This window comes from Amphiura filiformis, chromosome 16 (genome assembly GCF_039555335.1).
Source record: "Amphiura filiformis chromosome 16, Afil_fr2py, whole genome shotgun sequence".
NCBI lineage: Eukaryota > Metazoa > Echinodermata > Ophiuroidea > Amphilepidida > Amphiuridae > Amphiura > Amphiura filiformis.
In genome coordinates, this window is record NC_092643.1 from 31,679,176 (window position 1) to 31,967,533 (window position 288,358).

Consider the following 288,358-nt stretch of genomic DNA (forward strand, 5'->3'; position numbering starts at 1 on the left):
TGCTTGGCATTGAAGCAATTGAATATATGAATACAAAACCCACCCAAGTCCATACTGTGGCCAAATTGAGTTAAGCATGGGAATTTGTTGCTATGCATAGGCCTGTCATATGTATGAAAAAACAACTCAAATTCATCCACTGTGTCTATTGAACATGTTAAAAATAGCATGTATGAAATAACCACCCAAGTCCATGATTTAAGTCTTGTAACACATTGATTGAAATCCACCATGTATAAATGTCCGCTTGTAACACATTCATTGCTTCAGAGTAAATATAACTGAAGGAATTAAAATGATACACATGTTTTTTTTCTCTCAAAATCACTTCCCATGGACTTGGGTGGGTTTTGTATTCATGTATTCAATTTTTGACAACATCATGGTCGTTGAAGCTGAAACTTAATTGAGTATTTTCTTGTTTTGCGTAGTGACAGAATTTTTAAAACTTCAGAAGTCCAAAATTCAAATATTCAAAGTTGGTATACACCATGAGCAACTTTATACCTGACATGGATTATAAAAGTTGATATCCTTGGTTTAAAAAGGGCAATTGAGCTGCATATGAACTCTGACATGCCCAATGGAATACCCATATATTTGAGTAGTTTAGAAATGGTTTTAATACTTTCAAAGAAAAGTAAATTATGCTAAGTTTGGTACGTATCGGAGTAATTGTACAAGTTTGCTCTTTTCAAACTATGTATTTGAATTATCCTTACGATTATACTTGTGAGAGACATAGGCCTAGTGGTTCAAAATGGTAAAGAGACTTTTGGGATAGGCCTACCGTGAATTTATAATTTCTTTAGTTTCGGGCTTTCTTACTTCTTTGTATTTTCGCTTTTAATTCTTTTCCTTTCCTTTCCTTTCCTCATTATCATTTCATTTTTCCATTACATGTCTTCTATTGTTGTATTTCTGTTAACTCTACTTTCTTTCACGCCCTCATCTGCTCGCCTGTTTTCCCTTTGTCATTTTCTTTCTTGCTCTCTTTCATGCATCCAGCCATTATTTCTATTGTGTATTCGTGACTTCTTTCTTCGGTCTGTATCTTATTTCTTCCTTTTTCTTCCTTGGTTTTTGTATTTACTTTCTGGCTTTTTTGCTGTATGCTCCAAAACGTTTTTCCCTACTTGCCTCCGTACCGATTTATCTTTTTTACTTGTAGTATTATAAAGTGTTTGTTATTGTTACATTGTTTTTTCTCTTTGCATTCGTGATATTACATTTTGAGATGCTCAAACATAAAACAAATCATTTATCACTCTTTAGTTCTTTCTTTCATGATTTTATACAATCAATCGTTCATTCATTCTCATTTCTAACTTCATTTTTCTTAATTTCACGTCCTTCTTTCATCTTTCATTTTCTTAGCATGTTTTACTCTTTCGTTTTGTTTTATTTTGATTCTCATTTTCCCCTTCTCTTTCTGACTTCTTGCTTTCAAGTTTCATTTATTCTTTCTCTCTATTATCTTTCAATCTTACTTTCATATCATAGATTCATTCTTACACTGTAAAAACAGTGTTTAGAAAGTGATGGCAAGAATGTGTTTAGAAACGTTATGTTTAGAATATGGATGTCAGATGTTTTGAAATCAGTAAACACCACATGATGTTTAGCTTCTAAACTTGTTTGCAAAATGAAGGCAAAATTGTGTTTAGAAAACTGTTTAATTTCTAAACACTGTTTTTTCAGTGTACTTTTGTGCTTTACATCATTTACTTTACATATCTTTCTTCTTTACTTTTCCCGTCAGTTCATTCCTTCGTAAGGTTAATTTTCTTCTTTCTTAATTGCCCTGGAATATACTGTTCCTTTGTACTGTCTTACTTTTCTTCAAGTTCATCATTATTTACTTTTCATGCTTTCACTTTCATCCTGTTTTTATCTTAAGAATTCACTTCTCTTTTCATCACTCTTTCTCTCCCTTTCCTATATCTTTACTTCTTTTTATGAAACAGTAACCATGCAGATGACTAATGAACTTAGCAGAGAATTAAAACAGTTTTTTAGTAAATAAATAATCATTTTCTTCCAACATTAACTTTAAAGATGGTTATACATAATCGACTCGAGTCAAGATTCTCTTTTTCAAAGGGGTCACATTGACTAAAAGTGCCTTTATTTATTCGTTTATTTTTGATGCACTCGGGAGTTATCATTAGCCTTCTCAAGTTTACAAAACAATCATAAAAACATAGGCCTATATAATAGAAATTTCAATAAAACTTAATGAAAATAAGATATTTTTTATATATGAAGTAAGTATAGTAACAAAAGATAATTTTAAATTGATAGACCTAAGTATCTAACGTATATGAAAGAATAAATTCATGAATGAATTAATTAACTAACAAAAAAAAAATAATAAAAATAAATAAATAAATATATAAATAGGCCCTATAATTAGGAAAAATAATATAAAGTAAAATAAAAGTAAATAATATATATAAATCGAGAAATGCTCAAACATTAAACAACTCGTTTTTTTTTCTTTCATGCTTTCATTCATTCATTCATTCATTCATTCATTCATTCATTCATTCATTCATTCATTCATTCATTCATTTGTTCCTTCGTTTATTCGCATTTCTAACTTCCTTTCTTTTGGTTTAACATTCTCTCCTTTTTTAAATTTTTTTGCACGTTTTATTTCTTTATCTTTCGTTTTATTTTATTTCGATTCTCATTTTTTACCTTTTCCCTTTCTGACGTTTTGCTTTCATTTATTCTTTCTCTCAATTTTCTTTCTGTCTTACTTTCATATACTGGATTCATTCTTACTTTTACTTTACATTATATATGTGTATCTTTCTTCTTTAAGGTTTTCTTTCTTCTTCCCGTCATTTGATTCCTTCGTTTTCGTAATATAAGGTTTTCTTCCTTCTTGATATGCCTGGCCTATATACTGTTCCTTTGTACCGTCTTTATACGTTTCTTCATTCATCCTTTTACTTTTCATTCTTTCACTTTTATCCTATTTTTATCTTTAGATTTTCCCTTTTGTTTTTATCACTCTTGTAATTCTGATTTACCCTTTCTGCACATTTTGTCTACCTGTTTTCACCTAACTTCCTAAGTTTCTTTCTTGTTTTAGTTGTTTCTTTGTCTCTATCTTTTACATTCTTTGGCTGAATTCCTTTTTTTACTTTGTCCTTTTCTTTCTTTTTTTTCCTTTTTGTTAGCGTTTTTCTTCTTTCTTTGCCTTTTCTTTACTTCTTGTTCTTTATTTTTTCCCAATGTTCTGAAGGAGGGTGGGGACGACGGGAAAGTGAATTGTTCCTTTGCTTGGTTTTGTTTTGTTTGAATTTTGTTTTTCTGAGCTCTATAACATTTATAGTTTAAACCGTCATTATTTCGTTTAATAATAAATATATAGATAAAGAAAGAAAGAAAGAAAGAAAGAAATTAGACCTATTAGTGAATAAGTAGGCCAAAATAAAAATTAATGAATAAATGAATAAATAAAAGTAAATAATATAAAATAGGCCTAAATCGAGATACATTTTCAATTTCAATTCCGCGCGCGCCATGCATGCATGGCATTAGTGCGCTGTATGCAAATTAGGCAACAAAATGTGCTTAGCCGTACTTACGAACACCCCTTGAGGTGCTCATAAAGTTACGATGCGTTTGCCTCATTTACGTACTGTTTATGAGTCGCAGACTGTTTGTGAAACAAGTTTACGTACTGTTCGTAACTTACGAACGGTTCACGGAGTTTACGTACGGTTGACACCCCTTACGACGAGTCGTAACGCTTAGTGAAACACGCCACTGGTCGAAGGAATGTCACGTCGCGAACATGACCTTGAGCTGGCAAGGGGTGGACAAACCAAAATAATATTGGGCAAGATACTTATCTGAACATGTTACAGTGAGAGTTTAAGTTTTTGTTTAAACAAAGAGACCGCCAAAAGGTGTTGCGATGGTGTGATCCTTCCATTGTAATGCGCTTCCTCAGGTAATCCTTTGTTTACTTGACAAACTGTGTGATATAAACATCAAAGGACATTTGTATCTTTCAATTAAATTCAACTGAACACTACTCCAGAACAATAAAACCTTTTTTTAGGAATGTTATTTATGTGTTCAAAAGGTCTAAGCAATAATGGGTCAAGGTCCTGTAGTTCCCGCAGCCGGCTCGTGTGATATTCCAGGTGTTTATTACGAATATTGATTATAAAGGGTTCTAAATCATGTACATGTTGCAATAACATCGCGTAAATTCCCAAATGGCTAAATATAATTAATTACATGGCAGTGAAAGTAACCAAAATCACGGAGTAAAAGTATACTGCGTCACAAGTGAAAATGGCGGCGAGAGCAACAGATCGGCCGCCTGCATCACCAATAAGTACTGATGTATACCTCCCTGTAGAAAGCGGAACAAGTAAATATGTCCATCTACAAATTATCAAGGGGGACATTACTACTATAGACACTCAATTGGTAGTTGTATACAGATCCAAAGACAATAACACTGTGGAGGGAGATTCCTTACGATAGCTACAAGCAGCAGGAAATGGAATAGAGACAGAGTATGATAATGCTAAAGCTCAAGGAGGGAGGTATGTAGAGAAAGGTGTTGTGATGACAACAGCCGGACACTTGGTTCATCCCCCAAAATAGAATAATTATGTAGCAGTGAAAGTCACATAGCCAAAAATATACTGCGTCACAAGTGAAAATGGCAGCGAGATCGACAGATCGACCATCTTTAACACCAGAAAGCACTGATGTATACTTTCCTATAGGGAGGGGAACAAATGTCCACCTACAAATTATCAAGGGGGACATTACTACTCCAGACACCCAAGTGGTAGTTGTCTACAGATCCAAAAACAATAACACTGTGGAGGGAGATTCCTTACGATTGCTACAAGCAGCAGGAAATGGAATAGAGACAGAGTATGAGAATGCTAAAGCTCAAGGAGGGTGGTATGTAGAGAAAGGTGTTGTGATGACAACAACCGGACAGTTGGGTCAACCACGGCAAATACTGCATCTTCTGCTAGACGATAGTCCTCGCACGCTTCGGTCCACTCTATTAACAGCACTACGTTTTGCTGAAAAGGAAGGATTTAAATCAATAACCTTCCCACCTCTGCCTTCCCAAATCCGCTTTGATGAAGAGGAAATCAAATCAGAAGAAGGTGGAGAAGAAGAAGAAAAGAGAATACGACTAGTGCTCAAGATAATGCTAAAATGTTTTGAAGAATTCGTTCAAAATGATCGGCCCATTTGCCTCAACTTCATCCAAGTAGTAGTAAAAGATCACGAGAGTAATGCCCATGCAAGGCAAGATGCAAGGCAACATGCAAGACAAGATGAAATGGTGTTCAGACTGTTCAGAATCTTGCTATTTAGTGGCTTTCTACCGTCAGCAGAATCGAAACCCCGCAAGTCAACTTCAGCTGATTTTGTAGCCTTGGCCGCAGGAAGCGGAATGGCATGGGCTACCATGCGATCACAAGCATCGCAGGGCACAGAATTTCCACAGGAACAAGGTAGGAGTTCCACATATAGTAATGATTTTGACGTAGGATTGTCATACAACTATATTGACTTGAATCCAATTTTTTCGCACAATGATAGTGACATGTTCGCAAGACTTTCGCACAATGCTAGTGATTGGATGCCTAGGGCCCCTTCCTCTAGGGTCTGGGACTTTTCATTTTCATTTCCACAAAACCAAACAGGACTTTCCCACAATGCTAGTGATTGGATGCCTAGGGACCCTTCCTCTAGTACCTTGCTCAGTGCATTTCCACAAAACCAAAAGATTTAGAGTATCAATCTTTTGGCTTTGATTGGAATGCTAACATTGGGATAATGTTAGATCAATTTCCAAAGTGACGTTTGCCCAACTTCAACATTACCAACAGGTGCCAACATTGGCTCAACGTAGTCTTCTTAGAACGCTTTGATAATGAATCGGGTATCACATCACCGCAATCCAAAATCAACTCGCCAGGAACATGGTAATGTATTTGGCCCTTTTGTGGGTGCCTGACGTTGAACCAATGAATGTGTGCATTTTAAACGATTCCAAAAGTATGTACCAGTGCAGAATGCAGTCACGTTGGATGGGATGTGTTCATTTTCGAAAGTCAATAAGCAAATCGTCAATTTCGATTTGTTCCTATCCGATGATTTGACTCCGCAGTATTTGCATATTATAATGATATCTGAGGTGTATAGAATAAGAAAATAACGGATGCCCAATGGGAATCCTTGAGCATTCCGAGAAACCCGGGGTCAAAGTTTACACAGGGGTCAGAACTCAAAATTGTTACTATTTGGTTAAAACATATTCCAAAATATTCATTAGGTCCCAAGGATTCAGAAAATATATAGTTTGACCTACCTACGACTAATCAGTCAGGAGTTATTGGCAAAAAGGTCAAAGGTTGAAATTGAGCTCAATATATGGGGTCAAACACAGAAAAGTTACCCAATTGTGCTCATTATTATGTTTTGATGAATCCAAGTGTGTGAAAATATTGGATCCAACACATAATAATGACAAAATTGGATGCTTTACGCCCAATATTTATTGGTCTTGCTCCGGGGGGGGCGGGGTGCACTTCAATTTGAAATGGATATAGGTGTAGGGCTGGCGCTTTCGCACTAAGGGGCATTCGGTGAGAGTAAAATGTAAAAAATATGGGGTCATTGGGTGAAAGCATAGTTTTTGGCATCCGGTGAGAGCAAAATGTAAAAAATATTGGGTCATTGATTGAGAACATGACCTTTTTTTTAAATGGAATCTTTGGGTGAGAGCCGAAACAGCGCAACAGAAACCTCAAGAATCAAATTTTTTGTTCTAAATGGCTTCAAATTTATTTATTTATTTTTTTTTTTTTCAAAATAAGTGACAAAATCAGTGATAAATGAAAGTTGCTGTTAAAATTGAACAAGTAAGGGTCTTTGGGTGACAGATCAAATGAAAAAAATATGGGGTCTTCGGGTGACAGAATAACATGTGTTCGTAAAAAAATATGGGGTCTTTGGGTGACAGCGGCGCTGATAAAGGGGGTCTTAACAGCCCTACATATGCGTCACCTCCAAAGTCTTAGTGCCCCCCCCCCTCCCGGGGTCTTGCTATGAGTTTTAAAATATTGGACTCGACTACGGCTCGTTCAATATTTTAAAACTCATAGCTCGACCAATAAATATGGGCTCAATCGATCCAATTTTATATCAAAATTGTCTCAAAATATTTGTCTTGTTATAATAATTCAGAAACGAAATAGTTTGCACTATATACGATGTTTCGTTACCATGGTAACACAGCAGAAAGGGTTACTGTCCATTGAGTTCAATTGATGTTGAGGTGTTTTCCCCAAAATGTCGCGCATAGTAAAAACTATTCTTTTTCTGAATTATTATAACAAGAAAAACATTTTGAGATTTAAAAAAAATCTAAATCGGATAAATTTTCTGTATTTGACCCATGTTGAGCCCAAATTTCAACATTTGACCTTTTTGCTAATAACTCCAGACTGAATATTTTGGAAAAGGATTGAACCAATTCTGGGTAATTTTGATTTTTGACCCCTGTATAACTTTTAACCTTATAATTCTTTTATTGTTCAAGGGTACCCACTGGGCACCTGCCATGTTTGACCTCTCAACATGTTAAGCAGCTTTACACTGAAGGGGAGAGAACAAAAGGCTACTCGACTATTGGGAAGAGAGAAGTAATTAAATAAAACTATGACTGAATCAACTTGATTCTTCAAGACCATCTTTATTAATGACTGAATCCAGTAAGCGTAACCACACGCTCATGTTACAAAGGGGGTAGTGTGGCACAGTGTCATCGACCCTATATCTTCATGGCAGAAATCGCCATGGTAGGTTGAATCCACAGCCACGATTGGCCATTTGGTTCAGACCTTTGAAGCTCTTTGAGACGAATAATTAGTCGAGGGACATGACTAAGGCTACTCACAATAGCCGGATAATTGATCTTGGTTGTGCGTGAATAAGCTTGTATACCCCATTGAGGTCAATGGTCATCGACTTTTATACTGCCTAGTAGTGAGTGCAGCTCAGCAGCTGTACTACACGCTGTAGTCCATACAGGACCAACGCAATATAAAATTAGAATTTTGGTCAGATTTTGAGTTCAAGACGCATGGCCGTTTGTCAAAGCGCAAACTATAACGACTTTCATATCTGTTCAACACGTATTTTCAAGTGTATGAGACCACATCTGGTTTCTTGAGAAAAAATCATTTACGGGAGATATTCATCATTTTATAACCCGGTATCCGAAGATTTTCGTCTGATATCAAAATCGTGCATAGCAATTCACGTGTATCGATCCCGTGTATTCATTTTAGTGTCTCTCAGAGGATGATTTAAGGAAGCCCCATCATGCACTGTAAAAGTGTTATCACTAGAGTTTCAACTGCCACTTTACTTTTCAAATCCCATTGAACTCTGTGCAAAAGATGTTGCTTTAGAATTGCCCGTGTGTCATTATTACTTGGTCGATTTCAGATCTAAAGTGATGTATGCATGAAGGATAATTCACACCTTCTGTAGATAACATAAAATGTGAAATCGACCAACTTTTTGAAGGTGTTTTTATTGTAAATATATCTGTCCAAATTCAAATTTAACCATGCACGTGTGTATGCAGTGGGCGGGCAGTGGTGTCATGTTCACTCACACAGCTGTGCTAACCGCAAGACTTGCTGGGAAGTGCTTAAATCATCCTCTTAGTGTCTCTGATGCACCAAATAATTATTAGCCAGGCGATGTCGGTGTGTGTGGTTCACACCTTTTCCACGTTATCACTGCAAGTTTAAAATTTACCTTGTAAATTGTGTACATTTGGGGAGAGAATGGAATTTTGCGGTCGGGTCCGTACCCTATGCTTTATATACTACTCTTGCTGGATCCGCAGGAACAATGATGTTTGGGGGAGATAAATTCACATTCACACCTTGCGTATAGTAGCATTCAACATGGTTTTCACTCTATGTCAAAAATGTACCAATCTTGCTGGTTTGTTGATTCATATAGACGCGGTGGCTTCGTTTGCATGATATTATCAAATGTATCCAAAAAATTCCTCATATATATTGATGTTTATGATAAATAACTGATATAAATAACTATGATATTTTGTGAAAAAGATGCAGTGTTTTATGGCACATGTGCATTGTATTTAAGATACATGAATTGATATTTGAAAAGAGTATAAAGTACGCTTGGAATCGTAGGGTACGATCTGGGTACAATCTTACAAGTGGTGACTTGGGTGTTTTTTTGGCGGATTCGTTTTATTTAAAGGGCGACACAGTGGTCAAATTTCATTGTATTCCTTTCATGCTAAGGATTTTAAAAAGTTTTGTTTGACCTACCTTGAGAAGTACCGTACTCAAGTTATTAGTAAAAAGGTCAAAGGTCAAATTTTAGGGCCTAAATAGGAGTTAAAAGCTGAAAATACCCCGATTTCAGCATAACTGGTCTCATATTGTTCGTAATGTAAAAAATTCAGTACAAAACACAAAATCCTAAATCCTCTCAAAAGGATTAAAGACATCACATGTAAAATCAACACTACTGATATTTTGGAATCATCTAATTTTTTTCAAAAACCTTGGTGCCAAGATTGTTCCCAAACTAAGGACAAAAATATTGTTTGCTTACTCTCCATAGTAGGGTCCAGAATGGAAGTCCCGTTCTCGGGTTGAGTACAAGAAGTTTTGAAGGTGTTTTTTATGGATTTGAGGACGCTGAATAAAATGAGATGGGTCCGACCCATCGGAAAGTGTGGGGAACTCTCGCTAGAGGGCGTTTTTCAAAATGGCCGCCAAAATCCCTTAAAATCACCATAATTTGGTAAAAGAAGCACCCAGCAGCACGATTCTGATGTCTATACCTATGTTCCAAGATGGCTGCCAAAATGTTAAAATGCCTAGAACAGCACAGGACCTTAAAATCCCAAGATGGCCGCCAAAATTTAAAAATAACCACCACTAAAATGCAGAATTTTGCCTATATCTTATCTTATCTTATCTGTGGTTTAGACGGCCTTATCCGGTGTTTACGATCCCCACCTAGGGCTAAGATGCCTTTACCTTAGCATAACGCAGTCTAAACCCCAGATAAGGTATCTTAACACCAGATAAGGCGCTGTAACCCCAGATTAAGGGACGTAGACCCCGGATAAAGCAGTCAATTTATTTAAATGAAGCGCCTAAAGTCAGGTGGGTGGTAAAGATGATTGCATCGACAGCTAAAGCCTCCTTTATAGACTTCAGACCCACACAAGCACACATTTGGGATACGTGAAAACAATGGCACCACTTTACACATCACTGCCCTTACACATGAATGTATTGTGGTCACTTATTGATACTCGCCTGTTGTGTAGAGCGTTAATTTGATGCCGGATCAGTGACTAATTTTGATCAGTGAACCCCTTTGTTCGAAACAATGGTACCACTTTTATGAATAGCCTGTCGCAAACACTAATCGGCATCAAACGAACAAAGCATTACATAATCTATTGCCACTCTATTTCTATTAAAAGCTCTTTGTATATATTCAACAATGATTGGTCATGAGCAGGGAAAACAACAGATCTCATGATCTGAAACAAGTCACATCTAGGCCGAATCCAGTGAAATATACTTAGTGTAGTATAATTTATCTAAATACATTATCTATAATATAATATAATATAATATAATATAATATAATATAATATAATATAATATAATATAATATAATGTTTCATGTTATATGTGGTTGTTACGGTGATGGTAATTAATACAGACATGTAAAATAAATATATTGAACTTAACCATACTAGAATAAACTTGAAAGGAATCTGACAATAATGATGGAGGTTTCAATGTAGTTTTCGTCGCTAAAGGATTTGATATTATATAACTCTTGTAGGAAGGAAAATGTAAGGGTCATTTACAGTTAATAAATTAGGAATATGATAAGATTTTGTAAGTATGGATAAAACTTTAGCAGCTAACTGAGGTTTTTCAGTAATATGTAGGTAACCAGGAAAAAAGGAGAAAGTTAGTTTTCTCACACAATAAAATCAAACATCCAGACTATTTGACACGGTTGTTTGATGTATATAGAATTGGCTTCATTATTAACTAAATGCAAACTATAGATGGCGCTATTTATCCTAAATCATATTTCTGTATTTGCAAGAGGTAGGTGATTAATACTGCCATTAAAACAGCTAAGCTGGAATAGGTGAAACAAGCAACAAGGAAATTTTATAAACATATTTTATCAAACAATAAAAGGGATTATTTGTAGTAAAAGCTTGAAAGAGTAATTTCCAGTAACTAAATAGCGCCACCAATTTTATCATTGATAGTCACATTTTATATCCGAAAAAGCTTTAAAAATGCTATAAAAGTAAATAATTTGGTAAAAGAGGGGAAATTAAAGTTGCGAATGACTTAAAAGCATCTGTATACATTAGCATGATATCGCTTTAGCTGTTTAAGCCTAAAATTTGGTTGCACATTATGTTTTGTTTGAAAAACTAATAAATGATCCCATCAAACAACTGTGTTGACAGCATACTTCTTGTCGCATAGCCCAGTGCTATTTAAAATTGATGTGAAGGTCATCATCTAGGAGGAAGGGGATCTATGTAACAGTGCAGAATGCAGTCAAGTTGGTTGGGATGAGGTTATTTTTTTTAAAAGCAATGCTAACTTTCGAACTTACCTCACTTTACTAAAAAATGGAGTTACAGCATTTTGCCAAAATTGCAATATAGTTGCCTATGAGTGTAAATAGGAATAATGAGCACTATAAGAATTGATTGGGTATTTTTGTCTGCATGTTATTCAAGAGCTGTTATTGTGTAGTATACTTAGTGTAATATAGTTTATGTAAACAAATTATTTATATTATGTTTCATTTTATATGTGATTGTTAAGGTGTAAAATAAATACACTGCACACAAAAAGTTCCCGTACACTTAAAACGAAGGTAATATCTTAAAACTTCTAAACATAAATGGTGCTTGTGTTCTGCGTATTTTGAAACCTTATTAGGCATGATGCATCATTATTCCCCGAAGTTATACCAAGTTGAATACAAAAAACAGAGAATCTCAAAAGTAACACATTTGGGATATTTCCTCCTTCAGGGTGATTCCGCCCTACTATTTCGACGGGCTCGTCAGGGCCGGATTTACCTTTTTGGGGGCCCTGGGCCAGACCAACATTTGGAGGCCCCAAACGCAACGTGAGGAAAGCTTTTTTTAGATTTTACTAGGACATTTTTTAGATTTTACTAGGACATTTGCGCGCGAAGTACTTTAGCCCAAATTGAAGCTGAATTTTGCTATAGAATAGGCCAGTGCGCGCGAAGCGCGCAAAATTGTGCAATTTTGTACACTATTTTGGCCCAAAACATGGTGTTTTTCGGCTAAACTGGAAGATACACACTGCATAGGCCAATTTTGGGGGCCCGGGCCTATCTGGCCCTATGGTAAATCCGGTCCTGGGGCTCGTTACAGGCCCTATCTGGCCCTATGGTAAATCCGGCCCTGGGGCTCGTTACAGGCCCTATCTGGCCCTATGGTAAATCCGGCCTGGGGCTCGTTACAGGCCCTATCTGGCCCTATGGTAAATCCGGCCCTGGGGCTCGTTACAGGCCCTATCTGGCCCTATGGTAAATCCGGCCCTGGGGCTCGTTACAGTCTGACACAATTTCACTAGCCATGCGCATGTTTCAAGAAAAAAGTTTATATGTAAACCTTGTCAATTTTGAAATGCTCTCTTTTTCATTCAAATTGGTATATATAATTTGGGGATACAACGTCACTTCGTGCCGAATGAGGTATCAAGATACGCAGATTAAAATTATCAATCTATTGAATACTTCATTTGGTAATTTAGGTTTAGTGTCTTTAATATTTTGCTATTGTTTAAGTATACAGATATTGTTTGTACGTAGTATATATAAGATTATGTAAATGCACGATACTTGTATAAACTTGACAGGAATTTGAAATGATAGTATTAACATGAAGATTTCAAGATAGATAGTTTTTGTCGCTAAAGGATTTGATATTGTACAACTCCTGTAAGATAAACAATTTTTGTCGCTAAAGGATTTGATATTGTATAACTCTTGTAGGAATGAAAATGTAAGGGTCATTTATAGAGACAATGTTAAAAGATTAGGAATTACGATAAGATTTGCTAAGAGTATGGATAAAACTTTAGAATAATAAGTAATAACTAACTGAGGTTTTTCAATAATATGGTAGACAACCAGATATAAAAGGAGCAAGTTTTCTCACACAATGAGAATTTTAAAAGCAATTCTAACTTTCGAACTTAACCTCAATTTAAAAAAAAATGGAGTTACAGTCTTTTGCCAGAACTGTAAATAAATATAGGTGCCTTTGAAGATAAATAAGAATAATTTAGCATATAGAACTTGATTGGGTATTATAATAATTTTGTCTGTATGGCATTCAAGAGATGTTATTGTGTAGTATACTTAGTGCAGCATTATAATTCATGTAAACAAATTATCTATATTATGTTTCATTTCATATGTGATTGTTAAGGTGATGTTAACTATAAACACATACATGTAAATTAAATATACTACACACAGAAAGTTCCCGTACACTAAAAACAAAAGTAACATCTTAAACATTCTTAACATAAATGGATGCTTAGTGTTCTGCGTATTTTGATACCTCATTCAGTACGATGCATCTTTATTCCCCGAAGTTATACCAAGTTGAATAAAATACTAGAGAATCTCAAATGTGACAAATTTGGAATATTTCCTCCTTCAGGGTGATTCCGCCCTACTATTGCACCGGGCTCATTATACCTTGACAGATCTCACTAGCCGTAATCATAATTAACATATTTCAAGAGAAAAGATATGCAAATTTTGTAAGTTTTGAAATGCTCTTTTTCATTCAAATTGGTATATAGAATTTGGGGATACAAAGTCAGTTCGTGCCGATTAATATGATGAAGGTTTCAAGATAGATAGTTTTTGTCGCTAAAGGATTTGATATTGTACAACTCCTGTAGTAAGGAAAATGTAAGGGTTATTAAAAGAGACAATGTTAATAGATTAGGAATTATGATAAGATTTTATAAGTATGGAGAAAAGTTAAGAATAATACGTAGCAGCTAATTGAGGTTTTTCAGTAATATGGTAGACAATTAGGGAGAAAAGGAGCAAGCTTTCTCAAACAATAAAATTAAACATCCAGACTATTTGACAACATACTGCTTGTTGCATGATAGCCCAGTGCTATTTAAAGTTGATAATGAGGTCATCATCTTGGAGGAAGGAGAATTATGTACCAGTGCAGAATGTAGTCTTTGTCAAAGACGACTCACAATCCTTGCCGAGGGGGTGGGGGGGAGCGGCGAAGCGGCGAGCGCGAACCGGTCGCCGCGAAGATTCTAAATGCCACAAAATACATTTTTAAAACATCAGTTGCTATCAATAATTATTGCTTTGAATTAATTCATCACCAAAAATTAATAATCGAGAAAAATAATAGATCCAGATGGTTGTTTGGCGCATTCACAAGTCAAGCGATATCGCAGGGAAGTTGAGATTTCTTCAACTCGCAAAAGCGACGACGTTTTTGCCTCGGCGATTTGAATCGATTGATCGGCTTGACGCTCTGGAAATGTAAGTAAACATTGAGCATGCGTGAGAATCGCTTTTCTGCAAAAGCGGTCGAGTATAAAGCCTCCAGCATACTTTCCTGCCGCTTGCCGCTGCGGCAAGCGGCAGGGCGTTTCAACCAATGACAAGCCTTGATTGTGTCCGTTTGTCTGCAATACGCGTGCGCTACGCCGCTCAGCGGCAAGCGGCAGGGTAGTATGAAACCATCATAAATTCAGCTTTACGCTTTTGCAGAAAAGCGATTTTCTAGCATGCTCAATGGTTGGTTGGTTGGTTGACGTAAATCCCTCCTGTGAATTAGGAGCACCAGATTTCAAAGAAAGAAATCTGTAAAAGTCATAATGTGTTCAAAAGTCAAAGTTGAGTGTAAAAGTCATTGTTGAGGATGTTGTTAGACTAGTTGTTAGGCAGATTGGCAATGATGGCAGACCTCTTAACATGCAGCCGGTAAACTAGATGTCTAGCAATGTGTTCTGTGCAAGCATGCAGATTGGGATAGCAGGTGAAGTGGGTAGGGTCAAGGATGAGGTGGGTAAGTGATGCAGATGACGCTGATATCTTGTCCCAGCTTCCTGGATATAAGCCCTCACACACAGTCTCCAATTGCTTGAGGAATGGATCTCTCTGTTGGTGAAGTTCAGAACAGCAGACAAGGAAGTGCTCCCTGGTTTCTGCTGCTTTGCCACACAGTAGGCACATGGGGTCGATGCTGTATTGGTTGAACTTTGCTCGGTTGTCTTGTAGATTGTATGTACCGGTCAGGAGTTTTGCTTTAATAGAAGCTCTATATACATCTCTCTGGTTTGGCTCAACTGTTTCCCATGCTGGGTGTGTCTTGCTAATTTCACAGCCATCAATGTTGAGATATTTTAGGGATGATTTCCCTATTGCATCATCCTTTAGTTTACTGTTCCAGGAGAGCACAGCAGAGTTGATGAGGCTTTTCCATGCTGCTTTTGATGGAGGATTTACAAGCAGGTCATGTGCACTTGGAAGATCATATTTCATGAGTAGTTTGCACACAATCGTGAACCAACTTTTTGATGAGATGTCCTTCATCGCTAGTTGTCTTTCTGCGATGTCACTTTCTAGGGAAGGAGAGGATATCGTCATCAAGAACAAAGAAAGTTGGTTTAGCTCAATCCTGGCTCTCACTGGTAGGGCTCCCAGAAGTAGATAAACTGCGGCGTATGCTGTTTTATCAGGTAGATGTTGTATTTGCTTGAGGATCTTCTTCTGGAAGGATGTCAAAATTTTAACATCACTTTCAGTGAGGTGCAGTATCTCAAGACCATAGAGGTACCTGGGCTCCACATATGTATGTATCAACTTCCAAGATATTTTTGGGTTAATACCATTCAGTCCATGTATGCCAGCCCCCATGAGGGCATAGGTAGTGCGTCTGCCTGTCAATGTTGTTGCTTGAATGACTGACTTGTTTGACAAGTTAATGCTTCTTTCAACACCAAGGTGCATACCACTCTCTGCCACATTCACATTGTCATCGTTCAGGGACCATGGCTTGAATTCACTCCAGAAGGAGAAAGGGAGCTTTGATTTGACAGGAATTACCAGACTCTTCTGTGGATGGAGGATATATCTTTCTTTTTGTGAGTAGATGGCAGCCTCATCAAGCATATCTTGGAGTTCAATCATATTGTTGGATGCCAGGACGACGTCGTCGGCACAGGTTGGTGCTCCAACATAATATTGGCCAATTCTGGCCCCATATCTCTTCCCTTCAAGACGCTTGAGTAGAGGGGTCTACATAGCATTTGTAAAGTTCAGTTGATGTTACTCTCCCTTGATGCACGCCTTGAGCGAGCCCAAAGTAGCCAGAAAGTTCACCTTTCCATTTCACTTGGCTTGTAGCTCCCTCATACCAGTGCTTGATGATGCTCCAGACCTCTGGTTGAATTTCCTGAAGATGTAGTTTTCTAAGAAGTGATGAGTGGTTTACGACATCGAAGGCTTTTTTTGCATCCAGTGTCGCAATGAATAGATCTTTCTTGTTGTCTCTAGCTTCATTTGTCAATTCTAATACAAGTAGTGCAGCAGACAGCAAAAATGTATTTGCTGTGAAGTCTCTCTGAAGCTGGCTGTAGTTTGGTTCTAGGATGGGTCTCATACGGGCAAGAAGCACATTCTCAAAGACTTTTCCGATTGTGTTGGTTAGTGTAATACCACGGTAATTCTCTTGGAGGAGGCGGTTCTTATCCTTCTTCGGTATGGGTATGACAACTCCTTCTTTGAAGTCTTTGGGTACTTGTCTTCTGGACATGATGATATTAAATAAGTGAGCCAGTGGGTGTAGTACTGCAACACCAGCTTTCTTGATGTGTTCTGCCTGGATCCCATGCCCGTCTGGGGCCGTATTTACCACCGATGTTCAGATGTGTAATGATTTCAAGATCATTTTCAACTTGCTTCAGGTATGCATCATCAAAGATGGGATTCGTCTCTGGGGTACCAAGCTTATGGAAGTAGTTTTTCCATGCATCTCTGACCTCACTTTCGCTTGTCAAGAGTACCCCATCCACCAGAATTGCATCAGTTTGCTGAGGAGTAGCCCTTTGCTTATTGATCAGTTTGAAGAATAACTTTTGGTCACTATCATTTGCATCCATAATCTCGTTGCATGTCTTCAGTCTATCCTTGGCATGCTCATGTCTTTGCGCTGAACGGAGCTTTTTCTTTGCAACTTTACAGATCTCTGTAAGATCAGCAATCTTTTGCAGTTTATCTGGTTGTTCTGCTTTTGCATCCTTCAATTCTCTATGAGCAGCCTTGCTTATCTTGACTTTATTTGCTATATCTGTGCTCCAGGGTCTAAGTCTCTTCCTTCCGGAAAATCCTCTCTTTACTGGAACTGATTTAGATGCAGCATTCCTCAGAGATGCCTCTATGTCAAGCAGCAGAGCATCAGATGTGATGGATGGGCTGTTGGTGGGAATATGAAGTAGGTCATGACATGTTTCTTGGTATTTCTGGACATTTCCCTGGTCCCATTTCAGCCTGTTACACCTGCTGTTCTTCTTTGTTGGTGGTCCATCATTGCTCTCTTTTTTGGGTTTTGACTTGCGGGAGCAGCAGTCTACAGAAGCCACAAGGGTATCATGATCAGACACATTCAGATCTAATAGCTGCTTCTCGTAGATAACACTAGAGATGATGTCAGATGATGTTTGCACAAGAAAATAGTCGATTTGCGATGAGCGACCATCACTGTGGTGGAAGGTTGGCCCATGCTGATAGACCTCTGGAGTAGCAAAACAGAGATTATTACATAATTCACTTAGCATTTTGTCATGAAGATCCCCCAGATTCATTTCACTGGAATTGCGCACTGAAGCATTCATATCACCACACAAGATGATTGTGTAAGCTTGACTATATTTGATGATAATCTCACGCAGTTGATCCAGAGAGTCGCCATACATGTCAGACGATGTTTTGTATCCTCTACATGGTAGGTAGCAGTTGATAATGCATAGATGGCAATCTGGTAGGTCTAATGTAACAACACAGAATGATGAGGTGATCCCCATCTTTCATAAATCGGGTTTCAGCCTCCCAACAAGTTGGAACGAAAACTGCTATTCCTCCAAAGCCTCTTGGGCGTTGCAGTGATGAAATTGGATCTATGACTAACAGCGAATTCATCTTGCTTCTGATTAACAGTGTTACCACTGAACCAGCAGGCGGTAGCATCAGCATTTATATCACTCATACATAAATTCTAGACAGTTCATTGGTTGATTACCATTAGCCATTTTTACTATCACCCTCTCCGTGTGATAGTTTTTACCATCATGTGCTCTGGCGTAGTGCGCCTGCGCCAAGCCGTGCGCTGACTCTTGGACTCGCCGATTTAGTTATGGGGTGGACCCCAAAATGTGAAATATATCACAGCAAAACATGGTGTTATAATAAAAAAAAAATGTATTTCCTACCTTAAATAGTATTTTAGTAATAGAATTTATGCATGAGTGATATAAAACAAATATTAACTGTCTTAAATTCGTGTAATGGTCGAAATATAATCACTCGGTGAAAGATGTATTGTTCCATTCCACTCGCCGTTCCGGCTCGTGGAATGGAACAATCCATCTTTCACCTCGTGATTATAATTATTTCGACCATCACACTTATAGACAGTTAATATTTGTATACTATATCATGTGTAGGATCAATGGGAATTCCTTCCTGCTTTTGCCCGGTATGACTAGACACATGCCCAGTGGCTGAAGTATCATCAGCTGAACCATGTTTGAGACCATTGTTGGAGCCAACCTGCTTATGTTTAGCATAGCTAGTGCTATACTCCTTGATCACAGCATCCTCCATCCCATGGGCAAAACCATTGTTGAGTTTACTATGCTTTTGACTGGTGTGGGAAGCACTTGGCCCATTGCTAAAGCCTGATCTCTATCCTTGTGCTTATTTAGCGCTTGATAACCCCTACTCCCTGCCTTGCTGTTCTGGTCTTGCGTAGGCTTATGTGGGGTTATTTTGAGTCATGTGATGACGAACATCGTTCATAGCACTCTGTCTGGTCATGTGACTGTAAGGATGTTGGAATGCTTGGCCAGGATGACCAAAATGCGGCGGTGCTGAATATGGAAATGTAGGGTGACTTAAGCTGAATTTATACTCGATCGCTTTTGCAGAAAAGCGATTTTCACGCATGCTCAATGTTTACTTACATTTCCAGAGCGTCAAGCCGATCAATCGATTCAAATCGCTGAGGCAAAAACGACGTCGCTTTTGCCGGGCGCTTTTGCAAGTTGAAGAAATCTCAACTTCCCTGCTTCCCTGCGATATCGCTTGACACGTGAATGCGTCAACCAATCATATACAACCATCTGGATCTATTATTTTGCTAATTAATTTACCTTTCTCGATTATTAATTTTTGGTGATGAATTAATTCTAAGCAAAAATTATTGACAGCAACCGATGTTTTAAAAATGTATTTTGTGGCATTTAGAATATTTTAATTGCCGTCTGCAATCGCTATCGCCGTGAAAAGTATAAATGCAAAAGCGACGAGCGATGCATCGCAAAATTCGGCGATTGCCCATCGCTTTCCAAAAGCGTTTTATCGCAATCGCTCGGCGATTGAGTATAAATTCAGCTTTAAGCCTGGTGGATAGTCACAGCGTTTTACTCGCAGCGGCAAATCGCAGCGATTTTTTTCCCGCCGACGAACAGCGACTTTGTCGCACTTGTTCAGCGGAAAACGCTAGCGAGTCCATTTTTTGCCGCCGACGGAGTTGCGATAGAAAAAGTTCAAGTAGAAATTTTTTCTACTGGAAACGATTTTAGCTGGCGATTTTCTGTACCTGTCCAATCAGGTCGTGTTATTTCCCCACGTGACTTGCCCCAAAGTAAGCATGAAGAAATCACAGACATCGTGGCGAACTTGACCGACGAACAAATTGAACAGCTTCAAATTAAAAGTGGAACAATATCCTCATCTCTATATCTTACATCGGATTGATTATCGTGATGTCCAAAAGAAAATGAATTCCTTACAATCCATTGCTACTTGTTAAATAATCGAAGGAGTGGATGCAGGGAAGAGATAGATCTTTTGATCTTTTTCAATAGTCAGTATGTGCATCATGATGTCAGGCATAAGAATGATCAGCCATGAAAAAACCTGAACAGTTTGAAAAAGCCTGAAAAAGCAGGGGCGTAGCCAGCCCTCTTTGCCAGGGTGGGCAAGGCTCCAAAAAATGTCCCCCAAGTTAATAAATAAATAGAGCGAAGCGAGCATAGCGAGTGGAGCGACCACTAACGTGGGGTCCAGTGGCCGCTTTAGGGCCCCTGTGGTGGGGGTCCAGGGGCGAAGCACCCGGAAGCTCATGGGTTTGGGGCATTTTTACACCATGAGGGGAAGCCTCATTGCATATATTTGTAACGTTTTTATGTGAAAAGTTTGCCATGTAAAAAATGTTTTGATTTTAGAATTATCTGAAAGGGCCCCTGGAAGCTCATTGGTTTTGGTTTTGGGGCATTTTTACACCATGAGGGGAAGCCTCATTGCATACCTGCCAACCCTAAAATCTCAAAAATAGGGACAAATGGGAGAAAAAACTCAAAAATAGGGACATTGCTGAATTTCTGATACATTACTTTAGTCATATTTTTCAAAAATAGGGACACATGGCAAAATCGCTCTCTTTAATGCTTTTTGTTTCAGTAAAAATGGGGACAATCCCTATTAAATAGGGACAGTTGGCAGGTATGTCATTGCATACATTTGTAACGTTTTTATGTGAAGTTTGCTATGTAAAAAATGTTTGATTTTAGAATTAGCTCATTGGTTTTGGGCATATTTATACCATGAGGAGAAGGCTCCTTGCATACATTTGTAACGTCTTTATGTGAAAATTTTGCCATGTTAAGTTAAATTTTAGAATTATCTGAAAGGAAACAAAAATGAATTTACAATGTAAAGAACAATACAATAAAACAATACTGATACTCTTGAGTTGATTTAACAAGTTGTTACATTCACTATTACATTCACTTAAATTATTTCTCCCTTCTCCCCTTCGTTCTATTTCCTTCTTCTTTACATTCTCCAATATCTTCCCCTTTCCCTCATTCCTTCCCCCTACCATTAAATTACTTTCCAATTACTATACTTCCCCTTCTGTTCCTTAAGTTTCCATTCTTTCTCTTTTCGTCTTTTTCATATTCTTCAGTTTATTCCCCTTTCTCTCATTCCTTCCCCCTCCCATTACACTCACTTAAATTACTTCATCTCTAATCACTTTCCGTTCCCTTCCTTAAATTCTCTACCCTTCTTCATACTCTTCAATTTCTTCCCCTTTCTTACACTCCTTCCCCCTGTGCATGAATTGCTTCCCCCAATAAACATGCAAGTTGTTGTTTTTCCTCTTTTTCCCTCTTTCGTTCCCCTTTCTCTTTTCCTTCCCCCATCCCTCTTAGGCTTCCCTTTTGTTTTTCATTTCCCTCTTTTTTATTTATTCAGGTTTCCTCTCTGTTGCTTTTCCTTGACCCTTTCTTTCCCCATTCCCTCTTCCTTTTCTCTTCTTTCCTTTTTTTCCTTTCTTTTTTCTTTTTCTTTTTCCTTCTTTTCTTTTTTCTTCCCCCTTTCCTTTCTCTTTTTTTCCCCTTCTCGCTCCAAAATTTCCCCCCAGATTTTTCCAGGGTGGGCGAGTCGCCCACCCTGCCCACCCCTAGCTACGCCACTGTGAAAAAGTGTGTGAAATGAGGCTAAAAAGGCCAAAAACGGGCTGAAATTATAAGAAAGTGCGGAAATTTGGACCTGCAAAAGCAGGAAGATTCTCATGCCTGTGATGTGCAGTGATCTAGGCTACTTTCATGATCCTCAGTGGTATAGGGCAGCTTAGGGCCTAATATAACCACTATATAATTATTATTATTATTTTAATATAGGCCTATTAGGTTATTTAGCCTGACCGTTTGACTCCGCCGGAGTATAATTGTGCAAGACTCGAGACTATCTATTTGGCGGTGAATATTCAAAGCACAAGAGAGAGATACGAAAATGACACCATAATAGACTGGCAACGCCAGCCTATAATTTTTTTTCTCGCAATTGAAAGCGTGATAAGTCTCACACTTTCGCCGAAAAGTCGCACACGTTGGCGAGAAATCGCGGCGATTTGCCTCTGCGTGAAAAACGCTGTGACTATCCACCAGGCTTTACTTTACATTTCCAGAGCGTCAAGCCGATCAATCGATTCAAATCGCCGAGGCAAAAACGACGTCGCTTTTGCAAGTTGAAGAAATCTCAACTTCCCTGCGATATCGCTTGACACGTGAATGCGTCAACCAATCATCTGAATCTATTATTTTGTTAAATAATTTACCTTTCTCAATCGATTGACATAAATGGATGTTCTAAAAATGAATTTTGTGACATTTCGAACATTTTAATTGTCGTCTGCAATCGCTATCTCCGTGATAAACTTGTATAAATGCAAAAGCGACGAGCGATGAAACGCAAAATTCGGCGATTGCTCATCACTTTTCAAAAGCGTTTGATCGCAATCGCTCGGCGATCGAATATAAATTGAAAATTCAGCTTAAGAATCGGTAAATACGTCACCTACTTAATTATTCATAGATACCTTGAACGGCTGGAATACATGGATTACCGCCACAGACATGGTGGTATAAGGCCAAATAAAAAAATAAACATGTTTCACGTCCCCTCCCGCTTCCTTTTTTGAGGTTTTCTCAAATAATTTTTTATTTTTTGAAATTCAGTTGTAACTTTTCAAAAAATATGTCTAGGAAGTTGGGATGCTTTCTATAGCCTTGTTAAGATACAAGAAACATTTTAGGAAGGTTTTGTGATCATTAGAGGGGTGCAACTCTTAGAACAAGAAATAAAAAAGGGCCTCCTCCTTTTTCCAGGCATTATTGTATGTACGGATTGTACGCTAAAACAGCTCTAAGTATGGGTATTTACACCAATTTTGCGATAAAAATAGAAAATAAAAAGCCCCTCTTCCTCTTTTTTTCGAAAACCCGGACGTGAAACATGTTTTATTTTTTACTTAGCCTAATAAGCTAAGATTTCAGTGAGAAAAAAAGTCGTTTTATTCAGTAAAGAAGAATTCCAACTCAGACTGTAAGTAATTTTCAAAGGATGAAAACACTATCTTTGAGATATCTCGGAGTGTTCAGTGCTGCTTTGATTTCTCGACCATGTCGACATTCGACAACTATTTATTTAATCATCATGATATTTTTTTTAAGCTTATAAGTTATAGCTAGGTGAATTCAAATTTGTTATCAAACTGCATCATTTTATATATCAAATTAAAGCCCTTGAGTAAACAAAGCCAAAAATGAAAACCTTTTTTTCATAGCACTTTCCGTAGCAAAGTTACATCTTGTCAAAGATTGACTTTCATCAAACAACAATGTCAAAAAGTTTCAGCTAGCAAAATTCCCCAAAACGGCATTTCGGGGGTGTTTCTAGATCTTAGTCTCATGATGATAGCAGCTTTTTTTAATGGAACTGCTATCAAAATCCCTCTAAAATTCCATGTGCGAGTGACTTATCACCATAAAAAATCATATATTTGGGTCAAGTGAAGTATAGAAAACATATTTATGTAGGTTTTAAGAGGGCGAGATGGCCGAGCGGTTAAGGCATTGCGCTGTCGGCCGGGAGATGCGATCGACGAGAGTTCGAGCCTTGGGCTTGCCTTAGGTGAAAATTCTCCTGCCTCCCAAAAAGTTCCTATATGGTCGGGAATCCTTCAATTAAGTTCAGTTACATCACAGAATTTAATTGTAGAATTTCTTCTCGCCCCCATACACTGCTTAGCACGTGCAGATATAGGTAGTGTGTGTGCGATGTCCGTGGTTCGGAAGTCACGTAAAGCCGTTGGTCCCGTGTTCAGGAGGATTCATCCCTGTGCGTTAAAGTGTCAGAGCTATTCGAAAAAGAGAAGGGGATCATCCCGGTTCTGATATCTGCAATCAATCCTATGTTCCAGGATCAAGTGTTGACGAAATGTGACATATAATAAAAGTCGCTCTGTCGACCGAAACCAAGAAGAAGAGGTTTCTTTCTTCGGCCAGTTGTTTTAAATTTCTATGTAAAAATGTATTGTCGGTGAATTTGGCTGCCTAGCAAATGTGTTTGCCTGGCATACCTAATATATATTCATGCTTTATTTCTGGTCATGTTTTTTATACTGGGTACCAATTGCGTGACGTGTGCATTTTTCAAGCAAATCGCATGCTTTTACAGGTTTGGTGCTATAACTCAATAAGTTTACATGAGAACCCTATTATAAAAGTATATATTCTGAGAGCGTATACTCAAGCGATTTCAAAAATGATACAATGGGAGTCATTATACAGGGTAGGTATAGGGTGCATCAAAAGCCCCTCATGTCAACCATATTTTTTCTACCTAGTGTCAAACTGTTCCATTTAACTAGAAAATCATCCCCTCCAAATTTAAATTCAATCGGAGGTCGGGAAGGGGTCCACCGTGAGCTTAAAGTTAGGACAGAGGCAACCAGTAAAAGTTCGGCCGGCAGCTATTGAATTATATATACAGTTATACATACATATTAATAGCTGCCTTTAGTGAATGTTTTTATAGTACCTCATATCCCAGACAATACTCAATAAAATGCAAATCCATTTGAACTAAGCAAAAAGGCAGCTATTTTCAGACATATTTGAGGTCATAATAATAGCTGCCATGTGCATGTTTCTCTATTTACAGCTGTTTCTGCATGAAAAATGGATCCATCACGCGCTACAAGCTTAAAGTTTGTGTATGATAGGTGCCTTTTAACTAAATGATAAATCAATCAGGCAGCTATTTAGTTTTCATTACTTTATACTGCACATCACTGTGGCTGCCATATGAATAACAATGTAATAAATTGCTTAATATTTATCAGTCCATATGATATGCTTTCTCAGATTAGGTGTCTGTTTTCTATCTTGCTCCACCACTTGTAAGACATTTGATTATGTTCCTCACTCTGGGCAGTAGCTAGGAAATCTGTATGAGTTTCACAACACTTTCTGCTGCATCATTTACCACATTGACGGCTCTAACATTGCCAAGCGATAGCAGTAAAGCTACGGACTCGGGCCAATCAATTACATTCAAGCAGTCATGTATGTCCAAACTGTTGTATAGTATCAAAATCTCTCTAATGCAGAATCACATTGAACAGCTTCCGCAAGGCACTGTGACAACAAAGCACCAGCTACTAAAGATATGTGAATTTGTTGTATTTGCAACAATAATCTAAAGTTCCTGCTGGATAACATGCAGTGTTGCTTCTGGCCCGCCATGGAACGATCTTCAGTTGTACAAGCGCCTCCTGCAGTATGCCAATATCAATTTCGGTGTTGCAACAAGTGCACGCAAACCCACAAAGCCCTGAACAGACATCTGTGGTACATGTATCTCACCGAAGAGATGGCACCGCTTGCTGTCTTCAGTGGAAAGATACCAGTACAATAGAGACAAGCTTTAGCGAGAAGGCTACTTCATCTTCAACCTGATGCAGCAGCACTAAAGCCATGTATTCACTTGGCGCAGGCTTTGGAAAGCCAAAGTTCCCTGACCCTGAGAATATCACTTAGTCAACAGTCGTCCAAGCTGATTTTGCAGGCAAGGTTCACTACATGAACATCCTGCAGATCAATAACAAATTCCTAGCAGACAATGTTGACACTTGGCCCGAGTCCTCAGTTTATCTGCAATTGCTTAGCAATGTTAGAGCCGTCAACTGTGCGGTAAATGATGCAGTAGAACGTGGCGTGAAACGCAGTGGAGATTTCCTAGCTGCTGCCCAGAGTGAGGAACATAATCAAAATGTCTTGCAAGTGGTGGAGCAAGATAGAAAACAGACACCTAATCTGAGAGAGCATAAACTGAATGATGCTACCTAATTTGCCAATATCATATGGACTGATAAGCAACATACATGTAGATCTAAGTACATTTATTACATTGTCATGATTGTTATTCATATGGCAGCCACAGTGATGTTCAGTATAAAGTAATGAAAACTAAATAGCTGCCTGCTTGTTTTGTCATTAGTAAAAGGCACCTATTAAATGCACAAACTTTAAGCTCGCAGCACACGATGGACCCATTTTCCATGCAGAAATGGCTGTAAATAGAGAAACGTGCACATGGCAGCTATTATTATAACTTCAAATATGTCTGAAAATAGCTGCCTTTTTGCTTACTTCAAATGGATTTGCATTTTATTGAGTATTGTCTGAGACATGGGGTAATATAAAAACATTCACTAAAGGCAGCTATTAATATGTTTGTATAACTGTATATAATTCAATAGCTGCCGGCCGAACTTTTACTGGTTGCCTCTGTCCGAACTTTAAGCTCACGGTGGACCCCCTTCCCTGGAGTGATGATCGTCAATTTCGGAAAAAACAACACTCGACCATGGACTTTAATTGTCGGTTTGTCAAATATAAAATGATAAATCAAGTAAGTAACTTCCACTCCAGATGAAAACTTAGAAACTTGTTTTAGCGATGACACACAGCACACGTAAATCGGTGCTGCTATTCTGTAACATGTAAAAACTTGCTCTCTGAGAATTGCCCTAGTTCCATTAATACTTGAAATATTTTGCTAGAATTTAATGCTAGTGTAGTTAAAAGTAAGTTTGTAACTAAATATTAATTCAAATTTTGAATAAAAGCTTGGAAAAGTTCCATAAATAAATTGTGAATTTAGTGGTTTGAAAATCGCGATTTTAAATCATTTATTAATTTTATAATTACATTAAATAAATAGTTTTCTTCTTCTAGAAGACTAGATAATTATTTTTAAAATCATAAAATAACGAACAAATAAAGGAATTTCCCAGTACAAAAATTGCATATATAGTGAATTCGTTTAATTAGCAATTAATTAGCATATTTAATCAAGATTAATACCTTAAACATCTTTATTTAGGGTTATTTCATGTAAACATTAAACAAACTTAGCTAAAAAATACAATTTGACTTTAATTTTTATAAAATTAGTAAAATACTTCATTCGACAGACAAATTCGTTAACTTTGAATATTTAATTAGCGCTAATCCCGTTACTTCATTATGTCCGCAACATCATAAGCTTCAAAATGAGGGGTAACTTGATATGTCTAGCACTAATATTTAATTTCTGTGTGACATCACTACAACTTGTTTGATTCCACTGACTATTTGCGATCGAAATATACACAACACCAATGACAGAAATCATCAAGAAAAAATTAAACCAAGGACTTGTTTTCACTCAAATTTGAGTCGCATCATCAACCGGAAGTGACGTGGCACGGACCGACCTGAATAATATGATAAAATAAACAGGGTGTAACAATAAAATTAGGACAAAATATTAATTCAGTTTAGGGACCGTTCATTATTTCTACCGGAGGGGGGGGCCGGGAGCAGACAGAAAGTCACTGCCGAAAACTATATGACCCCCCTTCTCCGATAATAAAAACCATATAACCCCCCTCCGAGCTACATGAAAATCATATGACCCCCCCCACCAACCAAAATAGAAAGTATTGCTTGGAGGAGTGGGGTCTTTGTAATTTTAGTTACAGGGATGTGCCACACAGACCTTTGAATGCTGACTTTCTCGCATCTGTACCATTTTTCATCACCATGTAGCAGTGATGTCAGTGTGCATTTCATTTATAGGCACAGCTTCAAGTACATGTAGCTAGTGGACACTTAAAGTGCTGATCGACGTATGCACACGCGCAATGACGCGCAATAGATGCGCTGCCTCAACGCATCACGTCACTGCCACATATCAGGCTGAAAAATTATGCCTTTACTGTTTTTGCCACCAGGCTATCAGTATACCAATTTTCACAAAAAGCACCTAAATTTACCCTAATTGCAGTAATTGGGCACTTTTCTCCAAATATTGGTGAATATCTACCCATCAATATACCAAAATCGCTGAAAAGGACCCCAAAATCGTGGCACATCCTCATATACCTTCAACTAGATAGAACCCCACAGGGTATTTGAACTTGTTTTATCTATTTTTCTAAAATATTATTTATTTCACATGCATGTACACAGTTTTTGGTTCAAACTGCCACCCTGTGCTCCAGCTAGTACATGTACATGCACTTCAATACGGTACCACAGGTGATATTATCCATCGACTATAGTTTTTTGCACCAAGAACAATCTTTCAAGTGGCAGGTTTGGAAACTTGGGGTCAAAATTATTATAATTCATTAGTTTTATGTAATTAGGCTAAAATGGCTGTAAAACTAATTTATTTAATTTTTTAAGTTGTAATTTAATTCAATCATACAGAATATAAAAAATCAAATGAGTTTAATGAACTATCAAGCTGAGTTATTAATTTTCAATCTCTTAAATTGTAAGTAGGCCCTATGCATCAACTTCTCATACATGTTGATGCTGGATGCAGTACATAGCCCCTTTCAATTGGTGTAAAATGAATGAGTTGCAAAATCTTCTTTATCAGTATATTAAAAGGAATAAAAAGTAGTTTGTGACATCTTATCATAAATCAGTGATGTACAGTGGCGTAGATTTCTTTTTTGACATGGGTGGGGGGTGGGGAATGGGGTTTAAGTGCATCTTGAGTTGACCCCAGGCAGTTTGTATTTTTGTGGCAGTTTGTATTGTGAGGTCATCCAGGAGTCATCTGAGGTCAAATTTGCAAAAACTGTCGTATGGGCATGAAACTTGGTTAGCCAGTCAACATTTGGAGTAGAGCTGGCCGAAGCGACAGTTCGCCACTTCAGAGGACTACTTCCAGCGGGTACTGGTCACGGCACTGGGTCCAGGGCTACATTTGGAGTCAAATTTTGGAAAGGTCATCTGGGGTCACCGAGGGGTCATCTGAGGTCAAATTACTAAAAACTGTTGTATGGGCATGAAACTTGGTGGGTACAGTCAACAATTGGAGTCAAATTTTGGGAAGGTCATTTGGGGTCACCCAGGGGTCATCTGGAGTCAAATTAGCAAAACTCGTATGGGCATGAAACTTGGTGGGTACAGTCAACATTTAGAGCCAAATTTTTGGAAGGTCATTTTGGGGTCATCCAGGGGTCATCTGAGGTAAAATTACTAAAAACTGTCGTATGTGCATGAAACTTGGTGCGTACAGTCAACATTTAGAGTCAAATATTTGGAGGCTCATTTCGGAGTCAGCCAGGGGTCATCTGAGGTCAAATGACTAAAAACTGTCGTATGGGCATTAAACTTGGTGGGTACAGTCAACATTTGGAGCCAAATTTTTGGAAAGGCATTTTGGGGTCATCCGGGGTCATCCAGGGGTCATCTGAGGTCAAATTAATACAAACTGTTGTATGGGCATGGAACTTGGTGGGCACAGTCAACATTTGAAGTCAAATGTTTGGAAGGTCATTTTGGGGTTATCAGAGGTCACCATTTAGAGCCAAATTTTTGGGAGGTCATTTCGGGGTCGTCTGAGGTCAATTTAGATGAATTCTAATAGTTGTCAAGGCTTACTATAGTTGTTGAAGGGAAAAGGGCAATGATCCTTATGACATTCTAAACATGTTTAAAACATGTTTAAATTTATTTAAGGTCATTAAGGGGTTATAAAGGGGTCAAAGGTCAAGTTGTTCAAAATGCTCCAATGGAGCTGAAATTTAAACGCAATGATCCTTATGACATTCTAAACATGTTGCAAATATTTTAAAATTCATTTAAGGTCATTAAGGGGTCATAAAGGGGTCAAAGGTCAAGTTTTTCAAAATGCCCCAATTGAGCTGAAATTTATATGCAATGATCCTTATGACATGCTAAACATTTTAAAAACATTTTAAGATTCATTTAAGGTCATTAAGGGGTCATAAAGGGGTCAAAGGTCAAGTTTTACAAAATGCCTCAATTGAGCTGAAATTTAAACAATAATTCTTATGACATTCTAAACATGTTGCAAATATTTTAAAATTCATTTAAGGTCATTAAGGGGTAATAAAGGGGTCAAAGGTCAAGTTTTCAAAATGCTTCAATTGTATGTATAGGCCTACCACAATATACTGCCGAAGCCACATCATGGTTCAGCTATGGTGCGGTTATCGCTCTAGTTATGTGTAAAATGCCTATACAGTGATCCACCAAAAAAAAACCAAAATCATCGTATAGATCCCTGTACTAAGTGCATCTTGAGTTGACCCCAGGCAGTTTGTATTTTTGTGGCAGTTTGTATTGTGAGGTCATCCAGGGGTCATCTGAGGTCAAATTTGCAAAAACTGTTGTATGGGCATGAAACTTGGTTACCCAGTCAACATTTGGAGTAGAACTGGCCGAAGCGACAGTTCGCCACTTCAGAGGACTACTTCCAGCGGGTACTGGTCACGGCACTGGGTCCAGGGCTACATTTGGAGTCAAATTTTGGAAAGGTCATCTGGGGTCACCGAGGGTCATCTGAGGTCAAATTACTAAAACTGTTGTATGGGCATGAAACTTGGTGGGTACAGTCAACAATTGAGTCAAATTTTGGGAAGGTCATTTTGGGGTCACCCAGGGGTCATCTGAGGTCAAATTACTAAAAATTGTCGTATGGGCATGAAACTTGGTGGGTACAGTCAACAATTGGAGTCAAATTTTGGGATGGTCATTTTGGGGTCACCCAGGGGTCATCTGAGGTCAAATTGCTAAAAATTGTATGGGCATGAAACTTGGTGGGTACAGTCAACAGCGGCATAAGCGCGCCCATGCAGGCCGTTCGCCACTTCAGAGGACTACTTCCAGCGGGTATTGGTCACGGCTCTGGGTCCAGGGCTACATTTGGAGTCAAATTTTGGGAAGATCATCTGGGGTCACCCATGGGTCATCTGAGGTCAAATTACTAAAAACTGTTGTATGGGCATGAAACCTGGTGGGTACAGTCAACAATTGGAGTCAAATTTTGGGAAGGTCATTTTGGGGTCACCCAGGGTCATCTGAGGTCAAATTACTAAAATTGTCGTATGGGCATGAAACTTGGTGGGTACAGTCAACATCAGCAAAAAGCGCCTGGGCGAGGCCGTTCGCCACTTCAGACGACTACTTTCAGCGGGTATTGGTCACGGCACTGGGTCCAGGGCTACATTTGGAGTCAAATTTTGGAAAGGTCATCTGGGGTCACCCAGGGGTCATCTGAGGTCAAATTACTAAAAATTGTCGTATGGGGGGGTCGCACAGAACAAGTTTGTATTGGTAAGTGGGTCAAGGTCACCAGAGGTCATCCAGGGGTCATCTGAAGTCAAATTAGCAAAACTCGTATGGGCATGAAACTTGGTGGGTACAGTCAACATTTAGAGCCAAATTTTTGGAAGGTCATTTTGGGGTCATCCAGGGGTCATCTGCGGTAAAATTACTAAAATTGTCGTATGGGCATGAAACTTGGTGGGTACAGTCAACATCAGCAAAAGCTGGCCAGCGAGGCCGTTCGCCACTTCAGAGGACTACTTCCAGCGGGTATTGGTCACGGCACTGGGTTACATTTGGAGTCAAATTTTGGAAAGGTCATCTGGGGTCACCCAGGGGTCATCTGAGGTCAAATGACTAAAAACTGTCGTATGGGCATTAAACTTGGTGGGTACAGTCAACATTTGGAGCCAAATTTTTGGAAAGGCATTTTGGGGTCATCCGGGGTCATCGGGGTCATCTGAGGTCAAATTAATACAAACTGTTGTATGGGCATGGAACTTGGTGGGCACAGTCAACATTTAAAGTCAAATGTTTGGAAGGTCATTTTGGGGTTATCAGAGGTCACCATTTAGATCCAAATTTTTGGGAGGTCATTTCGGGGTCATCTGAGGTCAATTTAGATGAATTCTAATAGTTGTCAAGGCTTACTATAGCTGTTGAAGGGAAAAGGAATTTTAAAAAGGAATTTTAAAATTTTGCAGAACAAATTATTCTTGCTGGTTCAGTAGTAATTTGCACACTAATGAATTATTTTCAGAGGAAGATTAACTCCACATCGAGTTTCAAGGACGTATTGAATATTTGTGGAGAATTTTTTCAAACTGAAGGTTTAAAAAAAATTGACCGACCTACCCAACCTTTCCATACAGCTACCAACCTGTTGAGCATTCGACCCCAAGAACAATTGCTTTCCCACAAAAAAAAGCGTAGAGCCACAGCGCCATTGGTGCTCTTGTTTGTTTTTCCTGTAAAAAATCGAATAGCCCATTAGGGAAATACCGCTAGCAACCAATCACACTAGCGCGCAATCAGGTGATGTCCAAATACGGCGGCCAACGCCCGCGTAAATTGTTCGAATGCATAACACGTCACGTAACGCGGTCATTGTTAAGCGTACTATTAGCTACGTCACGAGACGCGGTCATTATACTTTTTCAATGACCTGCATTTGCGTTCGCGTATTTTAAAGTTATTATCTGTAATTGGATTAAACCAAAATACCGACCTCTGTGGATTAAACACATCGCATATATTAATGAGGTTATGAATAGATTTCGATAGCTTTGGACTCTAGCCTTGAATGCAAAGCTATCAGTGAGCAAATTCGAGGAGCTAGACTTCTTGAGCATCTTACTCCATGACCATGATGACTCTGTACACATATCGAATCTGCATTGCTGTCTATTGATATGCCTATAGATGTTGTAGCTGGAATTTTTCAAGCTACTGACTAGACTGCAGAAATTGGTCTTAATAATAGTCAGTCATCTGAGATTGTTAGCCGGGGGATCACTTCAATATGAATGGATGAATATAGATGAACATGTAGGTGCACGGCTGATGCTTTCTTAGTATTAAGCCTTTTGGTTAGAGCAAAATATATAACATTGGGGTCATTGGGTGAGAGCATGATTTTTGTTATTCGGTGAGAGCAAAATGTGCCAAATATGGGGTCACTGGGTGAGAGACTGATTATTTGGACCTAATTTAGGGGGATTGGGTGAGAACATAACTTTGGGTGACAGCATACGTGTTAACAAAAATGTGTCTTATTTTTGGGTGACAGCAATGCTGAAAAGGTTTTTTTTAAAGAGGCCTACATATGTGTCACTTTTCCAAAGTAGGAGTGCCAACTACCACCCCCCCCCCCCTGCCTGTTGGCCATTTGATCTTGGATCTTGTCTTGTATGCCTCCAAATACATCTTGTAGAGGTTTAAATTGGAGTGATTGATGACTATCATTTGAAGACCGAGTTAAGGTGTTGCCTGTGGGGGGGGGGGACTCGAATATGAAAGTGACGTACCTATGCCCACCAGCGTATGAAACTAGGGGTCTATCGGTGTAGAAATTTTCAGAAAAAAGGGATCATTCGGTGTTGCCAACATCAAAAATGGGGTGATTTTGTATGTGAGCGCCCAAAATTTCACATCATTGACAATCAAAACTAACTTTTTACCCAATTTTACGTACAAATAGACAAAACTCGTTCATTTTGCTGAAAATGCGCACGTACAATGTAGCATGTTGAAATTTCAATTTTGAGGACTAATTGTTCAATTGATGTGTTTCTTTGTTTTAGTTCATGATGCATAACTCAAAGGTCAGTCGGAACTTAACACTGTCATATACAGGGTTCGATCTACCCATATTCAAATTTACTTAAATTTGTTTCATTACAGAACAATGGCGAAAAGACGACCACGTGAGTGGGAGTACTTAATGCCCCACATATGTAAATACTGCAGAAGATTCTACAACGATGTGCTTAGATATTTGTCCCATATAAGGCATCATGAAATGCAGATTCGTCCTTACTGGTATGACTATAAGAGTGAAGTGATGTGTGAACCTATTGCCAAGATACAGAAGACAAACAGTGCAAATAAGAGACAAAAGTTGTTAGAAAGGAAGAGTAAGTCATGGCAGGATAATAGAAATAAGGACGGAAATGCATGCACACAGAAGAAACACCAAGTTGCACAGAAAACATACACGAGGAAAAGAAAAAGTGTGCGTGTAAACGTATTAAGACACAAAATGGTGATGAGATGCAACAAAGAACTACAGAGCAAGATAGGCAAAAAGAGACACGTATCCTATGCTCAGCAGATTTGCCAACAAGTGTCTCCAAGTTCCAGTTGTAAGAAAGTTTCCAAGTCTTGCAGTTTCTCAAAGAAATCATCCACAATTCAAGGAAGCAGCTGCTCAACGGATGAAGAAATAGAGACACAAAAGACTTGTCGATTTTGTGCTAAGAGTTTCAGTACATCTAGTAATGCTAAACGGCATGAAAAGCTTCATACCAAAGAGGGGCTTTTTAAGTGTAAATTTTGTGAAAAAGGTTTTACTTCGGCAAGTAATTTAAAGACACATGAACGTATTCACACTAAAGAGAAATCTTTTATATGCAAAGTTTGTAGCAAAAGCTTTTCAGGTCCGGGTGACTTGAAGAGACATGAACGTATTCATACTGGAGAGAAACCTTTCATATGCAAAGTTTGTAGCAAAAGCTTTTCAGGGTCGGGTGGCTTGAAGAGACATGAACGTATTCATACTGGAGAGAAACCTTTCATATGCAAAGTTTGTAACAAAGGCTTTACACAGTCGGGTGACTTGAAAAACCATGAACGTATTCATACTGGAGAGAAACCTTTCATATGCAAAGTTTGTAACAAAGGCGTTACAAACCTGAAATCACATGAACTTATTCATACTGGAGAGAAACCTTTCATATGCAAATTTTGTAGCAAATGCTTTAAACGGTTGGGTGAGTTGATGGCACATGAACGTATTCATACCAAAGAGGGGCTTTTTAAGTGTAAATTTTGTGACAAAAGTTTTACTATGACAGGTAACCTAAAGGCGCATGAACGTATTCACACTAAAGAGAAGCCTTTCATATGCTCATTTTGTAGCAAAGGCTTTGCAGAATCAGGTAGCTTGAAAGTACATGAACGTATTCATACTGGAGAGAAACCTTTCATATGCAAAGTTTGTAACAAAGGCTTTATACAGTTAAGTGACTTGAAAGCACATGAACTTAATCATACAGGAGAGAAACCTTTCATATGCTCATTTTGTAGCAAAAGCTTTTCACACTTAGGTAGCTTGAAAGAACATGAACGTATTCATACTGGAGAGAAACCTTTCATATGCAAAGTTTGTAGCAAAGGCTTTACACGGTCGGGTCACTTGAAAAGACATGAAGTTATTCATACAGGAGAGAAACCTTTCATATGCTCATTTTGTAGCAAAGGCTTTACACGGTCGAGTGTCTTGAAAGTACATGAACGTATTCATACTGGAGAGAAAGAAACCTTTCATATGCAAAGTTTGTAGCATAGGCTTTACAGAGTCGGGTGACTTGAAGAGACATGAACGTATTCACACCGGAGAGAAACCTTTCATTTGCAAAGTTTGTAACAAAGGCTTTACACGGTCACATGACTTGAAAGCACATGAACGTATTCATACTGGACAGAAACCTTTCATATGCAAAGTTTGTAGCAAAGGCTTTAGACGGTCTAAATCAAGGGACCATCTTCAATATAAAAGGCGAATATATCGAATATTGTACGGCTCATAGCACGTAAACCTATATGGGGTAGGGGTCTTTAAAAGCCCTTTCCCCCGCTATTATATAGCCCAATGAGCTGAAATTCAAATATTGTGATCAGAATAAGATAAAGAAAAAAATTGGGGAGGGAGGTCCCCCCCAATAACTGGAGATGATCTTCATGATCTAAATCAAGGGACCATCTTCAATAGCTTTCAATATAAAAGGCGAATATATCGAATGTTGTACGGCTCATAGCACGTAAACCAGGCCCTATGTCACATGGGGGAAAATGGTAAATCACACATATTTAGCAGCATTTCTCCTCATTTTTCACAATTTTGCAGAATTCAGCAGCCTGTTTCAACAGATTTTGTCGTTATTTTAGAAAATCTGGCTGTTTTTGTGTGATCTTCCATTTCCCCCCATGCTTCATGGGGCCTCTGTTTCAGATCATGATTTTTTTACATTTGAAATCACTCGCCTTAAAAAAAAAATCTGCAGGGGGGTGTAGGTGGGGGGGGTGCTGAAAATTTGAAACGTTCGAAATCGCTCATATTTTCAACCACTGGAATCTCAAGGCAGCCAATGTGTAGCATATAGCTCAATTTGGACTCCAACTTATATATTTTGCATAGGGTTCCATGTAAAATTAAAACTTCACGTGCATTTTTCTGCAATTCCAAGTGCTTTTTTTCGTCTGGCGTCAAAAAATTAGAATTGATTCGGATCAAAGTTTCAGAACGAGAACGCATATTACTTAGGGCTTTGAGATTAAAAAAAAAAAAAAGGCCGGAAGGTTAAATCAAATTTGCTCCACAGGTTCCAAAGTACACAATGTGCTTACATTCAGTGATTTACCAGCCTACCTTGTATGTCCGATGTGTGAAATGCAGCCAATGCTTAATGGGCTGTTCCAGTTAAAACCCTTACACCCTCTAGATGGAGGTCATGACGTCAATCTTGCACACAGGAGTGTAAAAAAAGCGAAGCGGGAAATTTAAATCAAATTTGCTCCACAGCTCCAAAGTACACAATGTGCTTACACTGTGATTTACCAGCATACCTTGTATGTCTGATGTGTGAAATGCAGCCAATCTAGATGGAGGTCATGACGTCAATCTTGCACACAGGAGTGTAGATATCAAATGTGGTCACCCATTCAGGCAACTCCATTTGATATTCACACTCCCTGTGTGGAAGATGTCTTGCCGGGTGGGGAGTATGGAATTCAAATGGAACAGCCCAACATTTCTTCTTTTGTAGGAATTGAAGGATTTCAATATTTAGGCCCTATGTCACATGGGGGAAATGGTAAATCACACATATTTAGCAGCATTTCTCCTCATTTTTCACAATTTTGCAGAATTCAGCAGCCTGTTTTAACAGATTTTGTCGTTGTTTTTGTGTGATCTCCCATTTTCCCCCATGCGTCCTGGGGCCTTAAACCTCTATGGGGTAGGGGGTCTTTAAAAGCCCTTTCCCACGCTATTATATAGCCCAATGAGCTGAAACTCAAATATTGTGATCAGAATAAGATAAAGAAACAAATTGGGGATCCCCCAAATAACTGGAGATGATCTGATCTTCATGGTCTAAAACAAGGGACCATCTTCAATATAAAAGGCGAATATATCGAATGTTGTACGGCTCATAGCACGTAGACCTATATGGGAGTAGGGGGTCTTTAAAAGCCCTTTCCCCGCTGTTATATAGCCCAATGAGCTGAAAGGGGGGAATGTAAATCCATAATACAGGGGTCAAATATGAAAAATGCGTGGATTACTTTAAAATGCATATCCGTCTTGTCACTAGGATTAAAACAATTTATAGTTTCGACTATACAATTTATACAATTTATGGTTACGACAAAAAGTCTTTAAGTTCGATCAAAAGTTGAAAATGCTTTAAACAAAATTTAAAATAGGCTCAAATTTTCAAATTCTCAAATTTTCTGCTGTTAAACTCGGTAAAGGAAAAAATAGAGTGCAACTATGCTGTAATCCTTGTGGTAAGATGAACAGTTTCAGCCTATTTCTTTTAAAAGAAATCGGAGCATGTATATTATAAATGGTGATTTGTTTTATCGAAATCTAATGACAAGACTTGACGTACAATCAACCACAAACAGTTCCTCTTCATCTGCAGACAATGCAATACCACTTGGATAGTTTTCCATCATAGTGATGCAGTCTAGATACTTGAATTCTCCATTTGTACACACAAATCTGTACACAGCTTTATCAGTATTACCCCAGTTGCCAACAAAGAGTTCTCCTTGTTTACTGCAGCACACATACCACGGAATAGGCCTGGAAGCGGCGCTAGAAATTAGCATGAAGCCGCATTCATAGGTATGTAAATAGCATATTGTTATTTAAATTTGCGCCCAGACGTATTGAGGGCGACAGTCATGTTATCCAGACAGAGAATGTCTTGATGCGCCAGGCATGTCAAATTGCTGAGGAATGTGTATAAATCCCTTTCTGTATAGGTAATAAGCTAGTATATTTCGTGTTCCAGTTTGTTATAACAAAAAAATAAGTATTATATTAAATATATTAAGTGTATAAACTTTAAAATTGACGTGAATTTGAAATGCAGAGCTCCAAATCTAGCTAAATCGTGTAGTGTGAAATTATGCTGTGTGACCCCCTCTGCGTGGTAGAATTATATTCATAAAACATTTAATTTAACATATAATATGGGCAGCCAACCACGATTTATCAGCATTTAAAAGATATATTAATTAATATTAATTAACAAAGATAAATAATCAATAGTACAAATGACAATTTAACTAGTAAACAAGTCTGAAATCTTAAAATGTTGCCACGTGATTTCCCGAACACGTGATATGTCTACATGTGACCATTATTCAGATTTACCGAAGTATTTTGAGTATGGTGCACGGCTTGCAGGCAACTGTGTATTTCTTTACCTCCGTATAAAATCAATAATTCATGCTGGGAGCCAAGTAACATTCTGTCTGCTTAGTGCAGTTTGGTATTTTATTTTACTTGAGAGCATATAGAAATACATAAAAACGAATAAGGCGCCATGATGGAAAGCTATGGAAGGTCAGGTCGGGTATCAAAGGTTATTTTAACTTCAAATACTACTTGTGTTTCACACCTTGCCTCTGTCACGTATTTCCTTCATATTATTGACCGCAAGTTCTAATTTTGACTTTGCTATTGCAAAATGTCATTTCATATCAAATTAGTAGACTTTCTTTGAAAAAACATATCACTGGTGCCCGATGGGAATATCCGTCCGCCATTTCATTAAACTGGATCGTTTTCGCCTGGTTTGTGCCCAGATGTATTGGGGGCGCGCTATACTCTCATTGAACAGGCAAAGTTCGCAAAACTAACAACGTTGTTATTTGCCAATATCAATTAACATGATCCAAGGGTCGAACATGAATTATTCATAACGGATCGATAACTGGCCTCACTTTCTAGATAGTAAACCAGCGGAATTTTTCATAGGTTTTGCGTTGCTAATAGAACAACCGTGAATTTAGTGTCACCCCCTTGCACATACCCAGGCCTCCATGATTGAATACCAAGAGGGGCTGAATGATACCAGCATTGTGACCCGATTGATCCATTACTTGCAATGTATCGTCATCAAATGATATGATAAGCCTATCATCTGGCGTACAGGTTAACTTGCGTGGATGTGATGCTGTTTCGTACCTGTTTATCAGATCGCCATTCCACTGATGAATGGACACAGTCTTGTGACCATTGTAACCTAATCCTACTATGATTCTACCTGTTGAATCTACAGCAACTGATCTAGGTCTGGATAGCTTATAGTTGATTTCATGTGTGCGAATAGTCCTGACTCGGGCACCTTGACTGTCATATATTTGGAATTGATTCTGATCATGCTTGTCAGGTATGATATATTGGTTGCTGGGAGTAATGGCAATGTCATCATTCTTAAATTTAGTAGGAGCGCCTTTGATACCATGTTTGTAATAACCATTCGTGGAGAATATTGAGATAGGTGACCATTTACTGGTCACAACAATGTCCCCATTAGGATGAATTGCTATACCCATTGGTCTACTGGCGTTTGGATTAGTTTGGATTTTTCCACATTCTTTCCACTTTTTATCAATTCTGGGATAGGTTATAGGCTGGGCCATCGAAAATAGGCCGAAACTTGGACCTTGAGAGTATCCAGGCTGACCAGTAGATCTTGATGCTGTTGCTTCATCATGTTCATTAACTAGAGCATTTGCTGGAAATGGTTTAATTGCTGATGATTGTAGGGATTTTGCTGCTGCTGGTGGTGGCAAGTATTTTGCTGTTGCAGATGCAGATGGTAAGGGTTTTGCTGTTATTGATACGTTGCTGGTCATATGGCTTAATACTTGTGAGTGTTGGGAAGGCGCAACAGTAATATGCAGCTTATCACATAGCAGCTGCTCCAAAGCAAGCAAATCCATCGAAATAGGTTGAGGTGGCTCTAGTTTGATCTGGCCAAATTTGCTATCTACTGGAGTGGGTTGTGCTTGAGTAAGTTGTTTTAATGATTGGTAGAAGGCGGGGTAGAGGGATCTGATATCGGAATCAGAGCTAGACTCGGACAAATCGCGTGCTAGTTCATTTGAACTTCTTAGGTTGTTTAGATTAACGTGGAGCTTTTCCTCAATCTGTTCAATTGTTCTCAAATTTTCCTCTTAGGCATCTTGCTTGTAAGCTCTAACTAGATTGTCAACTTTCTGCATAATGTAAAATGATATATTCATTCTTTGCTTCATCTATGGCTTGTATCTTTGCATCTCGGTCAAGATTTCGCTTTACCAGCTGTGTTCGTTGGATTGCAGTTGTGTACTTTTCTTCTTCATTTCTAACTCTTCTGGTAAGATTTTCCAAGGAGCTAGGTGCTTCCTTCAAGCGGATGAATGAATGACCTCTATGACTGGGATCAAGGATTCCGCAATCTGAGCAAGCAGCGCAGTCACAATTCTCACAAAAGTACTTCATCTTCTGACCATGCTTGTCACAGAGCTCTGCGGTAGATATGGTCTGCAGAGTAAAGAATAAAAAGAAAAAAATGAAGAATAATTTGTAGAATAACAGAAGGATGAATATAGAGGAGTATAGTATATGTTTATTTTGTCAAGTCGTTTTTAAGCAAAATTATGACTTGTTATGTAAGGATGTGTACCCCGGTGCCGTGAATTACAGAATTATAGGAGCAAATCATTTTTGTGACTCCATGATGGACCAGCGGGAACTCTGTACATGCACTCATCCAGCAAGCTCAAAATATCAGCTGGATCATGTCCTTATAAACAGCAATTGTCAAATTTGCAGCCATTAAATCAGATGGATGAGCTCAAGTTTGTCGATGAGTTGGGAAACTATACCACCAAGTGGAAGATTGTCCATGACCTCTCCGGAAAGGACATGAGACAAAGTGTGAAAGTCAAGAAGAGAGATGGTACGGTCCCTTGCAGTGATGCAGAATGGAGAGAATATTTCATCTCCTTGCTAAGCAATGATAGTGGTCCACCATATATATATGAACTATCCCTATCTGCCTGCAAAGGGTTTGCTTATCTTTACTGACCCACCCTCACGAGAGGAGACAGCAAAGGCCGTCGGAGCTATGAAAAAAAGGCAGCACGTTTCGACTGATCAATTACTGCTGAGGCACTTGTGTCAACAGTGGCGTAGCGTGGGTCGTCAGATGGGTGGGGGCACCGAAAGGGGGGGCGGGTATGACGGGGGGGGGGCGGGCACAAGCAGTTTTTCGGCAATTTTCCTATGGGATTTTTTAAAATTTCAGATCGACGTGCCCCCCCCCCGTGCCCCTATGACGCTACGCCACTGTATGTCAAGGTGTATACAACATTGTCACCACTGCATCAGTGGTCCACATCGTACCATTGCCTAAGAAATCACGCTATCTATCTCTCCCTCCCTCCCTCCCCTCTCTCTCTCCTTCGACGGATTATGGAGAGATTCAAAGAAGATCAACAAGGTGTTCATGAAAGCCGTTGACTGCATTAATAGGTCCCAGCCCGGTCCCAGACACACTATCCAGCATCTGTAGCATAAGATATTGGTCTCATAATCAGCGCATCAAAGTTATTTTGACACCCAGTTTTTTTACATTTTTTGCCGATTCCAAGGGATTCCTTGGGCTCCCACCAGAATGACCAATAGATTCGCATAATTTGTTGTCCAATTTTGGCTAGCAAAGCGAGCCGGAAACATTTTCATGAGTTGATCCCCTTTCAAAAACATGGATTCGCCCTGTGGAGTACTGCACACTACATACCTGTTTTGCTTTATCGACAGTGTCTTGCAAATCGGTCACAAGAAAATGAACAGGAAAACCTTTTATTCCTTCCTCTTCTGGAATCCGGTGGCTCTTTTGAGGACAACTCACAACGCTATTGTCATTACTGCAGGATTTGGCCCAACGTTCCAAGCACTTACAACAGAATGGATGAAGACATGGTAATGCTCTTGGATCATTGAAAGGTTCTGAACAGATTGAACACTCTAAAATATGTCTGTCTATTGTTGATGCTAGGGAATTGGCTTCCGCCATGTTGCTCTTATTTGATGAGCCGGCTAGCACCACATTAATATACATGTATCAGATAAAGCTATATCAATAAGTTGACACTAGCTACTTCGCATGGCAAACTGACCTCATTCAGTTGGTGATCATTAGCGTATGACGACCGATTCTAGGGGGCAGACTTGATATTTGCCAGGTAGAGTCTGAAGCAAAGTAGCCTACTAGAAACGCTTAGGGCTGTGCAATAATTATGAGCCCCCGGGGGTATAATTTCGAATGGCTCGCCAAAAATCACTTGCCCCCCCCCTCTCGGCCCGCCAAAACCGCTTGCCCCCCCCCCCCTCTCGGCCCGCCAAAAATTCTTTGCCCCCCCTTGAACATGCCAAAATCGCTTGCCCCCCCTCTCGGCTTGCCAAAATTGCTTGCCCCCCCCCCTTTCGGCTTGCCAAAAATTTCTTGCCCCCCCCCCCCAATTTTACCCTCCCCCAGGGCTCATAATTATTGCACAGCCCCTTACTGGTAGGGTTTTTAGTTGTTTTTCATATACCCTATAATGTCAATAATTTGTAATGATATATCTAGAGTGGGGAACTAAAAAGCCTTAGCTCACAATGTGTCACATGCCCGGGGGGGGCACATCAAAATTTTTGGTGGGTATGCTCCCCGGAATTTTGAGGTGGTGGGTCTTTGGGAGCTGACGGCGCACCCGGTAAAAGGGGTCTTTCGGAGCTGCGAACCGGGCTGTGAACAAGTAAAATGGGGTCTTTTGGAGCTGCGAAAAGTCAAAATCAAGGGTCTTTCTTGGCTTTTTGGTTGAAAATCGCCTGAAAAAACAAGAAATATGAGGAATGAGCAATTTTTGGGTCTTTTAGAGCTGAAATTATCAAAATCAAGGGTCTTTCGGAGCTTTATTTTGGTCAAATATCCCGTCAAATATAGGGGGTCTTTCGGAGCTGCGAAACCCAAAAGGGGGGTCTTTCCGGGGGAGCATACCCGTATGGTCATTTGTGTTGAGTGCCCCCCCCCCCGGGGTCACATGCATTATGAGTATAAGGCTTTCTAGCTATTGACTAAATCTTTGTCCTATTTGATCATATGAAGAGCCGTTCTTTATGGGCGCTATTTGGTTTAATTTTAACTTTAATGCATCAATATATCAGGGCGAAGTTCATTTAATTCCCCGGAAATATATTAGCATTACTTTACTATCAATTCAAAATGGATCGAGGCAAGTTGATAGCGCGGACGTTTCTTCACTCGGAAACCAGCGGAATATTGTATAGGTTTGCGTTGGTAATAGGAAAACCGTGAATTTAGTGCCCTCTCAAGAATATTTACTTTATGACAGTATGCTGCGTGGGCGATTGAGCCAAGGCCAAGCCAAGGCATTTCTGCATGGCAAACAACCGCCTTGTCCAAAGTCCGGATGTAAAGACTCCGGTAAAGACCGGGGCAAACTCTAAACATGCAACCAGTCTAAGCTCCATGTGGCTCAATTTAAAGGAAATGCGAGGTCCCACATTGTAATTAAAATAACCATGGTAACATTTTTATAACAGGGCTGTTGGACAGGGCTGTTGGAATTACGTCACGATTCAAGAATATGTATCCCAGCTCGTTTACTAGTTAAATCCACTCACCAGAAGTGTTTACCATTTTGCTTACAAAAGTGATTAATTGTTTGACTTTTCTATAATTTTTTAAGTTGAGTATACTATATACAATTTTATAAGTTGAGTATACGATATATTCTGTTGTAAATCGATGGAATATGACGGTGATTGTTGAGGTATGCTTGGTAGAATTAGACCGTCTGATTAAAGCTAGTATTCTCCTCCGCAAAACCAAGTTTGTCATGACGGAAAGACCCGGCTGAAAGGACTTAACAACGAGAGCTAGAGACAGAATTCAGCTAGCTAATTTGAATATACATGGTGATGTAACCCGGGTACAGTAGCGGTATATTTAATTTTATACAATAGGGTACTCTTGTGTATTGGAGAACAGCGGTCTGGATTACCTTTCACCAGACTATTATTCAGTCTTTTTTCTTATCCCGGAGTAACTCGAACAAGGTAATATTATAATTTTGCATTACCCAAAATATATATATTGCTACCCATCCGGGATTATCTTGAACCAGACATCAACAATAATGTAATTTTGAATTACGCAAAATACCTTAATCCAGACAATAATGTACTTTTAATTTACCCAGAATACCTTTCACGAGAATACCTTTCACATGAATGTACCTTCACATCATCGGGAATACCTGGCATCAGACAATAATGAACGTTTACCTTATTCGGAAAGGCTTTGCACCAGGCCCGTACGCAGGGGGGGGGGGGGGTGCGACCGCACCTCCCCAAATTGGCAAAAGTATACAAAAAGTCCCAAAATTTAAGAATTTGCGAGCGTAGCGAGTAAAAAAATAAGGTTTTTACGGTTTTTGGTCAAAAAGGTCCAAATTTGGGGGAAAAGTCCACTTTTCACAAAATTGCCCCCCTTTGAAAAAAGTCCACTTTTTCAAAATCAGCACCCCCCAAAAAAAATCATGCGTACGGGCCTGCTTTGCACCAAACAATAATGTACTCTTATCTTACAAAGACATTGCCACAGACAAAACTGTGCTCTTACTGTGTACCTTACGCAAGACGATAATATTCTCTTACTTACATTACCCAAAATACACACAAGACCCTGTCTCGAAATTACAACTAGCATAACAGCAAATAGAAAACCTCAATTCGCAGCATAAAACGAAATTATTTCTGGATTCCTATACAAATGGTATATGTGACGTGTCATGTCAAAAGGAGACACTTTTGGGCATGTTATCAATTTTGAGGTTTTTACATATCTTAGATATAGAGATATTTTGCTCCATAATGCCGTTTTCCCCAATGAAATCAGACATTCCTAAGCGAAGATATTGAGTTCGTAAGTTATGGTATTATAAAATGGGAAATTGAGATATCGGCCTTTAAAAATATTATTGACAGTGTTGAGAGTAGGAATTACCTTGAAAAATGTCTCAAAAAATAGAAGATGCCAGTTATATTCCGGTCTGAAACTATCAGACAATAATTTAAACATTATTAACATCACAAATTCGCAACAACCCCAAATTGTGAAAAAATCACCCCAGGCAGATTTTTGGCTATTTCTCCATTTACGATCCTGCCCAAAAGTGTCTCCTTTTGACATGACACGTCACATATGTCTTTACAATGGAAAAGTTCGAGAGAGAGAGAAAAAGAGGGGAAATATAGGTTAATGTAAAAGTATCATTTACCCACTTGGCAGTTCTGGATAGTTTCGCATAATAGACACTTGTGTGGTAATTGGTAACCTTGTCCATCACATCGGCCCTTTTGCACCTCGGCTAATTGAGCCATTGATTGAAATAGCTTCCTGAACAAAATGTCACAGAGCCGTTAATTATAGTCTTTGTCTAAATGCTACGAGCTCATCAATTACAGAAATGAGATACAGATTCTAGTCGAGGTCCATATTGATTGGCCGAAAGAATTTGTAATTACTGTACTTAATACATCCACACCAATTGGGAAGTTTGGCAACCAGATGATGAATTGCAGTATTCCCAACATTCAACCGGTGTTGCTTTTCCTTCCCTATACTCATTTTATATCAATTCACCTTTCGGTCCCGAAAGCTATTTGTAAAATAAACCGGATATTCGCGTACTTTGTAAAGGTTTTCGGAATAACCGTAATGATAATCATACAATAAAAGCTCTACAAAACAAATCTTTAATACATAGTCGAGATGTAGTTAAATGTGTGTAGGGGCATGTTTTACAATTCTTCAAACAGTCTCAAACGAATGTTTCATTAACTTGTATTAGAAAGGAATCAGATCCTGCAACCCAGTCCTACAATCAATACCGCCATGCAGTGTGCATGTTTGCATCCATGGTCAACAGAGAGCATCTTTTAAAAGAGACCACTATGCATTTAAATTTATATATGCCTGTGTAACAGGGCATATATATTCTCCTTATGCTCTTTATATATGCCTGTGTAGCAGGGCATATATATTCTCCTTATGCTCTTTAGTCTTCTCCTTCTTCTTATATATGCCTGTGTAACAGGGCATATATATTCTCCTTATGCTCTTTATATATGCCTGTGTAACAGGGCATATATATTATATATGCCTGTGTAGCAGGGCATATATATTCTCCTTATGCTCTTTATATATGCCTGTGTAGCAGGGCATATATATTCTCCTTATGCTCTTTAGTCTTCTCCTTCTTCTTCTTATCTATGCCTGTGCAACAGGGCATAGATATTCTGCTTATGCTCTTTAGTCTTCTCCTTTTCCTTCTTCTTCTCCTTCTCCTTCTTACGCTTCATATTAACAGGGCTATCTCCAAAACTACAAGGGCCCCAGGGCTCATATTTGGCACACTTAATGGCCCTACCCCATAGATGTGCCTTTTGCCCATTTTGGGCCCATAGGTCAAAGATCACGGGCCCCAGGGGCCCAAATGTAAAAATACAAAGCATGCCGTTTCTCATCAAATAAAGCAGCCTCAGGGCCCTGAGTTGGTGCACTGATAGCCCCAGGAGTACTCTATATTTACATGTATACATGAGCCCCATATGTCATATATTATGGGCCCCAGGGCCCCAAATGTTAAAAAAAGGGGCAACAGTTTGACAAGGTTAGCTGTGAAACTACAAGGGCACTAGGGCTCATATGTGGCACACATATGGGCCCGAACTTGTAGATATGCATTTTACCAATTATGGCCCCAGATTTTTAAGGCTAGGGGCCCAGAGGCCCAAATGTTAAAACAAAGGGCCGGCCGTTTCTCAGCAAATAAAGTAGCTACAGGGCTCAGATTTGGTACACAGATAGGTTTTCAGTATAGGGTGATGGAACAGCCATTAAAGGGACACTCCGTTTTGGGATTAAAGGGGTATTCAGATTTTTTGATTTTTTTTTTTTTATTTTTTTTGTATGGAACGTGTTTGTTGCATTATTTAAGGAGGAGCGCCCTCAAGCGTTTACACAGCAAATGGCATTAAAGGGCTATTATTTGATTTGTAATTAATTAATTAATTTTTTTTTTGGTATACTGATAGCCCTTTTAGAATATGGGGTGTCAGTGGGTGTTAGGGTGATGGAACAGCCATTAAAGGGACACTCCGTTTTGGGATTAAAGGGGTATTCAGATTTTTTGATTTTTTTTTTTTTTGATTTTTTTTTTGTATGGAACATGTTTGTTGCATTATTTAAGGAGGAGCGCCCTCAAGCGTTTACACAGCAAATGCAATTAAAGGGTATTATTTGATTTTTAATTAATTAATTTATTTTAATTTTTTTCGTTGGTATACTGATAGCCCTTTTAGAATATGGGGTGTCATGATGGATTAAGAGTGTCATGGTGGGTTAAGGGGGTTAGGGTGGGAAACACAGGCATAGATATTCGTGTTTGGTCAAACACAACTGTGCCATCTAGTTCTTATATATGCCTGTGTAGCAGGGCATATATATTCTCCTTATGCTCTTTAGTCTTCTCCTTCTTCTCCTTCTTCTTCTCCTCCTTCTCACGCTTCATATTGACAGGGCCAGCTCCAAAACTACAAGGGCCCCAGGGCTCATACTTGGCACACTTAATGGCCCCACCCCAAAGATGTGCCATTTAGGGGTCAAGGTCATGTCAAGGTCGTCTAAGTATATATTGTTGGATTGTCATCATATTTGGTGGATGTGATCACAATCGAATGCCGAAAAGGGTCAAGGTCATGTCAAGGTCATCCGAGTATAGTTTGTTGGATTATCATCAAACTTGGTGGATGAGATCTCCATCGAGTGCCAATTATGGTCAAGGTCATGTCAAGGTCATCAGAGCAAAATTGTTGGATTGTCATCAAACTTGGTTGATGAGATCACCATCGAGTGCCGAAAATGGTCAAGGTCATATCAAGGTCATCCGAGTATGGATTATTGGATTGCCACCAAACTTGGTGCATGGGATCACCATCGAATGCCAACAATGGTCAAGGTCATGTCAAGGTCATCCGAGTATAGATAATTGGATTGCCACCAAAATTGGTGCATGGGATCACCATCGAATGCAAAAAATGGTCAAGGTCATGTCAAGGTCATCAGAGTAAAGATTATTGGATTGCCACCAAACTTGGTGCATGGGATCATAATCGAATGCCAAAAATGGTCAAGGTCATGTCAAGGTCATCAGAGTAAAGATTATTAGATTGTAACCAAACTTGGTGAATGAGATCACCATCGAGCGCCAATATTGGTCAAGGTCATGTCAAGGTCATCCGAGTAAAGATTGTATGATTGTAACCAAACTTGGTGGATGATATCGCCATCGAATGCCAATATTGGCCAAGGTCATGTCAAGGTCATTGGGGGTTAGGGTGGGAATCACAGGCATATATATTCGTGTTTGCTCAAACACAACAGTGCCATCTAGTTCTTCTTCTCCTTCTTCTTCTCCTTCTCACGTTTCATATTAACAGGGCTAGCTCCAAAACTACAAGGGCCCCAGGGCTCATACTTGGTACACTTAATGGCCCCACCCCAAAAATATGCCTTTTAGAGGTCAAGGTCATGTCAAGGTCGTCTAAGTATATATTGTTGGATTGTCATCATATTTGGTGGATGTGATCACAATCGAATGCCGAAAAGGGTCAAGGTCATGTCAAGGTCATTCGAGTATAGTTTGTTGGATTATCATCGACCTTGGTGGGTGAGATCACCATCGAGTGCCAATTATGGTCAAGGTCATGTCAAGGCCATCAGAGCAAATATTGTTGGATTGTCATCAAACTTGGTTCATGAGATCACCGTCGAGTGCCGAAAATGGTCAAGGTCATATCAAGGTCATCCGAGTATAGATTATTGGATTGGCACCAAACTTGGTGCATGGGATCACCATCGAATGCCAAAATGGTCAAGGTCATGTCAAGGTCATCAGAGTAAAGATTATTGGATTGCCACCAAACTTGGTGCATGGGATCATAATCGAATGCCAAAAATGGTCAAGGTCATGTCAAGGTCATCGGAGTAAAGATTGTTAGATTGTAACCAAACTTGGTGAGATCACCGTCGAGCGCCAATATTGGTCAAAGTCATGTCAAGGTCATTCGAGTATAGATTGTTGGATTGTCACCAAACTTGGTGCATGGGATCACCATCGAATGCCAAAAATGGATAAGGTCATGTCAAGGTCATCAGAGTAAAGATTGTTGGATTGTAACCAAACTTGGTGGATGATATCACCATCGAGTGCCAATAATGTTCAAGGTCATGTCAAGGTCATTGGGGTTAGGGTGGGAATCACAGGCATATATATTCGTGTTTGCTCAAACACAACAGTGCCATCTAGTTAGTCTTCTCCTTCTTCTTCTTATATATGCCTGTGTAGCAGGGCATATATATTCTCCTTATGCTCTTTAGTCTTCTCCTTCTTCTTCTTCTTCTTCTTCTTCTCCTTCTTCTTCTCCTTCTCACGCTTCATATTAACAGGGCTAGCTCCAAAACTACAAGGGCCCCAGGGCTCATGCTTGGCACACTTAATGGCCCCACCCCAAAGATGTGCCTTTTAGGGTCAAGGTCATGTCAAGGTCGTCTAAGTATATATTGTTGGATTGTCATCATATTTGGTGAATGTGATCACAATCGAATGCCAAAAAGGGTCAAGGTCATGTCAAGGTCATCCGAGTATAGTTTGTTGGATTATCATCAAACTTGGTGGATGAGATCTCCATCGAGTGCCAATTATGGTCAAGGTCATGTCAAGGTCACCAGAGCAAAAATTTTTGGATTGTCATCAAACTTGGTTGATGATATCACCATCGCGTGCCGAAAATGGTCAAGGTCATATCAAGGTCATCCGAGTATAGATTATTGGATTGCCACCAAACTTGGTACATGGGATCATAATCAAATGCCAAAAATGGTCAAGGTCATGTCAAGGTCATCAGAGTAAAGATTGTTAGATTATAACCAAACTTGGTGAATGAGATCATAATCGAGCGCCAATATTGGTCAAGGTCATGTCAAGGTCATCCGAGTTAGATTGTTGGATTGTCACCAAACTTAGTGCATGGCATCACCATCGAATATGCCTGTGTAGCAGGGCATATATATTCTCCTTATGCTCTTTAGTCTTCTCCTTCTCCTTCTTCTTCTTCTTCTCCTTCTTCTTCTCCTTCTCACGCTTCATATTAACAGGGCTAGCTCCAAAACTACAAGGGCCCCAAGGCTCATGCTTGGCACACTTAATGGCCCCACCCCAAAGATGTGCCTTTTAGGGGTCAAGGTCATGTCAAGGTCATCTAAGTATATATTGTTGGATTGTCATCATATTTGGCGGATGTGATCACAATCGAATGCCGAAAAGGGTCAAGGTCATGTCAAGGTCATCCGAGTATAGTTTGTTGGATTATCATCAAACTTGGTGCATGAGATCACCATCGAGTGCCAATTATGGTCAAGGTCATGTCAAGGTCAGCAGAGTAAAAATGGTTGGATTGTCATCAAACTTGGTTGATGAGATCACCATCGAGTGCCGAAAATGGTCAAGGTCATATCAAGGTCATCCGAGTATAGATTATTGGATTGCCACCAAACTTGGTGCATGGGATCACCATCGAATGCCAAAAATGGTCAAGGTCATGTCAAGGTCATCAGAGTGAAGATTATTGGATTGCCACCAAACTTGGTGCATGGGATCGTCATCGAATGCCAAAATGGTCAAGGTCATGTCAAGGTCATCAGAGTAAAATTGTTGGATTGTCATCAAACTTGGTTGATGAGATCACCATCGAGTGCCAAAAATGGTCAAGGTCATATCAAGGTCATACGAGTATAGATTATTGGATTGCCACCAAACTTGGTGCATGGGATCACCATCGAGTGCCCAAAATGGTCAAGGTCATGAAAAGGGCATCAGAGTGAAGATTATTGGATTGCCACCAAACTTGGTGCATGGGATCGTCATCGAATGCCAAAAATGGTCAAGGTCAAGTCAAGGTCATCAGAGTAAAGATTATTAGATTGTAACCAAACTTGGTGAATGAGATCACCATCGAGCACCAATATTGGTTAAGGTCATATCAAGGTCATCCGAGTATAGATAGTTGGATTGTCACCAAGTTTGGTCCATGGGATCACTATCGAGTGCCAATAATGGTCAAGGTCATGTCAAGGTCATTGGTGGTTAGGGTGGGAATCACAGGCATATATATTCGTGTTTGCTCAAACACAACAGTGCCATCTAGTTCTTCTTCTTCTCCTTCTTCTTCTCCTTCTCACGCTTCATATTAACAGGGCTAGCTCCAAAACTACAAGGGCCCCAGGGCTCATACTTGGCACACTTAATGGCCCCACCCCAAAGATGTGCCTTTTAGAGGTCAAGGTCATGTCAAGGTCGTCTAAGTATATATTGTTGGATTGTCATCATATTTGGTGAATGTGATCACAATCGAATGCCAAAAAGGGTCAAGGTCATGTCAAGGTCATCCGAGTATAGTTTCTTGGATTATCATCAAACTTTGTGGATGAGATCTCCATTGAGTGCCAATTATGGTCAAGGTCATGTCAAGGTCATCAGAGCAAAAATTGTTGGATTGTCATCAAACTTGGTTGATGAGATCACCATCGAGTGCCGAAAATGGTCAAGGTCATATCAAGGTCATCCGAGTATAGATTATTGAATTGCCACCAAACTTGGTACATGGGATCACCATCGAATGCCAAAAATGGTCAAGGTCATGTCAAGGTCATCAGAGCAAAGATTATTGGATTGCCACCAATCTTGGTACATGGGATCATAATCGAATGCGAAAAATGGTCAAGGTCATGTCAAGGTCATCAGAGTAAAGATTGTTAGATTGTAACCAAACTTGGTGAATGAGATCACAATCGAGCGCCAATATTGGTCAAGGTCATGTCAAGGTCATCCGAGTTAGATTGTTGGATTGTCACCAAACTTAGTGCATGGCATCACCATCGAATGCCAAAAATGGATAAGGTCATGTCAAGGTCATCAGAGTTAAGATTGTTGGATTGTAACCAAACTTGGTGGATGATATCACCATTGAGTGCTAATAATGGTCAAGGTCATGTCAAGGTCATTGGGGGTTAGGGTGGGAATCACAGGCATATATATTCGTGTTTGCTCAAACACAACAGTGCCATCTAGTTAGTTATATATGCCTGTGTAGCAGGGCATATATATTCTCCTTATGCTCTTTAGTCTTCTCCTTCTTCTTCTTCTTCTTCTTCTTCTCCTTCTTCTTCTCCTTCTCACACTTCATATTAACAGGGCTAGCTCCAAAACCACAAGGGCCCCAGGGCTCATACTTGGCACACTTAATGACCCCACCCCAAAGATGTGCCTTTTAGAGGTCAAGGTCATGTCAAGGTCGTCTAAGTATATATTGTTGGATTGTCATCATATTTGGTGAATGTGATCACAATCGAATGCCGAAAAGGGTCAAGGTCATGTCAAGGTCATCCGAGTATAGTTTGTTGGATTATCATCAAACTTGGTGGATGAGATCTCCATCGAGTGCCAATTATGGTCAAGGTCATGTCAAGGTCATCAGAGCAAATATTGTTGGATTGTCATCAAACTTGGTTGATGAGATCACCATCGAGTGCCGAAAATGGTCAAGGTCATATCAAGGTCATCCGAGTATAGATTATTGAATTGCCACCAAACTTGGTACATGGGATCACCATCGAATGCCAAAAATGGTCAAGGTCATGTCAAGGTCATCAGAGCAAAGATTATTGGATTGCCACCAATCTTGGTACATGGGATCATAATCGAATGCGAAAAATGGTCAAGGTCATGTCAAGGTCATCAGAGTAAAGATTGTTAGATTGTAACCAAACTTGGTGAATGAGATCACAATCGAGCGCCAATATTGGTCAAGGTCATGTCAAGGTCATCCTAGTTATATTGTTGGATTGTCACCAAACTTAGTGCATGGCATCACCATCGAATGCCAAAAATGGATAAGGTCATGTCAAGGTCATCAGAGTTAAGATTGTTGGATTGCAATCAAACTTGGTGGATGATATCACCATTGGGTGCTAATAATGGTCAAGGTCATGTCAAGGTCATTGGGGTTAGGGTGGGAATCACAGGCATATATATTCGTGTTTGCTCAAACACAACAGTGCCATCTAGTCTTCTCCTTCTTCTCCTTCTTCTCCTTTTCCTCCTCATGCTTCACATTAACAGGGCTAGCTCCAAAACTACAAGGGCCCCAGGGCTCATACTTGGTACACTTAATGCCCCCACCCCAAAGATGTGCCTTTTAGGGTCAAGGTCATGTCAAGGTCGTCTAAGTATATATTGTTGGATTGTCATCATATTTGGTGGATGTGATCACAATCGAATGCCGAAAAGGGTCAAGGTCATGTCAAGGTCATCCGAGTATAGTTTGTTGGATTATCATCAAACTTGGTCGATGAGATCACCATCGAGTGCCAATTATTGTCAAGGTCATGTCAAGGTCATCAGAGCAAAAATTGTTGGATTGCCATCAAACTTGGTTGATGAGATCACCATCGAGTGCCGAAAATGGTCAAGGTCATATCAAGGTCATACGAGTATAGATTATTGGATTACCACCAAACTTGGTGCATGGGATCATCATCGAATGCCAAAAATGGTCAAGGTCATGTCAAGGTCATCAGAGTAAAGATTACTAGATTGTAACCAAACTTGGTGAATGAGATCACCATCGAGCGCCAATATTGGTCAAGGTCATATCAAGGTCATCCGAGTATAGATTGTTGGATTGTCACCAAGTTTGGTGCATGGGATCACCATCGAATGCAAAAAATGGATAAGGTCATGTCAAGGTCATCAGAGTAAAGATTGTTGGATTGTAACTAAACTTGGTGGATGATATCACCATCGAGTGCCAATAATGGTCAAGGTCATATCAAGGTCATTGGTGGTTAGGGTGGGAATCACAGGCATATATATTCGTGTTTGCTCAAACACAACAGTGCCATCTAGTTCTCCTTATGCTCTTTAGTCTTCTCCTTCTTCTCCTTCTTCTCCTTCTTCTCCTTTTCCTCCTCACGCTTCACATTAACAGGGCTAGCTCCAAAACTACAAGGGCCCCAGGGCTCATACTTGGTACACTTAATGCCCCCACCCCAAAGATGTGCCTTTTAGGGGTCAAGGTCATGTCAAGGTCGTCTAAGTATATATTGTTGGATTGTCATCATATTTGGTGGATGTGATCACAATCGAATGCCGAAAAGGGTCAAGGTCATGTCAAGGTCATCCGAGTATAGTTTGTTGGATTATCATCAAACTTGGTGGATGAGATCACCATCGAGTGCCAATTATTGCCAAGGTCATGTCAAGGTCATCAGAGCAAAAATTGTTGGATTGTCATCAAACTTGGTTGATGAGATCACCATCGAGTGCCGAAAATGGTCAAGGTCATATCAAGGTCATACGAGTATAGATTATTGGATTACCACCAAACTTGGTGCATGGGATCATCATCGAATGCCAAAAATGGTCAAGGTCATGTCAAGGTCATCAGAGTAAAGATTACTAGATTGTAACCAAACTTGGTGAATGAGATCACCATCGAAAGCCAAAAATGGTCAAGGTCATGTCAAGGTCATCCGAGTATAGATTGTTGGATTATCACCAAACTTGGTGCATGGGATCACCATCGAATGCCAAAAATGGATAAGGTCATGTCAAGGTCATCAGAGTAAAGATTGTTGGATTGTAACTAAACTTGGTGGATGATATCACCATCGAGTGCCAATAATGGTCAAGGTCATATCAAGGTCATTGGTGGTTAGGGTGGGAATCACAGGCATATATATTCGTGTTTGCTCAAACACAACAGTGCCATCTAGTTAGTCTTCTCCTTCTTCTTCTCCTTCTCCTCCTCACGCTTCATATTAACAGGGCTAGCTCCAAAACTACAAGGGCCCCAGGGCTCATACTTGGCACACTTAATGCCCCCACCCCAAAGATGTGCCTGTTAGGGGTCAAGGTCATGTCAAGGTCATCTAAGTAAATATTGTTGGATTGTCATTATATTTGGTGGATGTGATCACAATCGAATGCCGAAAAGGGTCAAGGTCATGTCAAGGTCATCCGAGTATAGTTTGTTGGATTATCATCAAACTTGGTGGATGAGATCACCATCGAGTGCCAATTATTGTCAAGGTCATGTCAAGGTCATCAGAGCAAAAATTGTTGGATTGTCATCAAACTTGGTTGATGAGATCACCATCGAGTGCCGAAAATGGTCAAGGTCATATCAAGGTCATACGAGTATAGATTATTGGATTGCCACCAAACTTGGTGCATGGGATCATCATCGAATGCTGAAAATGGTCAAGGTCATGTCAAGGTCATCAGAGTAAAGATTATTAGATTGTAACCAAACTTGGTGAATGAGATCACCATCGAGCGCCAATATTGTCAAGGTCATATCAAGGTCATCCTAGTATAGATTGTTGGATTGTCACCAAGTTTGGTGCCTGGGATCACCATCGAATGCCAAAAATGGATAAGGTCATGTCAAGGTCATCAGAGTAAAGATGGTTGGATTGTAACTAAACTTGGTGGATGATATCACCATCGAGTGCCAATAATGGTCAAGGTCATGTCAAGGTCATAGGTGGTTAGGGTGGGAATCACAGGCATATATATTCGTGTTTGCTCAAACACAACAGTGCCATCTAGTTATATATGCCTGTGTAGCAGGGCATATATATTCTCCTTATGCTCTTTAGTCTTCTCCTTCTTCTCCTTCTTCTTCTCCTCCTTCTCACGCTTCATATTGACAGGGCTAGCTCCAAAACTACAAGGGCCCCAGGGCTCATACTTGGCACACTTAATGGCCCCACCCCAAAGATGTGCCATTTAGGGGTCAAGGTCATGTCAAGGTCGTCTAAGTATATATTGTTGGATTGTCATCATATTTGGTGGATGTGATCACAATCGAATGCCGAAAGGGGTCAAGGTCATGTCAAGGTCATCCGAGTATAGTTTGTTGGATTATCATCAAACTTGGTGGATGAGCTCACCATCGAGTGGCAATTATTGTCAAGGTCATGTCAAGGTCATCAGAGCAAAAATTGTTGGGTTGTCATCAAACTTGGTTGATGAGATCACCATCGAGTGCCGAAAATGGTCAAGGTCATATCAAGGTCATCCGAGTATAGAGTATTGAATTGCCACAAGACTTGGTGCATGGGATCACCATCGAATGACAAAAATGGTCAAGGTCATGTCAAGGTCATCAGAGTAAAGATTATTGGATTGCCACCAAACTTGGTGCATGGGATCATAATCGAATGCCAAAATGGTCAAGGTCATGTCAAGGTCATCAGAGTAAAGATTGTTAGATTGTAACCAAACTTGGTGAATGAGATCACCATCGAGCGCCAGTAATGGTCAAGGTCATGTCAAGGTCATCCGAGTATATATTGTTCGATTGTCACCAAACTTGGTGCATGGGATCACCATCGAATGCCAAAAATGGAAAAGGTCATGTCAAGGTCATCAGAGTAAAGACTGTTGGATTGTAACCAAACTTGGTGGATGATATAACCATCGAGTGCCAATAATGGTCAAGGTCATGTCAAGGTCATTGGGGGGTTAGGGTGGGAATCACAGGCATATATATTCGTGTTTGCTCAAACACAACAGTGCCATCTAGTTCTTCTTCTTCTTCTTCTCCTTCTCCTTCTCACGCTTCATATTAACAGGGCTAGCTCCAAAACTACAAGGGCCCCAGGGCTCATACTTGGTACACTTAATGGCCCCACCCCAAAGATGTGCCTTTTAGGGGTCAAGGTCATGTCAAGGTCGTCTAAGTATATATTGTTGGATTGTCATCATATTTGGTGGATGTGATCACAATCGAATGGCGAAAAGGGTCAAGGTCATGTCAAGGTCATCCGAGTATAGTTTGTTGGATTATCATCAAACTTGGTGGATGAGATCACCATCGAGTGCCAATTATGGTCAAGGTCATGTCAAGGTCATCAGAGCAAATATTGTTGGATTGTCATCAAACTTGGTTCATGAGATCACCATCGAGTGCCAAAAATGGTCAAGGTCATATCAAGGTCATCCGAGTATAGATTATTGGATTGGCACCAAACTTGGTGCATGGGATCACCATCGAATGCCAAAATGGTCAAGGTCATGTCAAGGTCATCAGAGTAAAGATTATTGGATTGCCACCAAACTTGGTGCATGGGATCATAATCGAATGTCAAAAATGGTCAAGGTCATGTCAAGGTCATCAGAGTAAAGATTGTTAGATTGTAACCAAACTTGGTGAATGAGATCACCGTCGAGCGCCAATATTGGTCAAGGTCATGTCAAGGTCATTCTAGTATAGATTGTTGGATTGTCACCAAACTTGGTGCATGGGATCACCATCGAATGCCAAAAATGGATAAGGTCATCTCAAGGTCATCAGATTAAAGGTTGTTAGATTGTAACCAAACTTGGTGGATGATATCACCATCGAGTGCCAATAATGGTCAAGGTCATGTCAAGGTCATTGGAGGTTAGGGTGGGAATCACAGGCATATATATTCGTGTTTGCTCAAACACAACAGTGCCATCTAGTTCTTCTTCTCCTTCTTCTTCTCCTTCTCACGCTTCATATTAACAGGGCTAGCTCCAAAACTACAAGGGCCCCAGGGCTCATACTTGGTACACTTAATGGCCTCACCCCAAAGATGTGCCTTTTAGGGGTCAAGGTCATGTCAAGGTCGTCTAAGTATATATTGTTGGATTGTCATCATATTTGGTGAATGTGATCACAATAGAATGCCGAAAAGGGTCAAGGTCATGTCAAGGTCATCCGAGTAAAGTTTCTTGGATTATCATCAAACTTGGTGGATGAGATCTCCATCGAGTGCCAATTATAGTCAAGGTCATGTCAAGGTCATCAGAGCAAAAATTGTTGGATTGTCATCAAACTTGGTACATGAGATCACCATCGAGTGCCGAAAATGGTCAAGGTCATATCAAGGTCATCCGAGTATAGATTATTGGATTGCCACCAAACTTGGTACATGGGATCACCATCGAATGCCAAAAATGGTCAAGGTCGTGTCAAGGTCATCAGAGCAAAGATTATTGGATTGCCACCAATCTTGGTACATGGGATCATAATCGAATGCGAAAAATGGTCAAGGTCATGTCAAGGTCATCAGAGTAAAGATTGTTAGATTGTAACCAAACATGGTGAATGAGATCACAATCGAGCGCCAATATTGGTCAAGGTCATCCGAGTTAGATTGTCGGATTGTCACCAAACTTAGTGCATGGCATCACCATCGAATGCCAAAAATGGATAAGGTCATGTCAAGGTCATCAGAGTTAAGATTGTTGGATTGCAACCAAACTTGGTGGATGATATGACCATTGAGTGCTTATAATGGTCAAGGTCATGTCAAGGTCATTGGGGGTTAGGGTAGGAATCACAGGCATATATATTCGTGTTTGCTCAAACACAACAGTGCCATCTAGTTAGTCTTCTCCTTTTTCTTCTCCTTTTCCTCCTCACGCTTCATATTAACAGGGCTAGCTCCAAAACTACAAGGGCCCCAGGGCTCAAACTTGGCACACTTAATGGCCCCACCCCAAAGATGTGCCTTTTAGGGGTCAAGGTCATGTCAAGGTCGTCTAAGTATATACTTTTGGATTGTCATCATATTTGGTGGATGTGATCACAATCGAATGCCGAAAAGGGTCAAGGTCATGTCAAGGTCATCCGAGTATAGATTATTGGATTGCCACCAAACTTGGTCCATGGGATCGCCATCGAGTGCCAAAAATTGTCAAGGTCATGTCAAGGTCATCAGAGTAAAGATTATTGGATTGCCACCAAACTTGGTGCATGGGATCACAATCGCATGCCAAAATGGTCAAGGTCATGTCAAGGTCATCAGAGTAAAGATTATTGAATTGCCACCAAACTTGGTGCATGGGATCATAATCGAAAGCCAAAAATGGTCAAGGTCATGTCAAGGTCATCCGAGTATAGATTGTTGGATTATCACCAAACTTGGTGCATGGGATCACCATCGAATGCCAAAAATGGTCAAGGTCATGTCAAGGTCATCAGAGTAAAGATTATTGGATTGCCACCAAACTTGGTGCATGGGATCATAATCGAAAGCCAAAAATGGTCAAGGTCATGTCAAGGTCATCCGAGTATAGATTGTTGGATTATCACCAAACTTGGTGCATGGGATCACCATCGAATACCAAAAATGGATAAGGTCATGTCAAGGTCAACAGAGTAAAGATGTTGGATTGTAACCAAACTTGGTGGATGATATCACCATCGAGTGCCAATAATGTTCAAGGTCATGTCAAGGTCATTGGGGGTTAGGGTGGGAATCACAGGCATATATATTCGTGTTTGCTCAAACACAACAGTGCCATCTAGTCTTCTCCTTCTTCTTCTCCTTCTCCTCCTCACGCTTCATATTAACAGGGCTAGCTCCAAAACTGCAAGGACCCCAGGGCTCATACTTGGCGCACTTAATGCCCCCACCCCAAAGATGTGCCTTTTAGGGGTCAAGGTCATGTCAAGGTCATCTAAGTATATATTGTTGGATTGTCATTATATTTGGTGGATGTGATCACAATCGAATGCCGAAAAGGGTCAAGGTCATGTCAAGGTCATCCGAGTATAGTTTGTTGGATTGTCATCAAACTTGGTTGATGAGATCACCATCGAGTGCCGAAAATGGTCAAGGTCATATCAAGGTCATCCGAGTATAGATTATTGGATTGGCACCAAACTTGGTGCATGGGATCACCATCGAATGCCAAAAATGGATAAGGTCATGTCAAGGTCATCAGATTAAAGATTGTTAGATTGTAACCAAACTTGGTGGATGATATCACCATCGAGTGCCAATAATGGTCAAGGTCATGTCAAGGTCATTGGGGGTTAGGGTGGGAATCACAGGCATATATATTCGTGTTTGCTCAAACACAACAGTGCCATCTAGTTCTTCTTCTGGTCTTTAGAATAGGTATTCATCAAGTGAGTTAGAAGCATCTGTGATTAGAAGTAAAACTGCATGCTGCGCGATTCCTTTGTCAAAATGATTGAAACAAACTTACACGAAATGCTTTACAATACATTTTGTTCAAGATATCTGTGACTGAGTCTCACATAGCCTCATATTAAGGCGGGTTGCAGAACTTAAGTTAATGACGATCGGAAATAAACTGAGACATTGATAAAATCGTAAATGACGCTATTGTATATAATTTGCAGCTGGCGTTTTTACGGATTATAGGATTCGCATAGTTTTTAATTTTCCCACTTTTGAAAATAAAATAACCCGCATAACTGTAATGCTAATGAGGATTTTCATTTGATCCTTTTTTTTTATATCTGTAAATATACTGTAAAACACAATGTATTCTATATAAATCTGTAAATCACGAAAAGCTAATAAGAGTATGCATAACTCTCGTAAAGTTTTATAACTACTACAATTCATATTCTATCATTTTTAGTCCATTAAATTGCATTTCGTCTATTCCAGCATCGACTGTCAGTTCCTTTTATGGGCTATTCCATTTGAATCCATTCACCCCTTAAGGAAGACATGACCTTAATCTCCGACACAGCGAGTGTGAATTTCAAATGGGGTTACCTGAATGGGTGGGTTCATCTGACGTCTACACCTCTCTCTGAGAGATTAAGGTCATGTATTCCAAAGTGGGTGTGTGGATTTCAAGTGGAATAGCACATTTACTGTTATTCAGCTCCTTTTCCAATGGAATAATCTTGTAAGAGGAAATTTGTTTCTTATCTGTCTAATTTATCTATGACTTGATTCACTGAAAACGTGACGGCACATCCACCTTTGGCAAGTCTGTACTCACATGTAAGAATATATAGTACCTGCTTTATCAATTATGTTGTAGATATTGCCTTTTACCAGTAGGAGAGACTGATTCAAGATATCTGCCTCTCATATAGAAATACAGTATGGTGTTACTTGTATGTAGTGTGATTCAATCAAATACATCTGTCTCCTCGGTAAAATGGCTGTATCTGTGCTGTAACTTATATGTTGATAGTGCTTTTTATCTTGATAGGACAGAAGTATGTGTCACACATCACAGATTGTCTTTACGGATTTGTATGTACTTCATCTTACACAAACAACCTATGAGAAAATAATTGTGGATAATAGCTCATGGATAGCGTCATATCAAGAAAAATATTGATTATATCGTTAATCACATTATTATATTAATTTAACTTGACATTAAGTTTGAAGTGAAATTTCAGTCAGAAAGGGATCTGCTATTAATTGGGGTGTATCAGGAAATGATGTCAAATAATATTGTGATATAAAATGTCTACCTTATTCGGAATAAATAGCACCAGACAATAATGTACTCTTATCTTACATAGACATTGCCACAGACAAAACTGTGCTCTTACTGTGTACCTTACGTAAGACGATAATGTGCTCTTACTTACCTTACCCAAAATACCTACAAGCCCTCGTCTCGAAATTACAACTCGCATAACAGCAAATATATAGAAAACCTCAATTCGCAGCACAAAACGAATTCATTTCGGGATTCCTACACGAATTATATTATATATGTCTTAAAAATGGAGAAAAAGTTCGAGAAAGAGAAAAAAGATGAAAAATATAGCTTAATGTAAAAATATCATTTACCCACTTGTCACCCACTTACTACGAGCTCATTGATTACAGAAATGAGATACAGATTCTAGTCGAGGTCCATATTGACCGACCGAAAGAATGTGTAATTACGCCCATACCAATTAGGACGTTTGCAACCGAATGATTAATTGCAGTATTCTCAATAGACAACAGGTTGTGTTCTTCCTATCCTATACTTATTTCATACAAAATTTGCAGCTGGCGTTTTAATTGTGACTTTTTCCAATTTCAAGAATTCTGACATGACTGTTATGTTAACGAGGATCTCATTTGATATCTTTTTTATATTTGTAAATATACTATATAACCCAATTTGTTCTAAATGCACGAAAAAGCGAATAAGAGTGTGCATAACTCTTTACAAAATTAGTACAATTCCATTAAAGTCCATTAAATTGGATTTCGTCTATTCCAGCATCGACTGTTATTCAGTTCCTTTTATGGGCTATTCCACTTAAACCCATTCACCCCTTAAGGAAGATATAACCTTAATCTCCCACACAGGGAGTGTGAATTTCAAATGGGGGTTACCTGCATGGGTGGTTTCATTTGAAATCTACACACCTCCGTCTGGGAGATTAAGGTTATGTATTCAAATTAAGTAGGTGTAAGGATGTCATCTGGAATAGCACATTTACTGTTATTCAGCTCCTTTTCCAATGGAATAATCTTGTAAGAGGAAATTTGTTTCTTATCTATCTAATTTATCTATGACTTGATTCACCGAAAACGTGATGGCACATCCACTATTGGCAAGGCTGTACTCACATGTAAGAATATATAGTACCTGCTTTGTCAATTATGCTGTAGATATTGCCTTTTACCAGTAGCAGAGACTGATTCAAGATAGCTGCCTCTCATATAGAAATACAGTATGCTTGTATGTAGTGTGATTCAATTAAACACACATATCTCCTTAGTAGAAATGGCTGTATCTGTGCTGTAACTTATTTGTAGACAGTACTTTTTAACTTGATACGACAGAAGTATGTGTCCCACATCACAGATTGTCTGTACGGATTTGTATTTTCCTTTTCTTACCCAATCAACCTATGAGATTGTTGTAAATTTACCGAGCTAAGTAACTAACTTTATGTATTTACTTTTACTAACTTACGTACTTACTTTTACTAACTTACGTACTTACCTTTACTAACTTACGTACTTACTTTTACTAACTTACGTACTTACTTTTACTAACTTACGTACTTACTTTTACTAACTTACGTACTTACTTTTATTAACTTACTTTTACTGTCATATTCTGAAGAGACCTCGGGTTTGATCATGTAACAATGTAACATAATGACCGTCAACATCTTGCGAAGTGGAGCATTTCAACGGCAATTTACAAGTCGGATTCGTTCAACTCTTTCTTCTAATTGTAGTATCAAAAAATGGAACATATCGCTTAGAGCGAAATGTTTTCTAGACCTTGAAAATTGAAAGTGTTCTCAAATTTAAAATATGTAACGCCGATAACCAAAAAGCTATAATAGTGTTTGAAACCTTGTCTGTATGTAGTGTGATTCAATTAAACACACATATCTCCTTAGTAGAATGGCTGTATCTGTGCTGTAACTTATTTGTAGACAGTACTTTTTAATTTGATACGACAGAAGTATGTGTCCCACATCACAGATTGTCTGTACGGATTTGTATTTTCCTTTTCTTACCCAATCAACCTATGAGATTGTTGTAAATTTACCGAGCTAAGTAACTAACTTACGTATTTACTTTTACTAACTTAGGTACTTACTTTTTTACTAACTTACGTACTTACTTTTACTAACTTACGTACTTACTTTTACTAACTTACGTACTTACTTTTACTAACTTACGTACTTACTTTTACTAACTTACGTACTTACTTTTACTAACTTACGTACTTACCTTTACTAACTTACGTACTTACTTTTACTAACTTACGTACTTACTTTTACTAACTTACGTACTTACTTTTACTAACTTACGTACTTACTTTTACTAACTTACGTACTTACCTTTACTAACTTACGTACTTACTTTTACTAACTTACGTACTTACTTTTACTAACTTACGTACTTACTTTTACTAACTTACGTACATACTTTTACTAACTTACGTACTTACCTTTACTAACTTACGTACTTACTTTTACTAACTTACGTACTTACTTTTACTAACTTGCGTACTTACTTTTACTAACTTACGTACTTACTTTTATTAACTTACTTTTACTGTCATATTCTGAAGAGACCTCGGGTTTGATCATGTAACAATGTAACATAATGACCGTCAACATCTTGCGAAGTGGAGCATTTCAACGGCAATTTACAAGTCGGATTCGTTCAACTCTTTCTTCTAATTGTAGTATCAAAAATGGAACATATCGCTTAGGGCGAAATGTTTTCTAGACCTTGAAAATTGAAAGTGTTCTCAAATTTAAAATATGTAACGCCGATAACCAAAAAGCTATAATAGTGTTTGAAACCTTGTCTGAGCTCCATCTCTTGCTACAGGTTATCCGTGGTTTTATGTATTCGAAGAACCCTTCTTCGCTTTAGGCCCGTAGCAAGTGATTGTTTTACAATCGAATTCTGAATGTCGTGGTAAATATAATGATCGGTTACTGTCTGTCCAACATTGATTTCGTTTTACAGATCTTAAAGTAGCCTACCCCTGGTGAAATGCGCCCCAATACCATCACACTAACCCGCAAACCATCAAACAGGGCGATCCACATACATGTAGCGGAGTCTTGTCCACCCCATGTACATGATGTAGCAAACACAAAACGTTTTACAGAAAACGTTTACATGTCAGATTACATACAGGGTATAAAACGTTTTAATAACATTAAAAACGTAACCATGTACTGCACAACATTCTGACATACCATTTGACAAAATATTTGCCAAATTGTTTTTTTTAATGGTTTTTTTTACGTTTATATAAACCCGACATTTAAATGTTAAAAAACGTTTTGCGTTTATAACACGTTTTTAACGTTTTAAAGACATTTCTGTGTTTGCTGGGCTATCATCAAGTTATTTCAGTACGACAGGTTGGTTTTGATAAAAAAAAATCTGTCATTTGCTTTAAAATATGACCATACTATACCAACATCAAATTCTTTTTGTAGACACAAACATTGAATGTTTGTGATTTGGACACAGAATACACTGTATTCTAATAAATACTTTGAAAGATTAGATGAAGAAAATAATCAATTTTGTCCAAGTCACGATTTAATCAAATCATGCCTCGTAAAACAAATAGGATATTTAATCAAAATACATATTTTTCTTGAGCGTCACAAATTTGATTGAATCTAGTACAATCTAACTCTAAATTAAGAAAATGCTTGTGATGTTCTCCTTGCCTAATATAAAAAATATAAACAGTACCATTTCACTTACCGTATATGTCCACACCGTTTTGTGATACTTTTAGAATGTTCATTGTGGTGCACAAGTGGGAAAATCCCAAAGATTGTAAAGTGAATATGACATCATGTTGGGAAAACCCCACAGGAAGTGATGTAATATGAAAGGTTAATGTTTATAATTATTCTTGGGAATTTCCCAGATTATATCATATATGTGAATGAAGTAATTGGCTATTAATAGAATGAGACTTTTTGTTATTATAAGAAAATGTAAACACAATTCTTCACAGTATTATAGTGTTGTTGTGGGCTAGTAATAGTGTGCTTACAGTCCATTTCCTTGAAAGAAAGGAATTGCGAACCAGAAATATTTTATGTAGTCAATGCACTACTATCCAGTAATATCAGAGAAGATCTAGTCTACGTCAAAGTGCGTACCTCTTCCAAGAAAGGAATATATTCTTCTGTCGACTTGCTGAAGTCTGAAGGCCTGTTTTTCATTAGAAATTAAGTGGAATGTGAAAAGAGTACCATTTTGGAGATATAACCAACTGTGCGAGGATTTAATGCAAAGGATATAAAAGTATTCAGTGGACTTCGCTGAACAGTGATATTTGCAGGACAAGTTAATCAGGACATACATCAGAACTTGAGATCAACAATACGAAGAAGGCTGCTGGCTATAGTAAAATCATTAAACATTGAGTATATTGATTCTGTCTGATTGTATGTATTTTTATTCACTCACAAGATTAGGTAAAACCATACCTTTCTGTTGATTAAAAGATTCAGATATTGTTAACTTAATTAAACAGTGTGTTTTACTGTGCATTCTGAAGTAAATTTGGGGGAAAATGTGTTTTTGGCCTTGAGTCATTATTAACGACTCGTAACACTTCTTAATTTAAGGCCAATAAGATATCAAAAGCGTTTTCTCCCTTCCGAGAAAGGTCATGCACATGCATGGTGGCGGTACGGAAATTACACTCCTTAATATAGGAGTAGAATAGAATAGAATACAGCAATTTTCGATTGTCTAATGAAGATCTTAGATGCAAAATGCAACGTGTGAACAAGTAAAAAGACATCTTTTGATGTTTGTTTAACATTTATTTATCTTCTTCCGTTGCTGGGATATTAATTATTGATTTCCAGAGTTCCTGAAATCTTTGTTATTTTCCGGAAAATGGGGGAAATTTGAATTAAAACAGCTATAAAAGACACATTATCTTTAATTAAAATATTTTGGTGTTTGTTTGACATTGACATCTTCTTCCGTTGGGATATTAAAAATTATTGATTTCCAGAAATATTGGTTATTTTCCAGAAAATGGGGAAATTTGAATGAAAACAGCTATAAGATATAAATCAATGTACAGTTAAAGCAATATTATAACATTATCATACAAAATAGATTAGCAATTCTTTGACATAAAATGTTAGTTTTACTGTCAGATATATCCCCTTTTAATTTTGAGCCGAACAACTACGGCAAAACAAAGAAGATTGGAATTTACTACCAGCGCGTATGTCGCCAATACGTACCACTCCTTCGGTCATGTTATGGTACGACCCTTTGTTGTGTAGATCACCGTCCCATACGCCGTGTGCGCCCGGCGTGTGCGTACTGTGTGTTATGAACATCGTGTATGCGTTCGACTAATAATTCCATCGTAATAATAAGACGCCGGTTCCGGCGCTTTATTCAAAATCTCGGATTTTGACAAAACTACAGCACCTAGAGTCTTGATTTTTGCAGGGTATATTGGTTTAATAAAGTACAATATAATCGTGTAAAAAATGAATTTTAAAAAATCAGTGAGGGCGTCCTCAACAGCAAATGTTATAATATGGCTTTAAATGTAATTTGTTGAATTAGGTTACAGAACACTGTTCTTTTACATTAAAAGCTTTAAAAAAACCCAGTTAATTCATTGATATTGCCAAAAAAGTTAGTTTGCAAGAACCGAATTATATAAGAATAGGTAATTTTGGCATAATGTTAAAAATATTTTGGATTCAAAAAGGAAATGAGGCATGTTTTAGAAAGGAAATATCAATCTGTTTAGTGGCAAAACGCATTTTGTATTGTGCTTTGTAAACTTACCACGTTTTGCAACTCAACTCTTCATATAGGGCAGCTATTGCAGTTGGCGCATTCTGGCGCTAAACCCACCAAATTATAATTAGAATCGACATTCTGGGTGGATTGCATTACAACAACCCAATGAAATAAAAACAATTGCTGCCCTGTTATAAAACCCAAAACGCCTTTAGTCTCAACACCACAATAAAGGTTTTCACACCTGCAACCTTTTATAAGCTACCTATCAATTTAAAATGTGACTAAACAATAGAGAACCCAAATAAAGAGAAACCAATAGCATTGCTTTGCAAAGCCAAACATTTTAAGGCTCATGCATCGGTGTGGAATTGGACGGTTCTATGTGTTTTATGCCAGAGGTAATTTAGTTGCCATCATCTGATACCCGGGATCTGATATCACACCCTGGGACCCGATACTTGACCGGATATAGATTTGGCCAATGTCTACCTATGACCAAAGGCACTGGTCAATAACTAGACTACTCTAGATGACCCCTGCATAATTAGTCCAGGTCTGGATCTCCAAAAGTGCACTAGTTTTTGAGTTACCTTCACTCACATACTGGAAAGATGACTTGGTGTTTTTTGGTTAGAGACCATAAATATACATTAGGGTTGATTTAACGATTTAAATATATATATATGTGATTTTCGTAATGTGTATAAATCACAGGTGTATAAGGCTTATGCCTGACAACTCGTCAAAATCGAAAAACATTAGGGTTTGAGGATATTAAATTTAATCATGTGGGACATTTTTTGCTATAGCCACTTTTGCAATATCATGGTGTGCGCCCAAGGGGTCATTTTGACCACATTTTAAAGGGATTAAAGTTAATATCCCTAAAATCTAATGTATATTGGTGGTCTCTAACCTAAAAACACCAAGTCATCTTTCTAGTATGTGAGTGAAGGTAGACCCCCTATCCACATAGTCCAGACTTTGCCTATATCATATGGTTTGAGGATGGAGGGTACAAAGGCTATTGCACTAGTTTTAGTTCATAACTTAGACATGTCAGGGACTTTTTGTATAAAACACAATGAAAAAAAGTTAAAAAGGTGAAGGTCCATTCAGAGGCCTCAGTGAAAGTGTAAAAAAAAATCAAAATTTCGTATAAATGGCTTAAAAGTGAAAGATAAGTCATTAAAATTGTCATTGGTATTTTTGAAATGAAAAATGTGGCAAAAACTAGGAGTATTGACAAAGTTAAAGCCCCAAATATATGAAGCTAATTTCTTTAATACGTAAGTAGAAATATTGCAGTTTCATGTAAAATAATACGACTTATTGGCTTAACCACTAGCAGGCTATGTTAGTACATCCGTGACACCAACAAAGGTGCAAAACACTGAATTTGGATGATTTTATGATTTTCCGAATGAGCAAATTAAAAACAAAAAACCCAACAACATTTTGGAATTCCAACTAAAAACGAATGTGTTTTAGTGACGTTTCACCAATATACTAGTGGTTTCATCAAACTGTTGTATTATTGAGTATTAGAACCCAAACAAGACTCAAGAGCATCCCGACGTTAAAACAATATGATTATTTTTCAATATTCCACTTTTCATTTGGTCACAAAATGACATTAACCATATTTGACCAATTGGTGCTTGGCATGCTTAGTCAATCAATGATAGCATGGCATCTGTGCTGATAGACATCATAATATTTAGAATTCAGTCATTGTTCTTTTTGTATATTTTTGTTGATTTATTAAAACTATGAAATTAGGAAGTCAAAATTGGGATTTTTGTACATAAATATTAAAACGTTGAAGTCATAACCATTATATCCTGGGCCAGAAAGGTTTCATTATCATTGAGGTATTTTTTCAGAGAAGAGCAGGTAGGCAACTACTTGATTATATATCTGCACCTTCCATATTACATATTTTGGAAAAGTATTATTTTAGAAATTGCCTTTATGTTACCAAAAGTGGAGGTTATAGTGCCCTCGGCTATTCATAGAACTACATGTAAAAACCAGTTCTAGAAAACCAGGCCTAAAATAAAAATGTCTGTTCTTTTTTACCTAAATTTTGAATACGATGTAGATTTAATATCTGAAATGTAATGCAAGTAGTGTCATTGCTGCTCTTCTAAATTCATTTATAAAATGTCCAGTTGTCCACCCCAGACCAAGATGCAAACTTGAAAACTGGGTGTTAAGACAATGGCTGTTTTTGAAGTGATGGACACTAAAGTAAAATAAACAGAAACGTGAGACAAAATAAACCGGTTTGACTGTTTATTAACTGACAATTCATATTCACTGCAAAAAAAGTGCAGTGAACATATCAACATTTACAAGCATTAATTCTAGCGATAAAAATCCTAGTTTGCACTACAACAGTCAATTACTGTACAAAACACAGGGCAAAATGCACAACAATGTGAGTGTGACGATCATATCCTTTAAGGATGTCACAAATATTACAGGACTTTTGACTCATGATTTCCAGGTTGCTGGTTCGAACCTTGGTAACGTTAACCTGCATTTGTCTATTCCAGTTGAGATCTATACACCCCTTAAGGAAGACATGACCTTAATCTCCCTCACAGAGAGTGTGAATTTAAAATGGGGTTACCTGAATGGGTGAGTCTATTTGAAATTTACACCTCCTGTGTGGCATGGAGTTACCTGAATGGGTGAGTCTATTTGAAATCTACACCTCCTGTGTGGGAGATTAAGGCTGTGTCTTTCATTCGGGGTATATGAATTGGAATAGCCCTCTATTGTTCCCCCATTTCACTACAAGACATTTGAACCTATCAACAGATAAAGAATTATAATCTACAACAGGGGTTCCCTATTCAGCATCAAAGTGGTTACTGAATTCTTTTGGTTACCGGATCACGTTATTTTGGTATGTCTTTGAGTGCCATATACTTTGTGTGGTGATCGTGATTCATTACTCAAGTTGACATAATAACATTACGTAACTTCGATACTGAATTATGTGTGGTCACAGGGCCAAACTCATTTCAAAGATCTTTATACAAGGACAAAGTACATCTTGTGTTTTGCTATGCATGCTGTACATTTCAGGGGCTGTTCAAGGGAATACCACCATTGGTCTACGACTGGCCATATCTGGTTTACAGACCCCCTATTGAGAACCCCTGATCTATAAACTGGCTTCAGCCTTTTAAAACTGTACACGTTTTTATTCTATTGCATATTAGCTATTCTATCACAACTGAAACGAGTTACATTATTTGTGCATAAAAAAACCCTCGCTTTGTTCATTTATTGTTCGCTTTTTACTTTGTCCGACAATTTTATACATCATTTGTTAGAAAACTCGAAAATTATCGCAAAAATATTTTTTCGAAAAGAAAGGGCATTTTCCAAGGCAGCTATGGATTCAGCAGATTGTCTGTTGTACCATTTCTTCTTAAAGGCAGCTATTGATTCAGTATATTGTCCATTTTCTTTTGCAGTGGCATAATGGGAGGGGTGGCATTTTAAGCACCCCTTTGTCCCCATGCTAAGACAATAAAAGTGCTCATTTGTGAGCAAAATTATAATGCCCTATGTCATTCAAAAGTTGACAAAACAGAAGAAATATTCAGCTGCCATTATTAAAAGTTAACATTGCAACAATGTCAGAGATTTTCAAACTTCTTCCTTTTCTCTGAGTTCCTTAATATTATTATAAGCTATTAGAATTGATAATTTTAAAAGACCTTCCATAGAAAATGGAGTGACTTACAAACATACAAAGCAAAGCTATAAACCATACCTGAGATATACAAGCCCACATAAACATGACATAAATACATAGGTGTACTGGAATTAGAAGAATGCGCAATGAAAACAAAATCAAAATTAAAATTAAAATTAAGATTGAAATTTAAAAAAATATTATTTCTTCATTTCTTTAAACAAATTGAAAACATTGATAGATAAAATAACTGCAAAAAGGAAACAAAAAGTCCAACTAAAAACACAGCAAAAAATGTGTGCGATTGTGCATTTTTCCAGTCCACACCAACATTTTGAAATTATTACATTTGATCACTATAAATGTATTGCAGAAAAGCCAGATTATAAAGCAAACCATAATTAAATATCAGACCAAAATACGCTTCTTTACACATGTTAGATTTTGAAAAACAAGAAACCTAAAGACAAAAATTTCAGTTTAAAGCATGATGGTTTTCAACCATTTGTAAAATTGGGATAACATGTGCACTTATTTATTACTGTATAGTGGTTATTTTTGCGGGGTATTATTTTTTTTATAAATTTCACGAATAGAGGTTACATCACATATGTGACCCACTCTGACAAAACCAGCAACATGTTGCATTTTTGACATTTCATGATTTGAATAAAAATGTAAGCACTAGACAATAAGCTTTAAAATGATACCGAATTTATATAAATAGCATCAATACTTTTGTGAATGCCTTTATATTTTTGCCTATTTGCTATTCTGAGAAATGAGCCCATTAGTTTTCTGCTTTACATAAGATTGAATAGAGATTGTCCTATTTCAACTGTTACTTATTGATTAAATAAACTTCTTGTTAATAAGTACTTTCAAGGATTTGAAAGCCCACTTAGTCCCACAGTCAAATACCATGAAATTTAACATTTCAATTTTTTTGGGGGAATGTCATCTTTAGAAGCATATAACTCATTAACATGTCTGGTGACTTGTTCCGCATTTTGTTAGAGTGGGTCACATATTTAACAACAAACAAATATGAAATATTGTCATATGATAACACTGGCAAGGCATACATTTCGTAATATCAACACGCCAAAATCATCTGTGTTGGAAATCACAAAAATATCTGTTTGCAAAAATAACCACTTCCACAGTATCCTATTTAACAACACCAACTAGTACTAAACATTTCATGTTCACATACTCAACACATATGGCTATTCCAGTTGAAATCCATATACCCCCCTGTAGAACACATGACCTTAATCTTCTACACAGGGAGTGTGTGATTTCAAATGGGGTCACCCGAATGGGTAACTCCACTAAAAATCTACACCCACAGTGTGGGAGATTACAGTCATATCTTCCATAGGGGCTGGATTTCAAAATGGAACAGCACACTTTTCGACTTAAGAAAAAACAAATCTACCATATACAACATATATTCAGGATTCAAAAATGTACAGACATTGGAATGGATAAAACATACACAGGATTGACCAATGTTACAGTTGTTATAGAGTCCTGTATAGCAGGATATTTTAGCTGTATTCAATTTTCCCACCGAAGTTAGTTTGTTGAATTAGTCTTTTCCAAAACTAAATTAGTCTTTTCCAAAACTAAATTAGTCTTTTCCAAAACTAAATTAGTCTTTTTCAAAACTAAATTAGTCTTTTTCAAAACTAAATTAGTCTTTTCCAAAACTAAATTAGTCTTTTCCAAAACTAAATTAGTCTTTTCCAAAACTAAATTAGTCTTTTCCAAAACTAAATTAGTCTTTTCAAAAACTAAATTAGTCTTTTCAAAAACTAAATTAGTCTTTTCAAAAACTAAAATTGCAGTATCTACAAGTAAACAACATAGCATATACTGTCTATTTACCCCCTGAAGGTAATTTGGCACCAGTCCGCTCACCAAGCATATCAATAATTTTACATCCAATCAACTTTCTGTGCATCTGCAATTTTTTATAGACTAATAAAGTCACGATTGGCAAGAATTATAAGAGTACATCATTTTTTGTTTAGTAGTAACTCAACCAATTATATGAAAGAAAATAATAATGTCCTAAAATATACAAATAATAGATAACCTGGCAGTCTTTTCATATAGTAATTCTTCAAAACAAACCCCCAAATAGTAATAGTACTATCACATGCAGTACGCTCATCAGGAAGGGGGTTCCATTACAACTCTTAACTTTGTGAAGGGAATAGTCATAAAACTATGAAAACAGCATTAAATTAATTACATAATGCCCAATTTCTTTGACTCCATAATAGGCTGTAACATTGGTAACTATGTGCTTTGGGAATGTAACAGGCTTAAAACACAAAAATAATCTAAATGCTTAATTTTAAAGTATACTTTTAAATTATTCTCAATCTAAAAGCTAAGTAGAATTTTTTTGATCAGTGAAGTCAAACTATTAATTTGTTGGTAAAACTGTTTTACGCAAGCAGTAATACAGGGAGTTCATCATTCTAGTACATTCAACCAAAATTGTAAGTCATACCATTTTTCAGTAATGTGGCAGTGACGTCAATGCGCAGCGCATTTCATTGGGCACAGCCTCAAATCCCTAGCATTCACTCAAAGTGCTAGCATACACAAGCACATGTTTATAACATGCGTAAGCGAAACAGCTGCCTCAACGTGCTGACGACATCACTGCCACATCGGGGTGAAAAATGGTATAGCTCAGGGTGTTCTGCTGTTGATGAATATTAAATCTTTGCTTCATACAGCTACATCAACCTTCATCTCCCACAAAAGGGGTGTAGATTTAAAAAAGAATCACCAATTCAGCTACCCCATTTGAAATTGGCACTCCCTGTGTGGGAGATTGAGTAAAGTCATGTCTTCCATAGTGGATGTATAGATATCAACATGAATCGCCCATTTCTTTGCTCCATACATCTACAACAGTACTTTACCACCTCTCCCTGATGATATTACTCTTGAATGACATAGTTGGACCTTACGCTTTTGCGCCAATGTACTATAAATAAGAAAACACCACCTGGTTTGACTCCTAGACACAAATAACTAGGCCTATTATATCCTATAATCTTGAATCCTACATAAAATGTACACATAGCTTAAACAAGAAAGGAGACCATATAGCTGCTAATTTAACCACTAATTCCAAATGCGCCTTTTATAAAGGGAGTTAGGAAATTTATCCAAAGTAAAAAAACAAAAAATCAAATACAAATTCCTCTTAAAACATTAACAAACATCCTGCACATACAGGGTGACAATGCACTCTGTAGAGAGCGGTCCAATTTCTTCAAAAATAGTCAAACAGTATACAATTGGGTCACTTAGTTGAAATCTATACACCTCTATGGAAGACATGAATTTCAAATGAGGTTACCTGAATGGGTGACTCTATTTGAAATTCACACTCCCTGTGTGGGAGATTGAGGTCTTCCATAGAGGGTGTATGCATTTCAACTGGAATAGCCCGTTACTGTTGCTTCTGTCCATAAATATATTAAAAAAACACATCACATTAAAACATTCACAATACATTTTTTGATCGTCATAAAAAATACAAGTGATGTGTAGTGGTATAAAACAATTGGCGAAAAAATTGGTTGTACTGTGAAATTCACATCGCCATGTGAGTGTACAAAAGGAAAGCTGCCTTGTGTTATGGTTTATGGGCTAGCGGTTCTTGAGATGCTTACAATAGCAACTCATGGATATTAGAAATAAGCTCAAAAGCCATGACTTATGAGTTAACAGTTGAACATTTTTCGATTCTCTGTCATGTATGCAATTTCAAAATGCAACAAAAGGCAGCCGTTTCACAAACATGGCGAATAGTGTAGTAAAATATTCATACACTGCAGACAATTGGTTAGTCTCTCTTGAATTTTGTGTATTCTATAAGAGTCTCCGGTGATCGGTACAGGAATATCAATTTGGCCATCAGGTCTTCTTCCAGCGCCAGCTCGCCGCATTCCCGCACAAGATAGATGTCCAGACAGAGCTTGAGAATACGATCCACGTTGGGTAATTCAGTGAACATGATGGTGAAAGACACGCCACTGAACATTGTGCGAATGAACTTGCCGACGATGGTGATGATCAAGATGTACAAACCGATGATGCTGAAAGGAGAAGGAATAAATATTGGATATTAAGAGGTTGTGCGACCCAATGGACTATTCCATTTAAAATCCACACTACCCCTGTGGAAGATTTTGGAAATATCTTCCACAGAGGGAGTATGAATTTCAAATGGCCAAATGGGCTATTCCATTTAAAATCCACACTATGAGTATGAATTTCAAATGGAATGAACTCATTAAGCAGCTCTGTGTGAAATTCACCCTCCCTCTGTGGAAGATTCAAATTGAATCTTTCTCAAAGGGTGTGTGATATACAAATGGAGTTGCCTAATGTGTTAATTCCATTTAAAATTCATACTCCCCCTGTGAAAAGATATTTCCAAAATCTTCCACAGGGGTAGTGTGAGTTTTAAATGGAATAGCCCAGGTGCCAGACAGAATTCCCACAGACTTTTTAGTTTTAAATTTAGTACCTTTTCACAGACTGAATAACAAAATTTTAGACAGACAGATGCAAAATACAGGGTGATACAAAATGATGTATATCCAACATTACAAACATCTTTAAAGGGCAGGTCTATTGCAAAAACAAGTTTATCTCTATTCAAAGAGAATAATTATTACATTACAAGTTGACACTCGTTGCAATTTTTTTATGCGTATTTCTCCTGAAAAAAGAGAAATTGTGTGGCAAGGCAGCGGGCTGATGAGGTAAGTAAATGAAGCGGACACTATATCATGCTCTCATTTACTTGTGTGACACAATCACAATCACTTTGACAAGTTTGACATTAGCAACAATGAGTTGTACTATTATTTACCATAACAATGCTGCATAACAATATGCAGACTATTGTTCTCATTTCGAAACAAAGCCTCACACAGTATTGTTACTATGCATTTGCTTTGTAATATTTCATCCAACTGAAACTACAGTAACTATAGCATTGCAATATCGCACAGGGATATCAGATACATGAGTTTGTGGACTTAACACGGTTTATATGCTCGTCTCAGATTGATCATGCTGAAATTCTAAGCTCAAATTATTGTTTTATTTTTTAGCCCAAATATTTCTCATGATATTGATATACATATGAATTGTAATATCACAATTTACTAAGATATAAAAAAAAGAAGCGGCTGATTTTATCCATATGTTTGAAAACAATTAAATTTGTAATACTTAATTCAGAGTTTTTTTCTGTGAACAACAACAGTATACGTTCTGTGCATTGAGAATGTTTATAGTCCCTTCCCACAAAGCAGGTACAGTCATTTCATGATGTCAACTTTTTTCTAGGTCAAATCTGTCTCGTTCGAAGGAACTCATCGCTTAAGTTGTTTTTTCGGAATATCAATTTTAAACGTCTTATTTTCAAAAAAAAAAAGTCATTTTCATTGTCCTCATAATATTAGCTTGCCAATGATATGATGTTGTCCGCCGCAATATATATGACCTTTAAACTACTTAAGTGCAGGACATGAAAGATTAATATATGTGTCAGGGCCTAGATTTCGTGCCAGTTTGCGAGAATCAAATACCATCCGAGTCGTTTCACCAACTGCATGATTCAATGAAAGAAATTGATTCTCGCAACAAATGTTACGAGAATCATTGCAAGAATCGATTCAGTGATTCTTGTCAAATCTGAGGCCCTGTGCGTACATCCATAATATCAAAACGATGCACTTGACCGCTGCTACATGTGTCTCTTTTTTACATAATAGCTATGAATAAATACCACTTCAAATCATCCCTAAGTCACATGGTTAAGGAATGTTCTCCTGAACTATGTGACTTGGGATGATTTGAAGTGACCTCCTCTTGAGATGAGACTGGCATTTATTCCCAACTATTATGTAAAAAGAGACACATGTAGCAGCCGTCAAGTGCATCGTTTTAATATGGATGTACACATATTGTCTATCATGTTTGAAAGTTTTATGAATGTACCCTTGTGTATCAACGTCTAGGCCTTGTTCTTGTGTGTAGCGCGCCATAAATCACTGCGCTTTTCTTTTTCTTTAAATTGCCCTGTTCTGGGCGAGACCACCACTTTGTACTTACCCATAACCTGATAATGGAGCAAAAAGTACCGATGCAACTCTTTGGTTGAAGGTATAAATGGTAAGGTACGGCTTGCGATCTTCCGAGACTGACCACCATTCTGATATACCATCCCCTAGCTGGTCTATACCACCTGACTGCAAGACCAGGGTTACATTGCTGTACTGATATTCACCGTCTGTAAGTATAACCATATAAAGAAAAGGTGATTAATTTCTTTAAAGTATATTTTCCTTTGCAGTCTGTGTCCACTGTCAAACCTTTACTGATATGAGCCAACCACCACTGAGAGGGATTAAACGAGTTAAAACAGTTTAAACGAGTCCAGATCAACCATTTTCATCTACAAAATGTGGAAAAAGTGTGAACAATTTTGGAATTCCAAACAAACTTGTCTAATTTGTGGCCAAATTATGCAAAATTCAATTTTATAAATTTTAACATTTTTTTAACTGGAATTTAACATAAAACTAGCAAAAAAAATTCCAGCTGGATTAAACATAACATACAACTGTAACTGAGATGGCAGTAAAATCTTCCGCAGGGGGTGTATGGATTATAAAAAGAATAGCCCATTGTTGACCCTTCTATCAGTTGGCAATACCCCTTTGAATTTTCATTATCTAAGTGTGGACTGACTCTACGCCACAAACTGTGGTCGTTGTTTATAATACATTTTTACACTGTTTTTGATCTAGAAAAAGGAACCAGTCCACTGTTACTCACATATTTCTCATGATGTGTAAGTCCTCATTTGGTGGTGTTAAAAAAACCCATGCAAACACCCATCTGTTTGTAAATACATGCAAACGAGGACCTCATTCTGCATATAATTTAATTCTATCTAACTGAAAATGTTGTTTGTCACCCTCTATTGGGCAGGATCATAAAAACTATGGACATCCTCGGTTTTTGTGTGCCCAATGTTTTTGTGTGTCCACTGTTGCTGAGCTTTTATTCAAAAGTGTGTCCACGTTTCAAGGTGAAAACACACGCCCACACCTCATACATACACACACATTGCTGTTAAACCCCTGAGCACTACCTGCTGATCTAACATTGCCTCTGATTGGTCAATTACATGATATCTTCACTTTAATCACCAATCAGAATGGAGCTTTGCAAATAATTCAGCCCAATTTTTTTGTGCGGTGAAATTATTCTAACAATGTTGCTGATTGGTCCAACCAATAATGAAAGCTTCTTTTTGGCCAATCGGTTAACTAGTCAACTTACTTGGTAGAAGATCGTCTGCTCTGTCAGGTTCACCTTCATTCGGTACAATTATGTATGGAGGGAAAACATTGAAAAGAGTTCTGTAAACAAAACAACACACCAATATTAGAGATTAAATCATATAAAGTGTTTAATGTGAAACAAAATGGAGGTCTTCTTAACCCTAACTGGTAAAAGTTGAAGGGTCATTTGTTTTGAAAAAAAACCTGACACTAAATAATCAACAAATTATGGTCAAGAATGCCAGGAGTTAACATGTACAAGTACCCGAGTAACCAAGCCAGTTCCAGGAGTTCTTAGGCTGACCCCCATGACAGGTATAATGACACCCCATCTGAGACCATGCACCTCAATTTCAACTCTGCAGGATGATATAAGCAGGTATTTAGCTGGATACCAAGGTAAACTCCTGGGCAAGATGAAAACTAAAAAGATACTAATCTTACATTTGAAAAATTACAGTCAAGTGGAGGGGGAAAAACTTCCTTTAAGTCCCATTCAGTGATCCCAGCGAAAGTGTAAAAAAATTAAATTTAAAAAAAAATTACTTAAAAATGAAGGATAAGTCATTCAAATTATCGTTTGGTATTTTCGAAATGAAAGATTTGGCAATAGAAAGAAAATAGTAGTATAGACAAAGTGGAAGCCCCATTCAAATATGTGTAGCTATAATTTATATACTGTCAGTAATATATTACAGATTGATGTAAATACCTTAATTTTGTCTTAAAGACACAGCTTTCGGCTGAACCACTATGTAAGCACATCTATGACAATGACAAATGTACTAAAACCTGCATTTTGATGATTTTTACAATTATCCGGATGAGCAAATCACTGAATGGGCCTTTAAAAAACATCTTTTAAATCAGCATGTTTTATATGGATCATCCAGGTTACGGCAAAGAAACTTTTTGTTTTGGTGACGGTGTACTTACACATTAGGTGACGATTCATCAGTAAGATTGAGCTGCCTTGCTAGGCCTTCCCTCACTGTCTTGTTCTTCTCTGCACTCAATACAAACAAGTACTCGTTCGATACTGTAGCTACTGGACTCAGCTCAGATTCTCTGAAACAAAAACCACAATATAATTAATTAAAACCTACACATCTTTGTTAACCCCATGGGCATTACTGCTGTCTTTCTTACACTGCCTCTAATTGGTTAATTGCATGACATAATCATCTGAGCAACAAATCAAAATAATACTTTTAAATCTCTTGGCCATTTTAAGCTTAATCCCCTTCAGCCCTACTGGCTTCTTACCATATCTCTGATTGGCTCAATACATGATACACCTCTCTGAGTAACCAATCAAAATAGAGCTTTTAGATCTCTTAGCCATTTTAAGCTTGATTCCCTTCAGCCCTACTGACTATTCTTACCATATCTCTGATTGGCTCAATACATGATATAGCCTTTTTTGTAACCAATCAAATTAGTTCTAAGAGCCGATTAATTTGGCTGGTAGTGCCAATGAGGTTCATGTACAATTGTCCAACTATGCAATCACTAGCAACTATATGTTGTTCACAAGAACTTATCCTTGGTTTGAATTTTGTTTGGCTTGTTTGTTTTCTAAAAAAAATCAGTAAATAAAATGATTGTGTAGGACTCAGCAGAGTTATTACCATTTCTAACTTGATTTTTTTCAGATTTCTTACTGGTTTTTTTTAAAGAAACAAAACCGAAAATGGCAAATCGATAAAACAGAATTTACGATTTAGAATATGGAAAACTTTACATATGCCTGACCTTGTAAAAGAATATCTGAATTTGACATTCATGTCATTGTCAGATAACAGATCATCCATTAATGCTTCACGAGAAGGTGGACTTATACTCCAAGTAACAGCTGACTCCCCAGGGATGGTGACTTTGTAGATGTCTTCTGCTTTGTAGCCGGCAAAAAATGACCTGGATTCCTGAAAATTAAAACAAGTTTAAAAGATGTACATTCACTCTGGTATTTACATATCACTGTTGCTATACTGTACAGTGAAAATGGAAATTTTCATGCACATTTATTTTCACTTTTTAGCATTCATAGCCCCTTATGCAAAAATAACCATAACAATAACCTATTTGGAACAGGGTTGCCAAACCCGCGATTTGGTAGCCCAATTGAGCGACTTTTGAAGATTTTTCCCGCGACTTTTGACAATTTCCTGTCCCATAGAAACCAATGGTTAAGAAAAAATTTGGGCGACTTTTCAACATTGTCTCCCTGCAATTTCCGATAGTTTCCTTCCCCATAGAAACCAATGGTAAAGAGAAAAATTGGGCGACTTTTTGATTATTTGACCCGCGATTCGGGCTGAAATCTTTTGGCAACCCTGATTTGGAATCAGCCAAATTTATTGTGCTTGAAGTAAAACAGAGCAATGTTGAATTATTATCTGAATTCGGATAATAAATCCCCTGTATTGTTCCACATTATACGGCCAAGATAGTGAGGGGTGTTTCTTCATTTTATCTCATTATTTCGCCTTAAAATTGGGAGAAAACCTTCCTGACCGCTATTACTAATAAAGTATAATAAAACTTGATGGCAATCATACATTATGGCTTCAAACATTCTCTTTGTATTTGATTTTTACCTGTGTTGTAAACATGTTTTGTAGGCCTAGTCTATTGTAGAAAATTTTGCCCCATCTTCCCCCTTACTCTCTCAAATAGTAAACCATTCTCTGTGTCTATTTGATACTTACATCGGTGAGAAATTTGTTTTTTAACCTTGAGTACTCTGATTTAGTCAGCGCTTGCAGATTCTGCTCCTGGGCACTCATAGTAAATATCGGCTGGCAAGAAAAAAAGAAAGAAAAAAAAAAGTTGTTATTCCATTTGTCCAATAGCACAACAAAACCATTATAGTCAGTCCTGCTGACAAAAAAAGGGGGCAGAGGTGTTCCCCAGGCACCTAGTCATAAGGGGCCTGAAAAAAGGGGGCCAGTAAAAATAAGAAAACAAACGAACACATTAAAAGAAATAAGCACATCTGTTACTGCTGTTGCACTAAGAATTTGTGAACCCCCAAAAATGAAAATTTTGAGTCCCAGCCTCCCATACCACCCCACCTTGGCAAAAACATTTAATTCAACAATTTCACAAATTCTGTTGGCAAAAAATGTGGCCGGTGTGTTTATGATCCTCCTGGGCCCATAATGGTCATCGGCGGTCCTGACTATAGTCGTATTTGCAATAACTAACAGGAATCGCAAGGAACAAGGTTATTGTTCAGAACTTGGGCTACGACAGAATACAGTGCTATGCATGGCTTATGCGTAAGGCTCATCAATCAGCACAATGAAGAATAAATTGTAGTATCAATACTTCTGGTCAGTAGCCTCAAATTGAATATGTTATGTTTGACTATTATTGTGTTCTATAAAAGCATGAAGATGGAAAATAATACAGACACCAAATTTTTACCAAAATTACACAATTTTGCCAACATGACAAGATTCTGCCAAAATTACAAAATTCTGCCAAAATTACAAAAATCTTGCCAAAATTACAAAATCTTGCCAAAATTACAAAATTTTCCAAAAATTACAAAATTTTGCCAAAATTACACAAACTGTTTCACATCTGTCAAGACCTACCTGATATCCTCCCAACTGCAAGCTAACGGTAGCATCTGATGGTGGATTGACCAAGCTATTGGTATTAGACAAAGAGATGATGATGAGAGGGAACCAGATGATGAGGCAGATACCAAGCAACATCCCTCCTCCTTGTGCATACTTGCTGACTTTTCCTTTGGGTTCACCACGAGGCACTGGGTATTCCTGAGAAGGTTAAGCATAACAGGATGGGGGAAAATTGCAGGTGGATTTGATGAGGTGAGCAATAGAGATGAAGTGAAGCATGACGTCGTTGGGCGGGAAAAACCTCCTATGTGTTGGGGCCCCTGAACATGTTTAAAATAAAACTGCCAACCAGTTACATGGGAGGTTTTGCTTTAAACATGTTCAGGGGCCAATGACACATAAGAGGTTTTTCCTGCCCAATGACGATGAGTGGTGTTCAAAGATGAAAATTAGAACATAGATGTACATAGATCGCCGAGTTCGAGCCTGTTTCATTGAAAATCACACACTGAACAACCCATTACGAAAATCAAGGACAAAAAAAAACAGCATTAAATACTAATGTCCTTATTCACCTCGTTGGATGAAAATAAGTGGGTGACAGGCATCACTATCTGCCCGCAACTCACCTAAAGTTGCTAGCTACTAAAAAAAACTGTATCTAGATGCTATTGATAATCTCAAGGCATTGGCTGTGAGAAACATTGTTGATAACATGTGACATCAGTAACAAAATATATGAGTGCAACATTCAACTTTAAAAACAGTGACCAAGCAAACACAAAAATATTTTAAAACATAAAATGTGATGTGTTATACACATACTTTGGTTTTGGTAAAATGTTTTTGTTAACATCAAAATGTCAGGTTATATAGAAGTCACGTAAATGTTGCCATTATGTTATTGTAAAATATTTAGTGGCAAACATTTTTGCAAAATCATTTGTCAACACTTAAATAACATTATGTTAGAATATTTGGCAGGAAGTTTTCAAAAATTTTTTTTGCCTTATTGAAATGTTTAATACTCTTTAAAATTACATAACCCGACATTTTGCTGTAAAACATTTTGTGTTTGCCTGTGACTCATCAAGTTCCAAGTGAGTGAGTTCTGATTGGATTAATATGAAGTACGTCACTTTTCCCAACAGCAAACTGTACAATATTTTACCAAATTAGCATCCCTGCGTATAATTTTGTCCTGTTTAAGCTCGCCCTTTTAGTGCACATTTAACAAGTATTAGGATACCCGATTGCTATTACAGAAAACCTGTCTCTCTAGATTTCTCTTTGTAACACAGAACACATGATACAGAACACTAAATGGTTATATGTTACTGGGACAAATTAGTTTCACACGGTATACCTCACCAGCTGAGGCTTGCTTGAATATTATACCATTTTTCGCCCTGATGTGGAAGTGACATCCGTGCGCATTTCATTGGGTACAGCTTTAAATTCCCAGCATTCTCTCAAAGTGCTGGCATACACACATATGTGCTAATAGACGCCATAGATGCGCGCATGAAGCAGCTGTCACAAGGCTTTGACGTCACTGCCACATCAGGGTGAAAAATGGTATATAGTTTGATCAGCTTGTAATCAGCGGGCCTTATAACAAAGCGGATTAATATCAATATATTTTATTTTGTGAATTGCCTTGTTACATCTCACCAGAAACATCAGGAATTATTAATTCAAGTCCTATACTTTATCTACTTTTTTTAATACGCACAATATAGACCGGATAGGTCAACTATATATCACTCTAAACATGGGTCTACTTTTCGGCGTAGTGGTAAAAGCCTAACAATTCCCAAAGATTATGAGCTGATCAAGCTACAGCTACTTATATGAAATATATAGGTGAAGAAGTAGCAAAATTTTACATCAAATATGATTTCGATTTGTAATATACAAAATGTATGCAAAAGCAGCGGTGACATTTTTGTATGTAGCAAAATTTTACATCAAATATGATTTTGATTTGTAATATACAAATGTATGCAAAAGCAGCGGTGACATTTTTGTAAGCATCATAAAATGTAAGCTTCCAGTTCTACGCTTCCAGGTAATATTTGTGTTACTATACTTAAACCCTTTATTATTGCACAGATTTTGTCAAGAATTAACAAAACTTGCTATGCTGCCTCCTGTACGCTTCCTTTATCAATGCTTCAATGGGCTATTGCATTTGAAATCTCCCATACCCCTGTTGAAGATTTAAGAAAGGTATTCCACAGAGGGAGTATGTTGTTCAAATAGAATTGGCTAGGGTTAATTATTTTGAAGCCCATACTCCCACTCTATGGCTGTACCTATATCTTCCACAACTAGACAGAGTATTTCAAATGGAAGTTACCCAATTGTCTATTCTATTTGAAACCCATACTCCCTCTGTGGAAGACTTATGCTAAATCTTCCACAAGGGAAATGTGGATTTCAAATAGAATAGCCTAATGAATAAGAGATAAAAGGCAATTGTGCACCTGGTTTATATGGTGTTCAAATTTTAAGCATAATTCATGAGGGATGAATTCTCTATTGCCTGTGTATAACAAACCACACACAAAATTGCTTGCTTTTGCGTAAAATATATTCTGAACATTATGGTACAGACCTAAGACTGGCCCTCTTTAACAGTTGTGCATGTGTTACCATTTATCTCTTTTCTATGTACATCTCTGAATATTACTGTCAAATCGTTTACTCTGGGCAAAAAAGAGAAAGGAAGTTTTTAACAATATCAGTAAATATTGCATCACATTTTGTCGACAGCTTCAATCCCATTTTTCTTCATCAAAACTGAGATCTTGGTATTAAACATTTTGTTAATATTCCGCATTTGCCAAATGTAACAGTGAAAACAACAATGTTAAACATTACATACACATAATGATTAAATGATTATAGCTGAATGCATCTTACATTAAATAAAACCATTACAGCTACATGAACATATATATCTGATAGTGGCATTTCATTGAAGTGCTGGATTTATATTGAAAAACTGGTGGCAATCAGTAACTTGGCTGGCGAAGCATCATTCGACACAAGAGGTTGATTGTACTAAAATCCAACCTGTGACATGGTCAATCAATGCACCCCATGCTTGACATAACAAAAAGTTAAAGTTGTGTTGTCCTCCCCAAAATGAAAACAAACCTAAAAAGTTTTTGGATACAATTAAAATACCTCCATGATGTCATTTTATCTATTGCATTCATCTTCAAGGTGCAGAATTCAACAGGTTTTTTCCCATGATTTTACCAAATTTTTTCTTTGAAATTTTCACATGTAAAAGCATGTTTGATTTTTTTGTAAATACCTGATAGGATTGTGCATATGACTAGCAATCCACTGGTACTCTTTTGACTTTATCATGGGGTATAGCAGTTCTTAGAATAAAAAAAATTAAAAATCGATTTAAATTTTTTTTAAATCGGATTTAAATATAAAAAAAATCTGATTTTTTTTATTAACATTTTTAAAAAAAATCAACAAGCCTGCATGCACCCAAATTGAGCTACTTTAGAAAAAATGATTGAAAACCATTGCTGACCAGCACTCCCACCTTTGAAAATTTACTTCAGGACAACACAACAATATATTTTGGCCTAAATATAATTGGCATAGGACTGTCTAACCACCAGTTTTACAATACTGAATGGGTTATTCCAGTTATCCATACACTCCCTATGGTAGACATGACCTTAATCTTCCACACAGGGTGTATAAATTTCATCTGGAGTCACCCATTCAGGTAACCCCATTTGAAATTCACACTCCCTGTATCAATTAACATGACATCTTCCATAGGGGGGTGTATGGATTTCAACTGGGATAGCCTGATGCGCATGAATGATAAGTATGATGATATTGAACAAGTATCCTCAAACCTTCTCGTTATTTCTCCAGCATTTAGTGACATACGCATCACCAAATATATCATCCACTATCACCCAATGAGCCAGTGACAGTGATGTACCAGTCCAGATCCAGTCCATCAGAATACGTATCTCCATTAAGAACGGGATCGCTCTCCAACTATATAAACACAATCAAATCAACACATGGTATTATTCGTAAAGTGTGCATGCAATAATGGTACATACCTTCTCCATTTTACGCCAGCCTTTAGTGATGTAAGCATTGCCGTAAATGTCTTCCACAATGACCCAATGAGCGAGGGTGAGCGTGGTGTTGGTCCATAGCCAGTCCATAAGAATGCGTATTTCAAGCAGGAATGGGATCGCTCTCCAGCTAAGCAGGTATATAAATTGTTAGTTGTGTTAAATATATTTATGTAAGTAGCTCCAAATATGCCAATTTAACCTAAATGTGACCGTCCACGTTGAAATGCTTGTAAAGTCGGCCCCTGGTCAATTTTGTTTTCTTCCGTGTTTAGAAAATATATATCATAAGCTTTACAATGATATATCATTTGACTTCAAACAATATCCAGAAGTGAAGTTATGGCTTGTTAAACTTTGCTCCTTCAGTAAAAGGGTACATTATTTTGGTGTACATTATTTCTCTATTTCCAAATCGCTGGTATTGCATATCAAATTGTCATAATTGGCGGTCACTTCAAATCATCCCCAAGTCAACAAGGTTCAGGATTGTCCTCTCATTGTTGATTGTTAGTTAGCCCACCACTTGAACATGATTTGGCCAAAGCAAACAAAGACTAGAGCTATTTACTAACTCTATACATAAGTATAAGCTTATTATCCTCTTCAACAATAGGATTAAAGATTGGCGTTTGACTGACACTAAAATGAGAAACATGTAGGACAAACATTAGGTACATAAAGGGTTCACAAAAAATAACTCACCCCCTAAAATTACAAGACATTTCTTTGCATAACTTGACATAGATTTCGTTGTTTTGAAAAATCTAAAAACCTGTGAATAAAGGAATCAATTTCCTACCCTCCCAAAGTTCTTTCATTAAAAAATCTTTTTGTTTTGGCCAAAAATAATCACATTTTCCAAAAATTATGCTTTCAGAAAAAGTTGCACTTTTCCACATCCTATACATTTAATGTACAAAAACATTCTCGATATCAATGTTTTGATTTTTTAATGGTTTTTTTTATTTTTTTTAATTTTTATGTATACGATTACCCAGTCACCCATGCAATCATCTTGCAGTATAAAACAATGACTAATTAACATGTAAGGGGTTTTTCTAGAAGACTTTATTGAGCCGGTGTTTCAAAAATGGTAAAATCAATTTAGGAGTTACAAAACATTTCTTTGCATAACTTAACATTCATTTTGTTGATTTGAAAAATTTAAAAACCTGTGAATAGAGGCATCTTTTTGCTACCCTACCAAAGTTATCCCTTCCCAAAATCTTTTTTGTTTTGGTCAAAAATAATCACATTTGTCCAAAATGATGCTTTAAAAAAAAGTTGCGCTTTTATACATCCCATACATGTAATGTACAAAACTTTCTATAAAACGGTATCAATGTTACGATTGATTTAATTGGGTTTTTCCCTTCACCTTTTTGTCTCTGAACTCTTAGTCACCCATGCAACCATCACGTAGTGCAAAATAATGATTTGTTGAAGCTAATTTTGACATAAATGAGGATGTTGAAAAGTGCAAGTTTTTCTGAAAGCATCATTTTTAGAAAACATGATTATTTTGGGCCAAAACAAAAAGATTTTCAGACGAAAGAACATTGGGAGGGTAGAAAAACAATTCCTTTATTCACAGGTTTTTAAATTTTTCAAATCCACGAAATGTATGTCAAGTTATGCAAAAAAATGTTTTGTAATGTTAGGGGGGAGTTATTTTTTGTGAACCCTTTATGAATACAACCTTTATGCACATTTTGCACTGTAACTCGAAATACAATTTGCAGACTTTACAAGCGGTTTGAGATGGATGGTCACAAATAGCATTAAAATATATTAAGGTATCTATTTATGGATAATTAGCAATCTTTTAGGTGTTACTCTATAAATTCTGACATGCACAAATTACACTTCTTGTGCTTCTTATAACTAGGTCTTCAATGGAGAAAACTCTATATTGGAAAGCTGATTGAGCAGAAAATTTGTGGTAGTGGCAATTAAGAGGGTGTGCAAGAACCAAAAAGAAGCTGGAACCCTTGTCACAGGTGTACGGGACAAATCAACATGGTCCCTATGTTTTTAAAATATATTAGAAAGAAAAATGTAACCATTACAGTTGATTCTGGTAGGTAAATTGTAATATCAGAAGAGTTTTATAATAATAACTGTGGTCAAATAGACCACTCCAAATATCTGGAAAACACACTAACTTGGAGAGCATGTTACAGGTTGGTGGTAGGAAGTGAATATTGGCTTGATGATATTTAATTATTATAGATAAGGAAACATGCAAGGACAAACACTATATACTGGGTGGACTTTTAAAAATATGTTAACACTTGTAAACAGTATAAATGATATAAATATAATAATAAATTTTGTATTTATAGACCACTTGACATCATTGTTTATCAACAAAAGCGAGGGACTCGTCTATCGATATGCCCGAACGAACTGCTACACTGTTCAATGGCTTTCTTGTACTATATGAAATGTGGTGGGCGATTTAAAATGCATGTGCCATGAGCAAACTACGATGCGTACGCACACTGCAGGGCAAAGAACAATGGAAATTGCCATAATTCGTGCGCATACTGCCGGGTCTATTATATAGCGCACTTTTCCAGAGGTTTCAAAGTGCCAATTTGCTTCTTTTTTTTTTTTTTGAGGATTAAGTTGCTGAAGATATCAGGGGAGTATATCAGGGGAGTAGTTTTAAAGAAAACATCTCCCCATAATTAAATGAATAAAAGTACCCCCCCCTCCTGTAGGACAGCATGCTCTCCTTCAATTTCTCAATTTCAATACCTCACCCCATGAATGCAAACACATTGGGCAGACTATAGCTCTTGCAGAGACAGTTGCCAAGGATACGAGTCGGATAACCAGAGCGGACTTGGAATGCCGACAGAGCAAAGTAGATGCACTTGAAGAAATACCACAGTTGAGCTGGAGTGTTTTGCCTGAATGGCCTGAAAGTAATAACAGTTAAAAAAAATGTGATTAAAACGTTAAACTTTGTAAAGTAGCTGACACTATAAATATTGGCTGCTAAGACGGAGTGATCGGAGAGTATGCATTATGCTATGTGAGATTGCCTGTGTGTACCAGCTGTGAACTCGGGTAGTCCAGCGGTATAACACTTGACTGGTAATCTTGAGGTCTGGGGTTCAATCCTATCTTAAAGTGTTTGGATGCCTGGAAATACAATTGCCTATTCTGTCACTTATTATTGTTGTTTATATATGCATATATTTGGTGGTGATGCGAGGACACAGGATAGGCATTCGTTATTATTAAAGTTTATTGTTGAAACTTCAATTCAAGTGTGCTAATCTGTTTGTAACATATGTTTGCTTAAAACTGGTAAACTTAAGGCCTGGGGTTCAATCCCATCTTAAAGTGTTTGGACACCTGAAAATACAATTGCCTATTCTCTCACAGTGAGAGTGAATGAGATAACCTGTGTACCAGCTGTGAACTTGGGTATAACTCTCGACTGGTAATCTTGAGGCCAGGGTTCAAACCCCGCTGAGCCTTTATTAGTTTCTCTGCTCTGTCTATTTATTGTGGCAGTTTAATAAAGTCATTTATGTTTACTAGGTAGTGGGTTCAAGTCTATTTACAGCTATACCAGTGATGTCGGAGTGGGGGGATGGATAATATAATAAATAATACCAATACTTACAGCTGGTTGATTTCTGGCAGGATAAAGAAGAAATAGAGATGGACGGCAATCACCATGACGATGAGGAAGATGAATTTAGCGGTGATGCTCTTCCGGAGGTAGATACCACGGTCAACAATCATGAGGACGAACTGAATGATGAGTAGGATGAGGAACGTGGTAGGGATGGTGTTGCTCATCACTAGCTGGGTTACATCGGTCTGGCCAGAATTCTCCTGGAATTTGATTGAAGTAAATATATGGATTATATTAATCAGAGATGAAACTAGGGTATTGTAAAAGTGGACATTTTTGCACAATTCATTTTTTTGCACTTTGTCAATTTTGAGGTGTTTCCCTTGTTTTTAAATTTGCGATTCTAAATTTCAATATTTGGGAAAATACAAAAAAAATTGTTCCTGAAATTTTTGAAATCTGATTTGGCATTCATTAAAATAGGATATATATGTATTAATATTAGGTCAATAATTTTATTTGTGAGCTAAATGGAATTTTGAGTGTTTGAATGTGTTGCTTTCATTAACCATCTTTAGACCTCTTAGTCTACTTTTTGCATTTTTGACCATTAACTCTCTTCACGCGGGTGTCGACTGCAGACGACATGTTTAAAAAAAAAATTCAAAATTCAAAAATTTCAGAAATGTAAATTTTCATGACCATATTTAGAATCAGCATGAAAAATGCATTAAAATGAGTACAAACAAGCCTAGTATTGGTTCAGTAGTTCTTAAGATAGCTCTTGATATTTTGAGAAAACATCTCAGAACTTCAACTTCTGGCTAGCACGCAGAGCATTAACATACCATGAGCTTTTTTCAGATTTTCACCTCCAAATAGTCATCACAGTCATTGTATTTGCAACTGCTTGGATCCGACTATTCGACTATTAAAAAAGTAGTCATGCAATCCAGTTATCCTAAAATTTACTGAAAATCTTAAACAGAGTTTAGTAGATCTTATAAAACGATGGCTGCTAATGAAAATCACACAGCCTCTCTATGATGTTCAAAGTTTCTTGTCTACTCACCCCAAAAGCCCATGATGCAAATGCTACAATGAGGAAATTCAAGAGGTCACATAGGAACATAGGCACATAGACATCAGTCACGGCAGTGTAGGTCGGGTCTACCATGTGATTGTAGAAGTCCTTCAATGGCTGGAAGAAACCCCTGTTAATAAAAGTATGTGAAAGTGCAGAGAAAATATGAGTGAATATACTGTGCATAATTAACATAAAAAGATTTTAGAATGTGAGGGGTAACACAAAAATGAGACAAAACCCAGACAAGAAAACAGGAAGTGGTAGTACATAATGAGTGTCAGTGAGAGAGAGAGAGTAAGTGCATGAGAGAAGGGAAGAGGGAAAGAAAAAAGGAGAGATGGGAAGGAGAGAAATGGAGGGAGAGCAGGGATAGAGAGAGAGATAGTGAAAGAGAGAGAATGAGAAAGAGAGGAGGGAGAAGGAGAGAGGGAGAAAGAGAGAGGAGGGAGAAAGTGAGAGGGAGAAAGAGAGAGGGGGGAGAAAGTGAGAGGGAGAAAGAGGAGGGAGAAAGTGAGAGGGAGAAAGAGAGAGGGAGAAAGAGAGGAGGGAGAAAGAGATAGGGAGAACGAGAGAGGAGGGAGAAAGAGAGAGGAGGGAGAAAGACAGAGGGAGAAAGACAGAGGGAGAAAGAATGAAGGGGAGGAAGCAAGAGAAGAGGGATAAAGCGAGAGAGGAGGGAGAAAGAGAGAGGAGGGAAAAGGAGAGATGACAAATGAGAGAGGAGGGAGAAAGAAAGAGAGGAGGGAGAAAGAGATGGGAGGAAGAAAGAGATGGGAGGGGTGGAGAGGGACAGAGAAAAAGAAAGAGACAGTCAATCACACAGACACACAAAAAAGAGACAAAAAAAAGAAGAAACATACCAAATTAAGATATGTTCAGGGTGGGTAATTATTACTTCAGATAAGGAACCTTAACATTTATGAAGCCTGCCCTCTATACACAAAACAATGAAATAAGAGTGGAAACTTGTTAACACAAATATCTGTTAACACAAAATTCCTTGAAAGTAGTCCCAAGCATAATACCTTTATACATTATAATAACCTGATAAACAAACAAAAAAAATCCTGTTAAAACACACTAAAATCCAAGGCACTGACAATTTGTGTTAACAATGTTCCACTGTAACTAGAAAAAGAGCTACTCCACAAACATCCTATGGAAAATATGATCTTCACCCATTCAGCTTTACATCAGTTTTTTAGATGGTGATTTGTGTTTTATTATATTCTGGAAGTAATGAGGTCTTGCTAATAAGTTCAATCACATTTCCTTTTGTCAGGTTATTATACATGAGACAGTCATGATTGATCTATTACGCCAATGCCTCAGTTACATGTATATTAAAATCTATATTTTGCACTAAACAGATCAAACAAAAAATGCCTAAAATTCTCAAAATATTTCCTGTCCTGTCGAGCATTGTGTTTATATAACAGCACATGAAACTTTTAAAGTTTTTATTTTGTTAAATCTTTGTGTGAGGGAGGATCAGGCTTCATCATATTACTCCAGGGGTGACTCATGCTCAAGATTAAACATCTCAGGTTTTCCCAGCATGACAAGAAAATAACGATAATAAAAATGCTGAACGTGACCTAGAGAGAGAGGTAAATGAAATGAAATTAATCATATCGTGTGAATTCATGCTGATTGATGGCAAAGTCAAGCAGGCAACAAGAGTGATGGTATTCAACCAGGCAACAAGAGTGATGGTATACAACCAACCTTTTCCTTTTAGACATCGATGATTTAAATCTCAACATTTTGCTTTTCCCAGGTTTTTTCTCTGTCTCCGTTAGCAACCTGTCAGTTCCACTAAATTTAATTAGTTATAATATTAAATCTACTAGCTTTAAAAGAAGGGGATTTAGTTGAAGATGAAGAATTCAAACTTCAATATTGCAGTTAATAACTTCTGTTTAATTACCCCAACAATGAGAACTCCATGTTGGTAAGTCAGAACCCCATTTATTTAATGCATATTTGAGCTATAATTACTTTAAGAATCAAATGATTTTGCAAGATTTTGCAGCATGTAGGAGGAAAAATTCAAAAACAAAAATTGTTAATGGGGCATGCAGACGGTTGTTGCTATTGAGCCACAGTTTGATCTTATTTTCTAGTTTTTGGGATATTTTACAGAGTTTATTTAACCCCATGAGTTGGCCAAAATGAATATTGTGGCGAATTTTGAACCAATCAAGGAGGGTATTAATAAGATCATCTGCAAATGCAAGTTTTACCATAGATAGTTTAAAGCCAAGGATTTATTGGCTATTGAAATGAGCATTTCAAACTATCAACTAAGCAGAAATGCTGTTAGATGACCAGTAGTGTCCAAGGGGTTAAGAGTGTAGTAATTAGTTTAACCATGCAATGAAGTCAGAAACACAATTTTCTTGCTGAAATCAGAACATGTCTTCTTATGTTAGCACAAAAGAAAAATATCAGCAGACGCTAACATTGATGGAGTGATCTTCTGGAGCTATTTTATGAAAAAAGTATGCAATTTTGCCGTCAAACCAAACAGATAAACTTAAAACCAGTCCAGACTCAAAATGGCCAGCACAAAAAGTACCTTCGTAGTTTATCTGGAAAAGCCCAAAACAACATGACAACTGGCATCTTTAAGTTTTGGTGTTACAAAAGGATTGCGCATGTTGTCTATTTAACTAGTGTTCGCATTTGCACAATACATTACATGTTGGAAGCAAACCAGCAAAAATTCTAAATCACAGTTTGCCAGGTGCATGGCACAGCAGGGGTGGGTGTAGCCAGCCATTTACTGGAGGGGCATGCAAGGCCAAATTTTTGTCCCCAATTGTCTATTTTTATCCCATTGTAAGGGGGAATAGTCAAATTCTTGTCCCCACTTGTCAACTTGTTTGTCCCATTTTCAGGAATTTTAATGACACTTCCCCATTTTATGCCTGAAAATTTTCAGGGGGCGGGGGGTGCAATTTGTCCCTCGGCTCCCCTTAGCTACGCCACTATGGCAAGGTATTATATTGGAACATAATATTTTGCACTCCATGAATGACATGTAAACATGGTGGAGTTCTGACTCTATTTTAGTTTTATCTTTCTATTTTAAACACATCTTTTAAGGCTAAAGTGGTTAAGGACTAGCTATTCCATTTGAAATCCATACACAACCTATGGAAGACATCACCTTGATCTACCACTCAAGGAGTGTGAATTTCAAATTGGGTTACCTGGACGACTCAATATGAAATCTACACCCACATGTGGGAGATGTAAGGGTGTAGGGATATCAACTGGAATAGTCCAATTACAATACTATTTTGCTCTACACAATGAAATGAAGGCTTACTCTTTTTCCTCTTCCACACTTTCCACCAGACTTGCTTGGTCTTGGTCTCCGCTTCCATCACCTGGTGGAGGCTCAGCTGCTTTGACCTCTTGACCTGGATCTTCATCCTGAGACGTATCCCCTCCAGAGGACACTGCCTTAGCAGCGCTAGCAGCAGCTGTATCATAATATACACAAGATAAATCATAATTGAATATCGTCGTTTGGCAGGTAAAACCTCCTATGTGTCATTGGCCCCTGAACATGTTTAAAGCAAAGCCTCATATATTAGCTGTTAGCAGTTTTGTTTTAAACATGTTAAGGGGCCAAAAGTACTATTAGGTTTTTCCTGCCCAACGATGATATGTGACACGATCTGGTCCATGGGGGCCAAAGGAGGCATTTTTGAAAATTGAGGTACTATAACTATTACCTTATACAAACATTAGGCTATCATATACTGAAAACACCAAAGGTCTAGCGTACTTGGTTCTAAAATTATGAAGTTTTGTGATGTCTATTTTTTTATGTATTTTATTGTTTTTTACTCCATATTTTTGCCTTTATCTCGGTTTCAAATTTGCTGCCTTTGGCCCCATGGACCAGATCGTGTCACATACACATGACAAAAAATGTAATTCCCCAAGGCTTCCCCAAAGATTGCCTGGAGTTTCATCATCGAACAACAAGAAAAATTACATATATCCTAACAGTATGACGGCCTTCCTTTCCTGTCATTCTGGGGTTTGAGGGGTTAAATACACCAACTGATTTGGTTTTCTAACTCAACCCCAAAGAAAATTTCACCCCCCAATCAACCCCAAAAGAAAATTTCAACACTCTAATAAATCTGTGTAAAATTTAAAATTGGCCTGAGAAACACCACATTTCACTTTTACATTTATTTAAGGCTAAAATAGTGTAAATTTTAATTATTTGCATGCTTCATGCACAACTGTAGCAGTAACATGGGGTCAATAAGATGCCCATTGGGAATCTGTTCCCCTGATACAAAGGATCCTGATACGCCACTGAAAATACTTGGACTACCATCATGCTGTGCACCTAGACACAGATTTATTTTAATCTGCCTCTTTCGACCCACTTACATAAACAGAACCAGATTGATCTTCTTCAAAGTCCTGTAGGGTCCCCTCGCTATCCACATTATATGAGTTACACCCCACCTCTGTAACCTATTTCACATTCCAAAACAGTCCTTCACTAATTTTTCCCACTTTCGTGTTTGATTTTTATTATTTCTAATTCTTTTTGATCTTTTTCCTAAATTTTGGCCCTTAATAGATCTTGGGCTTTGTGCCCATGCCCATCTGCCCCTATGGTAAATATGCATGGCAGTGTACATAAATGGTTACTGGTTTATGGTGGGAATGTACAACAGCCTCCAAAGACTGATGGTCACTCTGTCCTTTTACCATACCAACCTGTCTACCAGTCTTATCCCCATGAGAACTACCTGCCGATTGGCCAAAAAGAAGTTTTCATTATCAATCGGACCAATCAGCAACATTGTTAGAATAATTTCACCGCTCAAAAAAATTGGGGTGAATTATTTGCAAAGCTCCATTCTGATTGGTGATTAAAGTGAATATACCATATAATTGACCAATCAGAGGCAATGTTAGATCAACAGGTAGTGCTCACTGCTCAGGGGGTTAAACATAAACTCACCTCCTTCTTCCTCTGCTGCTTTCTCTTTCTTCCCCTTCCTGTCCTTCTTCTTTTCTTTCTTCTTTTTCAACTTCTTTTTCTTCTTCTTCTTCTTGCCATCACTCTCATCAGCTGCTTTGTCCATGCCAGAATCTGATTTGACTTCATCCTCAATTTCAGGTAATACTTGACTGGCATGCCACAGACCGTGTTTCTAAAAAAAAAGGGAAAAATATACATAAATACATTCTCTCATTCTCTATCATAGTGATGTTACAAAGTCATCTTTATTATTTCTATAAATTCCCAGCAATAAACATACAGTCCAACCTCTATTACCTAGACCTATATAGATGTCTCTGTTATCGGGACATGTGATCTTCATAGGAAAACATGTTTTGAATGCTTTGGCACCTTCATATCATGATCGCAAGCATTTAAAAGGAAACATCTATGCTGCACACAGCACTCAAATACCATCTTTCAGTGTAATTACAACATCCTTAGTAAGTTGCCCTAATTTTAACAATTTTATTCAATTGAATTTTACACATAATTTACTTGTCACACAGATGCTTGGTCCCATCATGGCTGGACTGTATAATTGAAGACCAAATTAAAAAGACTAGTTTGTCTATGACGTCAGGGCAAAAGCGTGATGTGATTGGTTGCTGACATGCGCAATACAGCATTTTTGGTCTGGTTGACAGGACGTCATATGCAAACTATTCTTTTTAATTTGGTTTTCAATTATAGTTGACTGCACCTCGATCATTTTTATCTTACAAACACAAATTTTAAACCAACAAATTTGGAAACATTATATTTGTGTGCTTTCCTGACTTGATTTGTGTATGTTGTGTGCAGAGCCCTACGCTTAGTATAGTGTACCATATGAAAAGATTGATATTCTATAGGTAATATTAATAACTTATCAAAAGCAGTCCTTCAATTTTATAGCAAAATAAGACAATTTTTATACCTTAAGGATGGATCGATGAAAGAAGACAGCGAGGAGAATGCAGAGATCTAAGACGGCATAATTATCTCTCTGGTCCATACCGAAAAGACGAGGCCACCATAATGGGTTGTCTTTGTTATCTATCTTCTCTATTTCACTATTCCATGGGTAGAATGTGAACTGGAAGGCATACTTGAAGATTACAACGATCTGACAAAAAGGCGAGAAATAGTAATAAAATGTTAAACAAAGCAGAAATACATACTTGAATATAGTAAGGAGAGCACATCTTTGTTTCAAACGGACATGTTACATGCGAAAAATCAAAGCACAAATTTTACAATTTTAAGGACAAATCTTATTACTGAACTAGTGCATGACATACCTCTCTGTTTGAAAAACACAATTTGCAATTTTTATGAAAAACAAAAAGCTTCTGAACAGATGAGGCAAAACAAAGAAAATTTTAATTCCAGTGCACTTGTCGACAATACGTGTCACTGTGCCAATGGTGACATTGAGGGCGTCCTCCTCAGCAAATGTTACAATATGTGACATGATCAAGGGGAATGAGTCACATGTCGGCCCTGGTCGAAAATGAGTTTTACACATGTTTTTTAAGAGGCTATTTAGAGCTTTCAGAAATTGAAAACCCCATGTTGATCGACTTTTCTTTGTGAAGTTACATCAATTTATCAATCGCTGAAAACAATATAAAACAAAAGAATTTTAACACTTTCTTTGCCAATAGCTCAAAATCAATATTAGCGACATCTGACTCATTTCCCTTGATCGTGTCACATATTGCTTTAAGCATGTTTTACTGTTCCAAACAATAGATACAAGACAAGGCCAGGGCACCAGCGGCCAAATTGTGGCTGTGTTTTAAAACCATCACTAACCGTAATTGTCTCAATCTGTCTTGGACCCAATATTCATAATCTAATAAGGTCAGATACAATGTACATAGCATCTACGGTCGTACAGGGCAAAAAAGCGCAGTGATTTATAGTGCGCTACGCACAGGCAAAACGCCTAGGCATTGATCCACAAGCCTCAGCACAGTTTACAGGAAATGGACTGACACAGATATCCACTAAACAGCAGCCCTGTGATGGTGTTATGTAAAAGCCAATGTTTAGGTCTTTAATAAAAAGGTAAAAAATCTACCATGCAAATTATACTGTATATAATGCTTACCTCTGTGTATGTGATGATAAATATCCAGAATCTTCTTGATGGACGGGGAACAGAAAGCATTGCCCACAAGAACACAAACACAGGCAAGATGATCGATGGAATGTTGGCCGACAACAGGTTATTCAAGATGATCAAAAAGTAGCAGAAAAGTTGTGACTGGGAGATGAGGACGTACATCGTTGCATATATGAGACGCACTGGACGGGGCATGGAACGCTCAAACTTCTCACTGGAGCCGGTCTCGGTTGATTGCGATTCCGTCTCGCTGCGTTCGATTTCATCTGCGGTGCTATCATGATAAAACAAATCGATACAAGATTAGTTGGAAATGCATGGATGGATGTGTAAGGCTTCAGTGGCAAGGTATTCTGAAGCTTAAAAATCTTAAAAATAAGACAAGAAAGGATTTAAGTAAAAGTAATATCAATTGTAAAATATTTGTAAAATATTAAATTATGAATATAACAAACATCCTCTCTACTATCCCCACCAACTGTTTAATAAAGTGCTGTTAAATTCTGACAATGACATGCCATATTCACATGAACATGAAAGCTGCTAGTAGCATCTGCATCACACTTTTAATAGTGTGAAATCCATTTACGTACTGTTTCTGAATTGAAAATCTAAATCCTTTATGACCACAATTTTGAAAAATGCAGAGGTCCCAAGTCATAATTAGACTCAATTGGTATAAAATTATATTAATTGTATTTTTTTCATGCTCTCAACATTCAAAAATAATCTTTGTCTATGTAAATTATGCACAAAACATTGTCATTTGGATTGAAACTGAACATGCTGCAGAACATGATTATAACATTCTTGTAAACAAATGATTTGTGTCATGAAATGGTGGGGTGGAAGAAACTGCTCTTGTTGGGATCATCTGCCTGGTACATTGAATATCAATGGACTTGAGACACTGTTGATGTGTGAGCTCTGGTTACATCTGTAATGCTATTTTTGTACTGGTTAACCCTATGAGAACTACCTGCCGATTGGCCAAAAAGAAGTTTTCATTATCAATTGGACCAATCAGCAATATTGTTAGAACAATTTCACCACGCAAAAAAATTGGGGTGAATTGTTTGCAAAGCTCCATTCTGATTGGTGAATAAAGTGAAGATATAATGTAATTGACCAATCAGAGGCAATGTTAGATCGGCAGGTAGTGCTCAGGGGGTTAACACTTATTTGATTAGTAATATGAACTAGCAATTACAATTTTCACAAGGAAAATTGACCTATTTGTAGGCAAGTGTAAAAGCATATATCAAGGGTGTCAAAAAAAGTTGCCTAAGCTGTGTTTAAAAAAGTTTCTCAAATTTTTCTGTAACGATTCATTTCCATCTATTTTAGCAAGTTGTAAAATTGGGCTACGGAAGCATAGCTTTGGCAATACTGACCTAGGTAAGTCTCCCCAACAACATGGGTTACTACAGTGTCTCAATTCCATTTGCAACAGTCATTGCCATTTTGTATTTCAATACAATGCCATTCAATTTTATGGACAAGTTGTAATTATCAAAACTCTCAACAAGAGCTGAGCAATGGAAGGAATTAGGAAATGAAATGATTCTCTTTTAATACTATTGATCATTCAACTGCCTGATGCATTTGCAGACCTTGACATGATTATATTGCAGGATTTATGATCATGCACAATTATCCGACGAAGAACACAAGTCACAATTTGAGAATACTAGCATTATTAATAATGTTATTGAAAATTTTCATACAAAATATTAGTGTATTGCTTTATTCATACTTTTACTTTGAATTATCCATGGACTGAATTATCAAACACTAAGGACTATTTTGATTGGTTACAAAGATGGCTATATTATGTATTGAGCCAATCAGAGATATGGTAACAACAGTCAGTAGGCTGAAGGGGATGGATAAAGTTTAAATCCCTAAAAGATCTAAAAGCTATTTTAATTGGTTACTCAGGTGACTATATCATGTAAATTCCGGGGACACTGTTTGAAAGGCAGTAGTCCCCATGGGGTTAAGTTGATCATCTGTATTCTATACATACCGCAAGAATTCTGAATTTGAAATAAAATGAAATGAAGTTTACATGTGAATGGGGTTAGATTGGGGGATCATTCTCACATACACATTCCTCTTTATAGTAACTAATGAAACAATTGATGCAAAGTAACAAATTTATCTGGAGAAAGTTTGATAAAAATATATATGGTGATATTATTCTAAAAGTGATCAAAACATTATTTTAAAAATTGAAAAATACAAATACCAAAAGTAATGGCAACACATAAATGAATTTTATTAAGCAGGTATCCTCGTATCTTCAAACTGATGTTTAGAAAATCTTTAGATTTCAGTTTTGTCAAACAAAGTCAATTTCATAATTTAAAATAAGTTGAAATACGATAGATACTTATGAATACAAAGAGACACAGAACCAGGGCCATTTTTTTCAAAGTATAAACAGGGAAATGCCCATGCCTGAGAACTGGTCAATGTTACATACAACACAAAATCAAGAACATGTAGCGATTAATGAAGTAATGAAAAAACAAGAAAGCAAGCGAGTGAGCAAGCAAGTAAGTAAGCAATCAAGCAAGCAATTCATGCAGACCTACATACCTTCCTTTTTGGTCTCTGTCTACCTCAGTAGTAGGGTCTTCTTTGATGATCACTCTGTCAGCCATATTAATAATGTAGAAAAACCATGCAATATCACACATAAACTAAACATACAGCAAAACTAAAATGAGAAGCTAAGGTTGGCTTCATGCAAGCAGTGAGCAACTAGATAAGCTTAAAGTCAGACATGGGCTATTCCAGTTGAAATCCATACACCCCCTATGGAAGACATGACCTTAATCTCCCACATAGGGAGTGCACATTTCAAATGGGATTACATGAATGTGTGATTCCATTTGAGATCTAAACCCTCTGTGTGGGAGATTAAGGGCGTGTTTTCCATTGGGGGTGTATGGATTTCCATTGGAATAGACCAATTTTTATCTTTTGGTAAATCCCGCTATAGTCTGTATATTTACCTCGAGTCACTGGCACTAGCTTTGAAGTTCAGCGTGTGCTGCATTGGCTTAGCATGGTTTCTTGTGCGGCATGTGCGGCACGTTGATTGCGCACGTAAAAGTATGTACACACACCAAGTAATGCTAAGCTAACACTGAACACGCCGAGCTTTAAATCTAGTGCTGGTGACTCAAGGTAGATATTGCGATTGGAACCCTGCTGATGTGTCATCGATGCCCATGTCTTTACTGTGCAATTCAACAATGTTCACTTTGCGCAAAAGAAAAGTGTGCATCCATGAATTGCATGTTAAAGATGTGCGCATCAATGGGATGTTATCAGGGATCCGATCGTAAAGGCTTTTGGGATTTAATGAAAAGGTAAATAGATGTAGAGAGTTGGGTCTTAATTTAATTAGATTCCTTTCAAGGTTTAGCATTTGCAAGAACATTTTGCAGATTTGAAATAAAAGTTTGTAAAGAAAGCAGTAAAATTATAAATTATTACGTAATTATATCTGCATATCCCGAATGAATTTAAGTAGGACTACATGTATTTGGAAAATAAAATACATAAATTGATCAAATTGTTTATCTGAATACCACAAAATTAACAAGTTTTAGCCTACAACAGTTACACTCATGTTACAATGATTGCGTGACCCCACTTTTAAGAATTTTACAAGCCTCAAATATGTGATTTTCTTTTTAATTGTGAATTAAAACACATCTAAACCATTATTTTGTTTGTAACAACATCAAATGGTATCAAGAAGTTTAAAAATGTTAAAACATAGATTAGTATGTGCAGGTTCAAGGAACACCTACAGGTATATACTTCAGTTATGAAAACTAGTTTAATGGTAACAATAAGTCATGTGCTATTCCTGCAGTGAGAAGTCCTACAATTATCACTCATTTAGTTGCAATTGAATTTCATAGTTCAAAACTTTTTTCATTTGTACAGATGTATAAGGTTAAGATATTTTTGCATTCATTATATAGCATAAGACCTATTTTCAGTTGAAGCATTAGACTCTTCGCAATGCATGCACGACTGATATTGGTACATGGAACACCCTAGAAATTAGTTTCAAAGTTTATGATATGTTTTGTTCAAATTTTGGTTAAGTCATGTTAGATCTGCAAAAATTATCCATGTACATGAAACATATTTGTGTTTCACTTGCTTGAATAATATCTGTCCAACTACACACAATAAGTGTGCTGGTTTAGCATATTATTTATGGTGATACACACTTTTATGGCTTACTATGCAGAATGTGAATTTTATTCAAAATCATTCACTAATATTGAAATTAAATTTTCATTGCAAAAAATATTGAATTGCAAAGAGAGCCCTCCACCTTAAGAAGGAAAAGATTAAAAGTGCTAGAAATGCTTTTATATTCTATACATTACTACTACATGTGAAATGGTTGATGTGTATTCAACCAGTGACAAAAAGGTGTCCATTGTTCACTTTCCAAAAATCACTTTTTTTTGGTCAATCAGGTGAATCACATAACTTTTACACAAATTTTGGCTATTCCAACTGAATTCTACACAACATTTTGGCATTGTTTGCGATTATGGCATATTTGAGCAATTTTGACTTAAATTCTAAATTTCAGATAGTACCTTCCATGCCATTTGATGACAGTGTAAATTGCAGCTGCCTGTCACATCCTTATATCCACAGGGGCTTTGAATTCATTTGGAATAGCTAAAATTGAACTGTATACAGACACACACTATATATTTATTTGTTCATGAGTGACGGACACCCCAGAATACACTCCTAAAGGGTGTCCATTGAGTCACGCAAGTCACATACCTTTTGCCTTCTTGCGTGGTTTCTTCAGGTACATCTATAGCTCGTTCTGACACCTTTTCGATTTCATCCCCATCTCCGGGGGCTTCAGTTTCATCTTTGACTTCAGCAGTTGCGGCTTCCTCGGCTGCTTTGATTTGTTTCTGGTGAGGATAAGTGAAATAAGCTTCAAATTAATACCGTAAAAACTAAAAATGAAGAGCCCCATCCACAAAAGCGTAAAGGGTTTTGAGCAAATCATCGATACACATATAGTTATCTAGCCAACCCCAAATGAGCCTTTAGTCAAGACTTCATTGAGGGATTATAATACAGATTTATTCCATAAGCTGTATACTCCGTCTTGATACTAGGCTAATCCTGTGGAGGCTTATACCAGGGTTGCCTGACTACACAATCTGGTAGCCCAATTGGGTGACTTTGAAGATTTTTCCTGCAACTTTTGACAATTTCCTGTCCCATAGAAACCAATGGTTAAGAAAAAAATTGGGCGACTTTTCAACATTGGCTCCCATGACTTCCGATAGTTTTTGGCAGTTTTTGTGAATACAGTATCAGCTATTTTAGTTGAATTCCATACACACCTATAATGGAAGAAATGACATTAATCTCCTACACAGGGGGTGAAAATTTCAAATGGAGTCACCCATTCAGGTAACCCCATTTGAAATTCACACTCCCTCTGCAGAAGATTAACATCATGTCTTCCATAGGGGGTGTATGGATTTCAACTGGAATAGTCCATTGTTTACCTTTTGTGCTCTTCTCTTCCTTCCTTCAGCAGTCAGTTTGCGTAGTTCTCTGCCTACATAGCGGTACTCCTCAGATATGCGGTCCAGTTGGTACACAACGGTATCGATGAGTCGCATGAATATCAAATAAATCAATGTAAGACGACTCTCTGTTTTCTCGATCACACCATCTAGAAAAAAATTAAGAGTAATGGAGTTAAGTGAAGCTTTAATCAGCGTAATGGCTATTCCATTTAAAATCAACACTCCCCCTGTGGAAGATTTTGGAAATATTTTCCATAGGAGGAGTATGAATTTCAAATGGAATGAACACATTAGGAAGCTCCATTTGAAACTTACTCTCCCTCTGTGGAAGATTGAAATTGAATCTTTCTCAGAGGGTGTATGGTATTCAAATGGAGCTGCCCCTGTGGAAGATATTTCCAAAATCTTCCACAGGGGGAGTGTGGATTTTAAATGGGACAGCCCAATGGTACTTTGCTTTGTTATATGATCAAACACAATGAGATCGAAAAAACAAGTTGGATATCTGTATTGTTAATTTTGAGAAATGGGAAAAGACTGTATTCTATTTTGTAACTTATGTGACAAGATCTGGATCATGGGGGCGAAAGGTGGCAAATTTGAAACTGAGATAAAGGTAAAAATATGGAGTAAAAAAACAATAAAATGCATAAGAAAATAGACATCATAAAACTTCATAACTTTAGAATCAAGTATGCTAGACCTTTGGTGGTGTTTTCAGTAAATGATAGCCTATTGATGTATAATGTAATAATTGCAGTAAACTCAATTTTTAAAAATGCCTCCTTTGGCCCTCATGGACCAGATCGTGTCACATATTTTTATTGTCTTCAGCCCCATCAAAATTGTCATATCTCAAGACTCTTCACTCTATAATCACTACTGGCTGAATTATTGGCCTCTTAAAAACTATTTTGATTGGTTACAAAGAGGGCATATATTGAATCATAATGTATTGAGCCAATCAGACAGAGGGTAAGTGGGCAATAGGGCAAAAGAGGACTAAACTTAAAATTGCTGAGAAGCTAAAAACTCTAGTTTGATTGGTTACTCAGATGACAATGTCATGTAATTAGCCAATCAGGGATACTGTAAGAAAGATAGCAGTACTCATGGGTTTGACAATATTGTACATTATCAAAACGATAAGAATGTAACATGTAACAAAACCACTGTGTGTAATGTGCGTGCATGTGTATCCCCTATAAATGTGTATGCAGTTACACAAATTAAGTGGGTGAACGTACACAGATGTGGTACAGCATTTGCAACTTAATGAAAAAAATAATAAATAAAAAAATAAACAACAAGCTAACATTGTGTATATTGATCTCTACAATGAAATAACGTCTTCCGGGCTTAAGAAACAATGGTTAAGGTCAAATAATAGAAGGAAAAAAACAAATAAAAAAACAACAACATTCTCATTGAAGAAAAATATTTAATTCCTGATATAGGACAAACCATATATTCCTACTCCCACTGTTCAAGAACAAATCTCACATATTATTCCCCTTTCTAGTTTTAAGTTGATGTCAATGACAGATATTTGTAAAGCCAAGAATAATTATCTTCTTTTTCTTGTAGTGAGTTTGCTGCTAACCAGCTGATTGCTTTACAAGAAGACTATAAGCATGGTGGTAGGGCTGATGAGAATTGAGGTTCAATATTTTAGAAGCCACATTTTAATTGGTCACTTATATCACATAATTAACCAATCAGAAACATTGTAAGAAAGGCACAGGTGGTTAAACAACATATTGTGAATTTTGGAAGAGTCCATAAGGGATTTTATAACAGGAGCCTAATACAGGGGTGTGAGTGACCGCTATTGAAAAAAGAGGAACTTTGTTCAAAAAAGAGGAAAAGCACTGATGAAATATGCTTAAAATGGGCTGAAAATGAGAGAAAAAGCTAAAATTTTGCTTCAAAGAAATTTCCACCAAAAAAAGAGGAATTCAGCTTAAAAGAGGAGATTTCACACCCCTGCTAATACCTCCACCATACTTGAGAGAATACACAATTTTTTATAAGTACAAAATATAAAATAAAATCTCATTCATTCTGCCCAAATGTACCAATAGACGGGGGAATATACGGTTTGACCTCAAAAAAATTGCAACAAAAGGTTTTTTAACTGATTTTGGTACTATGGGACCTCAGGAATAACAGAAAAAAAGTCCTAAAAAATCGGGCTACCGGAAAGTGGTTTTCCAAGATGGCGTCCAAAAAGGACGCAAAAAAATCTTAAAATTACTATAATTAATTTATTTTTCACCACAGAGTTGGAATTTTGGTGTCTAAACCCATGTTTTGGGGGTCAATGATTCTATTATGATCAACAAAAATATTGCAGAGTGATCAGATAACCTAGAAATCCAAGATGGCGTCAAAAATGGCCGCCGATACCCTTAAAATTGCTATAAATCACTTATTTCTTGTCATAGAGCTATAATTTTGGTGTCTATCCCTATGTTTGTGGGTTCAACCAATCTAATGAGACCATTTAAACTTTCACAAAGTAATAGCATCCATCATGAATTTCAAAATGGCTGCCATTTCTGATATATTTTGCCAAAATTGCAATTTTTTGAAAATAACAGAAGCTATACATTATATTTTTAATGTTTTATAAAACTGTTTTATTAAACAATTAAAAAAATGATACAAAACAAATAAAATGGAATCATTAATTTTATTAATAAATGATTTATTCAATATATTTCCATCAATAAGGATATTGATATCTTATGGGAGCTCTCAATCAACTTCAAACAAGCAACTCCTAAATGGCCAGGAATGATGCACACTATCCATAGAGGAAACGTGCACCCGGGTCAGTCTTCGGTTGTGTTTTTGCCTATGATAGACATGTATTCAGGGGATAAGACCTGTATTCTTTCCACATTGGATTTCCTTTGCAGTTTGGCAAAGAAATATAACCTGTCACCAATAGTCATATTTGACCAGCCCCTATGCTGAGATCATCCATGATGCACTGGAGAACAGCCCATTGAAAAGGATCGTCTTGCTGCTGGGTTGTTTTCATACATTCATGAATTTACTTGGAGCAATAGGTACTCTAATGCAAGGGACAGGACTTGAAGACATCCTAGAATCTGTGTATGGTAAAAATGCTGTTGTGCTTATGTTCACTGGAAAGTCTGTCCAAAGAGCATTCGAGGACCACCTGCTGGTAGACAAGTGTCTAAACCAAATGATTGTATCAGTTGTGCTGCATGATAATCCCCAATTTCAGACATTGATGGATGAATCTGAAGATGTGTACTCTTCTTTGATGGTAGGGGAAACAACATTGGAGAGTATTGAGACATCTGATATATTGGGCAAGATCAAGATAGAACTTGAAGATGTTGAGAGTGGCCAGAGCTTTGATCATGGAAGATCGCACCGGATGTTGGTCCATGCACTGCATGTACTGTTGCTGACTGCCTTCCAATTTTTGCTGCAGCTGGACATTACAACTACTTGAAATCGGCATATCTCTACATTCAAGAGATGAGTGAGCTTGAGACCAAACATCCAGACGTTTTCCAGAAACTCTCCAATGACTTCCATGTCATTCGCCACAGTAATCAGTTTTGGGCAGGCCCAAGTTCAGATCTAGTAATCAAACATACGTTAATGAGATCACTGAAGAGTACTGGAGGCTTAACACATGAAGCGGTAGGCCTATGAACGAAGAGCAGCGATCACCGTGGATGATGTCAACACCCATAACATCTGAGTATAACAATGCCATGCAGGAACTCAATTGCCTGTCCTACTCTACAAGTGAGCAGCATAAAGAGTCAGCTGAATCAATACAAGGATCAATAGAGATACATTAGACTTATCCAAATAAAGTTCAAAGTTGGATACTTACTCACACCTCTCTTCAGACCCTTCCTTAAGAAATGTTGCGAATGGTGTAGTGGCCGATGCTCATGAGTATGTGTCAGTTGGTATGGCAATTGTAGCCAAAATGCATGACCAACCAGACTTTAAAGTATCATTCAAGCGCAAAGACAAGGCAAAAACCCTTGGAGATTCGTCTGCTGTATCAATTGCTCCAGATCAGACCATTGACCCCGCCCTTTTATTTCAACGATTTGTAGTAGTGTCGCAAACAGGAGAGCTTTCAATGCAAGAGGTTATGGATTACGACCTCAGTACATTTCCTCCCACCTTGTTTGATGCTAGAAACATTTTCCGAGAAGCAGATGAGCCTCAAATAGCTACCATTATCGCTGAACATTCAAGCAACGTGACGTCAGGTGATCATAACGAAGTCCTCAAAGAATCTTATCCAATTACTGATCATTACGTCATTGATGGCGGTTCCTTGTTGCATCGAGTACCATGGAAAACTGGAGACAGTTATGGGTTGATTACAGTCATATGCAGACTTCACTGTTTTCCATTATGGATTGGCAACTGTCTTTGATGGGTATGGTGGAGGTCCGTCCATCAAAGACAATACACACCAACGACTCAACAACCATTCTCCCAAACCAGTCAGGGCAAATCATTGAGGAGTTTGGTAGCAAAGCTATGGCTGTTATGTTTGGCAGCAATGGGGAGAGTTCACTTGCAACCCTGCGCTACAACATATTTGTCAAGAAGATAACATCTGCAAAATAGTTTGTCACTCCTGAATGTTTGCCTCCTACTGCATCCTCCACCAAATGTCACTGCCTCGGAGTTTCCTACCAGATTATGGTCTGGATGGGGATTGGGGACTAACAATGGTATGGATGTCTTGGACTGGGGGTGGAAAATAGACAGCAATCAGATGGTTCCGATCATGACTGACATGAAGGCTGCCCCTGATAACCTACTCAAAATGATCCACTGTAATTGCAAAAACTGCCCACCTCGCTGCAGCTGCCAAAGATATACGGACTACCATGTCATGCTGGATGTGGTCCCTGCCAAACTGACTCATGTGACAACCCACACAGCAATCAAATAGTTATGGAAGATGAGATGGAGAGTGAAAATGATGTACTATAGCTAATTAACTCACTTAAAATGATCAGAATTTTAGTCCTGCCTGAGTAAGGGACGTCATATGATATTGAAAATGAAGGCTTCTAGTAAAACATCATCATCATTATGTGCCTATATGTATGACTGAGTATACAAAATATAATATGAACTCTTTATGCCTATTATATCAGAGTCTACATAATATTGTATGAACTCTCTATACCAATTATGTCCGAGTCTACATAATATTGTATGAACTCTTTTCCAAATTAGACTCTTTACAAGCCAATGGGATTACGCCTCTGCCTAATTTTGACTAGCCAATTTATGACAGCCAACATTTGACCTGCCTATTGTGTCTCACCAATATTGACTTTTATATTATCATTGCTGAAATTGGGCAATCTATTTCAGCTTAACTAGGAGACTTGTCTCAGTACTCCTTCATAGGGATGGTAGGGATATCAACCAACCAACCAATCAACCAACCAACCAACCATCGCACTGCATTTTTTTTTCGACTCCATCAGTGCTGGCAACTTTGTTGCTGTTGTCTTTACCAACTGGGAAGTACTTGTAAGATAATATAAATACAGTTCAAGTCATTTTAAGGGTTTTCTCACTTTACCAACCAATCATAGTGAGACACGTCACTACCAACCTCAAACGACAGGTAATACATACAATATAAAGCAATTTTGGCGACCATATTGGATGCCAAATTTAATTTTTTGGTTGGACCTCCAAACATGGGTGTAGATACTAAAATGTTAACTTTCAATAGATCATTATTGCGTTAAAAACTATCACCAGATTTTAGGCAGCCATTTTGGATTTATAGCTTGCTTATCTGATTAATCTGAAATATTTTTGTTGGTCAAAGAGGAATCCTTGACCCCAAAAACATGGGTGTAGACACCAAAATTGCAACTCATGGGTGAAAAATAAGTAAATTATAAGGTTGTTTTTTTTGCGGCCATTTTGGATGCCATCTTGGATTTCTAGGTTATCTGATCACTCTGCAATATTGGATGATCTCAGCATAGGGGCTGGTCAAATATGACTATTGGTGACAGGTTATATTTCATTGCCAAACTGCAAAGGAACTCCAATGCCCTGGCTCCAATGTAGAAAGAATACAGGTCTTATCCCCTGAATACATGTCTATCATAGGCAAAAACACAACAACCAGCGGGAGAGCGTGGCGCAATGGTTAGGGTACCTGCCTTTAGTGCATGAGGTAATGGGTTCGATTCCCAGCGGTGGTGATTTGCTGGGATATTGACTTGGAGAAAAAAGTCTGAAATTAATTGACAACATCTGTAGATTAAATTCAGACTTCCGCTCTCCCCATGGTTCATTTAGAATTGGGTAAATGAATCATGAAAGTACTCCGTCCTTCGGAGGGGACGTTAAGCCGTTGGTCCTGTGTGCTAGAGCCATACCTGTACATGTATCTCGCAGCCAGTTTCGAAAAGAGTAGGGTGCTAACCCCTGATTGTTCCCAACCCGTCCCGGTGTTCAAATGGACCCCAATGAAAATAAGCTTCAATAGAGGCTTTCTTGGGTTATCCAGGGTTGTCCAAACCCGAACAAATCAAATCAAATCAAATCAACCGAACACTGCCCCGGGTGCTCGTTTCCTCTATGGATAGTGTGCATCATTCCTGGCCAATTAGGAGTTGCTTGTTTGAAGTTGATCGAGCGCTCCCATAAGATATCAATATCCTTATTAATGAAAATATATTGAATAAATCATTTATTAATAAAATTAATGATTCCATTTTTTTAATTGTTTAATAAAACAGTTTTATAAAACATTAAAAATAATGTATAGCTTCTGTTATTTTCGAAAACTTACCATTTTGGCAAAATATATCAGAAATGGCAGCCATTTTGAAATTCAAGATGGATGCTATCACTTGGTGAAAGTTTTAATGGTCTCAATGGATTTGTTGAACTCACAAACATAGGGATAGACACCAAAATTATAGCTCTATGACAAGAAATAAGTGATTTATAGCAATTTTAAGGGTATCGGCGGCCATTTGGATGCCATCTTGGATTTCTAGGTTATCTGATCACTCTGCAATATTTTAGTTGATCATAATAAAATCATTGACCCCCAAAACATGGGTTTAGACACCAAAATTCTAACTCTGTGGTGAAAAATAAATGAATTATAGTAATTTTAAGATCTGTTGGCGGCCATTTTGGACGCCATCTTGGAAAACCATTTTCCTGTAGCCCGATTTTTTAGGACTTTTTTTCTGTTATTCCTGAGGTCCCATAGTACCAAAATCAGTTAAAAAACCTTTTGTTGCAATTTTTTTGACGTAACCCCCCTTATTTTCATATATTCCCCCGTCTACAAGAACTACAGGATAATATAGGTACAAATTATATAATAGATCCCATTAACTTTGCCCAAATGTACCAAGAATTAGTAAAGATAATAAAGAATTCATTCATTTCAATTCATTTCATTCATATTTTTTTTTTTTAAATAAATAATTGTGACCCACGCACCAGACTCTTGTTCAAGATCATCCTCATCCACCAGGGAGCGGAATTCTTCTTCAGCATCGTCGACTACTTCATCAGAAACTGAATACATGCAGAAACAGGAAAGTGAAATCAAACATCAAGACAGATCTATACACACCAGAAGAGAGATCAGACTTAAAGAGTCCAGAATTAGAATAGCCATATGTGTATCACTATGGTAAATCATGTCATATTGAATTATCAAGCATGGTGACCAAATAGTACCTCTAAGCTCTATTGGGAACAGCCAAAATAATTGTCGATAATTGGTGTCTGAGATTGAGCATTACAAAGCTTTGCACAGAGAATGCAAACAAGTATGCTCTTTAAATCAAAGTGTTGCTTGCATGATGACATAGTCTGGAGCAAGGTCTTAGCTAGGATTTGGCTTTCACCAAAACTCCCCTGTCCAAAATTAACCCTGAAAACATAAACCAGACCTCTGCACCTTCTGGGGGTTCAGTCAGCTCAAATAGCTATTGATATAGCTTTGATTTATAAGCATAGCCTGTTTTGAGTTCAAAGAACTTATTCACTTAGAATTTACTTTTAGAATTTACATCTGTAAGAGGTATTAATCTTGCATGTCCCAGGAGCAAAGTGCCCATCCACAATGACGCGTGGACAGGTGGCTGGCTAACACCCTGATATCGTGGTACTCTTATAGCTCTACACATGTGACACACAAATGGCAAAATCCAGACTTGTTAAGTTTAATCTCTACGTCTGATACACACACAACATATATACCAAAAGTGATAATACAGGGTGTGCCAAAATGATTGATACCCAGGTATGCAACAATCACCTGCATGTTTTGAAGTATTACCCGAGTATCATAATGATTCAGATAACAATCATAACTACAAGACCTATCTTTGCCATGAGCCAAATATTGCAGCAATTCCACATCCAATTTGAATGTTGCAAAAATGCTGCAAAGTCTATGCATAGGTTGTGGCGGGTGCAGGTACTAATCATTTTGACACACCCTGTAAACATTTGATCAAGGTATTTCAAGACAATGTGGCAGTTCTGAAACAATTGGCTCTAATATGGTAAACTGGTGTATCTGCTATTTGCATCACTTATATTTTACTTCCTTTTGCCATACATACAAAGAGATTTAAACAATGTTACCATCTTTCGCCATAGGTTTAAATTTTTTTTTTAAATTTATTCTATCTTTATTCTGGTAATCTCTTTTTTATATAATATGTACTGATTGATCTCTAAAGAGGTCCTGATTAGACAATATAATTGCAAAATCAAAAATGCAAATAATACAATAATTTAAGATGAAGAATATGAAAATATTACTTAGATATCAATGAAATAACCAATATAATGCATTTAACCTTGTAAAGAACAAGAGAATTTGGTCAATTTATGCAGGCCATAAAACTAAAGGAAATACAGGACTATTGCATCTTTGTGTGGGTATCCTACAAATATCTAGCTTAATAAAAGAATGGAAAATTATTTAACTGAATGCAAAAGTACAACTTGCATTTAATATAATGTATCAAAAGTATAAACTTCAGGCATGAAAATAAGATAAGATGGTTTAAGTATGCGTTCTCTGTATTCCTAAACCATATGACTTCAGGCATGAAAATAGGATTACGATAAGAAAAAAATTGTTAATCGTAATTACAAAATTTGTACACAGTATTAGTAGACAGCAATAGTATTTGTGAACTCGCATATACTCATGGACAGAAAATTTTATCAAAACTTGGTAATTATATGACACATTTGGCAAAAGAAAGTATATTATTCTTATTGACCAAAGCTATGGCACACAGAAGAAATGTTATGTATGCAAATATAAGACACACCCCTTTTGACCATATTAGGACTTCAATGTCTTGCCCTATTTCACTTACCTTCCTTGACATTTTGTTCATCTATATTTGTTGGCAGTTCTATATTTGTTGGCGATTCACTTTTGACACCTTTGTCAAAGTGTGATTAAAAGCAATAACATTTTTCAAATGAGATCTGTTTTACATTTTTTTAAAGTCTTTGACAACAATAATAGAAATGACTTTTGTGGTGTCATAATAATAATAATAACCATTTATAAAGGCAAACAACAGGTACACTACCAACAGGAACAAGCTGGAAAAAGGGCCTGGATCTCATGTGAGATACAATTATATAAGAGTTCCAACCAAGTTAAACAGGCCAGTGTAACAATTTATAAAGTGTACAATTCCATCTTTACATGAAGCAGCAGATATATAATAAAAATAATAAATGACATAAATGACCAATAACGTTATGTGAATGCTTGAGACATTAAGTGTGTTTTTAGAAACTGTTTGAATTGTTCCAGAGATGATACATGTTTGATGCTATCCAGTAATGAATTCCAAAGACACGGAGCAGCTACAGAAAAGCCCAATCCCCCATGTGTTTGCAGAGGAAAGATTTGTAGCTGGAATGGAGTAGGCGTGGTGGGAGATAACACGTAAGTAATTCATACAAAGAGGAGCAAGATCATTTTGTGTCTTGAAAACTATCAACAGGTGTGATGAGCAGTTTCTTAGTAAATGAGACATATTTGGAAATACTGAAGATTGGCAAAGACTTTGGAATAACTGCCACCACCATAAGAGACTAGGCTTACTGATAGCTTATATATAGGGTCAATATTAGAGTTAGAGTTAGCTTTTGGGTTAGGATTATAGGATTAAGAGAATAGCATTATGGATAGGTTTATGGCTGGGGTTGACGCATAAGGTTAACACACACAATACTCTGGCCAACAAAATATGCACCTACTTCACTACCACCTATTTTCAGGATAAGGATTAGAGTTAAGAGTAAGGTTTTAGGGTTAGGATTAACAGATTAGGTTTGATAGGTTTATGGTTAGGGCTGCTGAATTAAGTTAGTGCAACAATTCAACACCGTGACTGGCAAAATATGCATCACTAACAACTACTTTCAGGATCAATATTAGAGTTAGGTTTTAGTGTTAATTTTTAGGATTAGGATTAGGATTAAGAGATTAGAAATATAGATAGTTTTATGGTTGGAGTTATTACTTATTATAATAAGTAAAGGTTTAACATTCAGTTCCATTTACAAAATGTATACTATATGCACTTTGACTCATTTTTATGTGATACCACAAAGGCATCAAGAAATCATGATTGAAATGCATTAGTGATGTCAGTATCATGCAGCACAGCAATAGATTATTCCTTTTGAAATCCACACCCTCCCTTGAAGTAGATTCCAACCAAATTGAACAGTTTCATTAATTTAATTTCAAACAGTTTTACCCCAAAACAGTGGAAAATGTATGGATAATTTTGGAATTCCAAACAAAATTTTGCAATGAGAAGGGCAATTTGTGTAAATTCCAACTGCATTGCAAAATTTCTAACGGTTTTTAGCTGGAATTTATAGAATGAACAAACATTGCTAATTTCCATTTCAAACTGTTTTGGTTTTTGATTGAACAGATTCATCAGGATCGGTATAGTAAACTGGTTAACAAAGTTCCTTGTATCTGATCCAGAAAGTTCACTTACTTGTGTACGTTTCAACAACACCTGTTGTCTTTATCAACACTTGATTGGTAGTGACTGCTACTGACAATCGACGCTAGAAGTAGTTCCAGCGTTGATCTTAGAGTTGCCAGTTGATTTTCCTCCAAGGGATTTTTTAGGTCCCTGTTTCAGAAAGTCATCATATATGTGAGATAGTTGGTACTGTCCTTGCGTTATGTGGATGATGTGTTAGAAGTTATCAACAAAGATTGCGTCCAACAGCTTACCGACCACATCAACCAAGTTGACAAATCGGGGTCAATAAAGTTTACTTTTGAACAAGAATCCCAAGGTAGCCGCCCGTTCCTAGACACGTTGATAGTGAAAAAAGACGACGGCACTGTAAAGCTACTGGTCTATCGTAAGCCAACACATACAGACCAATACCTGAACTATCAGTCTCATCACCCGTTACATCAAAAACTTGGTGTGATACGCACATTGTACAACAGGAAAGACAGCGTTGTGACTGAAGAGGAAGACAAAGTGGAAGAAGAAGAGAAAGTCAACGAAGCCCTTAGAACATGCGGGTATCCTGATTGGACCTTTAAGAAGGTCAAAGACCAATTACAGTGTGTCAAACCCAAGAAAGTTAACAAAAGACTGATGACAAGACCAGAAGTAAAGGCATGGTTGTGCTTCCCTATGTTAAAGGTGTTACTGAAAGAATTTCTAGAGTCATGAAGAGTTACAACATTTCTACTGCGATGAAACCGCATTACGACACTCTCAGAAAACAGCTGGTACATCCTAAAGACAAACGCGATCCTAACAACACCACGGATGCGGTATACAAGATACCCTGCAAGAACTGCGAATTGTCCTACATAGGCGAAACAGGTAGAAAGTTTGGCACAAGACTTGAAGAGCACAGAAGTGAGGCAGAGAAAATGAGCAAAACGGTTACCACCAGAGCAGGTAGAAAGGAATCGCTGTCAACTATACACAAGTCGGCCATCACTGACCATGTCAGCCGACAAGAATCACATCATTGGATGGGGGAAGCTGAGGTCATCGACACGGAGCAAAATAGATACACTCGCTGGATAAAGGAGGCTATAGAAATAAGAAAGAGGAGGGCACCACCATGAACAGAGATGAAGGACAGTACCAACTATCTCACATATATGATGACTTTCTGAAACAGGGACCTAAAAATCCCTTGGAGGAAAATCAACTGGCAACTCTAAGATCAACGCTGGAACTACTTCTAGCGTCGATTGTCAGTAGCAGTCACTACCAATCAAGTGTTGATAAAGACAACAGGTGTTGTTGAAACGTACACAAGTAAGTGAACTTTCTGGATCAGATACAAGGAACTTTGTTAACCTGTTTTGGTTTTTCAAAGGTACATAGGCATAAGTATCAGATTACTATAACAATTAGGCTAATACATAACATTGGAAAGTGCCTTACATGTGGAGTGTGGGCAGGGACAATAGCTGACACGGCTTTCTTCTAAGGTAAAAGCAAAAATGTTGCTCACAATGCAAATGGATGGTTTTTAGACGTTGTGATTTGTCCCTATGTAAAACTACTAAAAATATGATCTAAAGCAAACAAGACAGGAGAAATAAACTTTGAAACTTATTTCACGCAAACAGATGCACACACACACGCAAAAAAGATAATGGTTGTCACAAACAAAAATATGGACTCATACCTTGAAAACAAACACATGCACATAAACAAACATAAAATTGGTTGTCACAAACATAAATATGGACTCATACCCTCTAATGCATTATCTGAAGCATCTTTGTAATCATCATCATCATCCGCTGTAAAATGGTGGTGCAGAAAAAAAATGACAAAATATGCAGCATTTTAAAATGAGAGATAATTTGAAAGAAATTCATTGGTCAATGAAGTGCAGCTAGCTCACTTGCATTTCATGATGCTGCATGCGAAAGTGCAATGGACTATTCCTTCCTTCCTTCCTTCCAATACTGTGCAGCTATCATTTCCAGTTGAAATCCATACACTCCCCCATGGAAGACATGACCTTAATCTTCCACAATGGGAGTGCAAATTTCAAATGGGTAACCTAAAGGGTCACTCCATTTGAAATCTACACCCCCTGTGTGGGAGATTGATGTCATGTCTTCCATAGAAGGTGTATGGATTACAACTGGAACAACCCAATAGAATAAAAAGTTCAATAGTTGAGATTGGGCTCTGTATAGCCCAATGTGTTATCCTATGTTTATTCCCACCTTTAGATTATTATGCAAATAGTGTTCCTATAGAAAACATTTAGTGATGGCCCACTAGCAAATGACAATTGGTGTCCTCCAGTATAAGCATTATACAGGTTTGTGCATGCAGTGCTTATACCAGGACTCTAAATTGAATGTGGCTGGTTACTGTTACCAGACTGAAAACAAAATTGGAGGGAATCAGAAATTTGACACATATGTGGGCCACCAGTGACCAATGGGGGCTGGATTGCTATAACTAAAAACAAAATTAAAAAGACTAGTTTGCGTCTGACGTCATCTGTCAATCAAAGTCGGGCACTGTTGCTTACAAATGTTGTGATGATGAGTTGCTGAAAATGGCAGTAAAACAGTGTGCCTTATGTTTATTTTGCACCTTCAAATATACAAACCATCTTAAAAGTTAGGTCTTCATAGTAGGAAACTGTCTTTCCTGAAGGTACCATGTGAACAATACCTAGAAAAGCCTTTTACACGCTATTAACCAATTAAGGGTTGTAGAGAGTTTGACTAATGTGACGTAAGACACAAACAAGCCTTTTTAATTCTGTCTAATTATAAGCAAGCTTCATACTATATATGCGATCAACAATGTGTATAAAGGGTTTTTTTTTTAATTGAATATTTTTTGAAATTAAAATTGAGTCTCGGTATTACATAATAAATGTTGTGACAACTGTTAATCACTTTAGGGACTCTAGTCGCTATACACAACTAACAGAACAATATCCACTAAAAAAATAACCCTGATGTGAAAGAAACCTAAAAACAATGAACAAAATGCAAGTTATATAACATATTAGTAACAAATGCTGTTAAAATGTTTACATTTCAATAACTTGCATATTAGTTGTTAATAAATATACAAGCCAAATTTTACGTTAATTTTTTTTTTTGAACCATGCAGTTTTGTTATCGTGCAATGCTTATTACCAAAGGGAAATTCGTTAAATTCTGCATCAAATTGAGCACAGTAATCAGTCATATTCCAATCTGAACTGCAGCGCCCTCGGATAACAATGGAGCGTTGCCGTTCTCGATTAACAACTCCTGTATCACATATATTTATCAAAGATGTGTTTTAAAAAAATTGAACCGAATCAAAATTGAAAATAAAATTTGAAAATTTCAATCTTTCTTAGTGTAAAACTTGTAGGCCTAACAAAAATGCATCACAATTTAGTATGAAGTGAAACCATACACACACATACTTTTCTTTTTAAACAAAACTTGCAACAATTCAAAGTGAAATTTTTCTTGTGACAAACATGGTAAGTAACTGATGCATGCTTGTGGCATACCTGTGATGATACATACTTTTAATATGATTGTATGGTGTAGTATTAGTATCATAAATTGTAACAAAAAATGGAATGAAAATTGGCAAAAATATTTGGTTCAGAACTCACCATGTTCAGCAGACTCTTTCTTCTTCTCTTCGTCTTTTTGAAGTGCTTCTTCTGGTGTTGCTACGACAGCATTGAAAGCAAGCTGGATGGATAAATAAATACATACGTAATAAACAAGTAGATTTAGTAAATTATGCGGTGCATAAAATACACAACATGTGTCCCCACTGAAAACTGGAGCTTAAACTGACTTTCACAGCTTGTAAAAAAAAGTCAAAAAATTGCGGGAAGCAAACCATTCAAATCCAACCTTTCCAAACTTCGTTTGGTGAGACCAATAATACAATACGCCTCTTCAACTGCTATACATTGAATTATTTTCAACATTTGATCTAGAACTTCATATTTTTTACATTTAACACCATGGGCACTCTTCTAGTCAAAATTACCTGCATCTATTTAACATCTATTTTGACTGGTTAAAGAGGTCTATATCATGTATTGAACCAATCAGAAATATGATAATATTAGTTACTAGGGTCAGGGAAGAACAGATTGGGAAGTGTCACTCTATGATAAAAGTAATAAAACTATGGAAGCCGCCATTGCCCTGCCTTCGTGTAGGCCTGGAACACTACCGCGACTTCTACCGGCTACTTCGCGCCTATGCTCCGGCTCAAGTAATAAATTTTCCCCTAAACATGCTTGCTGCATCCAAGGTTAGACTTTTCCAAGCCTGCTACAGTGTATTTTTTTATCAAATGTTGAACAGCTGTTTTTAATACTTTTAATAATATTTTTAGCGCATCCATGTACTTAATTTATTCAATACATCAAATCGGCCAACAATCCCGCTATCCAGGCCAATATTTATACAAGAAAAATACTGTTTCAATCACAAAAATTAACTTTAATTTCGCGCCCTACACGTAAGACTTGCCGATAGTCTATTCAGATATCGTTGTCAAGCTCAGTGTGATTGACCCCCGATGATTGACAGTCGGGAATGCGTACTGTTACGCGTAGTCATGGTGCTGGGCGCGTTCGGGGGTGCTGGTTCAGTGGAGCCTATGGAGTTCTCCATTTGTTAACTATGTTGTTAGGTCCTGTGAAAGGGGAGGCGGCAAGGGAGGGGGTAGGGGGAAGGGTCAAGTTGTCGTTCTTTACATGACCTACCTGCCATGGACTAGACTTGGCCTCCAGTGCCTCTTTGTCCTTTCTATGTTTCTCTGCCAAAGGACCCTCTTCTATCTCATTCTCTATGTTGATTTCTGGATCCAGATCACTCAGTTCGTCATCACTCTCTCCTTGGAACATGTAGTAGCCTCCTTGGCCTCTCACAGCTAGAAAATAAGTGTTAAAATCAGGTTGATATTACTGCAATGTTCAATGACATGGCAAGAACTGATGATTCAGGTTTCTGCTCTTTGTACATTATTCCATGCATTGATGATGAACCATTTACTTATGTATGCGGGTCACGACTGAATCACATACAGTCAGAATAAGGCTACTCAATACAGCAATACTTTTAGAGTACAGCTTGCCATCCTGAAAGCTGTAAGGTTTTAAGATTAGGGTTAAGATAAGGATTGGGATTGTGAAGACCACAGCAGCAGTCAGAAACAACAACACTAACAAAAGGTACAACAACAAAGGTATATAGACAACAACAACAAAACGGTACCAAATTGTGACACAGATGACCAATGCTAACAAATAAACAATGGGTGTGCCTCAAGGTAATGTTTTAGGTCTCTTTCCTCTGTACAATTTTTAAGCAAGGAATGCATGGTGCAACATACTTGGCATCAGATTGAGCAAGATGGGTGTACCTTGTGAAGACCACAGCAGCACTCAATACCTCCCTTAACACAGATATGTCAAGCTGACAGATCGATCTGAGGAGTTTCATTAGTCTCAATATGTGATAGGTCACTATACAATCAGCTAAAAGGCAGAGAAAGGTATTTTTGTTCCGTCATTAAGTATGCAAGTTAGAGAGGGTTTATTAAGTTTCCATCATAGTATAAGGCAGGACAGATTCAATAGACTCAATATGCAATAGGTCACAATACATTCTGCTTTTGATAGTGAAAGGGATATCTATTCACTAATTCAGCATACATGTGAAAGACAGTTCTTTATTAATCAACTTATATTACGGTTAAATTAGGGGACCGATGATGACAGAGTAACTTTTTGACATATACAAGGTAGGTCACAATAGAATCGGCTAAAGGCACAGAAAAGAATTTTTGTTCAGTTATTCAGTGTATAAGTTAGAGACAGTTTGTTAAGTTTATATATGGCAAGCTGATATAAAGGAGTTTCATTAGGTCCAATAATGACCAATATGCGATAGGAGGTCACGATATAATCAGCTTTTGCGAGTTAAAGAAATTTTGTTCCGTAAATCAGTATACAAGTGAAAGATAGTTTATGAACTTATAATATGATTATGGTGAGCTGATAGAGGAGTTTAAATACCATATTTCCTCGAATAATCACCCCCCTGGGAGGCGTTGTATGTCCAAAAGGGGGGCATTTATTAGAGGTCATTTTTAGAACGATAATTCCCATAAAATCATTAGGTAAGCTTGAAACTCATGCTGAAAAGACGAACTATGACCTTAGGAACGATAACTTTCGCTTCACTTCCGGGTATACGACCAGATTTTTGTCAATTACCGACACCGTTAGCGACGATGTGTGCACCTTGGTAAGATTACTACACAAGATAGCATGGAGATATCAACATTTTTGAAACATCTTGGTTGAAGTGGCGGGGGCATTTGAAGGGGTGTGACTATTCGAGGAAATACGGTATAATCTAGGTCACAATATAATCTATATACAGCAATTCAAGACGAATTTTTTGTTTGTTCAGTAACTCACTATACATGTAAAGGATTGTTTTATCAAAGTTCCATTATTGTCATACAAGACGAGCTGATAGATCAGAGGAGTTTCATTAGGCCCAATCTGGTTGACAGAGAAAGACACTTTTAGTCATTAATTCAGTGTACATGTAAGAAGGTTTTTATGAGATTATTCATACGAAAGAAATCAATCAGTTTAGTAATTCTGTAGTAGAAGACAAGTTTGCTGATAACACTTTTTACCAAGTATCCAAGCGAGGCTTAAATTTTCTAGATCGCATTCTCCAAAATATAAAAAACATTTAGTAAAATTAGTGATACAATGAGAGTAACGGTGTGTAATTTCTGACAAACTACAAAGTTTTTTTTTAATAAATGACAACAAATATTAGCATTTGAATATTTGGAATCCACACTCACCCTGTGGAAGATTGAATTAGCTTTTAATTAGATTGAATTAACTTAAAAGTCTTCCACAGATAGAATAGACAATTGGGTCACTATAGTTGTTGAAGATATATGTGCATACAAAGTGGGAGCATGGGTTTCAAAATAATTAACCAGGCCTTGGTGTCTAGATTTTAAATGCGAGTAGTCAATCACTCGCTAGCATAATGCTAGATGAGTGGCTGAATCATCACTCTTGAGTAATCGAATAACTCTCTAGGTCTTAAAGATCATTCATACCAATATGAAACACTTACGCACTGTTGACACCCCTCTTTCATTTTCAGGGATTAAGGCTACTTTATTATGATAAATCATAAACCACACACACAATTATCTGACCGAGTTTAAGCTTACCTTCGCCATGTGATTGTGGATCCAATTGTTGCTTGTCCTTTTGACTAACCACTTTAGCTGTCTTTTCTCGGATACGCTGCATTCTGCATAAAAAAATAAAGTTAGTCAGTTGTAAGGCAATCTATTTTCTTGTTGTTGTTTTTTCCTTGTGCAATGCTAGTGTTGGTGAGGTGATGTGTGGGGTGTGTACAAACATACGAACAATGAAGATAAGGGACATTTTATTGCTTATTTCCAATAATCCATCTCCTCTTGACATTATAGTAAGAACCTCAGTCAGCAAGCCCCTCTAAATGCAACTCCTTCTATTTATATTTATGTAATAATTATTTAAAGGTGAAATAAACTGAAACTGAAATTTATAAGTATGAGGAACAGGATTCAATTACTTTGAAAAATTTGCATAGCCAGTTTTAGCAAAAACAATATTAGGTGATGTTTGTACAATATTTTATGTTTATATTGTAAAAATTTGCTATGTAAACTGAAATTTGTGTTGCAGGTTGTCCAAAATGGAAAGCATTTTGCTCTGCTACACCAGGTAAATCAAACGATGGTGAGGAAAGTCTTATTTGAACCAGGTAAGGTACATGAGCCTAGATTTATGACCCATAACAAATAGGTTAAAAAAATTTCTTGTATAGCAATATTATTATTTTTTGCTTAAAGATTTAGTAGTTAGAAACAATGCAGTTCATCCACTTACTCCCCATTCCAGAAAAATACAGAACTTATTTTTTTGGATTAAAAAAATATTATCCAGTTTTGCCAAATGAATCATAGCTTAATCCTAATCCTTTAGGTAGAACTGGCAATAAAAGTCCAATTTTAATATTTTGTCAATTTTTGGAAATAAGGGCCAAAAACATGTGTTTTTATGGTGTTTTTTCGACCTTCGTAGTATTCTGTGACAATTAGGCCCAAAGACTTGAACAAAGAGTAATTTCAAGTTATGCATTCTAATATTTGGAAAACACATTTTCCAATCTTTTTCATAACCAATTAGCAAAAATAACATGTAATATTAAAATTATGAGCTAACTCTTAGCATATACTCAAGATTTTGGACCATTTGACCTCAAATTGACCAAATATTGAAATTTGACTTTTACTGCCAGTTAGGACTAACTAAAGGATTAGGATTTAGCTATGTTTCACTTGGCAAAACAGATAATATTTTTTAATTCAAAAATTAGTTCTGTATTTTTCTGGAATAGGAAGTAGGAAAGTAAAAACTATAATTAAAAAAAAAGGATTTTTTTGGTCCTTCTTTACACTTCTATCTTACTTCTTCTTGATGCCTTCCAAGACGGCGTTCTCTTCCTTGCGCTTGTTACGGACTCTAGCAGCTAGGAGATCATTGATCAATTCTGCACCCCTGTGAATAAATAATGATCGTAGTTTGGGTTATCAAATTGTTTGAACAGACTAAAGTATTACTTGGATATCAACAACAATGAAAACATTCATTTAAAATACGTTTAAAGAAAATCTACTTTGCTGACCAAAAGTGACCAGTCGAGTCATCAGGCCAGGAAACACTTCCTGACCATGCTGCATGTTGCCTATGCAGGCAACATAGTATCCCACAATGCAACGCTCCAATTCAAATGGAGTTTCCTTTAATAGACCATTATCATGATTATTTCTTGGTTTAGAGTAAAGAATTAAGTAAAATATATAATATTATCAATGGATATACAATCAGTGATATTTGTTCATAAATAAAAATAAAAATAAAGGTAATTAATATGCATAATTAAGTCAAATTTTCAAAAAAAATTATTTGTTCATAAATTAAAATTAAAATAAAGGTAATTAATATGCATATTTAAATCAAATTTTCAAAAAAAAACTTAAAACATTTTTTTATGATGTAGCTCTTTTTTGTTAAAGTTAAATTCCCCCAATCGCTAATAAAGACACCATCACCATGGGTAATTTAGGGCCTAGACCACCAAATTCGGAAGAGTTAAAAAGGCCTATGTTGCCTGTGCAAGCAACATGCTGCCTGGTCCAGCAGTGTTTCATGGGCAGGCAGTCTTTGAACTCTTTGAACCCCAGGCTATAGATGTCTGGTAAATATTTTAAAGGTCAAATTAGGACAGGCAAATTTATTCAAATGATGGGCAACCCTCAATTTCTAGCTAAGACCCTGATGTTAACATATGTGATTGATATCTTAAAAGGATATGCAATCCCCCAATATTGTGTTTTGCCATCCAACACTTTCCCTAAACAAAATCTTTGGGTGCATCACACACTGATCTATCTCACAAGCTTGCCTTGTGATATTTTTGTATTTCAAATCGATATTTGATATTTCAGCATGCTTCTCTCTTTTATGAATGAACATGGGGTTGTAATATTGTGGCAATACCTCAAAATAAATATACAAAGTTAATTTTACAGTGTACAGGGTGTATCAAAATGATTGGTGCCCATCAATTTTGATGTTTATCAAAGACTGCCTCTTCCAAATACAAGATTGGACACTCTTGAAATGTCCAGAATGTATAGTTTATGACTTGTTTTACAATTAATCTACAAATTATTTGGAACTATGTTGAATTTTGATGTGTCAGACTCATCCATTATCGATAAATGGGTACCAGTCATTTTGATACTGCTTGTATCTCAACACAATATGAAATGTTACAACAATGATAGTATAAATCACACAAGGCTGCCTTTTGACAGACAGATCAATATGCGATCGGTTTAATCATGAGGTCTGCTTACTTTGATGCCAGTCTGTCTTCTTCTTGCAAATCCAACACAATATACTGGAAGTAATTGCTTGTGAAGACACGCCTCTGGGCAATGAGGAAGATGAAGACACACACATCCCATACAAGTCTGGCTTCACCAGTAGGCATCTCACATCTCTCGCTACCATCTGCGTTATCGTTTATCGCACCTACAAATGACAGAAATATCAATCAAAATTAAAATTAAAATTTTACAAAGAATAAACCTTGAGAAATTTGTTAGGACAGCAGAACTGAAAAAATTATATAAATTTGTTAATTCCTATTACCATATTGTCTGTAATAAACGCCCCATGAGCGTTGCATTTTTCCAAAAGGGGCGTTTATTGGAAGTGAATTGTCAGTGAAAAAATACTTTAAAATTGGGTTCAATTTCCCAATGGTGCTCCTATAGAAAGGAGGGATTTATGACAATACTAATACTACTTTTGTGGCGGCGCCCATGAAATAGAGTGGAAAATTATATCAGTAAGTGTATCATCAAGCAAGAATCTGGTGAAATTCTACCATAATTATAATGCAATGAAATGGATGGAAGTTTGAGTCATAATGCAATTTAACGATTGTCACTGACATGACTGATGCAAGTTTTAAGCTTACACTATATATGGCATGAAAATGTTTGCATTTTTGCCAATTTTTCATGGAAAAATTGGACGGGGGTGTTTATTTGAGGGAGTACCTTTATTACAGACAATACGGTATTTTAAGATAGATTTTTTTAATGAAATAAAGATGAAGTTCAACAATGCTCTCAGATGTAACTGATTTTAGTAAATAAATGATTTTAGAGATAAATGAATCATCTTGCTTGATCCCGACACATGTGCATCAACTTACTCAGGTCAAATCCATTCTGTAAGCAGACGACGCCCAGTAGTTGAATCAACCAGCAGAGACCTGCATCCAATAGTTCTGACAAATATGAACACACTCCTAGCTGTAACGCTACCTTGATCAGAATCACAAACAGGTTATAACCCAGCAGGAAATTCCACCTGTAAAATGATATATAGAATATTATCACATAAGCATCAAATAACCGAACCAATAAAATTGATTTATCGATCGAACATTAATTGGAATCAAAATTTGTGTCTAATTTTCATATGAGTCTTGCTGTTTTCTCACTGGCGTGTCCAGGATCTTTTGCAGGGGGAGGGGGGCTCAGAGGGGCTTTCAGAGTTATACGGAGGGCTTATTGGCTAAAATCGCCAAAAAACGGCTGATTTTACATGATTTTAAACAAAGTGCGGGGGGCTTCAGCACCCAAAGTCCCCCTGGACATGTCACTGTTTCTACTATTCTAGGGTTGAATGACTTCAGTTTTTTTAGTAGTCAACACCAATGACTCAAGGTCACGTTTGATGTATGCTTTAGATGATGTGACTCCCCACCCCCACCCAAAAAAGTGGTAAAAAGTGCTGACAACCATCGGAAGTATATACCGTATTTGTTCCATTAATCGTCCAAGCCCCTGTAAGCGCCCACCCAGTAGCTTTACAACAAGCAAACTGTGATATTAGTTTATTAACTGCCCATGGCAATCTGCATCATGGTCTGAAATATATGACACACTGATGATGATGGCGTAAACAATGTGAAAAATAAGCGCCCACCCAAAATGACTTTGTTAAGCACCCTGGGTGATTAATGGAACAAATACGGTAATAGCTATGGGCCATTGTTATATATGTAATTGCTTCTCATAATATCAAAACCGCTGGAGCCATACAACTCAAAATTTGGAAAGTGTTTTAATGGTAGATCTCAATGTAAGATAGAAAACGGGATGTGAAAAAATCTGCCAAATAGTTATTCCTCACGAAAGCTTCACATTGTTTTACTGCTCAACAACTAACCCATTGAAATTCTCTGCTTCTACCCAAGTGCATAATGTACACTACAGTTTCTGCCAGAGAAGAACGGCAGTTATTTACATTTTGAGAGTGCGCACAGCGTAAACACGGAAGTGGGGTTTTGATTGGCTGCTTCAATTGTCTGACAATCATACAACAGATGCGGTAATCTGATTGGCCAATTACACATCGAAATGTTGGTAGGCGCAAACAAAGCTCTGCTAATGTCGCTCATTAACAGGGCGCTTGCGTCAATCTGAGCAAGGGACTGCTGTTCTTCTCTGAAACCTAGTGTACACATAGTAATTTTGTACTTACTGTTTAAACACGGTAGCGGTAGGCTTAATCATGAAATCTTGTCCAGCCCACAAGAAATAGAATGAGAAGATGATGTAAATGAGCCCAAGAAGACTGACACGACTGGTACCAGCCAAGAAAACCAGCGCCAAGGTGATCCAAAATCCATAACTAAATATGATAGTCTGTTAAAAAGAACAAAAAATGTCAAAAATTAAGTGAATAATGGCATTCAATCACTTAACATAGATACGGATATCTTTGTTATCCAGATATAAGTTATAGAAAACCTGTTTTTAATAATTACCTTCCCATTTTCTTTACTTTAATGCTTTCAGGCAATTTGAAGGCCTTTTTGTTGTCTGCAAAATTGTTAAGGAATAATGCATGATCAGCAAATATCTACAATGGGCTATTCCAGTTCGAATACACACACCCCCTATAGAGGTTATCCACTTCACTCATGTGTGACTTTTAACAAAAGACGCTGATTCCCGTAGTATTCCTCATTCAAAGGAATTCAATACACGACCTCGGAGTTACCTGCATGACTTTGGCGGGCTATTTTGAAACAGTCATGGCTGCACATGCAGGTACTTCTTTGAAAGTCCTAAACAAGGTATAGCAGTCACTGATAGGATATTCAGCTTATAGAACACGGATAACCTCTATGGAAGACATGACCTTAATCTCACTCAGAGGGGGTGTGAATTTCAAATGGGAGTCACCCCTGTGAAATGAACACTCTTTGTGTGGGTGATTAAGGTCATGTTCCATAGGCGAATTCAATTGGAATAGCCCATCCCCATATGTCAGAAATCTTTGTCAATCAACTGCAGATTTCAAGTATCAATGTACCGGTACCAATAGGTGATTCTGCACCAATGTGGTGATATATATATATATGCACTTAAAAATTATGGTCGTGTGTCTTGAGCTCGCCACCAAAAAAAGGTGGCGACGTTACATTTTGCCAAAGTCGACTGAAAACAAATGATGATATCTCTGTCAAGCAAGAAGGTATTGTCATGCTTGTAGTCTCATTTTATTGCTAAATAAAATGCACTTTCAACCCTGTAAAAAGAAATACTTGAACCTTTTTAATACTGACACTGTGCTTCATAGAATTCAGAATGGGCAGGGTGGCGGTGGTGGGGGATGTGGTGGTGGGGATGTGGTACACACAAACTCTATGGGATTGGCATTTTTAGTGCGTAATCTGCTTCTGTAAAGGCTGTAAATTGGATTTGGACTCTATTTAGCATCTAAAACACTCATGGCCTTACAGCTAAACAACTCTACTAATTGTTTTAAATAATTTATGATTGGTTTAGTCTAGAAAATACAAACTTTTCCATACAAAACTACCCGTTGTCATATTAAACACTGTAGTAAGTAATGCAAATGTCTTCAAAATCGAAAAGTTACTGTAAAATTTTAATTACTTATCCTATCATAGTCAAAGTATAGATTTTCTGAAGGGAAATTTGACGAGGAATCTAAATATGGACATATTTTTTTCTGTATGGGTTAGGGGGAAAATGTTTAGGTTCAAAATATGTTGAATTGTAAAAAATCTAACATACTTTGGGACACCCTATATTCGTAGATTACTAAACAGCTGTGATTTTGGTTTCTTCCAAAGTCAGTTGGCTCTCCATATCCATAACCAAATGAATGTTGTTTACTTCCAGTTTATTACTGTAAGTTGGTAATAAGCAATGCATTGAGTGACCCATTTTTTATCAAAATCTTTTTTATTCCACCCTGTATAACTTGCAGGTCACCCTGTATAATGAGTTGAAATGTATATATTTGAATTGCTTATGCCTTCAGCTTTCCAAAAAGGTATACTTTTGCTATTTTAGGGTTGATGATTGTCGAGATAATCTAATTAGAAACCCGGTTGGTGTAAAAATTCATAATATTTGTCATGTAACACTAAGGGTGGCGAGTTCAGGACACATGGCCTTATACCAATTCAAAATTCATACATACCTTTATGATGTCCAGATATGACCTGTTCAGAGAAAAGAAAACCATACAGTTATTATTATGATTACTATTATCAAAAAGTATTATCAAAGCAATTGTTACATCAATTAAAATTTAAAACTAAATTGCAATACAGAACTGCTAGCAAAGAATATGATTTCAAAGCCACAGATAAAGAATGCTGCAGGTTTATTTTTGTGTTTAATTTTTCTGCTATAAAATGACAGCATAAATGTTGAAAGCATGACAAGTTCAGGGTTATACCATTACACCTGCATGGAGGGTATCTTTTCTGTCCAGAGGGTAAAATTTGTAAAGTATCCCCCGATCTATGTAATTAGTGTACAAACATTTCAGATTAGTGAGTGTAGTATTCAGGAGGTAACTTAACCTACTGGGTACTACTGCCTTTCTTACAGTGCCCCTGATTGGTTACTTATATGATATAGTCATCTCAGTAACCAATCAATATAAACTTTCAGATCGTTTGCCAATTTTAAGCTATAATCTCCTTCAGTCCTACTGACTATTCTTAATATATCTCCGATTGGCTCAATACATGATATAGTTCTCTTTGTAACCAATCAAGAAAGCTGACAATTCAGCTGGTAGTGCCAATGGAATTAATAAGATTGGTTTTAGTGTATTACTGTTGAACTGGCTAGTGTAAAAATAAAAATTAAAGTACAGCTCTAGGTATTCCCCACAACAGCAGCTGTCAATGAAAGCTGATATTGAGAAAAACTTTCATTTTAAATAATTTGCTAACTACTTGCTACTTACTTGTTGAATACAAAATTTGGCACAGGATTTTCCGAGATATTCTCTCGTCAACGGTGCCTTCATAGTTATCGCCTCCTGGGTAGCTGGTACCTATGGTCTTCTCGGTTCGGAACACTTGCCATTGCAGACACACAAAGAGAAGCTGGAAGAAGTCGGCTGAAAAACATGGAAAAGTACCATTTATATAAGATAAAAAAACAAAACTGTTTGCGTGACCATATACCACTTTTAATAAATGGGTCGGTCGGTTGATTATAGTTTTCTATTTTATTGCCTTATTTATTGAATGGCTTTATCTGTACTATGTGCGCGCATACATAGTGCGCAAAAATTTTATATTTCACATTATTTTGGCCCATGATCCTTTGCCCTCCTTTCATATTTTGTCAGAGGGGCATTTTTTTCTTTCATGCCCCCCGCTGGCTACACTACTGAAGATATTAAACAGAGTCACTCATTCAGGTAACCCCATTTCAAATTAATTCGCACTCCCTCTGTGGACAATTAATGTCATGTCTTCCAAAGGAGGTACATGGATTTCCACTGTAATAGCCCAATATAGGTAAAGAGCAACATCATGCCATACTCACTGAGCATTGCTCGGACTCAAACCCACAACAACTTCGCTATCACCAGTCAAAGTCCATTCCTTTGAACCACTGTGTCCCCTGTGGGTATCACATTTAACTTCTTATTAACTAAAAGTGGACTTACCTAATATAAATATAGGGTCCGGTCTAACCAGGTAGTCAGGGAAATACAGCCAAGTTATGAACTCATCAGGAATCATGCCAGTCCATGGGTAAACTGTAAACAAAAGCAATTTATATGTTAGCAAATGGGTAGAAAAGTGTGGTTGGTGTATCCTCCTCAAGCATCTAAATTATGAACACGATTGTCATTCATTCTTACAGTTTGGAGTTACCTAACTGTGTAAATGCAAGTCGCTTAAAATTTTTGGAAAATTCACCAATACTTTAGCCTAGGCTATAGTCTCATACTCACAGCTGTTTTTATATTCCACAAATAAAAGTTTCAGGTAAAGCAGAAAAGCAAATCACACACATGCTCGTTTTAGCACACTGCACATGTAAGCAAATCACTTTTCTGAAAAAGCGATCAAAACAGTTCTTTGGGATGTAAATTTGTAAGAATTAGAAAAATTTAAAGTTTTACTTGGCAGGTCAGACATTACCTGATAAGAGATTATACCCAAAGAGTACTAACTCAAAATTGCTCCATGTGTATTGCTATGGTAAATCCACCACATTGGTTGGTCGCTCATGGAGGTTAAACAGAATATCTCCCGCATTTATTATCAGCTAAAGCCCAAAATGGAATGATAATTGGTGTTTTTTTGCTTGAGCGTTATAAAGGTTTGCGCTTGGTGCACTTAGGGTGCATTTTTGGCACAGTGTGTTGCATACAAACAATCACAAACTTTGAATCAAGGTTTGCCGGGTGCATAGAGGAACAATCAGGATATACACCACTTCTCCTTCATGAGCGACATGCAGACATGGCAGAGTCGGTACTCTTTGGTTCAACCTCATTGAAAATTACACACTTACTCCAGCAAAGCAATGTTGGTACTCCCAGAGCTACAGCGTAGCGACAGGGAACAGTATGACCAATAACATGGCATAAAAAGGCCACACTGACGCTACTGTACGACGCCTGGAAAACACCATGCAGATCATTATCAGCATGTAGATAGCACCCAGGAGATCCAGCCGGACGGACGCTACAATCACTGTCGTCACAAAACAGATCTGTTAGGAGCAGAAAACAAAAGTTTTGCAAATATGTTTCAATGTAACATAGAATATGAATATGAAATTGACTAGCGGATTCAATATTGATTTGGGGAATGGAGGAAGTAATTAACATTACACTATTCGAAGTGTCCAAAATCAGCATAGCAGTGTACTACAAACACACATGATCATGCATCTTGAACTTGACCCTTTTTGTGTGGTACAGCTTTTTTGATCTTATTTACATTATTTTGAGCTTGAAAACAATAAAAAAGATTGCTTGTGTAGCTTATGTGGTTGTGAAGTTGTGATACATTTCATTAGGGAAGTATACAGAAAAGTGCAACTTTGCCACCTATTTTGGGTGGCAAGGTCAAGACACATGGCCACATACTGTAGCTTAACACCTGGCAGGTACAATTATTGTACCCACAGGTAAAAGAAGATCAGTGTGAAGAATCCAAATTACTGTGCAAATGCACAAATCTATTTTCAAAGATTCCAGTAAAACAGATTTGTGTAATTCTCCTACATTTTCAATATCTTAGCAGTAGCTATTTAGCAAGAATCAAATCATTGGAATGATTCCAGTTGAAATCTATATACCCCTATGGAATACATGACCTTCATCTCCCACCACAGGGGTGCAGATTTCAAACGGAGTCACCCATTCAGATAACCCCATTTGAAATTCACACTCCCTGTGTGGAAGATTAATTAAGGTCATTTCTTCAATAGGGGGTGTATGGATTTCAACTGGAATAGCCACATACCTCCAGACCAAATTTGTAGAAGCAATAGTTGGCAAAGAACTTGAAGGCACAAAACAATCCTTCATCAGCATTCTCTCTCTTGATGGTAGGAAACACGATAGTGTCCTTGACCTTCACAATGTTATTCTCATGACGATATTGTCGCTGGTGGAGAACCACGATGCTGTGCAGCATTAGCATTAAGATGATAGCTACATAGCCCTGAAAGTGGAAAAACAGAATATAATTGAATACCTGAGTGGAAGAAGGGCCCAACTCCAATTTTTTACAAAAATGAGTTAGACCCAGCATTTTATTGCCAGCAGATTGTTCTTCCTTGTGTGTGAAAGATGAGCCAAAATCAACTCTCCAAATAGTCTTTCAAGTACACTTAATCATGAGTTTTCATGGAAGAAAGGCCCAACTCCATGGAGTTGGGCCCTTCTTCCACAAATATTGGGTTAAACAGGAATTTTGTTCATCCATGAAATCTGCTTTTTACTACAATAAACTTTCTTGACATGCTTCTACTTCTGCAATTATTGGATAATTACCAAATTTCTATTCTATTTATAACACATCTGCTTACGAAACTGGCACTTGCAGTATATTAGTGGAAGAAGGGCCCAACTCCAGTTCGTACTAAGACCTGTATCGTTGCCATGAAAACATCATATTTAATTTTGAATGTATGTAATATTGTATATTCATGTATTAAAGGTCCACTGAAGATGAAAACATTCTGCCTATAAAACTTTTCCAAATATTAAGTTTATCCTTAATATCTCAAAAACAGTTTTGATGGAGTTGGGCCCTTCTTCCACTCAGGTATTCAATTGTTAGTAATCAGTGAAATGCCATAACCGGGTGTGGCTGCTTCCTGACTTGATCTGCATGAACATATTTAGGGTGTGCAGAGGATTTGAAGGTAGATGTTAAAGCTTATCGAGCCCAGGAAATCATCATTTCTGTGTTACCAAACTCACTGCTACTGCCCCTGACTTGGGACAGGTATTGGAGGGCTGAGCGCTTTGTTCATGGGAACATTTCTCGAGGCAACTTGTGTTACTGTCTGTACAGGTGTGAGTCATGGGTAATCACCAAGGACATGGAAAACAAGCAGCAATTGTCATGATAAAGAAATCACTTTCATTTTCTCCAGTACAAAAACTTTTTTTTAAACTTGAAACTGTTGATGTGAGATGACATACAACAAAATATTTCAGTTTTTACTAGCCTAGCTGTATATAACGAGAATAAATCTGGATTACAATTGGGTGTAGTGGAAAATGCTTGATACAGCATCATTAAAACTTTTCATACAAATACGTGCTAGAGCTGCTTTGTCACACAAATATGTCTTATATCTTAAGGGGTGCATGGGTTCAAGGCAAACTTAAAAAAGATTCAATGTAAAATGCAATTCCAAATATAAAGCATACTTACAATAACATAATTGGAGAAGTTGTTGACCTGCTCAAAACCAAACCATTCCACTTTACTGAAATTGCTTTGGATTGGAAAGTCACCCTGTAATGAAATATTACAACAGATCTTGATTACTTGTTAACAGCACCAAGTGGACTTTATCTTTACCTATTATAAACATCTACCAAAAAGTAATTACCCCCTTTTATTATGAGATAAGAACTCAAAATCTATGCATCAAATTTAAAATTGAAATAGCAAAAGGAAACCCAGTTTTGTTTGGCAAATTTTGATGTCTCATTTGTCTTAATAGCCCAAAATTTGTTGCCATGGCCTTCAAATGAAAAAGACCGCCATTAAAAAGTTGCACCTAAACCCATTGAAAATGTTGCTTGTGTTGCTAGAGTGCCTGGTTGTCACTGGTCACCGCTGGCCATCCTTGATCAGTCATGTAGAGAAGGTAATGGTACACTGACTTGATTAGCTTATTAGTGGAACTTTTAAAAATGCATCTTTTTCATTCAAAGAGTCACCATGGCTACAACCTTTGAGCTATCCAGACAAATGAGGTATTAAACTTGGCAGAATTAACCTGGGTTTGTTTTTGTTATTTCAGTTTTTTAATTTATATCGTACTAAAGGTACTTTTTGGTAGGCGTTTACTTAACTAACTAGAGAGAATGTGGTAATGAATAAACAGGGTTTGTATAGGTATTCACACATATTTAAGAAATAAAGGGTAATGCATTATCCTTTATCACGAAAATAATGTGTCGAGACAGTAAAAGCGTAAATAATGGGTGAGGCGTAGCGAACCCATTATTTAAACGTTTTACTGCCGAGGACACATTATTTATGTAAAGGATAATGCTGCACCCTTTATTTCTATTCTATTACCACAAAATAGTGCGATTTAAAGAGAAAATATCACATTTTTGCCCAAATATTTCAAGTTGTTTACCTCAAGGTGGAGAGCCTACGCGTAGCCAAAGCGTAAGTGATAGCGAGTATTGCAGAATGCGTAACCAAGCGTAATGCTTTGCGTAGAATGCGTAACATACTGCATCGCGCTTTACTGTGCGCTGTGATGCGAGAAAAACATACAGTTCGTTGCCCTGGCCACTTTATTGCTAATTAATGGGCTTTCACGTGACGTGTTTCAACAAATCACAGTGCGCGATTTTGAATAATGGGTCGTGGAGGTAATAGAATTGAAGATATACGGTCCACAACTTATAAGTTCCCCCCTAATACTTAAATAAAATATTTTACAAAATGTAAAAATATAAAAAGATATGTATAGCCCTAATTGTTTTACACATGTGGACCAATTTATAGCGTCACACGTCATTGCGTTCAGTCACAATGGTTAATTGTGTAAGAAAAGAGGCTGTTTTAAAAGTTGCACCTGAGTCCATAGCATGGCCTACTGTATTGTTTGAGAGCTGACTCCTATGGACTCAGATGCAACTTTTAACACTGTTTAAAACAGTCTCTTTTTTACATAATGAACCATTGTGACTTAACGCAAATGTGTGACGCTATAATTTGGTCCATATGTGTACGGCTACCCATACCTTTTTACACGTTCGCAAATTTGTAGAAGCAATAATTGGCAAAGAACTTGAAGGCACAAAACAATCCTTCATCTGCATTCTCTCTCTTGATGGTAGGAAACACGATAGTGTCCTTGACCTTCACAATGTTATTCTCATGACGATATTGTCACTGATGGAGAACCACGATGCTGTGCAGCATTAGCATTAAGATGATTTTGTCTAATATTTTTCGATTTATTTTTAAAAGTATTTAGGGGGGAACTTATAAGTTGTGGACCCTACATGATATACCACATATAGGTTTCTTACATTGTTTGTGTCGTTACAATCCATGACCCAATCTTCCACCGGCACAAGATGAAGCTGATATACCATCTTAACAAAGAGTACAGCTGATGCCCACAGCAGAGTAAACATTGTGGCCAGACGGTACAGGCTTGGGAATGGTATCGCCAGGAATATAAGCAGGATCAATACGCCGTTGACTGCTGATACCTGAGAGGAATTAAATCAAAGACTTGAAGCTTATGATACTAGCATTTTCTTTAACTATACACAATCAAACCATTAGGCACAACTATTAGGCTATTCCAGTTAACATTCATATACCCCCTATGGAAGACATAACCTTAATCTCCCATGCAGGGAGTGTCAATTTCAAATGAAGTCACCATTGGTAATCCCATTTGAAATTCACACTCCCTGAGTGAAAGATCATGTCTTCCATAGGGGTTGTACGGATTTCAACAGGAATAGCCCATTGCTTCAATCTTGGGATTGACCATCGCTGCTGCATCAATACTTGATCGTTAATAAGTTATTAACAAGTTATCTACTAATTTAATCAGACTTAATGGTAAAGTTTTAATGGTTAATGCCCTATCCTTTACACACAAATAATGTGTCGGAGGCAGTAAAAATGTAAATATTGGGTGAGACGTGCAGCTGAACAGTTTTACTACCGAGGGTACATTATTTGGGTGTAAAGGAAAAGGCAGCAACCTTTATTTACATTCTTTTACTGCAAAAATAGTGAGAAAGAGAAAATATCACCCTTTTGCCCAAATATTTGAAGTTGTTTACATCACGGTCAAGCGAGTACGCATATCTACAGAGCAAGTGAGAGCATGCATCATAGAAAAATTTGAAAGCTTGCTTATTGCTATATCATCTACAGTGCACACTTTACTACATTCCATACGCAATCAGAGCACATTATTTTAAATATAGTGCTTTCACCCGACATGTTTTGACAAATCACAGCATTAAATTTTCAATAACTGGCAGTGAGAGTAAAAGAATACAGAATAAACACATTTGTGACCATCCACCACGAAGTGGTAGTAAAGTCGGCTCTAGACCATTTTCTGTTTATTGCAGATTTTGTAACAATGTACTTTCAGCTTTAGAATGACACCTCAACCAGCTTCATCTGACATCTGGAAGTGAAGTTATAGTTCATCAAAGGTCAAATTTCTTATATATTTTACATAGAAATCCATATATTGTTTTTGATTGTATCTCAAAATGGTAAATGCCGACTTTACGACCAGTTTGTGGTGGATGGGCACATTTGTCTTGCATGGCACAATGATGTGTACCCCCACCTGTCCCCCTACCCCAGGATCAAATTTGCACCCATCTACTTACCTCCTTACAGGCCACAATCACAACAGTAAAGAGGACAACCTTGACCATGTGTATCTCCAAACAGCGCCATATAGCTCTTGTAACCTTCCCGTAGTACTGACGTATACTGCGCAACAGATACCTTGTATAATGCTTCAGTTTGGACTTGGTTCGTTTCCTGGTTTGAGCTTCATGAATAACATAAAGTAATTTTTTTATAATTATTGTCATATACATGATACACAGAGAATTAGAGAAGGAGAACCAGGACTCGACCGCCATCTTGATACAGGCATGGAGCAAAAATTGGGTGTATTCGTTTTCCCCTCACAATGGCATCTGTTATCATGCAAGTGTGACATCGCATAGAAACGTAATTTGACATGCTTCATAGTGAAACGCGTCAATTGCAAGATTGTAAAGATGAGATGCAGAATTGTTTTTGTTTGTCTCCGCGTACCATCGGCAAGGAGCCAAATACCCCCAATTTAATCCCCATAGCTGACGACGGCGCAATTGTAGGTGGCAGTATAAGGAGCCCCGATTCCCCTTAGCAAGGAACTAAATACTTATTGTCTCTATTACCTGTACAAGAACTTAGCGAACTGATCCTGGTTGCGATGGTTTATTGTGACTTGAATAGGGTGTGTGCTGGCTGCAAGTCCCTGATTGGTACTAAATGGTTTATATGGTGTATCTTGGGCCACAGTAGTCAGTGAATTCCTGCAAAATATGCAGAGGCTTGTGGGTTTAAGACTGTGCGTAGCACACAATAAACCACTGCACCTTTTTTACCAGGACTGATATGGTATACTTACGTTTGTCAGTTTCCTCTCCTTCCTTTGCTTGACCTGATCCTCCTGCTTCCTCTATGGCATCTCCTCCTTCTTCTTTACCCTCACCTTCATCCTTCTCTTCCTTCAAATTACCAGGTCTGTTAAAAAAATAGTAAAATCAGAGATGTAAGTGAGCAACAGATCCATTTCTTGAAAATCGACCTAGCCCTCTGCTAGGTGGGCCAGCACTTGCATCCAGCATGTGTCCGGTAAAGGTGAAAGGGGTATCACACTTACTAGACAGTCAATGTCAGGATTGAAAAAAAAAATTATATGTCGGACACTCAATATCAATTTTATGTGTAAATGGTTCTGTGTTTGATGTGTAGTTGGTCCTGTACATACATTGTAATGAGGATCATGTCTAATCGGTGCTTGTCCATTATGATCATCCTGCATAATACAAATACCATATGAAGAGCTTGGTTGCAAAAACCCCTTACATCCAGTAGAGCAATTTTGAGACAACATTAAAAAATCATCAAAATAATCACTGATATAAGGGGGTTTGCAACAAAAGCGGTTTTTAGCAGGATGCGTGGGGAAGATGAGCACACCCCCTTACATCAGTGATTTTTTTTGATGATTTTTTTATGTTGTCTCAAAATTGCTCAAGTGGATGTAAGGGGTTTTGCAACCAAGCTCTTCATATGCATATGAAGGTCACATATCAATATTCCATGGTAATTCCTGTGGCATTGTGGGAAATGGTGCAATGAATCCTATTTGTTTGTCTTGGTCTGTCCTTATTAAATTAATCTTACTCAATTAAATTGCCATAAAAATGTTGTCAAGTAATGGGTTATAGTAATACATATAAGTAGATAGGCTTTCTCGACGGGAATTCATAGTAAGTTACAGTATTTCTATGAGTATGTGGTTGGTTATAACAGTACTGGTGCACCAGTTCCTTGTTGGTTGAGCTTTTGTCAGATGTGTTTCGGACTTCATCAGAAGTGTCATCAGAGGTGCCTCTGACTTCATCAGGACATCGGAAACAGATCTGACTGGCTGCATCAGAACTGTGATAATCAATGGTGTGCTCATAGAAATCAAATAACTTAGTGTGAATTCCCATTGAGAAACCTACTTATTAGTATTCAGGTAACTTATAGGCTTGATTTTTTGATACATTTGCACTGGTCTTTAAGTTTGAAAAAAAAAGAGAGCAATATTTGTGAAGAAAGTACAATGAAAGAAAATAAATCACTCACTTGTATCCTGATGGCTTAATAATGCTCATAGTCAGAAAGTGATCATGATAGTAATGAAGCTGCACCATGAAGACGATGATGAATGTTGTTGGTATCAACAGGTTCACAAGCAATTCAGATGTACTGTATTGCATCAGGCCAAGCTCCGCCAATCTGTATGATGGATAAAAATGATGGTTATTAATCATGAATGGGCTAATCCAGTTGAAATCCACACTACCCCTGTGGAAGATTTTAAGCAAAATCTTCCACAGGTCTCTCAAAGGGTGTGACCAGATCAACAGCATCGTCCCATATTTCCTCATCAAAAGTGAGATTTTGGTATCAGAAGAAAGCTCATTTTCCTCATTATCTCGGTAAAATTTAATGCCCAAGATATGTTGCATTTAAAAAGCGTGAACAAAAATGAGGTAACCACAATCGGAAGTATATACTATCCTATTGGGCATTATTATACACATTTTTGCTTCTCATATCAAACTGCTGGAACAATACAACTCAAAAATTTTGAAATAATTTGGTTTAATGGTAGGCCTCAATGTAAGATAGAAAACAGATCATTAAAAAATCTGATCATCCCACTTTAATATTGTTAGACCTGACACGTTTTCTAGCTAAATTATTCTAAATTTGAATAAAATACATCAAAATTTATTCAATTTTAATTAAATGGGATAAGCACAGGAGGACTGTTACTCCCATGATTATATGATATTTAACTTACATTTCTTCTGTTAACATTGTGTTATTGGTCCAATAGCCAGGAAAGTCTTCAAATTGGTAGGTATAGATGAGTGCTAAGGTACACACCGAGTAGAGCACCACAATCCAGGCAAATGGTTTGGAGATGAACCGGAACAAGGTAAAATTGAGCTGAAATGCAAGATCATATGATTGTCATCTAGGGGTCACGTCAGCGCAATATATTGCGTGAATCACGCACCAAAACCAATTTGTAAAAATATTCGCTCACAAATTTGCGTCTGCAGCTAGTACGGGGTGAGTTTTCATGCACGGAAAATGAGTGACAAAGAAGAAAATTATGTAAAGAAACAAGCGATGACCACGCCTGTCGATGAAATTCTGGTTGCCAGATCTTGCGTTATACATCCTTTTCAGTTATTTTCGTTTGGTGTGATTTTCTTGCACCATTTTTTCTACAAGTTTGAGAGAGAAGTATTAATTAGGATGACCCAGTTATACAACGAAGGTGAAAGTTCTGTGGGCATGAAATGCAATGCAACAATCCTGAGCTGTCATAGCACATACCACAATAGCAGTTGAGTGGGATGTTTAATGTTGCTTCTTCCTCCCATTTTTATGTATGTGCTTCGCCAATGTGCACCATATTTCTATTGACCAAACAATTATATAGCCACATCCATAATTTATTTTTGTCAAAATCTATGGAACCTGGGTCCAAGTCATGGCATATAGCTGTTACAAAAGCAAGGGAATACCCCACATGGACTTAGATGTATGTGGAATTTCCATGTCTGCTTCTATCTGTCACAAAACTATCAAATACTTGGACATGATTAGGAGGGCACCCAAATTGTGACCCAGTGTCCAGGTCAGTACACTGCTTGAACGAAATGTGGGCATTTTCTTTTGTATCCTCCAAAAGCAGATGGCATCTTGACAGCACATGTATCGTACAAACCATCAATATCTTTTGAGAATTGATCTCTTAGCAGTTTCTGACCAACAGATATGATTGTAACTGTCAATGACTCACTTTTCAAAATGATCTCCAAATCTTGCGAAAACAAGCGGAACTCTGGTTGCAAACCGTCATCATCATGTTGACCAAAATTAATATCAGGAAGATCATTGCTCTCGGTGTCAGAGACTACTATTGCATGATCACTGGATGCTTTTGAGATAGCAGGTGAAGATTGTTTTGTTGAAATATTTCCGCGAGGATCAGATGCTTTTTGAGTAGCGGGCGAAGAATGTTTTGTTGAATATTCCCACAAGGATCAGACGCTTTTGGGGTAACAGGCAAAGATTGTTTTGTTGAAATATTTCCACAAGGATCGGATGCTTTTTGAGTAGCGGGCGAAGATTGTTTTGTGGGAATATTTCCATGAGGATCGGATGCTTTTTGAGTAGCGGGCGAAGATTGTTTTGTGGGAATCTTTCTTTGAGGATCGGATGCTTTTTGAATAGTGTATCGCAATCAACTTGTGCAAGATTTACAACCACCTATCGCCGGCTATATCCTATGTCATCGGATGTCCCCAAGTTTTATGGATTACCCAAAATCCATTAAGGCTGCTTGTCCCCTCCGTCCCATAGTTTCCAACTCGGCCAAATTTGTGGCGGATCTCCTTGCACCTTTGGTGGGGAAAATCGGACATTTAAAGAACAGTGCAGACTTAGTGGACAAATTGTCCGGTGTTATTGTTAGTGAGGATGAATGCCTTGCATCCTACGATGTTACGGCGCTCTTCACCAGCGTACCTGTCGACGAAAGCATCAACCTAATTCATGATTTATTATCCAATGATACCACTCTGTCTGCTCGCACCTCACAACAGATCACTGATTTGCTTACTGTGTGTTTGAAAACCACCTACTTTGTCCAAGGTCAGTTCTATTCGCAATGTGAGGGCGCTGCAATGGGCTCACCGGTTAGTCCTTTCATCGCTAACCTGTTCATGGAAAACATTGGCTTTGTCATCTTTTCATTCTCCGCCCGCATTTTATGGTCATTACGTTGATGACACCATGGTGATCCTAAAGCATTCAATGGTTGAGGATTTTACCAATCACCATAATTCGGTTCACCCAGCTATTAAAGTTCAACGTTGAATTTGAGCAACACAATAAGATTGCCATGTTAAACACTCTCATCAGCAGAAATGCAGACGGCAACTTCGCTTTCAGTGTGTACCGAAAAAGCACCCACACTGACCAATATTTGCACTTCAACAGCCATCAACCATTGGAACACAAGTTGAGTGTCATACGAACATTGAAACATCGTGCATGTACCATCTCCTCCACCAACGGTTCTCTCAACCAAGATCACATTCAGCATGCTCTGTCAGTCTGCGGTTATACCAAATGTGCTTGGGACTGGTCCGGCAGCTTCAAAATCACTCCCAAACCCAAAATGCAGAACTCTTCTCCCCAGCGGGCAGTGTCACTTTTCTGTACATTCAGGGAGTTACTGAAGGACTTAGCCGCAAGATATGCAAAGCGGGAGTTTTGGTACATGTCAAGCCTACCAACACCATCAAGAGCATGCTTGTATCACCCAAGGACAAACCGTTAAAATGTGATCACTTTTGTGTTGTTTACCGGTATCAAATGCAGCAATTGTTCATCCTAATACATTGGGGAAACTGAACGCCCTTTAGAGCACAAGAGGGAGCCCTCTTCAGTTGGAACTCACCTCAAGTCAGAAGGACACAAGTTTGATGAGTCCAATGTCAAAATCTTGGACACTGATTCCAGATGGCTACAAAGGGCATTAAGGAGGCTTACTACATTGCAGCTATGGATCTCAACCTCAACCAAGACAAGGGATGACACTACCTGCCCCCGTCTACAAACCGGTCATCAAGTCACATGACTCCAGGTTTTCCCGTGAGTCACATGATTAGCTTTACTGCTCCCGTCACAATTCTGATGAAGTCCCATGGATGTGGTAAATTGTAAAAAATAAAAAAGTTACTATTTTGTTGAGAGCACTGTTTAAAATATTCATTCTGCATAACAATTGCACTCCTTGTTCCAACATTCGAAGAAATTCATAGGTAAACAAGATTCCGTCATTGAAATTGTGCACTCCGTCTTCATATTCTTGATATCGAAAGAACACATTGCATTTCGGGCACTGCTTGACATAGGTGCACACCAGGGGCCGCGTTAGCGCAATATATTGCGTGAATCACACACCAAAACCAATTTCTTAAAATATCCACACACAAATTTGCGTCTGCAGCTAGTACACAGTGAGGTTTCATGCACGGAAAATGAACGACCAGGTAGAAAATTATGTAAAGAAACAAGCGATGATCTACCAGACTGTATATATTTTCCTGTATATTTGGTGAACAAACCAGAGTAATTAAAAATGTACACAGTTGTTGATTGATGAGCAATTGATTTTTGGAGCAATTGATTTTTGACCACAATGAGGGTATATGAAAGAAATTTTACCAATCTTTGCATCTTACCACAAAAATATTGACAATGATGAGGAATAATCCCATGTAGATGATCTTAAAGATGTCCACTTTAGCCTCAAGGCTGACAATCAGGAACATGGCACCACATAAGAAGATCCAGTACTTGGCGAACAATTTCATCACTGTACCGCCAATGGCCGCCATAGTCTCACTCTGACCGACGTCGACTGCCTCGCTGCCGCCTTCTTTCATCTGCTCCGTCAGAGCTGAAAACAACCCAAATATAAAAACGTTTGAACTTTATTTACTCTTGACACAAACACTCTATTAATATTGATTAATCAACAGACCCGATGAATCAAACACATACACAAGCTTGCTTGAAAACAGCCTACATTTGAGAACAAGAGGAAGCCCCACCAGCGCAGTTCTTCTGGGGTGAACAAAATCTGCCAGGTTATCAAATTAATCAGTGAAAATTTTTCTCTGAATTTGACATGTGCTAATTGATGCAATAACATTAAAACATATAGCACTTGCAAATTCAGAGATAACCTTGTCACTGATTAATCTGATAACCAGGCAGGTTTGGTTCACCCCAGAAGAACTGTTCTGGCAGGGCTTCCTATTTAAAACACCTTTGTATGATGTTAGGTAACACTGCCACTTGAGAAAGAATGTTAAGATTTTTTTTCTTTAGTTTCCTTTTAATGGAAATAATTTCTATCAGTATCAAGAGAAACAAACACATGCTCCAAGGAGACCGTGAAATTAGATGCACTGTGAAGAGAAATAATCACATAATAACACAAAAGACATAAGGATATACAGCAGATAAGACAAACAAACAAACAAACAAACAGTCACACACACACATTAACAACAAAGAAGACGTACAATGAGGCAATCAATAACTGCAAACCTATATTTTTAAAAATATTTCAACAAATTATGAACAAACAAACAAACAAATAAATAAATAATATAAGTACTTAGTAAACATGCCCTAAAATTTGATTCTGGGTTCTGAAAATACTATATATTTCTACATACCGGTCACGGTAATATGATATTAAGTTTAGGAATATAATCATGTTCCTTAATTAAATAAACATGCCCTAAAATTTGATTCTAGGTCTTTAACAAGCAACATATTTCTATGTAAAAAAAGGTATTAAGGGAAAAGTATAATATGAAAATGCATGTAAGTAATTAATCATGCATGAACATATTTTGCTATAATATTCAGGTCATAACATACCGTTACCAACACTAACATCATCAGTTTCTTTTGGGGGGCAATTGTCATAAACATAAAATCAAACAAAATAGCCATTAGTATCAAGTTTATACCTTATGATTAGTAATAATTTGTTGATGTATATGGACTAACCCAAATTGTTTTTTGTTGAAAGCTGCATTGTAGTTGTGTGCTTACAGACAGACCTACAAGGGCTTGAATATAGGACCTATGCAAAGTTTCCCTAACTTTTTCCGATGACCAAAATTTCATGAGAAAATATGGTGCGACCCACAACATGTTGTTACTTATAGTGGCATACCGGGAAAAATTACCAAGGAGCAGTTTGAAATATTGTCCCGCTCTGGTACAAACATGTGCAAGAAGTCACAGTTTTATTGCCAAGTCGGCCGTAATAAGGTTAATTTGCAGCCAGGAAGGCAAGTTTGCGCCTTTTTTTTGCCTTTTTTTTACATTTCAGTCAAGGAGAAGTGCTTGCCCCCCCCCCATAGTTTGGGAAGCTCTACCATATGCAATAAACCAACTGGAATGGTAACAACAATTGAAATGATGGCCATCTTAGATCCTGTGCTACAAAGTATATCAATTTTGTGTTGTTTTTGAAGAATTTATTATAGACAGCCCTGAGTAAACCAAAGAATGAAGCTAGCCACTCACCAGATTTATTGTATTCATAATTATGTTCCTGTAGTGTCTACCACAAACTTCTCGTAAAGTTGGCAAATTTGATTTTGAGTTACAGCTCAAAAATGTGCATGGAGGTTGTATTCATATCGGCATGAATTGCAAAGTTCAATATATCTCCGCTTTTGGATATCGTTAAATCATATATCATTTTAAAGTTTATGACATATGCTTTTTACTTATGTAATAAAACAAAATTGACAGGAGGCCAACTTTGGGAGAGGTTCGTGTAGGACGGCCACATTATGTTGTAATTAACAGCAATGGTGGACAAATGTTGAGACACTGTAATATTGATAAAACTGAATAAAGGTCAAATTTTTATTAAAATGTTTCCCACTACTTTGTCTACCACTGCAGTTGATGTTAATTAACTATACAATAATCATAATATCTGATAAAGAGAGGGGTACTAATTATAATCAAAATATTTAATTCTTGATCATGAGAGCATGTACCTCTACTGTGCATGCTGTGTCAAGCACACTTTCGTGGAATACCACACTCGCGACCTATCCCTGACATAGCCTAGTGATGGCTGTATTCAAAGACCACAATTGGTTGGTTCTCAAAAAGCCACACTTTTCAATACAAAATGGTCATTGCGTTGTATGCTCGATGCAAACATCTGTATCTACCGAGTGGGCTCACATGATCGAGAATTAGATATTTTGTAAATAGTTTTAATATGGTAAGTATTGATGTGTTGTGTCCTTCAATTATAAATGACCCCATTTCAATTGTACTTGTCACTGCAATCAAAGTGCTGTTGTCATCAAACAATAGAGTTAGTATTTCACCCAAAGCACATGTATTTCAGTTGAAATTTCATACACTCCCTACATGGACGACATGACTTTAATCTCCCACACATGGGGTGTAGATTTCAAATGGAGTCACCCATTTAGATAACCCCATTTGAAATTCATACTCCCTGCATGTGGAAGATTAAGATCATGTCTTCCATAGGAGATGTAAGGATTTCAACTGGAACAGCCCAACATGCTTTTATCATTTCACACATGAATCTGAACCACCCATTGGGAAAACAAAACAAAACGCAAAAACAGTACTATCTCTAACTCACCAATATAACCTTTTTTGGGAACAAATGATAAGCATATTGGAAAACAACAGAAATACCATAAGGTAAAGGTAAGAAATGATAGGGATATGTATGAATAGATCACTTTTTATTTCCCTGATTTCTATTCAACACATTTTGGAAGCCTACATTGAAGTTAACATAATATACTGTGGAATTCCATCTATAGGCATTATATGCTTCTAAATTAGTTTTTTTTTTTTTACGAAAGAAATGAAAGGCAGACACCCTCCACAATAACAATACAATAGATCGGTTTTACAATAATACATGTTTGTACAGCCTCCTGCATCAGTAATATAGTTGCTCAAACTCAAAATGTTTTTGTGATAGTATAAAATCTTCCTGTATGTTATAACTGCAACTGGTAAGGATTTCCTTTCATGCCCACAAATATATCAAAATTCATAAACATTTGATGCTGTGAAAATGTGGAATCTTTCCACATTTATGCTGTAAAAATAATTAACCTAAAAGAAGTCTAAGGGAAAGATTTAGATATCATCATAAACTGCTGCACACCCTGTTCAAATGAAAATTAAGTTTGCTTAAAGTTGCTTAAAAAGTTACCCTTTTCAGAGTCTTGATTACCAGCAACATAGCTTGAGACACCATCACAGTGTCTTTATTCAGCGTAGTTCTGAAAATCAAGTTCTTAGGAGCACAAAATACAACTATGTCACAGATAAATGTACAATGTTTACAAAACCCTTATTAATCTTCCCCAATTAACTAACCTGAGACTTCCTCTTTTGGTCCAGAGAATATCATGCCAAATGGCTGAAGGGTCATGCCGCCAGATGATTGCTGGGTGACTGAAGCCAGTTTACGTTCCCGTAAGAATTGACGCAATGTCAACCAGAACATGCAGGTGTAAAGTAACTGAAATGCAGATAGATTACCATGTATTTACTGAGACGAAAGATTAACGATCATGGTAATAAAATAAAATGGTTCAAAAATGGTTGAACTTTCTTTCTTACGACAGCGTTCAAAATCTTGTCACCATATTGGCGGCCAAAGTGTGTAAAAAGTATTTATGGGTGAAAACAGTGATAAAGTTTATGTTTAAATATCATATTTAGGGTAAAATTACATGTAGATTCATTTTTTAGTACTAAATACTGGTATCTCATGTGTTTTTTGAGAACAAAATTGATTTTGGGTCCTTTTTTCAAATATGCTATTTTGGGAAATATAGATTTCAAATATGCTATTGTACCTATTAAATAATTAAATATTGTTTTATGAATTACATTATTAGACAATAGTATGTTTGTGCCATTAAAACAATCACTTCAAGTATAATTTCTTTAATATTTTCATAATGTTTACCCAAATTTGAAGTCCCTGTGACAAATGATTCCCGAAAATTGGCCACTTACGGTAAATTCTGGGTTCTGAAATTCATAAAACTTGATTGAAAGATACTAGAAGAATTATTTTGCCCTTATTTTATTCAATTTAATAAGCTACATTTTCACCATTTTGGCCACCCCAAACCATTTTGGCCACCAAATGGTGTCAAGACCTTGAACGCTGTCTTACTGAATATCTGTTCCAATCTCTCTCTTAACCCCCCCTGGACACTACTGGCCATCTAACAGCATTTCTGATTGGTTGATAACTTTAAATGCTCATTTCAATTGCCAATTATGACTAGACTTTAAACTATTTATGGCCAAACTTGCATTTGCAGATGATCTTATTAATACCCTCCTTGGTTGGTTCAAAACTGGACACAATATTCATTTTGACCAATCGGCAGGTAGTTCTCATGAAGTTAAACGTGACTCACCTGGACACCAAGTGGTATAAAAGGAATATCATAGTGCACCAGTCCAATCTCTCTCAGATTGAACTTGCCATGTTGACTTGGTAGCTCCTCTTTCAGATCCAACCCATATATAAACTGGATAATGAGGAGACAGATGGCATAGAACACCAAGAGTGGCGACGTGTAAAGGGCCTTTTTCCGGTGGTTCCTGCGGGACGATCCAAATGGCGCAAGCCCATAGCAACATGACAAACGTGAGCCAACTGTGATATGTGATGCTCCATGCCTGTATAATAAGCAAATAATATCTGAAGGTAAGTTCCTTGACTCATTTATTGAACATTCTTAGTCAGTAGGAGTGGTCTAGTTCATAGACACATAATCTGATTGGACAATCGCATAATTTCGGGTGCCGTCTATCAGGCCGTAGACGACCCCACGTCATCATGATTGTTGGTAATGCGTAAAAAGCTTGTGGAGGTGCGCATATATCTTGCGTTGTTTGCGTAGACTAGTGCTGAATACGCGCATGCAATAGCAGTACGCACAACAGAATATGTGAAGTTGTAAACAAGCTTCGTTCATTTTATAATAAGGGGTATTTTTATGACGGTAACTTAGTTTTTGCTTAAAAACAAAATAGTTTACAGTTATTAAAATGATATTTAACTGACTAAGAATAAGAATAAACGATAGGGATTTTTGTTTTTACTATTCTCTACCTATGATAGAAGACAGGCAGGTCCAATATTTTTATCGTAGTGGATACTACTCAAAATATTGGACCTGCCCGTCGTCTATCACACGGTAGAGAATAGTAAAAACAAAAATTCCTATCGTTTATTCTCTAAATAATGTTCTTGTTTATGTCGTCTGGTGTAATGCCACCAAATTTTTATGAAAAATGAAAATAAAACAAATCTGTGTACTTACCATCATAAGTATCAAGGCTGCCAGGTAACATTGTTTTGTGCAGTACACCACGAAGGTACCAATAGGGCTCAACTTCCCGTCATCCCGACTAAGTACGCTGGAATGCGAGGGTGCCCTTTCCACATCTGCTCGTTCTTTGACTTCTTCAGGTACATCTTCTCCTTCAGTGGTCTCGTCCAATGCTTGGTAGGAAGCTTTACTGCCGCTCATCAGACGCTATGGTTTATTCAAAAGAAAATTTGGAATAAAGTGAATTTGCTTCAACATGTAAGACGATATTGTACATTTCAAGTTGTCATTCACATACTCATTTTAGGGGAAAAATGATGACAAAATTATGATTCAGATCAATGATGAAAGTTTGAATTTGAGATGTATACATAGTGTATTCATGTACTTACGGAAGTAAATTTTCCACTAAAAGAATGAAAAGGGGAAAAGGGCTTTCTTTTTATAAGTTTTCAAGAAGATTAGGGCTCTATTAGTAATGAGAGAAGAAAGAACACATGAGACTAATGAAATCTATAATGTTGAAAACAAAATAGTTGGCACACTTCTGGGGGCACTTGACAAAATATTGCAACTTCTCATTGCCACCAGTGTTTCCACTAAGGCCATATGGCAGATGCCAGAATTGGTGCAAAGCCTTCCAGGAAGAAAAGACAAAAAGAGGTTTTTAGAACAGTTGGAGATTTATTGGGATTTTTGTCCCAAGCCTTGGGCCAAAATATCTCAATAAATGGTGATATTGATCCAACAATAAAACCTTGGTGGGAACACTGATTGACATTTCACTATTTTGCATGTCTGTGCTCAATGTGAAGCAGAATCTCTGCTCTTTGCCATTCCCTTCTCACTCCTCAATCAATTGGCTTTTCTATTTGAATTCCATACACCCCATATGGAAGATATGTTCTTAATCTCCCACACAGGGTGTGTAGATTTCAAATGGAGTCACCTATTAAGGTAACCCCATTTGAAATTCACACTCCCTGTGTGGGAGATTAATGTCATGTCTTCTTATAGAATCGGAATCCACACATTGCTAAATCATTCAATGGGAAAGGCCATTGCAAAAAACTGCAGCAACTAAATCTACATGTATGAACAATAATCTACACATGCCTTTAAAAAATCTATGTTTCATTAAATTTAAAAAATATTTTAAAGTACATATCAGCTTGATAGAGGCATCGTAAGGCTGTATTTTAACCAGGGTCAGTAATTTGCAATTAATTTCTTTATAACATAATAATTTTTGACAGAAAACTTCATAATGGCTGTCCCAATTCTTGATAGCTACTTGATGGAAAGTGTTCAAAAGGTTCAGGTACAGGGGTCATCATATGGGGGAGGAGTCACTGAAAATATTTCTAAAAAATGTTAAATTTTCACTTCTATTTTTCTGTGTACAACACCATGCCACTCTAGCTAAATTATGGATGAGAAGTTAATGTCTTTAATTTGTCAATGAAATTGATGCATGCATGTGTTAGATAGGTCTGAGGTAATTAACAATAATATTTATTACATTATGTTAAACTCTTGTCAGAAAAAAATGCCTACCTGATATTACTTTAATAATGCATGTAACCGTATATTGTCTAAGCTGTCTTTTGAAATTGCATTTAAATAATAATTAACTGTTAATGGCTGTGTAAAAGTTTTAATGTGTTTGCGCAAAGCACATTGGGTCAGAAATATGGATGAATTCTATGTTAAAATGAACTATAATTCATTATGAATTGTCATGCAGATGGTAAATGCAGATGGTTCAGAAGTGGTCTCTTTTATGGAGGCCACAAAGAAACAAACAAATTCCACATCCCATTTTATATTATTTGTTTATTCATTTACTTCCACTGTTTTACGGTACTCTTATTTAGTTGACAGCTTTCTCAAGAAAACCCTCCTGACAGTTGTAAATATTTCCTAATAAAAGCAAAGAATAACCAAATTAAAATGTGACAGAAATTGTATGTTAAATGGCTTCAAAGGAGAAGGAGTGACTGTCCCATTTGATAACTGAACCATGCAATAGGATACAGCTGTTGTGATGTTTCCCATATGATTTAACCCACATCACAAGCACCAACAATATCAATTGGTGTAATGGACTAAAAATGCTTTAATAATTTTTATTAACTTGACTGGTTTTGTTTTTTGTTTTTTAAAATTATTAGATGTCAACTAAATATTTAAGTTTTAAAATACTCTGTTGTCCTAAAACAACTCAAGTTATTTGGCTAATTCCAATAAGTGTCAGTTGGGACAAAAACGCTTTAAAAAAATAATCAGGTTTGAAAAAAAGCTAACTAAATTCATTTAAAACGATTGTATTTAATGGCTTTAACCCTGTCACACTAACATGGTTAAGTAACGAGTTGGATATGGAGCGTTACACATATTAACCGTATTGTCCTTCACATCTACTTCATTACTAAACCTTGCTAATTGCATGTATTAGAGGGTGGGGCACTTCAAGGGGTGTCTGCCCGCTATGTCAAAGGTTTGCTATGTGGAAAATGAGGTTTGCTATGTCGAATATAAAAAAGATTACCTAGGGCAGGCCCTCTCAACTGGCTACGTGTGTGCCACTTGTGGCGCTTTGAGTCAGTCAAAGTGGCGCACGGTAATTTTAATGTTTTCACTTATCTTGAACAAAAAAGGTGGACCATTAAAAAACCTTAAAATCCACTGGCGCTGCCCCCTGGACCTCTGTTAAAGCACCACTGCACCTTACCCTCTATGCACACGTGCTACCCTGCAAAGTCCTCCCTTGACATATTGGCACTTCATGATCACTAAAATTGTCCAGTTGGCACTTCAAATAAACTATAGTTAAGAAGGCCTGGCCTAGGGTTAAGGTTAGGTTAGGGCTAGGGTAAGGGTTAGATTCAAAATAGCGAACCTTATTTTATATTCAACATAATAAACCTTATTTTCTTCATAGCAAATCTTCGACATAGTAGGCTGTAATACTTCAAGGTATAAGGTCCAACTTTGCATGCTGTTAAATGCAACTGATATTTAGTAGCATGCATGCATTGTCTTGTTAATTAGACCATGCATCTTAGCAACCTTTTCCTTGTCCTCATCAGAGACAGGTGTCTCCTCATCCTTTGTTCCTGAGGAGTCTTTCCCCTCTTTGAACCCATTCTTCTTGGAATCTTTCTTCTGGCCCTTGTGTGTGAAAATGGGAAATGATGCAAAAGGGTGATAAAGACAAATGACACAAACCTACATGTAGCCATTAAGCATTGGTACTGAGTTGATAATTATTCCATAAAACCTGTTTTCATATCTATGTAAGTAGATCAAAGGGCACTTTTTAGAGCCACTAAATCTTTAGTATGAAAAAGCCCATCAAGCAATTCCACTTGCTAATAATAGGTAAGGTCTTCCAAATGGGGTTTCATATAATATTCAATACTGATAATAATAGTAAAGATCAAAATAATACCATTGAGAATCGCTCCCCCGTGATTCTAAATAGATCAACCATTACTAATACTATTAATGGAGGATGGCGTGTTGTCTTTCAGAATACACTTCTATAAGGTAAAAAAAAAAAGGTTTATCTCAAAGCTCACGAGTTGTTTGAAAACAAATGCGAAATGCGATTTTTTCCAACTTGGTATTTTTATGGTATTTTGAGGGGAAAAAATTTCGCCAAATTTTTCTGGAAAAAACCTAAAAAAATGTTCCAAATCACACGATTTTACAAACGCGCGCGCAAGCTTTGAGACAAACCTTGTTTTTTTTTTTGCCTTAATTTCCGAAGTTACCTTGACCCTTTCTCAAATTGCTGATTAAATTCTACTTTACGCCCCAATAAAAAATAAGACTATTATGTCAATTTCTTCTTGGCTAGTATAATGTGCAATGCTGCATATGTTATTGTTAGCTATAATTGTTCTTGAAAAATAGGAAATGTGGTGATGACCAACTCAGTCAAGGATTTAAGGAGAAGATTAGATAACTATTGGCAGCACAAATTTGGATCTTTTAATAACCTATTTTATTTACCCATCATAAGTGTTGAAACTTAATTGAACAGGTGCGATAAAATTAAATTTCCTACACAAAAAGTAATTGGTAACTTGTTGATATCTCTCCCCCCTTCATATTGCCAGGAATAGCAATTATTATTAATTTCACATTGATGACGGAAATTTTAAAGGCAAGTCAAAAATGGACTATTTTTAACACATCACTCTATGATTACTCAACGTAATTTTTTAATTTACCCAGTACTCTCTTAAATTGACTGATTGAATAATCAATAGAAATTTGCTGTCCCGAATTAGGGACAAATTGTTTTTGACTGTATATACAGTAGGGTGATTTGAATTTTCAAACTTTTTTTCAATCAAAAGGAACGATTCTCATCTTTTAGCGATTGAAGTTAGGGGCAAATCTTTTTCAGTAGAAAGGATTGATTTTCATTGTTTTTCAATCTTTTGCCATCCAGAATTAGGGACAAATCCTTTCCAATTGAAAAAAGATCGAGAATAATCACTCTAAAAAAGTTTGAAATCTCATTCCAAACATTTGCAACACATGCCATTTGGCAGTGCATTCGGATTAACACATGATTGGATAGTGAAATCAGTCTACAAAAAGAGTCAAACCAAAAAACCATTTCAATCTATTTTTCAATCTATTTAGATTAATTTCTATCATCAATCGTTAAAAGATATTTCAATCTGCCTATTTAAGAGAGTATCGTACACTACAGCATACACCGCAAGACAAACCAACAAATAAAGCACAGTAAAGAAAATAGACACTCAAATGTAGAAAAAGAAAGAAAAACTAGACACATATGATACTACATGATGGGAATACAAACAACTTAGTTTTGAACACTTTCATTTGGTACCCAGACAAATTACTGTCATAATTTCTTGGCAACGTTAACCTATGTATTATGTAAGTCACAGGTTGCAGTACAGTGAAAACCTTTGAATAGAACCCCTTATTTCCTATTATGCCTGGCCTGTTTAAAGCCCGGGTTTAAAGTTCTAATTTGTTTTTTCCTTCAATACATAACTATCTGCATTTTGAAGCATGTTCTTATTATCATTTCTCCGCTCCAAATATCTGGAAAACATATTAAGTTGGGAGCTGTGTAAAGTTTGATGGTATAGAGGTGGACATTGACTTGATTATATTTTAAGCCTACTTAATTGGGTTGCCCTTGTAAGCTTGCCTGGTCAACTGGATGGGTCTTTAAGGGCTGGGGATAGTAACATTTGTACAATATTTTTTCTGGGATATGAGAGCACATCAGACATATCGAATACATGCATTCTGAATACGAGGAATGTCCTTCTGATATCAAATAATTTTTTTTTTTTTAGATTTACGATATAATACAAATTTTATGGCAAATTAATAAATTGGATATTTGCCCTAAAAATGTTATGTCTTTTGGTGAAAAAATGTGTATCTTTTTTATGATTGTCTGCTTTTCCTCCCAACGCGCAGCTACACTTTAAGTACATATCATTAGATTTTAAAGTTTACTTTGAGGACTGTTAAATATCAAAAATATCAATTTTTAATCATTTGCCATGAAATGTGTATTATATCGCGAATTTCAAAAAATCAAAATTATTTGATATCAGAAGGACATTCTTCATATTCAGAATATGGCCCATAAAAAATACTGTCTAAACGTTCATACCCCATCCCTTAAATGACAGGATATTCAATGGTATGTTTTCTGTCAGAAGACCTTGCAAGTCTCCCACATGTCATATTCAAGGTAATTTGTGTATTATCTGAGTCTAAGTTTTGCAAAAAAAAAACTTTTAAGAGACACAGTGCACAAACATAAACACACAACTATACATGTACATTGCAATATCTAAAAGTGATGCTATTTAGCTTTAGGAGTTTGAAAAGCACAGATTCCAAGCAAGATTGAGACAACGCACAAATCAACTTTTTATCTAAAAAAATATATGGGGGAAAAATTTGTATGAAACTACCATGAAAAATGGAAAATATAAAAAATTTCAATTTAGGACCACTACTCTAAATCAAATAACATTTATTATGATGTTCTTAAAAGTCAAATATTGGGCTACCTGAGAGTTTGTGCCTGATCTGGCAACACTGGTTAATGATAAAAAAAACCATACACATCAATGCCATCTAGTCTAAACAATGCACAACACACAGATATCACAGGTTGTCCTCAATACTGATAAATTTACTTTGAATGATACTTCCTAAAATATCCATACTCAAAATGTGATATACATTATTTTAACTTTGTATAAGAAACAATGCCAGCAAGATTTTCTTAAAATATTATGCAAATTAGATTAATTTTGAAGTTCTAAAACATGCTACTCTAAATTTCTTGATCATACACCAAAATACCAATAATTTGATTTCTCTCACAATACATACAGTGAGTGAGTAAAGTCACTGCATCATTTACACAAGTTTTCACAAATTTCTTATGATGTGACTTTGACTCAAAACATCTGACACAATACGTTCAGCGAACTTCACAAAACCCACATCACCACCACTGACAACATATAAGGGGAGGAAGCATTCATCTACAAGCAACACAACATATCCACAGACATTGGACAAAATCACCAAAATTAAATTACGAGGCAGAAATCATAAAGCCTTATTTGTACAAGAAAAGATTGGTAACTCAGGCATATTGGCATGTCACGTGGAGGTCAGCATTGTGCGTGTGCATCGTTTAAAAGCACCAAAACTGAATGATATTGGGCAACGCAACCAAATGAACAACATCATACAATCTTGAAAGTATTTCTGTCAATACTGGAATTGGATTTAAAATTCTCCCCACACAACATAAATGATAGCCAGTGAAATTTATTCTAATGACCATCCAGGATACGAACCTGGGACCTCTGGATTACCAGTTCAATAATTATAAAGCTAATCACACATTTAAGACACTTTTTATTTGTGAAACCACCCAAATCAATTATTATGGTTCACTATACTCCCTCCTCTATGTGTGACATGCAAGCATGACAGAGTCCAAATCATGGTGCAAAACAGATTAATACTTGAGGATAATATTAGTAAGAATTCATGCAACCAACCTGAGCTTGCGCCTCATCCTGTATGAATGAATAGGATATATGGGAATGGGAAAAAGAGGAAAATGGGAATCCCAGGAATAAAGGAAAAACATGAAAACAATAGGGGCGGTTAATATTGTTTTGATACATTGGAATATCCTCAAGCAGGTGACATGCTGTCTAAATTCAAATATAAAGCAATGTCACTGTAAGTTAACACAGAGTAAAATTTGAATATATATCAACTGCTTGGACCATACAAAGTCTGACTGCATTATGCTGGTTTCATACTTTCTGCCACTTGCCGCTGAGCAGTATGACACTTCATCATGCCGCTTGTACTTTTCTACAAGCAGAGCGGCACACCGCTGAGTGACAGTGGCATAACTATGAAAGCCAATGTTGCCGCTCAGCATCACCAAAAATCTTATCAAATTCTCATACGTCAGAGCGGAACCACTCCCGAGTTGACTTGAATTCGACTCCTAGCGATGCTGCCGCTTGGGCAAAGCTGTGGAATGATCGATATATCAGCTTGTCGCTGGTCACCACTAGCCTTTCTAGTGCGATTGTGCAGTGAAGCAAAATCGTCGTCAGAGCGGCAGGAAAGTATGAAACCAGCATTAGCTGCCTGGTGCACAAATGGGTTAACTGTATAACTTCAGGAGCTAATGCAGTTGCCAATTGTATGCTCCAAGTGGTTGTTATATAGAATTTGAATGTACATCTGTTAACTACCAATAATGCCATTATTGGTTTGTTTCTCTAAAATGCCCCAGTAGTATAATTATGCCCTTTTTTATGTCCAGTAAAATGTCCTACAATGTGGTTTTATTGCTGCTTTGAGGATAATTGTTGGAAGAATCATGCTGGAAGACATACTCATATCAGTAACCAAAAATACCAGTTTAGTATTGACTGTTTGGAGCACAGTTTAAACCCAAGGGCATCAAGCATATCAGAAATGTATTTTTGTAAATCTGGTATTAATAATATCTGATTAAACATTTCAGAAATGTTTGATGCCTTTGGCTTACACGTTTACAATGCTCATACATGCACATGGACTCAGTCGTAATCAAGAGTAAAAGTGACCAAATTGAACTGTACTTAACAGGCTTGTGCTCCAAACAGTCAATATGTGGGTTTCATAAATATTGTGAATTTGGAATAAATGGAATGAAATGATAAGTGAACATCATACTATCATACCCAAACATGTTTATCTTGATCAGAATTAGGAAGGTGACACCCAACATATTCATTTTCCATATAACACTTCGATTTCTGAGCATGAGAGAATGATTGATTGCTTGAATGATTGATTCATGCATCATGCAAATCTTGTACAATGTTCAACATGTTTGATGCATGTTATGGTTATCATACACCTATATGTGCGAAGAATAAGATATACATTAATTTACAGGTTATATGAATTATTTTGATTTGAATATAGGCATGTGGCAGATTACAAAGCACTATAATTTTGATAAAATGGTAATAAAATGACAATGAAAATAAGTTATATGATTATATAAATAGAAACACTCTAGAGTGGCTCCAAGTAATTTTTTTATCACAAAGCAAAGCAAGTGGCTTGCATGACAACAAACTTTGGAAACAAAAAACCAAGAAAATGAGAAGAGCATTAAATGCTATACTATGCACGAAAAGTATCCATACACTTAAAACAAAAGTAATTTCTTGAAGATACTAAAACTAAATTACCAAATAAGGTAACCGATAGATGAACACAGGGTAGCTTATTAGTATGTCACGCTGTAACGAGCCAGGTACAAAGGGCAGCAGGAACCGCCCTGTTGGAGGAAATATCAAATTGTCACTCTTGAAACTCTAAATATCGTTTGACATCCAAATGCATAGCCTGATCTGCGCGCTTTACAAGTGTACATATTATTATTATAGCCTGGGGAAATAAAGTCGCATCATGCCGAATGAGGTACCAAAATAAGCAGAACAAAATTCTCCATCTATCGACTACTTCATTTTCTAATTTAGTTTTAGTGTCTTTAAGAAATAACTTTTATTTTAAGTGTACAGATACTTTATGTGTACAGTATACAATATGAAGCCGTATGAGTTCACTTTTAAGTCCAAAGATTTTTTAGCTTGCCAATCATGTCTACATGTTATTTTGTCAAAGCAAACTAAATGGATCTGCCCAAGCTGATTATGGAAATATCTTGATTGATTGATTGTCTCTCACCTCATCATCAACACCATTGCTCGTTTGCTCTAGTGGAATTTGCTCATTCCCACTACGCTCTTGGTCTGTTGGAATTTGCTCACTTTGCTCATCTGGAATTTGATCTTGTTGCTTAATTTCAATTAAAATAAACAAGTATTACAAATGCAAAGACAAAAAAGTTTCAACGTAATTTTGAATTTTGGAATTGGTAAACATTTCAATTTTATTGGAATTTTGTTTCAAAATTCTGCTGTTCAGAACAACTTTATTTGATAATGTTTTATGCTTTGCCTAAAGCCACTCTCATGATGTTCTCAATTTCAGGCAAATTGACTGTAACATATATTACCTTGTTGCCTTTTATGGTTTGATTCGGTAAATGAACAAAATCAGTATTGCTCTCAAAAATATTTCTTAAAATTGGTGGTTTTACCCTTGGGAAAACATTTAGTGATAAATAACATGCATGTTTTGAAGTACCAGTACACGATGCAACCCACATTACACTGTGCAACACGATACCTCTACATGCTTGTATATCATATTCCATATTTAAATTACATAAATCGTGGTACATATACTAATATAGTGTTATGATTTGGCACGCCACACTATTCATTGGTGGAACACTATTATTGCATTTTTAGCATATAATAATGCTAATTAAATTCAATACAAATATCAATTGTGTCATGTTATTACAATCTGTAGTTAATAGTGTGCAATTTTAGCAGTTTTGATGCTTTAAAGCATTAAAGCATGGCGTGCAATGGCATATGAAAACTATGCCATATGGAACTGCCCAAGCCAGACTATAAGCCAAAATGGCATCATCCAATGGCAAATTTCAATAACCCCCATTTAAAAGAATCATATCTTAAAAGTTGACACTAAATTAAAGAGTATGAGTTTTTGTACCCAACATGTTCAAAGTTCATTTTATGACTGTACAAATATATTGGGGTCAATGACCTGTGTCCCTGACAGATGAGCATTATTTGATATCCTAGTGTGTATGCCAAATCATCAGGGCTATTCCAGTTGAAATCCATACATCCCCTATGGAAGTCATGACCTTAATCTCTTACAGAGGGGGTGTAGATTACAAATGGAGTCACCCATTTAGGCAACCCCATTTGAAATGCACACTCCATGTGTGGAAGATTAAGGTTATGTGACCCACAGGGGGTGTATAGATTCCAAATGTAGCAGCCCAATGACAACCACTTGTCCGAGTTAACAATACCCATACCTCTCTTTCTCCTTCCTTTTCCTTCCTTTGCCTCCTCGGAACTTTCTCATGTTGCTGTCAAGATTATGCAAATAGGGAGGGGAAAATAAAAAAATTCTTATTAGAAGTGATAAGACAACATGATTCCAGCAAACACAAACATGTTTTTAAAATGTTTAACATGTCTTGATCAAAATTCTATAATAACATTTAAATAATGGGCTATATAAAGGTCATGAATATGTGTTTAAAAACCATTAAGAAAAAACATTCCAAATTTTTAGAATGTTGTCAAAATGTTATTGTAAAATATTTTTGGCGAACATATTTTGTCACCACTTAAATAACATTATGCCAGAATGCTTCGAAAAATTTCATTTTTAAAAATTTTGAACCGTTTATATGTACCCCACATATAACCTGACATTTAAACATTTTCCGTAAAACATTTTGTGTTTCTTGGGATTGTTCAAAATGCCCCAGTTAGTTATCCGTTTAAATGGATGAAAAAGAAAAATCTCAAGATTTGTAACACTAATCATATCTATATCTATTTTGTATCTCTATATCCCTGTTTTTTCTTCCATAGGGACAAATCCCAAATCATTATACACCATCCTTTTTTGTATGGTGCAAAATATGAGGCGATATCATACATGTATATCACCTTTTGGGATGCAAATCTGTTATGCAAAATCTTGATCTGAGATTCATCCCTTTGAACACCCATGATGTGTAAGGCAAAAGCTATCCAAAATGGGATATTTTCAGTATCAATTGAAATTCATATTTCAAGATCTGTGATGAATGCGTCCATGTCAAGCCAGAACAATACTAACGCAATGACAGACTCATCATCTTTAAGGTCATTTGACTTCAGAATTCAATATCATCGTTGGGCAAGAATAACCTCTAATGTGTCATTAGCCACTGAACATGTTTCCAAGCAAAACCTACTATGTACCCTTTTGGTTGTTTTGTTTTAATCATGTTCAAGTGCCACAAATAAGTAAGAGGGTTTTTCCTGTCCAACGACGATATCAGGGAGGAACAGCCGCATTGACCATTTATTCTTTCATCAACTCATATCATGTTTTGTTTTGACTATGATTTTGGAAACGCAAAGATGTTTTAGAACATGGTAAAACTGTTTTTTTTTTTGGGGGGGGGGGGGTCAAAACTGTTTAATAACATTTTAATGTCGCTATAAAGGTCATAAAAACATTTTTAAAATGTATGAAAAAAAACCAAAATGTATGAAAAAAAAACACTACAAAAACGTTTTTGAAATGTTTTCAATGTGTTATTGCAAGACATTTTTTCGCAGTGTTTTACCATAGATTATCAAAAATAATGGTTTTACCCAAATATTTTGTTTAAAGTAAGTGGTCGCAAACATGTACACTTTAAACTTGGGTAGGCGGACAAGTCGACTGCAGGAGTGACTGCTTATAGTGCCAGACGTGGGTAAGTGCAAATAGCTGCCCTGTGATATTTGGCAATTTACACAAAGTATATTGTACTCATCTAAAACATGGCAGCTACACATAGCAGCTACTGCACTTTACCCACTTCTGGCAATGAGTAGTCGAAATATACCTTCGTAATTGTGTTAACATTCAATATAGCCAAGACACAAAATTACAAAGTGACAACTGCCTACAGGCACAAAGTAAAATCACTACATGTCACTTAACACAATATCAGTGAACCCACTTTAATGCAGCAAAAATTATTGTATTATTAAGCACCAAAACCCTTGTGTCACCATAAATCACTATAGACAACCTCCTAATAGAAGTTGTATACAAAAAACCAATGCAATATCACATTCAATTACAATATCAGGAACATTTTATAAATTGAGCTTGCTCGTAAATCATAAGCCATGATGGATAACGAAATGCATGATTGAGATGATTGCCCAAACACGTTTAATTTAATATTGAAGCTGGTGAGCGGTGAGCGTTAGTGTGTTAACTAGTTGCAATCGCAGGAGAAATTTATGAAACATGACGAAGCTACTAAAATGTCAGGGTTATTTAACATTAAAAACTATCAAATTCATTCATTATTCATAATAAAATGATTAAATTCACTTGCCTTTTTCATCAAACTATACATATTTTGTGTGTGCATTTTGATTTAAAAAAAAAAAAAAATAGTGCTTCAGTTCTGTGTACCTTTAGATCACATGTATATTATGCCGGATTTAAACTTTTTAATGACTTTAAGATTTTCTACTTTTCCACTATTTTTAAGTTTATCCATATGTTTTAACCCTAAGAGTATTTCTGGTAATTGAATACACCATTTCCTTTCCACCCATACATTCTCTCTTTCCTTGTTCTTCCCTCCCTCCTCTATTTCTCTCTTTTCCTGTCAAATGCGAACAAAAAATAGCGGCTTATATTAAAATATTTTGCATGAATAATAGAAAACATAACACAATTCTTGCTCTTAGTTTTTGTATGGTCTGACTTTCAAGATATGCAGTGGTGTTGAAATTCCCAATTTTCTTCCCCTTCCCTCACTCTCTTTTCCTGCCAAATGAGATCACAACTCAGAGGCACAACATTTTGCATGAATAATAGTCAATAGAAAACATAATAACATTCTTACACTTTGTGTTGGAATGGACTGATTTTCAAAATATGCAGCGGTGTTAAAACTCCCCACAATTTTCATCTTCCTTCCTCCTCTATCTTCCTGTTAAATGAGATCAATACTCAGGGGCACCAAACTTAATAAAAACACAAAAGTTTTCTAACATTCTGAAGAAATTCAGTTGTGTTGAAAAACAGGATGAACACCATGGTTGTATCTTCGATTCACTGTGTGAGGATCAATTTTGATCCTGGCAACATCAATTTACAGGAATCTTTAGAATTTCTCACATTTACTCAAGGTGTGTAGGCTAAAAAACATAACACAGATCTCTTTACATTAATGCATATCATATATAGAGAATATCTGCATCTGCAAGAATGGATTCTCACCAAAATATCTAGGCCTGGAAACCATCACTCAACCTCTTATCATATTCCAAAAACTCTGATTAATGTCGGTTTCATTTCTGTTAAAGTTATTTACATTTACGCAATACCTGTCAAAACAACTTACTGCTTCACTTTATATGAACTGTTCAGTTGATTAAAGGCAATGGCGCTTTAAAGTAGTTGACATGATGTTTAATGCTACTTAATAACGGAATTAAAAGCATTAACTAGGCAATCATCTGTTATATGAATTACACAGACAAGGGTTAATTCTTTTGAATTTGCAACATTTACATGTAGGAGTTAAATAGAATAATTAGTGTAAAATTTATTTACATTTATGCCACACCTGTCAAAACAAATTACTGTTGAAAAAAAAAGGTCAATTTGAAAATTTCATACAATTTCAACTCCTTCGCTGTTGCAACAAATATTAAAGGAGGAAAAGTGTGGTGTAACCTTAATGCAAACTGATTCACAAAAGATCCACATTGTAAACTATACACTAAATACTGCACAGTTTTACACAAAGAATAAACCAAAAGTGCTCCCGCAGCTAGCCCCGCATGGAAATCGAACCCAGGACCTCCGGTTTACAAGACCTTATCACTATTTACCATTTAGCCACAGGGCATTACTGAAAATATGATATATAAGATGTTGCGCAAACCTACCTCTTTCCAACCTATGATAAATAGGTCACTCAATCCTACTTCTTTCCAACCCTACCCCTAACCTGAATAGGTTCTGGACTTGAATCCCAGGCAGAATCACTATTAATCCTCATTAATATACCGTAAACGTTTGCCTAATGACGCTATGGGCTCCCTTGATATAACTGGAATTTTAGGCACAAACTAAAAGTGTCCTCCCATAAAAAAAAAATCCCACCAGCAAATAAGGGCACGTATACCCTTAATTCTTGCTGGGAGTTTTAGAGGAGGGAGCTCTCTTTTTGTACATGAAATTTACCCCAAAGCAAAGGAGCCAAGGTGCGCCATTAGGCGAACGTTTTACGGTATGAAATACGACAGCCAAGCTGTAAATCTTATAAAACTTACTGCTTCATTTATGGACTATTCCCTTCATTAAATTAAAGGCAATGGTGCTTAAAGATAGTTGACATGATGTTAATGCTACTTAATAACAGAATTACAAACCACATAATCCATCTGTTATGTGAATTACACAGACAAGGGTTATTTCACTTGAATTAACATAGGAGTTTAATAGAACAACTATTGACAATGTACTTTGAATCTATCTAGATGAGGATATCACAAATGCCCTAATGAAGTGGTACTAATTATCAATATGATTGATTAGTAATATATAGTATGAATCACTGTATAGACAGAAATCACAGACAATTATTACACAATACAAGGGTGGATGAATTGATTGCTTTATTTCTGAATTTGCTGTGACATGTGAACACAAAAGGAAGACTGGCTTTGGACAAGTAAAAAAACTTGGATTGTGGAACACTTGGTACATGTGTAGTCTCGGCCCCAGTTGATTTGCGCCCCTTCATCATAAGACAAATCGTCTGGCGACAACCTCATAGTACGTCTGTTTAGTGACGTAGGAACACAAACCGGCTGGGAACGAGACAAGTACATGTGCAGCTTTGTGGGCGTCAACATACATGTTCAAAACAATGTTGGAATCCCCTGCTATAAAGTGTGTTTATGTTTAAAGCAATGTGGTAAAGTGTGTTCAAAGCAATGATGGGATCCCCTGCTATAAAGTGTGTTTAAAGCAATGTTGTATTAAAAGTGCCTTCAAGGCAATGCTGGTAGCCCCTGCTATAAGGTGTGTTTAAAGCAATTATGTTGCTTTAAACACACCTAAATGCATTCACAGCAATGATGGGGTCCTCTGCTATAAAGTGTGTTTAAAGCAATGTTGAGATCCCCTGCTATAAAGTGTGTTTTTAAGCAATGTGGCAAAGTGTGTTCAAAACAATGTTGGTAGCCCCTGCTATAAAGTGTGTTTAAAGCAATGTTGAGATCCCGTGCTATAAAGTGTGTTTAAAGCAATAAAGTGTGTTCAAAGCAATGCTGGGACCCCTGCTATAAAGTGTGTTTAAAGCAATGTTGTAAAGTGTGTTCAAAGCAATGCTGGGAGCCCCTGCTATAAAGTGTGTTTAAAGCAATGTTGTAAAGTGTGTTCAAAGCAATGCTGGGACCCCCTGCTATAAAGTGTGTTTAAGGGGGGTCGATCTTTTGTGCGTAATTATAGAGGGCCAGGGGATTCACTCTATCATTAAAAAAATTATTTGAAGAAGTCAAAGAGCCCTAGGAATAAAAACTATAGTGTAATTCACGCCAGATACAATTTCTTTATACGACAAAAATTAATTTTTGTAATCGATCAATAAACAAACGTTTTATATCAATTTTAAATTTAGCCTGAATCCGTAAATATGGTACCTCTCGCCATGACCTTTTAGGTCAAGGCTATTTTTTACCATTATGCAGCGAACCATTGTTGAAGCTATTTCACATACATGTAAAAAACATTCTAGAGAAAGAATGAGGACATATAGTGTTGAAATATCTTTTGTTGATTTCGAATGATAATGTCATGAAGTCGTAAATTTTAAGGTCAAATTCCTAAAACCAAAACAAAACATTGCGACGCAGATAATTCCCGACTTACGCAATTTCATCATCACATCAGTGTCTTTATTATTTGTTTGAAACCTTTCCCAAACGTTCGTGCTATTTATGCATAAAACGGCTAATCTATCTTTACAAAACGCGTCTTTTTTAGTAAACAAAAGGCTAAAGATGGCATTATGAGATTTATCTTTTATCATTACACTCATCCGCTCAACTGCCACGGTGGCGAGTGGTAAAGCGCTAGACGCGTAATCGAAGGAAGTTTAGAATCGCTGGTTCGAGTCCAACGAAGCCTGTGGAAACTTTTTTTTTCTTCAAAATTCATGATCGCATTCGAAATGAGTCACTTGTCGGTAAATCATGTCTCGTATCCTTAAAGCAATGTTGTAAAGTGTGTTCAAAGCAATGCTGGGACCCCCTGCTATAAAGTGTGTTTAAAGCAATGTTGTAAAGTGCGAAAGCAATGTAGGGATCCACTAAACAATGCTGCAAAGTGCATTCAAAGCAATTTTGGGAGCCCCTAAAAGTGATACAAAGTTTGTTTTAAACAATGCTGCAAAGTGCATTCAAAGCAATTTTGGGAGCCCCTAAAATATGAACATGATAGCATCCAACACATTTTGCTTTCCAAGTGTTCTGCAAAAAAAGAAAAATGACATGATGAGAACACAATGTGGTTGCATTATAGTATCAGAAGCAGTGATGAACACAACAAGACCATGGAAGACAGATATATCTATTTCTTGCCTGATATGACCATACCTACATTATGTATTGTTTAGCTAACATGTTGTCTACATGTAGTGTCTAGAATGTTACAGTGAACATGATCATGGTATGTTCTGATTTCATTTTAAGGTGCTACCAAACAGTAAGCGCTGCACGACTTGTTTAGTAGTTAGGGACTATATCGACAATTTGAAGGACGAACTCTGGATAAAAACACGAGTTCCTCAACGCTCCCTCCGTTCATCTTCTGAAAAGCTACTCAGGACCCGCGTGTTAATTTATCATCTGCGGTATGCGTTCCTTTTCGTTATGCTGCCCCTGTAGCTTGGAATTCCCTTCCCAACAACATCCGCAATATCACTTCTCTTGGTCAATTCAAATGTAGTCTAAAAACTCATTTTTTCCAACATGCTTTCCCTGATTCCTAAGGTTTTTTGTGTTTCACTGTGTTTCACTGTGTTTCACTGTGTGTCCTTTGGTTCTTTTTTGTTTTCGCGCCCTGAGATCTTTTTGATGATTTTTGCGCGGTATAAATACGCTCCATTATCATTATTATTATTTACACAGTTACATGGATTTAATCAATTTTATGTGTAATTCTTACATGCAATTTATGTGAATATTTGTGGTTTGTGACAATACAATAGAAAGTCATTCCTCATATTCAGAATGCAATTTGGTACGTCTGATGTACTCTCAGCTCCCACAAAAAATAATGTGCAAAATACTGTTTCTACAGGGAGCAACATGACCGCATATCTAGGAATGTGACTGTGTATCAGTGGCGTAGCCAGGATTTTGAAACCGAGGGGGCACAACTTGTAAATGTACCGAAGGAAATATTTTTTACTGACGGAAGTTGTGATTTGTTGACCCAAATATTTTTTGCATGGTTTGAAAAAGTGAAGAGCAAAAAAAAAAAGAAAAAAAAAAAAAAGAAGGATTATAGGCGGTAAAATTAAATTTCATTCACAATTTTTCTATAAATCTCCTATTTTTTTCTGTCACCCTGGGTAAAAAATAGTCTATTGTTAACCCATTTTTTTTTTTCTTCACCAATGCCTTCCGTCTACCGACGGCCTTACATGAACCGACGGCCATGACGAGCAGGGGGCACCGCCCCCCCACTGGCTACGCCATGTGTATCGCCAACTTCAAAAGGTGGTTGACGGTGAGGTACCCCGGCATCGCTCTTCAGTTTCTACTGGGATTGTTACTGAGTATTACCATTACCTCACATCACCTTGTATTACCCGTCAACCCTTTGCTCGGAAATACGACCTTGAATACCATAAACCCTAGATGGTGATTTACAGCGAGCTTGAAAACCGACACCAATAAATGCTCATCTTTCTAATGACTCTCAAGTAGTACTAATGAAGTCATATGACACCACCTGAATGTTTGGACAGATGGGTATTGTACTATTATGAGGATGATTCAAGATGACTTAAGGGCTGGGGTATGAGCGTTTGGACAGTATTTATTTTGGGACATTAGAGCACATCAGACATATCGAATTGCATTCTGAATACGAAGAATGTCATTCTGATATCAAATAATTTTGATTTTTTGAAATTCGCAATTTAATACACATTTTATGGCAAATCATTAAAAATTGATATTTTTGATATTTAACAGTACTTGAAGTAAACTTTATAAATCTGATGATTTATACTTAAAGTGTATGTAGGTGGGATGAAAACCCGACGATCAATTGAAAATTTTGACCTTTCCTATTGAAGATATGGATTTTTTCCCAAAACACCAAAAAAATTAGGTCTTTTGGGAAAAAATCGATATCTTCAATATGAAAGGTCAAAATTTTCAATTGACCGTCGGCTTTTTCCTCCCTGCAACATACACTTTAAGAATATGTCATTAGATTTATATAATTTACCGAGGACTGTTATATATCAAAAATTTGAAAAATATCAAATTTTTATAATTTGTCATAAAATTTGTATTATATTGTGATTTTCAAAAATGAAAATTATTTGATATCAGAAAGACATGCTTCAGTATTCAGAATGCAATTCGATAGGTCTGAGGTGCTCTCATGTCCCACAAAAAAATACTGTCGAAACGCTAATAAACGCTCATTTTAGATCCCTTAAATGCAATGGGAAACAAGCACTGATCATTCCTTGCTGTTAGTGCTGTCAACCCCTATCATATGAATATTTCAAGGACACTAGAAATGAAACATTACATTTATTCATTTAGCACAATTCATATTTATAGTTAATTAATTTTTGCTAAATTATGTTGCTTTTTTTTTTCAATCGCAATTTTTTTACTTGGGGCCTGTTCATGGAATGCACAAGTTAAAAAAAATTAAAAGAGTGACAGGCAGACAGACTCTAGGTTGGTTGGGGTAAAATTAATTTTCAACCCATTCCTGAGCACTATAATTAGTCAGTTGTATCACAGATCCTGGGGTTGTATCTATGATGTATTAAAAATATAGCAAAGGCTGAGTGCAATATCATTGTTTGCACCATTTTTGGCAAAATTGAGCAATTAATGGATTTTTAAAATTACTTAGAATTACTTAAAAGTCTTAGAAGCAATTGATTAATTTTAATTAAACAATTAAAAAGTAAAAACAAACAAACAAACCAACCAATAAATAAGTAAACAAATTGAAAAACCATCTCCTGAAAAATGACCAAAATGGTTGATACAAATACATTGCACTCATCCGGCGATACGCAAATGTTTTGTTGGTTACAAATTTTCAATTATCACATTTTCAGTACTTTGGTATTATGAATAGCAAAACCAGAAATGAGATTAAAAAAACAAATTGTAAGTAGAATCAATGTCAATTTCCAAAATAATTTTGAACAGCCCTCCCCACTTCGGCCACCTTAAGGATTTCAATTTTCTATTTTTAAAACATAACAAATCTTATCAAAATTATGAGCAACGTTTCTAATAATAAATCTACAATCCTCTCATTTAAAAACAATGGATATAAAGGCTGCATAATATTCTAAACTGTGCAAGGAAATTGAAACTGAAGCACGTAATGTTGCACATCCCCCAACTAAACCCCCAATTACACACCTAACACCTTTGTGAATTAAGTCTACTGTCTCGCCGTGCCATTACCACTTAGCATCATTCCGTATAATAACCCGCTACTTTTTAATCACCAATATGGTGCAGTGATATTTACTGCAGAGTCAGGTTAGGTTCTTCTCTACACCAGATGCAGTCATGGGCGTCAATCCGGGGCAGGAGGTTGTGCCCCTACCTTTTGGCAAAATGGCCCATTTTTTGTTCTTTTCAGCCACTTTTTGACTCCACCATTTCAAGCCGGATAGGTGCTAATGGATGCAGTACGGCAAATGTTGCATTGTTGATACTTATTGGTAGTTATTCCTTGGGAAGGCACACTGGTGTAGCAGTGGGACTAGGGGAAATCTACCCCCTCCCCAGTGGGCTATTATTGTCTTCCCATCTCTTGCCCCCTGTGGGATGCTGGCTGCCATAAGATTTTTAAGCCTTTTTTGCTCATTTTTAACAATATACCCTTGAAATATGCCTTGCTTCCCCCTTCATTGGGAAAGCATCATATCCTTTATTTTATACTTTGTATTCATTGATAATATAACAACCTCATTTTATTTCAGTGTGAACAAAATATAAAATGTATAGTACTTTAAAATCGTAATGATAATCATGATAATGGTAATGTTCTCTACTCTCCAGCTCTGTTTGACTATGTTTTACAATGTGGATAATTACTTCAACATGTGTTTGTGGAATTGGCTTCCATTTTGTAACAGCTGGGGTATGAAGCAGTTGACTAATCTGAATTGAGTACTACAAAATGTTTTTAATTTAGCTTTTAGATTCTGATGAAGTCCTGAACTTGCATGATGATCTTTCTTTAAGCCCTAGGCTAGTCAAACATGCGACTTGAGCATGCATGAATGATATAAACAAATGTTATATGTACAATGTAGTAGAAAAACACTGTGCAATAATCAGTGGCGGCGCCAGGAATTTTTTTCTGGGGGGGCATTAAGGGGCAAAGTGAATTTCGGGAGGGGCAAAATTGCATAAAATTACTGCAAAAGGTGAAATTTTCTTAATTTTGGGTTTTTACTGGGGGAAACAGGGGGGCAAGAGTTCTGACTGGGGCCATTTGCCCCCTCATGCCCCACTGGCAATAACTGAATGAAACAGAACTTTTTTAGTTTGAGTGATTCTGTAACTGTTTAGAATAATAGCTGTAACCCAATAATAAAGAATATGGGCAGGGCTGCCAACAATTTTCAGACCATTTCATGGGCGTGACACTTGGAATGTCACACAAATTTACACAAATCCTCCCAAAATATAACCTACAAGTCAGAAACCAATTTTAGAGGCCATTTCCTATGCAGTTACAGCCTAGTTTAAGCCCCTATTCATGACCACTGTCCAAATCACAGATTAACCAAGTGCTGCCAAAGTCGCACAATAATGGAAAATGCTGAACAAGATGGATGAAAGAGTTCTTAAATGTCTGATGATCATGAGCGTGTGATTTCTTTCTTGGTAGTATTAAACTTACCGATTCCTTGTGATTTAAATATTCAAATCTCTGTGAATCCAAACATAACATTGTTTATTATTAAAGTGTCAATACCACATTGGGCTATTCCATTTAAAATCAACACTCCCTCTGTGGAAGATTTAGTTAAAATCTTCCACAGAGGGAGTATGAGTTTCAAATAGAATAGACCAATTGGGTAACCTCCATTTGAAATACTAACACCAGTTGTGGAAAACATAGGTAAGGCCATACAATACAAGCAATTGACAAAGGGGAGTGTGAGTTTCAAAATGATTAACCCTGAGCAATTACATTTGAAAACATACTCCCCCTTGTGGAAGATATTTCCAAAATCTTCCACAGGGGTAGTGTGGATTTCAACTGGAATAACCCATTTAGGAGTTTCCAATCCCTAGGTATATGTAGGTCAAAGTACTTACACCACTGCAGTTGATTACTAATTATATTGATCTGTAAAAAAGTGACTAACTGTAGGCAACAGTTTCATTATGATAGACATTGTAAACTCAATAGATCGCCATCCTATAGGGGTCTACACAACCACACACAAACAAGGGAGTGAAAAATCACCCATTTGTGATTTCATCTCATTGTTTTGTAGTTGACGCTTGACGTCTACTACCATCTAGCAATTCAAGTGCCCCTTACCATCTGCCCCTCAGGCATAAAAATATCACTGAAAATTGATAATAATCTACGCAGTGATTGGGTTGTGGGCGGGAATTGAACCAAAAATTAATGTTAAAATAAATACGGTAATAAACAATAATTAAATTTTGTGTGACAAATGACTCAATTTGCATTATAAGAGTGTCACATAATGCAGAAATAATGTGTGACCTTGACTTTAGTATCCACACAATAATGATACTTTGGTCTTGCTCTTGCTATTGTATATCATATCACATGCTTTTCATAGTTCTTCAATATGAATGCGCCACCAGAAAACCTATATCGGCTCAACTGAATGCATATTATGAATATATCACCAGTATACCAATGCTATGCATAATTTTTAAGTATTAAAAGTGTATGAATATACCACCAGGAATCAAAATCTGTGCATATCACCAAAACAGTACAAAATGTAGGCCTAGGTATCATCAAATTTATGAATACACCACCAGAAAACATAGGCCTATTATAGGTCAATGCCCTGGGGTCTATGCACTGTATCATTGGATGTGTAATGAATAGCCTATACCACAAAAAAAAACTACCAAAAACCAGAAAACCTGTGTATATTACACAAAATAGGAAACTAAACACTGGGATGATGACCATATGTTATATCAGCAGGAAAATTCATTGCAATAAAACGATCAAGTGCATTTTGTGCACAGCGATTTGCCTAATGTAATGTATACTGTGGCACACACCTGGCTCATATGCAGAAAATAAACTATATAGTTGTACTGGAAGCTTATTAGCTTTTGTTAAATATCCACTTTAAGCAGTATTGACTATAAAGTGGGCCTTCCACTATCACAATTCATTAAATGTTAATCAAATTTTAAAAATATGCATTAATGTTTTACTTAAATTGCATTGCACATTACTTCAATTAATAATGTTTAACTTTAATACTTTGATATCATTAACTTCTAAACTAAAAACAAAACGAAGAAACTGAAACATAAATTTGACCTTGCTTCATCCTTCCAAACCTAACTCATCAATGTAAACACACCCCTACTCACCAATATATATATACAGCAATACTTATCCAACCTAAACCTTTTGCAATAAAAAAAAGTTAAATTTATCATTTAAAGTTTGATTCAGAATCCACATCGCTGTGCGATGCAATGCTGCAATGCTTTAAAATATCGCAGCATCATGTGATGAAAATTTCAATTTCATCGCGGGGTCTGCATCTACTTTTATTGTCATTCTGCCGACATTGATTTTCCAGCAGCCAATCACAAGCAAGTACGGCCACGATATCGCAAGCATGATGCGTCACCGATGACATTTCCACCATGGAATTAGATTTTTCACTGCCAACTTAAAAACCCGACTCAGATTACAGTTTGTTCTATGTGGAGTCTGAATCGGGCTTAAATCCTGATGAACATCATGAACTTTCTTTTTAGGCCCTAGTCTAGTCAAACATGTAACACAAATATTAATGAATGAACAAATGTTAAACATAATGGGTGATAAACACAGTGCTGGATGAAACAGTTTTTAGTTTGAGTGATTCCATAACTTAGAATATTCAGTAAGAGCAGTATAAGCAGGGTTGCCAAAATTATTTTGGGGCGACACTTGAAATGTCACACAAATTTGCACAAAGCCACCCAATTATAACGTTCAAGTCAGAAATAAATTTTAAAGGCCATTTTAAGAGAAATCTGGTTGTTTAAAATAGTATTATTTCCTCTGAATTCCAACATTCCTCATCAAAACTTCATGATTTGATGTTATTGTAGCAAAATGCACTATAAGAAGTTGCCAAATTTCAGTGGTCATTTTCAAGTCGAGTCAAATTTGCCTATAAAAAGGTCCATTCATACTACATGTACACCACAATTGCTTTGCGATGGGGTGCGTTGCCGCACTGCACCTTACTTCAAAATACTGCATTGCAGTTTAACTTGGAAATGAGCAACAAAAAGTAATCAATATATCGGCACCGCACCGGTACTGCACAGCAATTGTGGCATAGTATGAACGGACCTTCATTGGGCTACCAAATCAAGAGTGTGATAGCAGCAAGATTCGAAAGAGTGGAGATTAGTAACAAGATTAGTCAAAACAAGAAATTACAAGAGGTACTGTGATCCATTAACATCAGGGCTCAGATTTGGATTGGGATTGTATTATTTATTCAGTGAGGATCTCAGGAGGTCAAAGCCACCCCCCCCCATCTCCCCCTCCCCACCCCACCCAAAAGGAATCTTCAAAATTTCTACAGTTACTAACAGCCATTTCCAACACAGTTAGAGCCTAAAAGCTTCCATCAATGACCACTTTCCAAATCATGAACCCATCACTATACAAAACAAAGTTGCACAATACAGTGAACAAACTGGATGAAAGAATTCTTGGTGTTTTACGATATGAGTGCACAACTTTGAACTTGGTACAGTAATGAACTTACCGGCGTCTTGTATTTTAAATATTCATATCCTTTTGTCTGTGAATCCAAACATAACAATATTCAATATTAAAGTATCAGTACCAAATTCAGGTGCTTGATAGTCTTGATGATCAAATCCAATGCACTCTCTGCAGTTATCTCAAACTGTAGTCTGTGCAACAGACCTTGTACCTGTATCTCCCATAAGGAGAGAAACTACTGGAAACCGCACTCTCTGAAACCCTTTATCGCAAGTAGTCTTTGACAAAGGCTACTCAGATTGAGGTTCTACTTTACCCAACATACATGTATGTGTTTGGCATGTTGTTAGTAAAGTGTGAAAAACAAAGATGCACTTTTTGCGCATGCATTTGCAGAGAGAACCTCGTTTTGGTAGCAAGATTGCAATTTTGCTACCCTACTTACATGTACAGGCCAAAGTACTTCCTGACAATCTGTAGACACAAGTGACCAACTGTTAGGCTGCTTTAGACCATAGTCACATCAAAACAACTGATTATTTTTGGTAGAATTCTACTGGAATGACAGTACTGAACTCCATAAAAATAATTAATTTTTGTGTACACAGCCAAAATACTCTTTATGAAATATTATGTTTCTATTCAAAGATCCTTATTGATCAATGTTCCCATATGCATTGCTTGATCCTGGGAAATAATACCCCCCCCCTCCCAAAAAAACCCCCACCTCATAGCTATGAATTTGATCACTTTTTTAAATGAGTTATACTACCTATCTTGTAATTCAACTGCCCCCTTACCACCTGTCCCTTCGGTTTTGGGTCAAGGCATTGTCTAAAGCCTCCATGACACAAAATATTTATGTTAAGCCTTCATTTCTCTCTAGCCTTAAATAAATTCATTATTCAATTTGTATTCATTGCTGTTGTTTTTTCAGCTGACCATATGTGGCAATTTTTCTAACAATACATGCGGACTACTCGTTTTGTCCCCTTTCCCCCTCTTTGTGCACGTACGCTTCGTAAACTGATCATGTCAACAATTGTGACCATGCAACCTTTTACTACTAACTACACATTTATACAGCAATTACATATGCAACGAAGCATACTTCTGAATGTGCGATCAGCGGAAATGCGTTGTTTCTCGCTACAACTGATTTTGATAAATGACCACAGGCAGTGTTCAATTTTTGAATTTTTTCGTTGTGTTCAACATACATTAAAATATTCAAATTAGATCGCATTATGATTGGATCTTGAGCCTATTTTAGCCTCATAATTGAGCAAAATTTTTAGTTGAACCAAGCAAAATTAATGTTAAATAAATTACACAATAATTAAATTTTGTGCAACAACTCTGTTTGTGTCACATCTGCAGAAATAATCAACGGTCCCTGGTACAACCTTGACCTTGACTTATTGTTATGTTTCCTCGCTATCATTATACATGTAATAACTGTTGTCTTGGGCTCGCTATAGTATAGAGGAAATTTCCACACGATTAAAATTTTGGCGATTTTCACAATTATTATCAGAACCATGAAAATATATGATGCGATCAAGCTATGAGTCTGACGTCGATCAAAATCAAAATTCTGTTTTTAATTCCATTACATGAGCCATTTTCAGAGCTTTATTTTTCTGAAAAATAAATCTTGTGTTCAATGTACTATGGGCAGGGTTGTACTCGAACAGGAATATATGCTATATATACGGCACACAGTCATGACAGTGTTGTGGGATGCCGGACCAGAATGCAATTCATGCATACCAACATTAATATTGGCTTGCTAATTATTCATATTTACACTGAAAAAGTTCTTGCTTTCTCACTTAGATGCATAAAGGGGACAATATTTGATATTGTATGCAAGTTTGAAGACAATATATCCTAGTATACACACAAATTATGGCCATTTCTATTGTTCTTTGCCCTGCAGTGTGCGTACGCATCGTAGTTTGCTCAGGGCATGTGCATTTTAAATCGCCCACCACATTTCAAATAGTACAAGAAAGCCATTGAACAGTGTAGCGGTTCATTCAAGCATATCAATAGACCAGTCCCTCGCCTTTATTGATAAACAATGTCAAGTGGTCTATAGTTACCCCCCCCCCTTTAAGCTTATCTAAACTATATACCTGTATCAAGATTCTGTACACAGTATGATTTCATAATGCATTAACTGGTAATAACATTTTAAAAGATTGTGAAAACAATAAACCAAGGTTAAAATGTGCCTACATTATTTATAAATTATATGCCTCAAATCTCTGAAATACCCTGGATTTTTTCTTTTTGTCTGACCCATGCTTATGTGGGTGCTTGTCTATTCAGTCACATGGGTTATACTTTGTCTGTTGTTATGGAAACTAATAATCAAAATTAATTTATCAATGTTTTTTTTTTTGCGCACATTTGGTTTCACATTTTAATGCTTTGTTACCTGTCACAGCAGACTACATAAATGTACCAAAATTATCTCCTGACAAATTTGGTTTCTCTTTTACCTTTTCTGCACATATCAAACTGAGTGCAGTTATTTATTACATAAATTTTATTTTCATTTTTTTAATATCTTTCCAATTGTGAAAATAAAAATGGTTCAAAAAGTGCATAGTTGCGGGTTAAAAACTCTCACCCAATAATAATAAATAATTTTCCACTTCACTGCTTTTCAAATACATGCATAAAGTGATATAGGTATTTAAGGTTCAAGAATGTATAATATGTGTCATTTTTACCTATATTTTGTATACCACCAAAATTCAGATGCATCATCATGCTTAAGGGGTACCCATGTGGTAAATTTGTGACTATTTTTGCATTTTTCTCAAAAAATAATTATCACTGGTAAAAAAAGTTATGTATATTATTGGGGCAAGGAATCCAATTACTACACTGAAATTTCAGTGACTCAAGACAAGCGGTTCAGTATATATGATAGGAAACGCGGTACATCCTAGCGGTACCTTATTTCTGATCATAATTAACAAACCAAATTTATTGAGGGGTGTAGTACCCCCTTAAATAAAGTTACTATGAATAGACAACCTACACATTAAGTGTTGCTTAACCACCAGAAAACCTACACATATTTTGACGATCTACGATATATGTAAGCAAAATAAAACCTTGGGTTGATGACCATATGTTATTAAAGCTGTCAGGTTTGCAATTCATTGCAACGTATAAAGCAATCAAAGTGCATTTTGTGCTCAGCTTTGCCTCTGACATACACCTGGCCAATACTACATAAAATGAACCAGTTGTCATGGTTGTAGAGTGGGGGTGTGTGTGTAAGTTTATTGAAAGTAAAACCAGCGGTATTGACTTTCACAAGTCAAAATAGCTTCATGCAATTAGATAAATAAAAACAAATAAATAAATAAATAATAGTATTAATTTTATTTCAATTGCATTGCAATCAAATTGAATCAACATTATTTCATTAAAATCTCAAAAACTTTCGAAACTTCCAAATGAAAACAAAACTAAACAAACAAAACAAAGAAATTGAAACACCATTTTCACATTCAATCATCCTTCCAAACCAAACTCGCAAATGTATTACATTGTAAGACACCTTCCATTACCAATATATCGTAATAATTATTTAATCCAACCAAAACCTTTTGCAACAAAAACTTTTTAGTCACAGATTTCCCCATTATTGTCAGGATGTTAGTTGTAATAAATTATTAGCATAAAATCAATCCCTTCCTTTCATACGCAACTTGTCACTAAATGTATCCCAATTCCCAGTAACGAATAAAGGCCATATTAATTTAATTTTTTGTTTCAAGCCCCTGCTTGCATTAATAAAATCATCATGCAATATAACTGGAAAGCTCAAAATTAATTTTTAGTTCCCTTTTTAGATTTTATCTTCTTTATATATATTCAATGCCCACCAAAATGGGAAAATTATGAATGCCTGTTTGCTAAACGGCAGCACTCTGTTTCTGAGTGTTTTTAAATCAGTAAAAGCAGCTTGTCTTCTTTCCACCTCCAATATAATACAACAAGCATTTGTTCAAACCGGTTGACTCACACCTGCCTCTTTTAATAGTCAAATTCCAAATTATTTAAAAATAAACAAATAAAATAAAGCAAAATAAAACAGCATCCTGCACTTAACATCTAAATTTCGGAGTTTTGAGACAAATACTTAAATTAATATTTAGGTTAAGCCCTTATTTATGTTTCCCTCCGATTCTTCTGGTCCTTTTTTCTCAATATGCAAAACAATTGGATGCCACATAGCCTCCGCTTAAACATAGGGGACACTAGTTTAGGGATAGGGAGCCCATATAAAATTTAAACCTGCAAAAGTTAAATTCTACCATTTATAGTCATAAGGATGTTAATCACACCAAATTATTAGAATTATCCCAAGATCAACACCCTTCTTCCTTCCATAACCCAACTAATCACCAAGACAGCAACCACAACAATATGTACAACACCAGTTAATACCAGCTTTCCTATCGCATTGGCCTTCACTTCAATTCAACTCACTGTTTTATGCATCAATAATTTTCACTTTTACAAATTTCCTGAGGGTAAAACTTCTGTGCCAGTTTTACTTAAAATTCAATTTCAAAGTTAATGACCAAGCATGATTTCTTGTTACAGCAAAGCCATGATATAATTTTTGGTAGGCAGTTCTTTTTGTTATCACTTACACTGTATAACATTTGCACATGGAGTGTTCCTACAACCTGTGAAATTACACACATTACAAAAAATATATACTTTTTAAGTTCCTTGTTGTAAGTAAGCCATGCAAATAATTCTTGTTGAAACAAAATTTATTAAAAAATTGCACAAATGCAATGAAGTTATACCAGCATTTGGTTAGTCTGCCTTTGAAGCATATATAAACTGCTATCCATTAAACCTTTACAATTATGTATATGAGCACATGCAGCTATACACATGACCAGATTTGAACAATATCATTAAAAATATTGTCTCCAGCATTTTATGAATTTCAGTTAGGATCTATATTATGTTAATTGAGTGCACAGATATTGTGCAATTTAACCATAAACTTTGGCAATATGATTCAAATACCAAACCCTGGTTGAATCAATAGAAAATCATATACTGTTATCAAACATTTTTATTTGCTGACAATGGAATTGACTGCGGCTGATACAGCTCATATGAAAGTAAACATACAACAATGTTACAAACATTTTGCGTTAATGTGTTGCAACTTCTGTTTTCAGTGGAATGTATAAGCTTTCATTAGGTCAATAAAAATTTTATTTCTCGAAGCTGCTGCACCTTCATTTAAAAAAAAAGGAATTAAAAATATCAGTAAAATATGTTTTTAAAAAGCCTTTTTGGAAGAATTATGTGATTTACACTTTAAATTAGTCAAAAAAATCATTGTCTTTTTTGAGAATGCAACTTTTGAATGTTTCAAGCATCTAATCTAAAGCTTATTTTGTCTAAATTTGAAGGTTTTTTGAAAAAAAAAAAAAAAAAAAATACTACTGCTTTTTGCATTAGTTTTTACTAGTAAATCTTCACAAGCTTTCAAGACAGGGGCATACCACTTATTATTTTCCTTTTAACAATTTTAAACAAAGCATTTTTTTCTATAAAATCATCCTCACATCCTTATGAAAACTTGACAGGTTGCATGATATACATGCACTGCATTACCTGAAATCTGGTTATTTTGTAATTCTGAATATTATCTAATAAATGAAGTTTGCCAAGAACAAAGTCCTGTCCATATTTTAATGTAGGCTTAGGGTGATATCATTTTGTGCCACTTGTGTCCCCGGCCAGCTCCAATGTTAGTACAGTATATATATATGTTGTGCTTAATATATAAATATGCAAAGCTGCTGCTGTGAAAGAATATTTTCCCATATATTGATAAATAGGTCTGAATAATATACAAAATCATCATAGCAGATCAATAGCAGATTCACAAGCATTTAATTTTAAAATTGCTTGGTACTCAATGTTTCCTTTTTTTTCTTTTTCTTTTTCAATTCAAGTGATCTCCACTTCAAAATGCAGCTTTGGATCCATTGCATAGAAGATATATCACACTTCAACAAAATGCATTTTTTTTCAGTTTCAAGTTTACTATGACTGAAGGATGTGCAGTTCATCATGGGTCTTCCGTAATAGATAAAAAAAACCTCCAGAGCAGAGCACATTATAATCCTGGGATTATAATCTTGCACTTCATTGACTAACAATCCCTGTTTAGCCAGATTCTCAATATGAAAAAGACATGTTTTACAGGGAGCTCGTGGTAAGAAAAAGGAGTGTCCTGTGAAGGATTCTGGGAAGGGTAACATATCTTCTCTGGATCCATCTGATTTGAATAAAACTTGTTGCTCAATATTTTTAACCACATTTGAAATTTTCAGTAGACATTGGAAACTGAGAATACCAATTACTGTTCAATAAAGAAATTCAGAGTTCAATCTATATCCACATCATAGAGCAATAATTTTGCTTTGCCTATTTTGTAAACAAAATATGCACTTTAATCTGCTGTGATAAGTATTTTTGGTGATGAAGCACATGCTTTAAAGGAAACTGGGCACAACCTACTTTCTGTGACCTTTGACCTCCATCCCCAATAGTGGGTTCAGAATCATGGCATGCACTCTGCTGGAACAAAAAATATGAGCATCTCATATTCTCAACAACAAAAAGGATCATACAATTATCTGGCAGTGAAATTGCACTATGACTGTCAAAATAAGAAAAATTAAGAACCTAGTAAGAACCTAGATACAGTACCACAAACACATCGTCCCATAACCTTGAATATCCTGGCTATATGAAAAAATATGTCATTTTTGGTTAATATCACCATTCCTGGCTAATTTCGTGCTTCTTTTGTTAAAACGTTCTACTTTTCGAAAGTAATGTTGTCATTAACTGTCTACCACAACTGAATGAAAGATAACTGTAGATTTGTAGGAAATACATCCTGTCTTGGGCTATACCAGTTGAAATCCATACACCCTCTACGGAAGACATGGCCTTAATCTTCCACACAGAGAGTGTGATTTTCAAATGGGGTTAAATGAATGTGTGACTCTGTGTGACCCTAATGTGGAAGATTAAGGTCATGTCTGCCATAGGGGGTGTATGGATTTCAACTGGAATAGCCCATAGATTTCCAAGAGTAAAGTGGACAAAGGTTTCCTATTTTAGGCAACAAAAGTGATAACAACCCTTCAAAAGAGCTAAGAGCAGAATTATTCACTTGATTTGTTGAGAGTTAGCCCAGGGGTAGCGCTAACTTGCGCCATATGGGGTCATAGGCGGATTCTTTTAGCTTTTGGCCCACAAAATTACCATTTAGAGGTTGCTAAAGGGTCATTTGAACCCCTTGTTTCTATTGCTTTGGAGCCATAGTTTCACAAAATTTGAAATTTTTGACCCCTTGTTTGAAAACCTAGTGCTACCGCTGGAGTAGCCTTTATTTTCCTTGGTCTTCTTAAATTTTGTTCCTTACTTTCTCTCTCCGTATAGATCAGCATGCTTTTAAAGTTTTAAAGCTTGGCATCTTGAGCATTTTGTTAGAATCTGGTCCCATCAGGGCCCAAGCATGTGTCCGCCCTGACCCGATGGTTAAACAAACAAAAGACTTAAACTCCAGTGAATATGCATGACAGTTAATAGTTAAATAGGTACATTATTATGATTTTGCTTTTAGAACAGAGGATATAGAGGCAGTTTACTTTAAGCACTTCACACTGCTTCAAGATCTATACAATTCTTGAATTGTTAGTATTGAATTTGTAACCTTTTTGTTTTATGTCATGCATTTACACGTGCAACTCTCATTCAAAACAAGCATCAAAGAAAACTAGAATAAATACAAGAGATGTTAGCTCCTTTGATAAATGATTCCTTTCCTTGCATGTTTTCTTGATAGTAGGTCCCCTTTCTCCCTCCCCTTCCATTTGCTTACCTCTTCTATTATTAATCTTGACCAATTTTAAGGAATTCAATTTAGTAGCCCCTCAAACCTCTCCTGGCTACAGCTACAGGTCTACATTACTTGATTAGAGACATACTATGGGCTATTCCATTTAAAATCCGCACAACTCCTGTGGAAGATTTAGCTAAAGTCTTCCACAGAGGGAGTATGAGTTTTGAATATAATAAACAATTGGGTAACTTCCATTTGAAATACTCATTCCAGTTGTGTAAGATATAGGTAAAGCCATTTACAGGGGGAGTATGAGTTTCAAAATGATTAACCCTGACCAATTACATCTGAAAAACATACTCCCTCTGTGTTAGATATTTCCAAAATCTTCCACAGGGGTAGTGTGGATTTCAACTGAATAGCCCAATGTACTACTGTACAAGTGGTTATTTTTGCCTACATTATTTTTTTACAATTTCTGACAAAAGGGAACCTTTATGCATATTGGTATTTTTTTTAATTCATGCCTAATGAGTTAATGATTTTTTGGTAGACAAATCCAGTAAAATAGTACTCACTTTCTGAGCTTTTGATGATCGGTTATGTCATCTTGATCACAGATCAAGATGACATAACCGTCATCGAAAAGCTCAGAAAGTGAGTACTATTTACTGGATTTGTCTACCAAAAATCATTAATTGCTTGAAACAATCCTACAAATGAAACTCTTTAATGCCTAATGAGGTTATTATGTGACAAAAAGTTCTTATTCCCATGTTGCTTAAAAGGCCATTTCATGATCCACAGCATCATGCCCCCACTTTTCTCAAAAAAAGTTGAGATTTTTATACCACTGGAAACCTCTGGCTTATGTTTATTATGTACAAAACATTGTGAAATTTGAATTACGTTCTGGTACACCAGATCGAAATTACAACACATTGTCTATGGAGCAGTGTAATACATATAATCATGCACAGCTCGCAAATGCAAAATCGGAATACACTGAAATTTTGGGAATAAGCTTTTTTTGTGGATATCTACTGACAAAATGTCATAAAAAGAGGATGCTAGGATCACAAAATACTCCTATAATATATGCAGTAACCTATAATTTGTGAAAATTAAACTCTAGCGAAAATTACCACTTCTTCAGCATCCAAAGGTGTACTTTCATATAACAAAATTATGAACCTTTTGAAAAAACATAATTTCAACTTACCGGTCCATCCATCCATACTCTGATCTGTGTTGCAAGATAGAGGTAGAAAGCCAAGATAAGCACTGGATTCACATAGACTGGCCATGGGTGATCTTTGATGATATCTAATATCCTGGGATCATCCAAAGGATTGCAAATGGTTTCATCAACGATGGCTGTTAATCCAAATAATCTAGATAATGATATACAGAAATGTTATGAACAAGATATTTGGACATAATATACATGTTTAGTGAACTTGTGTCACATAACACAAGCCCTCAGTGCAAGTTACAATGCGACAATTAATTGTAAAAATTATAAAAGCCAGATCAAGAAGTTTAATCCAATCACATTCTATCATTTGCAAACAATTTTTCTAGAACATAACAGTTAGGCCTAAAAAATGTTTGATTTGCATAACCCGAGAATTTTTTTCTTATTTTTTTCAAAAAAAAAAAAAATTTTAAAAAAAGTTCCAAGGCTTTTTTTAGGCCCTATCAATTTACAGCATAAAATGTGTATGTAAAAAATTAAAAAATTGCCGAATGACCTACCCTAATTTTGTTTATGTTACGCCAATCAAACAATATTTTTTTAGGCCTTATTGATATCTTTTGATGACCATTCCACAATACTAATGTGCAGTCATATGGTACAAGTTATTAGTACTTTCTCACCTCTGGAAAAAATTCTCATCTGTTTCAGTTGTAAATTCTGGTGGCACCGCCTCTTGAAAGAATGGAAACTGGTACAAGTACAATAATATCAAATGAGCACCACTGTACAAAAGCCATAAGAGCACCCAAATGTTGAACTTTGACCCCCACACATGATATGTTGACCACCAGGTCACCACGACTAAAAACGTTAAAAAGTAAAAAGCTGAAATTGCTGAGGGGAGGATGACTGCAACGAGACCACACAACACCATGACGCAGAACGAGCGTATGCCTTCGGCAACCACAGATTGATGTATCTGTCTCCTGTGGTATACCTCTCCTGTGTCTACGCTCTCTTCTTCGGCTGGATTTGCAGATGGCTTCAAGAGAACTTTGGATATTGCAAAAACGACAATTGATACAACCAGCACAAGGACATCAGGTACTATAAGTCTGCTGACGTCGGCTGCATCCAAGTCGTCTAATCTGTAACACAAAATTACAACATTTTAGTTTTTGTTGTACATCTACGTAAGATTAGAGATAGATACAGGTTTTTGATAACTTTTTATGGGCTGTGGAATTCTTGTCTTTTCACTCATTAGGGGAGAGGGCATGTGCAAAGTTGGTCAGTTGAGGGAAATGTATTTAGTCTGGGGAAAATGATAGGAATACCGATATCTCGAGACTTTTGAGCAGAGCAGCTGGCCCGCCAGCCGCCACTTTTTAAAACCTATGCACGCTACTGGGGCAAATGCTGCATATGCTCCTGTGAGGCTGTGTGCATCTAAGAACTAGTATGATAGTACCATGTCATACATTGCACTCTTCATCACATTCAAATATTCAACATTAATATTCTGACCATTTTCCTGTGGCAAAATATGCATGCTTGCAGCTACAACCAAGCTTCAGGGTTTGTTAACTTACATTATAATTCATTCATATTTTATTTCCATAAAAATCAAAGACATTACAAAAAAATATATAAAAACACGGTACATATGGAGGAAAAGGCTGGGAGACCAAAAGGTCTGAAAGTTAGCCTTTCCCTGAAATCAAATGAAATTAACAAAATAAATCAACATTACATAACATAACCAAAAGACAAGGGAAGGGGGGGTGCTCACGGAAAAGATTAATTATATTTAGAGATCAGTTTTGCTTTGAATTGATTACGGAAATAAGATCTAAAATCTGACTTGAAGAGACATAATTATGGACCTACAATCATAGAACTTAGAAGCTTTCAAAACGCCAGAAAATGCGAAAAATAAAAAATATAAAAAATCCAAAAATTTGCTGCCCTCTATTGTTCAGAACTTGTAATGTTTAGATGTAAATAACAAACCTGCCGACGACCGGCCGGTGTCGAAGAAAAAAGTGACAAAAATTTGACCTTGAATTATGTTTTATAGTCAAAATATTCCAGTAATTCAATAAATATAATGATATCATGAACTCATTTGAAATGAAATGTCAGTTTTTATTGAGTAAAGGATGGCTTTTTCACTCGACCTTGTGCTTGCAATGCTGTTGAATTCTGTACTTTGGCGAAGTTGGAACTGCATTTTAATGGAATTTGGCGAACTTTTATAGCATAAAGCAACATTTTTATAGTAAGTGCACTGCTTGGAAACTTTTTTAAAAAGCGAGATAATTGGTTAATAGCGAGAATCACGGCGTGAAATGCGAGATCGCGTTTTTTGCCGGGCCTTATCTATCAGGGCACAGTTCTTTAACCCCAATACATTGAATGACCTTAGAAAATAAGGGTACAAAACCTCATACTCTGCAACTTGAGGTCAAATTTTGCACAATGATTGTTTAATTGAGGTTCTTGAACTATGCCATTGGGATGAGGCTATTGTGGTCCATAATGTGTGTAGACTTACCTTTGATAGCCCAATTGCCTCCATAAACTCTCTGTGCCATTACCTATGAAAGAAGATGGAGCAGACGGTTATAAAAACCCATACTAAAATAATCCAAATCTTAAAATTAGTTGCTTCATTAAATGTGTACCCTCAGAAACAATGTAATGAAGCAGAATTTACACATTTAATTTAACATAACCATTTAAAAAGATATATCCAAATATTTTAAGTCTGGTTTTCAGTTTTTTAAATCTATCTCACTTGTTTTTAAGCGTGATGAAATCAATTATATTTTGAAAAATCAATCTATAGCTTTCTGAACAGTTTGATTTTTTACATAGCCTAATCCTTTACAACTGAACTTACAATATTTGGTATTTGTTTGAAGCATATAAATTACCATATTAATTTTAACCTGACACACACTCAAATTCAATAACAAAATGCATCGTGCATGTTTTTTTGGAATTCGCCATACGCTAACATTTTTTTGTTTGTCTACACTAGTTTCCAGAGAAGAACAGCACTCTCTTGCTCAGGGCGAGCGTACACACAAAGGGGGAGGGGGGTGCAACGTGATTGGGTCATTTCAATTGGACAACATTTGTCACACAATCATAACAACAGACCGTAATCTGATTGGCTGATTGACGTGTCAAAGCTGCATTCGGCGCTTATGAAATATCACAAATTTCACTCAAATGGTGCGCACATCCATCAGAGCAAGAGAGAGCAGTTCTGTTCTGGAAGTCAATTTAGCCTATACTCATAGTCATACTCATCTGTATCCAGGTTCTAGCTACGAGGATCAGGTGCAACCAACACTAATGCTGGCTGACTGGTACTTGGTGGGAAAAAGTATTCAGGGACTGTCTTTTGGAATTTGCAGGAGAGCATTAGATAGCTCTTCTGGAACATTCAAGGAGAGCTGTTTAGAGAATTTCCAATAGAATGTACATGTAAGGAGAGAATGGTCAATTAGCTAAGGAGAGTTAAAATCACTCTCCGATTTAAGGAGAGCAGTTAGAGAGTGATTGCTCTTGCTCTCCTCAAAAGGCAGTCCCTGAGTATTTCTAATCAACTTACATGCTTCCAGCTGCGAGGTATCTACTGCATCAGTTAGCACAAGAATTTGGAACAAAAGCTGTGTGATACAAGCCAGAGAACCTAGAATGATGAGGATTATTAGGTATAATCCTGTCCTCCCTGAAAAAGAATGGAAAACAAATTATATGTGATTATATTCAATTACAGTGGTAGAATACATATTTTCCTCATACCCCTCTTCCCTTCCACTTCCCCTTCTCTTACCATTCCTTCACTTCCCTTTTCTCCTTTTCTTCTGTTTTTTCCATCTTCCTCTTAATCATTGTAAGTAGCATAGCCAGGATTTTTTCAGGGGGGAATATTCGATGTTCCACAGGGGCAGGGGACGGCTGCCACACTTGCCTATCTACGTATACGCCACTGATCATCATAGGGGGAAGGGAGAAATGTAACCACACTTTTTATTTTCCTGTTTTTCCTCAGAACCGCAAATGTAAAAGCCCACACAAAATCACAAATATTATTATTATTATATCAAGGGGGGAGGGAAATGTTCCACAGGGTCAGGGGACGGCTGCCACACTTGGCTACGTAATACATACGCCACTGATCATCATATGGGAAGGGAGAAACGCACCACACTTTTTATTTTCCTGTTTTTCATCAGAACTGCACAAAATCACAAATATTATTGGACCCATAGGCTTAATAATTAGTAGCTTAAACTGCTCAGAACAGTGAAATTTGCGAAAAAAAATTTATACCACTAAATTATCCCACTTTATGTATTCATGTCATCTTCAACCAATCCATCATTTATGTCTATGAATCCAAATGAAAGCAGGATATTATTACATTGTACACCCTCCCATAACTTAATTTAGGTGTCACGAACAGATTGCAAATAGCTGAGCCATATCATGTCACTCAGTAGAATGTGTATTTACATTTAACATTTGCACATTACATGCACAATTGCACATAAAGTACATGCAATAAAAAGTGATATGATCCAGCATAAAGGATTATCATGGATTGAGCCAGGTGACAAACCAGAAAATTCATAAAAATTCAGATTTTTGAATATTTTGAATGATCATACATTCATAGATGTGCTACTGAAATGGACAATTATATGAAAAGCCATCTGCATCTGATCAGTGATAGACACTATAAAGTTCATTGGAAGGTCCGCACCGTGATCCACAGCATCATCCCCCCAGATTTTTCTCATTGTTGATGTGTTTTAAGTTTCATATAATAGATCATATTTTATTTTTCATATTACCATCCTGAAATTTGTCACTCCAAATTGATGTACATGTATGTATTTCCGAAGAAATTTGGGTAAAATAATAATAAATGGGCAGACAATTAACTGGATAAAAATACTACCAAACAAGGAACATACAAAATGTAATGGCAGGTGGTGTAAAAGTACTTAATAAAAATGTTAGATAAGAAATTTTAGCAATTACATCAAAAAGCATAAATTTACATTTCCCAATGATTATGGACAATACTGCCATATCATCATTTTAATTACTGAACTTAAAAGTGACAAGAAATTACTGGAAAATGAGCGTTAAAATCTCAAAATATTGAGACGTGAAAAACACACAAAAAAAACCTCACAAAAATATCCCGGTATAGAGTACCAATCATTTGATACAGCCCATTACAGCAATATATAAACAACAAGCAAATCATTTGATTTATAAAATGGCTTATACGCATCCCGTAATATAACAAGTAATAAATCAAAAAGGAAATGAAACTCATTATTAGCCCAGCTCCATCTATGATCATGGTGATGATGATCAGACATCACATAATCACAAATAAATTGCTATCAGCAGGTTTATTAACTACAGTGCTCTATGCTTCATCGCCCATTCAACTAATTGTTTTAAATAATTTATACTAATATTTAATTCAATTAGTTCAGGCAAGTGGGAGGGAAACTGCACACTTTGTGTCTGTCAAAGCCTTTTAAATTCATTTTCTACAGATTGTACATTTTGTAATATGAGAAGTTATACTTCTGAATCTTTGGAACAAATGGGTGGTTGCCAGACCCGTACGCAGCATTTCATTTGGGGGAATGCTGATTGGAAAAAGTGGACTTTTTTCCAAGGGGGGCGCACCAAAACCCCCCTGCATACGGGCCTGGTGGTTGCTCTGCTCGTACTAATTTACCAACTAATGCTTTCATGGGTAAATACAATGTCACACTTTCGAATGTTTTTTTATGATAATTTTTTTTTCTTTAAATTTCCTTTCCTTTTTTACAAATTTTAATACAAAGTAAACTGGTTCCAGTTCCTCGCACCAAGGAATGGGAATTGTGCACATGGCCACAAAGCAACCTTTGAGCGCTCAAGAACTGGTGGATTTTGTAATGTCAGAGAGGGCCTGTCATGGTCCTCTCCTCACTGAACAAGTCCTCTCCTCTCCTCACTGCTAAATACAAAGAAAACATTCCCAAGGCATGATTAAAGACATACATTGTATGCTGGCATGAGGGCAAGGCAAAATTTGGGTTCCACAGACTCAGAGACACACTGAAGATAATAAAACCTAATATTTAGAAACTGGGTCATGGAATATACTCATTCAGAAGGCAATTTGGGTTACCTTTGGACCCTCTACAATCTGCATATATACATGTATGTGCTCTCACACTCAGGGACCGGGTGCATTCTTCCACCCTGTTACACCCCTCCCCTATCAGTAGGCCTGAATTACAAGTGATGATAAGCAAAAATATGCACATAAAGAACTCACCTGACAGACAGACAGACACCCAACCAGACAAAAAGACACTTACCTGCCATCGATATCCTTGTAGGATTGGGCATAAGAGGCAGGGCCATGAGGCACAGTAGATATACCCCTGATAAGCCATTGAATCGTACAATTGCAGCTGAAAGAGAGAACAAAATCATTTCAAATTATTAGTTATTAAAATATCAAAATCTTGAGAGGGATATGGGATACGATATATACCCCATGAGTTATGAATAAACTTGCCCTCTTTCTACACTCTGTACGTTTACGTTTTGCTCAAAGGAGAACATCAATTTACTACTAGACTTTATTAATGGGCCATTACAATCATAACACACACCCGAACGCCTTTTCTACTGCTTTGTGGACACCCACCATAGCACAGATATTCTGCAGTGGACATTTTTCACTACGGTAGATCTTCATTCTGAGTACATGTACACACATTTTAGGTGCATGGTCCTATCTTTCCGATTTCATGTTCTATCTGTTTTCCTTCTTATATTGAGGTCTAAAATCAAAACAATTATGTTTCTAAATTTTGAGGTGTATTTTTAAAAGCAAAAACATGCTCCATAGAATACACTTCTGGTGTGGTTACCACAATTAATAATAAACAATTTTGTTCACACCATAGAAACAAAACATATCTTGGACATTAAATTATAATGAGGACTCTAGTTTGGGGTAATGAAAAAAATTGAGCTTTCTTGATAAAGAAAAATGTGGGGAGTGTAAAGCTGTTGTCAATCAGGTCATACCCCTTAGTTGTCCTGTAAAACACAGTGATATGTCAAGGGGTGTGTACTTGTATTCATTATACGTGGGTGGGTATTCATCAAAAAATCATGCAATAATTATTAAGAACCAAACATGTCAAGTCCCCATACATCTAGAAAAAACTACTAAAATCAAATTGATGTTGATGATCATGCCTGGTGAGCACAGTCAGCACACTAAAACCTTGGACTAAAACCTTAAATCATATTTTGTCCTAATTAATATTTAAATTGTACCGCTATTTCCTAAAAATTTATTAGTGAATGAAAATCAATCATTCTTTCGTAATGTTCAATTTGTGCATTCACTCATCACGGCTAATGTGTATGCATGTAAAGCATAAAGGTCAGGCTCGTCACAGCATATTTACATGTGTAACAGCCACTACATATAAATTGTGTTACATGTCATGAATTTGATTCTATTAAGGCCTAGACTAGCATACACAGGAAGGTTAACGCACTTAACCATTTCACCTTTATCACTGACTACAAGTTTATTTTCCCATTTGTTGACTTGTTGTTGTTGACATAATGGTGGTCAGCGCAAGGTTCATCTCCATGTAAATATTGACCAAAATTCCACCAAATGGCCACATGTTTGTTTTGTAACATAATTTCCAGTGTATATAAAACTATTTTTGCAACTAAGTAGCACTGGGATGTACCACAGAAAGGTCCGTGGATATACCGGTACCTGTACAGTGTACCGATGTACAATGTACATGTATTATACATGAACATATGATTTTTTTAAATATTTTATTTTGCCAATTTTAAAATACTATAATTTACAGATTATCCTGGCAAAATCTATTTTGCTTACCCCAAGTCCATAACCCCAAGACCCCCTCAAATGATAAATACTTTCAGAGGACCAAAATTACTCATCAGTTTTGTGATGAGCAAATAAATGAGGGTCATTTGAAAGCAATCCAATTTGTGTCTGTGGGTGTATGGTTGGATAGTCATTTGCCATGCTTGAACAATACTTAAGTAAAGCATGCCTAAATTTAACTGCATTGCTATTCATGTACCGTAGTTGACTTTGGGCACTATCACACTCACAGTATCACCACCTACACTAAAACACCAAACAGGCATAGAAAAGGACAGAAACATCTACATGTAGGAATGCAGTTCCCAGAAAATCTTGTAAAATGCTAAATATTGTCACTTCAATTGTAAATTGCTGCACTTTAGTCAAGTTTTTGTCTTGAAATACATAGAACTACAAAATGTAGCCCGTTCACAAACCGCGACACCTCTCGAACAGCGAGCGGTCGAGCGCAGAAAATCTTTAAATCATTATACAGGTATCAGAGTAGGCCTACAGCTCAGAAGCCAGTGCTAGAAATACACAAATTGGTGCATCCAAAAGCTAATTTTGTTGCATAGAAAAGCAGAAACACCAAGTCATCAATACGTCAAGTAGTCAAGTTACTGTGTGAAAGATGAAAATCAAGTCTTCCATCTAGATCCTGTGTGAAAGATGAAGTCTTCGATAGGGGTGTATGGATTTCAAATGGAATAAACCATTGGTAGCGCTCTTGTGTCATACAAATTTATGTAGGCCATCAATATAGTCTTTGCAGGAACTAAGGCCTAAAAAAAATTGTTTGATTGGCGTAACCCGACCTACATGTACCCTAAAATTAGGTTCGACCGAACTTTTTTTTTTTTCTTGCAAAAAAAAAAAAAAAATTTAAAAAAATAAATAAATTTAATAAAAAAAGTTCCAAAGCCTTTATCAAACAAAATTTACAGCTTAAAAAGTAAAAAAAAAAAAAAGAATCCCAACCTACCTACCTTAAAATTTTGTTTATGTTATACGCCAATCAAACAAATTTTTTTTAGGCCTAATAAGCAAGCAAATGTCAGAGGGGTCCATTTGTGTGAAAGAGTGAAGTATTTTTGTCTTCTATAGGGATGGATGTATGTCAAATGAATGGAATTCCAGCCATCCCCGTAGGCTCTTGATCCTACACCCCTGAATTGACTACATGTACGAGCATGTCAGGATCTAAAAGGGAAAAAAATCTATAGTATAGACCACTTGACATGTGACATCATTACCCGGCAGTGTGCGTACGAATTATGACATTTTCTATTGTTCTTTGCTCTGCAGTATGCGTATATGCATTGTAGTTTGCTCAAGGCACGTGCATTTTAAATCGCCCACCACATTTCATAAGAAAGCCATTGAACAGTGTAGCGGTTCGTTCAAGCATATCGATAGACCAGTCCCTCGCCTTTACTGATAAACAATGACGTCAAGTGGTCTATACATGTATCCTAAATCATTGGTCCCAACTGAGAGACTTACCTTTGAATAAAGAAATACCCAAGATAACTCGAAAACCTAACCAAGCTACAAAATACCGAGACAACACCCACTCCTGAAACTCCTGGAATAATCCAGATGTCGTTTTCTTCCAAGCGTTTTTCCAAAGACCTTTCGTGGTAGTCCACAGTTGCTTTATAGGTATATTACTTAGACTAATCATGGAACTGCCACGAGATCTCAAGCTCATACTACGTTCCCTGAATCCTCTTTTGGAAGATGTTTGAGAGCAGGGTGTGATGGTTGCACTCCTGTGCTTTCTACCCGGTAAGGGTACTGTCAGCGTGCGTGGCCGACTCTTCAATATTGACTTGAGTGGTCCGGGTCTAGATTCACTGTGTTTGATGTACTCCCAAGAATACGAGAGTCGAGGTTCAACATTTTCATTATGAGTCTTGTCTTCCATTCTTGACTCCTGTTTAGATTGCCTTCTTGTGTTAGTTTTAAAATTCTTCTGATTGTCAATAATTTCACTAAATTTGGAACAACTACTTTCACTCTTCCGCCACTGGCTTGATGACTTGACACCCGATATCAAACATCACTGTATTACACGATCAGCATCACTATTCCTCAGTTAATTAAATGTACGAGATGATGGGAGTCCCTGTTCTAAAGACATCCAAATTCTGGTTGATCCTTGAAGTGGGCCTATTCCACTGCATTGACTGCAAACTGCCACATCATGCACATCATGTACAGAAACTTCAACAAGTTTAGTTCACTTTAAAAAAGTCCTCTTTGAGCAATCAAGAAGTGGACCAACACATAGAAGGTAGAAGAATACTCAAAACAAATGCTGAAGAGTTAAATTTCAGAACCCATGAAGTAATGTGAGCTAGTGTTTATTTTCAGATTTTCTCTTGTTATCGATGAAACAAAAGAGTAAAACTTTCAAGGCAAGAGTATTTTACAGTTCCACATCTTTCCGAAGTACAAAGATGTAAAAAATATTTTCTACGCTTATGTAGTCAGTCTGGCAAGGAAATATTTAAGCATGTGGCTAATAACTAAACTGGTTTGTACTACTGTACATTTGTATACTACAATGTACACTTAATTAGCTAATAGTAATAGTGAATCTCTTGGTGTCAGGTGGCTGGTAGCTCAAGTTTTCCCAAGTCCTAGATGTTTAACCCTAGACATCTGATAACAAATATCAAGGATCCCTAGATGTGAAAATTTTATCAATGCAAATTTAGTATTCACTGGTCTTGTATACGTACATGCCGCAAGTGATAAGTACTGCATATTACTTTTTACAATGTTACTAAAATTTTGACAAGTAAGCTGTCTCGCATTGTGTATTGTCATTTTGTGTGCAAGAGTAAAATTAAGCAAGCTCTATAAGGTCAGGCGATGATTTGATTTTTCATAATTAATTATCAATTGTTTTTCGAGTACCTGATGGTTTGAAAACATTGCATCACAAGTATTGAGATTTTTTTACAATTGCCTGTGAGGACAAGTGCATTACCAATTGAAAAAAGTAGAACGAAGTTAGATCCTGGACAAAGGTGGTTGACCAGCAATTGATTCACAATGATGTATAAAAGGTTCTCAGCTAACACATAGGCTTAGGAACTGGGGGGGGCTTGCAGGGGATCAGCCCCTCAATAATTTTGGTCTTGCGGCTCACCCCCCCCCCCCATAATTCCAGATGAAGTAAAAAAATGTGCCCAGATACAAGGAATTTCCTGACACAAATTTTTTTGTTTGGTCAGCCCTCCCCCATGTTGAAAATCTTCTTAAGCCAGTAACAGGTAATTATGTACTCGGGTACCTGATTAGTGATTACCGGGTGGGAATCCGGGTACCCGGAAACAAAATTACAAAAATACTTCTGTGAAAAATTGTAGCCTTTTGGATTATCGATTCTACACTAATAAATTTAAATCTCTAAGTACATCATTGGGGAATTATCATCAAATTTCAATGGTTTTAAAATAAATTCTTTGCACCAATGGATTTTACCAGAGAAGATTTAAGGAGGAGGGTTAATGGAATTATATACCATACTTGAGATAATCCCGCAAGTAATGCTGTTGCATCTATTCATATAGTCCTTTATTTCTTTATTTTCAAGTACAATGTACCTGTAGTAACCAGTTGCCCCCCACCCCTCTCGGCCTGCCAAAAACTCTTTGCCCCCCCCTTGCACATACCAAATTTTTTGGATCCCAATTTGTAAACCTTAAATGTGACCCATCACATCCAAACACGGCAGTTGTCGGAAACACACATTCAAAGATAATAAAGAAAATGTGCCCCGAAATATAAAGAAAATAATAAGGAATTTGAATTCTATTTGTCACATAAAATCACCATTCTACATGCGTCATCAATGGAAGAGGTGTCATTTTAAAGCTTAAAAGCAGTCCTTTAGTCTGGTAACGAAACCTACAAGTTCATTTTTGACGACAACTGCCATGTTTCAATGTGATGTGTCACAAATGGTATTCATGTTGCGAGTATTTTGCCACTAGTACTTTTGTGTTTTTTGATTGCAATTTGCAATGATCGGATATTTTTGTTCCTGATTTGAATTCTGAACCCTTCACAAGGGTGCAGAATTTGGCAGAACTTTGACGATAATTGTGCCTTTTTGGACACTAAAATGCATTCGATCCTAAATTTTGTTTCAACCGAATCTTAAATTAGGAAGCACAAAAGTGTGTACCAATCTTGACCAAATTTTGAAGACATTTTTCAAATATCTGACCTCATATCTGACCCCAAACGCAGACAAAATGGTGTGAGCCAGTCCTTAATTAATACATTAAGTATGGAGTACATGTATAAAAGGCTGGCGAGCGAGTCTAGTACCACTTTATCAAACTGGAAAATTTAATTTTGTCGCCCCTCCCACCTTGATCGAAAAATCTATCCCCAATACCAATACAGGCCACTGAACACTGATGACCAACGATGGATATTATTATATGACGATAGAATGTGAAGCTATCTCAAAACGTGTCAGAATCAGTGAAGCATGACACCATGTAAAGCAATGGAAATTCAGAAGTAAACAACATCGATCACAACGGGTATAGCTCCCGAAAAAAAGTTGCTCAAATGACACATCGGCGCATTGTTAGCATACATGTAGTTAACCTAGAGTCCAAAGTTTTCCGTTTTACGGAAAACGGAAGAAAATCACGGAATCAGAGGTAGGCCTACAACACGGAAAATGACATTTTTGTATGATGTGACAAAAATTATTTTAAAAGATAAGAGAAATAAATATTAAAAACAAGCATGAGTTGTGTATATCCCTCCAATTCCAAACATCGTAATAGTCGGCCTATTATCGTGAGAATATTCCAATCAGAGCATATTGATCGCGATATTGAACACTTTATTGTGACATTAATATCATTCTTTATACATTTTAAACTGAATATTCATGACACAGATTTACAAATTTTACAACACGGATTACAACACGGAAAACGGATTTTAGAAAACGGTAAACTTTGGACTCTAAGTAAATTCTTAAAAATTAGCAAACTTTGATCTGAAGTATACAGATTTTTTAAGGAAGTCCTTCATCAAAATAAATTTTGGTAACAACATCTAACTTCACAAAGAATTGTTTTTTATACGTTTGAAAATTGAGTGACTGAAGCATGAAGTTGTATTTACTATAGTTCCACACTCTATCTTCTACCCACACAGTAACTATTGTGTCGTGGTATACATTTCTTCTACATGTATGGATTTCTCCATCAACTCCCACCAAACTCAACCGCTATGACATTGACCAGGCTACAAAAATGTATGTACATGAACTTTGTAGCGGCTACCTAACTACGCCCCTAGTTAAATTGTTAAATTATACTCATTATGTAATAGCAGAATATAGTCCAGTTCCAATAATTGAAACTCCCGGCTCCGACCGGGAGTTCCAACAGCAGGTGCTGTGACTGTGTAGGCCTATGTGTTGCATGTGTTTTTAAAATGTGCATTCACATACACACTTACATTTTTTTTTTGTAGCCGTCAGTACAAAGAAATCGTTGCTCGAAAATTGATTGCAAATAAAACACATTTGTAATCATTTTTCATCACAAAATATGATATGAAAACACAGGTGAGCATATGTACATACATGTAGGTATCCCAGGCAAACCTTGGTTAACACATAATTTGCTAGTCAGCGAAATTCGCCGAGACCGGGCCCAAACACAATGCATATTTACATAGAAATTTGAATTTTTTTTGAAAATAGGTCGGTGAAGGAAACCTACATAAATATGTTTTCTATACTTCACTTGACCCAAATATATGATTTTTATGGTGATAATCAAGTCAGCACATGGAATTTTAGAGGATTTTGATAGCAGTTCCATTAAAAAAAAGCTGCTATCGCCATGAGACTAAGATCTAGAAACACCCCTAAATGCCGTTTTGGGGAATTTTGTTAGCAGAATCTTTTTGATGAAAGTCAATCTTTGACAAGATGTAACTTTGTTACGGAAAGTGTTATGACAAAAATGTTTTCAGTTTTGGCTTTCTTTACTCAAGGGATTTAATTTGATATGTAAAATGATGCAGTTTGATGGCAAATTTGAATTCACCTAGCATACCTACAATGTATGTGGAGGGAAACCAGACAACTCGCCCCAAATACAACTCGCCCCAACGCTGAACAACTAGCCCCGCACACAACTCGCCCCAACGCACAACTCCCCCCAGCAGTAACACACTGGCCCCACATACAAACTCGCGCCAGTGATAAGTGTACGCAGAGAATATCTTCTCTAGCATACGTAAGAAGGTTTTATCACTCGGCTAGGGATAGAACAATGGTATATCAACAACTACGTGAACATCGTTAGGCCTAATTGGCAAAATTTTGTGATAATTATTGCTTGAAATTTCGGTTAATATGCCTATTTGACAACTTATAGCCTACTTTGGCACGAACGGCAAGTCGCACATCGGCATTCAGTAACATCAGTAGAATACACACACTCATCAACTCGAATGTAGTAATTAATAAGTAGTCAATAGAAAACAACATACCAATTAATATTCTTGGGTATGGCAAGTCCAAAAGTTGCAAAATTAAGCAAAATTGACGCCAGAATTTCGATCACCCGTGCGATCACCGTATAGCGAAACTGTCGAATTCCACTACCATGACACTGGTTAAACTGCCGTCGATCGCGACGTTCTTTGCATGTTGTAATGATTTTCGTTTTATTGTGTGGAGGACGTACAGGAGGGCCAAGGAGGCCTACCCGATAATATAATTATGTCATGCCGAGATATACCGTAAAGAATCCATCTTAAAATAGCCTACTCAAAGTATATAATATGGCAAAACAAAACATTATATAAAAAAAATTATAAAACAACAACAACAACAACAAACGCTTGCGAGTTTTGTGTATTTTTATATTACCGACTCAGTTTGAGATGTTCAAAACTTGCAGTCCTATAAACATTAAATCAGAGAAGATCTTCACATAACGAAACTATTAAAAGGACTGAAAATATTTGGCAAATTTTTCAAAGACAAATGAGCACAACTAGCCAAACAAACGCCAGCAGCAGCTTTGAGATATTTTGTTGGTTCCGTGCTGTGCACTGACTTTCGACCCCCTTTTGCACCGCGTGTTAGCGGTGGATTATTGCTGCCACTTACACAAAAACGCCGGGTGTGATATGTGTTCAATCAATGGTACCGTGATACTCACGCAAGTGCCAGAACACACCGACGGCGTAACGGTACCTTGCTTGATAAGTCCCCGGACCCGCGGCCGCGTGCTTTACACGCTGATGTACGATCGATTGCTTGACAAGTCACCGGGTCAAGTAGTATGCTCTCAATTTGATTAAGACCCCGAGAATTGACGCGATTCCAAATACAGCGCGCCACCAACGACGGCAGTGAAAATTGGCATTTCCCGTGTCTGGGGTCGACATCCTTTTTCATCAACCATGATAGCTGACCATGTTTCTGATTATTACCTCTAAAAACACAATGTTTTATAGTACTTTTTGAAATTTTTTTGAGATTTTCTGTGTTGAAGTGAAATATTGCAGTTTGATATTCACAGATGTCTTTTCTAAAACCCGCAAACTTGATGTTGATACTAGGTGTTTCCTTTTTTTTATACATTTTCTAAAACCGCCCTTTTTTGTTTTTAAACTTTACGATGCTTCTCAGCCCGATACGCGCGAACCTAGTCAATGCGAAGTAGGCATAGGCCCAGGCTGCGACAAATCGCCTGTCCGATAGCCCGGGGCAATCACATTTTTTGTCGGGCAATTAAAACTCTGAAGAGCTGTGCCCGATCGGGCAAGTCTAAAATTAAACCAATTAATATGATTTAAAATGGAATATTTCTGTCCAACTTGGCGTGTTCACAGAAGTAAAAAAACGTCAAAACAAAGTAGAAAACTTCTTGAAATGGAACTCAAATTTCGCTAGGCACTCGTATCCCACACCAGACTTGCAGACATATACATGTATATATGCTAATGAACATCATGCCGTTACGTGACGTATTGGAAGTTTGGCCAATTATAGAACCTGTTTTGTGCAAATATCATGACGTCAATGACGTCAGCTGGCCATGTATTTGCATATGATTGAGACTGAGATGTACTAGTGGTTGGCGAAATACGTAAATCGCCGTGACTTTACTGACAAAATTTCACATAAAATACACATTATTTTCCACATGTAAGAAACAAACAGTGAAATAATTGAATGAAATGTTCATTTTTTATGCATTTCATGAATACTCATTTATTTATCAACTTAACTGAGAAAAGTATTGGATTTCCGTAAGAATGAAACTGCTAAATTCGGCACACTTACGGTGCTATGCACTGCACTGCATGATGAGTGCGGTATGTGACTTTGTCTACAATTGTTGCCGGGAATATGGGTTAATTTCGGGCAATTTCGGGCAACCAATTTTTGGATATTGCCTGCCCGATCGGGCAAGCTAAAAAATAAAATTTGTCGCGGCCTGCATAGGCCTGTCCTTTTTTTAATGGAAAACGCATAGGTTTTATTTTGGTTATTAGAATAAATTGTTTTAATTCTTTCTGAATTTATTGTTTGTTCAATACGATAACACCAGCATACTTAAGAACATCCATACTATAGGTGTTGCGTTTTTGTAATCGGCCTACATTTTCTAAAAATGGGGTTTTTTTTTTGGCACGAAGGCGCTTATAACGGCCCGTCGCGCGCTAGGCATAGGCCTACAGCAAAGAAATTCAAGTAAATTTTAAAAAGATTCTTTATGTCTCATTACTTATAAACATGCATCACATTGGTTTGCCGTTTTTGTTATTATTGTAATTGTTTGATTTGTCCTTATTTTATTTTTAGCCCAACTTTGTATTTTTAATTATATTACTATCAAATATTAAAAAAATTACGATCGCAATAAAAACACTTTGTAGGCATAGCCTACCGCATAAAAATAACATTTATTTTTTGTTAATATTTCAATTTGAGACTTTAATGCATAAGTTCAACAATACCTCATAGAGTTCTAGCATTATAATAAAGATGAAAAAAGTTTCAAACTGCAAAAGAGTACATGAATTTTAAAAGATCATTATTTTAAGGCATATCAAGAAAATATGCATGAAAAACTTCATAACTTTAGAACCAAGTATGCTAGACCTTTGGTGTTTTCAGTTTAAAATGATAGCCAGTTATACGTGTAATGTATAATAATTACAGTAACACAATTTTCAAAAATGCCTCCTTTGGCCCCCATGAACCAGATCGAGTCACAATTAAAATGTTCGCCCCCATGAACCAGATCGAGTCACAATTTTCATATTTTATTTTTACTTCCGCTTTCTTGCATGTCATACCATCTTTATTTCATCTTTCCCCTTTAATCATTCATTAACCCAAGGAAATTTACTCTTAATGTTGGCCTAGGCCTACTCCCAAATAGCACACGTTGGTTGGAATGAGTTTCTTTTTAGTCATATTATCGGTCGGCACAACATTGAAAAATCAAAAACTTTTTCGACTAAATATTCAATTGGACAATTTTAAACACCTAGGCCTAGGCCTATACCCCCGGGGCCTATACATGTTTTTTTTAAAAGAAAAAGAAAATGGGAAAGATTAAAATCTTTCCCATTTTCTTTTTCTTTCTAAAAATTATAAGTCAACACTGTGAAAAGAACTGAACTGTAGTGTAGCCCAACCTTTACGGCATTGTAGACTTAAAGGGGGTAACCCTATTGGTTTTGGATATGGATTGTCTTTAAAATTACATAATAATATCAAATATTGCCCCTTTATGCTGCTTTGTGAGAAAACGAGAGTATTTTCAGCGTAAATGTGAATAAATAGCCAAATTTGCAATCCAATACCTTGGTATCGTGAATTGCATTATGGGCAGGCAAGCAACAACAACAATTCCCGTTCGTATGGCGAAAATGCTGTACAATGCCCGGCCCGTATTGACTGGAAAATATTTTGTTTTTTTCGTTCCGTTTCAGAAAAAAAGGAAACAAAATATATTTCCCCTTGCAATATGTACATTTCAAATGAATATAAAAAAAGTTTGGGTTAACAATGGAGAGGAAAAAAAAACTTCCGATACCGGGGTTTGAAGCAGGGTATCTTTCGGGTAAAACACACCGCGCTAGTCGATTGAGCTAAATCGCCCACTTCGTCCATCTTGGAATTGTATAAGTATATATCGGGCGACTGCCGTCTCGTCAGCAGTTAGTGTGGTTCGCTTTTTCACAGAATGTGTATGACGCGAAACCAAAGTAGCGGTTGAGGAGACTGATGATTCGCAATAATTCCGTTCCCACAATTCGACGAAGTTTTCGTATTTACAAACTGGTATACCTGTAAATACCGCTGTGATTCATGATTTCTCCGAAATACATCGACTTGGAGCGTCAAATTTCAGGATAGTAATGAGAAAAATAGTATCTATCATGTGATACCAAAACCTCATCAACAATGAAAAATATCGGGGGGATGATGCTGTCGATCGGGTCACGGACCTTTAAATGGCCAAATTGGAAAGGTTTAAATTCGGAGGGTCAACATTTCTTGCATATTAAATAATGGATCAGGCCCATGGATCAAGGACTCAACCTACAAAGTAAAGAGGTCAAATCTGGGGATGGACTTTATTGGAGGGGTGAACGCATTGTTTAGGCCTACTTCATTTGAGACTGAAGGGGCGAACCGGGACCCCCCCCATCGATTTACGATGAAGGATATACGGTACAATAAGGGACAATTTGCAGTTGATGTTTTTGACAAAAACAAGATAACTTAACATGCTTAACAATGTAGTTTGGAGGCCATTATAGGCCTAAATGAAAATGAAAACGTGCCTATTCATACAGAAGGGTAGGCCTATTCGAGCCCCCGCACCAAATTTATTGAGGGGCTGAGCCCCCAGCCCCGGTTCATAAGCCAATTTTGTTGACAGAATTGCACCACAAGAGTTTATTTTAAAAATTAACAGGTTTATTTGTTTAGTGCAAGTATATATTTTCTCCCGACATTATACATTGGGGCCAAAGTGTTTTGTTTATAGGGCTAAATAGAAGGAAATGGCTTCTAAATTTACGACCTTTCGTAATCATACAGTAGGCCTACATCATGCTACAAAGAGCATTTCAAAACGTTACATGAAAAATGCTTTAAAACAATTAATTCATATCAATTCAAGTTTGCAAAAAGGTTATAAATGTAAAACATCTAGGCCTAGGTTAGGAACAAATTAATAAAAATAAAAATAAGACAAGCGTTCAAAACATTTATGAAAACCAAAAGCTTTTATCTTAATCATGTATCACGCACGGTAATAATTATGGGAAAAGTTATCCAAACAAGAAATAAAAAAGGCACGAATTTGCATTTTAGATTAAATTTCCTGTTTGAAATTGTCTTGCATCAAAAGCATTTGCTATTATAGGCCTACCCAAACTCGAAAATTGACATTTTGACATCGAGTTTATAGGCCTAGATGATCGATCAGAGACATCAACATTTTTGACATCGAGTTTTAACCGTAGATGGTTGAATAGGAATAGAGTACATTTGAAATTCGAAAACGTTTTAATCATATTAAAAAAAATAAATGCTTTACGCTGTCCATGCTGTTAAAATATGTATTGAATATTTCCTTATTCTAAATATTGAGAATTAGGCCTACTTTACTTAAACAAACAAGGTTTAAAAATTGGTTTTTTTTAAGGATATATTCATGAGGGTCTAAGTAGGCCTATCCCCAATCATATTTTTCAGTGTTTTCTTTTCTTGTAAACGAGAGCCTAAAGTATTTTCACAAGCGCTTCGGATCGGGTTCGGAAAAGTTTGAAAATAAGGGTTTAATTGATGCCCATTATTTTGTGTGGGAATGAGGCCTAACACTCTGAACATTCACAGAGTTAGGCCTAAACCATGACTGTCGAAATTAACTTTAAGAAGGAGGCAGAAAAAGAAACACATTGAAAAAAATAAATGCTTTACGCTGTCCATGCTGTTAAAATAGGCCTATGTATATTGAATATTTCGTTATTCTAAATATTGAGAATTAGGCCTACTTTACTTAAAACAAACAAGGTTTAAAAATTGTTTTTTTTTAGGATATAATGCATGAGGGTCTAAGTAGGCCTATCCCCAATCATATTATTTTAATCAAGTTTGTTATAGGCCTACTTACAACAAAGCTTAAAGACCTGAAAGTGTTTTCTTTTCTTGTAAACGAGAGCCTAAAGCATTTTCTCAAGCGCCTCGGAAAGTTCGGAAAAGTTTGAAAATAAGGGTTTAATTGATGCCCATTTAATATTTTGTGTGGGAATAGGCCTAACACTCTGAACATTCACAGAGGTAGGCCTAAACCATGACTGTCGAAATTAACTTTAAAAAGGAGGCAGAAATGAAAAAAAAATCATCGGAGGGTTGAATCAACAGCTGATCATCATCAACGTAAATAAACAAAAGTGGTTGAGTAATCGAGTAAGCAACACTCGTTTCCGTTTCCAGCATGTCCAGGGTCGATGGTTCATCGTCGACGCGTCATGGATGTCGACTTTTACCCATGATGCTCTCTTGAAGTAGATCAGCCAGGCGTGATCGTGGGTGGCGCTGTATTTGGAATCGCGAGAATTACGGGCCGTGTTGTTTCGTTTGTTTTTTGCGACGGAGGCGTATCGGGAGGCAGTGCCGTGAAGAAGAAAAATGCAATGATTTTGTTTGCAAAACTGGTTAAAGCCTAGTATTAATCTGATTTGGTCTAATTTTAATTTGGTTATTCTTTGCCAAATATTATTATAGTAACAACTGTTTCAGGGGCACAGCTAAAAAAATTGCAGTTACAACATGCATTTTTTGTTCTTAGAGAGACTGTACATGTCTTCGAGCTTCCCAAAAGGGCTTTATTGGGACGATGTGCGCCGTGTAGCGTGTAAAAATTTTGAATTTGACCACTGTGATTTGACACTATTTTTGTCCATGATCGTGTTGAAAATGGCCTAATTATGACAAATATTGGTATACTTTACACAATTTTGGCCCATAATCGGGTGAATTTGGATGGAAAAGGGGCTCATTGCCCTTTTCTTTAATTTCCTTTGCCCTTTGGTCAGAGGGGCACTTTTTCTTGAATTTTTTTGTCAGGGGCAGTCCCCCCCGCTAGCTACGCTACTGGGAGGTAAGAGTGAGAGAGAAAGGAATCCATATGAAGTACGTTCACTGAGCGGTTGATACTCAAACTTAGAATTTGGAGCAGAAATGGAAAATGTTACAATGTACTTTGACACACTGCATATAAATGTTATTGAAATATAAAACCAAAGCAACTAGATATTTATTTTAATTTAAGACAAAAGGAAAAGGCTGAACTTCTGATATGGAAGAATGGAGTTTCCAACATTTGTGTAGGCCTAGTGTCTTGCAGTGCATGTGTTTGAACATAGACATTATTATATCATCATGCATGTTAATGTATCCGGTAATTATATACTTTTCATGCAAGAATGGGATTTTTGACGTTATAGGCACACTAAAACTTTAACAACTATATACACCGCCACCCCCCAATTTACATAACGCACACCTTCATGAACAGTAGGCCTATATTGAACACACAAAATCCATAGGCCTATTGAGCGCGGAATTGGAAAATCATGCATGTTAATGTATCCGGTAATTATATACTTTTCATGCAAGAATGGGATTTTTGACGTTAGGCACACTAAACTTTCAACAACTATATACACCCTCCACCCTCCACCCACACCCCTCAATTTACATAACGCACACCTTCATGAACAGTTTTGAACACACGAAATCCATACTTGAGCGCAGAATTGGAAAATGTTACTTTTGCGCGCCCAAATCCGAATTTATGATTTCTTTCCTATATACAACATAATAGGCTAAATACAATATAGGCCTATTGTGAATATTCTTAAATCTGTTTAAAATTTTTTTATCCGTGGGTACACGAGAAAGACAATAATAATATTTATATGTTATTTACTTTGTTCTTACGTTTTTTATACAAAACCTTCCCATTTCACACGAAAGATATTCAATTTATTTAGGGCCTATTCTCTGAGCTGAGAACAAACTTTTTCTTCTGCAATTTTTTTTTTACTTAAACAATGTGAAAAAAGTGGCGATAGCCTATTTAATGTTTTAAAATGTCCAAGCTTACATTGGAGTCGGCCAAATTCATTATGTTTTTAAGATATTGGAGCTACCATGGGTAAAAAAATCCAATTAATGGAACAATTTTTTATGTAATAATGTGTTTATTGATAATAGGGGCTTTGATATAATTTGAAGCGTTATTTTTCCTGTTCATTTTTAACTTCATATAACTCGTTATTTTTCCTGTTCACGCGCGCACCGCGTCAACGAGTAGGTCTAGGTCTTCCCTATCTGGGTTTATCAAACACCCAGATTTGGAAGCTATCGGCTTTATGTCGTTTACATGATCAGGCTAGTCAGACACAATCATAGTAACACTTGTCTAAAATAATTCCTACCTTGTCTCTATTATAATCATTATTAATATTATGTTTCTTTCTTTCATTTAGGCTATCATGTTTATGATTATACCATTCTGCATGTTATACATGCACATCATATTTCTTTTCTGATTTCTAACAAGCACCACCGTGAAACACCAAACCCAGCAAACACAAAAACGTTTTAAAAACATTTTTAATAAGTTATATTTTGGCTTTTGGTTTAGGTAAAAACGTTTTAATAACAATAAAATGTCGGGTTATATAAAGGTCATGATAACGTTTTAAAACGTTTTGTATGAAAACACACTACAACAATATTTTTAAATGTTTTCAAAAATGTTATTGTAAACTATTTTTGCAAACATTTTTGCCAAATATTGTATCAATACTTAAATAACATTATGTTAAAATATTTGAACCCAGCAAACAGAGAAATGTTCTTAAAATGTTTTTTTCAAAACCTTTTAATAACATTTAAATGTCGGGTTATATAAAGGTCATGAAAACGTTTTTAAAACGTTATTGAAAATATTGTGGCCAAACATTTTTCGCAAAAATATTTTTTCAACCCCAAAATAACATTCTGTTTAGAATGTTTTGTATCAAGTTTTCAAGAATGTTTTTGGAATGTTATTAAAACGTTTTTATACCCTTTATATAACCCGACATTTAAACGCTTTTCTGTAAAACATTTTTGTTTGCTGAGCAGTAGATTATCAAACAATGTTTTTTAAGGTTATGAAAAAGTTTTATACTCTTAATATACCCTTTATATAACCCGACATTTAAACGTTTTCTGACAACCTTTTATAACCTTTTGCGAATGATATCGAAAACGTTTTGTGTTTGCTGGGAACCTATATATTATATTAATCATACTTATTTATGAAAAGGGTGCTATCTGACTATTCTGATTTGTAAATGATTGACAGTTTTGATCATGCCGGTAGATTATGCTACACGCAGCAGTGCCAGTGCGCTGCAATGCGCCGGTGCTCCTTTGTTAAAAGGGAAATCCCTGATGGCAGGCAGTCAAAGCGCTTTTAAAATCCACAATATATTCTTTGTTGAATAATAGCATTTTCATTAAAATGCAACATAACATTACATTGCCTATTATAGTATATGGTCATTTTCACAGTAAAGGGTGTAACTTTTGATTTTTGGGTCAAAATTTCAAACCACTTAAATATGTTTCTGTTTACTGAAATCATGCATAGAAGCAACTTAAATTCCAGTAAAATAATGTTTCAAGGCTTAAACCTTTTGATTTCTAATAAAAATTTGACATTTCCATAACATTTTGGTTAAAATCCAAGAAAAAATGTATTTTACATAACCTCAGAAAATTATGACATGAAAGCTGGAATACATGTGAAATCCCATTCCAAAGTAAGTCAACAGATATAAGTTAAATTTTATACCATGTTTTGCTATGTTTGTAATTGCAGTTTTGAAATTTTTAACATCAAGTGTCATTTACAATGGAAATTTCCAAACCTTAAACACATTTTTTAAGTTTTATTTGGGTTCCTAAAATAATTTGAATGTCTAACTTCATGTACAAATACTACTTGATGAAAGGAACCTCCCAGCCAAGTTTCACAGAAATTGGAGTTATTTTTAGAATTGGCAATTCAAGCAATTTGTGTTTCGGAGGCTTCAGTTAACAACACAGGTGATCATAAAAGTAAAATATTTGGCTAACCACTACAAGTTGACATAAAAAAATAGGTAAAAAATATCACAATTACCAATTTTCATGCTTTGCTTCTAAGTATTGAATTTCAGTTGTGACAAAAATTAAATTATCACAGCAAGTCATTTTTTTTGTTTCGGAGGCTTCATGTTAACAATTGTTAAACATTGCAGAAGTAGTTTTTTTGAAAACAACAGTGTTGGGATCATCTAAGCTGTTATTTTCTTGTGTATATTGAATCAATGATTCTATGCGGCAGATATTGTAGATTTATCACATGTTAATTCTTTCACCCATTTGTTAAGTATGGTGTTTTTTGCATGTGAAGCCTCCGAAACAGGCTTTTTTGGATATCAGTATATTTTTCAAACATTAACCATAATGTCAATTTTTTTTAAAATTTATGACATTCTGCACATATCAAGTAATAATTACAATGCAGATATCAGTATGAAACACACCAATTTAGACATGCATAGATGATAATTAATCTTATTGTTGTTTCGGAGGCTTCATTTGTTTCGGAGGCTTCAATTGTTAACGGAAAGTTTGTATTGGGTCCCATTTTCAAACGGTGATATATATCTCCACGATTTAAAAACATGTGACTTGAGGATCTACTTTGCTACATTTTGATAAATAGATTGGATGAGCTCTTTTATTTATATTTGCACAAGCTTGCTGAACAGTTTGTTTGGAGGCTTCAAAAAGTTAACGGAAAACGGCTCTTTGAAGTCAAGATTTTATAAAAATTTTAAAAGCTTGCAAATCGACTAATTTTTGTTACCCATTTCAAGTTAAGATAACAACTGTTATGAACCAAGAAGAAGTGAAGAAATAACCAAGCATTATGAACCAAAGCTACACCCACAAAGTTTGTTAACAATTGTTAACGGAAAATGAAGCCTCCGAAACGACAAATATCGAAGTCCGGTTCTCAAAAATACAGGGCTGTTCACAATTAAATCTAATGTGGCAGTGTTTACTGAACATATGACTGTACTTTCAGGATAAGAAAAATTATCCATGAACTAACTGAAGAAAACACAGGGTTTTACAAAAATGTTACTGTTTTTTATAGTTTTTCAAAATGGCAATATTAAGTACATTTAAGCCTGCTAAAACTGAACGCAGTAACTCCCAAAGCTGATTATGCTACCCAAGGTAGCTGCTAACTAGATGACTTATGTGGCCAAAAATCATGGAATTCTGTGGCTTTATTAGAACACTACGGATTAAAATGTTAAAAATCCAAAGTTACACCCTTTACCGTGAAAATGACCATATATTATAACTTTAGAATGTATAGGCCTATTTGATAATGACTATTATCAGAGGGGCCTTTACATACAACATACTTAAATAAAATTTAAATAATACGTATGCGTACCCGTCTTCCAAATCTAGGTATATCAAACACCCAGATTTGGAAGTTATACGAAGTAGGCCTATATGTATTAGCGTATAATTAATTAATTAATTATAGGCCTACATTTAGTGTTGACATCTTGAGTTCAAACATCCCGTCTTAAAAATGTTGGCATATTTAGAGGATTAGGACACAGTGTAAGATGTGCATGGTGAGATTTCCTGGGTCTCACATAGCTCCATGGTGGTGTTTTAATCAATCCTGATATTAGTCCACGCGTGATTGACAGGTAAGTTGCAGAAATTAAGAAAAACAAAATGAATCATGATAACTGTCAATCACAATTATCAAAATTATAAAAAATACATTTATATTAGAAAAGTATGTACATATAAATGTATCTGATATATAAAAAATAAAAAATAATATAATTAAAATAATAGTTTTTCAATTAAATTTAGATTTATATCTTTGATTATTTTAGACACCACAGTTTAAAATGACCAAAAAACTTTCCTGGCAGTTGTTATTATAATAATATTTGACAAAAAATAACAAATAAAAATTAGAACAAAATCGTATTAATACTAGGCTTAAACCAGTTTTGCAAACAAAATCATTGCATTTTTCTTCTTTGCGGCACTGGCACTGCCTCCCGTGCCTCCGTCACAAACACAAAACACGACCCGTAATTGAGAGCAGACTACTTGACCACGGGACTTGTCAAGCAATCGATCGTACATCAGTGTGTAAAGCACGCGGGCACGGGCCCGGGACTTGTCAAGCAAGGGCACGCCCGTCGGTGTGTTCTGGCACTTCAGCGTGCTTGGCCTTGGGAGCATTGATTGAACACATATCACACCCGGCGTTTCAGCGTAAGTGGCAGCAAAGGATCCGCCGCTAACACGCGGTGTAAAAAGGGGGCAAAGTCAGTGCACAGCACGGAACCCACAAAATATCTCAGAAGCTGCTGCTACTGGCGTTTGTTTTGCTGGATGTGCGCATTTGTCTTTGAAAAAATTATATATGAAATGAATATGAAAATATTTTTCAGTCCTTTTAATAGTTTCATAATCATAGGCCTATGTCAAAGAAGATCTTCTCTGATTTAATATGTTTATAAGACTGCAGGTTTTGAAAGTTTTGAACATCTCAAACTTATTTTGAGGCTTTTTTTATAAAGTGAGTTTGAGTCGGTAAAATAAAAATACACAAAACTCGCAAGCATTTTTTTTTTAAATTTTAATAATGAGTTGTTTTGCCATATCATATTTAAATTATTACATGTTTAACACTATTATAAAAAGTATGAAGTTAACATAATTAAAAATAAGAGTGGAAAAACGTGCAAAGAACACCGCGATTCACGGCAGTTTGACCACTGAGTTTGATGAGGTTTTGAAAGTTTTGAACATCTCAAACTTATCAGTGTCCGAGTGGTAGTGGAATTCGACAGGTTTCGTTGTACGGTGATCGCCCGGGTGATCGAAATCCTGGCGACAATTTTGCAACTTTTGGACTTGATATCATGCCCAAGAATATTAATTGGTATGCTGTTTTCTATTTACTACTTATATGAAACAATTAATTACTACCGAGTGTGTGTATTCTACTGATGTTTCTGGATCATGCCGATTGACATGATTTATGTGCGAATTTCCGTTCGTGCGCTATCACGTATACTAACAAGTTGTTAAATTTTTACCGAAATTTTCAGCAATAATCACAAAAGATTGCCAATTATTATGTTCATATAGTTGTTCTATCCCTGTGTAGCAGTTTGATAAAACCTTCTTCTAAGTTACGAATGCTAGAGAAGATATTCTCTGCGTACACTTATCATTAGGCGAGTTGTACGTGGGACCAGTTTGTATACGTGGGGCGAGTTGTCCGTTGGGGCGAGTTGTCCGTTGGGGCGAGTTGTATTTGGGGCGAGTTGTCTGGCATTCATGTGGAGAGGTGAAACAGGTTGTTAATTATTGTCAATATAAGGCCAAGTAAAATGAAAAACATGTTTCACGTCCGGGATTTTGAAAAAAAGGAGGAAGAGGGGGCTTTTTATTTTTTATTTTTTATCGCAAAATCGGTGTAAATACCCATAATTAGAGCTGTTTTAGCGTATACAATAATGCCTGGAAAAAGGAGGAGGCCTCTTTTTATTTGTTGTTCTGAGAGATAGGCCCCCTCTTACTATCACAAAACCTTACAAAAGTGTTTCTTGTATGTTAGCAAGGCTTACAGAAAGCATCTCTACTTCCTAGACATATTTTTTGAAAAGTTATAACTGAATTTCAAAAAATAAAAATAAAATTGAAGAAACTTCAAAAAAGGAAGCGGGAGGGGACGTGAAACATGTTTTATTTTTTATTTGGCCTAATATTTTGCGACATTTATCATGAAAATTATAATTACCATAACACTGAAGACACCCTATGGCATCTTCTACAACTTGAGAACAAGTCCTCAAACGTTCGAAATTTGTAGTTACTACAACTGAAATAGTCAGACTTACCAGCCAGAAGAGCAATTGGCATCAGGACCTTAAAAAGGACCGTTGCCACTGCTGTTTTTGCTGCAGCCATGATGAATTCTGCACTCAGCACTGCAGACACAGCACTGACTCAGTCCAACAGTTTTTATACAAGGTATTTTATGGTCTCATGACTTGGTTTCTAACTCCTTTTATTACTTTCTGCTACCTGCAAGCTATAAAATAATGTTATCCATAAATGCGCTAGCGGATAGCGCTATATTCCAGGAGCTAGCTCCGTGCAGTAACTTGCCGAGTAAGTTAGTAAGCTTAAAGTTTCAGGCTCAAATTTACGCAATCTTGATGGTGCAGATCACATGATATTCCACCACAACTTCAGGTGCACTCTAGTCCACATTAAATCAATGTAATTGTAGAACGCACTTCCGAAACAAACTGCAACAGTAGATAAAGATAATAATCGGCGTCAGCCTTTGTGTGTTGTTTGTGCGTCCACTAATCACTGTTCAGTCAACGGTTTCAGCAAGCTGTTAATGAAAAGTGGAAATTGTACCGGTTATATAATGAATCTGTCATTCATTACCGTGCGTGTTAATTTCCCAATTAAGTGAACATGATGTATACGTTACATTTTTTAAGCAAATATTATTGTTATGGGACAAAATCTAGAAACTGATATATAGTACAGCTGCTAATCAGAAGCATTGTGTACTTTCTGTTAGAAGCATGAGAGTTTCCACACCAAAGTACAGTCGAGCCAACTTAATGTTGGAGTCATTTTGATCCACGGCAGGCCCGTACGCAGGATTTCATTGGGGGGGTGCTGATTTTGAAAAAGTGGATTTTTTTCCAAGGGGGCGATTTTGTGAAAAGTGGACTTTCTTCCCAACATTTGGACCTTTTTTGTCCAAATAGCGTAAAAATCCCGATTTTTTTGCTCGCTACACTCGCAAATTCTGAAATTTTGGGACTTTTGGTATACTTTTCCAAATTGGGGGGGGGGGGTGCATCGCCTGACAACCTGCTTTATGTGCTTGGTGTTGTTATTTTTAAAAAATATCTGGGCATTTGACTGGTGGTGGTCAGAATATTGGGAGCATGGTACCGTCCACCCACCCGCATCGGATTTAGAACCCCCGAGTTACTCAAGACTACTTTGCCTCACGTTTTTTTTTTTTCAAATTAGGAGTCAGTTTAATAGGAATTTTGAAACCCCGTGCAACCAAAAACATGACATTTTAGGCCTACCTAAAAATGAATCTTTTGTTGGATAGCCTCGTAGATAGATGTAGTAATCAGACAAATAATTTCATTATAATTTGGCATACATTTCAACAAGATAGGATCGTTTTCAATTTTTACATCTGTATAAGCTTTTGTGACGTAGTAGTAGTGGCCCGGGGGGGCACTCATGTTAAGGTGGTACGGGTAGCCTATGTGCGGCGCTCAAGGGTCCCCGTTTTCAGGCTCTCCGGCAGTTCCTTAAGCCCCACATTTGGATCTGCTCCAGTTCTTGTAGCCTCAAACTCTTTAAGGGGGTACTACACCCCTGGCCAATTTTGTGCCTATTTTTGCATTTTTCTTAAAAATTATAGCGCATTAGTGACAAGTAAGATATGTATATCATAGGGGCAAGGACTTTAACTACTGCACTGAAAATTCAGCAACTCAAGGCAAGTAGTTGTTGATTTATTGATCAAATATTGGTTTTCCCTCATTTTTGGCTGTAACTCCACAACTGTTGTCTGTGCTGAAATAAAATTTCCAGTGCAGTAGTTGTAGTCCTTGCCCCTATATTATACATATCTTACTTGTCAACAATGCGCTTTAATTTTTGAGAAAAATGCAAAAATAGGCCCCAAAATTGGGCAGGGGTGTAGTACCCCCTTAAGCTCAAATTTGGAAATAATTTAGAATGTTTTAGCTCAACAGCCTATTAATTTGGCCCTAATTTCAGTTCTTCAAGCCCCTATTTTGCCCGAAAATCAGTTCTTAGTTCCCAAAAGCAAAGTTCGGCGCCTCACACCCCTACCAAAATTTAAGTTGAGTCCCCCCCGGAGTAGTGGTCACCAGGAGTCAAAATCCATGGCCCCATAGGGCCTACTATCGCGCGCGCGTTCGTTTTGGCGGTTCGTAGACTAAGCCCAAGTTCGATTTTCAGCATACGCACAGTCATTAATAGCCGTAATCTGTGGCCCTCACCTGTGCTGCTCACTGACTAGACTTCGTGAACCCGAAAATAGTTCAAGCAGGGAGGAAATCTTAGAAGGCCTTGAACAAGGCTAGGACTCATATTAATTATCAAACTCATGCTTCTAACAGAAAGTGCACAATGGTTCCCAGTTTTGGAGCTTAGCAGCTGTACTAAAAACCAGGGAATAATCCATACAGTAATCAATGCTCCACATCACAAAAGCTCACAAAGATTGTTCCACTCTAAATCAATTAGTACAATTACCAATAACGATTAAAGAAAGCAGTATAAGTAAATTGCTTTTATAAATCTCTAACTACCAAATTTTTCACAGTTTCAATTTCACTACATTTTCTCTGAACAAACAAAACAAGAGAACCACTTTTCCCGGCCAAGTTTAACAACACAAATAAATACGTGATTGCAAATAGAGGGCCTCTGCCACTTTTTGTACACTTTTTGCAGGCTTACCAGGCAATGTCAGACAAGAGCACATTTATAAATTTCTACTATATTAATTAATGCCTCAGCATCTTTCTATTAGGCCAAAAAATAAGCCTCAAAGCCCTTGGCAGTTTCAAAAACGAATGCGGAATGCGATTTTTTATCTTTGATAAAACTTTAATGTACGATCCTATATAGGCCTAGGCCTACTTATGAAATTGGTTAATTTTTTTCAAACCAGATTTTTTTGCATATTTGTAATGTTTACACATGTCCCAACTTGCACCTAAATGGAATCTGCCAAATTTGTTGTCTTTGTAGGTCAACAGAGCAAAAGTTCGACATATTATCATAATTAAAAAATTATGATAATACTGTCCTGAGAACTGCATGTTAAATGGTCAAAATAACCAATGGGTTTTCTTTCACTTTACCTTGTTATTTCAACTTAAAATGGACAGCAACCCTTCCCGGCAGTTATTACTAATATTATTTCAACATTTTGAATTTAAAAAAATTGATATTCGACGGAAATGGTACATTAAGGCTTTAATTGTGGTGTGATCAAGAAAAATCAGTCTGAAGTCCATGATGATTCAATTCAGCAGGCTAAACTTGAGAATTGTTATGTCTCAAAGCCAGTTTCAAAAACGAATGCGGAATGAGGTTTTTCCTTTCTTTTTTTTAAAGATTTACAGTTTTTTAAAAGAAAACTAAATTTTGAATTTAGATGTCATTTTCGAGTGTTCAAAAGTACACAGCATAAAAGTGTGGTTGATTTATAGGCCTATATCAATTATTTTATACCTAGACCAGTATCGGTTATTCCTTCATGTAATTTTACACGAAATTAGGGTTAGGGTTAGAGTTAGGGTTAGTTTAGGGTTAGGATTAGGGTTAGGATTAGGGTTAGGGTTAGGATTAGGGTTAGGATTAGGATTAGGCTTAGGGTTAGGGTTAGGATTAGGGTTAGAGTTAGGATTAGATTACACGAAATAATTACATGAAGGATCGACCCGAGTATCGAATCAAGTAACTTTTTTTCCGAATTTGTTTCAGAATTTCATGATTTTACGGCAAACACTAAATAAAAAAAATTAAAAAAACAGAAAAGGGAAATAAAAAATGAAAAATGAATTTTTTATTTCTATATGTGCATGAATCGAGATGAGATTCTAAATGCTATCTTCAGTATAGAGCGCAAAAAAATCCAAAAACGCGCACGAATTAAAATATCGGCATTCGGCCTAATGCCGCGCTATTAAAAAAAACGAAAGGGGAAAAAAGAGGTAAAATTAGAGAAACAGGCAGATGCGGAAAGTGATGAGTCTGTAATATCGCTTTAAACTTTCTAATCGGGACTAATGTATTAGAAAGCAAAAATTCGCCGCTACATGATGAAGTAAAATTTAGAGAAAATAATGTAAAACATTAGGGCCTACTTCTAGAGTAGAAAGATGCAATGAATCGGGATGAGATTTTAAATGCTATATCTTCAGTAGATATAGCGCAAAAAAATCCAAAAACGCGCACGAATTAAAAAAATCGGCATTCGGCCTATAATGCCGCGCTATTTAAAAAAAAAAAGGGAGGGGGGGAAGAGAGGTAAAAATAGAGAAACAGGCAGATGCGGAAAGTGATGAGTCTGTAATATCGCTTTAAAGTTTCTGATCGGGACTGAAGTATTAGAAAGCAAAAATTCGCCGCTACATGACGAAGTAAAAATTTAGAGAAAATTATGTAAAACCTTACTTCTAGAGTAGAATGATGCAATGAATCGGGATGAGATTCTAAATGCTATCTTCAGTAGATACAGCCTAAAATATCCTAAAATGCGCACGAATTAAAATATCGGCATTCGGCCCAATGCCGCGCTATTTAAAAAACAAAAGGGGAAAAAGAGGTAAAAATAGAGAAACAGGCAGATGCGGAAAGTGACGAGTCTGCAATATCGCTTTAAACTTCTTAATCGGGACTGATGTATTAGAAAGCAAAAATTCGCCGCTACATGATGAAGTAAAAATTTAGAGAAAATAATGTAAAACATTACTTCTAGAGTAGAAAGATGCAATGTATCGGGGTGAGATTCTAAAGGCTATCTTCAGTAGATATAGCGCAAAAAAATCCAAAAACGAGCACGAATTAAAAAAAATCGGCATTTGGCCTAATGCCGCGCTATTTTAAAAAAAAAAGGGACAAAAAAGAGAGGTAAAAATAGAGAAACAAGCAGATACGGAAAGTGATGAGTCTGCAATATCGCTTAAACTTTCTGATCGGGACTGATGTATTAGAAAGCAAAAATTCGCCGCTACATGATGAAGTAAAAATTTAGAGAAAATAATGTAAAACATTACGACTTCTAGAGTAGAAAGATGCAATGAATCGGGATGAGATTCTAAATGCTATCTTCAGTAGATAAAGCGCAAAAAAATTTAAAAAAACTCGCACGAATTAAAAAATCGGCATTCGGCCTAATGCCGCGCTATTTAAAAAAAAGGGACATAAAATGAGGTAAAAATATAGAAACAGGCAGATGCGGAAAGTGATGAGTCTGTAATATCGCTTTAAACTTTCTGATCGGGACTGATGTATTAGAAAGAAAACATTCGACGCTACATGATGAAGTAAAATTTAGAGAAAATAATGTAAAACATTACGACTTCTAGAGTAGAAAGATGCAATGAATCGGGATGAGATTCTAAATGCTATCTTCAGTAGATAAAGCGCAAAAAAAAATCCAAAAACGCGCACGAATTAAAAAATCGGCATTCGGCCTAATGTCGCGCTATTTAAAAACTAAAGGGAAAAAAAGAGGTAAAAATAGAGAAACAGGCAGATGCGGAAAGTGATGAGTCTGTAATATCGCTTTAAACTTTCTGATCGGGACTGATGTATTAGAAAGCAAAAATCCGCCGCTACATGATGAAGTAAAAATTTAGAGAAAATAATATAAAACATTACTTCTAGAGTAGAAAGATGCAATGAATCGGGATGAGATTCTAAATGCTATCTTCAGTAGATACAGCGCAAAAAATTCTAAAACGCGCACGAATTAAAAAAAATCGGCATTCGGCTTAAATGCCACGCTATTTATAAAATTTAAAAAAGGGGGGGAAGAGGTAAAAATAGAGAAACATGCAGGCAGATGCGGAAAGTGATGAGTCTGTAATATCGCTTTAAACTTTCTGATCGGGACTGATGTATTCGAAAGAAAAAATTCGCCGCTACATGATGAAGTAAAATTTAGAGAAAATAATATAAAACATTACTTCTAGAGTAGAAAGATGCAATGAATCGGGATGAGATTCTAAATGCTATCTTCAGTAGATACAGCGCAAAAATTCCTAAAACGCGCACGAATTAAAAAATCGGCCTAACGCCGCGCTATTTATAATTATTTAAAAAAAAAGGGGGGTAAAAATAGAGAAACAGGCAGATGCGGAAAGTTATGAGTCTGTAATATCGCTTTAAACTTTCTGATCGGGACTGATGATGTATTCGAAAGAAAAAAATCGCCACTACATGATGAAGTAAAAATTTAGAGAAAATAATATAAAACATTACTTCTAGAGTAGTAGAAAGATGCAATGAATCGGGATCAGATTCTAAATCCTATCTTCAGTAGATACAGCGCAAAAATTACTAAAACGCGCACGAATTTAAAAAAATCGGCCTAACAACGCGCTATTTAAAAAAAAAAAAAGGGGGGGGGAAGTAAAAATAGAGAAACAGGCAGATGCGGAAAGTTATGAGTCTGTAATATCGCTTTAAACTTTCTAATCGGGACTGATCAGTGGCGTACCGTGGCCGCTCCTACCCCGGGGGCTGAAGGAAATTTTCAAGTTTGCCGCCCTTCCTCAACAGCCCGAAAAGGTTGACCCAATTTTTTTTTCGGTGGTTTGAAAAAGTGAAGAGCAAAAAAAAAAAAAAAAAGGATTATAAGCGCTAGCGCCCTAAATGCAACACATTTTGATGTATAGTACAATTTTTTCAAAATTTTGTATACTTTTTAAGTTTTTTCCGCCCTTTTTTCTTTACTAATTCTTTTTGCCGCCCCTTATTCTGCCGCCGCCCATTCGTTTGCCGCCCCCTTCTTCTTCCGCCGCCCCTTCATTTTGGCCGCCCCTACTTTTACCCCGGGGGCTGGCGCCCCAAAGACCCCCCAAAAAAAAAACCCTTACTTCTAGAGTAGAAAGATGCAATGAATCGGGATGAGATTCTAAATGCTATCTTCAGTAGATACAGCGCAAAAAATCCTAAAACGCGAATCGGCATTCGGCCTAATGCCGCGCTATACGAAGATAAATCATTGCAAAATCTGAGGGTCCCGTGTAGCGCAAGCGAGACGTGATGGCCGTTTCTCGCCCATCCTTAGCAATTTCTAAAATTGGGCCCTGCTTGCTCTAGATCCGCCATTGATTGGTAAAATTGGATGGTTTGAACCCAATACACAAATTTATTGGTCGAGCTATAGAAGGCTTTGAAATATTTGACGAGACGTAGTCGAGTTCAATATTTTAAATTTGTATTGGGTGAAAAAAAACATCCAATTTTTTCATTATTATGATTTCAGAATCTTTTCTTGGTTTTTGATCGAATGATTTTGGTCGAAAAAATGATTTTTGGTTAAAAATATGATTTTTGGTCAAAAATGTGCTGATTTTGGTCAAAAATGTTTTTTGTTATTGTCAAAACAATGTGATTTTTGGTCAAAAAAATGTGATTTTTTTTGTTCAAATGTGATTGTTGGTCAAAAATATGACAGGGGAAAAAGTGGGTCTATCTATCCAACACAGTCCAAGTGTTGAGTCCAAGTGTTGATTATATTGGACTTTTCAACTCTGTACAAAGTGTAGGAAGGAAGATTCTGAAAACATAATAATGATAAAAGTTGAGGTTGAGAGCATGACAGGATTGAAGTTTTGTTACTCTTATCAGATTTCAAATGGGGTTATGCCCCGGGGCACTCCCATATATTGACATACGTCATGTGCCCATGAAAAGACCCCGGTATTTTTGGCAAATCCTACACCCAATGACCCCGGTTTTTTTCAGCAGCCTACACTGAATGACCCCCTTTTTTGAACAAGTAGTCCTCAAAATTGAAATTTCAACGCGCTATGCGCGCACTTTCAGCAAAATAAACGAGTTTTGTCTATTTTGTACTGTAAAATTGGGTAAAAGCTATTTTTGATTGTCAATGATGTGAAATTTCGGGCGCTCACATACAAAATCACCCCATTTTTGACGTTGCCAACACCGAATGATCCCTTTTTTCTGAAAATTTCTACACCGATAGACCCCTAGTAGTTTCATATGCTGGTGGGCACAGGTACGTCACTTTCATATTCGAGTGCCACCCCCCCCCCCCCCCCGGGTTACGTGATGGGTGATTCTATTTGAAATCTGCACCACCTTATAGGAGATTAAAGGGGCATTTCGTGATCCACAGTCTCATCCCCCCACTTTTCACAAAAAAAGGTGAGATTTTTATATCGCTGGAAACCTCTGGCTACATAATGTTTATGTACAAAATATCTCTTGCAGATTAATTCGTTTAGCTAAGATATGGTAAAATTTGAATTTCGTTCTGGTGCACCAGAACCGTTACAACGCATTGTCTATGGAGCAGTGTAATACACATAATCATGCATAACTCGCAAACGCAAAATCGGAATCAACTGAAATTTTCGGAATAGGCTTTTTTCGTGGATATGTACTGAAACATGTCATAAAAAGAGGATGCTAGGATCACGAAATACTCTTTTAAGGTAATTGTCTTATATAGCCCAGTTATGTCGGAGGATTGCACTCTATATTGGTGACAGCTTTAATGTGATGTAATGGAAATTAGTGAGATTGAAACTGTGATGATTAAAGGAAACCCAATAGGGAAATTAATATATTATTATGGGATTATTACACCGCTGATGATGGAGTACATGGTTACTCTGAAATTATTGGGACAAATTATACAATTACTAGGCGGTTACCCGTATTTGGCGGTTCTCGGCTGTCGCGATTACCTGGCTGATGGTGACTGTACTCACCAAGTGTTATGCCCATAGGACAGTTTTTACTAATTTGACCTCAGATGACCCCTTGTGACCTCGAAATGACCTTCCAAAATTTGGCTCTAAATGTTGACTGTACCCACCACGTTTCATGCCCATACGACAGTTTTAGTAAGTTGACCTTAGATGACCCCAAAATGACCGTCCAAAATTTGATTCTAAAAGTTGACTGTACCCACCAAGTTTCATGCGCATACGACATTTTTACTAAATTGACCTCAGATGACCCTGGGTGACCCGGATGACACCAAAATGATCGTCCAAAATTTGACTCTAAAAGTTGACTGTACCCACCAAGTTTCATGCCCATACGATAGTTTTTACTAATTTGACCTCAGATGACCCCTGGATGACCTCAGGTGATCTTGGCCCACTAACTGAAACAAACTTGTTCTGTCTGAGGTCCAGATGCACCCATCCACCAAGTTTGAGGAACGTGCGACCCCTAGTCTCTGAGAAAATAGGCGGACACAGTTTTTACTAATTTGACCTCAGATGACCCCTGGGTGACCTTGACCCACTAATCAATACAAACAACAAAGATGCACCTACCCACCAAGTTTCATGCCCATATGACAGTTTTTACTAATTTGACCCCTAGATGACCTCTGCTGACCTTGACCCACTAACCAATACAAACTTGTTCTGTCCCGGTTCGAGACGCACCCACCCGTCAAGTTTGAGCAACGTGCGACCCCCAGTCTCCGAGAAAAACAGTTTTTACTAATTTGACCCCTGGATGACCTTGGGTGACCTTGACCCACTAACCAATATAAACTCGTTCTTCCTCATACCAAGCTGCACCCACCCACCAAGTTTGAGGAACGACAGTTTTTAGTAAGTTGACCTTAGATGACCCCAAAATGACCGTCCAAAAATTTGATTCTAAAAGTTGACTGTACCCACCAAGTTTCATGCGCATACGACATTTTTTACTAATTTGACCTCAGATGACCCCTGGGTGACCCCGGATGACACCAAAATGATCGTCCAAAATTTGACTCTAAAAGTTGACTGTACCCACCAAGTTTCATGCCCATACGATAGTTTTTACTAATTTGACCTCAGATGACCCCTGGATGACCTCGGGTGATCTTGGCCCACTAACTGAAACAAACTTGTTCTGTCTGAGGTCCAGATGCACCCATCCACCAAGTTTGAGGAACGTGCGACCCCTAGTCTCTGAGAAAATAGGCGGACCACTAATCAATACAAACTTGTTCCGTCCTAGGTCAAGATGCACCTACCCACCAAGTTTCATGCCCATATGACAGTTTTTACTAATTTGACCCCTAGATGACCTCTGCTGACCTTGACCCACTAACCAATACAAACTTATTCTGTCCCGGGTCAAGACGCACCCACCCGTCAAGTTTGAGGAACGCGCGGCCCCAGTCTCCGAGAAAAACAGTTTTACTAATTTGACCCTGGATGACCTTGGGTGACCTTGACCCACCAACCAATACAAACTTGTTCTGCCTGGGGTCAAGATACACCCACCCACCAAGTTTGAGGAACGTGCGACCCCTAGTCTCCGAGAAAAGAGGCGGACAGATGTACAGACAAACAGATGTACAGACAAACAGATGTACAGACAAACAGATGTACAGATTCTGGTGAATTATAGTAAGATTCAATGTGCTAGTGGGGTAAAAGTAATGCTGACTAAATCGAGCATGCCGATTCCGAATCTGAAGTTGGAATTTGTCCATCACGTAATAAGGATACTTTTTTGGCGCAGTATATTTATCAATACTAATATGGCAACAATGAAGGTAAATTTTGCACATTAAAATTAACACTCTTTCACTTTTTCAATAATTATAATTATGGTCGTAAATGAGGCTTCCTTGAACACGTTGAGAAAAGGTGTTTTTGTCATTTTTCAGCATATTTCACACCAGTTTTCCATATTAATTAAATTGAATGTGTCATAAATGGGTACAAAAGAATGAGGTCCAGATCCACTGCACTGTATTTCTTTTATCAAGATGCCAAATTTTTATCATGCCTACAATACATTTTCAATTTAACGCTAAAATGGGTTTTTCTAATAACAATTGTGGCCTCAAACTAATTTTTTTTTTTTTTTTTAACATTTCCGGATTCTAAGTTTTTTTTTGCCAAATTTCCGGAATTCAGGAAGATTTACATACCAGTGTGAGCCTCAATTTGGCCCTTGACAAACAGAAACCCTAAGGAATTTTTGTATATTGGTCCTGGAGAATGTATGTTTGAAATTGATTTTGCCCCCTTGTATGTGGCCTTTTGAACAAATAAAGTTAAGAACCCTTTTTACTTCTATGACACGTTTCAACTATAAGATACATAAAGACCAATTTATATTTATAACGTTCTTCAGCTTTATTCTACTGGTAGAAAAACAACTGCTCAGTGCCACAAACGGGGAAGTGCAATAGCTGCCATGTGTAGCTGCCTTGTGTAGATGAGCATATGATATTACACTGGTGGAAATTGCCAAATGTTCACAGGGCACTGAGGGCAGCCATTGCATTTACCCACTTCTGGCACTCTGCAGTCGAAAAACCTCTTTATTTAGTATTTTAAAACAGTAACACAATTAAGATATATATTAAACAATACCAATTAATGATAGAGAATAAATATATAGCTAATTTGTACATTACGTGCATACATACAGGATCTTGTTTGGCGGGAAACGTTTAAACTTTCTCAGTTTTCACCCAGACTTACGGTAACGAAGGCATGTACATAAAAGTAAACATTTTTCCAACTGTATCTTTGGAAATTGGAACAAATACTCATATTTGATCAAGTCCAAAAAAACTCAAAACTTTTTCACCCAAATCATTTGATCCACGGGCCATTTAGTTATGTTTACAGTAAACATTAATCTAGAGACTACCTTCTCACTTAACTACCTTCTCTTTTTTGACTACCTTTAAATAGGGCCTCAAATTTGTTTTATGGTTTTATATCCCCAAAATTAGTACAATATGAAAAGTAAGCAAATTTTCACATTTTTGATCCTTTTTCAAAAAGAGGCAATATTTGTCAAATTTTGAAGATACAGTTGAATTCATTTCCAAAAATGCATTCTTTCATATATTTTCAAATCTTTGTTATTTACTTAGTTTAAAAGTTATAGTGAAAATAAAATTTAAAAGTTTTCAGCCAAGCAAGTGCCTGTGTGCACCTGTCAGTTTCATTTTACAACTAGAGCACCAATGGTGCAGTAGCTCAGCTGCATACAGGGGCGTAACCAGACCTGACCTTCCGGGGGGGGGGGGCAAGATTGTAAAATTTCCCAATTTCTGAAAAAAAAAAAAATCGTAGTATTTATGTGCGAGCGGCTTGCCGTGAAGCATTAAACTGGTGGTTTTTGGCATATTAGAAGCTAAAAAATCAGTGTTTCAGAGAACAAATTTCACAATGAAAGTAGTAGGACCCTATAGATCTTCTTCCCTCTTTCTTTCCCTTTCTCTTCCTCCTTCCCTTTTCTCTTCTCCTTCCTTTTTTCTTCCCTCTTCTTTTCTTTCCCCTTTCTCTTCCCTCTTTTTCTCTCCTTCTCCCCTTTTCCCCTTCCCAATTTTTTGCTCTTCTTCCCAGTTTTTTTGTGCCCGGTGAGAAAGAGAGAATGAGTTGATTTAGAGGTTTCTTCATCGATTATGCTGCTGGGTGTAAGTCTCTACAAACATCCCAGCAAATACAAAAACGTTTTTAAAACGTTTTAAATAAGTTATATTTTGGGTTTTGGTTTAGGTAGAAACGTTTTAATAACATTAAAATGTCGGGTTATATAAAGGTCATGAAATCATTTTAAAACGTTTTGTATCAAAACACACTACAACAATATTTTTGAAATGTTTTCGAAATGTCATTGTTAACTAGTTTTGCAAACATTTTTGGCCAAATATTTTGTCAACACTTAAATAACATTATGTTAAAATATTTGCATCCAGCAAACACAGAAATGTTCTTAAAATGTTTTTTACAAAATGTTTTAATAACATTTAAATGTCGGGTTATATAAAGGTTGTGAAAACATTTTAAAAACGTTATTGTAAATATTTTGGGCAAACATTTTTTGCAAAATATTTTTTCAACCACAAAATAACATTATGTTTAGAATGATTTGTTTAAAATGTTTTTGGAATGTTATTAAAACGTTTTTATACCCTTTATATAACCTGATATTTAAATGTTTCCTGTAAAACATTTGTGTTTGCTGTGCAGTAAATTACCAACAAATGTTATTTAATGTTATGAAAACGTTTTATACCATTAATGTACCCTTTATATAACCCGACATTTAAACGTTTTCTGACAACCTGGGATGGCCAACCGTGCAATTCGCAAGGAGTGAATTAATCACTTGCATTTACTAGTATTATAATTTCAGATCATCAATCAATTCACTCATCACACACACTGATTTATTCATTCATTTAAAATTACATGTTTCTATTTATTCATTCTATCACTTTCATTTACAAAATAGAATAGGTAGCTATAATATGGCTGCTCATAAAATGGAAAAATACAAGTTATTTGATTTTACCAGACACTGCTCTTCTCAACATTTACACCACAACATACAGAATAGTTTAAAATTTCAGGTTTTGATATTTTGGGAAAAAATTATGTGATAATAAACTATACAAATTGTATTTAAAGCAATAAACAAAATCTGACATTTACAGCAATATTGTAACATTGTCGAGGAGGACACCCTCATTTTTTCCCTTCTGATTTTTACATGATGTAAATTGTAATGTACATGTTGAATACAATAACATACCATGCAAAAATAAAGGTTTTAGGTGCTTCAAGCTGACTGAACTCAGTCATGATCAACGTAGTGCCATGCATTGGCAACATAGGCACTGAAATTATAGGGATTTTCTTTGTTTGACCTCATTTATTTGGCTCAAAATTAAAAAGAGACATACCTGACAGTGAAAACTAACATTTTGTGGGAATGTTACAATATTGCTTTAACCCCCTGAGCACTACCTGACGATCTAACATTGCCTCTGATTGGTCAATTACGTGATATCTTCACTTTAATCACCAATCAGAATGGAGCTTTGCAAATAATTCACCCCATTTTTTTTGCGTGGTGAAATTATTCTAACAATGTTGCTGATTGGTCCAATCGATAATGAAAACTTCTTTTTGGCCAATCGGCAGGTAGTTCTCATGGGGTTAACACAGAATGAAAGTATAGTCAATGATGGGCATAGCATATTACACTAAGGGAATAAACCAAAAGATCAATGAACACCTGTAAACGTAACTAGTTTAGTTTCATAGCTGACCACCTCCGTCCCCATCTGTAACAAAACTGGTAGTGGGTCAAAATAACATTGCAATGTTTTTTAAGAGCATAGGAGAGACATATTCAACATTTTAAATTCCATCCCTCCCTAACAAAACTAGTTTCATTCATAGTACAGTTTGAGAACTTCATCAATACTTTGGTTTGTTCCCTTACAGAGAGATTTACATTGTTTCGTGAAATAAGCACAAGCAAAATGAGTCGGAACTTGGAAATTATAGTTCACACAGATATGGGCAAAAATGTTAAATGTAATACTTTTGTGTGATGACAAAGTTTTGAATAACTTTCTAATAAGGTAATAGAAATGGCATTCAGTGGAATCAAGTTAAGGAAGTCCTTTTCTTGACAATATAAAAATATGGAATTTGATTTTCAAAGATCATCATCAGACTCATTTTGCTTGATCACATCACATTATGATAACTACTCAAGAGATATTTTTGCGATAAAAACCTTAAAATATTTACTGACAGAAATACAAACTAGAGATAATTATTTTGCGCTCACAGAGCGCAGACAATCGCCAGGCATGTAACCCTTTAATGACCTTTTGATCTGACCTTTGACCTTAATGTTTACCAGGTCACGAGGTTTGTTGTCATCAAAATTGAGCCTCGTACCCATTAGATGTCCAAAAATGCATTTCTAAAATTTGACCTCTGCATGACCTTTGACCTGACCCCTGCAAAATGTTCCCCTGGTCATGAGATCTGTTATCACTGAGTTTGAGCCCCATACCCCTTACAGATGTCCAGAAAAAGAAATTATAAGATTTGACCCCAGATAACCTTTAACCTGACCCCTGCAAAGTGTTCCAATATACTCCCCTGGTTATCAAGTTTGTTGTCACAGAGTGTGAGTCCCGTACCCCTTACAGATGTACAGAAAATGCATTTCTAAAATATGACCTCTGCATGACCTTTGACCTGACCCCTGTAATATGTTCCCCTGGTCATGAGATTTGTTGTTAACGAGTTTGAGCCCCATACCCCTTATGGATGTCGAGATAATGCAATTGTAAGATTTTACCCCCTTAATGACCTTTGACCCCAATTCTTTGTACAACTTTTAGACACTGGCTAAAGGCGATGCAGGTATGCAAGTGACGTCATTGTATTATGTAATTTGTGGAAGAAGAAGCATTTTAGTGAAAATCACATTTTGGCCATAATGACCTTTGGATGACCTTTGACCTCGAGTTGGTCATGTAACATTTGTGCCCCTACCCAATGGTCCTTGTGACCAAATATGGTTACATTGGCCTAAAGCATATGGCTACAATGGCTCGTTAAAAGTTTGACAGAAGAAAGAAAGAAAGAAAGAAAGAAAGAAAGAAAGAACTGACCAAAAACAGAACACTCGCAAATTGGAAATTTGCGATTGTAAGTAATCAATGTGACTCTGATGTCATATATCTAAGTCACAAGACCAAAATCCCGCTCCAGTCTTGAAAAAGTCTTGTCGGATGAAGGACATAATTTGAGTAAGTCAAATTTTTTCTTAGTTGTGTGACCAGTTTAAGTTCAACTCAACAATGACAATCTTGTTTTATCTTCACACCTTTCCTCTCTCTCTCTCCCCAAACATCTTTTACCACATTTCCATTAAATATACCCACTGTATGTGTGAACATTTACTTTCGACACTTCCTGCCTACAAGCAGTAATGGCTGTCTCCAGCATCATCATTGACATTAACGTTTTGAGGGGTTAGTACAAGAAATACCTGCAATATATAGACATATATGTATATGACAATTTTTGCATTATAAAGCCCTGTTGCATTTATACATTTAAAAAAATAAGATACCTGGCAGCTATTGTAGGCGGAGGCTCGGAGCCTTCTTGCCGGGGGGGCTCAAGTTTGGTTTTGGTAGGGGTGTGCCGCTGAGAATTTGAAAGTGGACCCATCAATATACCAATTTTTCAAGAAATTTTGACCCATCAATATACCAAAAGTCGAATGTGACTCACATTGTCTTGATTTTTACCAAATTTCTCACAAATTTTGGAAAAAATTTGGAAAGACGCACCCATCAATACCAAAATTGGTTTAGAAAAAGGGGTCATTGATATACCAGAAGGCCAAAAATGCTACCCATGTTTGTGGTATGTCCCCGTATGGTCATTTGTACTGAGTAGTGAGTACCGTACCCCTCCCCCCTCTGTGGGCTTCTTGCACAAATCAAAATTAACATAGCTCTTAATCAGAGCCCTCACGTAAGTCCAGTCTAGTGACAAGGGCACAAATTCTCTGATCACCACACTGATTACCACAGGTCCTGAGACTGCCCCTCCTCTCTGATCGCAAAATATTTAGTGACCCCTGTCAGCTGATGAGGAGATTCATAGCACATCTAGAACAGCACAGAGAGGGTAGGTCATGGTTTCACATTTTGTTCTTAAAGCGCCAGGTAAAAATCTGGAAAATATCAAGTTTAGACTACACTTGGAACCATCATGATGACAAGTGATACTTGCTTGAGTAAATTTTGTGGTCACCTTGAGATAAATACTGCCCATAGAAATGATTCATGTATATCCATTAGGCAGTGTCAAGGGTTAGCAACTTTGTGGTGGATATGTATCATCAACTAGTTATTGTAACTACATAAACCAGTCACACATTCCATTTGGGGCGCACAACGATCTAGACCTTTAACATGACAATTTTATTGAGGACTCATATCTCAGCTACAAATATCATTGATCGTAAAATATACTATATAGTATAATTAGGCTAAATACAATGTAAAGGGTCACTGAAATGGACTTTCATTCATTTCTTAGATTATTATTTTAATGTTGCACACAGCCTCAGTGGCAGTTGAGATTGGATTAAGCACTTCCTTTCTCTTGATCCAATGGCTGACAGTAAAATTGTTAACTTGATTGTTGGAAGTGGCCTTCTTTTCCTTGTTCTTTGTCTTCAAATCTGTTTCTCACTTCTCTTTCCATACAGGCCAGCATGCTTATAGGCTTTTTAGCCTGGCTTGAGCATTTTGTTTGAGCCTGGTCCTATCAGGACCCAAGCGTGTCTCCACACGGAGCGACCGTTTAAACCAACAAACACAACACTGAAGTAAAAAAAGAAATTGAACATTTCTTCAAACATCAGGCAAAACAACAAAAAGAGAAGATATCTTACCCTTTGCAGAATCGTTTGCAAACATGATGCATCACCTCATTATAGCAAAGGACACTCATATTAATTACTTCGTACATGTTCCCTTTGTTTTCATGTTGGTAACAGACTGGCTAAACATGGGTCGATAGTCATGAATATTAATTAAACATATTTTGCAAGATCTGGATATCTGTTCATGGAGGTACTTTTTGTCATTATCGACCCAAGTTGCACTAGATACATGTAGCAAATCAGAAAGAAAATTGAAATGGAAGAAATGCATTGTGGGAAGTGTAAGATATTTTCACTGGGTTAAAACATCAAATTTTACTATTCTAGATATTTCTGACACTGATGGCAAGAATTTCCATTTCCGGCATGTAACACAAAAAAATAACACAATTGGTGTTTGAACTAGCAAAATCTGCAGCATTTTTTAAACTGTCATCAAATGAGTTCCACAATTTAGCACATTTATAAGCAATTTTGGTTTAGGTTTCGACTGCTCAGTGCCAGAAGTGGGTATGTGCAATAGCTGCTATGTGTAGCTGCCATGTTAGGTGAGTAAAATATATAAAATGTTCACAGGGCAGCATTTGCACTTACTCACTTCTGGCACTGATCAATATAATAAATATTACTCCTTCTCATACTATATATTTATTACATACTGTTAAAGTGCAAGATTGTTAACATTATGGCGATTGCTTCATAAGGGGTTGTAAACGTCGCCATGTTTTAAAAACCTAATAGAAATTTCGATATCATTGGAAAAGTCCACTTTTCAAGGCTGACAGATGCTTTCAATTGCTTTGATTTGATTTTGAAAGCTAAAATGTGTCAGAAGTAGGTCAACAGATTTTTTATTCACCAGTAGGAGCTTTCAAAATCACATTTTGGCTCTTGTATCAAAAGCGATGGAAAAAGTGCATGAAACTCTACAGGTGGGGGTTGGGAGTATGCCACTTCATCAAGGTCATTCACCCATGGTGGAAATTGCATTTGGACCAGTCTCCTTTAGGTGTTGAAAAAACCCCACAAAAACCACCCTGTTCTATGGTCATTGGTTGGTCAGAATTTTTTTCCACTTTGTCCCAAAAGTGGTTGTTTTTAATTGCATGCACAGCTAACCCCCCAACACGGAAAATCTGGGTCGATTGTGCCGCAGAACAAGTGTTTGATTTTTTCATCGCTTTATAGGCCAGTTTTTTTAAAACCAGAATTCAAATGGTTAAATCAAAGAAGTCTGGCTTCTCATCCTCATCTTCATCACTCAGACATAGCACATCAGCCTCCGCTTCAAGTTTGATTCTTTTATTAGTACTTGATGGTTCTTGATTGTCGTCTCTTGATGTTGATGGATTGCGTGAACACGCATCCCCTTGGCCACTGTGAGGTGACATGCTGCTTGTTGATGGCAAGTCTTGATCACTGACTCCCATATTCTGTTCTGGTATCAAATTTAAGCCAAGATCCACATTCCATGAACTCACCTGTACACAAAAACAAAAAATACATAAATAATTAATTAGACAAAATTACTTGTGACAACTTGTCATAGCAAATTTTAAGGTGATTGTATAAAATATATAGGCCTACACATCAATTTAAATGATGATGACTCTGTCATACGTGGTGTCGTTTTAAATACCATCTACAGACTCTATAATATAAAACGTGCAAATTAAATGGTCATCCAGGCATCCTGACACTCAGATTTGCTTGCGGATGACCAGAAATTCACTGCAGATTATACGTCGGATGCCCATAAAAAAATTTAAGTTCTTTATTTTTTAGGTTTTGGAATATACGGATGACCAAAAATTTTGGCGGATGACCAGATTTCAGGACCTGGTCATCCGCTGGATAAACTGATTTTTTTCTGGATTGGCACACTGAATATAGTTTTTTGTGATTTTGTCCCATGTGCACTCCACAATGTATATGAAGCTTGTATCAGAGATGATAATTAATGTATGTCACTCAATGGCTTAAATGAACCTTTTGGCCCAGGTGCATCAAACTTTGGCCAGAACTGCCTGTGACTACAATAGACCGGTTTCAAAATTGAAATGTCATTGTCAATGTCATTGTCTTCATTGATGTCATTACCAATCTTGACATTTTTGCTATATTTTGGTTCACCTCAACTTTGGTAGTGATGTCAATGCTTTTTCGAGGTTGCGCCGTATAAAGCATGGCAACAAACCGCCTCTGTACGCGTGCTTGTTCACTCAGCATGTTTAACTTTCCGCGCGTGATTCGATACTGTGGCGCGCAAAATATGCACATGTACATGTACGTCACTACCAAACTTGAGGTGAACCAAATTATATACACTCACTGACCCATCACCTCAGCAGTGGTAGTTGCGATTGGATTAAGAAATTTCCTTTCTCTAGACCTACATGTACAATGTAGAGGCTGAAAGTAAAATTACTCACTTGATACATTATTTAAATTTTAGAATATTTATTTACACAAACCTCCAATTTGAAACCAGTCTCTGCTGAGTAAGCACTGCCAGCATTTGTCGTATCATCTTCAATCAACATCTTCAGTTTCCCAAACAACTTCTCATGTAGAACCACATACTCCAAATCGGATGCTTTCTCTAACTGACTTTGGGTCTCTTCAACAACTTCCCTCTTACTTTGCAACTGTTGTTGATTATCTTGCTTCTGCTTTTGCACTATCTCTAGAGTTTTCGTTTTCAACTCCTGAAGCTTCTTTTTCAAATGTTCCCCTTGTGCGTTGACTTCATCCACGCACGCTTGAATTCTCTCGTCAATTCTCCTTTCTGCCTTTTGAAATTTTGAAGTCAGCATCTCTTCATTTTCAGTCACTTTTGCGTCATACTGCTCGCATTTCACTATCTGAACTTTTGCTTTTTTGTAAAGCACGTCCAGCTTTTTTGTCGCTGTGTTTTCACCAAAGACTGGATCGGTTCATATCTGTGATGCAAGTGGTCGTTTATAATACAGTATTGACAAATAGAATGCTTGCAGGTTTTACAAAAGAAAAGAACTTCCTGATCACTGTGGCCGCGGTTCAAGCACGTATTAGCGTTCCGTACATCCTCGGCTTCTTTGTGGCTCTTCAACGTCTCAGCCAAACTACGTACAAGTAAGTTAGTCCTAAGGGCCGATACCCCTCCTTCCGGCATGGTAGTTACCCTTGTACACTGAGGACACTTGAAACCACCAATAATATCTGATGGTAGATCGTTGAGACATACAAGGCAGCACACATGGGGGCAATCCAAGTCTTTGGGTATATGTTCGCCGACAAAATTTTCTAGACATACTGGGCACGACAAGTTGTCATCAAAATCTCGTTTGAGTGATGTAGCCATGATGGTTGTACATGTGGTAGTTGATCATGTGTAGTTAACTTAACAGTTCAGGTAGAAGTATCCAACCTAAGGAGAAGGACATAAATAAAATACGTAAGCATTTAAGCATATCATATTTGACCTATTTTAACACAAGAACATTATAATTTTGAAAGACAGCAAGGAGTGAAGAGAAAGAGAGGGAGTGAGGGTGGAGTGTGCAGTATGTAGTTCTCATTAAGGTGGTACTACACCCCTGATAAATTTTGTGACTAATTTTGCATTTTTCTCAAAAACTACCTGCACACTGGTACCCAGTAACAAAAGTTGTGTATATTATAGGGGCAAGGAATCCAATTACTTCACTGAAATGTCAGTGATTCAAGACAAGTGGTTCAATATACAATGTATGTTAAGAAATGAGGTACATTCTAGCAGTACCTCTTTAGCCATATTGTGCCAATTTTAAGGGGACTCGATCTTTTGTGCATAACTATAGAGGGCCAGGGGATTCACTCTATCATTTAAAAAATTATTTGAAGAAGTCAAAGAGCCCTAAGAATAAAAACCTGTAGTGTAATTCACGCCAGACACAATTTCATTATATGACAAAAATGAATTTTTGTAATCGATCAAAAAACAAACGTTTTATATCAATTTTAAATTTAGCCTGAATCCGTAAATATGGTACCTCTCACCTTTTTTAGGTCAAGGCTGTTTTTACCATTATGCAGCGAACCATTGTGAAGCTATTTCACATACATGTACATACATGTATAAAACATTCTAGAGAAAGAATGAAGCCATATGGTCATTTTCACGGTAAAGGGTGTAACTTTTGATTTTTAGGGTCAAAATTTCAAACCACTTAAATTTGTTTCTGTTTACTGAAATCATGCATAGAAGCAACTTAAATTCAAGTAAAATAATGTTTCAAGGCTTAAACCTTTTGATTTCTAATAAAAATTTGACATTTGCATAACATTTTGGTTAAAATCTAAGAAAAATGTATTTTACATAACCTCAGAAAATGTTGACATGAAAGCTGGAATACATGTGAAATTCCATTCCAAAGTAAGTCAACAGATATAAGTTAAATTTTATACCATGTTTTGCTATGTTTGTAATTGCAGTTTTGAAAATTTTTAACATCAAGTGTCATTTACAATGGAAATTTCCAAACCTTAAACATATTTTTTAAGTTTTAATTGGGTTCCTAAAATAATTTGAATGTCTAACTTCATGTACAAATACTACTTGATGAAAGGAACCTCCCAGCCAAGTTTCACAGAAATTGGAGTTATTTTTTAGAATTGGCAATTCAAGCGATTTGTGTTTCGGAGGCTTCAGTTAACAACACAGGTGATCATAAAAGTAAAATATTTAGCTAACTACTACAAGTTGACATAAAAAAATAGGTAAAAAATATTACAATTACCAATTTTCATGCTTTGCTTCTAAGTATTGAATTTCAGTTGTGACAAAAATTAAATTATCACAGCAAGTCTTTTTTTTTTGTTTCGGAGGCTTCGTGTTAACAATTGTTAAACATTGCAGAAGTAGTTTTTTGAAAACAACAGTGTTGGGATCATCTAAGCTGTTATTTTCTTGTGTGTATTGAATCAATGATTCTATGCGGCAGATATTGTAGATTTATCACACATTAATTTTTTCACCCATTTGTTAAGTATGGTGTTTTTTGCATGTGAAGCTTCCGAAACAGGCTTTTCAAGGTATCAGTATATTTTTCAAACATTAACCATAATGTCAATTTTTTTTAAAATTTATGACATTCTGCACATATCAAGTAATAATTACAATGCAGATATCAGTATGAAACACACCAATTTAGATATGCATAGATGATAATTAAGTTTACTGTTGTTTCGGAGGCTTCATTTGTTTCGGAGGCTTCAATTGTTAACGGAAAGTTTGTATTGGGTCCCATTTTCAAACGGTGATATATATCTCCACGATTTAAAAACATGTGACTTGAGGATCTACTTTGCTACATTTTGATAAATAGATTGGATGAGCTCTTTTATTTATATTTGCACAAGCTTGCTGAACAGTTTGTTTCGGAGGCTTCAAAAAAGTTAACGGAAAAACGGCTATTTGAAGTCAAGATTTTATAAAAATTTTAAAAGCTTGCAAATCGGCTAATTTTTGTTACCCATTTCAAGTTAAGATAACAACTGTTATAAATCAAGAAGAAGTGAAGAAATAACCAAGAATTATGAACCAAAGCTACACCCACAAAGTTTGTTAACAATTGTTAACGGAAAATGAAGCCTCGAAACGACAAATATCGAAGTCTGGTTCTCAAAAATACAGGGCCGTTCACAATTAAATCTAATGTGGCAGTGTTTACTGAACATATGACTGTACTTTCAGGATAAGAAAAATTATCCATGAACTAACTGAAGAAAACACAGGGTTTTACAAAAATGTTACTGTTTTTTATAGTTTTTCCAAATGGCAATATTAAGTACATTTAAGCCTGCTAAAACTGAACGCAGTAACTCCCAAAGCTGATTATGCTACCCAAGGTAGCTGCTAACTAGATGACTTATGTGGCCAAAAATTATGGAATTCTGTGGCTTTATTAGAACACTACGGATTAAAATGTTAAAAATCCAAAGTTACACCCTTTACCGTGAAAATGACCATATACTGTTGAAATATCTTTTGTTGATTTCGAATGATAATGTCATGAAGTCGTAAATTTTAAGGTCAAATTCCTAAAACCAAAACAAAACATTGCGACGCAGATATTTACCAACTTACGCAATTTCATCATCACATCAGTGTCTTTATTATTTGTTTGAAACCTTTCCCAAACGTTCGTGCTATTTATGCATAAAACGGCTAATCTATCTTTACAAAACGTGTCTTTTTTTAGTAAACAAAGGGCTTAAGATGGCATTTTGAGATTTATCATTTATCATAACACTGCACCACTCAACTGCCACCGTGGCCGAGCTTCAAAATTCATGATCGCATTCCGAAATGAGTCACTTGTCGGTAAATCATGTATCGTATCCTTAAAGGTATGTATACGGTACCTGCAGCAGAGACAAAGCGCTGCACACTGTTTATGTGCTGTATACGCGCACGTGGTCACTTTGTACTTCAGAGCACTGGACAAACTGTAATGAAAAATTATTTTATTTTCATTTTTCATTGATAGCTGATGAAATTGACCTTGACATTTAATGACAAGAAATGTATGCATGTAAGCTTTGAACTTGCTAGTGTTTATACTTTGGGTGCAATGAGCCTGCACATGTGTGTTTTCATATCATATTTTGTAGTGAAAAATGATTTCAAATGTTAAATTTGCAATCATTTTTGGAGCAACGATTTCTTTGTACTGACTGCTAATTATGTATCCATGTGAATGCACATTCAAGTATAAACACATAGGCCTACACAGCACCTATGAACTCCCGGTCGGAGCTGGGAGTTTATTGGAACTGGTATATTAACTTAAAGTTTTTGTCCGAGCTGAGAAGAACGGCACTTGTTTACATTTTTAGAGCGTGCGGATCGTATACACGGAAGTGGGGTTCTGATTGCCTGAATCAATCGTCTCACAATCATAGCCATAATTGATAGCAACATACCGATAATCTGAATGGCCGATTGTGGCAGTGTGTCATATCGTTGTTCAGCACAGATCGGCGCCCTTGTGAACACAAAGCTCCGCGTACGTCGCTCATTTAACAGGGCGCTCGCGTCAATCTGAGCAAGGGACTGCCGTTCTTCTCAAGATTAAACCCAGTGTAACTATAATTAAAGACAGAGATAAAACGAATTTATCGCACCTGACGTCATCTGTGAGTGTCAATCAAACTCGAGCATGGTTTGTTTACAAATGTCGTGATGATGATGTGATTTGCTGAACACAGCGGTATAACCGGTCGCCTAATTGTTAATTTTGCACTTTCAAACATACAAACCATCTCAAAGTTAAGTCTTTATAGTAGGAAACTTTCTTTGGCGAAGGCACCATGTCAACAATGCCTAGAAAAGCTGCTTTTTGCCTTGTATAAGTACATAATTTTTCGCCATTTGCTGTTGTTCCTTTTCTCCGATCAGCACCAGATAGATCGGTCTTCCTTTTCATGCTTTTACACGCTATTAACATGTGCTAACCAATCAAGGATCGTAATTGGCAGTGACATCAGATGCAATAAATTCTTTTTATCTCTGTCTTTATTTATAGGGCCTACTATACATCATAAAAACTCATGATGAACTAGACTCGCTTGCCAGTCCTATATATATACGCCGTACCTATGTATATTGAGGACTGGCTTACGCCATTTTGGATGTCAATGGGAAATACACACTTAACGATTTGCGCCGGTTAGAAACCTGAAAAAAAATCTTTAAAATTTCATCAATGTATATAAAAGTGGTACCAAGCGTATTGTGCTTGCTAATTTAAGACTCGGTTGAAACAAAATTAAGGATCGAAAGCATTTTAGTGTCCAAAAGGCAAAATTATCGTCAAAGTTCTGCGAAATCGGCACCCTTATGAAGGGTTCAGAATTGAATCGAACGAAAATATCCGATCTTTGCGATCAAAAACACAAAATTACAACTTTAAACATACTATTGGCAAAAGACATTATTACCAAACAATACAGAATAGAAAATTTGACATCATTTTCTCAAAATATTGAAAAAATTTGCTCACTAGACATCGAAAAAGTACGCAATCCAATTCCCGTTCAAACGCGTCGTGGGAAACTGAAAGTGCGATAATCGTGGATGTGATGAGATGATAGCGGTGGCAAAACTTGAATAACTGACTCACGTTGATTAATGTGTGTTTATTACTCCACGTTATGATTTATTAAAACAACTGTGATTAATTCTTGTTTCTAGGAAAAATATGTAAAAAGGCAATTTGAACAGGCCTACCGCTAAAACTTTATGCGTTGACTGATGTCTCATCTTTTGATCTGCTGTTCTAAATAAAAATACGGTAGCGTCGCGACACTAAATTTAAAGACGCGCAGCGATACAATTTAAACGCTTGAAAATTTGCAAGAAAACGCAAGATTACATGACATCCCAGCCCCTTAAGCGTGACGGAATGTCACAAATAATTAATCAACAAAAATGAATTAGAAAAAGGATTGTCTTAGCTAACACTGTCTTATAACTACGATTAATAGACCAAATCATTGTTTACATTATGATAAACAATTTTTGTTTTTGTTTTGTTTTTCAACATAAATAATTAGGATAGCAAATTACAATGAATGAAATCAATGGATCTACAATAATTTCTTGGACAGCGCATGGCGTACATCCAAATTTAGACTCAAACTTCTTGGACAGCGTACAAGCATACATCCAAATACAGAAACAAACTTTTTGGACAGCGCACAAGCATACATCCAGTTGAATCTTAAATCATCAAGTTATTCAACATAAATAATGGTCAGAATCAGATGAATCAAATCAATGGCTTTAACACCAACTAACAACTTCTTGGACAGCGCATGGCGTACATCCAATTTTAAACATAAACTTCTTGGACAGCGTACAAGCATACATCCAAATTAGAAGCAAACTTTTTGGACAGCGTACAAGCATACATCCAAGTTCAGATTCTGTTTAGCACTTCATGGAGATTCAAGGTCTGACCTTTCTGAATTCTTCATGAGAAGAATGAGCTTTGTCACAGGCCGCTTAACCTTTGATCCATCAGCGTACTTGATTCCGACGATTCTCACGAGGTTATCTTCCCTGGGTAGACTTCGACAATTTCGCCATCTTCCAGGAACCGCGCTTTGTGTCTTCACCAACCACAAGTACAATGTCTCTCTCACTTAGGTTTTCGCTTGTTCGTTGCCACTTCTGACGTGGTGACAGCTTGTGGATACACTCCATCCAAAAAAAAAAAAACCATCCACCATGGCGTTGCAAATCTCTCTGCGCTTTCGTAGATCTCCGTTGTACTCTTCACATGGAATAGCAGGGCATGGTAAATCGCCTCTTCCGATCAAGAAATGATTTGCCGTCAACGGCGGGTGATCTAGAGGTGACGACGACTTGGCAGTCAAAGGTCGCGTGTTAATGAGTCCAGATATCTGACAGAACACAGTCTCCCACTCGATGAACGTTAATCTATCAGACTTTACTAGATGTCTCATTCCCTTCTTGACTTCCTGCACCATCCTTTCCACAGCACCCTGAAAATGAGGTCCACCAGGAGGCCCGAACTTCCACTCTAGGTTGTAGCGTTGGCAGTGAGATCTTAGTTCATTATGGTCAAGTCTTAAGTTCAACTCATTGATAGTGTTGTTAGCTCCTCTGAAGCAGGTTCCATTGTCACTAACTATCAAGGAGGGAGCTCCTCTGATGCTAACAAATCGCTCCAACGCCTGAAGAAATGCTTGTGTAGACAAATCTTGGACACATGTTAAGTGAACTGCCCTAGTTACTGCACACGTGAAAACAGCACAGTAGCCTTTGGTAGTCGTGTTTCTGTTGAGTTTCACGGTTATAGGTCCAAGATAATCCACCAGCGTTGTCTTAAAAGGTGGAGTACATGGCGCCACACGAAACTCTGGTAAATCTGCCATCCTCTGTTTGGTCGGGGTGCCTCTGTGTTTCCTGCATGTGATGCAATCGTGCACAACTTGTCTTGAGATATTGATGTCACCTATGATCCAGTAAGCCTTCCTAACTTCGGCTGCTGTCCTCAGGTGACCTCCATGGAGGGCATGGCTGTGTCTTTCACGTACGATCAACATGCTCAGGTGACTCTTCTTCGGAAGGAGGTATGGGTGTCTAACATCATGGGATACTGGTGCTCGACCAACTCGTCCGCCTCACGCTGTACACTAGTTCCTCTTCATCGAAGAAAGGATCAAGCTTCATTATGTTAGGATCTTGAAATTCAATTCTCTTTGTGCTTGTCGGATCCAATACAACTCTGCTTCCTTGACTAGCTGAGTGGAAGGCCACTGTGATATCTGGGACGTGAGTTCCTTTAGCCACTTATGCTTGGGTAGTTTCTTCAACGATAACACTCTAGCCGTCACCATCTTCAACTTAGTCCAACTGGAGAACTTTGTAGCATCCAATATTGGTGATGACTCTGATACTTTGTTAACTTTGACAGCCAAAGTCTTGGCATTCCGCACATGGAACTTCTTCTGTTCTTCATCTTCTGGTTGAACAGGGATATTTGTAGGTGTCTTTGGCCAAGATGCGGGTGGTTGTTTCAAGTATTCAGGTCCTTCCAGTACTTGTTTCATAGCAGTCGCTGTTCCTCCTCTGGAGACTAGGTCAATCGCATTCTGATCAGTCGGAACATAAGCTACATCGGTGACTGGGTCGAACTCTGATGTGATTTCACCCACGCGATAGGCAACATATGAGCGGAAAGACTTAGATTGACCTCTCAACCAACTGATGGCAGTCATACTGTCAGTCCATATCTTTGAGTACGAGATATTGAACCGCAGGGCATTCTTTACTGTGATCATCAAGCGGGACAGTAGAAGGATCGCCTGTAGTTCCTTCCTGGGCATACTGGACTGCTTCAGAGGGGTGAGTCGCGCTCGGGCGCATACGCAGCAAAGCTCCGCCTCACTGTTCTCGGAATCTGACCATCTCAACCATACTCCCATGCCCATGGCATCTTCGGAGCATCACTAAGACCATGAAGTGAGACTTCTGGCAGGGGTCGCTGTCCTCTGTACCGCTCTGGAATCAGGCATCTTGGGATCTCTATGGTGGCTATCTCCTCCAAATCTCGGTTAATGTCATTTAAGATGGCATATAGTTCACCCTTTGGATTGAGAGGGGTATCCCAGTCCATGTTGAGTTGCCAAAGTTTCTGAAGTAGGATCTTTGGTCGGATGAGAACTCCAGACAGTATGCCGAAAACATCAAAGTACGAAGCTGTTTGTGATAGGATACTGCGTTTAGTTGGGACATCATTCTTAGGCTCCACTTCTTTAACCTTAAAGGTGTCCTTCTGGAGGTCCCACTTTGTCCCCAAAACAGTTGCTTGTTTGCTGTCTTCCGTCTTGTCACACACTTCTTTAGCATTTGATTGCCATTTACGGATGGTAAAGTTCCCCTTTGCTAGAGTCTTAGTTAGAGTGGTCTTCAGGCCCAGTGCCTCTTCCTCGTCAATGACCGACTCATTTAGGTCATCCATATAAAATTGTTTAGTGATGACTCTCTTCAGCTGGTCATTGTCAGGAGCATTCTCAGCTACTACATGCCTCAGGGTAACAATAGCAGCAGTCGGGGATGGCTTATCTCCGAATGTCACGGTTGTCAGTTCATAGACTTGAATGGGGTGACTTAGATTTTCACGAAACACATATCGATGAAACCGGGCATCCTCTGACTTGATCTTGATAGCTTGAAACATCTTGCTGATATCCGCAATTACACCAACTTCATTCTCTCTGAATCGCAATGCTACTTCAAACAGGTCGGAGTTGATGTTGTCTCCCTTCACAAGGTAGTCATTGAGCGAATGACCTTGATATCTAGCTTTAGCATCATACACCACTCTCACAGGCGTTGTCTTGGAATCTTTGACAACAGCAAAGTGTGGAAGGAACCACATCTTCTTCCCACTTTCCGGTCTTGTCTTAGTTCCTCTTCTGTTACGTGACGAGCTACACCTCTATCTACTTGATCTCTCATCTGTTTACAGTAGACTTCCCACTCGTTAGGCCGCCTAGAGAATTGGTTTTCCAAACTCTTCAGACGCTTGACAGCATACGTATAGTTATCAGGGAGATCGGTTGGTGGTTTCTTCCACGGTAGTTGTATTTCATAGGAGCCATCTGCTCGTTGTGTCACGCTTTGTTGCATCGCCTCTGTTGCTTCTTTATTCAGCGAATCTGTCATGCAGCTACATTTCTTTGGTTCCATTCCAACCTTCTCGAGACCAATGAAGTCTTCTATTGGACCAATCGCTGTGACATTGACATAGTTTGATAGAGACGACGGACTGCTGGTGCGCCCACCTTGTACGAACCAACCCAACGGGCATCTGACGGCGATAGGCTCATCAAATCTTTCTCCCAGAATGTATTCGTCCCATACCATCAGGTGAGTATTGTCCACGCCCAGTAGAACATCAATAGTCTCTGAGGGAGCAATCTCGATGTCAACGTCTCTGAGATGACTATACTGCTGAAGTTGATCTGGGTGCACAATCGGTATATCCCCACAGGGCGTGTCAATTTCAGTGAGTGTCAGTGGGTAGGACCAGGTACGTCCAATATCTTCAATATGGCAGTCCAAGAGCCTTAACTTTCTGTTGACTGTGGTGCCTCCAACCAGGGTCAAATTGTGATCTTGGTATATGTCTTGAGCTGTCTTGGGAAAAATGCCTTTCCTCACAAGTGTTGCCTGGCTACCATCATCTAACAATAGGCGCACCTTGTATCGCTGATTTCCACATCTTAAGTAGCCCATGGCAGTGGGTAACACAGCTTGTAACTTGTCATCATCAACAGTATGTGTTGTCACATGGACACTGGCGTTCCGTTGTCCGGTGTTTCTTTGTCGTTCTTGATCACCATATACGACCGGGCAGATTGAAGAGAAGTGTCTATTAGAACCACATGTTGGAATGCGGCATGGCGCCGCAAACTGGCAGGAGTTTGTATCATGAGGGGCTTTCCCTGCTGAGCAATTATCGTGTCCACAGCGGAAGCAAATTCCATTCTCTTTCATGATCTTGTACTTTTCTTGAAGTGGTAGGGCTCTGAATTTATTACACATCTTCAGATAATGTGTCTTGGCATCAGGATGTAGTGCACACTGACGATTATTGGCTCATGGACTCCTGTTGTTATTGTTGTTGTTGTTGTAGACAGTAGCAGCATTTGTAGATCTGGAGACTTTATGAAGTCGTACTTGGCTGGTGGTGGTGGAGCTGGAGCATCTGCAACCGTCGACTTGACTTTCTCGAGCAGCATGAGATGAGCGTGCAGCCACTTGACAAGACCGGTGAGGGAGTCTGTGTCACCTGAGTCTCTAATGCTCTTGTAATATGCTATTCGGTGGTCTTCCGGCAGCTTGTGCTTTATTTGACTCAACATTATTTTGCTGTTTAATTCTCCACTCAATCCAATCGCCTCTGCATGTGTCTCAAAGTTTTGAAGTGTCTGGACAAATTGACTCATTGCAGGAAGGTCAGCTTTGCCTCTTCTCTCATACGTCTTCAAATTTTCCAACTCTGTTAATAAGCTGTCGACTAGTTTATCTTGGTCACCATAACACTCATCAAGTACCTGCCAAGCACGCTCCAAATTGATGCATCCCTTGATCTTGTTTTTCTCAGTTGTATTGACCATGGACTGTCTAAGCTGGTAGAAGCAATGTAACTCTGACATACCTGTTGTGCAGTGTGTAAACATTTCTTTAAATCTTCTGTATTCTTTGAGATCACCGTTGAAGGTAGGAAACTGCATTCTGGTCATCCTTGGAGTTGATGATGAATAAGCATGAGGTGTAGGAGCTGTAGATTGAGGTGTTGTGGGTAGGCCTACATCAGCCGGGATACGGTGCGTGGTTGCGACTCTGCTTGCTGATTGACCACTGGTAAGATTGCGGGTGACTGTGTCTGCGCGACATATTTTTTTGCATGTAACATCGCTTGGACGTATTCCATTTCGCAATCGGACATCCAACTCTCCTCCTCTTCAAACTCATGCTGATCTTCTACAACCTCCATTAATTCTCCATGTTTTTCTTCAACCTTCATAAACTGGTGTTCAGCTCGTCTCATGTATTCCTTAACAGTTTCAGCGTCATCTCCTTTCATTAAGCTTGCTAAGGTACCTAGTGTTCTTGTGAGCTGACCCTTTGTGTTCCGTCTTGATAACTTCAACTTGTTGATGTTACTGCTACTGGCACTGTCGCTAGGACTGGCAGTGTCAGGCATTTTGAATCAGTAGTTGCTGAAGTTGTTATTTGTTTCCACAAAGTTGTTTTAAGATGTGATGAGATGATAGCGGTGGCAAAACTTGAATAACTGACTCACGTTGATTAATGTGTGTTTATTACTCCACGTTATGATTTATTAAAACAACTGTGATTAATTCTTGTTTCTAGGAAAAATATGTAAAAAAGGCAATTTGAACAGGCCTACCGCTAAAACTTTGCGTTGACTGATGTCTCATCTTTTGATCTGCTGTTCTAAATAAAAAATACGGCGCGCGTCGCGACACTAAATTTAAAGACGCGCGATACAATTTAAACGCGAAAAATTGCGCAAAACGCAAGATTACATGACATGACTATGATGAACTGAATTTAGGTTTTTAAGCTTACTCATTCAGTCACATTCAACATTACCATTCCAGTTTCCACGCTATCTATACCGCCCAGAAAGGCCTATGACTGAAAAGTAATATAACCACATTGATTAAAAACATATCAATTAGTCAAAAATCGGTATGAAAACATTCTTACAACTAAATTACAAATGGAAATTTTACCTCCTCGTATCGAAGCTTCAATAATGTCGCCCATCTTTGTTTTGAATTTTTGTTTTCCTACATTCATTGGAGCACCAACATTTTCAGGGCGCGCACCACTAAAATTTCACTGTTATAAAATTCACGGGGGGCTTTCTAGGGAGCATACCCGTATGGTCATATTTTGTGTTAAGCACCCCACCCCCGATATTTTATAGCTGCAATGTTGCAAGATATTAAAGAAAAATTGTTCTTTTGTGTAGGGGTGTAGCCGGGGCGGGCCATTGTGGGGGTGGTTATCACAAACTCGCCAAAGCCAAAAAGGTTCCCTTTGCGAGTGTTGCAGGTTTTTTGTAAGGCTCTTTCAGATCAAAAAAGGTCCAATTTGCACGAGTAGCAAGTAAAATAAGTAGTTCTTTATCAGTGGGCTTTCTCCGATTGGTCATACAAGCCTCCCAAATTTGGGAAGGTCTACTTTTGGGAAAAAAGGTCCACTTTTTCAAAATCCAGGCTACGACCCTGTATTAAAATGCGAGGTCTCTTCATTCCTCCAAAAAAGACCAAAAAGGACTGTCAGGACTTTTTCAGAGGGGGAAGGGAAGAGGATGCTGAGGGATTTGACAAAAAATGGCTAAAAAACACCAAAAAAATGCCTCATTGGCCTCTGACAATTGTCTTGCATGTTCTTCTGTTTCGGGCAAAACATGAATTGATTGGGGAAAAAATCGAGCGAAGCGAGGAAAAAAAATTGCTTTTTATTTACCGATTCTGGTGATTTTTTTATCACATGTTGTTCCTCTGGTCCCATGGAATACAAAAAGTCAATGATCGTGTATCTTCAAGATGCTTCATGAGGCATAGGTCAAAATAGGTTATTAAGGGAATTATTAGTATCAATGTACATGGGTCAAATTTTCAAAATGCTCCATGTGTTTCATTTTGTCAAGACGGGGATAATTTAAGACCATTTTTCATTGCAATTGGAGCATTTTGAAAAATTCACCCATGTGCAATTGAGCTATTTTGTCATATATCTCATTAATTAGGCATTCTAGATATGACCATTGGCTTTTTTACTCCTTATTTTTTTATCCCCTTGTGTGACCTTTGACCTCAATCTGAATAACTCAATTTGTTCCGGGATTTGCTCAAAGGTGCCTTCTTGGCTCCTGGCAGATTCTAAATCTGCCCCTCAACTTCACACCCATACAGCAATTTGCGGTATTTTCCTCAACTAAAAATAAACATGCGCCCCATGACACAATCAATCATTTTTTTATTCATATTGGGGACCCTAGATGCAAGATAGGCTACAAAATCTACCATTGTACATATAGGTCTACAAATGGCAGATTTTGTATCCACTCTTGTATCTAGGGTCTAATTGTTATTGATCAATAAAATTTAACATGTGTGGGCCGCATTACGCAAAGATGCCAATAATATTGGAAGACAATTTTCCAAATTAGGACCAGTCTATATGACATCAATACATGCAGGACACAATAAATATTGTTCAAAAGATCAATGAAAACATTTTATTGATGACTTTTGCATGCAAATGTACATTGAATATGATACATATTTGGTTGAAAATTATATTATATCTAGTTAAAAATTACTGGCACAGAGCTATTATTATAGCTTATTATTAATTTTTATCAATTGAAAGACACATTTGATATTGTCACTCTCCCAGTGTACACTTTTCATTTTTGCAATACAGATGATAGTTAGTTGATTGATTCAGGGGGGGTCAATACAAATTACACAGCCAAGATGTGCCACAGATATGGATCTCATTTTTTGTTTAATACTCCCTTTTCACCTGGATCATAAATTTAGTACATTTTTTGCAAAATTGTTTTAAATTTGGCCAAAAAATCTGGTCTCAGACCTGTATAAAAATGGGAGTTTAATCATTTTGTATAAATTCATATCCTCAGAGGCACATCCCTAATCATCCCCCTGCCCAAACCAAACTTAGGGACCGTTCACAAACACTTGTTAGGGGGGCCCCGATGCAAAATGGGGGCCCTTAAAAGTTTTGACCCTCCTAGGGGGGCCCTGAAAAAATTGACCACAAATTTTCCTGGGAAAATTGAGTTTATATGCTTTTCCATGGGGTTGACCCATAATTGTCATGTCAAAAAGGGGGGCCCTGAAATTTTTGAGACCTGAAAAGGGGGGGGGGGAGGCCTTGAAAAATGTTTGCGATAAGATTTTTTTGCATCAGGCCCCCCCCTAACAAGTGTTTGTGAATGGTCCCTTAAGAGTACCTGATACCTGGGGACTGATTCTAAGGCCTTTATTGGTTTACTAATAAATTGTTCCTGATTTGTATCTTAAATGTTATAAATAACCATGAATATTACACAGTGCATAATACAGTCTAATATAATTATGATTAAATATAACACTGCATGTAAGGCAAAAAAAACAACAACCACAAAACAAACAAGTTTATTTGCAGTAGCAGGTATAAAAAGTGCAATGCACATTGCAGTTTTTTATTTATATTTTTTAAATACAAAAAACTGCAATGCGCAATGCAGTATTTTTTCCATTTGAATAATACAAGAATAAAAAACCGTGGTGGAGCCAGGAATTTTTTTGGGGCCTAATAACAATATTAATAAAAAATAACACGAGATAGAATGCAAAAGTACATGGCGTATATCATGACATGATTAAGCCAGCTATATATTGTTTTACTCATTTCGTATTGTTTTTTTGTTTGGTGTTTTGAAAGAAATTATTCTAAAATATCATCAAAGTCCAAAAATAATTGAAAAATCATTCAAGTGAAAAAACACATACTATATACATTGTTTTCCAAACTCCTGGCAGACCAGAGACAACCCATTTCTTTATCCCTAACCCCATGAGTACTACTTGTTGACAAGAAAAAGATGTATTGAGCCAATCAGCAACATGGCAAGAATGGTGGTAGAGCTGAAAAGGATTGATCATACATATTTACAAGCTGTATTTTTAATTGGTCACTCAGAAAAATATAATTGCATCATTATCCAATAAAAAATGCTGTCAATAAAGAAGGCAGTAGTTCTCAGGCAGTTAAGGTAAGTTTTTATCACAAAACTATACACCCGGACTATACAGCACCAAAATGTCCAAAACCAGTAACTGTTGGGCATGACCAGTTCGTAATTGACAGACCTTATAATGTCATGGATTAATATCAATGTTTTTTGGCCCTTAATTCGTAAATTTGTCCAGCAGTGAAATTCAACTTTTACTGCAAGTTAGTAGTACTAAATGAATAATGCTGTGTTCATTTAGCCGAAATTGATAATATTTGTTTAATTTCAACAAATTAGTGCTGTATATTTATGGAATGGGGAGTAGGGTGTGAAATCTACCGGCCTTCATCAATTGTCTCAGGCCCAAACTCAAATTATAAAACGTTAATGTTACACATTTGTGACAGTATAAGTTTTGTAGGACACTGGTCTAGGAGTGATGAGCCAGCATCCAAATTGGTCCGCTTGATACCAAAGCATTGGAGAAAGAAGCCTGAGAGAACAACTCTTACCTACATTGAAATCCTCAAGAAAGACACAGGATTGGAGGTAGAAAATTTCAAGACAGTGATACAGGACAGAAACCTATGGAGAGCCACTGTGATTTGGGAAAGCCACCCACCTTAAGTTAAGGGGGCCGGGCTAACTGAGGCTATCATTTTCTTTGGAAGGGGGACTCCCAAATTTACAAAAAGTCGGTGTCAATAAAATTGCGACCCCCCCTATTTTGACAACAAACATTTTATGATCCCCCACCACCGATACCACTTACCCCCTAAACAGGCTAAATTTGTATTGATATCAGTCACTTTGAATGAAATAAACACACTATCTGTGGTCATCTTGTAACTCCCTACATTTTGGTCATCAAAAATTTCATAACCCCCCTATTTTTCTTTCCAAAAATATATGAACCCCTGTGTATTTGGGACCCCCCTTCCAAAGAAAACGATAGCCCCCTAAGTTGTACGAGTCAAAAAGATCACAAATATCATACAAACTGATATTTCTCTTAAATTGATGAAAGATAATAGGTAGTGTAATAATAAAGTCACTGTTTAACATGAAGTTGAGAAGAAATACTTCATTCATACATATAAATAAAATCAAGATTGTTACGAGATATCATAGATACAAAATATTTTTTTGGTACAAACAGCTGCGTGCGATTACAATTTTACAGTTGAACTTGAAGTTGAGCTTCAATTGTATAATACTCCATTCATACGAAGGTTTCCTTTTTTGTTTTCGAATAATTGTAAAATGTTAATGTTACATTGGTCCAACATTTGTGACACTTTGTAAGGCAGTAAAGTTAGAGTCAAAAAGTTCACAAAACATACAAACCGATATTTCTCTTAAACATATTGAATACAAAATAGCTAATAACAATTTTACTATGAACTTGAAGTTGAGCACCAATTCTATAATACCCCAAGTAACCCCATTCATAAAAATGTTTACTTCCAAGCAAACACAAAAATGTTTATTCAAAATGTATTATATTAAGGGGTGGGATATGAATGTTTGGATTTTATTGTGGGACATTAGAGCACATCAAACATATCGAATTGCATTTTGAATACAAAGAATGTCCTTCTGATATCAAATAATTTGGATTTTTTGAATTCGCAATGTAAATACGCATTTTATGGCAAATGATTAAAAATGAATATTTTTGATATTTAACAGTACTCGAAGTAAACTTTGTAAATCTGATGATTTATACTTAATGTGTATGTAGGTGGGATGAAAAGCCGATGATCAATTGAAAATTTTGACCTTTCATATTGAAGATATGGATTTTTTTCAAAAAAACACCAAAAAAAATTAGGTCTTTTTGGGGAAAAAATCCATATCTTCAATATGAAAGGTCAAAATTTTCAATTGATCGTCGGCTTTTCCTCCCAGCTACATACACTTTAAGAATATATCATTAGATTTATAAAATTTACTTGAGGACTGTTATATATCAAAAATTTGAAAAATATCAAATTTGTCATAAAATTTGTATTATATATATTATTTGATATCAGAAAGACATGCTTCGTATACAGAATGCAATTCGATACGTCTGAGGTGCTCTCATGCTCAAAACGCTAATTCCAGATCCCTTAAATGATTTCTGTAAAACATTTTGTGTTTGCCGGGTTACTGATTGAAACAGAATGTCCCTTATCATGGCACTTGAGAACCAATGATCCAAAATAACAGACATATCCCTTATAAAGGAATTTGATAATAACTGCAAGTGGACTACAGAGAAGTCTAGCAAATACACCAGGCACAAAAAGAAACTTGTCAGTTATATTCATCCTTGCTGTTCAATAACTTGATAATTTTGGATTATTCTGAAATATACATTTTGTTAATTGGAATTTGCTTTCTCATTTGACACCCTGTTTGTGAAAAACGAACAAGAATTGACCAAGATATGCGCCTCCAAAGCATCAAACCCCAAAATCAAAAGTTGCATTTTCAACGATACTCAATGGGAACGCATCGTTGTATCGCACACAAGCACCACGGGCCAATCAATAAAGCACACAGTGAAACAGGCACAATTGAATCGTTAAAATTGCAACTTTTCATTTTGGGGTTTGAGAGTTTGGAGGCCCATATCTTGGCCAATTCTTGCTCAATGTTCACGAACAGGGTGTCAAAGGAGAAAGAAAAGTCCAATTAACAAAATGTATATTTCAGAATAATCCAAAATTTTCAAGTTATTGAACAGCAAGGATGAATATAACTGACAAGTTTCTTTTTGTGCCTGGTGTATGTGCCATTTTAAAGCTCAAATGTCAAAATATTCTGGCAAAGCAAGCTCTTTCAATACAAAAGTACTGATCTCCCAAGAGGTCCAGATCAAAAAATATAAATTTGAAATCAGACCATAATTACAAAAACAAAAATGTGAGATATGAAGATAAGACGGCAATGAAATAGCCAAAAATGCACTACCTACATGTAGCGAGGAATGAGAGCATTTGTCCAACAACAAGTTTCAATGAGGTGTAAAACAACAGGACAAAGTAATGGCTATAACAGCTCTGTATGATTATCAAAGATGCCAAGAATATGTACAGTTTTATTCCCATAAGGCAAAATATTTTCATAAACTACATACATTATATATAAAGGTATGAGAATAAGATTATTATAAGAAATGCATAATTTTATCATTAATATCATAAAAAAACAATTACAAAAAGTATTGTATATACAGTTTTATAAAATTTAACAGCAATAGAATTTTTGAACTTATACATACTCAATACTCATGGCCATGAATTTGAACAAAATTTCAGTGGAAGATTATTCCACAGTACTGCAGCTCTATAATGGATGGAAGCTAGGTTCTTCTTCCAACAGAAATATTCCACAACAGGAACAATCAGGGCATTATGAGTTTGACTTCCAGTACATTTGTCATGAATCAGGTATGTAAAAGTAAAAATAGATGAAAGTTAGGATGGAGCTATTTGTTTTACACACTTAACAGAAACAATCAGTGATTGATTATCCCATCTACAATTTAGTTTTACCCAATTCAGGTCTTCCATCATTTTGTCAATTGGAGTTCTGATGTCAGCATGGAGAAGCATACGAGCAAGCTTGTTTTGCAAGACCTGGAGCTCATGATGATAATAAGCATTGAAAATATTCCATACAGAACAACAAGCTACTACAGTTGTCAAAATGAGGGACAACTAGAATTTTAGCAAGCATGTTTACAGTACTAGGTGAAAGATAATTCTTGACTCTACCAATTACACTGATACATTGGATGACATATAATATACATGTTCACTCCAAGATAAATTTGGATCACCTAAATATTTGTATTTATTTACAATTTCTATTGTCTCATTTCCATAGGAAAAAGATACATGTCCTTAAATTTACTTAATTTCTGTCTACATGTAGAGCCAAATAGCATGATCTTAGTCTTCTGAAAGAGTTTGTCAGACTTACACCAGCAGGCTAACATATCAAGGTTACTCTTGAGATTAGTTTGTTAATATTGTTGGATCTGGTGAAGTAACTCTAGCAGATTCAACCCATCATGGAATACTTTTCCAACAAATTCAGGCTATCAGGGCAATGCATATCACGCTAAAGACGAGGTACAGATGATTAATCGGCAGTCTGTATTTGTTGGAAAAATATCCCAAGATGGTTGAAATGGCTATATTAGAGTTATCATTATCATCTGCATATATTACACACTTACAAATTTAATCTGGCAAGAAATTTATAACAAAAATTATGAATATCAAAGGGCCCAATATTGATCCAAGTCCATGTGAAGCATTTGCGTAACATTGGGGATGTATGGACCACCCTTTGTTGAAAATGGGGGGGGGGGGGCTTTATTCCTCCATCCAACAAGGATCTACAGCTATATGTTTCATACACATCACAATAATTTACAATTCAAGATTAATAATTTAATATTATCACTCTTAAAGCAATAGAAAGCAATGATATGTTAAGGTGGTACTACACCCCTGATAAATTTTGTGACTAATTTTGCATTTTTCTCACAAAATAACTACACACTGGTAACAAAGGTTATATATATATATAGGGGCAAGGAATCCAATTACTTCACTAAAATTTCAGTGATTCAAGACAAGTGGTTCATTATATATGTTAAGAAATGAGGTATTCTATCTGTACCTCTTTTCTTATCATAAATAACGTACCATTTGTCTTGAATCACTGAAATTCCAGTGTAGTAACTGGATTCCTTAATATACATAACTTTTATTACCAGTGTGTTATTATTTTTTGAGAAAAATGCAAAAATAGTCACAAATTTATCAATTTTGTGTAGTACCACCTTAATTTAAAGCAAACATATCCCAAATTTGGACGCCAACCTGTCAGGTAGCCCGTCATCCAAATTTGCATAAAATTATTAATTAGCATATTCATTCTTTCCTCTAACATTATTGTTTTTATTGCAATAGTATATTATTAATTTTTATTGACACTGTAATGCATTTATCTGCCCATAAACATCACTATTCCTGAGAAGTACATATCACACTTATTTTTTTGGATTCAAGTATTTTACGTCATGTTATTTTTGCTTTTGTTTAATTGTCATTTTGCTATATTTCATCTAAATACTACAGGCAGCTCAAAATATATTTGGAAGTCATTCTGTCACACAGTTTGATAATATTATTTCAGCCATATTCTTTTAACGTTTCCCAGGTTATTCATTTAGCTGTTTATTGACCATGATGTTGATGCTTGCTCTCGAGATATATGATACCAGGGTTAATTGATTAAAAATCAGGTTTGATGAAAACGTTTATTAGCCATGAAGGCTTATGTGCTGGCAGATTTGGAATTTCAATTGCAAGATGAAGTGATTTCACAAAACCAAAATGTGTTATTTATTAGAATGAGTTCAAAAAGGGATATTTGTTTGTTTGTTTGTTTGTTTTATTTCTTCTTTAACCTGGGACACTCAATCAGTTGAAAACACAATTAATCATCTGTTCTTCCTTGAGGCCCGGGGATATGCATTCGTATAGCAGTATATTGATATGATATTATAATATTGATGTTAATGGTAACATAATATAATAATACAAATAATAATACAAATACAAAAAAAATAACAATAAATCATCAACATTCAGTATTCAATTTTCAATATGATCAATATGTTGATAATCTTTATTGTGCATTATTACATTTTATGCGTCTGTAACCACAGCCTTGCAATGTGTTAAACATTAAAAATTTTATCTCATAATATTTTGTTGTGTATTTGTATTGAGGTAGTTACATGTATGATATGGCATATAGATGCAGATCGCTTGACTCCCAAATCATAGGGTTAGACACTACAATAAAAAAAGACCATAAAATGACAAAGCTAAGGCTCAAAATGTGATTTCCGAGAGAAAATAAGTGGCCACTGGCTATCTTGGATTTTTGCCTTGCACTTTTTTCTTGGACCCCAGGTTGAAAATTTTGTCATTTGATGGTGAGATAGGTCAAATAGAACACAAAAAACTTAGCCCTAAGAAAAATAACACACAAAAAAGTATTTTTTACATCCATGTAGCCCATTGCTATTACAAATCAGTACCACCACCACCACTACCACTATAGAGCATCATATGATGGTGGTGGACTTGCTGGGGGCTCATCATTTGGTGTATAATCTGCAGGCGGAAATGCAGGATCACCTGAGGGTGGGTAAGCTGGATTTGTAGACGGGGGTGCTGCCGGGTATGGGGTGCCACCACCCTGAGGGGCACCAGGTGCAACTCCACCTTGAGGTGGCAGATACGGTGCACCATCTTGTGGAGGGTAAGGTGCGGTCCCCGGTGGCGGATAGGGGTTTGGTCCTTGTCCATCTGCAGAGGGTACACACTTATCATACTGTGGAGGTAGATCAGCATCAGGGACTTGTTGATAGTTGCCGTGTGATGGAGCAGGAGGTGGAGGAGATGATGTTACATTGTTTTCCAGTGCTTGATCATTGGTACGAGTTGTTGTACTGCTGAATCCCCTGTCGCAGCAATTACGGCAGTTACGACGTACGAAGGCTACCATTGAGATAAATGCAATTCCGACAGCGATAAATAATAAATATTCAAACTTGAAACCTGTAACATAAAATATGTAAAGACACTAGATTATTACGAGATTTTTTTTTGAAAAGCTGCTCAATAAAATCAGTAACTTTTACAGAGTGGTCTGAATAATGGGCTGTGCAATAATTATGAGCCATGGGGAGGGTAAAATGGGGGGAATTTTTGGCGAGTTTAAAAGGGGGGGATGGGTTTATTTTTGGCACACATTCATGGGGCACAGGCACCTTTTAAGTAAAACACTCTAAAAAGGCTCAGGAAAACAGTAAGGAAACGCTTTAATATGCAAATTTTCCTGCTGCACTCACAACATATATCTAGAGCATTTACAGTTTAAAAATTGGGATCCTAAAAATTTGGCATGTGCAAGGGGGGGCAAAAGATTTTTGGCGGGCCAAGAGGGGAGAGCAAGCGATTTTTGGCAGGCCGAGAGGGGGGCTAGTGATTTTTGGCGGGCCGCTCAGAAATTTACCCCCAGATGGGTGACACGGGGGTATGAGGAGTCTTGGGATCTGCTTGGAATGTGTCCCCAGAACAGTGGCGTAGATTTATTTTTGACATGGGGGGATGGGGTTGGAATAACTGTACTGAAGTATATTGAATGCAGCACCTTTTGGCGACAAAAGAAGTTTATGTACAAATGCGCGCTTTGGCATATTGAAGCTAAACTGGTGACATATGGTATATATATGTGGAATAAATGCACGTGAAGTGCGCAAAAATTTATGGTTAAAAGGTTAAAATGGCCAAATATGAGGTTAATTAATAACTCTCAGAAGTAGGCCTACTTTACCTTTTTCATTTGAGGGGGTGGGGGAAAGCAGGAGGTAAGGGTTCAAATCGGGGGGAGGCCTCCTTCCCCCCTGCTAGTTACGCCACTGCATTTCGGGCTGAAGTTGTGCATCACATACTTAGATTTTGCATTGACCTCAAAAAGACGCTCAACATATTTACTGGTACTTAGGGAACAAACCAAAAGATCGATGACGTCCTATAAAAATAACTAGTTTTGTTTCTCAGCCGACCCCCTCCCTCCCTGCCAGAAACATAATAATGAAATGTTGAAAATGTTGACATAATAATAATAATGACACATTCTTCAGACCGATGTTTTTGTACAAACGTAATCAAGTATTTTTACCCCCTCCCCCGAAACGAAACTAGTTTCGTTTATAGGACGTCATTGATCTTTTGGTTTGTTCCCTTACCGTCACTTTCTCCATCATTACATCTGACTGCACCATACTCCTGATTCTTATTGCCACACTGCCCAGATGTTCCACGGCGATCTTCATAACTGCACTCCTCGATATTTGTCTCCGTACCCTCACAAGACAAACCTACAAACACGTATCCATTATAGGGATTATCTAACGAACCATACTTGTCCTGGCCGTCTGAATAGTACTTATCGTAACCATCCGAATAGCCCAGTTGTTTGCATATGACCTCTGCTTCTTCAGGACCTATGTCACGTCCACACATAGGACCCCATTGTTTTTCGATCTTATCGTAAATCTGAATTATCCCAGCATACTCGTGCACTTCATAGCCATATTCAGTTTCAGTCCTGGGTGAGTTGACGAGACGTACTTCTGAAAGAGAAATACATGTAAGAGAAGCAATTGTTAAATGAGTGTCAAAATAGTTCTGACAATAATTATTGGGACAGGTTTTGACTGAATGTGAAACTGTCTTCAATGCAGTACATACTACATACCATGCAAAATGTAATCTAAGATTGATTGCAGACTAGAAGCTAGCATATTTGCCATTGCACCAGTGACGTAACCAGACCCCGGAACCAGATCTGATCTTCCGGGGCAGATTTAAAAATTCCCAATTTCTGATCAAAATGGATGGGGTCAAGGGGCCACCGGAAGCTCCTGGTTTTTGGCATATTAGAAGCTAAAAAATCAGTGTTTTTCAGAATACAAATTTCACAATAAAATAGATTTGTGTGAAGCTGAACTAAAGTTTGTACAATTTAGTTATCCTTGATTTTAGATTTTCATTATATTAACATCCTAAATAAATTAAAAAATAAAACAGCATACATACATGTATGTAGTCTCAATCATGTATTATGAGACTACATATGTGACACGGTCAAGGGAAATGATTCGGATGTTGCTAACATTGATTTTATGATATATATTGGCAACGGAAGTGTTAAAACGTGGGAGCACGTGTGGCCGAGTGGATAAGGCGCCCGACTCATAATACATAGGTTGTGAGTTCGAGCCCCTTTCGTGCCAACGTGTTGTGTCCTTGGGCAAGGCACTTTATCCTCATTGCCTACTTGGGGAATGTGGTTGGGTTGGATTGGATGTTTGTGTGGTTGTATGTTTCAATGTTGCAATATTGGCGCTGATTAAGCTGCTGCCTGCAAAATTGCATTGTGTCTGTTTGTGTGTGTTTGATGTACAATTCTAGCAATTTGACCTGCGGGTCACGATTAGAGTTTGAAATAAAACTTTCCTTTTACTTTCCTTTTTAAATAATGTGCAAAAATTAAAACTAAAATTTATACAATATGGTGAACACTAGTCTATTAGGCCTATGTAGTTTTTAGGTAAAAATGAAAAAATTACACAGTAGGCCTAAGTTTAAATCTTTCTTTTCTTCTTTCCCCTTTCATTCATTCATTCATTCATTCATTCATTCATTCCCTTTTTCTTTTCTTTTCATTTATTCCCTCTTTTTCTTTCCTTTTCTCTTCTTCCTCCCCCTTCCCCTTCTCTTCTTCCCTCTTTCTTTCCCTTGTTTTCTCTTCTCCTTTCCCCTTTTTTTCTCTCCTTCCCCCCTTTTCCCCCTTCCCTATTTGTTGCTCTTCCCTGGTTTTTGTGTGTGTTATTTTAGGTTGTCTCAAAACACATTCAAGATGTTAACAGAATCAATAAAAACCCAGGATGGGGCGCCCAATGGGAGCTTTGATGTGATGTGCTGAAATCTGGGAGCACTCCTACTGATATCAGTATTATGTACACAGTAAAATGTTCAGCCAACATTTAATGCATCAATTAAAAAATAAAACAGCATACATCTATGTAGTCTCAATCATGTATTATGAGACTATATGTGACACGGTCAAGGGAAATGAGTCGGATGTCGCTAACAATACATTGATTTTGAGATATTGGCAAAGGAAGTGTTAAAATTCTTTTGTTTCCTATTGTTTTCAGCAATTGATAAATTGACATTATAACTTCACAAAGAAAAATTGTATCATCATGAAGTTTTCAGTTTCTGAAAGCTCTGAATGTCTTTTTTATAAACATTTGTAAAACTCATTTTCGACCAGGGTCGACATGTGACTCATTCCCCTTGATCATGTCACATACAATGTATGGGTAAAGTAAAAAATAATGGCACCGTTTGGTTTTTGATGCCTGCTATGCAAATGAAAAAGACCAGAAAAGAAATTCATCTTTCAAAAAGTGTGTTATGATTGGCCCTTTAACCACAGCAATTTGTAGTGTCATAGCTGTCATGTAAAAAATAATATGCCATATGTCCCATATGTAGTCTCATAATACATGATCGAGACTATTAAAGGGGGGTAACCCTATTGGTTTTGGATATGGATTGTCTTTAAAATTGCATAATAATATCAAATATCGCCTCCTTTATGCTGCTTTGTGAAAAACGAGAGCATTTTCAGCGTAAATGTGAATAAATAGCCAAATTTGCAATCCAATACCTTGGTATACGTGAATTGCATTCTGGGCAGGCAATGACGAATGCTGACATGCTGTACAATGCCCGGCCCGTATTGAACGGAAAATGTTTTTTTTTCGTACCGTTTCAAAAAAAAAAAGGAAACAAAATATATTTCCCCTTGCAATATGTACATTTCAAATGAATATAAAAAAGTTTGGGTAAAATGGAGAGGAAAAAAACCCTTCTGAGACCGGGTTTTGAACCGGGTACCTCTCGGGTAAAAAACAAACGCGCTAGTCAATTGAGCTATTTAGCCCACCACGCTTACCGTCGCCGTTTTCATAACTATATACGGCGCACCGTCTTGCGGTGACTGATATTTCGTTCATAATTCCCTCCCAGAATTCCAAAGTATTTACCATTGTTTACAAACTGGTATACCTGTAAAAACCGCTGTGATTCATGATTTCTCCGGAAATACATCGACTTGGGCGTCAAATTTCAGGATAGTAATGAGAAAAATAGTATCTATTATGTGATACCAAAACCTCATCAACAATGAAAAAAATCGGGGATGATGCTGTCGATCGGGTTACGGACCTTTAACATATATATGTATGCTGTTTTATTTTTTAATCGATGCATAAAAATGTTGGCTGAACATTTTTGATGAAAGTCAAACTTTGACAAGATACATCTTTGCTCCGGAAAGCCCTATGACAAAACGGTTTTCACTACTTTTCTGTTTTGGCTTTCTCCAGGGGCTTTTAATTTGATGATGATGCAGTAGGTATGCCTGGGATACCTACATGATGCAGTTTGATGGCAAATTTGAATTCACCCAGGTCCATACCAATATTGATTGTACTGGTGACTTTACCTGTTATATTGGATGATGCAGTTGTCGTTCCGACACCCCCTACATTCGAAATAATAGATAAAATTGTGAACACCAGCAGTAACAACTTCCTGCAGCTGCACCCATCCTTAAGGCATCCATGATGCAGAGGTAAGCTTAAAATGCAATTATGCGTGCCTTCCATCGTGGCACCTTGTTTTAGAGTTCTTTTGACACAATTCACAACAAGATTAATCAAAAACTTCTGATAACTTTTGCAATGTCCTGTTGATTACGTTATTTTTCTCAGAACAAGTTTGAACTCACAGTCCGGGCTCAGTCAGAGTAGTCATAAATCATGTAAACCAGAGATTTTTGTAAATGTCTGTACGCTCGGTGCAGTGAAAACAATAATAACATTTCCCTGCCCACACTTCCGGGGAATTCCGCCGATGATGTCATTTTCATTATCTGACTTCAGGGCGTAGACCACCAAATAACTTCTCCATTGAAAAGCACGAAAAAAAATCCCATTTTTTTTTCACGCGTTTTCTACCACACGTGACAATATTTTTCACTTTTTTACGTCATCCCTGTATTAATTAAAGACTGAATTTTAATTTTAATTTAAGCTTCATTTTTGGTTAACTTTATCGATTCTTAAAAATGTTGAAAAGCGACACCACCGATTTCAACGCCAAAACTAGCATTAAAACTTGTTCCGAGCAGTACTGTAGGCCTAATTGAATTTAATTCGGACACCTTGTGAAATCGATTTCACAAGGAGTATTTCGTGATCCTAAAATTCCTAGCACCCTCTTTTTATGAAAAAGCCTATTCCCAAAATATCAGTTGATTCCGATTTTGCGTTTGCGAGTTATGCATGATTAGGCCTATGTGTATTACACTGCTCCATGGACAATGCGTTGTAATTTCGTTCTGGTATACCAGAACGAAATAATTTTTCAAATTTCACGATATCTTTGCTAAACGAATTAGGCCCTAATCTGCAAGAAATATTTTGTACTAGGCCGAATGCAAAGCTATAAAGAAATTAAAATGACGAAGATGACAAAAATTGCTATCTTCAGAAGATAGCAAGCAACAACAAAAATAAAAAATAATAATATCAAAAAACAACAACAACAAAAAAAAACATTGCCTAGCACGCGTTGTAGATGATGATTCAGTACGGCGCGAAACGGCAAAACTACATTGAACGGGGTTGCGCGCTCAGAGAAAATTCGGCATTAGGCCGACTGCAGACTGAGCTATAAAGAAATGTAAAAATGACGAAGCTGACCAACATTTTAAACGGCACTTATAAATTTCAGAGATTATCATCTGCCTATTTCTCTATTTTTAGCCCTCCCCCTCCTTTTTTTTTTTTTTTTATAGCGCGACATAATGCCGATTTTTTAATTCGGGCAGAGTAACCGTGCGCGTTTTAGGATTTTTCGCTATATCTACTGGAGATAGCATTTAGAATCTCATCCCGAGTCATTGCATCTTTCTACTCTAGAAGTAATGTTTTACATTCTTTTCTCTAAATTTTTACTTCATCATGTAGCGGCGACTTTTTTCTTTCTAATACATCAGTCCCGATCAGAAAGTTTAAAGCGATATTCAGACTCATCACTTTCCGCACCTGCCTGTTTCTCTATTTTACCTCTTTCCCCTTCCTTTTTTTTTTTTAAATAGCGCGGCATATATAGGCCGAATGCCGATTTTTTTTTATTCACGCACTGAGTAACCGAGCGCGTTTTAGGATTTTTTCGCTATATCTACTGAAGATAGGCCTAGCATTTAGAAACTCATATAGTCCCAAATTAACGCATATAGTCCCAAATTAAACCAAAACAAAATATCGCAACATTTGAGATTTTAATTTGATTCTCAGTAGATATAGCACCAGTAGGCCTAATTCGATTCGAAAATATATATCTCGCGCAGGGGACAATGAAAACATAGGCCTGCATTTTATTTCAGCTATATACTAGTATTCAGTAGTAAAAAAAAAAACCACATGCAATCAAAATTATAAACCAAAACAAAATGTAGCAACATTTGAAATTTTAATTTGATCTTCAGAAGATAGCACACCAGTAACATGAATCTATAAAATATCGCTTTAGGGTTCATATACCACTAAATCCGCATGTGAAGTGGTTTCCGGTAAAAGTTTATCACGCCTACAGTCCCAAACTTTGCATAAAAATTCTAGAAAATCGGTACAATATTAACAATTTTAGTGTTGAAAATCGTGTTTTACTCAAACTTGTGAATGTGAGCTCTACAAATTTGAAAAGAAAATGCGAAAATTTGAGTGATATTTACGATTATGTGCGCATGAATAAACGAGGTCAGAACGCGGTTCGCAGTCGGATGTAAACACGGGAAAATGTGGCGTTTTTATATAGCACTAATTTTCTCAAAAATTAGTCGGACCTGAAATGTGTAGTCATTTTCAGAAATGATGTGCAGAATTTTGTTCTAGTTAAGATGATATCAAATGTATATTTGAAAGTTGGACATAAATCGATTGATGGCCAAAACGCGACCCCTATTTAGCACGTAAAGTCTTGGAAAGCTTTTTTGTGGTATGTACCCTTTATCTCGTTCAGCAGACAAAAACGACAACCAACGGGCATTTAAATTTGAGCTATATGCAGTTGATAGCAAAATCACACGAATCCGACAAACACCAAAATGACATAAAACAGATAGAGAAATGTAAAAGTTTTATGTCAAAGTTTGTTTCAGCGTCATACGGTATTCGGTTCTTGGGATATTTCAATTTTAATATTACCCATGTAAATCAATGCAGGAGCTCTATAGACACCGGCACCAGAATCGAGCAAATTACGGCATGTCTCGCCACATTTTCTTTTAGTATAAAAATCGGCACTAGGCCGAATGCAAAGCTATAAAGAAATGCTAAAATTGACGAAGATGACAAAAATTGCTATCTTCAGAAGATAGCAAGCAACAACAACAAATAATAATAATAATAATATTAAAAAAAAAAAAAAAAAAACATTGCCTAGCACGCGTTGTAGATGATGATTCAGTACGGCTCAAACGGCAAAACTACATTGAACGGGGTTGCGCGCTCAGAGAAAATTCGGCATTAGGCCGACTGCAGAGCTATAAACAAATGTAAAAATGACGAAGCTGACCAAAATTTTAAACGGCACTTATAAATCAGAGATTGTCATCTGCCTGTTTCTCTAGTTTTAGACCCCCCCCCCCCCTCTTTTTTAATAGCGCGGCATCATAATGCCGATTTTTTAATTCGGGCAGAGTAACCGTGCGCATTTTAGGATTTTTCGCTATATCTACTAGAGATAGCATTTAGAATCTCATCCCGAGTCATTGCATCTTTCTACTCTAGAAGTAATGTTTTACATTCTTTTCTCTATAGTTTTACTTCATCATGTAGCGGCGAGTTTTTTCTTTCTAATACATCAGTCCCGATCAGAAAGTTTGAAGCGATATTACAGACTCATCACTTTCCGCACCTGCCTGTTTCTCTATTTTTACCTCTTTTTCCCTTCCTTTTTTTTTTTTTTTTTTAATAGCGCGGCATATAGGCCGAATGCCGATTTTTTTTTTATTCGCGCACTGAGTAACCGTGCGAGTTTTAGGATTTTTTCGCTATATCTACTGAAGATATGCCTAGCATTTAGAATCTCATATAGTCCCAAATTAACGCATATAGTCCCAAATTAAACCAAAACAAAATATCGCAACATTTGAGATTTTAATTTGATTCTCAGTAGATATAGCACCAGTAGGCCTAATTCGATTCGAAAATATATATCTCGCGCAGGGGACAATGAAAACATAGGCCTGCATTTTATTTCAGCTATACTAGTATTCAGTAGGTAAAACAAAAAAACACATGCAATCAAAATTATAAACCAAAACAAAATGTAGCAACATTTGAAATTTTAATTTGATCTTCAGAAGATAGCACACCAGTAACATGAATCTATAAAATATCGCTTTAGGGTTCATATACCACTAAATCCGCATGTGAAGCGGTTTCCGGTAAAAGTTTATCACGCCTACAGTCCCAAACTTTGCATAAAAATTCTAGAAAATCGGTACAATATTAACAATTTTAGTGTTGAAAATCGTGTTTTACTAAAACTTGTGAATGTGAGCTCTACAAATTTGAAAAGAAAATGCGAAAATTTGAGTGATATTTACGATTATGTGCGCATGAACAAACGAGGTCAGAACGCGGTTCGCAGTCGGATGTAAACACGGGAAAATGTGGCCTTTTTATATAGCACTAATTTTCTCAAAAATTAGTCGGACCTGAAATGTGTAGTCATTTTCAGAAATGATATGCAGAATTTTGTTCTAGTTAAGATGATATCAAATGTATATTTGAAAGTTGGACATAAATCGATTGATGGCCAAAACGCGACCCCTATTTAGCACGTAAAGTCTTGGAAAGCTTTTTTGTGGTATGTACCCTTTATCTCGTTCAGCAGACAAAAACGACAACCAACGGGCATTTAAATTTGAGCTATCTGCAGTTGATAGCAAAATCACACGAATCCGACAAACACCAAAATGACATAAAACAGATAGAGAAATGTAAAAGCTTTATGTCAAAGTTTGTTTCAGCGTCATACGGTATTCGGTTCTTGGGATATTTCAATTTTAATATTACCCATGTAAATCAATGCAGGAGCTCTATAGACACCGGCACCAGAATCGAGCAAATTACGGCATGTCTCGCCACATATTCTTTCAGTATAAAAATCGGCATTAGGCCGAATGCAAAGCTATAAAGAAATGTTAAAATTGACGGAGATGACAAAAATTGCTATCTTCAGAAGATAGCAAACAAAAAAAAAAAAAAATAATATAATAATATTAAAAAAAAAATTAAAAAAAAAACATTGCCTAGCACGCGTTGTAGATGATGATTCAGTACGGCGCGAAACGGCAAAACTACATTGAACGGGGTTGCGCGCTCAGAGAAAATTCGGCATTAGGCCGACTGCAGACTGAGCTATAAAGAAATGTAAAAATGACGAAGCTGACCAAAATTTTAAACGGCACTTATAAATCAGAGATTATCATCTGCCTATTTCTCTATTTTAGACCCCCCCCTCTTTTTTAATAGCGCGGCATCATAATGCCGATTTTTTAATTCGGGCAGAGTAACCGTGCGCGTTTTAGGATTTTTCGCTATATCTACTGGAGATAGCATTTAGAATCTCATCCCGAGTCATTGCATCTTTCTACTCTAGAAGTAATGTTTTACATTCTTTTCTCTATAGTTTTACTTCATCATGTAGCGGCGAGTTTTTTCTTTCTAATACATCAGTCCCGATCAGAAAGTTTAAAGCGATATTACAGATTCATAACTTTCCGCACCTGCCTGTTTCTCTATTTTTACCTCTTTCCCCCTTTTTTTTTTTTTTTTTAATAGCGCGGCATATAGGCCGAATGCCGATTTTTTTTTTTTTATTCGCGCACTGAGTAACCGTGCGTGTTTTAGGATTTTTTCGCTATATCTACTGAAGATAGGCCTAGCATTTAGAATATCATATAGTCCCAAATTAACGCATATAGTCCCAAATTAAACCAAAACAAAATATCGCAACATTTGAGATTTTAATTTGATTCTCAGTAGATATAGCACCAGTAGGCTTAATTCGATTCGAAAATATATATCTCGCGCAGGAGACAATGAAAACATAGGCCTGCATTTTATTTCAGCTATATACTAGTATTCAGTAGGTAAAACAAAAAACCACATGCAATCAAAATTATAAACCAAAACAAAATGTAGCAACATTTGAAATTTTAATTTGATCTTCAGAAGATAGCACACCAGTAACATGAATCTATAAAATATCGCTTTAGGGTTCATATACCACTAAATCCGCATGTGAAGTGGTTTCCGGTAAAAGTTTATCACGCCTACAGTCCCAAACTTTGCATAAAAATTCTAGAAAATCGGTACAATATTAACAATTTTAGTGTTGAAAATCGTGTTTTACTCAAACTTGTGAATATGAGCTCTACAAATTTGAAAAGAAAATGCGAAAATTTGAGTGATATTTACGATTATGTGCGCATGAACAAACGAGGTCAGAACGCGGTTCGCAGTCGGGAAAATGTGGCCTTTTTATATAGCACTAATTTTCTCAAAATTAGTCGGACCTGAAATGTGTAGTCATTTTCAGAAATGATATGCAGAATTTTGTTCTAGTTAAGATGATATCAAATGTATATTTGAAAGTTGGACATAAATCGATTGATGGCCAAAACGCGACCCCTATTTAGCACGTAAAGTCTTGGAAAGCTTTTTTGTGGTATGTACCCTTTATCGCGTTCAGCAGACAAAAACGACAACCAACGGGCATTTAAATTTGAGCTATCTGCAGTTGATAGCAAAATCACACGAATCCGACAAACACCAAAATGACATAAAACAGATAGAGAAATGTAAAAGCTTTATGTCAAAGTTTGTTTCAGCGTCATACGGTATTCGGTTCTTGGGATAATTCAATTTTAATATTACCCATGTAAATCAATGCAGGAGCTCTATAGACACCGGCACCAGAATCGAGCAAATTACGGCATGTCTCGCCACATTTTCTTTTAGTATAAAAATCGGCACTAGGCCGAATGCAAAGCTACTGAAAGAAATGTTAAAATTGACGAAGATGACAAAAATTGCTAATCTTCAGAAGATAGCAAGCAACAACAACAAAAAAAAATAATAATAATATTAAAAAAAAAAAAAAAAAAACATTGCCTAGCACGCGTTGTAGATGATGATTCAGTACGGCACGAAACGGCAAAACTACATTGAACGGGGTTGCGCGCTCAGAGAAAATTCGGTATTAGGCCGACTGCAGAGCTATAAAGAAATGTAAAAATGACGAAGCTGACCAAAATTTTAAACGGCACTTATAAATCAGAGATTATCATCTGCCTATTTCTCTATTAGACCCCCCTCTTTTTAATAGCGCGGCATCATAATGCCGATTTTTTAATTCGGGCAGAGTAACCGTGCGCGTTTTAGGATTTTTCGCTATATCTACTGGAGATAGCATTTAGAATCTCATCCCGAGTCATTGCATCTTTCTACTCTAGAAGTAATGTTTTACATTCTTTTCTCTATAGTTTTACTTCATCATGTATCGGCGAGTTTTTTCTTTCTAATACATCAGTCCCGATCAGAAAGTTTAAAGCGATATTACAGACTCATCACTTTCCGCACCTGCCTGTTTCTCTATTTTTACCTCTTTTCCCCTTCCTTTTTTTTTTTTTAATAGCGCGGCATCTAGGCCGAATGCCGATTTTTTTTATTCGCGCACTGAGTAACCGTGCGAGTTTTAGGATTTTTTCGCTATATCTACTGAAGATAGGCCTAGCATTTAGAATCTCATATAGTCCCAAATTAACGCATATAGTCCCAAATTAAACCAAAACAAAATATCGCAACATTTGAGATTTTAATTTGATTCTCAGTAGATATAGCACCAGTAGGCCTAATTCGATTCGAAAATATATATCTCGCGCAGGGGACAATGAAAACATAGGCCTGCATTTTATTTCAGCTATATACTAGTATTCAGTAGGTAAAAAAAAAAACCACATGCAATCAAAATTATAAACCAAAACAAAATGTAGCAACATTTGAAAGTTTAATTTGATCTTCAGAAGATAGCACACCAGTAACATGATTCTATAAAATATCGCTTTAGGGTTCATATACCACTAAATCCGACTGTGAAGCGGTTTCCGGTAAAAGTTTATCACGCCTATAGTCCCAAACTTTGCATAAAAATTCTAGAAAATCGGTACAATATTAACAATTTTAGTGTTGAAAATGTGAACTTGTGAATGTGATCTCTACAAATTTGGAAAAAAAATGCAACAATTTGAGTGATATTTACAATTATGTGCGCATGAACAAACGAGGTCAGAACGCGGTTAGCAGTCGGATATAAACACGGGAAAATGTGACCTTTTTATGTAGATGATGATGATTCAGAAGGCAAAATGGGAGGATTCAGTGCTCAAAATCCCGGGCTGGTAAAACGGCATTAATTTGCCGCGCGCCTAGGCCGAATGCAAAGCTATAAAGAAATGTTAAAATGAAGAAGTTGACCAAAATTTAAAACGGCACTTATATAGCAGAGATTATTGGGAACATGAAGGAAAGAAAATAATAAACAAAACAAAAGAGCAAAACAAAAACAAAACAAAAACAAAACAAAACAAAAAACAATGATGATTCATTCAGTACGCAAAAAATTACTTTTTGTCTCATATACGAGGGGCAGTCAGTATGTTTTAAGAGTTGACTCGTGACGTCATTTGTGGATCGTTTTCATGGCATTTCTCAATGAATACATAAACACTGTACCTTTGTCTTTCAAACAACACATGTAAAACTTATATCACACATATGATTACGTAACAGCATTAGCATAAAATCAATGGTCTAGAATCACCTGGTGAAATTGAGTCGTTTTTGTTAAGGGAAATAAGAGGCTGAAATGAGGTATTGTTGTATTTTCTATATTTTCTCGGGAATTAAAGAATGGAGAATGCTGCCTTTTGGAACAGTAATGGAACACAAACTACCAGTTCATTAAACCATGTTTGTTGGGCTGTAAAGGTTTTAGTTTATTTAAAATGCGTGGTCAAATATGTCTTATTTTGACAAAAACAAGACTTTTCTTTCTTTAAAAATCTTGATATTGCCAAAAATAGCAAACGTGGAAATTTAATTTTTTTGGCCAGTTCTGTTGACTAATCTCCAAACATTTAAACGGGAGTCTCCCTAGAAAATATTTGAATCCGTGATTAAAATATAACTGTTATTCTACCATTGTTACATTTATACAAAAAGTAGTGGTACAAAGAGAGAGGCCATCGTTTGAATGAGAAATTTATTTTAAAACTTTTCTGTTCATTTCAGGTTGAGATCATCCATAAAAATTCATATGAATATTTAAATTACAATTTTCATAGCATTTTGTAATATTTTAGGCCCTATTTACATGGAATTTTGCAATTTTCGTGCATTTCCACCATGTTGTATCGGTCATCCCACCTACGCATGCGCAGATTGTTGTTTGATTTGCACCAGTTATCATCGCACTGAGTACCAGCTCTCACACGTGACCAGTCATTATATTTTAGTCTGTTTCATTTGGGAGATAATTGATGTAATTTGTAATAATTGCTTTTTCATATTCGCCATTTTTGCAGAATAATTTCGCTTCCATTCAAGCCCTAAAGTTGTTGAAGTTTCCAGACGTCCTATTTCTATCAAAGTTTAATGGCAAGTCTCATATTTTACCAAATGCCAACTGAGGACCTAGTGTTTATTCCTGCCCAAAACTAGCCATATGCACCTTGTACTTTTGCTGTTCTCGGACATTGTAAACACGTGTTTTTTCTGTAATTTAAAAGGCCCGCCTTTTTGCGTGATTTGGCAGTGTCCCTAGACTATTGATTTTATGCTAATGCTGTTACGTAATCATGTGTATATATATATTTTTACATGTGTTGTTTGAAAGACAAAGGTACAGTGTTTATGTAATCATTGAGAAATGCCGTGAAAACAATCCACAAATGACGTCACGAGTCAACTCTTAAAACATACTGACTGCCCCTCGTAAACCCGACATGATTGCTATCTTCGGTAGACAGTCATATCATTAAAAAATCATTAAAGATAAAGAAAAAAAAAAAAAAAATTAGAGGTATGAATCAAGGCCCTAAATGCTATCTACAGAAGATAGCAAGGAAAGCAAAAAACATTCAAAATAGTAATGTTCCAAAATAACATTGCCTAACACGCGTTCTAGATGATGATGATTCAGTACGCAAAATGGGAGGATTCAGTGCGCAAAATCCCGGGGCCGGTAAAACGCCATTAATTTGCCGCGCGCCTAGAAAAAAAATCCGCATTTGGAATGCAAAGCTATAAGAAATGTTAAAATGAAGAAGTTGACCAAAATTTAAAACGGCACTTATATAGCAGAGATTATTGGGAACATGAAGGAAAGAAAATAATAAACAAAACAAAACAAAAAACAAAAAAAAACAAAACAAAAACAAAACAAAAACAAAACAAAAACAAAACAAAACCAAAACAAAACAAAACCAAAACAAAACAAAAAACAAAACAAAAACAAAAACAAAACAAAAACAAAACAAAAACAAAACAAAAACAAAACAAAAACAAAACAAAAACAAAAACAAAACAAAACAAAAAACAATAATAATTCAGTCAGTACGCAAAACATTACTTTTTGTCTCATAAAAACCCGGCATGATTGCTATATATCTTCGGTAGACAGTCATATCATTAAAAAAAATCATTAAACATAAAAAAAAAAATTAGAGGTATGAATCAAGGCCCTAAATGCTATCTACAGAAGATAGCAAGGAAAGCAAAAAACATTCAAAATAATGTTCCAAAATAACATTGCCTAACACGCGTTCTAGATGATGATGATTCAGAAGGCAAAATGGGAGGATTTAGTGCGTAAAATCCGGGGCCGGTAAAACGGCATTAATTTGCCGCGCGCCTAGAAAAATAATCGGCATTAGGCCGAATGCAAAGCTATAAAGAAATGTTAAAATGAAGAAGTTGACCAAAAGTTAAAACGGCACTTATATAGCAGAGATTATTGGGAACATAAAGGAAAGAAAATAATAAACAAAATAAAAAAGCAAAACAAAAACAAAACAAAACAAAACAAAACAAAAAACAATGATGATTCATTCAGTACGCAAAAAAAACCCACCTTTTTGTCTCATATAAACCCGGCATGATTGCTATCTTCGGTAGACAGTCATATTATTAAAAAAATCATTAAACATAAAGAAAAAAATTAGAGGTATGAATCAAGGCCCTAAATGCTATCTACAGAAGATAGCAAGGAAAGCAAAAAACATTCAAAATAATAATGTTCCAAAATAACATTGCCTAACACGCGTTCTAGATGATCATGTTTCAGAAGGCAAAATGGGAGGATTCAGTGCGCAAAATCCCGGGGCCGGTAAAACGGCATTAATTTGCCGCGTGCCTAGAAAAAATAAAATAATAAACAAAACAAAAAAGCAAAACAAAAACAAAACAAAACAAAACAAAAAACAATGATGATTCATTCAGTACGCAAAAAAAACCCACCTTTTTGTCTCATATAAACCCGGCATGATTGCTATCTTCGGTAGACAATCATAATTAAAAAAATCATTAAACATAAAGAAAAAAATTAGAGGTATGAATCAAGGCCCTAAATGCTATCTACAGAAGATAGCAAGGAAAGCAAAAAACATTCAAAATAATAACGCGTTCTAGATGATCATGTTTCAGAAGGCAAAATGGGAGGATTCAGTGCGCAAAATCCCGGGGCCGGTAAAACGGCATTAATTTGCCGCGTGCCTAGAAAAAATAAAATAATAAACAAAACAAAAATGCAAAACAAAAACAAAACAAAACAAAAAACAATGATGATTCATGCAGTACGCAAAAAATTACTTTTTGTCTCATATAAACCCGGCATGATTGCTATCTTCGGTAGACAGTCATATCATTAAAAAAAATCATTAAAGATAAAGAAAAAAAAATTAGAGGTATGAATCAAGGCCCTAAATGCTATCTACAGAAGATAGCAAGGAGAGCAAAAAACATTCAAAATAGTAATGTTCCAAAATAACATTACCTAACACGCGTTCTAGATGATGATGATTCAGTACGCAAAATGGGAGGATTCAGTGCGCAAAATCCCGGGGCCGGTAAAACGCCATTAATTTGCCGCGCGCCTAGAAAATAAATCCGCATTTGGAATGCAAAGCTATAAGAAATGTTAAAATGAAGAAGTTGACCAAAATTTAAAACGGCACTTATATAGCAGAGATTATTGGGAACATGAAGGAAATAAAATAAAAAACAAAACAAAAAAACAAACAAAAACAAAACAAAAACAAAACAAAACAAAACAAAACAAAACAAAACAAAACAAAAACAAAACAAAAACAAAAACAAAACAAAAACAAAAACAAGATAAAGAAAAAAAATAGAGGTATGAATCAAGGCCCTAAATGCTATCTACAGAAGATAGCAAGGAAAGCAAAAAAAACATTCAAAATAATAATGTTCCAAAATAACAAGCGCAAAAATAGAGAAACAGCAGATGCGGAAAGCGATGAGACTGTAATATCGCTTTAAACTTTCTGATCGGGATTGATGTATTAGAAAGAAATAATTCGCCGCTACATGATGAAGTAAAAATTTAGAGAAAATAATGTAAAACATTACTTCAAGAGTAGAAAGATGCAATGAATCGGGATGAGATTCTAAATGCTAGGCCTATCTTCAGTAGATATAGCGAAAAAAAAATCCTTAAACGCGCACGGTTACTCTGCGCGAATTGAAAAATCGGCATTCGGCCTAAATGCCGCGCTATTTAAAAAAGGGAAAAAAAGAGGTAAAAATAGAGAAACAGGCAGATGCGGAAAGTAATGAGTCTGTAATATCGCTTTAAACTTTCTGAACGGGATTGATGTATTAGAAAGAAATAATTCGCCGCTACATTATGAAGTAAAAATTTAGAGAAAATAATGTAAAACATTACTTCAAGAGTAGAAAGATGCAATGAATCGGGATGAGATTCTAAATGCTATATCTTCAGTAGATATAGCGAAAAAAATCCTTAAACGCGCACGGTTACTCTGCAAGAATGAAAAAAAATCTGCATTCGGCATATATGCCGCGCTATTAAAAAAAGGGTAAAAAAAAAGAGAAACATGCAGATGCGGAAAGTGATGAGTCTGTAATATCGCTTTAAACTTTCTGATCGGGACTGTTGTATTGTAACGGGACCGAGCTTGCCCCTAATACTTTTGTAAACGACTGATGGAGAAGACTAGCCTTCTAAACATACAAGTGGTAGCGTAGTATCAAAGACTAGAATTCTCCCCAAGACATGTTAAATCAGTGATATATGAAAGGAGTAGGCTAACAGGTAAAAATGAGACTTGACAATTCTGTTTTATATTTGCTTCTTTTGTTAGGGGTATGAATAGGCCTATTGTTATTTTGCTTTCATACCCGGGGGGGGGGGCACTTACATTACGTGATGGACACCATGCTCATGTATGGACTCTTGAAACGCACCCTAAACGAGTATTACTCAGCGCGTGCAAAACATACCTTAAACAAGTATTTTGCCATTTTTTTAACACTAAGAAAGTAAAAATTCATGTTCAGGTTCTTGTTAAATATTAGTAGTTTGATGTTTCTTAATGTTTTACCCTAAGATATGTTCTGATAGAAGCCAAACATAGCCTATTTCACCCTTTTTTTATTTTGCCATTAAACTTTGGTACCCTTGCTTGAAAAGTATACCCTTTTTCCTGATTTTTGGCGTTTTTGACACCCTAAACAGGTACAGCGCTGTACTTGCCCAGTGCTGAAAAACAACCCTTTTTACTTGTTTTTATACATGAGCATGGTGTCCACCTTGAAATACAAGTGGCCCCCCCGGGCTTTCATATTTGTCTTATCACATCACAATTCATAAATACAAGTTTTAACTATACACAATCTCTATTGATGATATTTCCTTATTTATCTTCTTTAAATCCAAATGATTCTACTAATAAATGCTGCCGAAAACTTAGGCCTACTTGAAATACGAGCTTGCCATGCCGTAATGCACAAAACACAGTGCCTTTTCATTGGACTTTGGGGATATTTCACGCCCAAGCTTGCGTCCAAGCTGCAATGCAATTTTCGAGCCTAGCCTAGATCAGAGTCCGGATGTTGCATGGCCCTTGCATGCACGGGTGGGACCGGGAGCTCACCCGACCCGAGAAAAATAGATAGAGAAGCGACACTCTCTGCAAACTGCCTATACCGTGCTATACCGCAGCTGAAGACAGGCAATTCGCAAGCGTCGTCGCCGGCCAAGTCTTACTACGATCGTGTAATGAGATACCATAGAGTCCTACACAGAGATCTGAGGAAGAGACGGTCCGAATTGACCTAGTGACCTATAATTTATCGGAGAATCACATTTTTAGAGTATAAGTCCGCCCACCGCTGTCAATCATTCTAATGAACAAATAAACAAGCTCTGGCAATGACGTAATCCTAATTATAAATGACAGAATCACATTGTACATGTACTGTCTGCTGTAGGCCTACCATATGTCTTCCAACAAGTGCCGGAGTGTCGCGGGCCTGACCCGACAAACTGAAATTTCTTGCGTCGTGCATGGTCTTTTATACTCTCCTGAACGCGTTCATGGAACCTTTTGGCGGCTGCGTTCAAAGCGTAAGCTCCGTTACTATGGATATCGCGCAGTCACTCCGCGTCAGGCGCTCACTTTCGAAATTAAGCAATCTAATAACTAGAACAACTGCCATGACTGTTAAGTGTTTTTAAATCAGGAATCAAACCGCTGACCTCCTTATTGACCATGTAAAACATTAAAATACTCAAAAATATCTTAAAATTCTACATCCTTAAACAATTACATCTTAAATAATCCAAAGTTTGATCAACAAAAGTCATTTTTAAGGAAATTTACAATTTTTAGGAAAACTTGTTTACGTACGCCAGTCGACTGATGGCCGGGACATACTGCAGTTACTGTCCGTTTTCCTATACACAATACACAGTGCTCTTTCCCATTGACGCGTGACCCCTACAAATAGCCCTACGTTAAAACTATGGGGATATGACTAGTTAACGTACGTCGCTGTGTGAAAAATAACCGGCCAATATTAAAAGTACTCTTCTAAAGTTCTAGAAAATATAGTTTTTAACATGTCCTAAATTTTTAGCTAATTTAGATGTTTGGAAATATTCGTACTTTGGTGTTTTAGTTAATGTTATAGGTAATAGTACATTGCCTAGTTAACGTCGCTGTGTGAAAAATAACCGGCCAATATTAAAAGTACTCTTCTAAAATTCTAGACAATATAGTTTTGTAACATGTCCTAAATTTTTAGCTAATTTAGGTGTTTGGAGAGGGTCGTACTTTTGTGTTTTAGGAAGGACATGTAAACGACAGATAACACCAAAAATATGAAGAAATTATTTCCAAACCGTGTTAAGTCAACAATCATTATGTTGCTCATTTTCAAGAATGCTGGTTTACAAAAAGCACGCCATTGTCTGATTTCGTGAACAAAGCCACACATACCATTGTTTCCTTTCGTTTCCTTTATAATCGGTTACCCAACTGAAGCTATGAATACCAGCTTTATTGCGATATCGCACATGACAACAGACACTTGTAGGCTACTTGTGCACAACCAGAGAAGATCCGATTTAATCAGTTGAGCTGTTTCAATGAGTGTTATCTTGGTTTAATAGCTTTTAATGGGGTTAAGTCCTGCAAAGGTCGAGATGAATTCTACTGTAGACATGACTGCATCATGAAGTTTCAAAATGAGAAATCCAAAATTCGGCAGGTAAACAAATCCAAATATTTACAAAAATATACCTTGTGCAGAGGCATACAATCATTTTTAAATGTATAATAACGATCAAAAACTACCACGAACATGTGAGCATCGTGACTTTTCTCTAAATATCAATTTGACAAGAGCTAAATTCGGCCATTGACAACACACGGGAGGTAAGCTTAAAAACAGGCCAAAAATCTGAAATCGCATTTTGGCTCTCCGTTTCACTATTAGAAAGACAAAAAATTGCCGCTACATGATGAAGTAAAAATTTCGAGAAAATAATGTAAAACATTTTCAATGACAACACAGTGAAAGTAATCTACAGTTGCTTAAGAAACATAGGTGCCGTTATGAAATCGCACAATGCGAAGATCATGTGCCAAAAAAGCAATCAAAGAGACACCCAAGATCAGAGAACTTGCAATTTCTGCCCCCTACGTGGTGAGTGTTTGGCTACCAGCATTGAAAGGACACAGTTAAGCCTGATTTTGGACAAAGCAAAATGTACATAGGATTAACCGGAGGCACTTTTAAAGAAAGGTTTGGTCGTTGTTGGTAATCACAAAAAAAATCATTCAAATCTGAGAAATACAGTAGGCCTAAGGACACAGAACTCTCAAAATTTGTGTGGAAACTAAAAAAAAGCCGAACTCAAATATAGGCCCTACTATCAAATCACTAACACAAATAAAAAGAATTCTGGCCAGTGCAATTTGTGTCTTGAAGAAAAGTGAGATACTTCACCTCAAAGACCAATCACTGAACAAACAAAAGGAGTGAACATTCATTAGTGCCTGATAATCGCCAGCGTGAAATTTAGAGTTGCAAAACATAAATGAAGTAGAAACCAAAAAATTACCTTAATTTAAATATTTGTGATTAAATCAAATATTCAAGCGATATGATGTGTTTTATAGACATTGGTGGTGGGTGACAGGCTTGTCACAGGTTTAAGTGATGCGTCTAGTGCATGTAGTTGTAGTTGTAGATGTAGTTGTAGCTGCTGTTTCCCTATCCTTCATACCTATCCTTCCTATTCTCCTAGCTTCACTTCTAGTCTGCTTGCTTGAAACACTCCTATGCTGCTGAGCAACCCAACTTGCCGCTGGCTAGCCGAAAGGTAAAAAGAGAAGCAGTGTGCGTAAGTCTTCTCCTGCCAGTACACAGCCTCTCCTTATTCAAGACTCCTACATAACCTCCCCGTTGGTCACTACCGGTAACTGGATATCTTGCGATTCCAGGCAGATATGTAGGGGATCTCGGAGCAGCAAGCGGCCCTAGAGGTGCAGTATGCATGACCCACCGGCGTGTGGATACGCTCTGGTGCTCACCAACGCTTGCCCCAGCTATGGGTAAATAGTTCAGATAGATCACTATCTTAGGCGGAGTAGAGATTCAGACTCAAAACGGTAAAACGGTGCATGAGATGAGTTCAACCAGCAGCCAGTGATCAAAATCAGGGAGTCCTGAGACCTGAGCTATATACTTGGAGCTATGGTTGGAGACATTAGTGACAAGAGCAAAGGGCGGATGAAGAATTCAGTGCACTGCATATTCTCAACGGCCACTGGACAACTGTTGATAGGAGTTGCGACCATCAACAGTATTCAGCAATTGAAAAACTTTAAATGATGGCTACAACTAAACGCACTATAGGGTGAAAGCCCCTACCTTAAATCCAAGTTCTGAATCTGTATTAGCTACTAATATTAATGATGTGAGCACCTTAAAGCCTCAAGGACGGGTGTGCACGGAGAGAGGAGGAACAAGGAAAGAAAATCTACTAAAATGCAAGCAATCAATGTTTGTATCAACCTTAAATACAAGAACACTAAGAAGTATGTACCTTCAAGAGGAACTATGTGGCTTAGCTAAGCGTCACAACCAAGACATCATTGGATTACAGGAGCATAAAATAGTCCACCCTGATGAACCAATCAGACATCATGACCTCTTTGATTGATATCAACTAGTATCATCATCAGCATGGAGGAATAGAGCAGGCATAGCGGTTGGAGGTGTTGGGATTCTAATGAGTGCCAAGGCAAAGAAGACCATTCTCTCCTGCATATGCATAACACCAAGGATAATATGTGCTACCTTTGGAGGAAGTCCCAAGACCACCATCATTGTCACATATTGCCCAACTAATGTGTCTGATGAGAAAGAGTCAGAAGAGCACTATATGCTACTGGACAAGTCCATCAAACAAGTTCCAGCTCACAACTTTCTTATGGTAATGGGCGACTTCAATGCAAGAGTTGGCAGAGAGCACTACAAATTCCCCTACCATGATTCCACCAACAGAAATGGAAAATTGCTGCACACACTGGCAATAGAAAATGAACTGGAAATAACAAATGTGAGCTTCTGTAAGAAAAAATCCAGATTATGGACATGTACTCTACCATCTGGGTTTAAGGCGCAACTAGACTACATCCTTGTACGCAGGAAGTGGAGGAATAGCATTCTGAATTGTTGCACCTACAACTCCTTCGCAAGCATTGGATCGGATCACCGTGTTGTTACAGCAAAAGTACGTCTCAGCTTGAGATCGAATGGCAAGACACCACCACGGAAGATCAGGTACAACTGGAAGGTTTTGGCACACAAGACACACAACTACAATACCTGTACGCTGTTAAAGTACGGAATAGATTCAGTGCTCTGCAACATGAAAGTGAGGACGATGAAAATGCTACATCCACATATCAATGTTTCATACAGGCAAATAGGGAGTTTACGGAAGAACTGATACCAAAGGCACCCAAACGCCATAAGGGGACAATCTGGACTGATTCCAGAACAGAGAATGCCCGGAATGAAGTGCATGAAGCATATGTGAAGGATACCCACGAATGTACTAGTGTATCAAGATCCAAACTACAAGCAAGGAAGAATCACATAAAAGAGACATATGACAAAATTAATCAAGAAATCCTGGAACAAAAGATCACCCAGGTAGAGAAAGCAGATCAGAATTGCCAGCACAAAGCTGCATGGGATCTGATAAATGAGATCAGTGGAAGGAGAACTGCAAAAAAAAGGTCAGATCAAAGGGGACACAGAGAGTGAGAGACTGCATTCTTGGTTTTCCCATTTCCAGCAGCTACTTGGGAATCCACCAGTCATTACCAATGAGGATGAGCCGATAGAGCAGGTGCATCGGGAATTTGACATGCGATCAGATGCTTTCGAGCAGGTAGAGCACGAGGCAGCAAAGAAGGTCATCAATGAAGGAAAAAGTGCAGGTGATGATGAAATCACACCAGAAGTTTTAAAGAGATGCAACCTTGATGACATCATACTCTCTTTCTGTAATGAGGCATTACTGCATGGTAGGAAACCCGAGCAGTGGTCAATTCTTAATCTCATCCCAATTCCAAAAAGCAGTGATCTCAGAGAGGGAAGGAATTATAGAGGCATCTGTTTATCATCCATAGTGGCAAAGACCTACAACAGACTACTACTCAACCGAATTCGTCCCTTCCTGGATCCTGTACTACGAATGAACCAAAATGGCTTCCGCCCTGGAAGGTCGACAGTGTCACAAATACTGGCCTTGAGAAGAATTATTGAAGAGATAAACAACAACAATCTCCAAGCAGCACTGGTCTTCATCGATTTTAAAAAGGCATTTGACACCATCCATCGAAGGAAAATGCTAGACATTCTAAGAGCATATGGAGTACCAGAGAAACTTGTGGCGGCTATTGGAAACACCTATGAGAACACTGTTACTCATGTTACCACACCAGATGGAATCACTGACGACTTCATAATTCAGGCTGGAGTACTGCAGGGGGACACACTTGTGCCATTTCTATTTGTAACAGTCCTAGACTATGCTCTCAGGAAAGCACTACATGGGAATGAAGATCGTCTAGGGCTCACACTACAAACAAGGAAAAGTCGGAGAATAGGCCCGCAAACAATTACAGACCTCGACTTCGCTGACGACATAGCACTATTGGCCGACAGTCTCAGAGATGCCGAAGAGCTACTACATCTTGTTGAGACTGTCGGTCTCAGCATAAACGCCAAGAAAACCAAGGCAATGGTGCATCCCCAATCCGAACACTTGATGGAAGCGAGCTTGAAGTAGTCGACGATTTCAAATACCTTGGGGCTTGGATTGGCAGCAGTGAAAAGGATTTTAACAACAGGAAAGCCCAGGCATGGAGGGCATGCAACAGCATGAACAAGATATGGAAGAGCAGCCTGCCTAGAAATCTTAAAACCAAGCTTTTCACCACCACAGTCGAATCGGTGCTGATGTATGGCGCAGAAACCTGGACAATTACATCAAAGTTTAGGAAAGCGCTTGATGGCTGCTACACAAGACTACTGAGAAAAGCACTTAATGTTACCTGGCAGTCGCACACCACCAATAAGGAGCTGTACGGCAATCTTTCCCCAATCTCCGAAAGGCTGAAAATACAAGGCTGAGATTTGCTGGACACTGTGCCAGAAGTGAAACAGAGGCAGCTTCCAGAGTTTTGCTGTGGCAGCCTACGCATGGTAAAAGATCAAGAGGACAACCACGGAAGGACTACATCAAGCAACTAACAGAGGATACGGGACTAGAGAGACAAGACATTAGGAACTGCATGCAGAACAGACTTGTGTGGAGAGCCATCAGCGGAGTCCGACTAGACAAGTCGACATAAGCAAAGTAAGTAAGCATAGACATAATTGGAGTTTGTTTTCTATATCGAGCTTGATCACTAAAATTGAACAAAACATGCGTGGTGATAAAGTAAATAAAAATTGGGCTATTCCAGAAATTAAAGGCACTAGGAGATCACCCGTCTTTCGCGGTTCGTAAATTCATAGAGTTTGGATTTGATTGCTGGCAAGTTTTACATGAAATGTTATGACCATTGGAGGATTAAGTTTCTGAAGGCGTCAGGATATAGTCCCTTGTAATCATGGTAAAGAATAAAAGTCCCTCGTACAACCTGAGACCATAATATAAGGTATTATGGTCTCAGGTACAACTACCGGGACAACTACACAGTCACAAAATAGGACTACGTGTTAAATCTTCTCCCCCATAGGACTACACAGTAAAAAATATTCCACTGTAGGAATACATTGACAGTAAAAAAAAAAGAAGGACAAAAACAACCCCCTCCCCACCGTAGTCTACACAGTAAACCAAATTTGCCCTGTAGGAATACTCCCCAGGACTCACACGGTGAATAAAGGGGAAAACACTTCTGGGCAAATCTTGTCTTCTTGTAGGCCTACATTAAATAACATCTACCCCTGTAGGACTACTAACACATTACAACAAAAACCAATGAGCCCTCAATATCACTCCCTCATTTCAAATATATAGTTTTGGTTTCTCTTTTGTTCAGAAACCAAAAATCAAGGGATTAAAAAGTAGAGCTGATCTGATCTGCAATCATAACACTATTATGCTGGGAGGACACAGTATAGGATATATAACCAGAAGTATACAATAGCCTATTGTGCTAACATAATTATTATCATGATTGATATCGGAAATCTATCCCGCGGACGACAGTTGATGCTCTCTGTCGAAGGTAGGTGGCATATTACACTCACGAGTTCTAGGCCTAGAAATCATATACCGGGTACATGCGCGTATACTGAAGGATGGGGTGGGGTGGGGAATTTGTTTGTTTGTATGAAACATAAACGATGCATGGAGATGATTTGATTATGAATTAGTTTTATATCCCAGGAAGCACAACCCATACCTCTTTAAGAGGGGCTCCCTCCCTATATAACCACCTCTTTCCTAAATTACCCCTTTCCCCTCCTCCTCCTCCCCTACATTCGATATCTTCATCTCGAGCTCTCCTCCCCTTCTCTTTCACTTCCAATGCTCTCTCTCGTATGTTTCTCTCTCCCGGCCCATATCCCCTTGCCCTCCAACCCCCCCCCCACACACACACACACACACCCCAATCTCTTCTCCCCTCTATCTTCTACTTTTTGCAGTAAAAATTGCTTCAGTAAAAGTCATTTCATCGATTCTGGTATACATGGGATTAAGGACATGAATCGATTTTGTTTATAGCACCTATACAATTACAGTAGTGGTCCCTTTTGTAATGTCGAATGCAACTATTTCGATGGTCTATATATTTTCACAGTGAAATCAGCTTAGGCTATTTCGTAGTCTCAAGCCAATGCTTTCAAACTAAATCAATGCTTTCAAATGTAGACTGTTTTGTTCGACTTCTCTGCTCGTGAATATTGCACTGCGAAATTTAAACATTTCTTTTGTATACTTAGATCAGGTAACTCGAAAATCCTGTAATTTTATTCGTCACACCACTTATAGAGGCCTTGCATGAAATTATCGATTGGCTCCAGACAAAGGATTTGAACCGGTGTCCTTCACCGTAGTTATGGCGGAGTGCAGTCCATTCAATCAAATGTTGTCATCAACCTATTTGATCGTAGTGCAGGGTTATGTGTGTGAGACGAACTGTCACGGTAGATTGCAATCATGCTTTTGTTGAATGCATTTGAGTAGTCCGCCATATTTACGGGATGATACGTCACATGCAAGGCCTCTTATAGAAACTGAAACCAAAACCGAAACTACCTGTCACAAATGTTTAGTTTTAAACAAAAGGTAGAAACAAAGAGTTCGATATCTTGTGATTCAAGTGGTTAGGCCGGACAATAGGAAACCACGTGACCAAAACCAAAACCAAAACTAAAACTATATATTTGAAATGAGGCATTGTCACCGCAAATAAGATAATTATATCGACCACATGTGGCCAATTAGGGCGAATTTCTCGATAGGAGTCTTAGTAAGCCTTTGGCTTAAGGTGGCCTTGAGGCTACTAAGCCTAGCCCGCTCTCGAAGCCCGAGTCTTAACAGTAGCCGGATTTCTTGAACGCAAATTCAACCTGGTCTTAGTGGCCTTGCCGGCTTAACGCTTGACAACCTCGTCCCTTTTTACCAGCGACTTAATTGTATAGGCAGTTGGAGGTATATAGATGTGCATAAGCTGTTGTCCTTCACGGTTTACCGTACTAACATGTTTAGCAGCGCAAAGACTAGCCTAGACCGGCGGTCTTGTGCTTGGGCTTACACCACTGTACACAACTTGATATATGCAAGACTAGTATTTTTTCTGTTTTTGTGTCTTTTATGTATTATTTTATTTCCACTTTTCTTTATTATGAGTCCTGCTTGCATGAATGATACTTCTATACTTTTTACTCGACTCATTAATTTTTTATTTTTTATTTTCATTTCAAAAAGGGTCAAACTGCAAACCTACAGAAAAGGAAACTTCGATTCCCCTAAAAGTAGGCCTAAAGCAAAAATTGTTTCACACTTCAAACAAATCATACGCATGTTTGTCAAAAGTAAATCATTATTTAAGGATAATTTTGGTGCAAAAACAAAAACATAACCAAGCATTTGACCACCATCGCGTGTGCTATCTACTGCTGATATTTTCATGTTCTATTTGCGAATTTAGCATGAGTGCATAGTTTATGATGATGATGATGATGATGATGATGATGATGATGATGATGATGATGATAAAAAAAGTTTTGTTTTTTTATCATTCAAACGTTTCAAGAACTGTTCCTTCGGGTATGTTAACGAAACGACTCCGTTCACAAATATAATCATTATTACCATGATTACTTTCAGCATGCCTCCGAAGTGAAGTCGAACTCAGGCAACAAATGTACATGTTTACAGAATAATAAATCTCAGGCAAAAAAGAGGAAAGCATGGGAGCAAGTTCATGTGGAAGGTCAAGATTTTAGGACATGTCAAACATGGGGGGGGGGGGGACTTCTATTTGTTGACCGTTACAAGTTAGGTTCAAGCAGATCAGTAAGCCTTAAAACATTGCCTTTACTGAATCGGCAGCGTGATTTAAATTTGGTATACGAATACTTCAGAAAAGGATCCTTCCTCTCCTGAAGACGCTCACGATAGCAAGTTGACGTCGAAGATTGCGTCTTGCTTTAATTGCACCCCTTTGGCACTGTTGCTCCAAAAGAAAGTCCCGCATATTCAAAATGAGTAGGCCTTTATATTATATCACAGCAGGTTTAACTGACTCGAATGAACACTAAAATAAAATGTTTTAATAAATAAAAAGTGTTTTAATAAATAAAATAAGTAAAAGGTGATATGTATCAAGAAAGGTGATATGTATTTTAATATGTATTGCTTATTTTTTGATGTTTTAAGTTTGACCCCTGGGCCAAACTGAAAAACAGTGTTTACACTGAGTTTTGTTACCCAGGCAAAAGAAGTTTGAATAAATAAATAAATAAATAAATAAATAAATAAAGAAAGAAAGAAAGAAAGAAAGAAAGAAAGAAAGAAAGAAAGAAAGAAAGAAAGAAAGAAAGAAAGAAAGAAAGAAAGAAAGAAAGAAAGAAAGAAAGAAAGAAAGAAAGAAAGAAAGAAAGAAAGAAAGAAAGAAAGAAAGAAAAAGAAAGAAAGAAAGAAAGAAAAGAAAGAAAGAAAGAAAGAAAGAAAGAAAGAAAAAGAAAGAAAGAAAGAAAGAAAGAAAGAAAGAAAGAAAAAAAAATGGTGAAATGTTCAACTAAATCGAACAATGATTATTACTTAGAGATAGGGGCCTACTCTATGTTGATTGAAAGACAGCATCTGTTTTGGTTCAAAAATATGAAAGAAAAACCATGAAAACTTTGCATTACAATTTAAGCAATTTGTCAATTGAAATAGACCAAGGCTTACGACCTAAGACCTGCTCTGAGGCAGGGCCAAGAAAAGCCGCTGTAAGCCTGGCCTAACAGGCTTGCGTAGACTACGGCTACAGAAGACTTATTTCGAGAAATGCAAATTTTACCGAAGCCTGGGGCTAATCCTACAAGCCTGGCCCACAGGCTAACGAAGCCTCGAGGCTATGGTAGCCGTGTTTCGGGGAACGTGTTTTCAGTTAAGCCTGGTCTTACGACCTCTTAAGCCTTCAGGCTAGACTAGCCAACTGCTAAGCCACCCGTCGAGAAATTCGCCCTTAGGGGCTCATACACAGTCCCTGGTATTATATGGGACCGTTCACAAACACTTGTAAGGGGGGTGGGCTGATGCAAAAACAATTTATCGCGAAAACTTTCCGGGACCCCCTTTACAGATCTCAAAAATGTCAGGGCCTCCCCCCCCCCCTTTTTGACATGAAAATTATATGGGTCAACCCCATAGAAAAGCATATAAACTCAATTTTCCCAGGAAAATTTGTGGTCATTTTTTCAGGGCCCCCCTTAGGAGGGTTAAAATTTTTCAGGGTATCGGGCCCCCCCCCTTACAAGTGTTTGTGAACGGTCCCTAGAACACTGTGTGATTGCTACGGTATTGACTTCAATGACTGTATCCAGACTACTGGCATATATGATCTGCAGACAAGTCGATGACATGACATGACATAAGTCTTATGTCAACATTACTGTATTGTGTTGGTGTGAAAATATTTAGCTCGCAGGGAACTTTCAGTGCTTTTGAAACTAATTAGCATACTTTTACACCCTTAACGTAAACAAAAACAAATTTTGATGTTTTATTGGGGTGTGGACAACCTTATTCTTCGCATTGCAAAAATCTGGTTTCCAAAAATAATGTAAACTGGAAAAGTTTTTATCATAACCGATCTGCGAAACTTATGTTTATTATAGATTCCGTATTCAATATTACTTGATGAAAATAATTTTCTGTAAGTACGTGTCATTTAATTAGTTTAGTTTAGTTTTATTTGACAATTCAACACATAACTACATCAGAACAGAACATATGTAAAAAATACAATAACAACATATTGATAAAAAGAGAGCATACAATGCCAAGGACACCCAAAAGAGTCCTAAAAAGGGCTTATTATTTTCCATTGGGGTCCATTAGAATAAAATATTAATTACATATTGCACTTTTGGTGAAACAACTGCATAAAACAGATTCAAATCAAGATAAGAAGTGGTTATTAACTGCCTTTTGAAACTTGCGAATGAGTTTTGATTTTTTAAATGAATTGGAAGCAAATTCCATTCCTTAACAATATCCTTCTTTTGGGAATGTGAAAGAATATACATTCCACGGTGTCAACACAACCAAAGTCTATCCCAGAGTCAGTCTGTCTATCGGATATAGTCAGAAAGTGCTCAACTGCAAAACAGGAGCGTAATAACAACATTTTACTCATATTTATACTATCTTTTGAATAAAGAGCTCAATTCCAAAAGGGAGAGCATATAAAAAATCAAAGAGCGTATTTTTATACGCTCTCCCTTTTGGCAAACATGATTATATTACTTGGTCGTAGGTGATTTCTAAAGCTTCTACATAAGCTTTGTTTCAATAACATCGGTAGTCTACAAGCGAAGATATGGCAAATTGTGTAAAGTAGTCCTAAAACAGCTTGGGCCACTTTCCTGTCTTTGCGTAGCAAAAGTGACTGAATTTTAAATGAATTATAAACCACCTGGTTGGTGCTCTTAAGATGGGTAATTAAACAATGGGGCATTTGAAGAGGTATTTGAAATAAATAGCATAAGGAAAACATTAAGGAAACCCTGAACGTTTGTTCTAAGATCTTTGACGATAAGCATGAGATTTCATTTTACGCGGTACAAACTTCTTGGGTGATTATAAATAAAACATGGCGTTTGAACCTGAACTTGGAAAGACACCAAGTTAAGTTTTTCTCAGGTGGTGTATGACGTGCAGTCCCTAAATTCAGTAAATTTTCATCGTCAACCGTGTAATTGAATGGGATTATTTTGAAATTTTAAAACGCTTGAAATATCACAAACAAATAGGCCTATGTTGATAAATAATATAAATACAAGCTAAAACCGTTGGGGTTCGATAATGAACCCCACAAAACTAACCGAGTATATGGAAAATGCCATACGGCCGGGCGGTTTCACGAGTTGCCGGCTCGATCATGTCATCCGCCGCCTGGTTTTTCTGTTAGCCAAGATATTACTGATTCTATACTGCATATCACATTTACGCCATGACACCTTCTATTCCTTTTTGAAACCAACAATGCAATTGCTAATCATGAAAGTCGATTTTACGCAATGCAAGCTTGATATGCGCGAAAATGTCAGTAGTGGCCCAACTCGTTTTCTGGACGATTTGTCTTCTAAACTAAAGTCTTCATTCGTCTACAATCATGACAATGTGAGCTGTGCATGTGAATATGCCTGTTAGCATGGTTAGCGACAGTTGACGAATGAGGTATGGGACATAAGAAATACACATTGTAAAATACATCACTTTTATTACTAATCACTAAACACCGTCTCCTCCTTCATCACCACCACTACCAAGACCACCACTGCCAGCACTTGAATACACAGGTCCAATATCAAAATAACCTCCGCTAGTAATATCATCATATAACGGTGGTGGTGTAATTGGTGTTGCATTATTTGGTGTATATTCTCCAGGTGGAATGCAGGATCACCTGAGGGTGGGTAAGCTGGGTTTGTAGACGGAGGTTCTGCTTGGTATGGGGTGCCATCACCCTGAGGGGCTCCAGGTGCAACTCCACTTTGAGGTGGCAGGAACGGTGCACCAGCTTGGAGAGGGTACGGTGCAGCCCCCTGTGACGAAGGATAGGAAGATACACCATTCTGAAGGGGATAGGGGTTTGGCCCTTGTCCATCAGAGGCTACACACATATCATACTGTGGTGGAAGATCAGCATCAGGGACTTGTTGATTAGAGTTTGATGACGCAGGAAGTGAAGGATGTGATGTTGCATTGTTTGCTAGCTCATGATGATTGGTCCGAGTTGTTGGCCCGTTGCTACGTCCTTTCCGGCGTATGGTGTGTATTACACCAAACGCAATTACGGCTACAAACGCAATTACGGCCACGACATAACCAAGATATTCGATATTGCAATTCGCTATAACATAAAATATGCAAAGACATCAGGTTAGACATAAACTGCTCAATAAAATCAACTTTTACAGAGTATTATAGTCTACATGTAAATCCACTTCATTTGTCATGGAACAGCGACTACGCCTGGTAAATAATTACATTGTACAGACAGGGAAACTAAATCAATATCCCGGGATCAATACATGTGTATTTATGCACGATTTGACATTCAGACGATAAATCTTTGGATACCGGGGTAGAAAATTATGAATATCTCCCGTAATTTTTGCTTTCTAAAGAAGCCAATAAATTGTAAGGCTTGCACTTGAATGTATGTGTTGAAAGAACATGATAGTCGTTAACGGGCGTATTGACAAACAACCGTGCGTTTTGAAATCAAAAACTGACAAAAATTCAGATTTTATATGTACAGAACAAAAAAAAAGACATTTTTAAACAATCGGGGTAACGAAACATAACACGTTACAAGCGCAATGTAGACCACTGGTGGAGGCAGTCTAATGCAGATGACGTACCAGGCTCACTGACATCTACAGAGGTCAGTCACCAGGCTATGTTGTCAATAGCCTTAATCGGATGTCCCTCAGCCCATTATGCGTCTCAAAACTATTAATCAGGTCGGAACAAAATGCTAAAATGGCCATACGTGGCTGGTGAACATGATGAAGAACATGTGGATACGATCTACCATCATGGCGATTTCGGCCATGAAGATATCGGGACGAGTGGACACTGCCCCCAGCCTCACACTACACGCATCTCAATATCAATATTAATATTGGTACTTACATTCAAGTTCACGTTCTCCTGTATCACATCTGACTGCACCATACTCTCGATCCTGGTAGCCACACTTTCCATATGTTCCACGGCGATATTCATAATTGCACTCATCGATATTTGCCTCCATACCTTTGCAAGACAAACCGAGATACACGTATCCCTTATAGGTATTATACAACAACCCATATTCATCCTGGACAGCATTCCCATCTGAATAGTACTTATCGCAACCATTTAAATAGCCCAGTTGTTTGCATACGACATTTGCTTCTTCAAGACCAATGTCATGTCCGCACACAGGACCCCATTGTTTTTCAATGTTATCATAGATCTCAATAATCCCTTCATACTCATGCAAGTCATAACCATCAGTAGTGGGTGGGTTTGAGAGACGTACATTATCCGGGACATTATCTGAAAGAGAAATAAGATAAATAATCATTACTTACATGACTATCCTGACAACAGACCTTTTCGGTAAATCCCATAACCCTTTGCGAGTACACCTGAGGACTCGTCATTTGACGTCACGCCGATGCGCACATCGTTAATCGAACATTGTTACTGCGCATTGCAAGTCGGCGGGACGTCAAATGACGAGTTCTCAGTTGTACTCGCAAAGGCTTATGGAATTTACCGAAAAGGTGAATTATTGAGGCATGTTGACCGAATTGGGAACTGACTTGAATGTACATACATGTACAATGGCATGAAGAGCTCTCCGGGATAACGCAGTGTTGCATGTAAGAACGCTACTTCACCGCGCGGAAACTATTGTATACCCGACAGATAAAGAAGAGGAGATCGCTCATGTGCAGAACGTTCTTAGGAATTGCGGCTATAATTACTGAACTTTCTTCCGCGGCTAGCCGAAAGAAAAAGACAGTCCTTCTCAGAACCAAGACTCCGTCGTCGACGGCTAATAAAGGTTTCGTCACCTTGTCTTACATAGAAGGCCTTTTTGAGAAGTTACGCAAAGTGCTTATATGACTGCGGGAGTGTCCACCAAGCGCAGCTGCAAACCACACTACGCTTAGTAGCGCTCTAGTAGCCCCCAAAACACACAATCAGTCATGTCGTAAGTTCCAAAGGTCACCAGATTGATTGGAACGGGAACAAAATTCCTGCCACTTCGTATTCCAGAGAGATATTGAAGCAAAACACACAACGACTCAGAAACTGATAAAGGACTAGAACGTTGGGATAACCTGCTAATGCCCGGGGAAAGAGTTATCTTGTCAATCATATGACGTCATCAGAAAGGACCGATTGTAAAGAGGATGATTTCATCAATAGTATCACCATCTACTGGAGACGCGAATAAAAGTGCAACTATACCAATGGGTCTACGTATGAATATTTACTCGTATGAGATTACGACAGTCATGACACTGTTGATATTATTGACCATATGGAACATGGCAGTGAAATTCAAGTCAGGCAAATAACATAAACAGCGCACAAGATAAAAGTGAACCTCAGTGGCAAGACCAAAGATAGGCAGGAAGTAGCTAGCCTCAAAGAAGAAGATGAATGGACAGAGGCAAAAGTAACCATGAGGTGGAAAAGCGACTGGAAGATCAGAAACAAGTACTATATCAATGCACAAAATGACAGAGATATGCATAAAGTTGGGAGATCATTTTGGATCAGCTTGAAGAGATAGATAGAGAGATAGATAGAGAAGAAGGAGAAAATGTCATCTTATTGGATCTGGACAAGACAGCATGGTTTTGGTAATACATCCCGGATCTGGTATTTTAGTGTCCAAGAGGAACTTCTTAAACTGAATTGTAAGAATTCGCAACTTGACCAGGCGCTCTTCAGCTGGTATAATGATGTACAATTGAACAAAAATAATGTTGAAAGGAGTATTTGTTATACATGGATGACTTCTTGTTTCCTGGATCAGAGGCATGTAATCGACCCGATTGCCAAAAAAATTCAAAGTGGAAAGAAGATTGATTGAAAACTTTCACTATCAGGGACTTGATTGATGTGTCACAGAATGGGGGCAAAATGACCCATTTTTTGTTTTTTTAGCCACTTTTCAACCCCCCCCCCAACATTTCAAGCCGGATTGGCTAATGGTACAGACCATGCCAGACTAAAGCAGCTTTTTTAAGGGCTAACAAAGCCATGCAAAGAATGCAGTGGCGTAATACACAAATACCACTAATTGGTTATAATCAGTCTTTCAAAATTACTATTTATGTTGAAATATTAAATGCGCACGAATTGCGCACTTTTTGACATTCACTGTTTGGATGGGGCGCAGAATCGAAATCAACTGACATTTTGGGAATAAGCTTTTTTCGTGGATATCTACTGAAAAATGTCATAACAAGAGGATACAAGGATCACGAAATCCTCCTTCAGTTCTAATAATTAATTTGAATAATAATATAGCAAGCTATTAATATTATATTGTGACGTTGATTTTACCTGTTACATGTATGTTGGATCTTGGTGTAGTGAATCCCCCTACATTCGAAACAAGAGATAACATTGTAAACACCAGCAGTAACAAATTCCTGCACCCATCTCTCTTGCCATGACACCCATGATGAGATACGCTGAAGATACAACATTCATTATGTGTGTACTGGTTATCTTGCATCGTGGCACACGACGTCAGCAGATACATATTACTCACCAAGATATTGATCAACAAGTTCAAGAAGTCTAATTGCTTTAACAATATCCTGTGTTTTGTTTTATATATATTTTTAGACTCGTTGTGTAAGGGAGTGTACACAAATACTTTTGCGGGGTGTGGGTTGGAAACAATCCAACAGTGGAGCAGCTTTTAAGGACTGACAAAGCAGTTCGTCATGCAAAGAATGCAGTGGCGTAACACACACATACCTATAAAATTGGTTATAAAAAGGTCTTAAAAAGTCTTTCAAATTACTATTTGTGTTGAAATATCACCATTGCAGCAGCAGAAACCTTTTCTATACAGAATGCCTTAGATGAGGCTGTGTACCTTGCAACTTTGATTACCGAGGTTTATTGCAACAGCTATATGCAGAAAGCAAAGAACGCAACTGTGTACACCAACACCGACACCGAGTTGGAAAATTGTTATGTATAAGTTGCCTAAAAGTGAAGGATAAGTCATTAAAATTGTTATTTCGCTCGCCACATGGCTATACGTATATCATAAACTTTTTGGACAGCAAAGCGTAAGTGGGGGCACATGCCATGGACGCTGTGCTGGACGGGGTGCCGAATGGACTGGTTTTTTTGGGTTTTTTGCCATACATAAACCGACTGTGCCCTCTCCAAGCGGTAAAAAGTCAAATGTTTCCCACTATCATTATAAGAGGCCCAACATCACCTTAAATTGTCAAATTTGTTGATTTCTTACACATTTTCATACCTGGGAGC

General features: G+C 37.1%; 8 protein-coding genes across 12 annotated transcripts; 2 read left to right on the forward strand and 6 right to left on the reverse strand.

Annotated features, from left to right (window-relative positions):
• The first annotated feature begins 23,272 nt into the window (after positions 1 to 23,272).
• LOC140136562 (uncharacterized) lies at positions 23,273 to 35,673 on the forward strand. Its single transcript, XM_072158260.1, has 2 exons — positions 23,273 to 23,334; positions 33,834 to 35,673. Exon 2 carries the CDS (start codon positions 33,838 to 33,840, stop codon positions 35,491 to 35,493), a length of 1,656 nt encoding a protein of 551 aa, XP_072014361.1. The 5' UTR covers positions 23,273 to 23,334; positions 33,834 to 33,837; the 3' UTR covers positions 35,494 to 35,673.
• A 34,082-nt stretch (positions 35,674 to 69,755) lies between these two features.
• On the reverse strand, positions 69,756 to 131,438 carry LOC140135878 (piezo-type mechanosensitive ion channel component 2-like). Of its 5 annotated transcripts, none has more exons than XM_072157530.1 (32): positions 131,420 to 131,438; positions 130,563 to 130,655; positions 129,849 to 130,004; positions 129,069 to 129,090; positions 127,092 to 127,255; positions 125,755 to 125,912; positions 124,886 to 125,063; positions 123,432 to 123,521; positions 122,144 to 122,226; positions 119,634 to 119,800; positions 118,518 to 118,599; positions 116,623 to 116,670; positions 113,213 to 113,281; positions 111,306 to 111,383; positions 103,761 to 103,930; positions 103,012 to 103,151; positions 100,777 to 100,830; positions 98,158 to 98,446; positions 96,979 to 97,167; positions 96,018 to 96,210; positions 94,347 to 94,503; positions 90,995 to 91,136; positions 89,968 to 90,182; positions 89,093 to 89,251; positions 86,088 to 86,235; positions 82,201 to 82,386; positions 81,307 to 81,396; positions 80,351 to 80,520; positions 79,532 to 79,663; positions 78,594 to 78,673; positions 77,358 to 77,535; positions 69,756 to 75,325 (listed from the first exon to the last, which is right to left on the reverse strand). In XM_072157530.1, exons 5-32 carry the CDS (start codon positions 127,121 to 127,123, stop codon positions 75,073 to 75,075), a joined length of 3,930 nt encoding a protein of 1,309 aa, XP_072013631.1. In that variant the 5' UTR covers positions 127,124 to 127,255; positions 129,069 to 129,090; positions 129,849 to 130,004; positions 130,563 to 130,655; positions 131,420 to 131,438; the 3' UTR covers positions 69,756 to 75,072. The 5 variants fall into 5 exon arrangements, with proteins under 5 accessions (XP_072013631.1, XP_072013632.1, XP_072013634.1 ...); XM_072157531.1 differs by lacking the exon at positions 86,088 to 86,235 and adding an exon at positions 86,304 to 86,451; XM_072157533.1 differs by lacking the exon at positions 113,213 to 113,281.
• On the reverse strand, positions 129,071 to 211,167 carry LOC140172560 (piezo-type mechanosensitive ion channel component 2-like). The gene is made up of 26 exons (XM_072195704.1): positions 210,666 to 211,167; positions 188,995 to 189,090; positions 186,204 to 186,323; positions 185,136 to 185,178; positions 183,259 to 183,726; positions 182,600 to 182,771; positions 173,491 to 173,526; positions 159,478 to 159,531; positions 156,035 to 156,052; positions 152,007 to 152,108; positions 148,926 to 149,141; positions 148,117 to 148,278; positions 146,953 to 147,097; positions 143,214 to 143,431; positions 139,748 to 139,896; positions 139,024 to 139,176; positions 138,706 to 138,831; positions 137,792 to 137,907; positions 136,995 to 137,161; positions 135,654 to 135,839; positions 133,804 to 133,887; positions 132,379 to 132,579; positions 131,420 to 131,525; positions 130,563 to 130,655; positions 129,849 to 130,004; positions 129,071 to 129,090 (listed from the first exon to the last, which is right to left on the reverse strand). Exons 1-26 carry the CDS (start codon positions 210,733 to 210,735, stop codon positions 129,071 to 129,073), a joined length of 3,477 nt encoding a protein of 1,158 aa, XP_072051805.1. The 5' UTR covers positions 210,736 to 211,167.
• Positions 211,168 to 228,041: 16,874 nt separating this feature from the next.
• LOC140135879 (uncharacterized) lies at positions 228,042 to 242,693 on the reverse strand. Its single transcript, XM_072157536.1, has 3 exons — positions 242,647 to 242,693; positions 230,295 to 231,229; positions 228,042 to 229,301 (listed from the first exon to the last, which is right to left on the reverse strand). The coding sequence occupies exons 2-3, from the start codon at positions 230,634 to 230,636 to the stop codon at positions 229,032 to 229,034; spliced, it is 612 nt and encodes a 203-aa protein (XP_072013637.1). The 5' UTR covers positions 230,637 to 231,229; positions 242,647 to 242,693; the 3' UTR covers positions 228,042 to 229,031.
• Positions 238,785 to 239,555, reverse strand: LOC140172561 (uncharacterized). The gene has a single exon (XM_072195705.1). It carries the CDS (start codon positions 239,553 to 239,555, stop codon positions 238,785 to 238,787), a length of 771 nt encoding a protein of 256 aa, XP_072051806.1.
• LOC140172562 (uncharacterized) lies at positions 239,702 to 240,925 on the reverse strand. Its single transcript, XM_072195706.1, has one exon. It carries the CDS (start codon positions 240,923 to 240,925, stop codon positions 239,702 to 239,704), a length of 1,224 nt encoding a protein of 407 aa, XP_072051807.1.
• Positions 242,694 to 251,486: 8,793 nt separating the features above from the next.
• On the reverse strand, positions 251,487 to 257,171 carry LOC140135880 (uncharacterized). Its single transcript, XM_072157537.1, has 3 exons — positions 256,836 to 257,171; positions 253,501 to 253,887; positions 251,487 to 252,307 (listed from the first exon to the last, which is right to left on the reverse strand). Exons 1-3 carry the CDS (start codon positions 256,996 to 256,998, stop codon positions 251,802 to 251,804), a joined length of 1,056 nt encoding a protein of 351 aa, XP_072013638.1. The 5' UTR covers positions 256,999 to 257,171; the 3' UTR covers positions 251,487 to 251,801.
• A 17,141-nt stretch (positions 257,172 to 274,312) lies between these two features.
• LOC140172564 (craniofacial development protein 2-like) lies at positions 274,313 to 275,035 on the forward strand. The gene has a single exon (XM_072195707.1). It carries the CDS (start codon positions 274,313 to 274,315, stop codon positions 275,033 to 275,035), a length of 723 nt encoding a protein of 240 aa, XP_072051808.1.
• The last annotated feature ends 13,323 nt before the right edge of the window (positions 275,036 to 288,358 follow it).

Coding starts and splice junctions, on each gene's coding strand:
- LOC140136562 (XM_072158260.1), top strand. CDS start 33,838: ATGGCGAAAAGACGACCACGTGAGTGGGAGTACTTAATGCCCCACATA.
- LOC140172561 (XM_072195705.1), bottom strand. CDS start 239,555: ATGTTTCAAGCTATCAAGATCAAGTCAGAGGATGCCCGGTTTCATCGA.
- LOC140172564 (XM_072195707.1), top strand. CDS start 274,313: ATGAGTGCCAAGGCAAAGAAGACCATTCTCTCCTGCATATGCATAACA.
- LOC140135879 (XM_072157536.1), bottom strand. CDS start 230,636: ATGCTGACTTCAAAATTTCAAAAGGCAGAAAGGAGAATTGACGAGAGA. Junction 229,302..230,294: donor AGACTGGTTTCAAATTGGAG/GTTTGTGTAAAT, acceptor TTTTGTGTACAG/GTGAGTTCATGGAATGTGGA.
- LOC140172562 (XM_072195706.1), bottom strand. CDS start 240,925: ATGTGTAATAAATTCAGAGCCCTACCACTTCAAGAAAAGTACAAGATC.
- LOC140135880 (XM_072157537.1), bottom strand. CDS start 256,998: ATGGAAGGCACGCATAATTGCATTTTAAGCTTACCTCTGCATCATGGA. Junction 253,888..256,835: donor TGCATCATCCAATATAACAG/GTAAAGTCACCA, acceptor TTTCTCTTTCAG/AAGTACGTCTCGTCAACTCA. Junction 252,308..253,500: donor TAATGATGGAGAAAGTGACG/GTAAGGGAACAA, acceptor TTTATGTTACAG/GTTTCAAGTTTGAATATTTA.
- LOC140135878 (XM_072157530.1), bottom strand. CDS start 127,123: ATGATTAAGCCTACCGCTACCGTGTTTAAACA. Junction 118,600..119,633: donor CCAAGTCTAGTCCATGGCAG/GTAGGTCATGTA, acceptor TTATCCATCCAG/CTTGCTTTCAATGCTGTCGT. Junction 111,384..113,212: donor TGAACAAAATGTCAAGGAAG/GTAAGTGAAATA, acceptor GCATGTATTCAG/TTTCTGATGAAGTAGTCGAC.
- LOC140172560 (XM_072195704.1), bottom strand. CDS start 210,735: ATGGCTGCAGCAAAAACAGCAGTGGCAACGGTCCTTTTTAAGGTCCTG. Junction 137,162..137,791: donor AGGAGAGGAAACTGACAAAC/GTAAGTATACCA, acceptor TTATTCATGAAG/CTCAAACCAGGAAACGAACC. Junction 133,888..135,653: donor ATTGTAACGACACAAACAAT/GTAAGAAACCTA, acceptor ATTTCATTACAG/GGTGACTTTCCAATCCAAAG.